General features: G+C 37.7%; 4 protein-coding genes and 1 non-coding gene across 9 annotated transcripts; 2 read left to right on the top strand and 3 right to left on the bottom strand.

Moving 5' to 3' along the window:
* The first annotated feature begins 746 nt into the window (after positions 1 to 746).
* On the top strand, positions 747 to 14,794 carry PPID (peptidylprolyl isomerase D). The gene is made up of 10 exons (XM_010383182.2): positions 747 to 944; positions 2,689 to 2,829; positions 4,566 to 4,672; positions 6,665 to 6,853; positions 8,186 to 8,308; positions 8,468 to 8,574; positions 10,659 to 10,800; positions 13,078 to 13,164; positions 13,256 to 13,298; positions 14,107 to 14,794. The coding sequence occupies exons 1-10, from the start codon at positions 860 to 862 to the stop codon at positions 14,193 to 14,195; spliced, it is 1,113 nt and encodes a 370-aa protein (XP_010381484.1). The 5' UTR covers positions 747 to 859; the 3' UTR covers positions 14,196 to 14,794.
* Positions 14,795 to 15,248: 454 nt separating this feature from the next.
* Positions 15,249 to 51,327, bottom strand: ETFDH (electron transfer flavoprotein dehydrogenase). Its single transcript, XM_010383193.2, has 13 exons — positions 50,965 to 51,327; positions 42,492 to 42,632; positions 39,904 to 40,133; positions 37,312 to 37,393; positions 36,766 to 36,884; positions 31,603 to 31,680; positions 26,471 to 26,617; positions 24,428 to 24,568; positions 22,996 to 23,139; positions 17,973 to 18,141; positions 17,587 to 17,769; positions 17,105 to 17,326; positions 15,249 to 15,571 (listed from the first exon to the last, which is right to left on the bottom strand). The coding sequence occupies exons 1-13, from the start codon at positions 51,002 to 51,004 to the stop codon at positions 15,408 to 15,410; spliced, it is 1,860 nt and encodes a 619-aa protein (XP_010381495.1). The 5' UTR covers positions 51,005 to 51,327; the 3' UTR covers positions 15,249 to 15,407.
* Positions 20,930 to 21,147, bottom strand: LOC115896312. The gene has a single exon (XR_004056199.1). It is a non-coding gene; the product is annotated as a small nucleolar RNA U3 (small nucleolar RNA).
* A 23-nt stretch (positions 51,328 to 51,350) lies between the features above and the next one.
* C2H4orf46 (chromosome 2 C4orf46 homolog) lies at positions 51,351 to 54,311 on the top strand. The gene is made up of 2 exons (XM_010383203.2): positions 51,351 to 51,833; positions 53,675 to 54,311. The coding sequence occupies exons 1-2, from the start codon at positions 51,651 to 51,653 to the stop codon at positions 53,828 to 53,830; spliced, it is 339 nt and encodes a 112-aa protein (XP_010381505.1). The 5' UTR covers positions 51,351 to 51,650; the 3' UTR covers positions 53,831 to 54,311.
* Positions 54,312 to 61,879: 7,568 nt separating this feature from the next.
* Positions 61,880 to 185,477, bottom strand: RXFP1 (relaxin family peptide receptor 1). 5 transcript variants are annotated; one of them, XM_010383214.2, is made up of 18 exons: positions 185,199 to 185,477; positions 141,697 to 141,834; positions 122,812 to 122,910; positions 116,863 to 116,968; positions 111,118 to 111,189; positions 108,188 to 108,259; positions 103,584 to 103,655; positions 103,423 to 103,494; positions 98,592 to 98,666; positions 88,929 to 89,000; positions 87,129 to 87,200; positions 82,274 to 82,345; positions 76,983 to 77,054; positions 75,731 to 75,802; positions 69,931 to 70,160; positions 67,860 to 68,270; positions 66,508 to 66,726; positions 61,880 to 63,490 (listed from the first exon to the last, which is right to left on the bottom strand). In XM_010383214.2, exons 1-18 carry the CDS (start codon positions 185,311 to 185,313, stop codon positions 63,192 to 63,194), a joined length of 2,340 nt encoding a protein of 779 aa, XP_010381516.1. In that variant the 5' UTR covers positions 185,314 to 185,477; the 3' UTR covers positions 61,880 to 63,191. The 5 variants fall into 5 exon arrangements, with proteins under 5 accessions (XP_010381516.1, XP_030781856.1, XP_010381524.1 ...); XM_030925996.1 differs by lacking the exon at positions 66,508 to 66,726 and having other exon boundaries at positions 185,199 to 185,448; XM_010383222.2 differs by lacking the exon at positions 111,118 to 111,189 and having other exon boundaries at positions 185,199 to 185,418.
* Between the last annotated feature and the right edge of the window lie 58,316 nt (positions 185,478 to 243,793).

The raw sequence follows: 243,793 nt of genomic DNA, 5'->3' as shown, positions 1-243,793 counted from the left end.
GGGTTCAAGCGATTCTCCTGCCTCAGTCTCCCGAGTAGCTGAGACTACAGGCATGCACCACCAGGCCCGGCTGATTTTTTTTGTATTTTTAGTAGAGACGGGGTTTCATCATGTTGGTCAGACTGGTCTCGAACTCCTGACCTAAAATGATCCGCCCGCTTCGGCCTCCCAAAGTGCTGGGATTACAGGCGTGAGCCACCGCGCCCGGCCAGATACAGTTTTATCAGGAATCAAAACTGCGCTCTCTTCTGGACTTTCGGCTTTAGCTGTTCAGAGAGTTGAGTCTAACCCTTATCACTTACATTGTAATGTGAACATCAAATTGCAACGACATGGCAATAATAAGGCTCCTATTTGTTGGGTACCACCCAGTTTGTGCCAGGCATTGCACTGATTCATGTCTTTAATCCTCAAAACGACCTTCCGAGGTCAGCGTTTTTATTCTCTTTTTCCAGACGAGCAAACTGAGTTTCTGAGAAATCGCACCCAAGTTGGTGGCAGAGCTGACCCTAGCATGGGGCTGACTCCAAAGCTCTCTACGCCACAATGGTAGGAAAGACAACGAAATACAAGCGAGAAGAATAACGAGAACTGGGACCGTAACTTCCATCAAGTGAGAAGCCAGGAAGAGGTGGCGGAGGGTACGCGGTTCTCGCCACGGAGTAGCCCACGCGCTTTGAAATACCGCGCGGGGGAGCGGGGCGGTGTCGGAAGTCAGACCATGGCTTCCGGTCTCGCGCCGGAAGTGACCGGTCAGCGTTGCTGCCAATCTCCGGCGGAGACAGGCGCTCTGGAGTTAGAGCTGCCGGGCGGCCACGAGGTGCGCGGATCCCGCGTCCAAACGAGTCTGCAAGTCGAGATGTCGCATCCGTCCCCCCAAGTCAAGCCCTCCAACCCCAGTAACCCTCGAGTCTTCTTTGACGTGGACATCGGAGGGGAGCGAGGTGAGCGGAGTCTGACGCTGGCGGAAAAGCCCCGAGGAGGAGGGGTTCCCTGGATTTGGGGGATTCCAAGGGTGGAAGGCGGCTCCGACCGGTGGCTGCTCAGTGTAGCGGAGGGGATGGCTGCCTAGACTGGTCCGCCGGAGCAAGCCTGGGCATCTAGGGCTAGATCGATCCAGCGCCCTTGTATCAATGCCATCGGTCGTGCGGAAGTTTCTGGAAATTTCTAGTTCGGGAATTGTGGCGTCCTTTAGGTTTGCCTCTCCTGATTTGGTTACCCTTCCACGCCACCTCTGCACTACCAAGTTAGCATGAAATAAGATTATTTTATGTTTGCAGTGGGACAGTTCAGAAAGCATATCCTGGGATATGCGTCTGCGGGGCCCCAGAAAACTATATTTGCCGCATGAGATAATATATCAGCACGTGCTGTATTATTTATACGTTAAAGGGACTTGTTTGCTTATTGCCTTTGCCTTATTACTGATTCTTAACTTAGAGGTCCATTCAAATGGGCCAGCCTTTTCTCTTAATTTGCCATTGGGAACATGCGCTCAACGTAGTGATGGTGTTGCCTAGGTTACACAGCCGCTCAGAAGTTCCTAAGGCCTGGTGAATTAGGGAGCCTGTTGCTTTGTAACTGGATTGGCCTTGTTCTGGAACATGTTAGAATTGCTGGCCAGGCAGGGTATTTGAATGCACGTACAGGACACACACACGGTTTACACGTACATTCAGTTTGTTGCAACTAACTAGGGCTAGGTTTATTCTCACCTGTCTTAGGTGCTGTCTAGAGGAGGAACTTTTACAGCTTTTGCGGCAGAGGCTGCACGAGGCAGTTTGCTCAGAGCACAAAGGCTGCAGGTATACATAACACGTGGCCAGTTCGCCCATCCAAAGACTGTTTAATGTTCTCCTGTTGGTTGCTTGGTGACTGGAAATTCTCAGTACACCTCTTGAAGAAATTATTCAGGATTTAAAACTATTTGTATTGAATGATATCTCTTACATGGTGCTAATCTTTTGGCTACTATAATTGGTTATGATCCTTGGTGTGATGTTTCAAATCTGTTTACACACATACATGACAGTAGGTAGACTAAATTTGAATATTAAAAAAATGACAATAAGATTCACTAATTCTACTAGTAAGTATATTCAAAGGAAATGAAGTTTGTATGTCAAAGAGGTATCTGCACTCCCATGTTCATTATAGCATTATTCATGATAGCCAAGATAATGGAATCAAACTAGGTTTCCATCTACAGATGGATTTTTTTTAATGTGGTGTATGTGCACAATGGAGTGCTAGTCACCCATAAAAAATAATGAAATCTTGTCACTTTTGACAACGTGAATTAATATGGAGGACATTCTGTTACATGAAATAAGCTGGGCACAGGAAGACAAGTAACTGCATGATCTCACTTACATGTATGTGGTTTCTAAAAAGCTGACCTTGAAGTAGAGAATGAAATGATGGATTTCAGGGGTTGGGTAGATGGTGATCACAAGAGACCTAATTTCAGTTAGAAAGGGGGAATAAATTCAAGAGCTCTATTGTATAACATAATGACTATAGTTAGTAACAATGTGTTGTGTTCTTGAAATTGCAAAAAAAGAGAAAAATTACAGTAAAAGGGAACTTGGTAATTCATGATTGATCTGCTACCATAATTACACCAACCTTTTTATCATTTGCCTATTGGGTTGTTTTGCATACTGACAAGATTTTCTTTTCCTTTAGTTGGTCGAATTGTCCTAGAATTGTTTGCAGATATTGTACCCAAAACTGCGGAAAATTTTCGTGCACTGTGTACAGGAGAAAAAGGCATTGGACCCACGACTGGGAAACCTCTCCATTTCAAAGGATGCCTTTTTCATCGAAGTATGTGTAGATTTTCTGAATCTTGTTATTCTTCATATAGACAAGTCTTGTTCTTTAGGAGTTAGGGAAGAAAACGCTAAGTAGGAAGTGAAGCTCAAAAAGTACTGTTAGCTTCCCCGTTTGAGGCAGTAACTCAGTTTCTTAAAGGTTAGGCTGTGCGAGGTGGAATTACTCATGGTACTAAGGTTTATCTATAGATAAATGGACTCCCCTAGCTTTACCCATCTTCTCATTCTCCTTCGCTCTAAGATGATTTGATGGAGAAAGGAAGGCCATAGTCAGTCGACCTTAGGTAGTTGTCATTGCCTGGTGACAAAAAAGTTATGTGTAATTTTGGGGCATGAGTGCTTGGGAAGGCAGCAGATTTGAAGATTCACTGTTTTGGGCACATGGGTGATAATGTGGTCAAAATATGCCCTTTTCTACTGCTTATCACACTTGGTAATGAATCATACTTTTGTTTAGTGATAATGGCTCTCCTAATAGACTGCAGGCTCTGTGAGTTCAAGAACTGTATGTTTTCACCATTTTGTTTTCAGCGTCTAATATAGTTATTGAGTAGGAACTCAGTAAATATTTGTTTAATAAATAGGCAAATAAGCAATAATCACATGAGCAATGTTTTTTTAAAATGATTTATTAAGAAAAAATTAACTTTTTAAAAAGTATTTAAACTATTTACTTTCAAGTTTAATAAAAACTCAAAATATGCTAATAAACTACATGCAGAAAATATTTAACATAGCACGTGTGAGACTGCTATCCTTAGAAAGGTCTGCCTGGAAGAGTAGCACTTGGTTGGAGTTGGGAAACTTGACACTTGAATCATTTCCTAAATAGTAAGGGTGATTTACTATGCCTAGTCTATTTGTACAAACATGAATGTGTGCTTTCTTTTGAGGAGTCTGGAATTTTGGTACATATTAGGTAGAGTGTGCCCAATAAATACCTTGGGTGCTGAGTGTCTAATTGGCTTTCCTGGGCAGAGATACTGTGTACACGTTGCTGCATTTTTGTTGCTGGGGGAAGTGTGTGTTCTGTGGCACTTCATGGGAGGGAGAAAGCATAAGGAAGCCTGCACATGGATTTTTCCAGATTCAGCCTATGTCTTCCCCCTCATCATCTCACTGTGTATCCTTACCACTGTGATCCAACCAAATACTGATTTGTGTGAGCTCTAGGGTTCTCTGAACATGAAAGCAGTCTTGGTAACCTTTGACACAAAGTGATATATTTGCTGAAAATTTTCCATTGGGGAGAACAAATCTACTGGGAATAACTGGTCTTTATATAGCAGACATTGTTGAGTAACTGATATGTGTACATGCACATAGTTATGAGGATGTAAAACAATATAGTTGGTGTACTTAAGGAGATCATTGTTTGCCGGAAGGGGCAGATCATAATGCCATATGTTATGTAGGCAGAGTCAAGATACTGTGGGAGAAAAATTAGGACATAGAGCTTTGGGATTTCAGTGACAGTTTTATAGGGGAGGTATCATTTGAACCGATTTTCTGAATGTTAGCAGGGATCAGGCAGTGAAAGTAGGTTGGATTCAGATGGTGAAAAGCGTGACCCATTTGAAATTGCGGGGATGGGTGGGGAAGGGCAGACAGGAGAGTGACATGACTAGAGTCATGCACTAGAAAGTTGTGTTACATACATATCCATTAGTAAGCATTGCTAAAGGCATCCATGTTTCAGTCACTAATAGCCATTTTCCTTTTTTGTAGTTATTAAGAAATTTATGATTCAGGGTGGAGACTTCTCAAATCAGAATGGGACAGGTGGAGAAAGTATTTATGGTGAAAAATTTGAAGATGAAAATTTCCATTATAAGGTAAAGTAGAGAAAATGCATGTTATTGCTGATAAAAAGATTTATATATCTGGAATACTTGTTGGATTAAGACACCAAAAAATGTCTCAAGTGCTTAGATTCTCCCATTTCTTGTAAAAGGAATCACTTTTGTAAATAACGGTTCTTTAATATGGAAAAGTTTTCATTCAGTAATGATTTTATTTAGCATTATTTCATTGTGATCCAGTTTTTATAAGCTTCAGTTAAGCCAATGAGTTTTTAAATGCGACTAGCATCTGGCAAAATTGTTTCCAGGAAAAATGTTTTCATTGTTGGAAGGATAGTAACTTGTGCATCTTTATCCTTGAATTTGAAGAGCAACAAAACCATCACTAATATACAGGATGTCAGGGGATTTGCACAATAGCAGATGTAGTTAAATGTCCAAGCTCCTAAAGGACTTTAGTGGTGCCTGTGCCTTCTTATCTTTGTTGTCCCAAGATGTAATGGGAGTATATTGCATCATTCAAGTTATAAGAATGGACATGTAAGTACAAAAGTAAAGTGATATTTTTGGAAATAAGGAGTATGAGCAAGGTTATTAGGATAATTTGAAAAAATGTCATCAGTCTTCCTGCCAGTGTTTATTGAGACTGCAATTCTATGTGCAGCACTATCACTGGCACCAAAGGTTTATAAAAATGAAAAGCCTTGATGTCAAGGAATTTATAATCCTACCTCAGAGACAAGATTAAGATACATGGAACTACTGGAGGATATTAGTATATAAATAAATGCTAAATTGATTGAATAACCTTGCTTGTATGACATTGCTAATACATATTGTCTGTATACTGTAGGAGAAAGATGTGATTAATGCAGTCTGAATTATTATGGAAGTCATTGAGGAGGAATGGCTGGCTACATAGGCTGTGCAGACTGGGTCTTGCAAGGTGGCAACATGGCTGAAATTTGGTTAGGCAGGAACCGTAGTATTGATGCAGAATTTTAAAAGGGACGTGGGTGAGGAAAGACATGTTAAGGAAATAAAGTTCTAGTTACTGTTGTGCCAAAGGAAGCTACCAGAAGGATGAAACCTAAAGGTTATGTGACGATCAGGTTGATATAGAGAAAAGGGGCCTATAGACAAGACACATGGTTCTTGCTTTCTGTAAAGTTGGTGGCCTTAAAATCTGAATTTGATTTAGATTGAGGGGAGTAAAAGGCATTTTGGTGGGGTGGGGGGGGTGTCATGAGACATTATATAACATGAGAGTTACGGTGCATGCACCAACAAGGAATACATTTAGAAAGCCTAGGAGATAAGTGAAAAGGTTCAGAAACTGGGTTTCATAGATGCTTTGACAGTATTATGCCAAGGTAGAATTTTGATTTCAAGATGCATGCAGCAGTTTCTTTTGAGCACTCTTCAGTCTGAAGAGTTGATTCATCTGGGATGAAAACCTAATCCAAATCCTGTATGATTTGGATTCTTTTGAGATTAGGAAAGTATCAAACTGAATGTCTTGGGTAAATTCAATATCCCATTATTGTTCCCAGTTTATTGATATGTAAAGGAAGACTCATACTGTAGGCATATTTATGAATTTGGAAGACTGTTCAGATCTTCCCAGAAAAAAAGAGCATTCATCATAAAAAGGGCAAAATATATGACAAGAGTTTTATAATGCTGCATCTTCGTTTTAAAGGTGAAGTATAAGTGTCTTTTCATGACCACTTTAGAAATAAGCTTCCCCGGACTATTGTTTCTGTTACCTATTCACTTTGATAAGGTTTTTTAAAGTTTAAAAAGTGATGAAGTGCCCCATGTTTTGTGAATTAAAGGTTGCAGTTTATAAAAAAGGAATTAAAAATGTTATAAGTGAAAAGTAAAAGAGAGTACAGTTTGATCTAAATGGTAGTATAGTGCACCCCAGTTTTATGTTCAGTAAAAGAACAGTTCAGACTAATGCACTATTCAGAAAGAACACATCTAACCTTGGTTTTCTTTTAATGATTTTTATTTCTACAGCATGATCGGGAGGGTTTACTGAGCATGGCAAACGCAGGCCGCAACACAAATGGTTCTCAGTTTTTTATCACAACAGTTCCAACTCCTCATTTGGATGGGAAGCATGTGGTGTTTGGCCAAGTAATTAAAGGAATAGGAGTGACAAGGATATTGGAAAATGTGGAAGTGAAAGGTGAAAAACCTGCTAAAGTAAGTAAAAAGTTACAGTGAAACACACTTATTATCTTAGTTGCTATCTTTTTTTTTTTTTTTTGAGATGGAGGCTCACTCTTTTCCAGGCTGGAGTGCAGTGGTGCAATCTTGGCTCACTGCAGCCTCTGCCTCCTGGGCTTAAGCTATTCTCCTGCCTCAGCCTCCAGAGTAGCAGGGATTACAGGTGCACGCTACCACACCCGGCTAATTTTTTTTGTATTTTTAATAGAGACGGGGGTTTCACCATGTTGGCCAGGCTGGTCTCGAACTCCTGACCTTGTGATCCGCCCACCTCGGCCTCCCAAAGTGCCGAGATTACAGGCGTGAGCCACCGTGCCCAGCTTATTAGTTGTGATATTAAAGAAATGTAAGTAAAAGGATCAGTGATTATTAGCTGGAAAAATGTTACAATAATTTTGGGTATAGGAACCTGAATCTGCCACTTTTTTTTTTTTTTAACTTTTCTACAATGGGAAAGACAATTAGGGTAGTTTTAAAGGAGATTTTTATTATTTCAACTTTCTTTTGGTTATCTTTGCTAGTTTACGTTAAGTCTTCTTATACCTGCAAAACTTTTGAGTCAGTATGTATAGTAGTACATAGCAGAATGAGGATAATAAACCTAAAATCTTGTCTGGATTGTAGCATTAACTAGAGGCATGGCCTTGACTTCGTTACTTAACTTTTCCACACCTGTTTTCTCCTGTCTAAATTACTTATGGGTGTAGACTAGATTATCTCTGAAGACCCTTGTGTACTTAATGTCTGTGAATCAAAATGACCTTAATATTGGCTGGGCATGGTAGCTCATGCTTGTAATCCCAGCACTTTGGGAGGCTGAGGTGGGGGGATCACTTGAGACCAGGAGTTCAAAACCAGCTTTGGCAACATAGTGAGATGCTGTCTCTTGAAAAAGAGAAAAGAAAAAGAAAAACCCCTAAATGACCGTAATACTACCCAGCCTAAGTGCCAGGGTTGTGAGTTGTGAGTGAGAGTTGGAAGCTCAGTTACTTGTAGGAGGTAGGCTGTCACTCAGTGTGTGACGAGAATAGTAGTAAACCGGAAGCTCATGCCCCACCTAATGCCACTTACATAGACAGGGATAAAATTGCCAATTTATTCTGTGTTTATTGAGCTCCTAAGTAGCAGTAAAACGCTTATGTAAATATAACATTGTCATATTAGTTGGAATGTATAAAAACAGCATTATAGTTAATAAATGAGCCTCCTCACATAAATCTGTGGACAGTGTTGCACTGACTTTAGCTGTATAACTTATCTCTCATTATTACGATAGTGCACTTCTACAATTTAGGGTTATTTTTACAGTTGTGCATTATTGCAGAATGTGGAGAATTGAAGGAAGGAGATGATTGGGGAATATTCCCAAAAGATGGCTCTGGTGACAGTCATCCAGATTTCCCTGAGGATGCGGATATAGATTTAAAAGACGTGAGTACTTTCAGATTAGTCAAACTTTTATTACTTTAGTAAGTGAAAATATTCAGTACTAAAAGTTTGAGCTTTTGTTTCAGTCTCTCATATGATAGAATCTAGCAGTAATCTATATTACTTACTAAAATCCAACATTTTTGTATTTTTTTTATACAGGTAGATAAAATTTTATTAATAACAGAAGACTTAAAAAATATTGGAAATACTTTTTTCAAATCCCAGAACTGGGAGATGGCCATTAAAAAATACGCAAAAGTTTTAAGGTAATAATTATTTCTATCAAATTATTTTTAAGAAATTATAAATTGAATTATAAACTAAAATTAAGAATTGCTCATTATATTTTTTCAAATTACTTGTTGAATAAGCAGGTGTGTTGAAATAGTTGCATTTCCTTTTTTTTCCCCTCAGCTTATTTTGAGAAATTTCAAAAGACAAGTTGAAAGAGTAGTACATAATTACTCATATGTTTTACTTACATTCACCAATTTTTAACTTTTGCTGTTTATGTTTTTACAGAACTATTTTAATAGGAAGTTGTTGATACTGTGATACTTTACCCTAAGTATTTCAGCATGTATTTCCTAAGAAACAAAGACATTCTACATAAGTTCAGTACCATTAAAACACCCCAAAGTAATATTGATAGGTAATATCAATCCATATTTAGGCCAGGCATGGTGGCTCATGTCTATAATCCCAGCACTTTGGGAGGCCAAGGTGGGTGGATCACCTGAGGTCAGGAGTTGGAGACCAGCCTGCCCAAAATGGTGAAATCCCATTTCTACTAAAAGTACAAAAATTAGCTGGGCATGGTGGTGCACACCTGTAATCCTAGCTACTCAGGAGGCTGAGGCACAAGAATTACTTGAACCCAGGAGGTGGAGGTTGCAGCAAGCTGAGATTATGCCACTACACTCCAGCCTGGGCGACAGTGAGATTCTGTCTCAAAAAGAATAAAAAATAAAAAAGTAATCCATATTCCAGCGTCCCCAGTTGTTTCAATTTTTTAGAAAAATCCTGGGGCCAAGCTAAGATTATATGTTGTATTTAGTGATAGTATTTCTTTAGTTACTTATGTTTCCTACCTCCCCTGGTTTTTTATTCATTTGCATTTTTGTGGCGTCCAAGTCAGTTGTTTTTATAGACTTCCATCTGTTTGTGTTTGTTTCCTTAAGATTAGTTTGAGGTGTAATATTTTGGCAAAAAGACTTAGGTGTTGTTTTGTATCACCTATGAAATCACATCCTGAAGGCACATTTCGCTTTGGCCTGTTTGAGTTCACACACGTGGTTAAAGTAGTGTGGCCAGAAGCATTTGTTATGTAGTCTGAGGTAGTACTGTGAAATTGTGTGAATATCTAGTCCCCAGCAACCTTTCACCCAGTGGATCTTGGCATCATTGAAAATCCATGCCTGAATCTGTTATTATACTGATCTTCTAATTTTATCATCAGTTATTAACTAGCATTCTTCTGTTTGCAAGAGCCTCCTGCATATTTTTTAAGTATCACTGTAGACCTATGGATATTTTTCTTTTCTTTTTTTTTTCTTTTTATAGAAACAAGGCCTCCTTATATTGCCCAGGCTGGTCTGGAACTTTTGGGCCCAAGCAATCCTCCCTCCTCAACTTCCCAAGTAGCAGGGACTAGAGGATATCTTATGGGTAGTTTTTAGTTCTGTCTATCAGTACACTATTACTGTCATTCTTTTTCATGCCCAAAGGGTTCCAGATTTGTTGAGTGGAAGGCCCCTTTCCTTTGGCATGTTCCTATTAGTCTGTGAGCACTTGCTTGCTTTTTTACACAAGATGTTCTAAGCTCATCTTGCCTTGCTTTCAGAGCCGATACAGCAGTTTTTCCAAGGACCTTGATTTCTTTCAGAGAGAGGAAACTTTAGAAACCAAATTCTGGGGGCCAAGTGTGCTCAGTTTCTGGGCCCTTTTCAGGGACGATGCAAAATCAACGCAATAGAGTTCTCCTTCATCTTTCCCCTATTGAATTCCCTTCTCCTATTCTGAGAATCCTGGTTCCAAACATAATTACGTTGGAAAGTACATAGTGGAGACCTGAGTTTCAAAAATAGAAAAGTGTTACTAGTGCATAATTAGATTTGGGAATTGGTCTTACATTGGCCTCTTTGAACACTTTGGGGAAAAAAGTTGGAACAAAAACAATTTTTTTTAAGCCTTCTTAAGAAAAATTTTAAAAAGTGTGATCATTAAGATTATTAATAGCATTTTTAGAGCTTTTTATATCAGAAATGACATAACACTTCTGGACATACAGAAGAAGAGTAATTCCTGTTTATGTGGCCTTTCATACTGCTTTTATTAATGCATTCTGCAGATACGTGGACAGTTCAAAGGCTGTTATTGAGACAGCAGATAGAGCCAAGCTGCAACCTATAGCTTTAAGCTGTGTACTGAATATGGGTGCTTGTAAACTGAAGATGTCAAATTGGCAGGGAGCAATTGACAGTTGTTTGGAGGTAAGTCTGTTTAATCTTGAACTTTTTGAGTAAGTTGGATTAAGACTTAGTTTGAATAGTAGCAATTTTTATATATATTAATATATCTTATTGCATAGGACCTATTGAGGCTTAAGAAAACATTTTGTTTCTAAATATTTTGGACCCTCAATTCTTTCTCTGCATTCATTTTGCTTATAACTCTTGTCACTCAAAAGCCATGAAGATCCTTGCCTTTTTTTCTCGAAGCACATATATCACTCATGTATTTACTTAAGAGCACTTATTATGTGTTAGGCATTGGAAGACAAAGTTAGGAATGATTAAGAATGTGGGTTATGGAGTCAGTTAGGCGTTGCTTTTTTTTCTTCTTCTTTTTTTTGTTTTGGAGACAGAGTCTTACTCTGTTGCCCAGGCTGGAGTGCAGTGGTGTAATGTTGGCTCACTGCAACCTCTGCCTCCCGGGTTCAAGTGATTCTCTTGTCTCATCCTCCCTAGTAGCTGGGATCATAGGTGCATGCCACCATGCCCAGATAATTTTTGTATTTTTAGTAGAGACAGGGTTTCACCATGTTGGCCAGGCTGCTCTCAATCTCTTGATCTCAGGTGATCCACCCGCCTCAGCCTCCCAAAGTGCTGGGATTACAGGTGTGAGCCACCATGGAGTAGTTATAGAAAGTTATATAACATAATGTAAGGCATTTAGTGCCTGGCACATTTTAAGCACCTAACAGAGATAAGTGATTTTAATTAAAAGATCCATACCCTCAAGAAGCTTAATAAGTGATTCAGTTTCAATTTAGGTTCATCAGGACTTGTGTATGGAGAATGGGTTCTATTGGAACAGGTCATTTATCTTTAGGAGGGCCATCCAGGTATGCTAACTGATAAAGCTAGAAAGGTGGCAGTTTTACCTTCCTCAAACAGAGCAATTATGACTCTCTTTCCTGTTGTACAGTTTGAAAAGTTTTCCAAATGAAACATTTTAAGAATTTTACATATTAAGCCATGTACCTAGACTAGCTATGCTCAGAGCAAGTAGAACTAAAATGAGATCCTAATTTGGTAGGGTAGATGACATATGGGATAGGAATATATTTAGAAGGGAGCATACAACAGAGGAAAAAACTTATCAAAAGAAAAGATGGGTCTTCACTCTGGGTTTCTTTTTTGTTTGTTTTTGCTTTGTCACCCATGCTGGAGTGTAGTGGTGTAATCAAAGCTCACTGCAGCCTCAACCTCCTGGGCTCGGGTGATCCTCCCACCTCAGCCTCCTAAGTAGCTGGGACTACAGGCACTCGTCACCATACCCCGCTGATTTTTAAATTATTTGTAGAGATGGGTTTTTGCCATGTTGCCCAGGCTGGTCTCTTAACTCCTAGGCTCAAGCTGTCCACCCGCCTTGGCCTCCTAAAGTGCTGGGATTAGTTAAGAGCCTCTGTGCCCAGCCTGGATCTCTTTTTGACCTGTGAGGCAGATAATAAAATCTAAGTATTGGCTGTTAAAAGATGTTATATAAACAAAAGATAATTTAAAAATGTTTGTTCTAGGGGAGAGACCTGATGCATAAAGTCTCTTAGGTTAAAAGACCTTTTGTAAGAAAAAACCTAGGTTGGGTATGGTGGTTCATGCTTGTAATTCCAGCACTTAGGGAGGCCACGGCGGGCGGATTGCTTGATCCCAGGAGTTTGAAACCAGCCTGGGCAACATGGTGAAACCCTGTCTCTTAAAAAAAAAAAAAAAAAAAAATTAACCTGGTGTGATGGCACATATTTGTAGTCCCAGCTACTCGGAGGCTGAGGTGGGAGAAGCACTTGAGCTTGGGAGGTTGAGGCAGCAGTGAGCTGTGATCAGGCCACTGCACTCCAGCCAGGGCCACAGAGTGAGACCTTGTCTTTAAAAAAAAAAAAACTTAAGAGTTTATAACTAAAGAGTTATTAAGTTATTAATGTTCCTAAAAAACTTGTAATTCAAGTAAAAAGTATATACAAATTTTTCTTCAAAATGATTTTCTCTCGTAAGTGTTAGTTCAGGCCTATTTGGGATATTGAAACCACAGTGTGGGGAGCATACTAGACACTGGTAGAGAAATGTCTTTCTCCACCATGTCCATTCAGCGCCCTCTGCTGACAAAACTTACTGCCCACTGGCAGAGGAGAGCTATTTGCAGGTTTCAGCTCCATTTTCACAGAGCAGTGAAGGATGGGTTTGGAGTTGATAGGCAATGAATTGAAATCTGGCATATAAGCTTAATATGTAATACTTTGATATAAATACTAGCTTTATACGTTTTTGTAGGCTCTTGAAATAGACCCATCAAATACCAAAGCATTGTACCGCAGAGCTCAAGGATGGCAAGGATTAAAAGAATATGATCAAGCATTGGTAAATTTTGTTCCAAATGTTTAATTTTTTAAAATAGACAACTACCTTTATAAATCATACACCTAACTTAAATGTTTTTTTCCAATTAAAGGCTGATCTTAAGAAAGCACAGGAGATAGCACCAGAAGATAAAGGTAAGTTGGCAGCTTGTGTAGTGAAAGTTAGTTTTGTTATTTAAAAACTTATCCTCAGGAACCATTGTTCACTTTGCCAGATTTTAGATGTTTGTTCAAAAGATATTACAGAATGTCTGCTGTTGGGCCAGGCATTATCATACAGCAATGAACAAGACAGTCGAAGTCCCTGTCCTCAAAGAGCTTACATTCTACTCCCGCTCAAGAATGTACTAGTTTTTCACGTTATTTATTCTTCAAGTTATCATCTCTGTAGTTTTTTATACGTCTAAATACTGTTTGTCTTATGGTATCCTTTGAGACTTTGTTTCTATTCTGCTTACTCTAGTCGAGAGCTCAGCATCGTAAGACACAGTATTCATGGCAAATTTAACGTTTGGGACCATTCTTCGAGCTGAATGTAGCCATAACCTTAGTACTGAAGTACTGGTTATATGTTTTAGGAAACTATCACAAAAATAAGCTTGTTTTTCAAATAAACCAACTATGAATAGTGACACTAGATCTGGATATTACGAAATGTCTTTGGTCTCTTATTACTAAAATGCAACAAGGGAAGCAGTTACTGTTCCCTGATGTAGAGGGAGAAGGCAAATCTTGATGTACTTGAGTTCTCTCAGTTGACAGTCCTCTAAAATTACATTTCATTTCTGTTGTTTGTGTGATTGCTCAGATTTTCTGTTACTAGGGCTTAGTTACTTTATGGAGAAGTTTTTTCAAGGGGTAGTTAACATTAAAACAGTTTGTTAGTCACCATAATTTTTTGGATATTTTGAGAAATAACTCACATTGTATATTTATTTTACAGCTATCCAGGCAGAACTGCTGAAAGTCAAACAAAAGATAAAGGCACAGAAAGATAAAGAGAAGGCAGTATATGCAAAAATGTTTGCTTAGAAAGGATTCAGTTTTGCTTATTGTGTGTTGATTGTGTAAATGCAATAAGATAAAGGTTTTTGTCTATTAATATGATCCCTAATGTGTTTGACACCTTAATTCCTTATTGTTTACAGTTTAGGAGTACTGATAGGGGTTCATGCTTAATAAATGTGTCACAATACAGTCAGTAAAGTGGTATTGTTTGTTTCTTTGAGATGGAGTCTTGCTCTGTCACCCAGGCTGGAGTGCAGTGGTGCGATCTCGGCTCACTGCATCCTCTGCCTCCCGGGTTCAGGTGATTCTCCTGCCTCAGCTTCCCAAGTAGCTGGGATTACAAGCATATGCCACCACGCCCGGCTAATTTTTGTATTTATAGTAGAGATGGGGTTTCACCGTATTGGTCACGTCATGCTGGTCTTGAACTCCTGACCTCGTGATCTGCCCCTGCCTTGGCCTCCCAAAGTGCTGGGATTACAGGTGTGAGCCACCGTGCCCGACCAAGTAAAATGTTTTTTAAAATGGTTATCTGCATTATTCATAAAGAATAATGGTGTCCAGTCTTTTTAAACTTGTAAAGACACATCTTATTGAATAAAGAGATGACAGTTTAGTTTGTATATTGTTTCCTTCAATTCTTTGATGTATCTATGGTTGGATGATGTTAAGTTTTCATATTTATAGATAATACACACACATACACATGCACACACACACATGCACACACACAAACACACAAACTTGTTCAGGGATGGGCATACTTTTTCTGCAAGGGCCAGATCATAAAGTTTTTAGGCTTTGTGGACCATGTAAATCTGTCATACCCACTCAGCTCTGTGGTTGTAACTCAAAATCAGCCATAGACAATGTGTAACCAATGGGTATGGCTGTGTTTCAGTAAAACTTTGGTCTAGAATATATATTCATTTCTATATTTGAATACTTAACTTTGGCAAGTCAAATGTAAAGTCCAGTAGTGAATTTTGCTCTTGGTACTGGATCTCTGAAGAACTGAAGAAGTAGGAAGATGCTGCATTCTTATAAAGGTTATTTAAAAGAAATACTCATAAATTTTTTATGGGACAATCTTAGATATAGTATAAAATTTTTATTTCATAATCATTCTGTGTATATTCTGTTCAGTACTATGCAGAAAGACATTTTGACATCTGTTAATCTCTAAACATTTTAAAGTTAGCTTGCCATACTTTAAAGAAACTGGTTAGCTGCAGTTTACATTCCATTGTAAGCAGGTCCTCCTCCACCTTCAGGTACCACCCAGTTAATATTCTGACTTGGATCTTTAATATCACATGTTTTACAATGCACACAGTTCTGAGCATTTATCTGTAACCGAAATCCATCACCTTGTTCCACAGGTACAAATTCATAAACTCCTGAAAAGTAAAAATAAATAATATTGAAGTGCCTAACTTTAAAAATGTTTTAAATTCAAAAGTAGAAATTTAAAGAAAGAGTGGCCACAGAAACCTTAAAGGTTGCTTTCTGAGTGCTGACCCACAGAGAGTGTTATGAAGACCTTGGTGCATTGCTGTTGATGTGAGTAGAAATTACATATACATAATAAAAGGAGGTACAGCGGTATTCGGCTGAGTTGTCTCACTATCAAGGGTACTCGACACTCAGTGTTTGAGTTCCACACAACCTCGAAGTCCTCCCTTATTCACAGTTGTCCTCTCTCCACAGAGGACAAGTTCCAAGATCCCCAGCAGACACCTGAAAGCTCAGGTAGTAGCCAACTTAACGCTGTCATTCAGAACACATTTCTGTTCATGTTATTTCACCCACAAATGTGATGCCTTTTCCATCTTAAGGAAGCACTTGCCACACTCTGGCCATAACGTCTACAGTTCAAGGTCCAACAGTAAAATGCACAAATTTCTTTTTCCTCTTTCACACAAGATACAGTCTTACTGTAGACCTTAGCAACCTCAGCATAGAATTTTTTTCTCTATAGAGAACTTTCTCCTTTTCACTTAAAGGAAGCACTTCATGGCATCTCTGAATTGTCAGCATCACTACTCTTGCGTTGTGGGGACATTTTTAAGTAAGAGTTACTGGACAGAAGCATGATACTGTGACAGTCAATCTGATGATAACTGAGACAGCTACCAAGTGACATAATGAATGTTATGCGTGAATATGCTGGACAAAGGGATAATTCACATCCAGGGTGGGACAAGCCAGAATGGTACACAATTTAAAACTTAACGTGCACAATTTAAGACTCGAGAATTACTTGTTTCTGGAATTTTCTTATTTTCAGACCGTGCGTGCCTGGGGGTAAGAGGAGCCTGATGGTACAGCTAAAAAACCAAATTAGATCCAGTCCTTAGTAACCTCAGGGAGTTTAAAACCCACTGTAATGACAAAAGTCAAAAGACCAAGTCACACTATAGCTTCTTTTGTGAATGTACTAGTTTTCAAGTATCTGAGTACTATTTTGTTCTACCATGTCATTTGAGACCTCGTTCCTACTACTGTAATTTCAGTTGAAAGCTCAGCACTAAAAGAATATTCATGGTGAATTTAAAGTTTCAGAGCATTTCTTGGACTGAATGTAACCATAACGTGTTATTCTAGCACATGCACCCAAATACGTACAGATGAGCTGCCCATACGTACAGAAATGACTTTAAATATGCAAAGAGAGGTATTTCATCTTCAAGAATCTTCATCTTAGTCTGAGGGTACACAAAGTGCTTTTTTTTTTTTTTTTGAGAAATGTCATCTGAACTAGGCTTAACAAAACCAGTAGTTAAAAGTATAAGTTTCCTAAAGGAAGCTGGATGAAGTCATTTACAATTTCTAAGCAACGGAAGGAGATACAGAAATCATTTTTTAAAAGAACGGAATCACATTACTAAAATGTTTTAAGCAAATATTTAGGATTGGATGGAAATTATTACCTGCAGGACAGAATCGCTGCTCGGGCCCATCGTATATCGACAGATTTCTATTTACAGGTATACTGTCATCCCTTAAGGTTAAATGTGCCGGCTGGTCATGTTCATGATTAGTACCACTCAGAGCCACAGATGACAAGAGGTCAAAACTGATCTGTCCGTCGGGTTTTGGATACTCAATAGGTGTACAATCCTTGGCTGGCTTAAGCCGTTCAAAGTCAGAACCTTCAACATTTTGAGGGAAATGCTTAATAAAATATAATTTTGAAGTACTTTTTCTTAAGCCTATTTGTATAAAAACTTCAAAATGTTATTACACCAAAGAAATATGACTAGCCCTCAAGTAATAATATACTGTTCTTAGACACTAAATTTATAATTTCTCCAAGCAAGTTTAAAACATTAAAATGATCACTTTGTTAAATTAATGGATCCCATTCATGAATTTTTAATGATCGTGTTACTCATACTCTCATTTGAATTACCTTTATGTTTCAGAGTCCATGGCTCCATTCCTCTCAATATCCAGTAAAAGATTCCAGTGTAAATCATCCCTCCATATACACCCAGTACTCCGTGGCAAGACGGTCTTATATTTCTAACAGAATAGAGCTCTTTCCATACCCAGGAGTTCTTCAAATTGTCTTCATATTCAGTTACATGGAGTCCTTTTATTAAAAACCATGAAATGTTAGTGTGAAACTGCCTAAATGTGCATAAGATACGCTAAAGTATTTTGCTACTTTGATACCTGATGAGTGAATTTTTTTTTTTGAGACAGTGACAGATGCAATATAAATCTTTTAATGTCAATTGAAATACACGTAACCCAGCAATTTTCTTTTTTCTGCTTTACACAGGAATTTCTTACCTATTGTCTTTGATTGGAGATTTTCACTAGTTAGTTGATTAAAAATAGATTCTGCTGCTAAAATTCCACTTTTCATTGCTGTGTGAGTACCTTTGATCTTGGGAACATTCATAAAACCAGGACTACAACCAATTAGTAAACCACCAGGAAAGGTGAGTTTTGGTATAGACTAAGGAAAGAAAGATTCAGAATGCATTTGTTAGCTCAAATTAAACAAGCACAACAGAATACTCCAAATCAGTCTTAAAGTCTTCTAGAGCTGTAGGGAAAGGTTGAAAAATAAATACATGAAAATGAATTGAGCAAAGGAATAAAACAGAGCAAGGGCAGTTTTATTCTTCCTGCCCTAAGAGTGAGGATTAGGACTATTACTATTTTTCTGTGAGAGTTTTTCTTTTTCCTTCCTCATAACTAATCTACGTGGGACAGACTTAGGACTGAAGCATCAATATGTTTTAAATAGAATGTTTTATTTATACACATCCATGTCATAGTTAAAATATTCTCTAAACCTGAATGCTGTTATCTAAATTGTGATTTGCTTGCAAATCAAAACCACAATGAGATATCATTTCACCCTAGTTAGAATGGCTATTATCAAAAAGACAAAATATTCTGGTGAGGATGTGGGGAAAACTCACACATTGTTGGTGGCAATGTAAATTAGTACAACCATTATGGAAAACAGTATAGAGGTTCCTAAAAAAGCTACAAATAGAACTACCATATGACCCAGCAATCCCACTATTGGGTATATATCCAAAAGAAAGCAAGTCAGTATGTGGAAGAGATATCTGCACTCTCATATTTACTGCAGCACTATTCACAATAACTGCCAAGATACGGAATCAAACTAAATGTCCATCAACAGATGAATAGATCAACAAAACATGGTATACATATATACACAATGGAATACTATTCAGCTGGAAGAACGAATGAAATATTGTCATCTGTGACAACATGGATGAGCCTGGAAGACATGTTAAGTCAGTCAAGCACAGAAAGATAAAACACCCTATGTTCTCACTCATACATGGAAACTTAAAAAGTTGATCTTATGGAAGTGGAGAGTAGAACAGTGGCTACTAGAGGATGGGAAGGGTAGAAAGGGATGCGGGGGGTGGGGGCGGGATACAGAGAGATGGTTAATGGATTCAGAAATACAGCTAGATAGGAGGAATAAGTTCTGTTCTATAGTACTAGAGTGACCATAATAAAGAATAATTTATTATTTTTTTCAAACAGCTAGAAGAAAAGATTTTAAATATTACCAACACAAAGAAATGATAAAGGTTTGAGGTGATGGATATACTATGATTTGATCATTAAACATTATACACATGTATGGAAATATCACATTGTACCCTCTCTTCCCCCAAAATTAAGTGGACCTGAAAATTTCAAAGGGCATATAAAAAAACTGATTTGCTTTTACATGCATTCGGGGTAATACAAGACTTACAAAGGATACTATACACCCTCTTTGTTTTACTTCGACAGCTAGGGATATAAACCCATGCTCTAATCATGGCACCACTGCAACTAGCTACCACCCTAAACAATAGATTCTGATTAAGGACAAGCTGAATTTCCAAAATTAAATAAAGACAATTCTTTGGACCTTAGTATACATTTCTGATAAAAAAAAAATGTAATAAAGAGTGGGATATTTTTCAGTTTAGACAATAAATGTCTATATGTACCCCGCAATACAGCAACTGAACTATAGATGGTTTGCATGAGAAAATGTACTCTTATAGTTTGAAGAGAGCCAAGCAGTGCTGTTCTTTCCACATTCTGTATTTTTTTCTTCTATGAGGACTTCTTAAAGTAAGCCATGGGGTCTTTGTCGGGAAAATGGTGAGTGGTACATTTGGCTGATGGTATTAAGAGGGACTCAGAGGTGGGGGTTAACAAAACTATTGACCAACTGCAAAAGAGACATGGTGAGCACTCTGTCGCCACAACTCTCATCAATGATACAATTCTGTGAGGGAATGGTGGTGAAAAGCAAAACTAGGCGGCAGAAGGAATGCTGGTAAGAGAGAAGGATCAGGGCCCAGGTCCTTTCACAGTATATGTGGGGAATGAATTTATGACTGTGGTTCTCAGACCAAACTCAGTATTAGGACCACTTAGAGCATTAAATCAGGACCACAGAGCAGACAATGAGGAGGAGGTGCTATCTGGAGTGCTACTAGCTGAAAACAGATAAAGATTAGGGACTTAGATGATGACAATGCTTTTCTCAAGGCTGTGGCTTTGTTGACACCAAGTTTGATTCAAGAACCAGAAGAATGTGAAATTTAATAAAAGCATATAAACTATGAGTTCAAGTTCTTCCAAAATAGGTGTTTAAATCCTAAGAACAAAAATATTATGCCCAAGGAAAATGCATGTTTTTTTTTTTTTTTTGAGACGGAGTCTCGCTCTGTCGCCCAGGCTGGAGTGCAGTGGCCGGATCTCAGCTCACTGCAAGCTCCGCCTCCTGGGTTTACGCCATTCTCCCGCCTCAGCCTCCCGAGTAGCTGGGACTACAGGGGCCTGCCACCTCGCCCGGCTAGTTTTTTTTTTTTTTGTATTTTTAGTAGAGATGGGGTTTCACCGTGTTAGCCAGGATGGTCTCGATCTCCTGACCTCGTGATCCGCCCGTCTCGGCCTCCCAAAGTGCTGGGATTACAGGCTTGAGCCACCGCACCCGGCCGGAAAACGTATGTTTTTAAGTTCTAGGAGGATCCTACCTTGGGTGGGCTGGGTTACTGGCAGCTACGCACCTTGTTTGGGACATTCATTAAACTAGGGCTACAAGTAATTAGAAACCCACTAGGGGAAGATGAGTTTTGGTATAGTCAGCTGGAGAAGGAGAAAAAAGCTAGACAGTATTTGTTAGCTCAAAATAAACAAAATTGAATGTTTCGAATTGTTGCCTCCTCTTTTTCTTTACCTAAATGGGAGCTACTCAGACCGCATCCTTTCCCTCCCACTCTCCCTAAGGAAGGGAAAAACAATCATCAATGCCGAATGGCAGCTGAGCAAAGCAACATCGAGAGCGGGCGGCATCACGCTGGGGAGAGAATACTGCACTCTCCTGGTGGTTTCTGGTGCTTGCTACCCCTTCAGAGGAACTTCTCTAGTATTGAACTACAGAAACCATCCCTTATAGTCGTTGTTGCCTCTTAAGGTCTTCAAGACCTTAACTGGAAATAACTTTCTGACTCTCTGGCCAATGAAAGCAGAAAACTCAGGTGAAAAGTGTGTGGGTGTGTGTTGTCGGGGGAGGGAAGAGGCATCTCCTCCTGTCAGTTTGCAAATCATTTGACATGTTTGACATGCTTAAGTACACAAGGTAGATGGTTTTCAATAAATATCTCTGTGTACTATTGAATATATTGAAACCTTTATAAATTACAGAGTAGGGTTAGGGTGACAGTAACTATTATGGACATTATTTTAAAAAGTTTAATAGGCTTGAATACAGTTATGTAATTCAATACATATTTCTACCAAAGGAATTACTACTCTAGAAACAAAAACAATCTCATGAGAAGTAATCTCATGACAGACTTTGGGGATAGCAATATTTTAAAATTCTAGTGATTATGTTTCTAATGTAGCTATGGTTTTGAGTTTATGAAATACTATTACAGTAATAAAGTATTTAGAAACTCACTTTTAAAGATAAGTAAAGGCCGGATGCGGTGGCTCACACCTGTAATCCCAGCACTTTGGGAGGCTGAGGTGGGAGGATCACGAGGTCATGAGATCGAGACCATCCTGGCTAACACGGTGAAACCCCGTCTCTACTAAAAATACAAAAAAATGAGACAGGCATGGTGGTGGGCGCCTGTAGTCCCAGCTACTCAGGAGGCTGAGAAAGGAGAATGGTGTGAACCCAGGAGGCGGAGGTTGCAGTGAGCCAAGATCATCGTGCCACTGCACTCCAGCCTGGGCGATACACCAAGACTCCGCCTCAAAAAAAAAAAGAAGGTAAGTCAATTTTCCCTCCCTAAATTTTCCTATTATCTGTTACTTTTATAATAATTTTTTAAAAAAGAAATCAAATTTCTAAGATAGTCCTAGATTCCTAGAATATTAGAGACAGAGGGATCATCTTTATTTTACAGATGATCTCTTAAGGCCAGAAAAGTTAAGGAACTTGCTCCAAATAATTTGGTACAAGCTTTACAGCAGATTTTTAGATCATCTTACCTGTCTGATAACATTTCTACAACAGTATTAACAGCTTTTATGACAATTAGCTACTAGGTCTTATTTCACTGTTTAATACATAATAAATACATTATATTTGAGAAGATTTTGAATGTATATAAAAATAGGACAATTAAGGTAAAAGCTTAACAGAGGTAATCTAAAAGGCATGAATGTTACTAGGTAGTTGGAATGAATGAATTTTGTTTGCTGAAAACTAAATTTGCCTTTGAGTTTCCTGGCAGTTAAGGAATAAAGAGAAATATTATGGATTACAGTTTTAAATTTATGGTTAAAACAACTAACAAACAAAATGTCCATGAATTTATCTCTAGAGATCAATATATTATTTTTTGTTTTTGTTTTTGTTTTTGAGATGGAGTCTCATTCTGCTGCTCAGGCTGGATGGCACAATCTTGGCTCACTGCAACCTCCACCTCCCAGGCTCAAGTGATTCTCCTGTCTCAGCCTACTGAGTAGCTGGGACCACAGGCGCTCATCACCACGCCTGGCTAATCTTTCTATTTTTTGTAGAGACGGGGTTTCGCCATGTTGCCCAGGCAGCCTGCCCAACTCGGCCTTCCAAAGTGCTGGGATTACAAGCCTGAGCCACTGTGCCCAGCCTAATATATTCTTAAAACTAAATTCATGGCGTAATTTTGAAGTACTGTGTGACACAGTTTATTTGTAAACGCTACATACTTTACTTATTTCGATATTGTTTTTATTCTTTATCTAAATTTGTTACATTATATGTTCAATTCTGAATTTACAATACAGAAATAAGGAAAATAAAAGTTGGAAGAGTTACCTGAAAGCCACCTTCATTGAGAGCTCTGGCTCCGTATGCAATCCTCTTTCCACCTTCCAAGGTTGGCCGAACGCTAGGATGGTGTTTCCACCTCTGGAATTCTCTAAATGGACTCAGGTATGGATTCTGATAGTCTAGACCAACCTTAAAAATTTACATTTATATTAAATTAGGCATTTTTATTTCAAATAAATCAAGTGAAAATGTGAGCAATGTTTATCAGAACATATGTATGTTAAATTTCTTGTACTCAAAAGTATTTGGAGCACTATGTGCAGTAATGCAAATGTAAATTAAAAATTGTATAAAATCTGTTTGGAAAAGAAATGGTAAAGAAAAGGATAGCATGTGTTTTTTATCATCAAAATTATGAAAATTTAGAACATATTAACAAATTCTTGTGCTCTGGAACTCAAAGTCCAAATTAGAAAAACAGAATCTATCATGAGATTAGAAAATAAAAATGAACAACAACAAAAAAAACAAATTAGAACAGTATCTGTAGGTAAGCATCTCAGATTATGTTTCTATGAAAGCGGCTGTAATGATTTATTATACATTAATACCAACTTGAAATAAACTAATAATCTATACTACAGTACAACTGAGGCAAAAATAAAGAAAAAGGATGTAAACTACACTTAGAGAAAAAGAGGAAAATAACTATAGAAGGTTACATTTTATAATGCTTTACCAAAGTGTTAAAATTAACCACATCTTTTTCCTTTGATACAATTAAGTCATGGGCATAAATATCCAAAGGTGATGGGATGAACATTTGACTGGGGGGTCAAAAAACACCAATAACATATAAATATAACAGTGTATCATATGGAGGTCTAATCATGACACTAAACTATAAAGCTGCCACCAGTTGCAAGGTACAGAAACTAATTTTTCCATTCTTGGTAATGTTCAATATGTAATTTACTGCAAAGATGTGCAGGAGGCCAAAAAAGGAGAAACTGCTTGTATTTTTAAAAAGTTTTAAGTTCAAACTTAGTGCTAATTTCATTTTCAGTGGTAGCATGCCACAGTGGAAATGGAATTTGAGGTCAGACAAGGTCAGGCATTTCTGCCTCTTATTTAATGGGTGTATATGGGTAAGTTGTTTAACTTATTTGGACTTCAGTTTTCTCATCTGTAAAATAAAGATATACCTATTTCAGCGTTATTATGAAACTTATGTAGAAATCTCAGAAAAGCATCCAGCATAGTGCCTGGAGTGTAGCAGCTACTATTACTATTGCTACGTGTGTTTAGTAGACTTAATGACACAGCAGCCAGAAGCACTTTACATATTGATAAAATTAGAAAGTATGCTTTAAATGATAAGCATTTTACAGTCTTCAGATTCAAAACCCTTATTTTATAACACCGATGGTAATATAACTCTAGCAGTAGAATTTTCCATAATGGGAATATAACTTACCACAAGACCAAGAGCTACTAGGGGTTCACCTTCATTCAAATGATAGAGGAAAGATCCTCCATAGGTATGTCTGTCCAAGGGCCAACCAACTGTGTGATCTACTCTCCCAGGTTTCCAGTTCTTTTCATCAATAACCCATAACTAAAAACAAACAAAAAAATAAGTCCTGTAGTATTTTAAAAATGTTTTTATGTCACCACAATGCATAAAACTTGCCAGGTTTAATGTCTTATTTATGAAAATTACAAGTGAAAAACTAATATAAGTATACAACAAAATTACTTCAAATATCAAAGAAGGCTGGGCACGGTGGCTCATGCCTGTAATCCTAGCGCCATGGGAGGCTGAGGTAGGCAGATCACTTGAGGTCAGGAGTTCGAGACCATCCTGGCCAACATGGTAAAACCCCGTCTCTACTAAAAATACAAAAATTAGCTGGGCATAGTGGCAGATGCCTTGTAATCCCAGCTGCTCCGGAGGCTGAGGCATGAGAACTGCTTGAACCCGGGAGGCAGAGGTTGCTGTGAGTCGAGATCATGCCACTGCATTCCAGCCTGGCTGATAGACCATGACTCACTCTCAAAAAAAATAAATAAAAAAATATAAAAAAAATACAGGTGGATCACCTTGAATATCAAACAAAATTATATCAAACTGCAGCATGAGTTCCAGAGTAAAGAAACGGGTCAGAAAACTTAACTCTTTAAAGACATTAAATAGATTCTCAAATTGGTAAAGACTTTTATACAATTATAGGAAATCAGGAAATCCTACTGAAAGGCTGAGGGGAAGTTCTGCGGTACTGGTAGTGTTCTCTGTCTTCATCTGGGTGACAGCCACAAGGGTATGTTCACCATGTAAAAATTAATGTACACTTAAGGTCTCTGTAATAGACATGTATTCTCCAACAAAGTAATTTATTCCCTCTGCCCTGCCCTCCACAATTGAAATAAATTGTTCACCCTCTTTTCAGACTGGTAAATTTTAAATTTTGAACAATTTCTATCTGAAATATTATCTAAAAATTAGATAATATTGTGTGCAATCAGACATTATGTGCAATCTATCAAAACAAACCCTTATTCAGAATATAACGAATCTAGTTTTATATAGACTTTGAACCTTTCTGAGATTTAACCTAAAATAAATTTTTTGTTGTTAATTACTGTATTTTTAATTTTTTTAGAGATGGGATCTCACTCTGTCACCCAGGTTAGGGTGCAGTGGTATGATCACAGGTCACTGCAGTCTTGATCTCTTGAAGTGAAGTGGTTCTCCTGCCCCAGCCTCCAGAGTAGCTGAGACTACAGATGTGCACCACCACACCTGGCTAATTTGTAAATTTTTAGTAGAGATGAGGTATCACTACGTTGCCCAGGCAGGTCTTGAACTCCTGGACCCAAGCAAATATCTTCCCTTGGCCTCTCAAAATGCTTGGGTTATGGGTGTGGGCCACCATTGCTAGCTCCACAACAATATTTAAGCAAAAGAGTTATAATGAAAATTTTACATTTACATTCTAATAAGCCTAGGATTTGGGAAAACAAGACTAGATAATGGATAAATTGAGAAAATGTACAATACATAACCTAATTAAATTTTAGGCTGCAGATTAATATACTATGGCTGAGTGTGTATTTCATAAACAAAATTATCTTCACATTACCATTTTGAAAAAATAATGCTTTGTAGGATGTGGTCATCCTACAAACAGCATATGGATAACAAGAGCAATCCTAACAGGGCAGATGGCATTACAATGAAAAAAAAAAAAATTCAAATATTCACAAGTTCAAGATTCATTTCAAGCGACACCTGATACAACAATTCCAACATGTAAAACTAACTTAACCAATAATAAAATTTGATCAGTAGTTATCTTCTAGCCCCTTGAAAAATATCCCAAGTTTTAGTCATAATGAACATTTCAAGACAATGAAAAAATATAACTAAAGTTAAGTCAATATTATAAACTACCTGATAATACCAATAAATTTAAATTCCATCTTTCAAAATTAAAATTACAGAAACAAACCCGGATACCTCCTTCAGTCCAATCCCATAGGTCTGAGGTTCACAATTGGCTCTCAAATCAAACTTCTTATATAGTTGCTTGGCTAGATGTCCATGGCAACCTTCTGCAAAAATTGTGACTTTAGCATGTAGTTCTAGCCCTCTCTCAAATGTTGCCTGAAAAGCAAAAACGTGTTAAATGGCAACATCTGACAATTTAAAATATATTCACATTTTGGTCAGATTTAAATTGAACTATGATTCAGGTGTAGAAGAGACAGTGCAAATGTATAATATTATAAAGAATCACATAGTAAATATATAGAATAATATAATCTTACTCTTCTCACTTAAAATACCTCATGGAAATCTTTTCAAGTGACTGTGGAGCTCAAATCTTTCTGTTTAATGGCTAGGTAGGAGTTCAGGTAGAGAGACAGGATAGATTATCCAGCTCCTCTGCCAATGGATAATAACCATTCGCTCTTTCCAGTTTATGTATGAACAAAAACAATGTTATAAGATAGAAACACTCTTGAATATATATTGAATATGGAGCTGATCCTTGAACGAGATGGGTTTGAATTGTGTGGGTTCGCATATACAAGAATTTATTTTTAACCAAATAAGGATTGAAAATACAATATTCACAGGATGTGAGACCTGAGTATATAGAAGATTGATTTTTCATGTATGCGAGTTCTGCAGGGCTAACTTTGGGACTTGAGTATGCATGAATTTTGGCACACTTGGGGGTCCTAGAGCCAATCTACCGTACACACTAAGGGACACCTATATACACGTACAATATTGGTGCTTTTATTCCTATAAGATAGATTCCCAGGAGTGGCCCTCTTAGATCAAAGGGTACATCTACTTTTTAAAATTGATATTATCATATTACTTTTCAAAAAGCCTGAAGCAATGAATATATTTCCATCAGTAGTATATAAGACCCTTTCCCTATAGTACAGTTAGTGACAGATATAACTGTTCCTTTACATTTTTGCTACTGTATCAGGTGTCATGATAACTCACTACTGTTTTATTTTATTTTTAATTTTTTAATTTTTTTTTTTGAGACAGAGTTGTGCTCTTGTTGCCCACGCTGGAGTGCAATGGCACAATCTTGGCTCACTGTAACCTCCACCTCCAGGGTTCAAGCGATGCTCCTGCCTCAGTCTCCCGAGTAGCTGGGATTACAGGCGCCCACCACCAAGCCCAGCTAAGTTTTTGTATTTTTAGTAGAGATGGGGTTTCATCATGTTGGCCAGGCTGGTCTCGAACTCCTGACCTCACATGATCCACCCACATCGGCCTCCCAAAGTACTGGGATTACAGGCGTGAGCCACGGTGCCTGGCCCTCAATACTATTTTAATTTGCATTTCCCTGATTACTATTTTGAGCATCTTTTCTTTTTGATTCAAGAAATAGTGAATGAATACCTACAATGTGCCAGGTTCTGTGCTAGGCATTGGGAATACATGGATGAATTAAAAAAAGATATGTTCCTTTTCTTTGGACTAGCCATAGAGACAGACATTAAATAAATACATGAGTATATAATTACAAATTGTTTAAGTGCTATGAAAGAGAGCAGAGGGTATTGCAAAGGAGAATAACAGAAGCCAGCTATTCTAGATTGAGTGAACAGGAAAGTCTTCTTAGAAGAAATGACATTTAACCTCTGGACTCTGAAAAAAACATATTTAAGTATCTTTCCTTATGATTAGTGGTCATTGAGTTCTTCTATGAATTGTTAATATTTAGATTCTACCCATTTTTCCAATGTGTTGTCTTTTTTCTTGTCGATGTTTAAGTACTCCTTGATATTACAGAGAGTCAAACATTTACAGACTTTATAGTATATTTTGGTATACAGAAGTGTTTAGCTTTTATATATTAACTTAAAAAAGGTTTGTCTTTCTTTTTTTTACAGGTTTTTAGTATTTTGTTGCTGTAGGGTGGCTTACCCTACCCCTAGATTGTTAACTGTCATCTCTTAGATTTCTTTTTGATTTGTATTGTTTTAAATCTTTAAATCACGAGAAAGAAACAACCAGCAAACCGGGGTCCAACTCTATTTGCTTCCAGATGGATATAGAGTTTCCCCAGCACCACTTATAAAACAATTCAATCTGTATGAACTAAAATATTAATTAACATATTTCTGTTTCTTCTTAGAGGTAACATGCCCTTTAGTGTTCAAGGGACAGGCCATGGAGCCACACAGCCTGTATTTAAATCCCAGCCCCAATACTTAGTAGGTGTCTGACCCCAGCCAAGTTACTTAACCTCTGTAACTTAAAAATGTGCAAATCAGAATTCTTATAATAAAATGCATATTGGAGATAGGAACCAAGAGAAGGCTGTAAGAAGAGCCAAGTCAAAAAAGTGTTTCAAGAAGGAAAACATAATCAAACTGTGTCAAGTGCTATCCACTAGAAGGTCAAGTAAGGGAAAACAGAGGCCTGTCCACCAGATTGGCAAAATGGAGGTATTTGTGACTCTAACAAGAACCGTTTCAGTGAAATGGCAGGGAGAAAGCCTAACTACAGTGGGTTAATAGAGAATGGAACAACACATTAAACAGAATCTTTGATTTTCCCCACTCTAACCTTGTGGTAATACTAAACTTAGATTTTGGGGCTCAAATTACTAAGACTCCATTGTACTCTTCTATGCTATTATATCTGCATAAATGCAACATACAAAATATAAACGTTTTTACAAATGCAAAGCATAAAGTTAAAAATCATATATATATATATTTTTTCTTTCTTTCTTTTTTAATTTTTATTTTTTTAGATGGAGTCTTACTCTGTCGCTTAGGCTAGAGTACAGTGGCACGATCTTGGCTCACTGCAACCTCTGCCACCTGAAATAAACTCATATTTGAACAAATGAGAACACACAAAAATGAAATACCAAATGGTAGAATTTGCTTCAATTTTGTTATAATATTAAATGCAAAAATACTTAAAGACTGAAATATAATTTATAATTAATCATAATATAGAAAAGAACCATAATATACGAAAAAACATGTTCTTTTACTGAGAGGCAGTATAACAGTCTTTACAAACCTGGCTATGCACTGGAATCCCTGGAGGCTTGTTAAAAAACAGCTTCTTAGGCCTTACTGCAGGACAGGCTGAGTCCCAAGATGTCACATGATTCTGATGTGGCCAGTTAAACCACTAGGAGTCCCAAACAGGATGTGCCATTTGCTTTTTTTGTTTTTGTTTTTAGATGGTGTCTCGCTCTGTCGCCCAGGCTGGAGTGCAGTGGCATGATCTCGGCTCACTGCAAGCTCCGCCTCCCAGGTTCATGCCATTCTTCTGCCTCAACCTCCTGAGTAGCTGGGACCACAGGCGCCCATCACTATGCCTGGTTAATTTTTCTGTATTTTTTTTTAGTAGAGACGGGGTTTCACTGTGTTAGCCAGGATGGTCTTGATCTCCTGACCTCGTCATCTGCCCACCTCGGACACCCAAAGTGCTGGGATTACAGGCATGAGCCACCGCGCCCAGCCACTATTTGCTTTTGAAGCAGGAAATGTGAGAAGCAGAAAGTCTGCTGGAAGAGAGTCTAGATTCCTAATTCTATTCCAAGAGTGGCAGAGAGGAGGATAAACTATCAGTTGACAAATATTTACTGAGACCTAATATGTACCTGGCATTATGCCAGGCATTGGAATAACCCAGGATCTCTATCCTTTGGGAGCTTATAATCTAGTTGGGAAATTGGATAATAAATAAACCTGAATAGACAGGTCAGTTGATAGAGATGTTAATTTTTGTTTTGTTCATATTATAGGACAGCAAGCTATTTTTTTCCTTATCTTTTCCAAAGAGTGACAGTTCTATGTTCTGATGGTTTTGCTTTCAGATTCAAAAATACAAGATGTGAACATCTGAAAATAATCCAGGTTTATATTTTGAATGAGAGGTGGAGAATCAGTTTTACATCTACCAAAAGAAGTTAAAATCATGTCAAAGTGGCCGGGCACGGTGGCTCATGCTTGTAATCCCAGCACTTTGGGAGGCCAAGGTGGGTGGATCATGAGGTCAGGAGTTCAAGACCAGCCTGGCCAACATGACAAAACCCCATCTCTACTAAAAATACAAAAAGTAGCCAGGCAAGGTGGCGCACAGCTGTAATCCCAGCTACTTGGGAGGCTGAGGGTGGGGAATTGCTTGAATCTGGAAGGCAAAGGTTGAAGTGAACCAAGCTCATGCCACTGCACTCCAGCCTGGGCAACAAACACACACGTCAAAGTATATCACTACTTATCTACTGATAGTAATGCAAAATGATTCTTGTCCAAAGAAATGAAAATTGTGGAGAAATAAAAACTGCAGAAACTATTTTCATTTGATGTATTTGGTTAATGAAGTGGATTGATGGCCTGTAAATGTGTATATGTTTGAATTCTTCTTGCACTGGTTGTAACATCTTACTGATTCTCTCCTTAACTAAAAGAAATAAAATCTTTGACATGTGTTTGACTTATGTTTGTATATTTGTATGTCATTATCTTTAAAAAAATTTTTAAACATATTGTAACTACTTGCCTAAATCACTGTTAGCTCAAAGTTGCTTCTATATTTTTTAATGAGAGAAAAATTCCATATTAATTACTGTATCCTAACACCCACATTTTTTGAAATTTTTAAAATTCTTATTTATTTATTTATTTAGAGACAGGGTTGTAAGACTGGCTAATTTTGCATTTTTGATACAGACAGGGTCTCACCATGTTGCTCAGGAAGTTCTCAAACTCATGGGTTCAAGTGATCCAACTGCCTGGGCCTCCGAACACCCACATAATTAATGTATAGTTTGTAGCAAGACCTTTATTGAGTCTAAGTTGGTTCTTTCTTCTTCTTTTTCTTTTTTAAGACAGGGTTTTGCTCTGTCACTCACCCAGGCTGAAATGAAGTGGCATGGTTATGACTCACTGTAGCCTCGAACTCCTGGGCTCAAGTGATCCTCCTGTTTCAGCCTCCAAAGTAGCTAGGACTACAGGTGCATACCATGAAGCCCAGCTAATTTTTTTTTTTCTTTTTTTGGAGAGATGGGATCTCATTTTGTTGCCCACACAGTTCTTTCTGTTGTTTGTCGGTTTGTTAAGCAAGTAACTACTAAAAAGGTTTACCTTTGGTGCACCATCCTTTTGTATCCCTACATCGTTAGTGGCAATTCCTTTTACACTACCATCGTCATGAAAAAGGACCTAAAAACGATAAAAACAAATTTATTAATACCTTAGAATTCATAATAATCTTGAAAAAACAGTAAACAGCCTTAGGTTTCTTAGAAGGTGAACATCTTCTCTAGATTACAGAAATACAGACTTTAAAATGTTCAGGCAATAAAGAGACATGTATTAAGGTACTCCCTTCTAGAGTATTAAAGAACAGAGCTCACACAATGGGAAATGAAAACAATGCCACAACCTTGATGAGAAAGAAAAGGGAAGACTACTAGAGAGATTACTAGGGAAACCAGTAAGATTAAACAAGAAGTGCCCTTCAGATGTCAAATCATGTGTAAAGAATCTGAAAGGGAGGCCTGTAACAAATGAAGAACATGAAGGTGGAGAGAAAGAAACTGTCAGGAAAGCTTATGTCTCAAATGAGTGAAGACTTCAATAAACAAAAAAATAAAACAGGGAGAAGCTGAAGACAGACCAAGGATGATAAAAGTTTATTTTATTTTTGGAGCAAGAAAAAGGGGGAAAATAGATCGAAAGTGTAATTCTGATGCGGAAAAATAGCAATAGTCTGTAACCCTTGGTTTCTGTTTTCTCTGTGGAGGAAAATGCTCATTGGATAGTAAAGTACAAAACGTACAATACAATTACACAGCAGATTATAAGAAAGCATGGAAGTGGAGAGGTAAAAGAAAAGATTAGCAGCAATGGATATGAAACCTCCCCATAAAGAATATACGTAAAGGTTTTATTTGATATCCTGAAAACGAACAAATCAGCAGCAGAATATGGCTAGAGACTAAACTGAAGTTTGGCTCAGAGTACTCTCAGAAAACCCTGGCAAAGAGATCAATAATCTGTTGATGATAATCATTAACGACCTAAGAAAAAGAAGCATGATACAAGTGAGTCTGAGTGTTCATGTATGTATTCCAAAAGTGAGAATCATGGATTCTATAAACCACCTACCTGTGACTATGGCCCTGATTCCAGTCAACAATGTCAAACAAGGAGAAATACAAAATCCCACACTTGGGTCCAAAAACCCAAATGCATGTATATGGGCTAGGAAAACAGAAATTTATAGCAGCAAGTATAATACAGGGAGCTATGTGTTTTATTTGACTTACAAACTGTAAGGGTAAAAACAAACAGAAAAAACCAAACTTTCCTTAGTGCCAATAACTTTTCTTTCAGCATCTCCTTTAGCAAACTTCCAACTGTAAATCCTTTATTTGTCTCTCTGAGATACATGGCAGTCTTTTTAAAGTGCATTCCAAGAATGTCTTTTTTAGGGCTTTGGAGCCATTGCTTTGAAATGGAATACCAAGAAGGATGTCTCCTGTCTTCCTGTCTCTGTGGGAATTTGGGTAGGTGTTTGGCTTTAAGTTGTAACTTCCTGCTTGTCAAAAAAAAAAAAAAAAAAAAACCAAAACATTTTATTTTTCCTTTGAGTAAAGACAGTTAACATGCATGCAATGAATGGATTGTATCTGCCTGGCTATTTAAAAGGGTGAGATTTCTGTCTTGGCCTGTGATAGGCATCACAGTCTTGGTTTAAGGCTAATTCAAGAATAAAACTGTTTCGTTCTTTTTTTTGAGACGGGAGTCTCGCTCTGTCGCCCAGGCTGGAGTGCAGTGGCGTGATCTAGGCTCACTGCAAGCTCCACCTCCCGGGTTCACGCCATTCTCCTGCCTCAGCCTCCCTAGTAGCTGGGACTACAGGCGCCCACCACCATGCCCAGCTAATTTTTTGTATTTTTAGTAGAGATGGTGTTTCACCATGTTGACCAGGATGGTCTTGATCTCCTGACCTCGTGATCCGCCCGCCTCGGCCTCCCAAATTGCTGGGATTACAGGCATGAGCCACCGCGCCCGGCCTTTTTTTGTTTGTTTGTTTGAGATGGAGTCTCGCTCTGTTGCCAGGCTGGAGTGCAGTGGCGTGATCTCAGCTCACTGAAACCTCCGCCTCCTTGGTTCAAGTGATTCTTCTGCCTCAGCTTCCCGAGTAGCTGGGACTACAGGCGCCCACCACCACGCCCAGGTAATTTTTGTATTTTCAGTAAAGACCAGGTTTCATCATGTTGGCCAGGATGGTCTCGATCTCTTGACCTCGTGATCCGCCCACCTCGGCCTCCCAAAGTGCTGGGTGGCGTGAGCCACCGCGCCCAGCCTGTTTCGTTCTTTTTTATAATTTATGAAGAGAATTCTTCTGGGTCCTAGGAGATTTTATTTTTTATTTTTTGAGACGGAGTCTCGCTCTGTCGCCCAGGCTAGAGTGCAGTGGCGTGATCTCGGCTCATTGCAACCTTCGGCTCCTGGGTTCAAGCAATTCTCCTGCCTCAGCCTCCCAAGTAGCTGGGATTACAGGCATGGGCCGCCATGTCCGGCTAATTTTTTGTATTTTTAGTAGAGACGGGGTTTCACTGTGTTAGCCAGGAGGGTCTCGATCTCCTGACCTCGTGACCCGCCCACCTTGGCCTCCCAAAGTGCTGGGATTACAGGTGCGAGCCACCACGCCCGGCCGAGATTTTATTTTTAATAATTTCCCCAGTAATACATAATAAGAATCAACAGTGTGATGTGGTTGCCAAAAAAGTAATTATTTTGAGGGAATCAATGGAAGACCAGTTTCTAGAATGGAGAAGATAACAGTTCTACACTAGACATGAAGTGGTTTATTCATTCTGGGTGCCACTTTGTAAAGGGGATAAAAAGAGGATCCATTCAGAAGTGGACAGCAAGAATACTGAAAGAACTCAAAACTCAAATTATGTACCGTCATGGCTGAAATAACTGAGAATATTTAAGCTAGTGTTGGGGCTCAGTACTGAGAATATTTAAGCTAGCTAGCGTTGGGGCTCAGAAGATAATATCCTAAAAAGTATGGCACCCTGGCATACTGAAGTTGAGGCTCAGAAACTGATATCCCAAAATATGGTGCTTTGACATGCTGAACTGAAGAAGCTTCAATGTCTCTCTGACCTTCCCAGGGCAACTGTCCCTGTCTCTTAATCCTCTCTCCCAAAACACAGGATGAAGTTGTTCTCTGAAGTTCCCTTATCTTCCTAAAACACGGGCCTACCAAAGAAGCAAACAATTACTTCTGGTCCCTTTCCTGAGTTTTCATGAACTGAACTCATACTGCAGGAAGAATGACTGAAGTCTGTCAATAAACTTGGACAGGCTTCTGTCAGAAACCATTGTCTCCTCTGCAGGCTCAAGAGACTTTGTCCCAGGTCACTGTATATTCTTCAAGCCCATTGAATTCCCCTAAAAATCATTTATTATCCCCCTAAAGTCATCCATACTTCCCCAACTCCAGTTCCCCTACCAAGAAAGGCATATAACTGTACCCCGTTGTGTGGTAGGGTAATCACTCTGTAATATTCTCTTCATGCACGCTGATCAACCTGTATGCCTTTTCTCCTACTAACCTGCCTCTTGTGAGCTGATTTTTCTATGAACCTTCAGAGGGAAAGGGGGATGTTTTCCCTTGGTACTCAGCCCCTATGCTAAGTACCTGGAACTGAAGGAAGAGTGGAAGACCTCAGAAACAAGGTCTTTCTTACCTTCTCCCATTCCTCTTTCTCCCCTAAAGCAAGTCACAGAAACCAGGATTCCTCTTCCTCAAGGTGAGTCATAGAAACTAGAACTCCTCTCCCTTAATACAGGCCATAAAACCTAGAAAGGTTATTTTCTTACTTCTCCCTTTCCCCTTGAAAACTCTCATTCCAGAGGATTTCTGCTCCAGCCGTACCTCAGAGGAAGAAATGCTACACAGAAAGGCCAAAGAGAATGTGAACAGACAGGCCTTGCCTGGCTTCCTCTCTCAGTCTACTACTGTTAGATCATACCCTTCTGTCTAATCACATTTCCACATTTCCACATGGCTGTCCATTCTTATTGTACTGAAGCATAAAAATGGTCTCCCCTGGGTCTTTGGGGCCTTTATTTCTGAAGGATTTCATATTGTGTAAAACTTTGATTAAATACATTTGTTATGTTTTTCTTGTTACCCTGTCTTTTGTTACAGGAGTGTCAGCTGTGACCTTTACGATGGGTGAGGAAGGGTATCACACCTTTCTGCTACTGGGGCTCAGAAAACGATAGGCTAAAATATGCCACTCTGGCATGCTAAACCAAAGCAGAAACTTCAGGGTGTCTCTGACCTTCCCCTCCTCCTGTCTTTCAACCCTATCTCTTCTAAAGCACTGGATGCGGCTCTTCTCTGATATTCCATTCTCTACCTTAAGACTGGACCTGCCAAAGAGAACACATGGTCTTCCATCCCATTCCTGAAATCTTACTATTAATATCTATTGCAGAAAAGAAAACAGAAGAAAGCAACTATACCTAGACAAACACTTTTTCATAAGATCATGCCTGCCTCTCAGGCGAATTCAAATTCCAAAGAGAATCATTTACAAGTTAATTTCTGTGTCTTGGGTGCATTCCTTCTCCCTAATTGAAGTGCATTCATTTCCTTTCAAGATTGCTGAACACCCAATTTCCCCTTCCCCTCTGATGAAGGGTAGATAAGCATTTGGACCTCACTGGGTTATCGGGTCATCATTCTCTTGTGCTTATGCATATTAAATAAATCTGTATGCTTTTTCTCCTATTACTCTCTCTATTGTCAGTTCATTTCTGGTGAACCTTCAGAGGGCAGAGACAAACCTTTCTCTTAACTCCTATACCACCCCTACACTGGGGAAAAAAAATTCCAGAGTAAAGATAGGGAGGAAGAGAGAGCAGGGAATAATTATATTTAGAAAGTTGTCCTTGGAAGAGGGCATAGATTTGTTCTGGATAGTATAAAACTGTAGATAAGTTCTGTTCAAAATAAGGAAGAGATTACCAACAATCCACAATTTTTCATACCTTATGGTGATCAATCATAAGTTGGACAATCACTTGATGGGGGTACAACATGAGGAATTCCAGTACTCTTTGGATTAGATATTTTAAAGATTCCTTCTAATCTTATAATTCTAAAATCCTCTGACTTTTAAAAAATACTTATTTCTTCAACTTTGCAAAATTGTCCGCTTATTAAAAAAGGAGTTCCTATAAATATTAAAAACAAAATAAAACTATACAAACCTCAGCAGCTGCATAACCAGGGTAAACTTCAACACCAAGGGCTTCTGCTTGTTCGCCCATCCAGCTCACTAAATGTCCCAAGCGTACAATGTAATTGCCATGATTATTCATTGGAAGCCCTATAAATATATGCTTAATTTATAAATCTGACTTTTTATTGATAAGACATTACAAAAACATAAATACTTTAAAATCTCAAATCAGTATGTATTTCTACATAAGTGCTATATTGATGGTCACACCTTCAACTTATTTTCTACAATTTTGGCCTAGAGTTCTAATTTATTACATTATAAACAACATTAAAGCACTAAGTTAGAAATTCCTGCTTGGCTTACAAGGCTATCTCAATTCTGCTAGACTGGAAGACAAAAGAACTGAGTTCTAGCCCTGCTTTCCCACCAGCTAGCTGTATAGCTTTGAGTAAATCCTTCAAATATCTGGGCCTTAGGTCTCATCTGCAAAAGGAGGAAATTTTGCCAGATGAAATGTAGTTCCTTCCAGCTGTGGAATTCCATAGTTCTATGAATATTCACTATACCTTACCTGGAAGAATTGGCACAGGAATTCTGTATTTCTCTGTTAAAATTCCAAATCTATCTTCTGTTACAGGAGTGTTAAGTGGAGCCTAGAAATAAAAGAAGAAAAAGAAATGTTTTTAGTTTATATGTGCAAGTATAAATATAAATATAAAAAACTATAAAATGTACTCTGATGACAAAGAACTTCCCCCTAATTTTCTTTCGGCATTTCCTTTAGAAAACTTGTCACTGTAAATCCTTTCTCTGTCTGAGATGTATGGGATCCTTTTTTTTTTTTCTTTTTTCTTTTGAGACAGTGTCTCTTTCTGTCACCTAGGTTGGAATGCAGTGGTGCAATCTCGGCCCACTGCAGCCTCTCCCTCATGGGTTCAAGTGATTCTCCTGCCTCAGCCTCCCAAGTGGCTGGACTTACAGGCACCTGCCACCATGCCAGGCTAATTTTTGTATTTTTAGTAGAGAGGGGGTTTCACCATTTTGGCCAGGCTGGTCTCGAACTCCTGACCTCAAGTGATCCACCCCGCTTGGCCTCCCAAAGTGTTGGGATTACAGGCATAAGCCACCACGCCCGGCCAGCTGGGAATCTTTTAAAAATCTAAATAAACCTCTTGCCAGTTTTGTATCCTAGGAATATATCTCTTGGGAGTCTTGGAAACATCTTTGAAATGTGACCATCATGTCTTTTTGTCTCTGTGGAGAGGTGCTTGGCTCTAAGTTGAAACTTCCTGGTTGGTGAAAGGTAAGAGAAATTTTATTTTCCTTTTGGATAAAGACAATTAACATGTTGTGACATTGTACCTGCTGAGTTTACATATTAAAAAGCACCAAAGGCTGTGTGTGGTGGCTCACAGGCCCATAGTCCCAGCATTTTGGGAGGCCGAAGTCAGTGGATTTGAGCCCACATGGGAAAATCCCGTCTCTACTAAAAAAGTACAAAACTTAGCTGGGTGTGGTGGCGCACACCTGTAATCCCAGCTACTGAGGGGGCTGAAGTGGGAGAATTACTTGAGCCTGGGAGGTTGAGGCTGCAGAGAGTCATGATTGTGCCACTGTACTCCAGCCTGGGTGACAGAGTGAGACCCTGTCTCAAAAAAAAAGGTGCCAAAGCAATAAAGGGCTTTAACATGAAAAACATTTTCTATTAGAATTGATATTATATCAATGTTAATTCAATAATATCCATTTCTGATATAATATCGAAAGGATAAATTCGATTGGGTCCAATTAAAGTATTTCTAGTTTAAGGGAGCTTGATATTTCGGAAAGGAGAGCACAGATGAAATTTTTGGAATTCAATTTATTCCATATGGAAAGAATACAGATGATATTCATATTTTTTTTAATCTTTGCAAGTATATTCACAACCACTGAATAATCTAATCTTGGAGGTAGGACAGGTATAATATAACCCATCTTAGAGAAGAAAAAATTGACAGTCTAAGATTTTAACCAATTCATACAAATTTTATTTAAGACAATAAAACTTGGACTTGGTCTTCTAGATATCACACCTGTGGTTTTTCTGCTTAGGTTCTCAGAAGCCATATTAATATGTTTCTTTAGAAAATCTATCCTCTTTGGCTTTAGATATTGCATTGTCCCAGAAACTATTACTTTATTAAGAACAATCATACAAAGACTTAAAGAACAAGTTTAAAAATACTCTCGGCTGGGCGCGGTGGCTCAAGCCTGTAATCCCAGCACTTTGGGAGGCCGAGACGGGCGGATCACAAGGTCAGGAGATCGAGACCATCCTGGCTAACACGGTGAAACCCCGTCTCTACTAAAAAAAATACAAAAAACTAGCCGGGCGAGGTGGCGGGCACCTGTAGTCCCAGCTACTCGGGAGGCTGAGGCAGGAGAACAGCATGAACCCAGGAGGTGCAGTTTGCAGTGAGCTAAGATCCGGCCACTGCACTCCAGCCTGGGTGACAAAGCGAGACTCCGTCTCAAAAAAAATAAAAAAATAAAAAAAAAATACTCTCAAAATACAAAATGCCTCCCAAGAAATATTCAAAGGTCTTCTCAAGTTATTATCGTCTCGTATACCCATTACACAAATATACATAGAAAGCATTACACAAAACTATTTGTTAATATCATAAATTACAATTCTGATATAATTTTTTTTTTTTAATTTAAAAAGTATATAATTATTCCCTAAGATAGAGTTACACGGGCTGGGCGTGGTGGCTCATGACTGTAATCCCAGAGCTTTGGGAGGTCAAGGTGGGTGGATCGTCTGAGGTCAGGAGTTCGAGACCAGCCTGGCCAACATAGTGAAATAGTGGAACCCTGTCTCTACTAAAAATACAAAAAATTAGCTGGGTGGGGTGGCAGGTGCCTGTAATCCCAGCTACTAGGGAGACTGAGGCAGGAGAATCGCTTGAACCCGGGAGGTAGACGTTGCAGTGAGCCGAGATCGCGCCATTGCACTGCAGCCTGGGCAACAAGAGTGAAACTCTGTCTCAAAAAAAAAAAAAAAAAAAAAAAGATAGAGTTACATGAAAAGGGTTTTCTATATTCCAGTAATTTGGGAACAATTACTGAAATACAATTACAAAAGATTAGACTTTGTATAAAAAACAATTTTTCATACTCCCTTCTCTTTCCAGTCTGGGAAGAGTTCTTTAAAAGCAGCTGGATCAAGGCAAGCCCCTGAGAGAGTATGAGCTCCTATCTGGGCAGCTTTCTCCACTAGACACACACGGATGTCCTTTTCGTGTGCCGCAGCCAGCTGTTTTAGACGAACAGCTGCAGAGAGCCCTGCAGGGCCTGCACCAACTATTACAACATCTGCTTCTTCTGCAAACCTTTCCATGTTCACTCCTGGGAGAAATAAAAATTCTGGGATTAATATGACCCAATAATCACATGATAAATCACATGATAGTTAAAAAATACCCACTATGCTTTAGAGCATTATTTATGGAAATTCTCCCTGTGTTTTGCACAATAATTATATTAAGCATATTACTGTATTAGTATGATTATATTCTTAGGTTCTGTTCCAGTATATACTTTATTTCAGTTTCCATAAACTAATTCTTGGCTTTGAGATTTATTATTATACATTTAGCAAATATTTACTTGTCTAAAATATAGTCACAAGTAGCTTAATGACAGAAGTGCTTTCTGAGAAATGCATCATTAGGCAATTTTGCCCTTTTGCAAACATCATAGAGTATACTTACACAAACTAGATTGTATAGCCTATGATACACCTAGGCAACAGGGTATAGACTGTTACTCCTAGGCTACAAAGCTATATAGCATGTGACTATACTGCATACTGTAGGTAACTGTAACATAATAGTATTTATGTAACTAAACACATCTAAACACAGAAAAAGTACCAAATACAGTATAAAACGTATGTAGTATAAATATAAATACATTATAAATACAGTATGAAAAGTACAAAACACAGTATAAAAGATTTAAAAATGGTATATCTGTACAGGGTACTTACCATGAATAGAACTTACAGGACTGGAAGCTGTTCTTGGTAAGTGACTGAGTGAGCAGTGAGAAGGACAAGGGCATCACACTACTACAGACTTCATAAACACTATACACTTAGGTCACACTCAATTTATACAGAAATATTTTTGTCAATAAATTACACTTAGCTTACAGTAATGTTTTTATTTTATAAGCTTTTAAATGTTTTAAACTTTTCAGCTGTCTTGTAATAACACTTAGCTAAAACACAAACACATTGTGCAGCTGTACAAAAAATGGTTTTTATATCATTTTTCTGTAAGCTTTTTTCTATTTCAAAATTTTTTAGACTTTGTATAAAACGCAATTTTTCATACCCCCTTCTCTTTCCAGTCTGGGAAGAGTTCTTTAAAAGCACCTGGATCAAGGCAAGCCCCTGAGAGAGTATGAACTCCTATCTGGGCAGCTTTCTCCACTAAACACATACCTTTTAAACCCTTTTATTAAAAATTAAGATACATCCCAGCACTTTGGGAAGCCGAAGTGGGTGGATCACAAGGTCAGGAGATTGAGACCACCCTGGCTAACATGGTGAAACCCCGTCTCTATTAAAAATACAAAACATTAGCCAGATGAGGTGGCGGGCGCCTGTAGTCCCAGCTATATGGAAGGCTGAGGCAGGAGAATGGCATGAACCTGGGAGGCGGAGCTTGCAGTCAGCCACTGCACTCCAGCCTGGACGACAGAGTGAGACTCTGTCTCAAAAAAAATAAAATAATAATTAAGACACAAACACACACATTAGTTAGGCCTACACAGGGTCAGGATCATCAGTATCTTCCACCTCCACATCTTCTCCCACTGGAAGGTCATCAAAGACAGTAACACGCATGGGCTGTCATCTCCTATGCAAATGTTAGCTTCTTCCAGAATACCTCCTGAAGGACCTGCCTGTGTCCGTTTTACAGTTAACTTTTTAAAAAATTAAGTAAGAGTACACTCTAAAATAATGACAAAAGTATAATACAGTAAATACATAAACCAGTAACAGTCGTTTATTATCATGTATTATGTACTGTACATAATTGTATATGGTATACTTTTATTTTTTTATTTTTATTTTTTTTGAGACGGAGTCTTGCTCTGTCGCCCAGGCTGGAGTGCAGTGGCCGGATCTCAGCTCACTGCAAGCTCCGCCTCCCGGGTTTACGCTATTTTCCTGCCTCAGCCTCCCGAGTAGGTGGGACTACAGGCGCCCGCCAAGACGCCCGGCTAGTTTTTTTGTATTTTTTAGTAGAGACGGGGTTTCACCGTGTTAGCCAGGATGGTCTTGATCTCCTGACCTCATGATCCGCCCGTCTCGGCCTCCCAAAGTGCTGGGATTACTTGAGCCACCGCGCCTGGCCGGTATACTTTTAAAGAACTGGCAGTCGAGTATGTTTGTTTACATCAGACTCACACAAATAACTGAGTAATGTGTTAAGCTAGGATGGTCTGGAAGCTATGTTCTAAAAGATGTCACTAGGTGATAGGAATTTTTCAGCTCCATTACAATGTCAAGGGATTACCATCATAAATGTTGCCAAGTGGTTGACTGAAGTGTCATTATGCAGCACGTGACTTGGTAAAGCCATAAAATATTATTGGATGTTTTTAAGTTATGAAAAATGTTATACTCTCCTCCACAAAATGAAACAAAGTATCCAGAAAAGTCTCAGGAATTGTACACAAATTTTTACTTACCTTCCCATCTCTTGTCCTTATCCCGGGGATAAATAGTATAATGGGTAGTAATTCGAGGCACAGTAGAAGTTGAAGACCATCTTGTAGCACACAGAGGTAGATAATTTTTCTTAATTTTTAAGGCATGAAAGCAGTGATATGCTGCACAAAAATTACGAAAATTATTATCTTCCTTAAAATTAGTTTTCCTCAGTAGACTGAAAAAAATATAAGTGAATATTTATAAATATTCATATATATTATAATAAAAACAAAATGAGTATAGTGAATTAGACTATAATCTTTCCTAGGTGAACAATTTGAAAAGCTTTTTCTCGGCTGGGCGCGGTGGCTCAAGACTGTAATCCCAGCTCTTTGGGAGGCCAAGACGGGCGGATCACGAGGTCAGAAAATCGAGACCATCCTGGCTAACACGGTGAAACCCCGTCTCTACTAAAAAATACACAAAAAGAAGCCGGGCGAGGTGGCGGGCGCCTGTAGTCCCAGCTACTCCGGAGGCTGAGGCAAGAGAATAGCGTGAACCCGGGAGGCGGAGCTTGCAGTGAGCTGAGATCCGGCCACTGCACTCCAGCCTGGGCGACAGAGCAAGACTCCGTCTCAAAAAAAAAAAGAAAAGAAAAGAAAAAGAAAAGCTTTTTCTCATAAAGCAATGTTTTCAAATCTTAAATATTTTAAAACTAATAAATTTATTCAATTTAGCTCATGTCAGGCTTAACTATGGATTAGTCATGAAAGCTGAACACTTTGAGAGTAATACAGAGTAGTATAGTAACTGTGTAGGTCAATAGCTTTAAGCACAAACTTGGTTTTATGGTCAGGTTCTTTTTAAAATAAGTTGACCTACATATATGGCAGTAGCTGCTGCTTCGTTTTCTTTTTTTTTTTTTTTTTGACCGTGTTGCTCTGTTACCCAGGCTGGAGTGCAGGGGTGCAATCTTGGCTCACTACAGCCTCTGCCTCCTGGTTTCAAGCGATTCTCATGCCTCAGCCTCCAGAGTATCCGGGACTGCAGGTGTGCACCACCACATCCAAGTAATTTTTGGATTTTTTTTTTTTTTAGTAGAGACAGGGTTTTGCCATGTTGGCCAGGCTGGTCTCGAACTCCTGGCCTCAAGTGATCTGCCTGCCTCAGCCTCTAAAACTGCTGGGATTACAGGCGTGAGCCACTGTGGCTGGCCACAGTATCTTCTGATATCCTTAAAAATGTGTACATTTTTGAGTCAGCAAAAAGTATTTTATGGAAACGAACAGAAATTTGCAAAGATTTATCTGCAAAAATGTTCACTGAACCTTCTCTGCTGTCCTCAAACCTTCAGCTCTACCTTTTCTTTCCCTTATCCAGGCAGGTACCCTAGCGTCAAACCTCATAAAGACAGAGGCAATTAGATGGGAATTTTCTCAACTCCTTGGCAATAACTTCTAATATAATCTGTATTTGTGCCCATACTTTGTTCATTATCTCAGTTTATAGCAGAAAAGATGTCTTTTCTCCCATTGATTGTACTCAGTGAATATAGTGAAACAGACTATATTCTTCCCCACTTGGGGTTAATCTTTCTAGCTGGATGACGAGGCTTCTCTCTCCCGTTGTCTTAGAGACATCCCTCCATCTGATCCCCTCCCTTCTGATCTTCAATTTTGACTCCCTTCTCAACTTGTGTTCTCCTTGATAATCATCCCTATCATTAAAAAAAGACAGAGAATCCTCCCATGAAACCACTCTTGACAGATATAAAAACCTATATTTGAAGCTATATTCATTAGAAGTCTGTTATAGGAGAAGGGATAGAATAATAATAATAAAAAAGAATAGAGACTTCAGAAATAGTACACATACATATATGGCATATAATAAAGATACCATTTCAAATTAGGGAGAAGAAATGGTTACTCATTAAATGGTGCAGAGATAGCCAGAAAGCCATTCAGGAAAAAAGTATACTCTGCTCCCTATGTCAAAATGAATTCTGTTTGATCGAAGATTTTATTAGGGAAAGTTCGAAGTATAGAAGACTATGGTGGGCTGGGCACAGTGGCTCATGACTGTAAATCTCAGCTAAGGCAGGAGGACTGCATGAGGCCAGGAGTTCAAGATCAGCCTAGGCAATACTAGCAAGACCTCTTCTCTACAGAAATAAAAAATAAAAAGTAAAAAAATTAGCTAGGTGCGGTGGTATGCACCTGCAGTCCTACCTACTCAGGAAGCTGAGGTAGGATGATCCCTTGAGCCCAGTAATTCGAGGCTACAGTGAGCTAGGATCACGTCACTGTACTCCAACCTGGGCAACAAGCACTTTGTCTCAAAAAAAAAAAAATAAAAAATAAAATGGTGATATTTTCTCCTCCCTTTGAGTGGCATGGGATGAACTTACTGGGTAGCTTCTAACAAGTAGAGAATGGAAAGTGAAAAATGTTAACTTTACAGTAGAGAAATATGGCAGATACCACTTTAAGCAAGTGATCAAGTTTAACGCTACCAGCAGTAAGACATATTGATACCATGTATCCCCTGATATGATGTGGTGAAAAGGGTTCTTTACCTCTGTGGTATTTATCCCCAAAAATCTTTAACCTCAGTCTAATCATGAGAAATCATCAGACAAACTCAGATTGAGGGACATTCTACAAAATGCTCGACCAGTACATGTCAAAAGTGTAAAGGTCTTGGGACACAAGAAAACACAGAGGAACTGTCAAATTGAAGTAGACTATGGAGACCTGCCAACTAAAGGCAACCTTGTGCCCTGGACTGGATCCTGGACCAGAAAAAGAAGATCTGAATAAAATCTGTAGTTTAATTAACTTTATTTCATCAATGTTAATTTTTTAGTTTTGATAAATATACTATGGTTATATAAGACATTAATCTCACTCAGCAAAGGGCATATGGGAACTCAGTACTATCTTTGCAACTCATCTGTAACTCTAAAACGATTTCAAGGTTAAAAGTTGAAAAAAAGATTATGGTGATAAGAAAGATCAAACCCAAATATAAGAGCTAAAACCATAAAACTTTTTGAAGACATCAGTGTAAATCTTTGTGACCTTGTGTAAACCAAAAATAAAATTCTAAGCCCCTAAACCAACTGAATGGACTCTCCTCTTGTCCAAGAAACCAAAAAAAGTAGTTCATGCCATGATGGTAAGTGGGGGGTCAGACATGCCTCATTACACCCTCTCCCTTTTGGAGTTCAGACATAACTGACCATCATTAACATTAATATCAAAATCCTAAGACTGACAGAACAGACTCTTTGTAGCAATAAGATACCAACTCCAACCTGACTCTGGTATAACATCACATGACAACAGGCCCTAGAGGAAATCAAAGTATTGTACCCCAAAATATATTTCTTGGACATAATTTTTGGATTGGCCCTGTAAAGCTGTCTCTTGTGAGGAAAATTTACATTCTGTGGAGAATTCTCTTCCCTTTCTAGGCCTTTTCCTGATCTAGAAGAGATTTAACTAAGAGTCTGATACCTTTTAAGGCAAGCTTGTCCAACCTGGAGCCCATGGGCAGCATGTTGCCCAGAATGCCTTTAAATGTGGCCCAACACAAATTCGTGAACTTTGAGATGTCCTGCCTTTCCAGGCCAAGCCAATGTAAACCTTACATGTATTGATAATGTCTTTGCCTGTAACTTCTCTCCCTAAAATGTATAAAATCAAGCTGTAACCCAACCACCTTGAGAACATGTTCTCAGGACCGCCTGAGGCTGTATAATGGGTCATGGTCCTCACATTTGGCTCAGAATTAATCTCTTCAAATAGTTTACGGAGTTTGGCTTTTTCATCAGCACTTGGGCTAGGCAATGGTTTCTCTGATAGAGCAACCAAAAACACAAGCAACAACAAAAAATACAGTCAAATTGCACTTCATCAAAATTAAAACCTGTTGTGCGCCAAAGGATACCATCAAGAAAGTGAAAAGATAGCCCATATATTTTCAAATCATATATCTGATAATGGACTTATATTTAGAATACATAAAGAACTCCTATATCTAGTAATAAAAAGACAACCCAATTAAAAAGTGGGCAAAGGATCTGAATAGACATTTGTTCAAAGATGATATACAGATGGCCAATAAGTACATGAAAAGATGCTCAGCAGCATTAGCCATCAAGGAAATGCAAACCAAAGCCACATGAGATACTACTTTATATCCACTAGCATGGCTATAGTCAAGAAGACAATAATAAAACTACCTTTGCAAAACTTGTAACAGGTAAAATTATTACAGTGAAAGAGATCTGACCTAACTGACTCCATCTTGCTTCTAACCTCCAAGTAGTCCTTGTTCATTCCTGGGAGTAGGCTGAATTAACTTTGGGAGTTTATAGTTGAATTTTGAAACAAAGACAATCACAGCCCTTTCCCAGGACAAACCCCCTTCCTTCCTGGGGACCAGACTGTCTTTGCAGGACTAACAAAATAGCTACAAGATTAGAAATTATGGTTTAAGAGTCATGCAGCTGGAGGTGGCAAGATTGTGAGCCTTCCCAAAGTGCTCCCGGCGATAACATCACTATTGTAAAATCTAGGATCACTACTTGAGATATTTTGCAGATCCTGCACTTGATGGATCAGCTGGCACCACCCAGATCGATGAACTGGCTCATCTGGTCGTGTGGCTCCCACTCCGGTACTGACTCAGTGCAAGAGGACAAACTCATCTCCCTATGATTTCATCTCTGATCTGACCAATTGGCACTCCCCATTTTCTGACCACCCCCACTCATCAAATTATCCTTAAAATCCCCAGTCTCCAAGTTTTCGGGGAGACTGATTTGAGTAACAATAAAACTGTGGTCTCTTGTATAGCTGCCTCTGTGTGAATTAAACTCCTTCTCTATTCTAATTATCCTGTTTTGATAAATTGGCTCTGTCTGGGTAGTGGGCAAGGAGAACCTGTTGGGCAGTTTCAATAACAAGAGTTAGCAAGGATGTGGAAAAACTGGAACCCTCATATACTCCTGGGGGAATGTAAAAATGATGCAGTCTCTTTGTAAAACAGTCTGGCAGTTCCTCAAAAGGTTAAACATGGAGTTTTCATATGACCCATTCCTAAGTCTATCCCTAAGATAATGAAAACATACTTCCATACAAAAACTTGCACATGAATGTTCCTAGCTGAACTTTTTATTTTTCATTTTTTTTTTGAGACAGGGTCTCACTCTGTCACCAAGGGTGGAATGCAGTGATGTGATCATGGCTTACTGAAGCCTTGACTTTCCAGGCTTAAGTGATCCTCCCACCTCAGCCTCCTGAGTTGCTAGGGCTACAGGTGCACACCACCATGCCCGGCTAATAGTTTCTATTTTTTTGTACACAAGCAGTCTCACTGCGTTATGTAGGCTAGTCTCGAAATCCTAGGCTTGAGCAATCTGCCTGTCTCAGCCTCCCAAAGTGCTGGGATTACAGGTGTGAGCCACCACAGCTGGCCAATAGCTGAATTATTTATAACAGCCCAAAAGTAGAAACAACCCAAATGTCGATCAATAAATGGTAAGAAGTGATATATCCAAATAATGAAATATTTAGCAATAAGAAGAAATTGAATACTGATATATGCTAACACATAGAAGAACTCTGAAAACAATATGTTATGTGAAGGAAGCCAGTCACAAAAAGACAATAGTATGTGCTTCCAGGTATACGAAATACTCAGAATAGGCTAGTCTATAGAGACAGAAAGTAGATTAACTGTTGTCTAAGGCTGGAAGGGGTTGGGAGTGAATACAGAGTTTCTCTTTGGAGTGATGAAAATGTTCTAAAATAGACTGCAGTGATGGTTACACAACTCTGACTATACTAAAAACCACTGAATTGTACACTTTAAATAGTATATATTGTACGGTTTGTGACATATCATTAAAGTTTATTAAAGCTGTTATAAAAAAGAACATTTATAGCCACACACAAAAATGTTATGAAGAAAACAGGTAATTTTTTTTTTTAGAATCTAGGATTTTCAAAGTTATTTTCTAAGAATGATAAAAATCTAAAAAGTTATAATATCACTAGACTAAAAATTTAAACCATTTATGTGACCAAAAAAGGGTAAAAATATAAATGTCTTTAGTTGTCTGTATTCTCCAGCAGATAGCACGCTCCAAAAGCACTGACCTTGTTGTACGTGGAAACCTAATGTTAGGTATACATATTTGTTGACTAAATATTAGATAGTCGTTTTTGTACTTTCCTTCACTAGAGCATTCATTTATGATTGACACATGCTACCATAAAAGATTGATGCTTTTCAGAGTCATTTTCCGTGAAAAGGCAAATCTTTTAGACAATAAAAATGTTTGGTCATCTTTTTAAAAAGTGGCAAAGAAATGAATTTACTTATGCATACTAAAAACTATAGCATTGGGGCCAGACATGGTAGCTCATGCCTATAATCCCAGCATTTGGGAGGCTGAGTTAGGAGGATCACTTGGGGCCAGGAATTTGAGACCAGCCTGGCCAACATGGCAAAACCCCGTCTCTACCAAAAATACAAAATTAGCCAGGCATGGTGGTAGGCGCTTGTGATCCCAGGTACTAGGGAGGCTCAGGCACGAGAATCACTTGAACCCGGGAGGCAGAGGTTGCAGTGAGCTGAGATTACATCACTGCACTCCAGCCTGAGCAACAGAGCAAGACTGTCTCAAAAAAACCCAAAAAACAAAAAAACTATAATATTGGGAACACTTTTTAAGCCTTAGATAACTATTTACCTATTCTAAGTTTTGAAAAAAAAAAAGTATATTAAATACATAAAGATATTCTAGAACTCAGTTCAAGAGTTCAAATACACTATAATGAATATTTAAAATATTTAGTTTTCAATGCATTGTAGTTTAGTGTATAGAAGTTATTTACTTCTGAAAACTGATGATTGACATATGACAAACTGTATTTCTACTGCCTGTATAGCTACTGATTTTCTTGAGAATATTTGGAACTGTATAGTCTGAATTTCTCCAAAGGATTGGAAAAAAAAGTCACAACCTTTACCCCTTTTCTGAAAACACATCTGATATCTCACTTTAGAGATTTAAATATTCAGTCTCCTTGGTTGAGAAGAGAGGTCACAAAGTCCACTGAACTCATAGCATCACCATATCAAAGTCACACTGCTGGCACATTGGTGTCTACCTCTTTCATGTCAGCAGGCTATGAAAATGGCAATGAATTGCCATCCAAAGAAAACAGAAATGGTAGTGGAATTTGGTTAGCACTGGGCTCAAGGCTGATTGCACCTAAATTAGGCTCTAAAGCAGATAGCACCTGACTAATGTTCCAAACACCATCTTATCCATACATTAAGTGCAGCAAAAAATGCATGGGCGACATGAAATTTAAACAAAGTTCTAATTTCTTAATATATGGAAGCCAAATTTAACAAAATTCTACTTTCATGAAATTTCATAAGAATATCCTTGAATTTGTAATATTTATACTTATTCTACCACCAAAAACTTAAGTAAACTAAAGATTTAAAAAAAATTAAGCCAGTTATGACAGAATATGAAATTCTTTCGGGAACTTTTCTGTTTGAATTAACGACAACAATAAAAATTTAAGTAAAACTTTAAAAAGACCATCCAACTGTCATGATGGTTCAAAGAATACCCATAACACGATAAGGCCCTTAGAGTTAATTTTATTTTATTTTCTGAGACAGAGTCTGGCTCTGTCACCCAGGCTGGAGTGCAGTAGTGCGATCTCAGCTCATTGCAACCTCCACCTCCGGGTTCAAGTGATTCTCCTACCTAAGCCTCCTGAGTAGCTGGGATTACAGGCGTGGGCCACCACGCCCAGCTAATTGTATTTTTAGTAGAGATGGGGTTTCAAAATGTTGGCCAGGCTGGTCTCGAACTCCTGACCTCAGGTGATCCACCCGCCTCGGCTTCCCAGAGTCCTGGGATTACAGGTGTGAGCCACCGCGCCCAGCCCTTAAAGTTAATTTTAGACAACGCAGAAAAACACCTGGTTCCAGATACACTCAGGAGACTTGGTCAACATATGAATGTTAACCATGATGTGACAGATCAGACTTCAATTTCTTTACACTGAACTAGGACGGCTGCGAAGACGAAAGTGAGGTCAGGACAGGGAGAAAAACTGGGCAAATACGATTTTTTTTTTCCATTTCCAACAAAGGTTTGAGGATTAGAATTCAGGATTCAGGAGTCCACCGAGGTGTGTGTGTGTTGACAGGTGGTGGTGGTGCGGAGGACGTGTTGACAAGTTTTCCCTGCCCTTGACCTTTAGCCTAGATATTAATTCTTTCAACTGGGGCAACCCCAGAGGGAGGAAGCCAGGGTCCACCACCAGGCTGACAGAGCGTGACCTTTGTCCTAGATAGCCTCAGAAAGCTGATGAGAGAAGGGGCAAGAGGTGCCTACAGCCCCCAGGACCGGCCTTGTCCCTTTTGCCCTAACTCCTCCACTAATCCCCACCGCCCATTTCCTCTCACCCGGGCAGGACAGCTTGGCTAGCGGCACCAGCATGTTCATAGTCACCAGGACTCTTGGTCGGACACAACAGGACTGTCCGCTGCTCGCGGCGGGCGCTGGACCTCTAGGCCGCGGGGGGCGCCATCACCTGCCGGAAAGCAAGAACTCTGCTGCAGTTCGCCTCCCCGCTCTGCTGACCGCTCTTGCTTCACTGCGTTCCCGCCTCCTTCTCGCTCTGCGCCGGCGCCATGGATGACGCGGCGGCCAGCCGAGGCTTCCGGGTCATGTACCAAACCAGGGAAAGATAAGGGACTGCAAGTCCCAGCCGGGGCGCGGTGAAACAGCCAGAGCGCGGCCAGAGCGGCCCACGAATCCCACAGCACAACACACGCGCAGTGAAAGGCAGTAGAAGGCGGGGCGACGCGCACGGCTTCCTGGGAGATGTAGTCTTCTGTACGCGCGCCGTTGGCGCCCCACTGGAGGCTCGCGCAGGAACCGTGAGCGGCCTAAGGTGAACTGACTCATATGATTGGCTGTCCCGAAAAATGAAAAGTCTTTGTGGTCCAGGGCTGAGACCCACGAGGAGACGGGGCGGGATTTCTGGTGGTAAGAGGCGGAGCCTCTCGGCTTTGGGCGCGAGTGGTTAAAAGACAGTTGGTGTCGGTTCGGCTGCTCGGGTCGGATTCCGCGGTCCCAGCTCTTCCCCATGGCAGACGCTGAGGAATTGCAGGTTTCTTCGCCGCCGCCGCCTCCCTCTTCTCCCTCCTCTTCAGACGCCTCTGCAGCATCTTCCCCGGGCGGCCCAGTGAGTTTGGGCCGGCCAGTTCCGAGCAGGAGCAGCGGCCGAGCGGTGGACCCGCTGGAGGAAGTGGAGCTGCAGATCGGAGATGTGAGTGTGGTGTCGGGACGGCGTCCCCCCTCGGCGCCTCTGGGAAGACCGGCGGCGGCGGGGCTCGCGCGGCTAGGGAGTCCCCCAATCCCCACGACCCGGGACCACCGGCCCTTCTGTGCCCCAGAGCATGCGTGCGGGAAGCCGGGAGGATGCCAGCAGCTGAAGTGCTACCCCTCTCTGAGGGTTCCCCCTTTAGATTTGGTGGTGAGGAGTCTTAAGGGGTTATCCCTCCTCCCGCCCCACCCCTTACTGGTTTCTTTTTGTCTCGCCTTTTGGTTTCAATCATCTGCAGTAACCCGAAGCCACGCAGCTCTGTGCTGCCTGTTGCTGGCTCTCTTTGCCTCCTCTTCTCCCATCGGAGAATAGTTTTCACTGCATGGGTTTGCTGGCTGTCTGTGGGTGCTTAGGATCAGGCTGTGATTTCTTTCCATGGGACTTAGAGCCTGCTGTTCTAGTTGGCTACTTGCCCAGGGACAGCTGATAATGCCATTGTCTGCCCCAGGTCTGCTTAGCGCTGGACTCAGCTTGAAGGGTTTAGGTCACGTGGATTGGCTTCATTGACGGTTTAGTTCAGGACTCCTCCCTTTGTATGACTGCTAGAATGCGTACTTAGGATAGAGTCTATTAAATCTCGAATCCCCCAGAAACTAGCACCGCACCTCCCAACCCTAACTCACACACCACTGGAGGGGAGAAGACAGGGAAGGGGAGTTTTATGTTCTCTTGAGTGGGTCAAGTGGAATGAGGTATGTAGGGTGTAATCTTCTGGGAGAGTTCTGTGGCCTGACCTTTCCTGCAGATTGGAAACTAGGGGATGAACCAGATTATCTCATTGCTTCCGCAAGTATTTTTTTAAGGATGACTAAAGTGCTTATCCAGCTTTTATTTTTGCAGAACAAACTGATTGCAAGTAAATATGTAGAATGAAGTGCTAATGTGTTATTTAGGAACAATGTTTTATATCATCGGTGAAGAAAACGTTTGGCTGAAAAGTGAATTTTCCACCAGGAGCTGAGTGTTTTCTGCATTTGTGTGTGATTTTTTGATGTTATTTGTCAGAGCTCAGAGTTTCTGTTCTTTGATCTATACATTTTCATTGTTTGAAGTGTTCACAGGTCAATGCCCATGTTACCCAAGTAGCAGTAAGAATTATTTATGATGAAATCCCTCAGATACTTCTGGCAGTTAGTGTCAAGGGGTCCAAGTTATCTTGTTGAGCTGAGACTCTAGTGTATTTTCATAGAAAACAACAATACTGGACCAAGCGCTGTGGCTCACGCCTGTAATCCCAGCACTTTGCGAGGCCGAGGCGGGCGGATCACTGAGGTCAGGATTCGACACCAGCTTGATCAACATGGAGAAACCCTGTTTTTACTAAAAATACAAAATTAGCCGGGTGTTGTGGCGCATGCCTGTAATCCCAGCTACTCAGGAGGCTGAGGCAGGAGAATCGCTTGAACCCGGGAGGCGGAGGTTGCAGTGAACCGAGATCACGCCATTGCGCTCCAGCCCGGGAAACAAGAACCAAACTCCATCTAAAAAAAAAAAGAAAGAAAAAAACCAAAAAAAAAAAAAAAAAACAAAAAAACTGATTTGTCATGTCTCAGACATAATGGATATTTTTCTAGCAGACCTGTTTCTTCAAAGTCTACTCAATATTAAATAATTTTTTTAGGTTCCCTGAAAGAGCCAGTGCTTTAGTTTGAAAATTGATTACTTTTAAAGAAAATAACATGGGCATTGGATTCAAAGCCTTAAGCTATTTTTAGACTACTTATAAAATGAGATGAGAATTTTAAAAATAAAATTATGTCTGAGTTCTTTTTTGTTTGTTTTAGGCAGCCTTTTCATTAACCAAACTTCTTGAAGCCACATCTGCAGTATCAGCTCAAGTGGAAGAACTTGCCTTCAAATGTACTGAAAATGCACGATTCCTTAAAACATGGCGAGACCTCTTGAAAGAAGGCTATGATTCTTTGAAACCTGATGACTAATTTGGCATACTTCGTTGTTTAATAATGACTGCAATCATTCAGACTTCTTATGTCATATTTGTACATGTACCACACGTATAGAATGACCTCTGTCCAGGAGTTCTGTATATACTCAGAATGAAATTTTTCTTGGTTTTCTTGGCTTTTGTGAAAGCAGAATACCGATGCTATTTTTGTTGTGGACCAGTACTTGTTTGTCCTTAAATACTTTATGCCTCTGAACTTTCATAGAGTCCTTTATGAAAGTTAACTTCATCAATAGATGGTTAATATTAATAGAGCCACAGTGCTACCATTAGCAAACTAGGTAGACCATTATTTGTTTTGCAACAAAATGCTAAGCATGGCAGAGTTTGAAATTGCGTTTCGGCCGGGCGCGGTGGCTCAAGCCTGTAATCCCAGCACTTTGGGAGGCCGAGACGGGCGGATCACGAGGTCAGGAGATCGAGACCATCCTGGCTAACACGGTGAAACCCCGTCTCTACTAAAAATACAAAAAACTAGCCGGGCGAGGTGGCGGGCGCCTGTAGTCCCAGCTACTCGGGAGGCTGAGGCAGGAGAATGGCGTAAACCCGGGAGGCGGAGCTTGCAGTGAGCTGAGATCTGGCCACTGCACTCCAGTCCGGGCGACAGAGCGAGACTCCGCCTCAAAAAAAAAAAAAAAAAAAAAAAAGAAAGAAATTGTGTTTTATCTTAAGGACCATGGGAGGTAACTTTAAGGTTGCTAGTGGTGGATACAGCTCCATTAGGCTAAGTTGTCTACAGCTCAGGATTGTGTCTTTATTCTATATCCTCAGCACCTAAAACAGGTTCACACAGCACTCACTGAATGTTTGTTGAATAAAAGAGTTAACAAACATAATTAAAAGCTTTTTTCCCTATATTTAGCATGAAGACTGTCATTGTTTCTTTAGAAAATGTATGAATCTGAACTTTATTGACTTGAAGAAAAACATTCTTTTTTTACAGAGATTTAGACTTTGATGATAGGTTTTAAAATATATGATAAATATTTTTTGTACTTATTTTTTGTTTTAAAGACTTCAGAAAAAGGAGACTGTCTAGAAAGAATGCATTTTTTTTTCCCTATTTATTTCTGTGGTTACTGCTTTTGCAGTTTAACCGTGTTTGTATTTGATATTTGTATATGTTTGATGGCTATTTTTAAGGTGCCTTATCAGATTTATGGCTCTGTGCTATTACTTTTTGAGCTTTGCAAGTTGTGTACCTAATAATTCTAAAGAAGTTACTTTGTTTGCAATGCATCAAATTTAAATGATGTGATTTTTTTTTTTTTTTTGTATTATTTGACCTTAGTGACAGTGTTCTATTTTGCGTCTTGTATATTATGTTGCTTTTGGTGTTTTGTGTTGTGTGTCAAGAATTAAGCCAACTAATTCTCCACCATATATAACTTCTGGACATCTTTGATATGACATCTTAATTCTTTGTAGATATGGAGATATGTACAGAACTATATTCTAACGCCCAGCAATGGGGCTATGAGAGGGGACAGATGGATGGGCAAAGAATAGTTTTGTTTAACATATTAGGTCATAGTTGTTGATTAGTTTTTTTAGTTAAAGATCACACATAGGGTGTGATTTCTGTACCAAAATGCTTATTTCACTATTAGAAAAATATTCTTACATGTCCTGAAATATGCTTATTTCACTATTAGAAAAATATTCTTACATGTCCTGAAAATTGCAGTTTTTAAAATGTGTAAAAATAAATTCTTATTAAAAGCACATTTTATTTCCATTTCTTTGGATTTATTACCTTAAAACTTTTTACTGACATATTTCAAAGATATAGGAGAGGTAAATGAGTTCAAGAACATCCATGTATTTCTACCATGCAGATGTAATAAATGTTAGGATTTGGCTCTATTTTCTTCAGACACATATGTATATGTAATTGCAAATATTAGATACATTTGAAGTTCGTTTTGTTACTTCTTTGATCCTGTCCCCTTCCTCCCTCCCTAGAGTCCCCAGAGATAAACTCTAGAGGTGGCATATATTCTAGCGTGTGTTTTTATATTTTTAATACAAATATATTTTTTAAAAGCGCTATAAAATATTTGTTTTATGTATGTGGTAGCCAGCCTCCAGATGGCACCAGTGATCCCTGGCCCCCATATAGCCTTCTCCTGCATTTTACAGTGCTGACTTTTGTAACTACCAGGATATTGAGCAAGTGCAGTGTGTGATTTCTGAGGCCATATCTTTTGCTCCTTTTTTTTTTTTTTTTTTAAGAGACAAGATCTCACTTTATTGCTCAGACTGAAGTGTGGTGGCAGGATCATAGCTCACTGTAACCTTAAACCTGGACTCAAACGATCCTCCCATCTCGCCGCCTCCTAAAGCACTGGGATTACAGGCATTTTTGCTCATTTTTCTCTTTTGTTTTTCTACTTGTCAGTTTTTAGATATTACATATTTTGAATACTAATAATCTGTTATATATGTTTCAACAATCTTTTTTAGTCTGGTTTGTCTTCATATTTTGGTTATGAAATCTTGAATTTTTTAATTTTAATGTAATCTTACAGATCTTTCATAATGATTTGCTTTTTCTGGTTTTTGTATAGGAGATGTCATAAAAATAGTCTTATTCAGCCTTCCAAAAGTTAAAAAATTTTTGTTTTTAACATTTAGATGCTTAGTCCAACTGAAATTTGTTTTCGTTTATGGCATGATTTTGGAATCTTGTTTTAATTATTTTTGCACATTTATAGCTGTTCCTCTGAGGATCATTGTTTCAAGTGCAACATCTGTCATGCAGTTACTGTATACGGGCCAGATTCTGACCTTTCTATTCTTTTGATCTGAAGGAAATTTGAACATGCCACCCCCAAATACGCTGATTTGGCATACTGATTATTTCAAGCTAAAGGTACTTGAGAAACAGTAGTTGCAGACATGGCTATCTTAACTGTCCTTTCCTACCTGTAGCAAGCCATACAGACTTCTTTGAGAAAGATGCTTTTCTGATATCAAGATGAGAAGATGGCTCTAATCAGCTGAGACAGTACCAGAGGAATCTACAAACAAACCTTACTGTTAGTTTCTTGCCATATGTTTACCTTCCCACAGTTTCTGCCTCTGGAAGCCTAAAACTGCTTTCCTTTGTCTTTTCACACTTCTCCGAAATGTATTCTTTGTGGAAGATGCTATATAATCCAGAATTGTAAGCCACTACTTGTGTTTTACCTTTTCATTGAGTTTTCTCCTGTGTGATGTACACTGCATATATAAATAAAATTACTTGTTTTTCTCTTGTTAATCTGTCTTTTGTTATAGGAATCTGTCCCAACTATGAACTTGTGAGGCTTGAGGAGAAATTGTATTTCCTCCACTACATATTTATTTGATTAAATGCTAAACTCAATCTGTCTATCCCTGTAAGAAAAGCAAAAACATGTTACCGATTTCTAATTCTATTGAGTTATGGTCAACTTAGGACAACTGCTGGTTTCAGGTAATGAGCTTTCTATGGGCACTTTTTAAGAGTTTACAGTGTTAGACCTTTTTATATTTCTATTTGCTTCATTGGAGAGGTTGGGGAAGAGCTGAAAGCATAAGTATTTTCTCAAAGACTTAAGAATTTGTTTTTAACTTAGTAAGTAGCCCATTACCAGCCCTATGCAAACCCCAAAGGAATGATATAAATTTTTTTTTGAGACAAATTCTCACTCTGTTGCCTAGGCTGAAGTGCAGTGGTGTGATCTTGGCTCACTGCAACTTCTGCTTCCCAGTTCAAGCGATTCTCCTGCCTCAGCCTCCCTACTAGCTGGGATTACAGCTGTGCACCACCACGTCCGGCTGATTTTTGTATTTTTAGTGGAGACGGGGTTTCACCATGTTGGCCAGGCTGCTCTTGAACCCCTGACCTCAGGTGATCCATTTGCCTCGGCCTCTCAAAGTGCTGGGATTACAGGTGTGAGCCACTGCGTTCAGCTGATGTAAATTTTTTAAAGCCTCAAGAGACTAAAGTAAGATGAAATACTTAACATTAAAAAAAATATGTTTCGTTTCAAAAATTCTGAGTTTGAAAGATGTGCCAGGTACTATGTTAAGAGCTTTATGGTGGGGCATGGTGGCTCACGCCTGTAATCTGCACTTTGGGAGGCCGAGGCGGGTGGATCACCTGAGGTCAGGAGTTTGAGACCAGCCTGGCCAACATGATGAAACCCCATCTCTACTAAAAATACAAAAACATTAGTCAAGCATGGTGGCGGGTGCCTGTAATCCCAGCTTCTCCGGAGGCTGAGGCGGAAGAATCGCTTGGACCCAGGAGGTGGTGGTTGCAGTGAGCTGAGATTGCACCACTGTACTCCAGCCTGGGCAACAAGAACGAAACTACTTTTCAAAAAAAAAAATGTCACCATATCAGTTCTTTGAGGAAAGTGTCATTACTGTTTACCGAAAGGAAACAGGCTGAGATAAAATGTGCCTGTGAGACTTGACACCAAAACTGGTATGCTTTGGCTTGTTTACACCACATCTAGCCACCTAGCTAGACTTACTAATACTCAGGCTTATCATATTATTTACTCTCCCCATGTGTGATGGTTAATTTTATGTTTCACCTTGACTGGGCTACAGATCCCTAGATATTTGTTTAGATAATGTTCTCACTTTTTCAGTCAGGATGTTTTTGGATGAAGCCAACATGTAAATCAGTGGACTGAGTAAAGCGGACTGCCCTTCCTAGTGTGCCTTGTGACCATCCTATCCGTAGAAGGCCTGAATAGAACAAAGGGCTGACCCTCCCCCAGCAAGGGAGAAATCCGCCTGAAGTCCTGGCCTCCAACATCAACTCTTCCTGACAGCCTTTGAATTGGCACTGGCTCTTCCTGGTTCTAAACAGCCTGTGTGCCTTTCAATTGGGACATCGGCCCTGCAGATGTTTAGAGTTGCCAGTCTCCACAATCACGTGAGACAATTCCTTAGAATCTCTCTCTGTTTCTATGGCAAACCCAAAATACAACATCCAAAAGCAGAATATTTGTGCTAGTAACTGTATAACACTCAATTTTTTTCCTGAGATTATTTTAATTTTTTTTGGTAAGCTCTAAAAACCTATAAAGATCAACTGACCAAATTAGAATTGGAGGTATGGAGGTTTGTTAAAAGGTTATTGCAAATATCTCAATAAGATATAATGTTGACCCAAACTAAGGTACTGGGAATTGGGATGAAGAGACTGGATGGATTTAAAAGATGTATATGAGGTAGAATCAAGGGAGGACTGGGTGATTTGATATTGTGGATAAAGGAGAAGGAGGAGTCAAGGATGACTCCCAGATTTCGAGCTTGGGCCATCGGGTGCAATTCAGCAAGACAAGGTCTATAGGAGAAGAATCAGACATCAGATTCTAGATTCGTGCATAATGATGACATTAAAAAGCCAGTGAGATACTCACTCAAGTGGAAATGTCAAGTGGGCAGTGGTATACACAAGTGGGCAGTTTAGGGGAGAGAACAAGCCAAAGGCAAAAATAAGGGCATCATCAGTATATCCATAGTGTTTGAGGCCATATTAAAGTGGATGAGATTGCCCTAGTCTGTAGATAAGAAAAAGGCTTAAAACAAGAGTGAATGAGGCTTCCAGTGAAAGATTTTCTCTAAAAGAGGAGCAATTTTATAAAAATTAAACCACTTTTTGTATTTTTGAGGTCTCTTACCTAGAGCAGTTCACTTGACAGTTTGTCGAGTAAAACGCATGGCTTTACAATTCCAGCTGTGTATTCCTTCCACTTTGCTCTTTGCCTTCTACTTTATCCATGTCTAAATTGCCAAGGTTTTCCCAGTCATTTAGGAGAGATGATGTGTTAGTATGATGAATTAGTACTCTTAAAAAAAGTGTAAAAAATAAAAGTTGAGGTTTTCCTGGCAAAACTTTAAATTTTTAAAACAACTTAGGCTCACTTGATTTAGAGGATTGATTTGACCTAGATCATGGTCCATAAGCTACATTTCTAAGCAAACCTTGATACAAATCGTAGTTAACTGAGTGCTTCTGTTGCATTTTCTATAGAAGTATCTAAGGAGATAGTTATGTAGTATGTTAATAATTACTTATCAAATTAAATTGAAGTTACTCTATTTCAGGAGGTGGAAGGGTGGAAGAGTGAGTGGGTTGAGAAGACAGGAAGTCAAATGGCCTCTAGAAAGTTGTTTAAAAATATGTTAAATGCTAAAGGAAGTTTCAGATGTGTACTTCGTAAATTTAATGTATTTCTAAGACTCTTAAACAGGTTAAGACCATGATTTTTGTTGGACTAAATTTCTTCTATCCATGAGTATTGCTTTTATTCTTTCTTAGTTATTCTTTTTAATAAAAATATTTGGCTGGGTGCAGTGGCTCACGCCTGTAATCCCAGCACTTTGGGAGGCTGAGGTGGGTGGATCACCTGAGGTCAGGAGTTCGAGATCGGCCTGGCTAACATGGTGAAACTGCATCTCTACTAAAAATACAAAAATTAGCGAGGCATAGTGGTGGGTGCCTGCAATCCCAGCTATTTGGGAATCTGAGGCAGGAGAATCACTTGAACCCTGCAGGCGGAGGGGGCAGTGAACTGAGATCAGGCCACTGCACTCCAGCCTGCAGTGAGCCGACATCATGCCACTGCATTCCAGCCTGGGTGACGAGAGAGACTCCATCTTAAAAAAGAAAGAAAGAAAGAAAAAGGCCAGGCACAGTGGCTCACATCTGTAATCCCAGCACTTTGGTTTTGGAGACCGAGGCAGGCTGATCATGATATCAGGAGTTTGAAACCAGTCTGGCCAACATGGTGAAACCCCATCTCTACTAAAAATACAAAAATTACCCGGGCGTGGCGGCATGTACCTGTAATCCCAGCTACTTGGGAGGCTGAGGCAGGAGAATTGCTTGAACCTGGGAGGCGTAGGTTGCAGTGAGCTGAAATTGCGCCACTGCACTCCAGCCTGTGTGACAGAGCAAGACTCCATATCAGAAATAAATAAATAAATAAATAGAAATAAAATTTCCTATTCTATTACTTGGAATTAGTAGTAATAGGACTTCTAAGGAATTAATCATAAAATAATCTTAAGAAAGAATTAGGCCAGGCACGGTGGCTCACACCTATAATCCCAGCACTTTGGGAGGCCGAGGCAGGTGGATCACAAGGTCAGGAGTTACAGACCAGCCTGGCCAACATGTGAAACCCTGTCTCTACTAAGATTACAAAAATTAGCCAGGCGTGGTGGTGTGTGCCTGTAGCCCCAGTTACCTGGGAGGCTGAGACAGGAGAATTGCTTGAACCTGGGAGGCAGACGTTGCAGTGAGCCGAGATTGCACTACTGCACTCCAGTCTGGGCGACATAGCAAGGCTGTCTCAAAACAAAAACAAAAACAAAACCCAAAGAATTAAAAAAAATTTTTTTTAGAGACAAGGTCTTGCTCTGTTGCCTAAGCTGGAGTGCAGTGGCACAATCACAGAACACTGCAGCCTCCAAATCCTAGGCTCAAGCAGTCCTCCCAACTCAGCCTCCCTATTAACTAGGACTATGGGTATGTGTCACCATGCCCAGTTAATTTATTTTTTAATTTTGGGTGTCACTGTTGTTTAGGCTGGTCTTGAACCCCTGGCCTCAATGATCTTCCTGCCTTGGCCTCCCAAACACTGAGATGATAGGTGTGAGCCACTGCACTTGGGCCTGTTTTCATTTTGCATAAGCTTTTTTATTATTTACTTTTTGTAGGTTATTTTCAAATTTAAAAATTGTAGCCTATTTTATTTATTTATATTTTAGAGACTATCCCACTAGGTTGCCCAGATTGGACACAGCCTCCCATGTAGCTGGGACTACAGTTACATGTCACTGCAACTGGCTATTTTATTTATTATAGAACTATCAGTAGTTATATTATTGAATATTATAAGCAGAACTATAGTTTTCTATTATGTTCTGAGTTACATTGAAATTATACCATGTTCTTCATGTAGAAAACTTATTGAGATTATTCCAAGTAAGCAGAGAAAAAAACCCAAAAGCAATCCATTTTTAATAGAGTTAAATTTCAGATAATTTATTTTCAAAATAAATCTATACAACTATATATTTGATAAGTGCATTATGGTTTGATTCCAGTATTTTTGTGTTTCAGATGTTTTTGGTGTATTTGAAACTATCTGAAAACATTTTCTTCTCCTACTTAAAGGTTTTAAATTATGAAAGCAAAAAATTCTAATAACTTAGAGACTAGAGAAGAACAACTAGTTAAAAAGTTAGTATCTTACGTGCTGGCAGTTTAAAGAGAAGGTAAAGTCATTTCTTGAAGAACGATTTTCTGCTTAAAGTGAAACATGTACATATGTACATAGACTTCCCTTCCTGAAATTAAGTTCCTGAATCAGTGCATTCTAGCTCTTTTTCCTTTTAACTGCTTTATTGAGATATTTCACATACCATAACATTCACCCATCTAAAGTGGGTGAATTAAACCACTTAAGTCTGTTCTTAAAACAGCATGGTTTGTTGCAAAGCCTTTTTATGTTTGTCTTGGCATCCTTGTTGAAAATCAGTTAACTGACCATATGAGGATTTATTTCAGGAGTTTCCACTGATCTAAATGTTTATCCTCATCCTAGCTTTTCTGATCCACTTCTCTGCAGTACTCATACTCTCCTATTTCAATCTCATTTGATGATGTTCATTTAAAGCAAAGAGAAAATTGGGCAGGAAGTGCCAAAAGAAGTGCTGTTTTTGTGCTTCTAGCAAAGCATCTTTTTTCATAGTAATAAATATGTTGTGTTGGCTTTCAAATGTATGGAGACTTAAAGAGAGGTAAGATGGATTCTTAAAACAGAATATTATTTTGCAAACAGTCAGACATTTTCTATGATGCAATTACAATGAGTATTCCAAAATTTTAAACCTTTATTTAAAAGTGCCTATGATTCTTGCTGATGCACATGACAGGCAAAGCTCTAGGAACTGTAGATGGACTTTGTATAGTCTTTTGTAATTAAACACAATCTACAGATTGAAAGGTTCTGCACTGTCTACTTCCAGGAATTTATTGCAATGCTATGCATATAGTAGTGGGTACTCAATAAATGCATGTTAGAAAAATGAATGAATGTTACTGAAGTAGATTTCTCTTAATTTCTTATGTAAAATGTCTACTTATATATATATAATTGATATAATTACTTCCCTTTATAAGAGCATTAGTCCTTTTTATTTTTCCTCATGTCCTTGTAAACTATTTATCTTAGCCATTATTATAAATTAATTTTGTGCTATTCATTTCATACCAGTAAATCCCTCATGAAGCACCCCCACAGGATTCTCTGTGAAGAAATGAGTTTCAGAGTCAGTCATGAATAGGAATTGAGTCTTGTTGATTGAGAAATCAGTGACATTTCACAGGGGTATGTGAAAAGGTCCGGCTTCATTAACTCAGGTGGCATCTCCTGCAGTGGCCACATTTCCACCCAGATGAACGATGGAGCATATGTTTTCTGACCTTTGCTGTCCATAGATCTTCTTTGTCTGTAGTTATACCAAAACTGATGAATCATTTCTTTGAATGGTCTTGTGGTCAGAGTATAGAGAACTGGGTTCAAAGCACTGTTGATGGGCAGAATAAAAATCACTACCCAAGAGGTTATGGTACCTAGAAAAGAAAAATGGAACAGTTTCAGTGTTTACAGATGTTTATAAGGTATAGAAACCCAATTTCCTTGTTTCTTTCATTCCAACCCCTTTTTGAGTTTTAATTTTTTTCCTTTGAGGTCACATAATTAAATACCAAGTCTATATTTGTTTCCAATATATCTTTCCAGAGTGCCAGTGTGTGAGGGGAATACTAGTGCTGAAAAAGAATGGCATTCTTTGCTAAGTAGCTCTTCTTGAATACATCAACAAAAATATTCCTTTAGGTAGAAATATTTTTCACAAAGTGATTACATATTATGATTATATTTTAGGAAAAAAACATTGTTTAGTATTTAAGTCATAGATTTAAGTGCCTAATAATTAAAAGACTTTTCAAGTATTTTAATAGTGCATATAGTATTTGTCAGAATATGTACACTTTTATTTAATATATTTCTTTTTGCCACTTGATTTTAAAACAAAGTGTGCATTTTTTTGGCTTTTGACGAGATATTTATTTCTGTAAAAAATAACTTTGGCTAAACCCATCTTAAAAATCACTCTAGTATACATACAAATACCAAAATACTCTGATTTTATTATAATTTAATTGATGCTGTCATTACGCTTTGTTTTTATGTTTTTGTTTTTGAGACAGGGTCTCATGCTGTTGCTCAGGCTGGAGTGCAGTGGTGTGAACATGGCTCACTGCAGTCTCGGCCTCCTGGGCCCAAGTGATCCTTGTACCTCACCCTCTTGAGTAGCTGGGACCACAGGCATGTGCCACCATGCCCGGCTAATTTTTTATTTTTTTATGTTTTGAAGAGTTGGGGTCTCAGGGTCTCCCTATGTTGTCCAAGCTGGTTTCAATATCCTGGGTTCCAGTACTCCCCCCTTGGCCTTCTTTTTGTTGTTCATAAAATGTAAGATACTATCACCATCATCCATAGTACAGAACACAATTAAAATTATGTATTAATACATACAATTTTTTTTTTTTTTTCTCCTGAGACAGAGTCTCCCTCTATCACCCAGGTTGTACTGCAGTGGCGCAATCTCTGCTCACTGCAGCCTCTGCCTCCCAGGTTCAAGCATTCTCGTGCCTCAGCCTTCCAAGTAGCTCGTGCCTCAGCCTTCCAAGTAGCTGGGACTACAAGTGCATGCCACCATGCCCAGCTAAATTTTTGTGTTTTTAGTAGAGATGGGGTTTCACCATGTTGGCCAGGCTGGTCTCCAACTCCTGACCGCAAGTAATCTGCCCACCTCAGCCTCCCAAAGTGCTGGGATTGCAAGTGTGAGCCACTGCGCCCTGCTACATGAAAATTTTAAAATGTGAATATAAACTGCATTTTATATATATAAATATATATATATTTAACAGGATATATGCACTTTTCATTGTGGTAAAATATGCATAACATAAAATATACCATGTAACCATTTTTAAGTGGACAGCTCAGTGGCACTAAGTACGTTCACATTGTTGTACCATAACCACCATCTATCTCCAGAATGATTTCATCTCCCAAATGGAAACTCAATGCCTGTTAAACAATCACTCTCCATTCTCCCTTACCTCAACCCCTAGAAAACACCGTTCTATGTTCTATGAATCTGACTATATCAGAAACGTCATGTAAGTGAAATAAAATATTTGTCCTTTTGTGTCTAACTTATTTCACTTAGCACAGTATCTTCAAGGTTCATCTATATTGCAGCGTTTGTCAAAATTTCCTTCCTTTACAAGACTAAATACTAATCCATTGTGCGTATGTACCACATTTTGTTTATCCATTTACCTAATCTATGGACATTTGTGTTGCTTCTAACTTTTGGCTATTGTGAATAATGCTGCTATCAACATGGGTGTACAGATATCTGTTTGAGTCCCTGCTTTCAATTGTTTTGGTTTTTTTCTTAGGAGAATTTCCACATTGGATGGTAACTCTATGTTTACATTGGATGGTAACTGCCATATTGTCTTCCATAGCAGCTGTACCATTTTATTTTTCTACCAGCAATTCACAAGGATTCCAATTTCTCCACATCTTTACCAACACTTGTTTTTTTTTTTTTTTTCGTATGTGTGTTTTTTCAAAATAGTAGTCATCCTAATGGATGTAATGTACATTGTTTTTTTTTTAATTTTTTTTTTTGAGACAGGATCTTGCTCTGTCACCCAGACTAGAGTGCAGTGGTACAATCACAGCTCACTGCAGCTTCGAACTCCTAGGCTCAAGTGATCCTCCCACATTGGCCTCTCAAAGTACCAGATTATAGGTGTGAGCCACCACACCAGCCTACATTCTTTTTAAATGCCAAGAATGTTTGCTTCTATTATTTTTCACACTCTGGCATGATCTTCACTAAATTGCATGTATTACAGGAAGAAAATTTTCTTACATTCTGAAAAAAATGCAGTAATCATTTGAGAATTGTTTTGGCCTGTTTTCCTTTCTAGTCACCTTAAGCATGTGATGATTAGAATTTCAACACTGTATTTAATTTGTTTTGGTCACTCATTGCTTCTTTGTTCCCATAGTAATTGTATTATTAGGCATTTATGGAAAAAAATAGTTCTTTCCCAGTAAATGTTATATTGATGAACATAGCCAAAAGTACCTACAACTATGACTTACAATTTTTTTTGGGCGGGGGAGGGCTCTGTCACCCAGGCTGGAGGCGCAATCTCGGCTCACTGCAACCTCTGCCTCCCGAGTTCAAGCAATTCTCATGCCTTAGCCTCCTGAGTAGCTGGGACTACAGTAGTGCACCACCATGCCCAGCTAATTTTGTATTTTTAGTAGACATGGGGTTTCCCCATGTTGGCCAGGCTAGCCTCAAACTCCTGACCTCAAGTGATCTGCCTGTCTTGGCCTCCCAGAGTGCTGGGATTACAGGCATGAGCCACTGTGCCCGGCTCTGATGTACAATTCTTTAAATTGTTTAGTGTTAAGAATTCTAATTGTCTTCCTTAAAAGAACACTGCACAAACAGATTTATTATTTCTTTAAGGAGAGAAAAAAAATATTGTACCTGGTATTTCTACCTGAAGCAGTGAAAGAAATTTCACTACAAAAATGGGTATCCAGCATAATGCATCAGTAAATACTATAAAGAAAAAACGTTTGGCAAGGATCATCTCTTTTTTAACTTGATTCTGTATTTCAGTTGCTGTTATGGCACTTTGATGAACACTATAAAACATGCTTCCATAGGAAAAAACTATGATGATAAATGCAGCCAAATTAATACCTATTTGGAATACAAACAGTATTATTAATGTATAGAAATATTTTTTCAAAAATGAACAAACATAAATAAAACATTTTTATTACTAAAGATACAAAGATGTTATTACTAAAGATACAAAGACTATAATGTGTGGGTTTTTTCTTCATAAAGAATTACTAAAGTCCACAAAAATCATGAATTTTTTTGAGATGAGGCTTTGTGGAAGTAGTGAAGAATGCTAAAATGTTTACTTTTAAAATGAGATATTGAAATTACAGTAATTCAACGAATATCTTGGGTTTTTAAGCTTTCTAGTATTAGTGATGTTTTATTTTTAATTTTTTCAGAGATGGGTTCTTGTTTGTCACTGACTGAAATGCAGTGGTACATTCATAGCTCACTGCAGCCTCAAATTCCTGGGCTCAAGCAATCCTCCTGCCTCAGTCTCCCAAGTAGCTGGGACTGCAGGTGTACCACCATGCCTGGCTAAGTTTTGTGTTTTTAGTAGAGACGGGGTTTTACCATATTGGTCAGGCTGGTCTTGAACTCCTGACCTTGTGATCAGCTCGCCTCGGCCTCCAAAAGTGCTGGGGTTACAGGTATGAGCCACTGCGCCTGGCCTCACACCAGCTAATTTTTTAAAAATAATTTTGTAGAGATGGGGTCTTGCTATGTTGCCCAGGCTGGTCTCAACTCCTGGCCTCAAGTGATCCTCCAACCTTGGCCTCCCAAAGCACTGAGCATAAGCCATTGTGCCTGGCCTAGTGATTTTTTTTTTCTAATCCAGTTACTTTTTGCTATACTCTGAGAATATTTTTACATTGCTGGTTTAGAACAGTTGTATGTACACTCGCAAGCCAGAGATGTGTGTTGCTACACACATGAATTTGAAAAGATAATAAATACCATTATGTTCATATTATAAAGCAAAGAGCCAAAACATATGTTACTTAGCATGTTTAGGGTGAATACATGAAATAAAGGTGTTTAGTGTCTTTTATTAAGCTGTGTCAGATTGGAATTTATGTAACAGTATAATTTGGGGAGGAAAATCCTTGCTGGGGATTCTGATAGAATTCACCCTCATTCTTACTAACAGCTGGTTGGAATATTTGAAGTAAAAACTTGTGAACATTCGTTTCTTAGTTTCTTACCAAGAAAAATTGCCACTGAATAAATCTGGGCTCCAATACTTTCTGTATCTTCTGAATGAAGAGGGAAGCATACTCCATTGGTGCCATAGTAGTTTTTGAAAAATTCCTTATTGCTCAATGGAATGAAAGCTACTATAAACCCAGTAATCCAAATGAGAATCAGAACTGTAATTGTTCTGCATTTTCCAGGTCTCACACATCTAAAAGGATAGACAATGCAGATGTATTTTTCCAGTGTCAGAAATGTTAACAGTAAAACTGATACTTCTGTGGACAGAATGGCCAAAGATCCTACAAGCTGACAATGAGTACTCTCCATCCACAGCTGCGCATGCTTATTGTATTCTCCACGAAACTTTAGGTCAAAGCCTCCGATCACGAATAAATATATTCCCATTAAGCAGTCGGCACCTAGAGGAGTCATAGTTTCACAAATTTAGAGAAATAAATAGGTATCATAAAATCATCAATAAGCAATAATATTTTTAATGCTAGAAAAAATAGACAAGTTTCTTCTCTCTCAGGAAGAGGTAAGTTTTATTCTCCTAAGAATTTCTTTACAGATGAGGATCTATTCATAGACTCTCTTTGGTAACCACTCTCAAAGGTACTCTCTACAATTAATTATGCAATCATGTCTTCATTTTCCTTTCAAGTGCAAGTCTTTAAGAGCAGAGATCTTGTCTATTCTATTCTCTGTTCTAGACCCATCATGTAGAAGTGCTGAATAAATGAACAAAATGCAATCACGTAGAGCATTCAGTTAGGGACCTAGATGAGGTTGGCATTATTTGGTTCAGCTCTTCCACTGAAATTCAACCAACGCAACAAGCTTGAGGCATCACACAAAATTTCGGAGAAAGTAATTCACAAGTTCCTGTGATAGAGTTATGACTGAATTTTGAAGCCTATAATTTAAGAGATATGAATAATTATGAACTGCTTTGCAGTCAGTACAATTTTAAGGGGCTTAAGTTACTTACCAGAGTTGGTCTAAGCACTACTGTTTCCTCTGTCTTTCAATTTTTACATCTTTTCCTGTCTCTTTTTAGGGTCTCCAATCCCAGGAATTAGCTCTCTTAGACTACTTGGCATATTTCTTTTTAAGCAAACGTTACATATCAGAAAGTGGGTGAGATTTTTGGACTGCACAAGCATTCTACACAAAATCCCTAAAATCACATCACTGTATAAATCATAAGGCTGACCCTAAGCCTTTAACTCTGAAGTTATAGTCTAGGCTTCACCAGGGAAATTGAACTTACTAAAAATTTTGTAGCTAGCAATACAAAATAGTAAATGGTTTCTGAGTTCTGTTTCTTACATAGCTTGCAATAAAAAAAAATATTTAGACATTAGAGTTTAAATAAGGATGCGGACAGTACATGGGGGCAGCACACACACAAAAGTAGAACCTCATGTAGATTGATGTTTTACTTGCTTAAGGGAGCATGGATAAATTCTAGGCCACTTGACCTACACTGCAAACATCCTGAGGACTGGTTTCTTCCTTATTTTTCTTTGCAGTGTTCATTTAACATAATACCTTGCCATTACATTGCAACAACTTTTTGAAAAAATGAATACTCCCTGAAAACATTTTCTTATTTACACATTTCAGTTAGAGTGGAAAAAACTTCTAGTAGCTCAGCGATCAGGAAAACATGTAGTTGTTAAGTCAATATCTGTGAACTGGACATACAAATAAAAAAGTAAGTACAGGTCTGCATGTAAAATTGTGACCATAGGAGGTTGCAATTTTATTTGTAGTGAAAGATTTTAGATGCTTCAACAAAATATCGTGCCTTTGGAGCCACCGTATGGGAGAGAACTAGTAAGTGAAAGCTTTGTTAATTTGTGTAAGGTGATTAAATTTCCTAGTTTAAAAAACCGTATTTTTTCTTATTGCTAAAGTAATTCTATTTTCTTTGAAGAAAATGTGAAAACAGCATATAAGCAAAAAGGAGAAAAATGTAAAATTCTGTAATTCTACCACTCACATAACTTATTTTCTAATAATGCCTTTGTATATTTCAAAACTACAATTCCCCTTTAACCAGGAAATACTCACAGCAGAGAGAAATGATTGACATGGCATACAGCTTGTTCTCAGACCTGATATAAGGTCGCATGCAAATGACAAAAATGTTTCCAAAGCAGGTAACTGCAGATACAACCCAGACAAATACTCTCTGAATAATGCTTGCCAAGAGATTCTCTAGAGATGAAATTCCATCAGTGTTTGGTTTACAGCTGCGAACATGTGGTGCATACCCACAGTACTGGAATTTCTTAAAATATCTGGTATACAAAGAGAAGGTAAAATAAGATTTTCCATTTAATTCAGTGTCACCTTACATTCATATTTATTTCCTACATTTTATCGGTAGAAAGAAAATGTCTTAAGATGAAACTGAGAGAACTAAAATATTAGGGATTCTCAAACTTTAAACTTACATCCAATTATCATTAGCTTGATTTCACTGTTAAAGAATGTGTGGGTGAGAGTAGCAAATAGGCATAATAAATATAATAAGTGTTAGACATGTCTTAGAATACAAACTGTTAGATGTGATCAAGAGAATGAATCCCTCCAGAGAAACCTTTATTGTACTTTTGATGTTTAGTATATGTAAATGCAGTTACACAGCCCCTGTTGTGCTGCAAGTGATTGCTTTCTAACCCTCAGGGGAAGAGTTAAGTGTTTTCTCTTCTGTGCTTCCGTGGCTTTTTGTTATTGAAGTTATGATGTTATTTCAACACCAACAAAATTAAAAAAAAAGAGAAAAGAAAAAAGAAAAAAAAGAAAAGAAAAAATCCGATTAAAAAAGAGGCAAATGATCTGAACAGATATTTCTCAAAAGAAGACATACAAATGACCAACCCATACTTGAAAAAATGCTCAACCTCACTCATGATCAAGGAAATGGGAATTAAAAACCACAATGAGGTATCATCTTACTCCAACGTTGGATGGATGGCTATTATCAAAAAGACCAAAAAGTAACAAATGCTGGTGGGAATCTGGAGAAAAGGAAACTCTTATTGGCGGGAATGTAAATTAGTATAGGCACTATGGAGAACAATATGGGGGTTCCTCAGAAAACTACAAATAGAACTAGCATATGGGCCAGGGGCAGTGGCTCACGCCTGTAATCCTAGCACTTTGGGAGGCTGAGGTGGGCAGATCACACGGTCAGAAGATTGAGACCATCCTGGTTAACACGGTGAAACTCTGTCTCTACTAAAAATACAAAAAATTAGCCAGCATGGTGGTGCACACCAGTAGTCCCAGCTACTTGGGAGGCTGAGGCAGGAGAATCACTTAAACCTGTGGGGGCGAGGTAGCAGTGAGCCGAGATCACGCCACTGCACTCCAGCCTGGGCGACAGAGCAAGACTAAGACTCTGTCTCAAAAAAAAAAAAAAAAAAAAAAAGAACTAGCATGTGATCCAGAAATCCCATTCCTGAGAATCTATTCAAAGAAAAGAAAATCATATCAAAGACATATCTGCACCCCCATGTTTATTGCAGCACTGATATAGAAGCTAAAAAGAAAGTATTTAGGCAGTTAGTGAGGGTAAGAGAGTCCTCAGTAAGCTTTCTCTTTTAATAAAAAGCAGCCCTCAAATAATTTCTTTTCTAACAAAGAGCATCCTGAAAAATCAAGCTGCAGACATAGAAAAGCAAGCTAGAAGCCTGCACAGGTGAATGCTGGCAGCTGTGCCAATAGGAAAATGCTACCTGGGGGCCAAGTATGTTCAACATGGAGGCTCCATCTTTCCTTTTCTTTGTCAACCACTTGTACAGTAAAGAAGCAGACAACATGGTGCCAGCCAGGTAGAGAACCCATCTGCATAATGAAAGATTAGGGTGGGGCAGCCAGCTTCTTTGCATGCTATGCAAATGGCACAACTGGTCCAAGCAATCTTTTTGGCCCTATGAAATCAAACATGGCCTCCTCAAACTACTGCATAAAACCCTGTGCATTTCACTACAGAATTGGAAGACCTATTCAGGAGCCCCCCTCTCTCTGCAGGAGAGAGAGCTTTTCTCTTTTGTCTCCCCTATTAAACCTCTGCTCTTAACCTCACTTCTTGTGTGTCCACGTCCTTAATTTCTTTGTCATGAGGCAACAAACCTCAGGAATTACCCCATACAAACAATGCTACTTAAGCACTATTCACAATAGCCAAGATATGGAATCAACCCAGGTGTTGATGAACAGATGAATGGATAAAAAAATGTGGTAGATATACACAATGGAATATTCAGTTTTAAAAAAAGAATGAAATTCTGTCATTGTGGCAACAAGGAGGGAAATGGAGGACATTACATTAAGTGGAATAAACCAGGAATAATGTTAAACACCTCATGTTCTCATTCATATATGGAAGCTAAAAATATTGATCTTACATAAGTAAAAGTAGAACAGAGGATACTACAGGCTGGGGAGAGTAAGGAGAAGGAAGAGACAAGAGATTTATTAAAGAATTCAAAGTTACAACTAGAAAGGAGAATAAGTTCTCATCTTCTATATCATGGTAGGATATCTATAGTTAACAATAATGTGTGGTTTCAAATAGCTAGAAGAAGGATATTGAATGTTCTGAACACAAAGAAATGACAAACGTTTGAGAAGATGGATATGCGAATTATCCTTTATCCTGATCTGATCACTATACATTGTATGTACCAAAACATCACTATGTACCCCACGAAGATGTGCAATTATTATGTCAATTAATAAAAATAACAAAATAATATTAAAGATTTTAAACATGAAAGTACCACAGTAAAAGAAAAAATAAGGCCGGGCGCGGTGGCTCAAGCCTGTAATCCCAGCACTTTGGGAGGCCGAGACGGGCGGACAGGAGATCGAGACCATCCTGGCTAACATGGTGAAACCCCGTCTCTACTAAAAAATACAAAAAACTAGCCGGGCGAGGTGGCGGGCGCCTGTAGTCCCAGCTACTCGGGAGGCTGAGGCAGGAGAATGGCGTAAACCCGGGAGGCGGAGCTTGCAGTGAGCTGAGATCCGGCCACTGCACTCCAGCCCGGGCGACAGAGCGAGACTCTGTCTCAAAAAAAAAAAAAAAGAAAAAATAAAAGAAGTTATGTTATCTGTAACTACTTGCTAACATGCCTATCTCTCACACGATTTTGGTACAGAATAAAGGGGTCAATAAATGTTTGTTGAGTGACTTCTTTCATCAATAGAGAGACTTTCCTTGTTGATAAATATGCCATGTGAATAATTTATAATTACTACTGTGTTACCACCAACACCAACACCCTTTATTGAGCATTTCTTAAGTATCAGAAATAAGTTCTCAAATGAATTCTGTGAGGTAAGTGTTAGCATCATTATAGGAAGAGATGAATCTTTAATGGAGGCAAGTTATTTCCTAGGAAATTTTCTACTAAATATGCAAATTGAACTTCAAATTAGATCTATTTGCCTATAAAGCCATGTGTTCTGCCAAAAAGTATAAATGATATTTAGTGTATAAAGAGCTATAGTAAGAAAAGATAAAAACTTGATTACAATTTGTCCTGTCAAGTTCAAGGTCAATTGCTGATATTTCCATTTGGTTATATCCATTTATTCTGTAAACCATGAAGGACAGGAGAGCAGAACATGAGGAAAGAAGGAGTGTTGATTGGTATTTTACTTTGCTTTATGTGTCTTAGGCTGAAGTTTTACTTTTATCCACAAAATTATAGTAACTCTTTGTTTGCTACTTTGGCTGCCCAGCACTCAATCACTCTTCTGATAATAGTGTTCTGATTTCCTTTGAGAGAATTACTTCTCCCTTTCTGAGAAGTTATGGTGGGACCTTCAGTGGAGGTAATCCCTAGCCCAGAGTAGGTAAGTGCCCTAGACGTGATCAAGTAGATTCTCTCTTCTGGAACTCTGAATCTGATTGAATGACACTGGGATGGGTAATTCCAGTGGCTATAAATTATTCCTCAGATTTTGTGTTATAACATTTTCTTCCAATAAATTCTGTTATGTTTAATTTAGTCAGATTGCTTTATGTTGCGTATAAGCAAGGAATCTTTTATGAGCCATCTTTCTGAGGAATTATGGAAAACAAAAACAGTGTTCTGTGTTAGACTTAAAATACAAGCAAGATTACAGAGTTGATGGTAGCTGACGTTTTCTAAATTATTGAAAATTAATTTCTGTGTCATGGATCATTCTAATAACTGCTATAAAATTGCATTCAATTAAAAAATGCTCCTAAAGCATGTAATCACAGGTAAAACCAGACATACTCTTTGAAGAAAAGATTTTTCAAAGTTTACCATCTCATCCATGAACGCTTGCTTGAATCACGCCCTGACATTTGGGGACATTTTCATTGAGAAAGATTTCTTCCTAACTACCTTCATTTGCAGCATTGATTTATTTGTAATTATTTTATATTGCTTATATAAATTCCTTCCTCTTCATCTGGTAGCACTTGTACCATGTGATATAGTTTGGATATTTGTCTACTCCAAATCTCATGTCAAAAGTTGATTCTCAGTGTTGGAGGTGGGGCCCAGTAGGAGGTGTTTGGGTCATGGGGTAGATCCCTCATGAATGGTGTGGTGTCCTTCCTGCAGTAATAAGTGAGTTCTCCTATTATTTCACATGAGATCTGATTGTTAAAAAGAGCTGGCACCTCCTCTTCTCTCTCTGGCTATCTCTCTCGCCATTTGACACACCTACTCCCTCTTTGTCCTCTGCCATGATTAAAAGCTTTCCTGATGACCTCACCGAAATTAGAGGTTGGTGCCATGCTTCTCTTAACAACTTGCAGAACTGTGAGCCAAAATAAACTCTTCTTTATAAACCACCCAGCCTCAGATATTCCTTTATAGTAATGCAAAATGGACTAACATACCCTATACACAAATTACTAGCTCATTAGGCAAACATCAATATCTGTGAACGGTTGTTAGAACTGAGGAGAACTTCTTACAAGACCAAGTAGATTCCCCTCACACTCATGTTTCCTGAGATTCAAAAAATCTCCTATGAGATTCTACCAGACTGTGGAAAACTAAAATCATCTCACCCAATATCAAAGGTTTAAGAGTTTTAATTATTGTTTAGACATGTCTCAGTCCATTTGGCTGCTGTAACAACAATACCATAGACTGAATGACTTAGACAATAAATGTTTATTTCTCACAGTTCTGGAGGCTGGGAAGGCAAAGATCAATGTGCCAGCAGATTCAGTGTCTGGTAGGGGACCACATGTTTCATAGATGGCCATCTTCTTTCTCTGTGTTCAGAAGGTGGAGGGGCAAGGGTGGTCTCCAGAGTCTCTCTTTTTTTTTTTTTTTTGAGACGGAGTCTCACTCTGTCACCTGGCCTGGAGTGCAGTGGCGCGATCTTGGCTCACTGCAACATCTGCCTCCAGGGGTCAAGCGATTCTCCTGCCTCAGCCTCCTGAGTAGCTGGAATCACCACCACGCCTGGCTAATTTTTGTATTTTTAGTAGAGATGAGGTTTCACCATGTTGACCAGACTGGTCTTGAACTCTTGACCTCAGGTGACCCACCCGCCTCAGTTTCCCAAAGTGCTGGGATTAGAGGCATGAGCCATGGGCCTGGACCAGAGTCTCTTTTATAAGGGCACTAATCCCACTCACAAAGGCTCTGTTCTCATGACCTAGTCACCTCCCAAAGTCCCTACCTCCTTGTACCATTGCATTGGGGTTAGGATATCAATATATAAATTTTGGAGGAACACAAACATTCAGTTTATAGCTGGCAAATTAGTAGAAAATATTAATAGATTGGATGTATTATCATAACACACATGGAAACAAATGTTAAAATCAAGATGAAAAACAATAAAAATATCTACTTACATGTGAGAGAGATTCATAAGAGGTCTAAACATCCTTTGTTGGATATTTGAAATTTCAATCCCTTCTAGGCTGCTAAAAATATCAAATTAATAATCAAAGAACATGTGTTATACATGGTTTAATAAATTGAGTTTTCATGAAGGACAATTTAATAAAATGCTTTAGTTAACACTTATTCTGAACAAAATAATTATACTCAGCCCACCCACTTCCCCAAATCATCCTCCTTCTGATTGTGTGATTTATACACATATTGTCTTCCTTATTTGATTTTTTTTTAGATCCTCACAGATCATGGCACAATGCTTTGTGCATTTTAACTGCTCAATAAATATGTGTGGAATAAATGCACAAGCATTCTCTTTTATACAATATTACAACAGCAGAGATGTTTTACATCCTTGAAAATTTCCTAGTAATTTTTAATTAATAAATTTTTTTCTAATAAAATGTCATTTTACTGAGGGAACACTCAAATTAAATGAACTGAAGCTTACCTTTTTTAAAAAATTTTTTTGAGACAAGGTCTTCCTCTGTTGCAGAGGCTAGAGTGTGGTGGTATGAACATGGCTTACTGCAGCCTCAACCTCCCAGCTCAAGCAATGTCCCCACCTCAGCCTCCCAAGTAGCTAGGACCACAGGTGCATGCCACCACACTCAACCAATTTGCTTATTTTTATTTTTTTGTAGAGGCAGGGTCTCCCTATGTTGCCCAGATTATTCTTGAACTCCTGGTCTCAAGCAATCCTCCTACCTCGGACTCCCAAAGTGCTGAGTTTACAGGTGTGAGCCACTATACTCAGCCAGCCCTGAGGCTTTTCTTTAAAGGCAATTCTTCGACTCTAACAGAATTTTTGTCTTTTTTTGTGTCTGGGTACAAGTAAGGATTTATATAATCTAGAATATTCCATCTTGGGGTAAAAATGCCTATAATAAATTATAAAATACCCAGTGTTAAGAGAGTGAATATGCACAGATGTCTTTGAAGGGTCAAAGCAAACTAATCAGCATAAGCTCCTAGTGACATATAAAAATATAAAATAATTCATAATTATTTTTCAATTTACAAATATAGAAGATAAAACGAATAGTTGTCTGTTTATAGTGCAGCAAGCACTCATATGCTTTTGTAGAGCTAAACTAATGTCTTGGAAATAAAGCTTATGATTTGAAAGAAATATATAAAAATATACATTGTTAGTATTTAAAAAACAGTTTTATCATAAAACTATCCCCGTATGTGAATACTTACAGAGACTTGAGTTTGACAAGATAATCAAATTGGTTTGCTTGAATTTTCTGGATTGGATTATAGGAAAGATTCCTGTTTTTTTTAAAAAAAGCAGCAATAGGTCATTTCTAAAAACCACATGAGTAAAGCAAGTGAATCTGTTTATTTTGGGTTACTTTTAAATATTTATGAACAAAAGTATACTATAACTCATACTGGATTAAAGACTTAAACTGTAAAACTATAAAATGACTAGAAGGAAACATAGGTGGAAAGCCCCAGGACATTAACCTGGGTGATGATTTTTTTGGATATTGCCCCAAAAATATGGGCAACAAAAGTGAAATAGATGAATGGGATTACATAAAACTAAAAAGCCTCTGCACAGCTAAGGAAACAATCAACAGAGTGAAGAGACAACCTGTGTAACGGGGGACCATATTTGCAAATCATATATCTGGTAAATGGTTAATATCCAAAATGTGTAAGGAACTCAGATAACTCAGCAAGAAAACAAATAAGCTGGTTAAAAATTAGGGAAAAGGCTTGAATAGACATTTTTCAAAAGAAGACATATAAATGACTAACAGGTATATGAAAAAATGCTCAACATCTCTAATCAACAGAGAAATGCAAACTGAAACCACAGTGAAATATTACCTCACACCTTTTAGCATAATTTTTATGAAAAAGATGAAAGATAAGTGCTGAGGATGATTTGAAGAAAAGGTTGCCCTTGCATACCGGTGGTGGGAATATAAATTAGTACAACCATTATAGAAAATAGTGTGGGGTTTCCTCAAAAATCAAAAATTGAACTACCACATGATCCAGAAACTCTGCTACTGGATATATTTCCAAAGGAAATAAAATCAGTATATTAAAGAGAATTCTGTACTCCCATATTCATTGCAACATTATTCATAATAGCCAAGGTATGGATTCAACCCAGGTGTCCATCAAAGGATGACTTGATAAAAAAAAAAATGTATACATACACAATAGAATACTACTCAGCCTTAAAAAAATCAGAAAATCCTGTCATTTGCAACAATATGAATGAATCTAGAGGACATTATGCTACATGAAATAAGTCAGGCATAGAAAGACAATTACCACAAGATCTCATTTATACGTGGAATCTAAAAAAGTTGAACTCATGGAAATAGAGAGTAGAATGTGGTTACCAGAGGCAGGTGGGTAAGGATTGGAATCTACTGGTCAAAAGGTACAAAAATTTCAGTTAGAAAGGAGGAATAAGTTCAAGACATCTATTTTGTAATATGCTGATTATAGCTAATAACAATGTATTGTATGCTTGAAAATTGCTAAGAGAGTAGATGTTAAATGTTCTCACCACAAAAAATAAATATGTGAGATGATGTACACGTTAATTAGCCCAATTTAGGCATTCCACAATGTATACATATTTCAAAACATCATGTTGTACTGATAAATATATACAATTTTTCTTCATCAATGAAATAAAGAGATAGCAATAGCACTGGCCTCACAGTGTTGATTGTACATTTAAGTGAATTAATTAAGATAAAACACTTAGAACAGTACCCAGCTTGTGGTAAATACTCTGTGATTATGAGAGTGATAGAGTGAGAGCTAATAAAATACGGGCATGAAGGCGGAGCTGTCAAGAAAGGGCTGCCACCAGAGAAGAGGTAGTGGACCCAGAAAGAGCCGTACCTATTTCCCATTTTGCCTAAGATCAGATATGGTTTAAATAAAATGAAATGAAATAATCTCATTTAGTCAAAATTTGAATTAATGGAATTATATATCATATCTTTTACAATAAATCTTTTTTTTTTTTTTTTTTTTTAGGCGGAGTCTTGCTCTGTCGCCCAGGCTGGAGTGCAGTGGCCGGATCTCAGCTCACTGCAAGCTCCGCCTCCCGGGTTCCCGCCATTCTCCTGCCTCAGCCTCCCGAGTAGCTGGGACTACAGGCGCCTGCCACCTCGCCCGGCTAGTTTTTTGTATTTTTAGTAGAGACGGGGTTTCACTGTGTTCGCCAGGATGGTCTCGATCTCCTGACCTTGTGATCCGCCCGTCTCGGCCTCCCAAAGTGCTGGGATTACAGGCTTGAGCCACCGCGCCCAGCCTTACAATAAATCTTAAGTCATGAAACATGAAATGAGAAGTAGACTTCAAAGGGAATTTATTTATTTATTTATTTATTTATTTATTTATTTATTTATTTATTTATTTATTTTTTGAGACGGAGTCTCACTCTGTCGCCCAGGCTGGAATGCACAGGCTGGAGTGCAGTGGCCGGATCTCAGCTCACTGCAAGCTCCGCCTCCCGGGTTCACGCCATTCTCCTGCCTCAGCCTCCCGAGTAGCTGGGACTACAGGCGCCCGCCACCTCGCCCGGCTAGTTTTTTGTATTTTTTAGTAGAGACGGGGTTTCACTGTGTTAGCCAGGATGGTCTCGATCTCCCGACCTCGTGATCCGCCTGTCTCAGCCTCCCAAAGTGCTGGGATTACAGGCTTGAGCCACCGCGCCCGGCCGGGAATTTATTTTTATACTTTAAGTTTTTAGAGTGGGGACTTGCTATGTTGCTCAGGCTGTACTTGAACTCCTGGGCTCAAGGGATCCTCCTGCCTCAGCTTCTCAAGTCACTGGGACTACAAGCACCTGCCTTCTTAAAGAGAACTGAAAGCTAAATTTAAATGGAGAAAATTTCAGAATCTTTGAAAAACAACACCTTGAAACAAGAATCACTGATTAAAGGAAACTTCTCAGGAAAATTTCTCTTTTTAAAATATTTAGACTGGGTGTGGTGGCTCATGTCTGTAATCCCAGCATTTTGGGAGGCCGAGGTGGGAGAACGGCATGAGCCTTGAAGTCCAATACAAGCAGCCTGGGCAACATAATGAGACCCCTATCTCTACAAAAATGAAATTAAAAAAGAAAAGAAAGAATAAATAAACAAAAATATTTACTGAAGATTAGACCATAAGTTACATGGGGGATGGAAGGAACTTCTCGGGCAGCCATGGTTACAGAAAGAAGGAAAGAGAGAAAGAATGACAATGACCAATGGGTTGTATAAAAAAAATGAAGTGGACTCAGCAAACTCGAAATGAAAGGAAACTACCTCACATAATAAAGGATGCATATGAAAACCCACACTCAATGGTAAAAGACCAAAAGCTTTCCCCTAAGAGCAGGAACAAGACAAGGATGCCTGCTTTCACCACTTTCATTCAACATAATATTGGATGTCCTAATCAGAACAATTAGGCAAGAAAAATAAATGAAAGGCAGGCATCCAAATTGTAAAAGAAGAAAAAAATTATCTCTGTTTACAGATAATGTAATCTTATATGTAGAATATCCAAAAGATTTAACTAAAAAGAAATCCACTTGAACTAAAACATGCATCAACATTGCTGGGTACAAAATTAACACACAAAAATCAGTTGTGTTTCTATACGCAATGAATAATCACAAAAGGAAAATTAGGAAAAGAATTCCATTTACAATAGCATCAAAAGAATAATATACTTAAATAAACTTAATCCAAAGAGGTGAAAGATAAATACCCTTGCAACTGTGAAACACTGCTGAAAGAAAATAAGGAAGACACCAATGAAGGGAAAGATATGCTATGTTCACAGATCAGAAGACTTAATATTAAGATGTCAGTATTGCTCAAAGTGAGCTACAGATTCAAGGCAATCTGCCAAAATCCCACTGCCTTTTTTTTTTTTTTTTTTTTTGCAGAAATATAAAAATCCATCCTAAAATTCATATGGAAAACGCAGGGAGCCCAAATAGACAAACAATCTTGAAAAAAGAAGAACAAAATTGGAGATTTCACACTATTTAATTTCAAAACATACTACAAAGCTATAGCCATCAGTGTGGTACTGGCTGAAATGCATACATGTAGACTAATGGAATAGAATAGAGAGCTCAGGAATAAACCCACAGATACATGATCAAATGATTTTCAGCAAGGGCGCCAAGGACATTCAATGGGGAAAAAGTAGTCTTTTCAATACATTGTGTTGACAAAACTGGACATCCACATGCAAAAGAATGAAGTTGGATCCTTACCTTACACCATGTACATAAGTGAACTCAAAATGGATTTAAGACCTAAATGGTAAAGCTAAAAACTACAAGACTCTTAGAAGAAATCATACAGGAAAAGCTTCATGACATTGGTATCATTTTGGATATGACACCAAAAGCATAAGTAACAAAAGAAGAAATTTAAAAATTAGACTATATATAAATTAAAAACTTTTGCGCATCAAAGGACACCATAATAGAGTGAAAAGGCAGCCCATGCAACGGGAGACAATATTTGCAAATCATGTATCTGAAAAGAAGTTAACATCCAGAATATATAACTCCAACAATCTAACAGCTACAGAAAAAGTGAACAATCCAATTGAAAAATGAGTGAATGACTTGAATAGATTTTTCTGCAAGAAGATATCCAAATGGCCAATAAGCACATGAAAAGTTACTCAACATCACTAATCACTGGGAACCACAAAACAAAACCATGGTGAGATACCATTTCACATCCATTAGCATGCTTATTTTCAAAAAAACAGAAAATACCAAGTGTTGGGAAGGATGTGGAGAAATGGAAACCCTAGTGTACTACTAGTGGAAATGTAAAATGGTTAAACTCATATGGAAAACAGAATGAAACATACATTAAAAATAAAATGACAGAAATATATGAAACAGCAATTCTACTTTTGACAGTAGATACCTAAAAATTGAAAGCAGGGTCAACAGATATTTGTACACCCAGGTTCATAGCAACATTATCCACAATAGCCAAAAGATGGAAGCAACTCAAATGTCCATTAATGGGTGAATAGATAAACACTGCAATATATATACACAATGAAATATTGTTCAGTCTTAAGAAGGAAGAAAATTCATTTCTGCTACAACAGAAATGAAACTTGAAGACGGTATGTTAAGTAGAATAGACCTGTCACAAAAAGATAAATATTCCATGATTTCACTTCTATGAGGTATCTAGAATAGTCAAAGTCACACAGACACAAAGTAGAATAGTGGTAGCCAAGGGATGGGGGAAGGGTGAGTGGGAAGTTAGTGTTTAGTGGCTAGAGTTTCAGTTTTGCAACATGAAAAACTTCTGGAGGTAGATGGTGGTGATGGTTGTGCAGCAATGTGAATGTAGCTAATGCTACTCAACTACACACTTAAAAACACTTAATTTTATGTTATGCATATTTGACCACAATTTAAAAAATAATACAATAAAGAAATGAGGTGGCAAAATTAACATTAGTCTTACAATTGTGACAGCTCCTTCAGGTCCTTGAATATAAGCGGTGGAAGATTTTCAATCTTATTACTTCCTAAATCCCTGGAGAAATAATTGCAAATATGTGATACTATTTTCTTAAGACTTTATTCACTGTTCTGAAATTCATTAGGAAACCACTATACAACTTTTCAACAACGCCATTGGTGAGTTATATTAATCACCAGAAGTCTAAAACTTTAAAAAAGGAGCAAAGTAGGAAAATATAAAAATATTTTTTCCCATTTCATCATCCCCTGGAAGACAAATACTTGATGGTATTTGATCTTGGGTTTTTTTTTTTTTTTTTGTGGTTGAGATGGAGTATCGCTCTGTCACCTAGGCTGGAGTGTAGTGGTGTGATCTTGGCATGCCTCAACCTCCATCTCCCGGGTTCAAGCGATTCTCCTGCCTCAGCCTCCCGAGTAGCTGAAATTACAAGTGCGTGCCACTATGCCTGGCTAATTTTTGTATTTTTAGTAGAGATGGGGTGTCACTATGTTGGCTAGGTTGGTCTCGAACTCCTGACCTTGTGATCCAACCGCCTCAGCCTCCCAAAGTGCTGGGATTACAGGCGTGAGCCACCATGCCCAGCCTGATCTGGTTTAAATCAATCACATTTTCTAATTCTTTTAATTTCTGTGTTGTGCCCCTTCTTCCTTTGTTCTCTTTTTCTGTGTTAGAACAGATATATGGTTTGTGGTCTTAATTTTTGTCTTCTGCTTAGGATTGTTATGATTACTATGGAAGTGTATTATTTCAAGTTCAAGTTTCTTTCACAGCTGATATATACAGGATCTCATATTATCCTGGGGTAGGGTACTTTGCATGTCATCTTGTGTGTGTGTAGAGGGCCTGCTTAACATGGTATGACCTCGTAGCTTAGTCCTAAAAAGGTGTTTGACAGCAGCACCTTTCATGGTAGCTTTGACAGTGGCAGCTCTCATGTGAAAGGACTCAAGATTCTTTTATACAAGGTAAAGTTTCAATAGACTTGAGCTCTGTAAGGTGATCAAGAGATACTAAGGGAAAGTCTAACCTTTTCTTCTATTCATCTCCAAATCATATTTGTTGCCACTGGGATAGGTAGGAGAATGAATAGATGTATTTGTTATATATGCTGGTTTGCTTATAAGGCAAAAGCTAGATTTTTGACCTCGAAGGGTAGGACAATTTTAGATTGAGTTTTTAAAACTAAAAATAAGTGGCTAATATAATGTGATAAATATTATAAATGTCTTTGCTGTAAACTGAACCTGGAGACTATTGTTGTTATTTACATATTTATTGGTGAATTGTCAACAAAGATAGATTGTTCTGATTAGACAACTGAAGGAATTATTCTAAAATTCCATCTCTTTCATAAAGAGTTGGAATCTCCTTCAATAGCTTACTGTACCTTAGGAGATGAAATCAAAACTGCATTGTGTGACAGTAACAGCCTTTAATTAATTATTTAATTAATTAATTAATTTGAGACAGGGTCTGCCTCTGTCGCCCAGGCTGGAGTGCAGTGGCACAAATGGCTCACTGCAACCTCCACCTCCTGGGCTTAAGCCATGCTCCCCCCTCAGCCTCCTGAGTAGCTGGGACTACAGCCATATGCTACCATGCCCAGCTAATCTTTGTATTTTTGATAGAGGCTGGGTTTCTTCATGTCTCCCAGGCTGGTCTCAAACTCCTGGGCACAAGCAATCCTCCCGTCTCAGCCTCCCAAAGTGCTGGGATTACAGGTGTGAGCCACTGCACCCGGCCATAATGAACCTTTAAATATTCAAATGTCTTGCCATTGACTATGTTTCCAGTCTCCTTGCCTACCACTTTCTACCCAAAGTAACTTTTCACCATGGCCCAAATGCACTTCAGTATTTTAATCCCCATACTCTTCTTTCCCTCCTTGTGATCTCATATTCATCCTTCTAGACTTTATTCAAACATCATTTCTCTGTTGAACCTCTGAGCCCAGGGAGGTGAAGTGTTTTGTCCTTTATTCTCCTTTACATTCCTCTTGCATACTTCTACTATAGCACATATAACACATATAGCACATATAACATCGTACTACAACTGTTTCTGTACATACGTGTACCCTTTCTGAAACATCTGAGTTCTTTGAGTACAAGAACGGTATCTATTCATCTGCGCTACCCAGTGCCTAGCTCAGCTTTGGACTAGCTATTCTCTCCATCCCCAGTTAGAAGACTATGAACAGACTGAGTCTATCTGCTTCATCTTTAGTAAAAGTGGGGCACAATTTCAGTTCCTTGTTTAGGAAGCCAAGTAAAATACTGATCATATTAGTAAAGCAATGTGCAAAACAGATTTAAAATGGTGCACTGGAATATTAAAATTCCAAATGTCATGTTCAACAATTACTGGTGGGAGTGTGGGTTTTTGTTATCAGAGCAAATCCCGGCATACAGTTCTAACAGCATGAATCATGTAATGGGATAGCGTTGGCCCAGATCCCAAGTGACATTTGAAAGGGCCATTTTCTCAGCTCAAGTTTAGGAAAGTTAGGCTAAACTTAATTGGAGTCAAGGTCCATTTCTGAATGAACTCAGGAAACACCTTGTAAACTAGAGTAGTTGACTTTAAAAGCTCAAATTAACTCAACCATGTGGCAAAGATTTTCTGTCACTTAAAGCTACTTAAAGTCCTCTGTGACAAGTGAATCTTGACTCTTTGTTCTCATTAACTCTGTTGGTGTGATGGAGCCTGGAGGGGCACAGAGTGTAGTTCAACCCTCTCTCAAAAGGACAGTTTAGATATAGACTCATCCAATGAAAGCCATCGACTCTTAGAAAACATGCCATTTTTGTCCTGGTGAATCTGATTTTTCAGGCAAGTGTTTAATATGGGATTAGGTGTATTGAAGTCCACCTAACAATTAGCAAGACAAATTATTGGCCTTGGTTACCCTCTGCAGTTTGTATTATTCTTTCCCTTACTTCTGAACCTGGATTGGCATTGGTTATGCACTAAGCTCTTTGAGTTCATGTTCACTGCCAGTTATTGATATATAAAATTGCCACCATGAAGGCTAGGATTTGAAGAAACTATCCCTTGATATTCAGGTGTGATTTCAAGTAGATGAAACAAGAAAAAATATATAGTTAGTATCCCTTGACTAATGTGTGTTCTAATGTCTAGATAATACTTTGGATCATCCAGCTGCATCTTCCCCTACTATTGAGACTACTTTCCTATGTGCTGATGATATGGGTCAGTTGTCATGTACCAGAAGTTGCTACAACAGATGGTTGGTTCTATTTGTTTTTGAGATTTTCCTGCACATTTTGTGAATGATTGGTACTGACCACCAAAAAATGCTTCAGGCTACAGATAAAATGTTGGGTTTTCAATGGCTCGTTCCCTGATGTTTTGGGGCAGAACGCAGGATTGTTACCTGAGAAATGTTCCAACTCCTGGCAGTATATTCCCTCTACCTGGCATAAGGAAAAATACATTGTAACTTCTTGAGTGCTCAGGTAAGGTGTCCTGGTGTTATTTTCATAACATTCTAATTGTATTCTTTAATTTTTATGGAAAAGTTTTAATAAATCAATGTTCTATCTAGCTAATTGTCAAAACATGTAGCTGTGTCCACATTCAGGTTCTTTCCAGAAAACAGATACTACCTAGGCACAGTGGCTTATATCTGTAATACCAATACTATGGGAAGCTGAGGTGGGAGGATTGCTTAAGGCCAGGATTTCCAGGCCAGCCTGAGCAACACAGAGAGACCCTGTCTCTACAAAAAATAAAAAAATTGGCTGGGCATGGTGATGTGCTGTAGTCCTAGCTACACAGGAGGCTGAGGTGGGAGGATCACTTGAGCCCAAGGAGTTCGAGGTTACAGTGAGCTATGATTGTACCACTGCACTTCATTTTGGGCAACAGAGCGACACCCTGGCACTAGAAAAAAGCAAACAAAAAATGAAAAGAAAAAAAAGAAAATTGACACTAAAATATAAAAAAATGGTCTGAAGGATAAGCACTTCATTCACTGTTCTACATCTATTTTATTCTGAAAATCAACTACAATGTGCTTAGACCACAGGATTTGGTTCATCATAGAATTGTTATATTGTCCTTTGGAATTACATCATCGGCATTAAAAGGGGGCATTATAAAAATAATTTCTCTCTTCCATTATTATAGGTAGGAATATTATCCACAGTAGTATCTAATTTCTTTATGGATCCAAGATTTTCCTTTGGTTTCAGATCAGCAAAGTGGTGTCTTCTAATCTTACGGTCCCGGAATCCTAATCCTTTAGGAAACATAATAACAAATTTCCTAGCCTGGCCAGCATGGTGAAACCCCATCTTTACTACAAATACAAAAATTAGCTGGGCATGGTGTGATGTGCCTGTCCAGCTACTCGGGAGGCTGAGGCAGGATATTCACTTTCACCTGGGAGGCGGAGGTTGCAGTGAGCCGAGATTGCGCCACTGCACTCCAGCCTGGGCGACAGAGTGAGACCCTGTCTCAAAACAAACAAAACAAAAAACAAAAACAAAACAAAACAAAAAAATCCACAAATTTACTGTCCTTCTTTAGGAGTGGACCAGAGTGGTGTAGAATGTATTTTATTTATTAATTTTTTACTGGCTTTATTATTTCTTTACAGCTGTGTTTCCTTTAACCCACTTTCCTCAAATTTCCATATATTTTTGTATGCTATCTGAATTCCTTTGCGGCTTGAGGTATATATATGTAAATAATGCTTAGAAAGAGGAGATAAGTAATATTTCTTAAATGTATAAACATGTAAGTACAAGTGTGAAAAATAAAACAGTAGAAAGAAAATTCTTAACAGTATATATGCAGTCATACTTACAATTCATCCAGTTTCTGGAGAGGTGCAAAAGTATTTTCATTTAAGTGATTAATTTTGTTTTTCCTCATCACTCTGAAAGTAAAAAGAAAAATACATTGTAACTTCTTTAGGTAACTGACAAGAATTACTAAAGAGAGGAACGGTCTGCAGAAACAAAGATAATGAATATACGGTACATTTTTCCCATAAAGACATTTTGAAGTAGTATAAATTATCCAATTTAATTTTAATCCTAAATTTCTCAAATGTTTTAATGATGATAATAATAGAAATTCAAAATTTTAAGTGAAATAGGGAGGGAAGAGCTTTGCAAGAGAAATGGTGAAAACCCCTGCTTTTTAGAATACAGACTGCATATCTTGCAACCAAGAGCATACGAGCTGTTTTAGACTTGTCTCTTCAGTCTGCATAGCATGTCTGTCTAACAAAATAGCCCACTCACCACAGCACTCCTACTCATTTGTTACTTGATGTGATTTAGGGCGGATCTGCCTAAGGAAGTCCACTCTTAGCTGAACCCCGTTAGAAGAATCTCTAATTTGGGATGCTGAATCAGACTGTTTAACTCTTGACATTTTTGCACTGATCTCATGTGTTATCAGCTAGCCTAGAGGACCAACTCAGAACTAAGTTTTAAAGGGCTTTTAATGTTTTAAACATTGTATGACGTGTCTTCAAATTGTCCTTTCTGATTTATTTCCTCACTGCACTCCAAACCATTACCACCATTTCCCAATATTCTTGGACCTTAAAAGCACAACACCTGCCAAGAGGAAATCCACAAATAATCTCTTAATACAGAGGTTTCCTTGAAAAATAAATACAATAGAAAAGAAATTCTAAGTTTTTCAGATATTTGCTCTGTGTCCTTCAGGTGCAACTTGGTTTCCTTTGGGCAATTACTATACACTATTTTGCATGACTTTATATCAAGCACCCTGCACCTGAAGATTGCTGAACTCAGGAGGAGTTCAAACTGGAACTTATTGGAACCTATTGGAATGGGGGGTATAATTGGAGAAAACATATGGTAATATCAGTGGGAGTTATTGTATTGCCTATATACAGGGGTCCTGTGTAGTCTAGGATAATGGTTTTCAAATATTTCCTGTGGTAACACATAGTAAAAAATGTATTTTATATTGGATCATAAAACACACACACACAGAGACACACACACACACACCCCCAAGGCTCATGAAACAATATTTACTATCTGCACTGCAGTCTGATATAATCTATTCAATTAAATTCTGTTTCATTTAAAAATGCTGACAAGGGTATACTAAATTATGCTATATATTACTTTCATCACCTACTTATTAGTTGCAATCCATAGTTTGAAAAACATTCTGGTAAAATAAGCTGAGAATAGGAGAGTTGGATTTTTTTTTTTTTTAACTGAAGGAAGTCCTAACATCCTTTACTTTCAACAGAAAATGCCATGTATATTTAAAATAGGCCAAAGATGCATAAGAAGGAATTACACTCACTAACACTTTATGGTTTATCTTGATGTCTATCATTACATCCTCAGGGCTGTGAGCATTCAGCAGTATTTTGTTTTTCATTTTGATTGTAACTATTTTTTCACAATTATAAAGAAAAAATTTATGCCGTAATAATTTGCAAAGGATAAACATTCTTATAGACTAAGACTTCAATTTAGCGTTTCTCAAACTGAGATCCAACGACAGACTCTTGATATTCTTTGGGAATTTTTTCCCATAAAATGGGTGTTTTAAAATTTTATTTGTAAGGAAATATAATATTACTTCAAAAGCATAGCATATTACTTACAAAACAGTTAAATTACTGCAGGAAATAAAAGTCAAATTTCTTAAATTATGGATATGGTTGCCTTCAAGGTCCCTGGAACATAAAAATAAAACGATACAGCTAAATCTTAATCATGGAGAGAAATAAATTGGTTAAAATTATTTGCCTTCTAATAAAATATCTTTTCTTTACATACTGTTTATTTCATATAGACTCTCACTTGTAGCCATTTCTATTACAGCTGAACTTATAGACATATAATATCTATATTATACTTTTTTTCTATGTTAATAGTAAAAATGTTTTGCTTCCCATCTGTATCATGAGTTCATATGGGCATGTATATTCTGAGAAATCGAAAAGAACAAGAAGTCAAATCAAAACATTTAAACATTTGTTATGATAAATACCTAATTTGTTAACCAATATTTCATAATGAATCATATTAAACATTTGTCTCAAGTTACCAATGGAATTTCCCTAAGTGGTGTGATTTTATTTTGCTACAATTTGCATCAGATTCTATTACTGTTGCAGAAGCTGCTGCTGGCCAAACAATATTTAGCTCCTACCTTTCCAGCCTAATCACTCCCCAGAAAAAATTCTCAATAATCTTTTACTGTTGGGAATACTCTTATTTGCTTTTTATGTTGTCACAAAGGCCAGTGCAGACAGAGAGCAAACAGCAGACTGCCTTAGGTTCTGCATTTCCAATTCAGAGAGCTGCATATCTCTCTATCTATCTATCTATCTATCTATCTATCTATCTATCTATCTATCTATCTATCTATCTATCTAGATACAAATATAATCCTCCTGGGGGTTCCTTGCTGTGTGACGCCTATATCACCATAAACCTCCTTAAGGTCTAAGCATAAAAATGTATCAAAATTTTTATGTGTTACTGTCTCTTCATAGTTATCTTGAAGTTACTCTTTTATTGTTCTTCTTTCGTAAGTTAGTATATGTTGGAAGTTTATAGAGCAGAGGAAGAGAGCTGAGGTTTAGGGATAGACTTTCAAAAGTAAATGCTGGCCCTTAAATCTACTCAGTCTCAGAATTCTAACACTCAGTTTACTGGTCACCATGTAACATAAAGCTGTTCAGGAATAATTGTGACTAAAACATGTGAGCAGAAGTGTGATACAGCGATTAAAATCTGAAAGGAAACATGGAAAGCATTAATAGAAGTGCCTATACTCCACTGTCTACATGTGAGTCAGTTTTATTTTAGGCGCTGCATTAAAAACAGATGCTGACAAATCAAATATATCTGGAAAATCTGGAAGACCAGGATGTAAAGTATCTAGAAATCAAGGCAATTGAAGAATATAGGTGTATTTATAACAAACAAAAACAAAATGAGAGATATATTTGAAGTCAGGCTATAGAATATATCAGGGGTTTTTTATGTTGCATTGGATTTTGCAAAATTAGATTTACTGGTTGTGGGACATAAAACATTTCAAATTTAAACCCAATTTAAACCTATCTAGCAATCTGTGATATCCATGATATCCAGAGAAGTTTCTTTTTACTATAGGTATTTAGCACAGACAATGTATCATATCTCTATAGTTTCGAGACAGGATTTTTGTACTTCATGGGATATTGTATTAGAGTCTTAAATATGGATTCTAGATCACCCTTCCAAATTTCTGTCATTCTATTAAGTTGGAAGCTAATCACTTATAGTGCTACTTTTTTGGTCTTAGTTTTGGCCAAGGCTTTTGGCCTCTCATAATGTATGTTATCCATGACAGGGACTGGCCATTTCCTATTTAGTTGCTAATCATTACCCTGAATCTACCACCAGGTGGTGATGCTCTCTTAAGTCTCACAAAATGCTCTTAATGAGGCGAGTTGATATTCCTATTTAGTTACTTATGTAACTGTTTTTTATTAAGCTGGCAAAAATATTTGTTAGTACTAATTTACTAATTTGTGAAAATCAAAAAGAGGCACATATTGGGGCACAAATTAAGGACATTTGATTAAATTGGTAGTTTAATTTTGCGTTTATTTTAACCTTGGGTTGTATATTTACTGTTTTTTTTTTCCCTCCCATGTTAATAATAAAAACATTTGGAGTCACATTTGCATGATGTGTTTCTATGGGCATGTATATGAGCTTACGTCTGAATATGTATATCTTCTTCCTAAAGTTAGGGGTTTTAGTCCTTGATACGCAGGGATCTGGTTTGCAGCATACCTCTTAGCTAGAGTAAAAACAACAACAACAAAACCAAAATAACAACAAAAAATCTGTTTCTTGCTCCCTAGCTGCAAGCTTTAATGGAGTTAACAAAGGGGTGTTTAATTTTAATTTTAATTTTTTACTGTGTTTAAACCACCACCCTTCCTATCTAATGAGCCTCTGAGCCTAACCATTTTATTTTTCCCTTTATACCTGGTAGAATTGGATAAAAATGAAAACTTTGGTGGTTCTTCAATCTGAATAACAACAATAACAAAAGACAAAAACTATAATCTTGTCTGTTCTCCCTCAGCTTGTCCCCTAGTGGCATTCAAACATGCAAGTCTTAGTCTCTATCTGCTTCCTCCTCCACGTTTTAAACATTTCTGGCTCCTATTTCACAGAGAAAATTGAGGTGATGAAGAAGGGAAAAGCCCTTGACTTGCTGCCCAACATCTGTAAACTTACCTGTATATGCACCTGGTCTCCTTCTAGTCTCAGAGGAAGAGATGACCCTTCTCCTGTTTTAGGCTAATCCCTCCATCTGTTTTCTTGAGTTTGGTTTGTGTATGTGTATGTCCTAAAATACATGGTCAGTTTTGATGAATGTTCTTTGGACATTCTTTGCTTTCAAGTTCATATCTATTAGGATTAGGTGCACATACATATAATAGAGACCCATCCATAATAGCATAAATACACAGAGTTGTTGGGGTTTATTTCCCCCAAGGGAAAAAAAAAACTAAAGTTGGGCAGTTCAGGGCTGATATGGTTGTTTTACAAAGTTGTTAGAAACCCAGGATCTTTCATATTCACTGATCACATGCCCTTGTCTTCATGGTACAAGATGTTGCTAAAGCTGAAGCCATCATATTCATTTTTTTTTTTTTTTTTCTGGATAAAGAAGGAAAAGAAAGGACCTGCATCTTTCTCTTTAAGGAAATTTTCCTGAAGTTCTGCACTGTAATACTTCGACCTCCCTAGTCAGAACTTAAGACGTATCTTATATGTGGATGCAGGGAAGTGTGGGAATGTAGTATTTTAGCTAGTTATGCTGCTGTCCCAAAGAAAGCAGTTCTGGTATTGAGAAGGGGCATTGCAGTTTGATATACACTGATTAGCATTAACTTACTAATCATGTTATTTATTTATTTTGGTTCTACTTGATTTTTTTATGGAGTGAGAAGTGGTGGATTATCTTTTTTTTTTTTGAAAAGGAGTTTCGCTCTTGTTGCCCAGGCTGGAGTGCAATGGCACGATCTCGGCTCACTGCAACTTCTGCCTCCTGGATTCAAGTGATTCTCCTGCCCCAGCCTCCCGAGTAGCTGGGATTACAGGCACCACGCTTGACTAATTTTTTTTTTTTTTTGTATTTAGTAGAGACAGGGTTTCACCATGTTAGTCAGGCTAGTCTCAAACTCCTGACCTCAGGTGATCCACCTGCCTGGGCCTCCCAAAGTGCTGGGATTACAGGCATGCACCACTGCGCCTGGCCCAGTGGTGGATTATCTCTGACTGCTTACGTATGTCTACATTTTCTTTTGTTTTGGTTGCTATATTAATTTCTTTGGTGTGTATAGACTCATAATGTGATATCTTTTATTGGAAATTGCAGTTATAGCATTAAAATGTCATTGTGTTGTTTAATGCATATTGGCCAGAATTCCACCTACTTAGATAAAACATAGGATGCCTGCTTTCTTTTGTTTGCAATTACATGACATACTTTAAAAAATTGTATATACTTAAGGTGTATAGCCTGTTTTGATATACAGTACATAGTAAAATGATCACTATAATCAAGCAAATTAACATATTCATCACTTTACATATTTAATTTTTTTTATGGTAAGAGTGCCTAAACTCTACCTTCTTAGCAAATTTCCACTATACAATACAGTATTATTAAACTATAGTCCTCATGCCATATATTAGATCTGTATTCTTATTCATCTCATAACTGTAATTTTGTACCCTTGAACCTACATCTCCTCATTCCCCCTGCCATGACCCATAGCCACGATTCTACTCTCTGTTTCTATGTGTTCAACTTTAAAAGAAATTCCACATATAAATGAGATTATGCAGCATTTTTCTTTCTGTCTCTGGCTTATTTCACTCAGCATAATGTCCTCTAAGTTCATACATGTTGTCAAAAATGACAGGCTCTCTTTTAAAGCTGACTAGTATTCCACTGTGTATATCTACTACATTTTCTTTATCCATTCAACTGTTGTTGGACACTAAGGTTGATTAATATCTTGGCTATTGTGACTAATGCTGCAATGAACATGGCAGTGAAGATATCTCTGACATACTAATGGAATTTCCTTTGGATATATACCCAGAAGTGGGACTGCTGGATCATGATAGTTCTATTTTTAATTTTTTTTTTTGAGACAGAGTCTTGCTCTGTATCCTAGGCTGGAGTGCAGGGGTGTGATCTTGGCTCACTGCAACCTCTACCTCCCGAGTTCAAGTGACTTTCCTGCCTCAGCCTCTTGTGTAGCTGGGATTACAGGTGCCTGCCACCATGACCGGCTAATTTTTGTATTTTTAGTAGAGATGGGGTTTCACCATGTTGGCCAGGCTGGCCTCGAACTCCTGACCTCAAGTGATCCACCCACCTCTGACTCCCAAAGTGCTGGGATTACAGGCGTAAGCCACTGCACCTGGTCCTATTTTTAATTTTTAGAGGAAGCTCCATATGTTTTCCATAACAGCTGTACTAATTTACATTCTCACCCACAGTGCACAAGAATTCCTTTCTAGTTACATCCTTGTCAACACTTGTCATCTCTTGTCTTTTTGATAATAGAGATTCTAACAGGTGTGAGGTGATACCTCATTGTGGTTTTGATTTGCATTTCTCTGATGATTAGTTAATGTTGAACATTTTTGCACATGCCTGTTGGCCATGTGTAAGTATCTTTTGAGAAATATCTTTCCAAGTCTTCTTTCCTAGTCTTTTTTCTTTTAATAGGTGAGTTTAGCCTACTTATATTTATTGATATGATTAATATAGTTGGCCTTAGTCTGTTATTTAAAAATATTATTATATGATTCCACAGGTTTAAAAAACTTTCACCTCAAGTTTTTTTTGTGTAATATTTATCTTAACCTAATGGTGTTTTAAAAAAATGTATTTTTTACGATATTTAGAAAGGTTTGTATATTCTATTGGCAATCTTTATAACTTTACCCAATGCACTATACCTCTTTCTTTTGATGATACTAAAAATGATAAAATTTGTGTACATTGTCTTCCTCTCTGCTCCTCTGCCTCTCTTTACCATACAATATTGGTTAATTACATGCTTTTTACAGGTGTTCACCTTGGGAACCACTATCTGTCTAATCTATGGATTTGTCAGTTGTTGTCATTTTTTCCAGAGGCAGGTCTCCCTCTGTTGCCCAGGCTGCCAGTGCAGTGGCACAATCATAGCTCATTTCAGCCTTGATCTCTCAAGCTCACGCTATCCTCCCACTTCAGCCTCATGAGCAGCTGGGACTGCCTACAGGTGCATGCTACCATGCTCAGCTAATTTTTATTTTTTATTTTTTTTGAGACAAAGTCTCACTCTGTCACCCAGGCTGGAGTGCAATGGTGTGATCTTGGCTCACTGCAACCTCCGCCTCCAGGGTTCAAGGATTCTCCTGCCTTAGCCTCCCGAGTAGCTGGGATTACAGGCGCCCACGACCACGCCCAGCTAAACACGCAGCTAATTTTTTTAAAAAAATTATTAATAGAGACAAGGTCTCACTACATTGCCCAGGCTGGTCTCAAACTCCTGAGCTCAAGGTATCCTCCTGCCTTGGCCTCCCAAAGTGTTGGGATTATAGGTGTAAGCCACCATGCCCAGCCAAAGATTCATCAGCTTTAAATGACATCCTTTGACTTTTAGCTATTTCTCTTCACAGTTCTATTGTTTTTCACTTTATGTATTTTGAAACTGTTTACTCATTTAGGATTATCACATATTTTTGCTTAATTGATCTTTTTATTATTATATGATATCCCTCATTTATCCCTGGTGATAATCCTTGTTCTGAAATCTTTTTCCCCAATATTACCATAGTCTTTCTGGCTTTTAAAAAAAAGTTAGTGTTGCATTTCTTGTCTTTGTTTTACAATGTATAATGTTTCTATTTTCTCTGATTGCCTTAAGATACTTTTCTTTATCTTTGGTTTTCAGCAGTTTGACTATAATTTGTCTAGTTTTTCTTGACTTCTGCATGGATTTTTCTGAGGTTTTTAGATTTCTGGTTTGTGGTATTATATTAACACAAGAAAATTCTTGGCTATTATTTCTCCAGCTATGTCTTCTGTTCTGTTCTTCCTTTATTTTTTTTTCTGTGACTCCATTTACACATTTGTTAGATAATTATATTATCCTGCAGCTTTTGGATTCTCTGTTTTGCCTTTATTTTTGTCTCTTTTATTCTTTTCGTTTCAATTTGAAAGCTTTCTATGACTTATCTTCAAGGTTGTTGATTCTTTCCTTAGCTGTGTTCTGCTTAGTCTGCTGCTAAGGCTGTTGAAATAATTTTTGTTTCTCTTTTGTAGTTTCCATCTTTTGCTAACATTTTCTTTATGTTCTTGCATATTGTCCATATTAGTCATAAGCATTTTAATGTCTCTGTTTGGAAGTTGTAAAATCTGAGTTATTGCTGGTTCTGGTTTTGTTGATTGCTTTATAATTTGACAATGAACTTCTTTTTCCTTACCCTTTTGGGGATGGGGCTGTCTCAGCTTTGCTGTTCCCCCTTCCCCAGAAGCCAAACTCTCATAAGAGCATTTCCCGCCATGATCCAAGTGGGCACTACCCACTGCTTTGATCCGTGCAAGATCCTGGGCTGGAGTGGGTTTTTTTTGTTGGTACCCTGGGGCAGAATGCTCTAGTTTCTATTCCTCCTATGGAAGTGATGGATATTTGCCTGGTCCCTGGGTGCAGGAGGATTTTCTGTCCCACTCCCAAAGGCTTAATGCTTTTGTTCCCTGAGAGGGGTGAGTTTAGAGAAGAAGGTAGAGTTTTGTGTCTATAACCCCAATAAGGGCTCTGTCTGGTTTCCTTACCTACTCCTAGTTTTTCTTGTGATTGGTGGAGCTGAGTGAAAAAGAGCCTATTAAAGATAGCTACATCTTACCCTTGCATATGGGGTTCCCAGTTCTTCTAAAGCGCTATAGTAGCCCACACTTAACCTTACAAATTCATTAAAGTTTTAGCAGCTTTCTTTGTACCTGGTTTCACGCCAGCCAACTCTTCATCCTGTGCTCTGCCAAAGGCGAAAGAGTATGTACGTCCCACATCTCCTTGTTGTTTCTTAGAATTTCATTTATTTGGCTACCTTATGACTTATGTAGCCTACTGATGGGCTCCAGAAAATTATGACTTTGTAGATTATAAAGCTCTTTCTTATTGGTAGAGAGGAAGCATTGTTGTCTCGTGGCTTTCTATATCTTAATCACAATATTATAGGAATGGAATTATAATATATGTAGTCTTCTGTGACTTTTTCTTGAATAATTCATATGTTCTTGAAATTGAGTCATGTTGATTGAAGTACTGATAGTCCATTCATTTTCACTGCTGTGTGTATGCGTGTGTGTGTGATCACATTTCATTTTTTCATTCTTTTCCATGTCTTCTAGTACCTTGCACCATTATGTATTCCCATCGTCTTCTATATTTTCAAGCTTTTTATATTGACTTCTTTGGCTAATAAATAAACTTGCTTAATTTCATCTCAGAAGAAAAGTTTACTTTATTTCTTGACTTTTAGTTCACCTTTGGCTATTGCCATATCTGTCCTTATGCTTACTTATTACTTACATTTCTTTCTTTTTGAATTTTACAACTTTTATTGTGGCATTTACAGTTTCTCATTGCTTTGCAAGAACTAATAGAGGTTTCAGTGTATTGTCTTGCAAATATCTTACAAGCATAATTTCCTGGGCTGTCATCTGTCTCTTTATTTTGTGTGTATTTTTCCCCTAAATCAGAGTTTAAATGATGTTTGGCCAACAAATCTGTCAGATTTTCTAGTTCATACTGTGCTAAATGAAAGTTCATGCAAGGTAAGAATGCTGTGATCAGTTATAAAAAGGTGAATGATTATAAAGAAAAGTATTATTAGTAGAATTAAAATTAGGATAATATTCACGATCAGGAATTCATATGGAATAAGTTGTTCTGGATAGCTAGAATTTACATATGAAAACTTTAGTAACAAAATTTTTAATTTTATTTTTTAATTTTAATTTTTTTAGTAATAAATCTTAATCATATTGATGTTTATCTGAAGTATATTGTATATTTTCTTGCCTTTTTATAAACAAAGGCAAAGTTTATTATTGCCTGTACATAATACTGCACACAGTTGCTTCTGGTCTAAATGCACACATTTTAATTGCTAATTATGTAAGTATTGTTCAATTGTGCTTAATTACTAAGTTGGGATTACTGAGGCTGTAATAGATGCTAATGTATTCATTTGAACCAAAATTCAATTTTAATGAAGGATATTGAACTTAATTTGCCCTTTCCTTTATGTCTTAGCTTGTTTTCAATGTATAGTACAGTATTGTACTGTCATACCAAAATGCCTACTGGACTTAGTAACTTTTCAGGATGTTTGTTTTTTTCTGAGAGGTTGCAAATTAGTACAGTTTGAATTACTGTCATTGCTTTTTATAGCACTTCTCACTTACGCTTTTTTATCAAGTTGGTAGTTGTTACCTCTGACTACAATCAATGCTTCTGACTCTAACTTTTCCTCTTCCTTTTAGTTTGACATTTGTAATCTGCTCCGAGCTTAGAAATCAAACAACCAACTTGTGAGAATTTCTTGTAAAATAAGAGACAGAGGGAGCTTTCATATGATACAGCATATGGCAGTTTGTTGACTGAACTTGTTAATAGTTATTTTATTTCTTTCTTTTATTTTTTACTTGTATTCTAAATAGGCAAATTTACTGGATGGTCGAGTTCGGAATGGTGCAGTGATACTTATCACTACAAGCAAAGCTACTGTGTAAAATATTCCATGGAACATATTTTACCATGATTAGTTGTTAAAAAAATGCTAAATATCATATTCTTATTATTCAGAATTCTAGAGTGAAATTAAAACGACTTAGTCTTTCTGTACCAAATTAGAAGGTGAGTATATCAGCAGGGAAAGGGGAAGATGTTATATAGATGCTGTGACATTCCTTTGGTCTTTCTTCTTCCTGGCTCCAGTATATATATATATATATATATTTTTTTTTGAGATGTTTTGTTTTGCTGAGAGTTTAGAGACTTTAGTTTAGATAATGTAGATGTTTAACATAAAAATCATGTTAAAGCAGTTTGAAGAAATGTGATATGATATTAAAAACCTTATCATTTTAAAGAAAACCTAAAACAATCTGATATCTGGAATGAATTAGGTAAAAACAGAAAATTTAATTGAGTTCTTTAAAAAAAGACACAATCGCTTACAGCCAATGTAGTCTCGGCATGTGTTGACAGAGAGGTTTGTCAGGTAAACGGGTGAGGACATTATTCATCAGGACTCTGAAAAAGGAAAAGACAAACAAGTCACATTTTTCTGGTTCTCTTCTCATCTTGGATCAAACATGGTATTATTGTTATTATTATGAAATCGCACAAATCCACTAAATTAGTTTTTTCCTCCTAATTTTTTTTTTTTTTTTTGAGATGGGGTCTGGCTCTGTCGCCCAGGCTGGAGTGGTGTGGCACGATCTTGTTTCATAGAAACCTCTGGCTGCCGGGTTCAAGTAATTCTCCTGCCTCAGCCTCCCAAGTAGCTGGGATTACAGGCATGTGCCACCATACCTGGCTAATTTTTGTATTTTAAGTAGAGGCGGGGTTTCATCATGTTAGCCAGGCTGGTCTTGAACTCTCGACGTCAAATGATCCACCCACCTTGGCCTCCTAAAGGGCTGGGATTACAGGCATGAGCCACCACGCCCAGCCTTCCCTCTATTTTTTTCTCTGGAAGTCTTGTTATATTAAAATACTTGATAGTAATAAAATTTTGACAAATATAAGCTATTATATGGAGGAAAGCAGTAATGCTAGTAACTGGGAGAAAAAAAAAAAAAAAAAAAAAAAAAAAAAGCCTAAACCCTTCAACAACGAATGGTGGAAAGGAGATGATTTAAAGGAATTTTTTTCTTTACCAAGATTAATGTAGGCACACTTTGTTTTATTTTTATTTAGTTAGTTATTTATTTCATTTGAGACAGAGTCTTGCTCTGTGGCCCAGGCTGGAGTGCAGTGGTACGAGCTTGGCTCATTGCAACCTCCGCTTCCCAGGTTCAAGCAACTCTCCTGCCTCAGCCTCCTGAGTAGCTAGGATTACAGATGTCCGCCACCATGCCCGGCGTTTTTGCTTTTTGTATTTTTAGTGGAGACGGGGTTTCACCATGTTGACCAGGCTAGTCTTGAACTCCTGACCTCAGGTGATCTGCCCACCTCGGCCTCCCAAAGTGCTGGGATTACAGGTGTGAGACACTCCACCTGGCGGACCTTGTTTTATTGTGTTTTGCTTTATTGCACTTCGCAGATACTGAGTTTTTTAAAATTGAAGGTTTGTGGCAACCTTGCATTGAGCAAGTCTATGAAAGCCATTTCTCCAACAACACGTGCCCACTTAGTGTGTCTGTGTCACAGTTTGGTAATTCTCAGAATATTTCAACATTTTTCCCTTTTTCGAATCAGGGTCTTGCCTTGTTGTCCAGGCTGAAGTGCAGCGGTGTGACCATGGTGCACTGCAGCCTCAAACTCCTGGGCTCAGGTGATTCTCCTGTCTCAGCCCCCTGAGTAGCTGGGACTACAGGCATGTGTCACCATGCTCTGCTAACTAAAAACAATTTTTTTTTTTTTTTAGAGACGGGGTCTTGCTATATTGCCCAGGCTGGTCTCAAACTCCTGGCCACAAGCTATCCTCTCTCCTCGACCTCCCAAGGCATGAGATTACAGACGTAAGCCACCCTGCCCAGCCATCAAATTTTTTATTATTGTATTGTTTGTGGTGATCTGTGATCAGTGATCTTTGATGTTACTATCGCAGTAGTTTTGTGGTGTTCCAAACCATGCCCATATAAGACAGCAATCTTTTTTTTTTTTTAGACAAAGTTTCACTCTTGTTGCCCAGGCTGGAGTGCAATGGTGCAATCTTGGCTCACTAAAACCTCCACCTCCCAGGTTCAAGAGATTCTCCTGCCTCAGCCTCCCGAGTAGCTGGGGTTACAGGCATGTGCCACCACACCTGGCTAATTTTGTATTTTTAGTAGAGATGGGGTTTCACCATGTTGGTCAGGCTGGTCTCAAACTCCTGACCTCAGATGATCTGCCTGCCTTGGCCTCCCAGATTGCTAAGATTACAGGCCTGGGCCACTGCACCCAGCCAAGACAGCAATCTTAATCCATAAATGCTGTGTGTGTTCTGACCACTCCACCAACCAGACATTCCCCCATATCTCTCTCCTCAGGCCTTGTTATTCCCTGAAACACAACAATATTGAAATTATGCCAATTAATGACCTTGCAATGGCTTCTAAGTGTTCAAATGAAAGAAAGAGTCCCACAAGAATTATGGGCCCTCAAGAATTATGCTAAATCTACTCTGCCTGTGCTCTGCAATGGAACAACAAAATCTGAATGACAGCACATCTGTTTACAGCATGGTTAACCAAATACTTTAAGCCCACTCTTCAGACCTACTGCTCAGAAAAAAAAAAAAAAAAAAAAAGATTTCCTTTCAAGATATACTGCTTACATACCTTCTCACCTTAAATCAAAAGATAGAAATGATTAGGAAGGCATTTTGAAAGCTGAGATAAGTCAAAAAACCAGGCCTCATGCCCCAATTAGCCAAATTGTGAATGCAAGGGAAAATTCTTGAAGGAAATTTAAAGTGCTACTCCAATGAACACACAAATGATAGGAAAGTAAGACAGCCTTATCGCTGATGGAAAAAGTTTTAGTGCTCTGGATAAAAGATCAAACCAGCCACAACATTCCTTTAAGCCAAAGCCTAATCCAGAGCAAGGCCTAACTCTACTTTATTCTATGAAGGATAAGAGAGGTGAGGGAGCTCCAGAAAAAAAGTTTAAAGCTAGCAGATATTCATTCATGAGGAAAGGAAAGAAGCTATCTCTATAACAGAATATTGCAAGGTGAAGCAGGAAGTACTAATGGAGAAGCTGCAAGTTATCCAGAAGATCTAGCTAAGATCATTGATGAAGGTGGTTCCACTAAACAACAGATTTTCAAAGTAGATGAATCAACCTTCTATTGAAAGAAGATACCATACAAGACTTTCATAGCTAGAGAGGAGAAGTCAATGCCTGGCTTCAAAGCTTCAAAGGACAAGCTGACTCACTTGTTAGAGGCCAATGGAGCTGGTGACTTTAAGTGGAAGTTGATGCTCATTTACTACTCCAAAAATCCTAGGGCCCTCAAGAATTATGCTCAATCTACTCTTCCTGTGCTCCACCAATGGTACAACAAAGCCTGGATGACAGCACATCTGTTTACAGCATGGTTTACTAAATACTTTAAGCCCACTCTTGGGGCCTATTGCTCAGAAAAAAAAGACTTCCTTTCAAGATACACTGCTCATTGACAATGCACCTAGTCACCCAAGAGCTCCAATGGAGAGCTACAAAGAGGTTCATGTTGTTTTCATGCCTGCTAACATGACATCCATTCTACAGTCCATGGATCAAAAACTAATTTTAACTTTCAAGTCTTATTATTTAAGATGTACATTTTGTAAGGCTATAGATGCCATAGATAGTGATTCCTCTGATGGATTTGGGCAAAGTTGATTAAAAACCTTCTAGAAAGCATTCATCATTCTAGATGCCATTAAGAACATTTGTGATTCACGAAAGTAAGGTCAAAATATTCACATTAACAGGAGTTTGGAAGAAGTTGACTCCAACCCTCATGGGTAACTTTGAAGGGTTCAAGACTTCAGTGGAAGTAGTAACTGTAGATGTGGTGGAAATAGCAAGAAAGCTAGAATTAGAAGTGGAGCCTGAAGATGTGACTGAATTGCTGCAATCTCATGATAAAACTTGAACAGATAAGGAGTTGCTTCTTATGAATGAACAAAGAAAGTGGCTTCTTGAGATGGAATCTACTCCTGGGAAAGATGTTGCAAACACTGTTGGAATGACAAGAAAGTATTTAGAATATTACATAAACTTATTTGATAAAGCAATGACAGGATTTGAGAGTATTGATTTAAATTTTGAAAGAAGTTCTCTTGTGGGTAAAATGCTAGCAAATAGCATTTTATACCACAGAGAAATCTTTCATGAAATTAAGAGTCAATCAATGTAGCAAACTTCACTGTTATCTTATTTTAAGAAATTGCCACAGCCACCCCAGCCTTCTTCAACCACGACTGTGGTTAGTCAGCAGCTGTCAACATTGACATGAGATCTTTCACCAGCAAAAAGATTACAACTTGTTGAAAACTTAGATGACTGTTAGCACTTTTTAGCAACAAAGAATTTTAAAATTAAGGTATGCACATTTTTAGACATAATGTTATTGCACACTTAATTGACTACAGTATAGTGTAAACATAACTTTATTATGTGCACTGGGAAACCAAAAAAATTTGTGTGAATTGCTTTATTGTGACAAAGCAATACTGCTTTATTGCTTTATTACAGTGGTCTGAAACCACACCCACAATATCATTGAGGTCTGCCTGTATAGAGCAGTAACGATGTGCTTAAAAATATTGTGATAAAGGCTGGGCGTGGTGGCTCAGCACTTTGGGAGGCTGAGGCAGGTGGATCACGAGGTCAGGAGTTCAAGACCAGCCTGGCCAACATGGTAAAACCCTGTCTCTACTCAAAATATAAAAATTATTCGGGCATGGTGGCACACATCTGTAATCCCAGCTACTCGGGAGGCTGAGTCAGAAGAATGACTTGAACCAGGGAGGCAGGGGTTGTGGTGAGCTGAGGTCATGCCACTGTACTCCAGCCTGGGTGACAGAGCGAGACTCCATGTCAACAACAACAACAAAAAGAATATTGTGATAAAATATGAGTGAGAATGTATTCAGTTTTTATGGGCTGATAGTCTAGAAGACAGAAAATCTTTTAAAATTGTTGGAACTATAAATAGCTTTACAGAACATGATTAAGAAAAGGTTTTTCATTGAAAAGGCCTCTTTGGGGTTTTAACAATTCCAAATTTAATCGTATTAAATTTAAGCATTAATTTTTATTCACGTCTTTGCTTTTGATTGAAATATTTGCTTTAGTTTAGTACTTACAAGAGAATAAGAGAATTTAGTCCATAAAACGTTGGTGGGGAAATTCGACTGAGGTGATTATCTTCAATTATCCTGCCAGCCAGAAGAAAAAAATTAATTCATTTATATATCTCTTGAACCTATAAACTACTGCTATAAAATGCCACATAAATTAAACATACAGCCATTCTAGTCTGTGAAGATCTTCAAAAACACCCGGCTTGAGGAAGGTTATTCTGTTATGACTAAGATACCTGGAAAAGGAGAAATGACTACAATAAATATGTATCTTTTTGATGTCTTACAGTAAGAAAAGTAAAAACAATAATTATTCATCTTAAATTTTTTTATATAGCATTCTCATCATGCCACTTCCTTGCCTTTGAATCTTTGAGAATTGCTATCACTTACCTTATCATATCTAGTTTTAAATTTCCCCATAATTAATCAATCTATTCATTCATCTATTCATGTATTCATTAATCTATTTTGAATACTTACACCATGGCACTGTGCTAAGCATGCCATCCCTTTCTTTAAGGGGTTTTGAGTCTGGAGAGGCCACAGCATGTGAACAGATTACTTTGTAATGTCAGGGAAAGCAGAGGGAAGTGTATAATGCATGGTTGCTCTGCCATTGCAGGGGAGAAAGCACCCAGCTTTGTTAGGGGTAGGGACTGCAGAGTGTGGAGGAATGAGGAGACAAGAGAAGCCTTTACTAAACAGAGGCACAACTGAGAAGAGTCTTGGATGAAGACATGCAATTCACAAAGCAAAGAATGGGCAGGAGCTATTCTAGGCAGAGGAAATAGCTTATGCAAAAGCAAGAGGTATGCGAGACTGTCAAGTTAAGAAATCACCAGGTAATTCACTGGGGCCTTACCATGAAAGGGCTATGAGGAGAGACAGGAGATAAACCTAGGAGGCAGGCAGGGGCCTGTTCTGGTCAAAAGGGTATGCATCCCTTGCTAAAGAGTTTGTCTCTGCCTCACCCATCTTTACATCCCACTCCTCTGCAAAGTGAAATAACTCTCTGTTCTATTGCGTTGGTCTCCTCTTCTCGCCACATTCACTCATGTCTCAGTCTCTCTCGTGTGGCAATTCACTGCACTAAATCTGCTATTGAACAGTTTGATTCCTGACTCCTCTCCTTATTAACAGTGACCTTGAGCAAGCAATGAATTCCTGTAAGCCTCAGCTTCCCCAACTCTAAAATGGGGATAATATCAGGATCTACTTCCTATGGTTTAATAGTTGAGGCAATCCATGCCATAAACATTCAGTACACATTATATTTTATAGCAGTGTCTGTGCTCATGCCTCTTACTCCAGTTTCTTCCCTCTTTCCTTTTTCTTTCTGCTTATGATTCACATGCAAGTAAGAATTCAAGTTTCACTTCCACTAACACAGGATTCACACTGATTTCTCTCTCTTCTTCAGTCCTTCATATCTTGAGTAAACATCCTGTAGAATTTCTCCTGCCAGGAATCTGTTCTCTCTTGCTGGGTTTGACTTTTGCTTAGGGCTAGTGAGCAATGGTACCCCATGATAGAGCCTCTTCCTTCCCTCCTTTGCAAACCTGGAGCCCAGGTGGGCACAGTAAGGGGTAAGAAGTGACTTACAACTTCAAGGGGTTCTCTTATACAAAAACCCTCCAGGTAAAAGGCATTTGATCCACTATTGCTCCCTATGCTCACCTGTTTTGCCCAGTCTTCTTCATTTTTTCAGAGCCATCCTTTACTGCTCTGCACCTGAGGTAATCACTCCTTTCAGCGAACCATAATAGCAGTTTTGGTTTCAGCAACACAGGTTTGGAACTTAAGTACTTTTAAAAAATGGTTCTCTAATGTTGTATATAAGTTGGCATTGTTTTCCCATCTCAGATCATAAGCTTCTAGAGAACAGGAGTCCTGCCTCTCCCCTGTGATGGCTCAGTGCTCTACCTGAAACACTAAGGTATAACTACTTAAAGGGAGCAAGCCTGAGTTATCCTTCTATGCCCTCACGGTGTCTACCTAAAATATTTGCACTCTATGAGGGTTAATGAATACTTACGGATCTAACGATTATTTAGATCCATGAATCATCAGGTATCTAATGATTATTATTATCATTTTTTGAGATGGAGTCTCGCTCTGATGCCCAGGCTGGAGTGCAGTGGCACAATCTTGGGTCACTGCAACCTCTGCCCCCAAGGTTCAAGCAATCCTCTTGCCTCAGCCTTCTGAGTAGCTGGGACTACAGGCATGTGCCATCATGCCTGGTTAATTTTTTGTGTTTTTAGTAGAGACGGGGTTTCACTGTGTTAGCCAGGATGGTCTCCATCTCCTGACCTCGTGATCCTTCTGCCTCAGCCTCCCAAAGTGCTGGGACTAATGATTATTTAACTAGAAATATGTGGCATCTTTAACACTCAACAATATTCCAGCACTATAGAAAAGCTATGAAAAGAGATGGAGAACACTTTCAAGTTTACTCTCCAGTTCTGTATTGCCTTTCAAGAGCTTCCTCCACATCCACTGAACATTAAACCAAACAGATGGTGTTTAGTAAATTTTGCAAAGATATATGGAAAGAAGACAGTCAGGAGTCTGATGACAGTGCATCCAATATTGACGCTGGGTACTTTGCTAAGACACAAAAGAGCAGGGATGTGGTAGAGGGGGAGAGGACATGGCTAAAGTGGTTACTGTTAAGGCTTTGAGTCTCCTGCAGTCTTCTTCCATTTTGCTAGTAAATTACTAGATGCTCTTCTTGACTCAATCCCAAACTCTGATACCACAAGCTAAAAATCTGACTGGAATGGGTTTCTTGTGTTAGGATAGAGAACAGGATAGATAGAAAATAAGGGGACATAAATGGAAATACAGGGAGTTATGTATTCATGTGATTTTTGGTTATATTTCTTTCCAGTTACTTCTAGAATGCTGCGTGGCAGAACTCAATAAAATGGAACTTTGAGAAAGCCTTCTTTTTTTTTTTTTTTTTTTTTTTTTTTTTTTTTTTAAAAAAAAAGCACAGTGAGATACCACTTCACGCCCATTAGGATAGTTATTGTCAAAACAAACAAATGAAACAAGAACACAAATGTTGGTGAGGATGTGGAGAAACTGGAACTCCTGTGCATCACTAGTTGGAAAGTAAAATGGTACAGCTGCTGTGGAAAACAGTATGGCAGTCCCTTAAAAAATCAAAATCAAATCAAATGGCAGTCCCTCAAAAATCAAAGAATTACCATCTGACTTAGCAATTCCACTTCTGGGTATATACCCTGAAGTGAAAGTGGGGACCCAAACAGATATTTGTATTCCTGTGTTGATGGCAACATTATTCACAACAGCCAAAACGTGGAAACAACCCAAATGTCCACTGACAGATAAACAGTTAAACAAAATGTGGTATATAAATACAATGGACTATTATTCAGCCCTAAAAAAGGAAATTCTGACACATGCTACAACATGTGAACATTAAAGACATTGTGCTAAGTGAAATAAGCCAGACACAAAAAACTGCATATTTTATGATTCTCCTATGAGGTACTTAAAGTAGCCAATTAATAAATACAGAAAGTAGAATGATGGTTGCCAGGGGCTGGGGAGAGGGGGGAGAGACAGATATGAGGAATTATTATTCAACAAATACGGAGTTTCAGTTGGGGAAGACGAAAAAGTTTTGGAGGTGGATGGTGATGATGGTTCCATGACAATGTGAATATACTTAATGTCACTGAACTGTCTACTTAAAAATAGTTAAATGGTGAATTTTAGATTATGTATATTTTACCACAAAAAGCTTTATTTCTTTAAACTTACAGCATTTCATGTATTTGTAAAAGTGGGATTAGTGAAAAAAGAATAATTGAATAACTAGAGAAGTCTTTGAGTTTTTTCTTCTTCATCACAAATATCATCATCAGGTCCCCCCCCCACCCCCAGATACAGGGTCTTGGTCTATGGCTCATGCTGGATGCTGGAGTGCAGTAGTACAATCCAGCAATCAAGGGATTTTGCGGCTTACCCTCCCAAAGTGCTGGGATTGTAGGCATGAGCCACCCTGCTTGGCTGCAACAGGCTTTTACTTTGTCTAAGTTCATTTAGTCATCACTCCTGTCACCAGGGCAAATGTACATTGAATTCTTAGTATGTGCCAGGTACAGTGTGCCTAATGCTTCCCACGGATTTTCTTGTTTCCTACAACATCCCAGAGGTAGGAACTATTATAATTTGTATTTTATAGTAGAGGCAACTTATGCTTAGAAAGGAATATAAATTGGCTGGGCATGGTGGCCTATGCCTGTAATCCCAGCACTTTGGGAGGCTGAGACCGGTGGATCATGAGGTCAGGAGTTCAAGACCAGCCTGGACAAGATGGTGAAACCCCAGGTGTGGTGGCGGGCGCCTGTAATCCCAGCCACTCGGGAGGCTGAGGCAGATAATTGCTTGAACTCGGGAGGCAGAGGCTGCAGCAAGCTGAGATTGAGCGACTGCACTCCAGTCTGGGTGACAGAGAGACACTCTGTCTCAAAAAAAAAAGAAAGAAAGAAAAAAAAAGGAATATAAATTGCTCAAGGTCACACACTTAGTAAGTAAGGCAATCAGGACTCACACTGAAGCCTGTCTAACTCACAATCCCACACTCTTAGCCATGGTGCTCTACTGCCCCTTTAGCACCCCTTGCATGGCTCCTTGGGACTGTCATAGACAGGGAGGCTGGTTTGGATTGGAATAGTCTAGGCTGTCAGACTACCGTGGAATGGGCAGATGAATTCGCACTGGTACTTACAGTTTAGTAAGGCTATTCAGTCCTCTGAAAGCATAGATGGAGATGGATGTAATCTTATTGTTTTGCAAGTACCTGTGAAAATGATTATTAAAAAGAAAAAAAATGAAGCAGAGTTTCACTTTTGCAAGACAAAAAGAATTCTGTGGATGGATGATGGTGATGGTAGGTAGTGTAGCAATATGAACGTGCTTAATGCCTCTGAAGGTAGACTTAAAAATGGTTAAGATGCTACATTTTATGTTATGTATATTTGATGACAATTAAATATTTTAAAAATTGAAAAAGGTAAACATTACAAAATAATTTAGTGAAGCCAGATATCATGTCACTTCATGTTTCTATTAAATTTATGTACGATTAGGCTGGTTTGTATTTTGAAATTCTAGTTGTAAAGGTGAACGAATAACAGCCAAAGCTTACTATCAATTTTCTAGAAATAAAATCTTAACACATAGTAAAGCCCCCATGAATCAGAAGTCTAGAAGCAGATTTTTAATACAAGCCTTGTTATAATTCTTTAAGCTTGTTAAGTGCTCAAGACAGTGCTAGCCAACCTAAAAGTGCATGATGTTTTTTAATGTCCCAAACCATATTCTATGTTAATCACAACTCTGTCACCCAAGTCAATTTTGATCTCATTAATTTGACAACCAAACCTTCTTCCAAAAACTGTTTGGGGGAAATTTACAAGGAGTAAAAGTGGCGAAAGTTGAACACATAAATAAAAATAATCAGGACTAGAAGAATATAAATTAGATTGGAAGGTCAAGACAAGAATGCAGGCTTACACAGTTAACTAAAGTAATACTGAAAATACGACCTTGAGTTAACTGGAGGTCAAAGGAAATGGGTACCAGAGTACACGCTATTGCATCACTGCACACACACAAAGGTTTGCACTTCCACGTGTACTTGCCCCAGACTGTGGGAATGATAAAGTAAGGACTTCAAGGCTGCCTTCTTGTTCTGAGTGCAGGTCACCACTGTTCTTTAGAGTGTCCTGAAAGTTTGTATGTAATTTGTTATAACTTTTAGAAGCAATAAGAAAGAAATCAATATGAGCGAACATTCAGTTAATTAGAAATTTTGACTGAAAAGTACCCTATTTCTCCAACATGCAAGAACATCTAACTTTGATTGTGAAATGTTATAAAATTTATTATGGGCTGGGTGAAGTGGGTTATGCCCATCAACCCAGAGCTTTGGGAGGCCAAGGCAGGAGGATCATTTGAAACCAGGAGTTTGAGAACAGCCAGGCAGGGCAACATAGTGAGATCCTATCTCTAAAACAAAAAAACAAAAACAACAACAAAAAAAATAGCCAGGTGTGGTGGCACATGCCTGCAGTCTTAGCTACCTAGGAGTCTGAGGTGGGAGGATCACTTGAGCCCAGGAGTTTGAGGGTGCAGTGAACTATGATCATACCACTGCACTCCAGCCTGAATGACAGAGTGAGACCCTGTCTCTTAAAAAATAATTATTATGCAACCGAACCTGATATGCTGTGGGCCCAATCATGTAGTAGGTACTGAATGGTTCTCATTTATCACGTATTGGTTTGTTTATTTCTAGTGCCATAATGATCTACTAAGGAATAGATTGCATTGCCTGGAGGTCTAAAGGTATAGACTTTAATAACCAATTAGAAATTTTTAAATAATTAGGCTATTTTGATAATTTTGTTATATGGAACAAATTGGTCATTCAGGAATTAATTCATCCACATTAGTATGGTGGTTAGTTCAAAATTATTCATCCACATTAGTATGGTGCACAATGTTTGTTGTGCAAAAATGCTAAGCCACTGAATTATATAAATCTTAATTTTGATATTTAGATTTGTAGTCTAGCTCCTTTAAACCAAGTGGACATAAGGTGATGCTACAGAAAAATTCTTCAGTTTCCAGAAATCAGAAAATAGCATAAGTCAGTGTACTCTTGAAGTTTTGTCAGGTCTAATTGTGATAACTTCTCTTTTGACTGATAAATGTTCAGAATGAAATTTTGAAAAGTCATTTTTATTAGAATTTCTATTTTCAAATATGAAATAGATACTTCTGCAGACTATCTGGGTTTTTAGAACATTTCACTGAAGGAAGTGGGTTAATTTTTCTTCTGATTCCACTCAATTTCCATCTGTTAGCTTCAAAAATGTACAAATATATATTAATTTATCAGGTTTCCCTATTGGAAAACCAAAACAAGAACCAATCTCTATTGGTATAAAAATGAAATAATGAATCCTGAGATATTTCTTAGTGTGATTTAGGTACAGAGTATCTAAACCCAACAATTCACCATAGGACAACATAATTTAGTCACAAAGTTGACCTAAATAACAGGTAAACATCACGTGGGCTAGTGTGGATTTTGAGAGTTCTGAAGGGAAGCTAACAGGTCAGATGCTACTCAAGGCCAAAATAAAACCCAACTCACAAGGCAGATGTGAAAACAGAATCAAGTCTCCAAGACATGCTCAGAGGTTTCAACTCACAGTGACTTGCTATTTTAGGTAGAGAATGAATTTGAAAACATATAGAAGAAAAGTCTTCACTTTCTTGATGGTAGATCTGGCAAAAGATCATTACATTTTTCTCTAAGATGAGCACTGAAGTGTTCCATGCCAGAATAATGCAGAGATAAAAGCTTCTAAGTATCTCCATTTTGGGGGAGTGTGGTAGGAGGATTCACAGCACACATGTTCCAGTTCCTTTGGAAACAGGTGTTTGAAATTTTTCTAGAATGGTTTCTACAATTACTCAGAAAAAAAAAGTGCTACCCGGAAGTCTTCAGTTAACAGCTAAATACTTCCCTGAATAGGGATTAGACATAAACCGTGGAATAGTGTTGGTGTTCACAGAAGCGGGAAGAAACAGATATGCCCAAATATGCTAGTTAATTTTAATACCAGGAATTAAGTGTTTTCTTACAGCTTCTGAAGATCATGATAATTCTTGAAGCAATCAGGAGGAAGCTTTCTTATTAAGTTCCACTGAAGTGACCTGAAATAAATGTAAATTTTGGTTCTTAAAGTTGTTTTTTCTTTACTTTTAAATTACAACAATAGGGATAATTATAAACTATTTACTTTAGTGCTAGCTTTCAGGAGATATTTTGCTTCATGATTCTCTCTCTCATATTTGTCATATCACTTGAACTAGGTCCAGCTGTTAGTCTTGCACTATTAAGGCTCTTCATATTTTCTTAATATGACAAAATTGTTAAAATTCTGACAAAAATGTTAAAAAATAGAATTGAAAAAACTGATTTTCAGTTATGTTTTTCTTTCCTATTTGTATTTAATAAACATCAGAAGGCATCTCAGTTTCTGAGTGACAATAAAAAGAGTGTTTTCGGTTTAAAAAACACTTTCCACTTTCCAGAAATTAAATATTGTATATCTCAATATTTCATTGCTCACAGTCCACCACCTTAAAATTAGTTATGAAGGAAAACAGCAATTGGTACCTATAACTGGATCATCTTTATTCAGTAAGTGATTCCATTTCAACTTCTAAGAAGTTGTAAAGAAAGATTTTCTTTTGTATCACAATTTAATAAGCAGTTTGACGCAGACCAGATCTGTGTAATTGTGGCGGTACTGGAAAGGTCCCAAGCCCTTAAGTTTTTGTTTTAGAATAGCAATGTAATGTAGAAAAAGCAAAATAAATGAAACAATAAAAAAACCAAAACCCAGTGTAGCTGGGGTTCCTGGCATGAATCACACACAATCTTTCCAAGTCAGTTTCTTTAACTGTGAAACGAGGGATTTGGATTACATGGTATCTAATAATATATTATTAGTACTATCATTATATAGTACCATGGAGCAGATACTAATAAGTGAGCAACAGGCTGCATTGTCTGGAGGTTAACTTAACTCAGGTTAAGACAGTTTTATACAATACGCACTAACAATGTTTAGGTTTTGAAGCGGTGTTGCTTAAACTTGGTGATGAATCCTTCTTAAAAACAAGTTTCTTGGACTCTTTGGAACACATTTTTGGAACCTAATTTGAGAAACACTGTTCTGGAGTCTAGAAGACCATGTACTCTGAATGAAGGTGAGAAATGGTTCTTAAAGAAGTAAAAAAAAAAAATAAAAAAATAAAAAAAAATCTTACTTTTTAAATGTATAATGCACAGATATACACAAGAACATATACCATATATCTGTATTATTATTATTACTATTATTATCGAGACGGAGTCTTGCTCTGTGGCCCAGGCAGGAGTGCAGTGGCACGATCTCGGCTCACTGCAACCTCTGCCTCCCGGGTTCAAGTGATTCTCCTGCCTCAGCCTCCTGAGTTGCTGGGATTACAGGCACAGGCCACCGCACCTGGCTGAATTTTTTATTTTCAGTACAGACGGGGTTTCACCATGTTGGTCAGGCTGGTCTCGAACCTTGTGATCCACCTGCTTCGGCCTCCAAAAGTGCTGGGATTACAGGTGTGAGCCACTGAGCCTGTAGTACATCTGTAGTATACTACAGTATACTGTATTATTATATATATAATATCTGTAGTATTAAAATTTCACAGGAGGGGGCAAATAGAAAAAAAAAAGTCTAGACAGGCTTCCTGAGGGAAGGGAAACAATAATGAAAGAAAAAAAGTTAAAAATCACTTTTCTAGACTACGCATATCAGATACTTAGTGGTTTTTTAAATAAATAATACCAAAGGCTGATTAACAAGTAATTCCCTCTTGAAACTACTCTGTTGCTGGCTGTCACCAAATATTATTTCCTTGTATATATTAACTAATAGAGGATCTCTTCTCTGCTAATGATTCTGACTTGACTTAGATTCCAAATTCTGCTTATACCCTGTTTAAATGTTTATATTGTGTTCATGATAAATTGTTAAATATTTGGATTTGGCTGGGCGGAGTGGATCACACCTATAATTCCAGTACTTTGGGAGACCGAGGTGTGAGGATCACTTGAGCCCAGGAGTTCAAGACCAGCTTGGCAACATAGTGAGATCCACCCACCATCTCTACAAACAATTAAAAAAATTAGCTGGGCATGGTGGTGCATGCTGGTAGTCTCAACGACTTGGGAGGCTAAGGCAGGGGGATCACCTGAGCCTCAGAGGTCAAGACTGCTGTGAGCTGTGACTGCACCACTGCACTCCAGCCTGGGGGACACAGTGAGACCCTGTCTGTTTACAACAAACAAACAAACAAACAAAACTGAGTTTAAGGATATAGATGAAAGTTTAGTGTGTTCTTAAAAAATGTGTTCCGAGAATCGCTCGAACCTGGGAGGCAGAGGTTGCAGTGAGCCAAGATCGTGCCACTGAGCTCCAGCCTGGGTGACAGAGTGAGACTGTCTAAAAAAAAAAAAAGTGTTCATTCATTCATTGATTATCTCAAAAAAACGTGTCGAATGCCTGCCATTTGCACATGTTGAATACCTGCTTTTAAGAAGTGTATACTGTATTTGGACAAATTATGCTTTATCTATAAATAGAGAAATTTCTTTGAATAATAACTTCAGTCTTACAGCCCAGGGCTAAAGAGGCAACCAACTTCTTTTGTTTTTATTGTATTTATTTATAAATTCATTTCAATAACATTTATTTAGGGATTATTAGACTCTATTAGGAACTTTGGAGGATATATAGGCCATGGCATTTTCCTTTTTCAGGTAGATAATAGGACCTGACTCACTATAGTATAAGCAAGAATGTTTAGTATACATAAAAGAGACACAAGTGAGGTTCTATGAGAGAACCCAAGAGGAAGAGGTTAATTGCTCTTGAAGGAGGAGAGTTACTATAGAGGAAAGTGAGGCACATTGAAAGACCTCTAAATAATGGTACTTAAAAAGTTGGGTTTTTATTAACAGTGTCTAGGATTTATAGGTTGCTTCTTTCTAAATGACATAAAATATTTTGACAAACAACATTCTCTATATTTCACAGTATCCTACTGGGATAGAAAGAGGTAGATGCTGTTATTCTCATTGAATAGAACAACCCAAAATACTTTATAACAAATCCTTATATTTAAAAATTTGACATTCCAACTTTGATTGCTCACAGAGTCAAAGAGGGTGTGTGTTTGTGTGTGTGTGGGAGAGAAATGGCCTCATTTAATCATTATTGTCAAAGCTAGCTCTAGTTTTTATAAAGGAAGTTCTTCGTATTAGATCATATAGTTCTAGTGATTAAATTCCAGGATCTTAAAGCCAAGTCTCAAATAGTCAAAATTAGTGTTTATCCAGCTAGAAAAAAGTAAAAATAATCATATTTATGTTCGCCCATTTTGTTCATTAGCATTTATGTGAAATGTATTAAAAAATCCCAACTTCAATAAACATTACTGGGAGTATTAAATTCTTTGATACTTATAGATGGTTCAGTCCTCTTCTGATATTTCCCTGTAACAGTTCCAACTCAAAGTCTGGAAAAAACTGACTAATGAAATTTGATATTTATTTTTAATGTATTTGCTATAAAGCATAGGGTTCTTTTTCTCTATGGAACTGAACAAACAGACTGGGACTAGGTATGAGTCTAAGCCAGTGTTCTGCAGAGAAAAGTATAAATGGACAACTGGAATCAAGTGGCTCAACCTAAAGCACAAGAGAATGCTATTTTTTGAACAAAAAATAAAATAAAATAAATTGTAGACATAAACTCCTGAGCTTTATTCCTATATCTCCAAATGCCTGTTGGAGATTTCCACTGAGTGACCTGTTAATCTCACATTGGAAAAAACATCTAACATCAGAGTCCCAATCTTCCTCAGTTACTGCCACCAAGTCTCCCCATTCTCTGATCACACTGTTGCTTAGAACGGAAACCTTGAAGTCATCTTTGACTCCTCCTTTCTTGCCTTCTTGCAGACAGTCACTTACAAGGACCTGGTCCCAGTTTTTTGTTTATACCAGGGGTGCAAAACTGGTAGATCACAGTTTTCTGCCCACATCTCTTTGTTACGTATGTGTATATTAGATTATGATACTTTTTAAAATTGAATGGAAATTAATTCAATGATTCATCCTTTGTGTGAGGCATGCCCTCTCTAGTTCGCCGTTGCCTTATTCCCCTCCATTCCTCCAGCTTTCTGTCTCTGTTCTTTATTTTACAAATGTTGGTTGAATTGTTAAAGAATGGATTCAAATCTTACTCGTGGGAAAATGAAAAATGAAATTGGCTGCATCAGAATATCCTTTGATTTGTATTTTCTAGTAATTTGATACAGCGGTGGAGAAGGATTATGATTTTTTTCTCTGAAAATAGAATGCAATTATCATAAATTTTTTTGTTTGTTTGTTTGAGACAGGGTCTCACTCTGTCATCCAGGCTGGAGTACAGTGGCTTGATCACAGCTCACTGCAGCCTTGACCTCCCAGGCTCAAGTGATCCTCCTGCCTCAGCCTCCAAGTAGCTGAGACTATACATGTGGGCCATCATACCTGGCTAATTTTTATTTTTTTGTAGTGATGGACTGTCTCTGTGTTGCCCAGACTATTCATAATTTCCAGTTAGAATTTAAAACAGAGAAGTGTTCCATAGGACCTCAGGTTCTTTTGGGGGATTATTACTTTTTCTAGCAGTACTAATTGCTATGAGAAAGAGCCGCGGTGGGGCAAGAAGAGGATAGAATACTGAAGAGCTCTTCTTTTCCTTAGTTCAAGTGGAAATGTTCCCTCTTTTGGAAAACCCTGCTGATATTTTCAGTTCATATTCCCTGGCCACCCCAAATTGGGTAAACTTCCCAGATCTTTGAATTCAATGGAACCACTATGCACAGGAACTCTGAGTTGTAGCTCTTACCTCATATATCAAGTATTAGTATTTCAATTGCTGTATTATGTGGCCTGGTTTGAAAACGGTAACACTTGTCAATATTCATAAACTCAAGAATTACTCTTATTTTGTCCTCATATACCCAAAAGTGAGAGCCACAAGGCACTAAGGCATCTAGATGAAAAAAGAAACTCAGCAAAAATATTGGATTAAAATAGTTGTCCTCCACTAATTTCTTGTAAAAAAGTTTCAGTCAAATGTATATGTTTGTGTTGCTGAAGTTTGTTGAATTCAAATTAGTACTAGAAACTAACACTACAGGTACTAGAAATCAACACACCACTTATGGTGATAATTTTTTTACATACACAAGTTTGAATTCCTTAAGAAAACAACAACATTAACATCTATGACTCATAAGGTGATTCAGAACAGATTTTAAATACGACATTTTGGGGGGGATATCTTATCCGATTTACCTTATTTTCTTTTTTAACTTACACATCAGATTAAAATGTCGGTCCAATAAATTCTAAAAGAATTCTTTCAATAAATGTCAAATGAAAATTCTATGTAATAGGAAAGCTCTATGTAACAGTTTAATTAGAAGCCATTTTTTTCTTTAGTAGCACACGCAATTGATTACTTTTTTTGTTTACATAAAATATGGTGATACTCCATACCTCACAGGATTATTATGAGGGGTTAAATAGCTAATATAAAGAATAATTTAAGGTAGGGTCTAGCATTTAATAAATGCAAAATAAATATCAGTAATTATACCTGACCCAGGAAAAATGACATCATCTTGGAATAAAAATACATTATTAATAATGATATGGTCTTAATTATAATACAATTTTACAGGTGCTACCTGGCTGTCAGGATGAAGTCATTCTTTTCTACTTACATTGCAGTCACATTTGAAGAAACTGATGGAACAGCTCGTAAATTGGTTTCATCACAGTCAAGCTCCAGACCTTGGCAAAGACATTGCACTGGCACAGAACCGACCACTGAATCAAGGGGAATTGGTAAGGCATGATGACATGAGGGGCCAGGAAGAGGAGGGTAATGAAAAGAAAGAAATGAAAAGCTATGAGAAAATCATTTAGTACAAAAGCATATCATGTGCTACCTAGGCAATTTAGGCAATGCTTTAAATTAAGGGTTCAAAGTTTGCTTTTAATTTAACCTTGAAATGATGGTAGAGCATTAACATTTGGAAACACACACTTACCAGCTCATGCATTTTTAAAAAATAGCAGACTATTCTCCATTCATTGCAAAATGAATGAAATAATCTGCTCTTATACCACTAAGGATTGACATGATAATGTGTGACGAGGCTTAATGTTCATATTACAACTGCCACTTAAAAATAAAGTATTTATTTTAGCATAATCAAAACCTTTAAAGGAGGAATAAATCACTTTTAACTAGCAAGAATGAGAACTAAAGGCAAATGATAGTGTCAATAGTTTTTTTTTTTTTTTTTTTTTTTAAATCAGGAGTTCTTCAAATAATTAAAAAAAAAAATCTTTTGGCTTAAATAGGGGTAAAGGATGAATAAAAGTTTATTTATGGGAGTGACAATTTTTCTCCTTAGGATTCTATTTTCACTGATGTTGGGTGTTGGAAAGAGAGGGAGAATGAGGTGTATGACCTTGGCCATCTTGTGAGGCTGTAGCGATAGTGTTAGGATGTGAGTCAATACATCTAAAGTCTATTAGAGATTTGCAATGATGTATTCATATAGCTAAACAGAATAATGAGATTATTATTTAGGATAATAAATATAGTTTGATTCCTGCTCCAATGGGGAATGGCCAATTCCTGAGAGCAAGGAGAAATGTTTACCCCCTCCACATTGACTTCTGGAACCCTGACCTATACCGCAGGGGTTATAGACTCCAGTGTCTCCAATGGTCAGGCAATGTCACTGTAGACTGTGTCCAGATGTCCAAGTGCAACAGCGTCTCCCATCTGTTGCCATATGAGAATAGGAACATGTGTAGCTACGTCTACCAACTTCCTCAAAGAAGCCAGAAATACAACGTTTTATATATGACTATCTATTTAAAAACTGATATTAGCTAACTGAAAACATTGAAAAATATTGGACAAACAAAACTGTCTATGAGAGTTTTCTGTTTGTAGGCTTCCAGTTTCTGACCTTTATGGTGAAACTTGCAGAGAGCAGGCAAGTGTCTCAGTGGCTAAGCGGAGACCTCTGTGAATGACTTCATAAGGAGCTTTTTGGCTCAGATATGAGGTGACATGTGTTCTTCCTCTCTTCCCAAATATCTCCAGAGACTTCTTTTCAGGGTTACAAGAGATCAGGACCATAACCTAGATTTAGTGTTTAATATAAACAGAGTATCTGCCAAGAACTTTAAAACAGTTTTATGGTTGCAAGTACCCACTTTGGTTGTGGATGTCTAAAAACTGATGCTGTCTCTTTAAGTTAAAATCATATCTCATGTGAGTCTATGTGTATGCTGTGGGGATGGGATGGAGAAGGTTGGGAAGGAAGATGAAGGCCTGGAGAATGAAGTAGGAAGGGCAGAAACGGAGGGCAGTCAAATTAGCGCTAACACCAATGCATTTTTTTCATATATAGAGACTACATTAAGATAATCCATAGACATTGATTACAGGGTTATCTGCAATAGGGAAAAATGAAAAAACAACATGTAAATATCCAACAGCCAAGCAATGATTAAGGAAATTAGGTCACTTACAAAATATACTATTACATGGTATATTTTAAAAGATGTTGTAGTAATATGGATACCTGATTATGCTGAAATGCTAATTGAAAATTTGGTAAAAATGGTTTGTATAGGAAATTTCAACTATGTTAAAATAAAAAAAGACGAGTAATGCAGTAGCAAGTTAATGCTGGTAGCTTCTGAATGGTCAAATTATGGTTGAGTAAGTAATGCTTTTGAAATCTCTATACTTTTCAAATCCTTTAAACTTAAATTTTTAAAATTATTGGTTCATTATAGGTATTATATTTTCCATGATATTGCTCTTAGAGATGACTTTAATAATGTGAATTCTGCACATTATTTTATCTAGTCAAAAAATGATTATAAGCTTTGCTCAGTTTAATTTCCAATCAATTCCTATAATAATCTGCTTCAAATAAGGTGGGACACTAGGAACCTTAACTTCAATTTTAACTGCAAGTTTTACACTACACTTGCCATTCTATTTTTACACTGTTTACAAGTTTGAAAAATATATTTAGTTATTAGCTACACTCCCCTCCCGCAAATTGTCTTTAAATAACTTTAAATGATATATTTGTTTTTGTTAAGTACTGACGAAAAAAATTACTTCTTTTTTTTTAATACAACATTTATTACATAGCCTCATTCGTTTTATGTAATTATACTTGTGACAAATGTCTTCCAAGGTGCAGGATCAGGCAAAAATATATTTCTCTTGCTGACTTGTCTGGTTTTTCTCCATTTGTTTGTTTTGCTTTACAAACTATGAGAGTTATGTAAGCCATTATTTTCTCTCTTGGACTTAATGGCTATGAAATTCATAACTATGCTTTGGATGAAGTCACTGAACTTCTCTCAGGAAGGATTTTCTTAATTTTTCTCTGTCATTTGCTTTCCATTCACCACTGAACTTTTGTCTTTTATATCATGTTAATGGTTTAAGGCTTTTAGTAGCTGTATTTTAATTGCTAGTTGCTGAAAATCCTTTTGGGAATAAAGTGAGGTATTAAAAGATTCAATTAAAATTTAAGAAATAGACTGGGTGCGGTGGCTCACACCTGTAATCTCAGCACTTTGGGAGGCTGAGATGGGTGGATAACCTGAGGTCGGGAGTTCAAGACCAGCCTGACCAACGTGGAGAAACCTTGTTTCTACTAAAAATACAGAATTAGCCAGGCGTGGTGGCACATGCCCGTAATCCCAGCTGCTTGGGAGGCTGAGGCAGGAGAATCACTTGAACCTGGGAGGTGGAGGTTGCAGTGAACCAAGATCATGCCACTGCACTCCCCAGTCTGGGCAATAAGAGTGAAACTCCATCTCAATAAATAAATAAATAAATAAATAAATAAATAAATAAATAAGAATAAAAAGAAAATATATGATAAAAGAAAAAAACTATTTTGAGACAACATGGCTTAATTCATTATTTAAAAAATTATCAGTTAAATTATATCTATTAACTTTCTCCTTTCCCAAAAACTTTTAGCAGCTTTTATTTTTCCCCCTCTGACAGAGGGTTTTGTTCTGTTGCCCAGGCTGGAGCACAGTGGCTCAATCCTAGCTCACTGCAGCTTCAATCTCCTGGGCTCCTGAGGAGTACAGCTAAGTTTTAATTTAATTTTTTTTTTTTTTTGGAGATATTGGGGTCTCACTATGTTGCCCAGGCTGGTCTTGAACTCCTGGTCTCAAGTGAGATCTTCCTACCTCAGTCTCCCAAGGTGCTGGGATTATAAGTGTGAGCCACTGTGCCCAGCCAATTTTCAGCTTTTTAATGGACAAATTATTTGGTCTTCCTCTAAATAATGGCATGATGCTGAGACAGATTGCTGAGTACCCCGTGAATCTCACAAGAGTGACATCTATCCCCTTAAACTGGGGATTATTAGTGGTTTTTGATTAACCTCATTTGAGTAATGAAGACAAAAAATATTAAACATTTAAAAAGCTAGACTTTACAATTTATGGTAGAACATAAAGAAAAAAATAAGGATTTCTTCCTCTATGCCTTTTTTTAAAAAATAATTTTTGCAAGAGAAAAAACCTTATATTTGCAACAGGCTATCTATAGCCTCCTATATAGACTTCAACAATCCTTACATTTTAATATTTCATATTTTGTTGATCTACTAATTTGACACTACTATTTGATATGAGGCCATTACTTATTCATCTTAAATGGTTTTATGAAAAGGATATGACCGGGAAGGCACTATGTAAGAAAAAAAAGAACAGAGAGGAGCTGACATTGCCAGGTGATATGAAGAAACTAACTAAATATATGACATAAAATTTGTCTAAAATAAACTCTTAGTCACCTCTCCACCATTTTGTAGTGAATAGCCATTGATTGCTCATTCATGACTGTTTTCCATTCAAAGCTGCCCAGATAATGCTTTGGGAAGATGGGAGTGAGGTAAGTTGTACAAAACACAGAGAACAGAAAACATGATGAGTATGAGAATTGAATAATTAACGTTTAATAGGGCTAGCGAAAGGTAAACTGTCGCTGTCTGTATAAACATGTATTTTCTAGAACTCACGGTGTAAAATTTTACTCTTTTAAATTATTGAACTATACAATAGTTAAATCATTGCCTACATAATATATTGTGCTTTTATCTATGACTAAAGACATAATTTACAATAATGCAACTTTACAAAAATAATGTTATAAAATAACTAAGTATTTGTTATTAAAATGTAATTATTATATAACATTTACATAAATAAAACCTCAATTATTCAGACATATTGTTAATCTGGCGTGCTTCAGGATCAAAAAGGATAAAAATAAACCATGAATTTAACACCCAGCAAATAATTCTGTGAATGTTTTAATAGTTAGCTAAAAAACTAAAAGTTTTAGCTATAAGAAAAATTATTATAAAAAATATATGTTTAAAAATATACTAATTCAACTGGGCTTTAAAAATTCAACTGGGTTTTACTGTAACCATAATCAATCCATGAAATATGTACGTTCCTGGGCAGATACAAAGATGAAAAATAAAACAAAACATCTTATCTGTAGCCTCCCATATAGACTTCAGTAATAATTTATTGAGTGCTCACTATGTGCAAAGCACTATTTTAGGCACTAGAAGAGCAGCAAAAAAGAATAAGCCAAACAAAGTACCTATTGTCAGAGTGCTTAGGATCTGATGAGATAATTCATACACCACCACAACCAGCACCACTACCGCCAGCAATTATGATAGTACCACCTCGGAAAATAACACAGAGTAAGCTAATAGAGTAACGAGGGGAGGGCTGAGGACGCTGCTGTTTTATACAGTGTTATCAGTGCAGGCTTCCTTGATTTGAACAGGGCCCTAAATAAGGTGAGGGTCACCAACTAAGCAGACACATGGGAGAAAGTTTCTGAAAGAACAGTCTGTATAGAGGCTGTGATATGGAGCCATGTTTGGAATGTCAGAGGAATAGCAAATATGTCTTGCTTTTTAACCAAGGTTTTGAAAAGCTAGGGTTAAAATGACAGCTCCAAGGCACAGATTTACATTTGCATAATTTATTAGAACAGACAACATTTATTTAAGAGGAGTTATTTTCATGTCTTTCTGATCTAAAATATTATAGTTAATCCTCGGGTTTATACCCTTCCACACCCCTCCAGTGTTTTTGTAGGTTTTCAGTGTATGACTGAACATAGTGGGTTATAATGAATAAGGGTTTTGCAGCTCAGAAGAGTTTTTTTAGCAAACATTAAAATCCGAACAGCTTTTCTGCCCTGTCTACTTTCTGTTTTCTTTACATCACATTTCATAGAGATTGTGAAAAGAGAACTCAAATAAAATAACATCTTTGAACATCCTTGACTGACATTGGTTTTGTTCACAACAATATCTGACACCATTTATTACTTTTATACTTAAGATCCCCAAGTCTTTTTTGAAATAAATTTTCCTAGTGAAAGTTGTATATTTAATAGAGTTTGCAGTTAGAAAACTATAATTGACCTCTTACAAATTTGGAAGTTTCTTTAATTAAAAATGATTTCAGATTGAGATGCAATCTTTTTTTTTAATGATGAATCAAACTTTTAAACAATGGTGTCTTATGAACTCATGGAAAAGGAAATAACTGCTCCGATTACTTACAACATTCAGGTGTTTCTGCCTCAAAGGGATATGGGGAAGTCATTTTGGAGTAACTGGCAAAATATTTGTCAAATTGCAGAGACCATCCATTGTTGTCTCCTAAAATAAAAATCGGAGAACAGAAAAGTTCAAGAAACTGAAATATTCTGCTATATTGTGGGGAAATAGGTCCTCTCTTTAAAACAGTCCAGTGGTTCTCCAATGTAGCGAGACAAACATTATCTGGAAACTTGCTATAAATGTGCATTTGTGGACCCCCACCTGGAGATTCTCATTTTACAGGTCTGAGATGGGCTCCCTAGTCACCATTTTAAATTTAATTTAATTCTTTAGATTGAAAAAATTTTGGTGGAGTAAATTATGACAAAGCTATTCTCCAGTTTTTTTTCACTTGTTTTTTGTTTTTGAGACAGAGTCTTGCTTGGTCGCCTAGGTGGAGTGCTGTGGTACGATCTCAGCTCACTGCAACCTCCACCTCCCTTGTTCAAGTGATTCTCCTGCCTCAGCCTCCCAAGTAGTTGGGATTACAGGAACCTGACACCACGTCTGGCTTTTTTTTTTTTTTTTTTTTTTTTTTTTTTAGTAGAGATGGGGTTTTCACCATGTTGGCCAGGCTGGTCTCTAACTCCTGGCATCAAATCCGCCTGCCTCGGCCCCCCAAAGTGTTGGGATTACAGGCGTGTGCCATCACGCCCTGACTATTCTCTGTTTTTAACAAGCACTATAGGTGTTCCTGAAGCAATTAATATTTTGACCACATTTTAAGAAGCAGTATTATAGACATAGCCAAATATGGCACACTGTTCTTAGCATTTTACAATAATTATGTTTCCCTACATCTTCTTCAATCTCTAAAACTGATGTTGGAGATGTATAAACATGGCCAGACAGCCATGATGACTAACTTTTTTTATGTTATAATATATATATACTTTTTTCAGACGGAGTTTTGCTCCTGTAGCCCAGGCTGGAGTGCGATGGCACTATCTTGGCTCACTGCAACCTCTGCATCCCAGGCTCAAGTGATTCTCCTGCCTCAGCCTCCCGAGTAGCTAGGATTCCAGGCACCCGCCACCATGTCCAGCACATTTTTGTATTTCTAGTAGAGACGGGGTTTCACCATGTTGGCCAGGCTGGTCTGGAATTCCTAACCTCAGGTGATCTGCCCGCCTTGGTCTCCCAGAGTGTTGAGATTACAGGCGTGAGCCACTGTGCCTGGCCGATTAGCTTTTAAGAAAGAAAGAAAACATGACTGGCATGATCTCATTTGTTTTCTCTTTTTCTTTTTTGAAAGGCACCATGGTATCTAAAGTGATTATTCTCTGAGTGCTTATATATATATTTCTATATTTTCGTATTTGTATTTTAAACCCCTATGTCACTTTTAAAACGTAGATTTTATTCATGGGGTAAAAGGAAGACAATTTTTCTCACAAAATTCCTAATGATCTTTTAGTTACTTTTAAACATAAGAGACAGCGCAGCCAAGCATGTGATAGAGTGGACTAGCGAACAGGGATGAAGAAGCAGTTTCTCTGGAGATCTCTGCACATGGTACAAGCCTTCATTCTCTTGGTAGGGGTTTGTATGGGATCTTCTCTAGACCTTCTAAATTTTTTCCTGAATGCTGCCAGAACTCCCTAAGGATGCCCAAACATATGACCAGAAAGTGAAGTTATAAAAGTTTGTCCTGTTTCTGTAAGTTAGTAGTAAGTCTAGTATTGATTTCTTTTAAAATTTTTAAAATTAAAAAATATTTTTGAGACAGCGTCTTGCTTTGTCACCGAGGCTAGAGTGCAGTGGTGCAATCTCAGCTCACTGCAGCCTCTCCCTCTTGAGCTCAAGTGATCCTCCTCCCTCAGCCTCCTGAGTAGCTGGGATTACAGGTTGCACCACCATGACTAATTTTTTTTTTTTTTTTTTTTTTTTGTAGAGATGGGGTTTTGCTGTGTTGCCCAGGCTGGTCTTGAACTTCTGGGGTGAGGTGATCCACCTGCTTTGGCCTTGAAAAGTGCTGGGATTATTAGGCATGAGCCACTGCAGACTTCTGCATGGGACTCTAGCAGGCCACCAGTAACTTCGTGGACAAGGGACAACACCCCAGAAACCAACAAATGCCAGCCCCTGGACACCCAGGAAAAAGTTCACGGTGCCTGCCCAACCCTTAATACACGCATCAGTTGATATGTTAGGCAGATAAACAGAAGGAGGAGGAGATTTGAAAGATTCAGCATATATAGCCAAATAGAGACTAAAACTTCCTGAGACTGTGGTGGCTTTTGTGAATGTTTGCTCCTCCTTTATTCTACCTCCACTTTAGAATGCTTTCGTATTCTTTAGAAGTTGGTAACTTAAATATATGTTTTCCAGACCCCAAGCAGCCAGGATTCTTGTTATAGATAAGCTTCTACCAATTGGATGCACTCTTATAAGACCTGAGGTTTGTACACACCAGCCTCACGGATATCTAGTGGTAGTTGGGGCAGTTACTGCAGTCAGCCTCAGGCATCCAGTTTCATAGATGTAGAGATGAATAGCAGTAGCAGTTGTGACAGAAGCAGATGCTTCTTGATCTTGGGCTTCAACTACAGTGGTATATTCCCTACCTCTGACTCCTGCTTCTGCAGCCTTTAAAATGATTCTACAAACACATTGTTTCTTGTATAAAAATATATATATTTTTTTCTTAAGCTTCTCTTTCCCAAAAATATCTAGAGTGGTTTCTGTTTCCTCCTTCCAGAAGGGGTTACAGATAACAGACTCTCAGACATCTCAAGGATGGAAACATTGGATGGGTTATCTATTCCGCTTCTTCTTACAGATAACGGCAATCATGTTATTATTAGAACATGAGACTCTCATAATTAATGGTATACAGTGACAAAAAGAAGCCACTTAAATTATTGCTGTGGTTTCCTGGAATGATGTGTCTGTTCGAAGGCTAGGCTCTGGCAAAGTTCTTGCTATGATAAATCATTAGAACGAGAATGAGAAATTTCAAGGGTTGTGAAGTGGGACTGCAGAAGAAATAGCTCTGGAGAGATTAAAGAAAGGAAACAGCTGGGCATGGTGGTTCATGCTTGGAATCCCAGCACTTTGGGAGGCCAAGGCGGGCAGATCATTTGAGATCAGGATTTCGAGACCAGCCTGGCCAAGGTGGAGAAACCTCCATTAGAAATACAAAAATTAGCCGGCCATGGTGATACATGCCTGTAATCCCAGCTATTTGAGAGGCTGAGGCGTGAGAATCGCTTGAACGGGGGTGGCAGAGGTTGCAGTGAGCTGAGATCACACACTGCACTCCAGCCTGGGTGATAGAACTACCCTCAGATAATCTTTTATCTCTTGTGGCCTTAGCTCAGGACTGATGTACCTCTACATTATATAGAATCTGATCCTATGGGTTGTTAAGTTACAATGTAAGTTGAATTCACATTTTGTCATATCATTAACTTTTTTATTTTTATTTTTGAGACAGGGTCTCACTCTGTTGCCTAGGTTAGAGTGCAGTGGTGCAATCATAGCTCACTGCAGCCCCAAACTCCTGGGCTCAAGGGATCCTCCCACCTCAGCCTCCTGAGTAGCTGGGACTATAGATGCATACCACTATGCCCAGCTAATTTTTTATTTTTGTAGAGATGGGGGTCTCCCTGTGTTGTTAAGGCTAGTCTCAAACTCCGGGCCTCAAGTGATCCTCCCACCTTGGCCTCCTAAAGTGCTGAAATTATAGGTGTGGGACACTGTGCTCAGTTTGTCATATCTTTTAAGTGAACATTAGAACACAAGAACAAGGTGAGAAGGACCTTGTGAATTGCACTGGGACATTTGCGTGTGTTCAGTTGAATTTGACCACTCTAAATCCCCTTCCCACAAAATCTCCCTTGCAAGCAAAAGCAGCTCCCCTTTCCTGTCTGATGAGGTTAGTAGTAGTTTGTTTGAAGACACATGAGTTACTTTACTTGAGGTAAAAAAGTTGCCAACTCTCCTCAGGCCCTTTCATTACCAGGCTTCTTTGCTTCTCAACCTATTATAAGTGGAGTCAGACCCCAGCATGCTGCAGAACACAAATTAGACTTGGAGAAGACTGACATACCAAAAGATTTTGCTATTTTATATAAGCAGAAACCCAAGGAATTTGTATGGGAATGGTTTCTACAAGCATTAGACCAGGAAGTAGAAATATAGCTTTAGGTTGGGCAAAGCTAATTGATCTGGGTATCTGATATGGTCTGGCTCTGTGTCCCCACTCAAATCTCACCTTGAATCGTAATAATACCCATGTGCTAAGGGTGGGACCAGGTGGAGATAATTGAATCAGGGGGCGTGTTCCCCCATGCTGTTCTCCTGCTAGTGAGTGAGTTTTCATGAGATCTGATGGTTTTATAAGGGGCTTCTCCCTTTATTTGGCCCTCATTCTCTCTCCTGCTGCCCTGTGAAGAGGTGCCTTTGGCCACGATTGTAAGTTCCTGAGTCCTCCCAAGCCATGTGGAATTGTGAGTTAATTAAAACTCTTTTCTTTATAAATCACTCAGTTTCGTGTATTTCATCATAGTAGACTAAGAACAGACTAATACAGTGACCTCCTGGAGTTTCTGGATTCCGGGTGTTAGCTCAAGCAGTAGTTTTGCTAGACTGTCGACTGAAATCTGAACCCAATGCTGACCTAGGCTAAATGAAATTGAGGGGCAAATGCATGCAAATGTTGAGTCACCAATGGAACAGATCATGAGGGACAGGCATTGTATTGCACAATTGCAAGGAACCTGTCGTGGAATATGCTGTAGATTGACCCAACTTCATTGGTGTTTTCCTGTGCAGCAGAGACTGAAAAACTTCAGACAACATTTCACACCTCCTGCAGAGCCAGGATTTGGGATGCACTCACATGTATCTTGGTTAGAAGAGAGGCATAAGGTCATTTTCTTGCTGCTCTGTCTAAAACAGAGACATAGGAGCAATTGTGGAAGGGGATTTCAGGTACTACCAGCCTTGTGGGTGTCCAGAGAGGCAGCTGTGTTGGGGGCGGGAGCAGCAGCTGTCTCCATTGTCAGTTGCAGCCATGATGGATCCAACAGCATGGATGTCGACCTTGTTTACACCCACTCCTCCAGCCCTTCTGCGAAGATTCTGCTTACCTAATTTCTGTCTAATATACCTAGAGTAGTTTCTAGTTTTTTCCATTTAACAATGATAGATACGGGGAGGCTGATTGAATCAATTGGATTAAAGTACGGCGGAAAAATGATTAGATATTTAGTTAATTTGGGGAGTTCAAGTGGAATCTCATGAGGGGGAACAAAGCAGTGCATTTTTTCTGAACCCATAAATTTAGTGTAGTTTAATTTTGTGGTTTCACTAAAAAAAAAGTCACGTGGGTTCTGGGGATGGGGTCAAGAGCCTTACAAAGTGTTCTGTTCTACTGGGCTCCGGAATCACCATTTGTTTCCTTGGCTGTCAGGTTTTGAGATTTTGGAAATTTATAGCATTGGATTGTCTTCCGTTCCTAGTTTCGCATAGTTTTTTGACCTTTCGTCAAGTTTACTTTTGTAAACTTGTTTCATATCTTTAGATAAGGAGAATTCTTTGAGAGATTTTCATTCCTCCTCTTTTAACAGAGAGGTTGAATGTTAGTATTTAGCCCTGAAAGAAGTCATATTTAGCAAATACCCATTATGTTGTGCTGTGTACTCTATTTTATCCTCATGATAACTCTATTTGGTTATTATCATCATCTCCACTTACAAATATATATAAGCAGAAACCCAGATAGAAAAATTGATACTGCAGATATAAAAACTGATACTGAAGAAGGTTAGGTGACTTTACCAAGAAATAGATTTATTAAAAATAACTAAATAATTAAAATAATAATTATTGTATTTCTTTTCTAGGCCAAAGACATTATTTAATCAGATTACATTCTATCTATAAAATTTCACCTTTTGTGGGACATCAGCTTTAAGTATTTAGCTATTACTATTTGCTGCTTATTTTTCTGTTGTATGTTTCATTTCTGTTATTGAGGCTCTTACATCAGAATTATATGAATTATAAAAAAGTTTATTTAAATAACAACCAGAAGTTGTTATTAACTGGAATTTAAATTCACATTATTTTTCTTTATGAAATCAATGAACGTATTGCAAATCAAGGTATTACTAAAAACAATTTAACAAAAACATAGTAGTGTTATGAGTGGTTATATGTTTATCGATGCTACAAATAAAGCATGTAAGTAGGTAGGTCAGAGTATGTTGAGGCTTTGAGTATTCATATAAACAGTTTTCGTGCATATCTGCAGAAGGTGAGTGAGAAGTGGGCTTGCGAAGGTCTGAAGGCTTCGACCTTGCAGGCTACCAGGGTCTCGCTTCACTCTGTGCACCACGTTCATGTTCCTGTTACTGCCACATCCACCTACCTCAGGATCAGTGATGGATTTTAGGTGAAGTGACAGCATCCCAAACACAGGGCTGTTTTGCAGGTAATGTTTCACTGCTGCTATGAAATTCATGAGATGTGGCTGGATGACTGCCATAGAAGCTGATTTTCTTTCACTCTGCTTCTTTAGCAGATCCTATATTTAACTGAGCTTTTACAAATAGACAACTTCAATTTGAATTTTTTTTTTTTTTTTTTTTTTTTTTTTTTTTACCATTAATAGATAATGCCATGCTTAAAACCATGGGCTATGTGCCATTTCCTAATCCTTTGTCCTCACCATTGCTCTCTTGCCCTTCTTCTGTTTTAAGGGGCACACTCTATGTGGCCTCGGTTGTAACATTTTAGTCCAACAGATTCAAGTGATGCAGTTTAAGCTTCTCTTCTCTCTTAATCCTGCTCTCTTTCTCTGGTTTTCTACTGCATTGTATCTTCTCTCTGCTCTCTCTACATACACACACACACACACACACACACACACACACACACACACACAGAAGAAAAATAAGGAGGAGAAACAGATGATGTCAGGATGGAAGCAGGAATTTTAGGCTAGCAGAAAGAAACAGGACAAACCTGTTAATTCTTCCCCAAGTCACAGCATACATTTTGTGTTTATTAAATAGCAACATCATCAAACAAACAAGCCTTTTAGTAATCAGCTTTCACTTTTCTTTCTGCCTTTCCAAAGTATTTTCCTCTTTCTACCCATTACTTCCTCCCACCAGAAGGCAGAAGGCAGAAATACAGAACATGGGAAATGGTGCCAAAATTGCAAAGTTGAGGAGTTAGCATTTTAAAGAAAACAGCTTTTGGTATATGTGTTTCTATATTTTAAATTCCGTGTCCTTCATATTTTAAGGATGTATAGGGCAGTGATGAGAATGTTTTTTCATACTTCAGTAATGATGCTGATGTAATTTATTTTCTGATTTATCTTGAGGCAGTCTAGGGTAGTGGAACAAGCACCACACAGAAGAGAATACTGTGTTGGGGGATATGGTTTCCAGTATGTATTGGTAGTGTTGTAAAAATGGCACCAATTAAAAAAACATTTTTACTAAAAAAGAGCTTCTCAGCTAAAAATGATACAGACATGCCGTAAATAAAGTTTAAAAACATAGATTAAGAAAAATCTGGTCTCGCATGCTGCATGAGTTTACTAAATATTTGTTGATTGACTGAATGAATGATTGGATTTCTGTCCTTAAAGACACTTCAGAGAAAGCTCAGTCTCCCTTATGCTGAAATAAAAACTGGGAGCTGGGGCATTTATCAAAAACAGAAATTTACAGGCTCCTCCACTGGAGACTCTCATTTATTTGGTCAGCATGGAGTCTGGGAAATCTGTATTTTTCATAAGTGGACTAGGTGAGTCTTAAAGTGAGTTTTGGAAGAACTGCATTATGAGATTTGCCATAGTCAACTGGGGTCTTCCTCACATTGCATTGGAGGACAGCTAGAATTTAGTCACATAAAATCCTGTGACTCGGAGTGTATTTCTTTTAAGCAAAGTTGCTGGATGTTGACCATCAAGTAGTTTAAGACACTCAAATAAGATTAATGTGGGTGGCCCCCAACTTAAGGACACTTTGCTTATAACTGTCTTATTATACTTATTGTAATCTTCTTCATGCTATGCTTATTGATGTATATATTTTATCTCCTTATGAGAGTATAGTAGAAAATCTTTTTTACCTATGTATTTTTGTATACCTCAGTGACTACTAAGGTACTTTTATCTTTTTTTCTCTTTTATCATCCAGCTCAAAATGTCATAAGGTACTTTTAATATCATTGAAATCTAGCTCTTACTAGCCCTCATAAAGTGTTTAAAGTACATAAAATGCATAAACATGATTTCACTTGTACCAAGTTTTAGCTATCATTTAGTTTTATGGAAAAGTGGGTTAGGCATACCAATCTGAATTCTGGAGAAGGCATCTCTCTTCCCCATGTTGTTAGATTCCCCTGGCATTGGCACTGGGGGATGAGGACAAAGGATGAGATTTGATTGGGGACAGGAAAGGTCCAAGTTTCTTAGATGCATTAACTTGTCATAGTGCTTTATCAGGTTTTTCTGAAATAGTTTCTCAGGAGTATCCTTGAGAAGAGAGTTCTATGGTAACACGTGTTTGGGAAATGCTGCATCCTCTATCCCTACTTGGAATTAATAATGCATGCTGGTATGATGAAACGAGAACTCAGGCAATAAAGAAATAGCTTTAATTTTGTTTAACGCTTTCTACGTGACACCTATTGGTACATTTTGAAAAATATTTGCTTTTGCATTTGCACAAGAAGACTATCTGTCTAGATCAGTGGTTTTCAAAAGTGTAGATCTGGGACCAGCAGCAGCAGCACCTGGGAACTTGAAAGAAAAGCAAATTCTTGGGCCTTACTTCAGATGCACGGAATTAGAAACTCTGCAACCCGAGAGCCCAGCAATCTGTGTTTTAACAAGCCTTCCAAGTGATTAGATGTCTGCCAAAGTTAAAAACTTCTGATTTAGACTAATCATTTTCTCACTGTTATGAATTGGATAATAAAATTGTCTCCACTGGGATGTGAATAATTTCAAAACTTAAGCTAGTTTGATATTCCTCTGGGGTATCTGTTAAAAATGCAAATTCCTGGGCTTTACTCGTACTTATTAGATGAGCGTTTCTGGGGTGGGGGGTTAGGACTCAGATCTTTCACAGCCCCCCAGGTGGCTCAGATGCAGGTAGTCCTCAGAAACATTCCTGTCAATTTGCAGGGTCACTCCTGGGCTCCCTGGATGTTTGGTTGAGGGACTTATGTCTCAGTCAGAGGCGAGGCCAGACTGTGATGATGTCATGTTAAATGGTACGATCATTTATGAAAATGAAAGGTTAAATCTGATAGTTTAATAAGTATACATGCTTATTGATTAATGAATAAGTGATTAATTTATAAGGCTTGGATTTATGCAAAGTGGAGCTTTTCTTTTTCTTTCTTTCTTTTTTTTTTTTTGAGACAGTGTCTCACCCTGTTACCCAGGCTGGAGTGAAGTGGCATGATCTCAGCTCACTGCAACCTCTGCCTTCCAGGTTCAAGTGATTCTCCTGCCTCTGTCTCCTGAGTAGCTGCGATTACAGGCACCCACCACCACACCTAGCTGATTTTTAGTAGAGACAGAGTTTCACCATGTTGTCCAGACTGCTCTCGAACTCCTGACCTCAAGTGATCCACCCACCTTGGCCTCCCAAAGTGCTGGGATTACAGGCGTGAGCCACCACGTCTGGCCCTAAAGTGGAGCATTTCTGATTCTCACATATTTACTCAACTTTCAGTACTCATTCATGGAACACAGTGGAAGATCTTTTGCTCATAAAGTAAAATGAGGTTATTACCTGCAAGAGCAGAGGTGCCCTAGGCCACCGGAGTAAACCTTAGAATGCAGGCTGGCCAGGCAGACGATTCATCAAACTGTGGAGTTTCTTTGAATTTAACAACAACAGCAGTTTGCAGGACAGAATACATATACCTTTTTCTGGGGTCTCAATAGCTTTTGGAGGCAACTCTTTATGGAAATCAAAGGATGTGACATAATCCTGGGCATCTTTTGAAGGAAATTGAGGCCGCTAACAAATTACCTTTTCTTTTTTTTTTTTTTTAAGACGGCGACTCGCTCTGTCACCCAGGCTGGAGTGCAGTGGCCTGATCTCAGCTCACTGCAAGCTCCGCCTCCCGGGTTCACGCCATTCTCCTGCCTCAGCCTCCGGAGTAGCTGGGACTACAGGTGCCCGCCACCACGCCCAGCTAATTTTTTGTATTTTTAGTAGAGATGGGGTTTCACCATGTTAGCCAAGATGGTCTCGATCTCCTGACCTCATGATCCACCCACCTCGGCCTCCCAAAGTGCTGGGATTACAGGCGTGAGCCACCGCGCCCAGCCACAAATTACCTTTTCTGTCCCATATAGGAGGAAGTGTTCTGAGAGGAAAATCTTTACGGTGGTAACCCATACATAGTTTAAGTATCATTAGATAAACACAAATAAACAAATTTGAGGTTAAAGCTAGGTCCGTATTTTCAGCAAAGCCTAGGGTTCAGCTACTTAGGTATTTGGAATGTTATTTTGAGAATAATAAATAGAAAACCAGAAAATTTTGAAAATACAATGCATGATTATACATTAATACACATATTTATGACTCACGTCACTTTTCCTCCTGTGTTTTATTTACATTTTTAATTTTTATGGGTACATGGTCAGTCTATATATATATGGGGTATATAAGATATTTTGATACAGGCATGTAATATGTATCTTTCTGTGCTTTTATCTTGAAAACAAGACAAACCACCAACTTTAGTGGAATATTCTAAAATGAGAACAGCTAACGTCTCCATCAAACCACCTGGCATTGCCATCATTCTGATAGCTGTATAAGTTTTACTTTGGAAATGATGGAATAATTAATATTCCAGAATTTTAAAAGCAGGACCAATTGAAAATTTTAAAAGGGCTTGACATACTTCAAACATTCTTATAATCTTATTTGAAAATATGTATCATCACCATCACACCCATAAATAAGTACTGCTTATCTAATTCTCATGGATTAGTAAGTGCCAAGCCAGTGACAGGAAAAATACTCTGGGCATTAACAAAGTTTTCCTTCTCTTAAATTCCTTGCACTTTCTGCCTCTTTTCCTATCCTAGGCAGCTAGAATTAACCACTTTCATTGCCTGAAAGGGATGAGACAGAAGTTTACAGATAATAAGGGAGTCAAATTTCTTGGTATTCGATTTTTAAATCCTTAAATTTGATCATTGACGATAGATATGGAAAACCAAAAAAGAGAGGAACTGAGCTTTGCTGTTCGCAGACTTAACAAGAGACTTGCACCAGAAAGAGAGAGTGGAGGGGTCTTTCTTCCTTCCCTCCTCGGGCTGAATCTAGGGGAAACCACACATTTCCCATGGTTTCTGGGCTCTGGAAGCAGGGGTAGCCTGGTGTCCTTTGCTAAGTAGAGGCCTTATGTATGGCAGGACCCACAGAATTATTGCACACTTTGGCTTGACATAGGAATAGTAGAGGAGACATGGCCATAAGAGCCTAGGCAGATGGACCTAAATATGAGCATGAAAGTTCTCCTGGGCTCAGCCTGGCTCAGGAGTACTAAATGTTTCCTGTGAGCCCCAGAATGCCACAGATGTAGGCAGGAGAGGCACTGGATGTGAAAGGGCCTGAGACAGACAGGAGATAACAGAGTGGCGACTTCTGGCAGAGGACCAGATAGATTTATGAATAGCTTAGGGGATGCGCCATCATTAGCTGATAACAGACAACCAGACCCCCCACACAATGTCCTGGCACCACAGAGACTGCTGAGCTCAACTGTAATCCCAGGTGAAGGGAAATGAATCAGACCTTTAACTGCCTTGGTTTAGACTTCTACCACTTGGAAGAATGGAGACTTGTAGCAGAAATTATCTTTGGCCATAGAAAAATAAAGATTTACATTTCTCACTCACTTGAGAACTTGAGTTGATTGTCATATCTACTGCTATAGTTTGGACGTTTGTTCCCACTCAACACCATGTTGAAATGTAATCCCCAGTGTGGCGGTATTAGAAGTATTGGGAGGTGGGTCCTAGTTTGGATCATGAATGTGGGTCACTCATGAACAGATTTATGCTGTCCCTTGAGGTGAACGACTTCTCTCTCACTTTATTGGTTCAAAAGAGAGCTAGTTGTTAAAAAGGGCCTGGTACCTCCCCTCCTCTTTCTTGCTTCCTCTCTTGCCATGTAATCTCTGCACACACTGGCTCCCCTCTCCCTTCTGCCATGAGAGGAGGCAGCCTGAGCCCTCACCAGAAGCTGAGCAGATGCTGGCACCCTGCTTTTTGTAAAGTCTGCAGAACTACGAGCCAAATAAACCTCTTTTCTTCATAAATTACCCAGCCACAACTATTCCTTTATAACAATGCAAAACAGACATCCACCATGTGGATGAAATTGATGCAGGGCATCAATGTCCCCATCTTTAAAGGGAACAAAACCAGTTCCTTTCTCCTGGGTTGTCCTGAGGATTAAATGAGGTAAAATGTATAAAGCACTCAAAATGGAAAGTGTTATAAAAATATTATTCATTATTCATACTATAATACTTGCAATTTTAGGTTTGGAAGTTCATCTAATCTCTTATATATTATATTTTAAAAAGAAAGTTAAAAATAATTTACCTTTTTAAAACCAAAATCCTTAAAGGGAAGACTTCATAGAATTCAAATTTTATCAATAAGAGATTTGTTTGAAGGCCCTACTACACAATGATTAATATCATAAGCATGTTCTTTCCTCCCAATCAAAAAACAAAACAGAACAAGCCAAGCATTTGGTTTGAATTCTGAGCAAACCATGATGTCAGAAGAGTTACGTAACCTCTCGGTACTTCCATTTTTCTTCCCTGTGTAATGGAAATAGTCTTATCATGTCTAATTTATAGTAAGGAGGAAATGAGAGAATCTACTTAAAGGATTAGGACTATGTCTGAAACATAATAAATACTAAAAAATAGAAGACACTATTAATTTTATTATTACAACTCTTATTATACAAAACCAAATATTCCTAGGAGGATTAGAATATAGTGTCACAAATAGTCATGCACAGGCTGGGTGCGGTGGCTCATGCTTGTAATCCCAGCACTTTGGGAGGCCGAGGCGGGTGGATCACTTGAGGTCAGGAGTTCGAGAGCAGCCTGGACAACATGGTGAAACTCTGTCTCTACTAAAAATTAGCCAGGTGTGGTGGCAGGTGCTTGTAATTCCAGCTACTCAGGAGGCTGAGGCAGGAGAATCGCTTGAACCTGGGAGGCGGAGGTTGCAGTGAGCTGAGATCGCACCACTACACTCCAGCCTGGGCGATAGAGCAAGACTCAGTCTCAAAAATACTACTACTACTACTAATAATAAATAGTCATGCATAGACAAACCTAGAACACAAGATGTCTTTTCAAACCTAAAATATGCAGTGAATGGCAAAATTGCAAAGTAAACTATTACTAACAGACAACAAAGGCCGGCATGGTGGGGAGGGAAGGCAAAGCATTTAAGATCACATTGGGAAGGAGGTGAAATAGAAAAGTTTACATGGGAAAATGTTCATACTTTCAAGGAGCTTCTAGCAAAGGGTGCTCAGAGCATGCCTTTGATATGCAAGCTAACCAATCCAGACTTAGAGCTCCTCTGACTAGCCCACACATCCCGGAGGCAACAGTCCTCTGCTTCATCATCCTAGGCCCAGGTAGCAGGGAAGTAAGGACCACCGCTAGAGTTTAGAGCCCTCCAAAATTATTCAAAACAGCACATCTTAAGCTGCTCACCTTGCACTACCTTGATTTCCCTCGGAAATCCCAATAAAGGCTCTGGCCTGATGCCTCCCCTCTCACCCCTGTCTTCTGCCTCCTGACCACCCTGGTGTCTTTCCCATCTAGCCCTGTATGGTATGCCCTGCCTCCTGTCTCTAGAACCTGTGGGAATAATAAACTTTTGTGTTTCTGAGCCTCCCTGATGTCTCCTGTAGCCATACCTGACTCACCATAACTTAAAAGAATACAAAACACCTGGTAAAAACCATGTGGTTCAAGTTTAGCACAACCCAGAACTGCAACTGAACAGCGAAGCAAAATCGTCTTTAGGAGGTTTTATGCCACATACAATTATGCATAAGAACCGCTCACTGGAAATTCTGTCTAAAATTCACTAAGACTAAATTTTAAGCTCACTTTAATCTGGACCAGGAGTTTATGTCGACCTTAATAATGTCTCTTTAAGCCTACAGAAGGTGACCCTTCTCCATGTCCTGTCCTAACGTGCATTGTTCTCCAGGGCTGCTGTAACAAATTCCCACAAACTTGGTGACTTAAAAGAAGAGAAGTTGGCCGGGCGTGGTGGCTCATGTCTGTAATTCCAGAACTTTGGGGGGCCAACGTGGGCGGATCACGAGATCAGGAGATCGAGACCATCCTGGCTAACATGGTAAAACCCCGTCTCTACTAAAAATGCAAAAAATTAGCCGAGCGTGGTAACACACACCTGTAGCCCCAGCTACTCAGGAGGCTGAGGCAGGAGAATCACTTGAATCCTGGAGGCAGAGGTTGCAGTGAGCTGAGATCATGCCACTGCACTCCAGCCTAGGTGAGAGAGAGAGACTCCATTTCAAAAGAAAAAAAAAAAAAAAAAAAAAGAAGGAGGAGAAGGAGAAGAAGAAACAGCCTTAGGAACATAAATGATCCAGATACTATAAAATGAAGGAAAAAACCACTCAGCTCACAAGGGAAATTAAAGCAATTAGAGACAAGCAGAAATAACTGCATCTCACAATTTTTCCATCACCTGGACTCTAAAGACGGTGATGAAAGTCTGCCATGCTTCCTGGAAAGTTCCAGCCTATTTTTGTATGGACAGCAGCAGCATGCCAACTGGGCATCTTTGAGGTTTTGAACAGAGTTAATTTTTTTTTTTTTTTTCTATTTCTAGATGACTGCCACTACTAGAGTACCGGTTTTCCCAGAGGAGCTAAAAATTGTAGATAATTGATAATAATGGAGTTTGTGAGCAAGTTAGAATGCTTGTGTATCATATTGAAAACTTGATTCTACTGTATCTCCGCTGTTGCTACCATTTTGCATGCATTCCTGATTTTCTGCTCACTGGGTTTAGGTTCACGGTTCTCAAAACTTAGTGTGTATTAGAATGACACGAGGCTCTTATTAAAACAGAGCTTTTGATTCAATAGGTCTGGGATGGAGCCTGAGAACTTGCATTTCTTTTTTTAAAATTTGTTATATAAATGTTTTAAAATAATTATTGTTTCTTTTTTAAAAAAAATTGAGACAGGTTTTTGCCATGTTACCTAGGCTGATCTCCAACTCCTGGACTCAAGCAATCCTCCCACTTTGGCCTCTCAAAGTGCTGGGATTACAGGTGTGAGTCACTAGGCCTGGCCAAAATGTGTATTTCTAATTTCCTAGGTGATGTTGATGAGTTTGGTCTCAGGACTACTTTTGGAGATCCAGTGGTCTCGGTGAATTTCAAGAAAGTTATGTGATTCTGGCATAAGAAGATCAGTAACAAATTGAAATAGTTATTTTTTACATAGACATGTCTTTATAAGAGTGAATTATGATCTTTCCCAGATTTCCAAAACTGGACTTGAGAGTTTTCAAATGTTGGCAATAGTGAATTAAGGACACAGACAAGGTCCCAGACGTCATGGCATAGCTGATCCACAGATGGCTGCAGGTGCGTAAGAAAATCCAGCTGAAACCAGAACTGCCTGGCTTATCTCAGTGGAGTCCATCCAAAATTGCTGACCCCAAGAATCATATGCTAAATAAATGGTTACTTTTTAGGCCACTATGTTTGCAATATAATTCAGCTAACTGATACACTAGGTAACATTTACTGAGTGCTAATTTTATGGACTGTAGTCTTAGGTCAGGTTACTATAACTAAGTATCACAGATTGGGTGGCTTAAACATAAACATTTATTTTTCACAGTTCTGGAGACTGGGCGGTCCAAGATCAAGGTGCTGGTAGTCATGTCTAGTGATGGCCCACTTTCTGGTTTACAGACAGCAGACTTCTTGCTGTTTCCTTACATGGTGGAGAGATGAAGCAAGCTCCCTTAAGACTCATAAGGATACTAATCCACCCTTATGGCCTCAGGTATTCCTAATTACATCCCCCAAATCCCATCTCCAAATCCTATCACACTGGGGGATGGGGCTTCAACATATGAACTTTATGGGGGACCCCAGCATTCAGTCCAGAGTACCCCAGCATTCAGTCCAGAGTACCCCAGCATTCAGTCCAGAGTACCTGCACTCTGCTAAGCATCTCGGATACATTATCTCATGGAATCCTGTTAACAACCCATGAACATGGATGCTCTTAGCATTCCCGTTTTATAGAAAAGAAAACAAGCCATTCTTTGCCTCGCTTTACAGCTAGAGTTTAACTCTGATTACTGAACTTCTCTCTGAAACCCCAATGCCCTATTGCTTCTGTCTAAAAGTGCTTTTTGGTGAATCCTGAGAAACTTGCATGATTTTAAGGATTATTACTGTAAGGATTGCTACTTTTGCTACTTGGCCTCTTTAAACTTAGCACTAAAGCTAGAGTTTCCAAGCTTTTTTTCCACTGAGAAGCTACATTTGCTGATAAATTTGCTACTCCCACCACGTTCCTTTCCTGCTTCCAGCTACCATTTTAATTGGAGTGAAATTTTCCTGTTGCTCTGTCTAGAACTCTCTATTTGAATTGCCAGCAGGTCGAGGGGGAATTGGCTGGCAGTGGGCAAAACACTGTTTCATCTAATTAAAAAATTATGTAATATTAATTTATTTTAACAAGATGTTATTTTTAAAAATAAATGAAAACATATTTATAGCCATCCAAATCAAATACAATTGTAGCTTAAGCTCACTAGTTTAGATAGTGTGGTTATACTTGAGTTACTACCATCACATAGAAATAGTGTTTCAAACTAACAAGTGTCAAAAATAAAATCAGATCGAATTATAAAAATTTAAAAGTTTATTATCATACAGCAAGAGAAAGTACAACTCGGTATCAGGGAGATTTCAGCCCAGGCGGTAGGAAAGCTCAGAGGCATGTATTATAGGATGGCTCATAAAGTGAAAATGAGGAAATTCTTCAACCTTTTCCATGACTGGTTATTACAATGGGGTTTCCAGGGGATAGGGGATTGGTTAAAAGTGATTTACCTTATACCACTTTAGAAAGACGATTTAAGTTTTGTTTGTGATTATCAGAGGCATTTACAAGAAACAACCTCAGTTTCAGTTACGTTTTCAAGAAATAAGCTCAGTTAAGGTTCGCTTGTGTGACCCAGCTGATTTTTTTCAGGTAGGAGGATTTTCAAGCCTGGTGTTCATCTTATTTTATGTTAACGGAAACTTAATTCCTTCAAGGTGGTTTCTTAAAAAGCCTGAACTACTTGGGGGAGAGTGATCCCAGCAAGGCCTCATCAGCATATATTATTTATGTGACACTTTGCATACTAACATTGTTATGCATCTTTTTGTCCTCCAAAAGAGTACCTTACTTCTTGACAGGTGAGAAATCTTACTGTATTACATTATTAACCGAAGCTTATTTTCCCAGTGACTCAGATCCAAACAATTCAGGTTCTAACTTTGTATTTTTAAGGCTTCAGAAGTTTGAACAAAATTCTAACTGAAAGCTATTTTCCTATATTCAAATTGGCCAGAAGCCCTACTTACCAGCTTTATAAATCCAGAGGTATGGTTGTTGGTTAAGTAGTAAGTTGTATTTACATATTGTTTGTTTTGTCTCTTTTAGGACTCACTTTTCTTCCCAAAAGATAAGAAAGGGCAACAGCATCCAACACTTAGATAGCACCTCCTAGATGTCCTAATTCTGTACTCTTAATCTTCCTGAATTCTTATAGTATAGGCACAATTACCACACCCTTTTATAAAATGAGGAAACTGAGGCACAGAGAGGCGAGGAAATGTTCTCAAGTTTACATAATTGGTTATCGTTGTACCCAAGTTCAAACTTGGGCAGTCTGGCTCCAGGGCCCGTATTCTCAATTTCAACAGTATTCTGCTTCTAACACCTTATTTGGACCGGTTTGTTGGGTTAAAACAGGGGTGTCCAGACTTTGGGCTTCCCCAGGCCACATTGGAAGAAGAAGAGTTGTCTTGGACCACACATAAAATACACTTACATTAATGATAGCTGATGAGCTTAAAAAAAAAAATCACAAAAAAATCTAATGCTTTCAAAAACCTTATGAATTTGTGTTGGGCTCTGTTCAAAGCCTTCCTGGGCCGCATGCAGCCTCGGGGCTGTGGGTTGGACAATCTTGGTTAAAACTTATTCTATGAGCAACCATCACTTGCCTGGAATATTGGCTGTGATACCATTTCATAGAAAAGAGTGGATATTAAGGCTGGTTGCGGTGGCTCATGCCTGTAATTCCAGCACTTTGGGAGGAAGAGGCGGGCGGATCACGAGGTTAGGAGATTGGGACCATCCTGGCTAACGCAGTGAAACCCCATCTCTACTAAAAATACAAAAAATTAGCTGGGCGTGGTGGTGGGTACCTGTAGTCCCAGCTACTTGGGAGGCTGAGGCAGGAGAATGGCGTGAACCCGGGAGGTGGAGCTTGCAGTGAGCCGAGATCGCGCCACAGCACTCCAGCCTGGCAACAGAGCAAGACTCTGTCTCAAAAAAAAAAAAAAAAAAAAAAAAAGTGGATATTTTAAGCCATTGAAATAAGTGTAAGATTTCCTTAAGCAACATATGTTTTGTATTTCAATTTAGTTTTGTCTTTTTGTTGAGAGAAGTCCCAGCGACTTCACCTTCAGTCCTTTCTGCCCCTTTCTCTCACCGTGACTGCAGGGGCTTCACTCACCACAGTTGTCCTCATCGGCCTGATTCCCACAGTCGTCCACACCGTTACAGTGCAGGAGCTGAGGCAAGCACTTTGTGATGTTCCCACAGGGGAAGTAGCCAAGGGAGCATTTGACATCCTGTCCACCCCCGTGAGAAACTGGGGAAAAGGGGAGAAGACACAAAGTTGGAAGGAGGTTAATGCAAAGGCATGGCAAAGAGCAGCTTCTCCCTGATATTTTATCATCATTTGTCTTTCTCATCATGGTTTATACAACCCTGATGCCAGTTATTTTCCAGGAACCTTCACCTCTTAGGATGTTCTTTCCATGATTCCAGAAGATGCCAACATTTTTCTCTTTGCCTTTGTTCATGCTGTTTCCCATCCGAATGTCCTCTCCATTCCTGTCTTTTAGGAAACGTCTGCCCATACTTCACAGTTCAATCCAATTACCCTCTTACAAACAATTTTCAGCCAATAATTTTAAAAACAGAAATTTGTTGTATTCTTACTATGGGCTATGAATCAAGGCCGGTCTGGTATTGAAACGACTTCATTATCTGGGGAAAACCTGTGGTTCATTATCTCACCCCGAGATGATTAAGGATGTGGACACACATGTGGAGTAGGTTAACGAGAGGAAAGTTTAATAGACAAAAAGGAAGAGAGAGAAAGCTTCCTCATGATGAGAAAGCGGGTGGCCCAAGAGAGGGTTTCCGGGTTTTGGGGCAGAACATGATTGATTTTGTACCGAGGCTTGAGGAGGCGGTGACTGATTTACATAAAGCCCAGGGGGCTGGTTTCACCAGGTGTGTCATTTACATAGTCTGTGAAAAGACTGAAAAGACTGGCCCTCGCACCCTAATCTTTTATTATGCAAATGTGGCTTCTACCTGGCTGTCGCCATGACACCTGCACACGTGGCTTTACCTGGCCAGTGCTGTGATACCTACGCACATGGTGATAAGGAAAAGGGAGCAGGGGGCCGGGCACGGTGGCTCAAGCCTGTAATCCCAGCACTTTGGGAGGCCGAGACGGGCGGATCACGAGGTCAGGAGATCGAGACCATCCTGGCTAATACGGTGAAACCCCGTCTCTACTAAAAAATACAAAAACTAGCCGGGCGAGGCGGCGGGGCGCCTGTAGTCCCAGCTACTCGGGAGGCTGAGGCAGGAGAATGGCGTAAACCCGGGAGGCGGAGCTTGCAGTAAGCTGAGATCCGGCCACTGCACTCCAGCCTGGGCGACAGAGCGAGACTCCGTCTCAAAAAAATAAAAAATAAAAAAAAAGGAAAAGGGAGCAGGAATCGCCAACTGAATGTATCTGGCTTCCAGGTACAGCTGCTGGCATTTACATATGAAAGCTTCCAGCTTGCATATCTGTGCTTGCAGCTTGACTTTTCAGGCTGCTTTCTGTTAGAAAAGAAATGGTTTGGAGCTGCTTTTCATTAAAGGAAAATTTCACCGAGGACTCTTTTACCCTTCCTTTTTTTTTTTTTGAGACAGAGTTTCGCTCTTGTTGCCCAGGGTGGGGTGCCACGGCACAATCTTGGCTCACTGCAACCTCCGCCTCCCGGGTTCAAGCGATTCTTCTGCCTCAGCCTCCTGAGTAGCTGAGATTACAGGCATGCACCACCACGCCTGGCTAATTTTGTATTTTTAGTAGAGACGGGATTTCACCATGTTGATCATGCTGGTCTCGAACTCCTGACCTCAGGTGATCCGCCCATCTCGGCCTCCCAAAGTGCTGGGATTACAGATGTGAGCTATTGTACCCAGCCTCTTTTACCCTTTCTAACTGCCTAAAATAATTTCTTAATAACTCCTGTAATAGTATTAGAGAAAGAAGAAGTCATAGAGGATAACAGGAAAGCAGGTGCCATGTGATCATTTCTATATTGGATAGTTGCTAAGTGTAAGGCCCTGTACAAGATGTTATGCATGCATCATTGAATGAAACAGAGTTCCTGCCCTAGGGGAGGTTACCATCTCCCAGGGAGGATACACTGAACAAGTTAATAAATAATTACAATTTATGGAGAGGTCCAAAAAGAAAGAAAACAGGTGATGTAATGGAAAATATGTGCTGGTGCTTTGTACCAGTGGTAGTTAGAGGGAGGCCTCTGTAAAATGGTGCCATGTAAGCTGAGATCTGGAGGAAGAAAAGGAAATCACCCATGAGAGTAGGGGAGGTAGTAGTGGGAAAGTGGTGGTGGTAGTTAAAGTGGTGAGGAAGAGGCTTCAGGCTGAGGATTAGGGAACTCTGGGAAGGTTGTGGTGAAGGAGCCCAGCGAGCAGGGGACAAGTGACATGAGCTGAGGTTGATGAGGTAGAGAAGTATCCTTGGGCAAAGGGAAGAAGTTTGGGTTTTATTTAAAATGCAAACGGGAATCAATGAAGGATTTGAAGCCAAGGGGCCACTTAGAAAACAGGTATGTTTTGTTCACATAATTCTGGCTACTGGGGTGGAGTGCCATTGGGTAGGAGACTTGAGGGGAGGGTAAGAGGGAAAGCTGGGCTGCTGATTGGGAAACTTTGCATTGCTCCAGGTAACAGACAAATGAGGCTTAGTCTAGAATGGTGCCAGTGGACAGGAGAGAAGTGAACATATTTTACATGTAATTTAGGGGTAGAATGGAAATGGACAGAATCTTCTGAACTGGCTTGACCAGCTGGAAGCATGGCAGTGCCACTACTGAGACTCTCTGGGGGAACCATAGGGTGCAAGAATAAAGATAGCTCATTTGCCTTTATTTCCATATTTACCCAAGAGCTTCACCATGTGAGTTTTCTAACTCAGCTCAACACTTTCTCACTCACTTCAACACTTTAAAACCCCTTCTTCAATCCAGAAGTCCCATTCTGGTTTTTTATACCTTCCCCGATTCCTGGAACTCCTCCTCCATCACTACCATTCCCCTCGTCACCATCACTTCCTCCTGAAATTTGTGCTCCAGCCTTGTTGGAATTCCTGACTCAAACTTTATTGGCTTGAATCGAGGTGAGATTCTAATCCTATTAGATAAATATTCTTTTACTTCATTTTTTGAAGAAAAATTAGTCATTATTTGCAATCGTGTTTCTAGGAAAGAATGTGTTTGAGTGCCCAAGCTAATTTAAAGGTGAAAGTTTGGAAATATTATCTGCTTTGCTATATTTATATCCCTACAAATAAACATTTAATAGAATGAAGAGGACTATAAGAACTTCAAAACTATCAATACTTCAAAAAGCAGTCCACTTTAACCTCTTTGCACCAGACACACTCATCTACACTAACAATCAATTAATTAAATTTCATCACATATTGGTTGTCCAATTGTTTCAAGTGTTTTAATCTTATCCCCCCCACCCACACACACTCAACACTCATTGTAAACAAAGCCCATGTCATTGTTTGTATCTCTGGTTAGGGATGCTGAAAATTGTTGAATAGTAAAATTAGAGGAGACAAACTTAAGAAGTAAAAATTGTTCCGTAAACAATTGAAAGGTATGAATATTTGATAACATTTTACATAATCATCCTATTCTGACTTTGAAGGGCAACCATGCCATTTTAAAAAGTAGACTTTATTTTTTAGAGCTATTAGGTTCACAGCAAAATAGAGTAAAAGGTACAGAGAGTGCCCATGTATTCCCTGCCTCATGCACCTCCACCATCAACACTCTCCCCAGTCCAGAGTGGTGCATTTGTTGCAGTTGATGAACCTACATCGACACATCATTGTCACCCAAAGTCCGTAGTTTACATTGGAGTTCACTCTTGATGTTGTACATTCTATGGGTTTGGACAAATGTATAATGACACGTGTCCACCATTATAGTATCATACAGAGTAGTTTCATTGCTCTACTCGTCCTCTGGTAACCACTGAACTTTTTATTATCTCCATCGTTCTTCTTTTTCCAGAATGGTAATGTCATTGGAATCATGCAGTATGTAGCCTTTTCAAACTGGCTTCTCACACTTAGTAACATATATTCATCCACTCACTTACTGAAAGACATCTTGGTTGCTTCTAAGTTTTGGCAATTATAAATAAGCTGCTATAAACATCTGTGTGCAGGTTTTTGTGTCGGCCACATATTAACCATAACACTTTAAAATCTGAGATTTATATAATTTCAAAGATTTCTGTAGACTCCCAGTACAGTTATGTTCTTATTATCCTTACCAAGTTTGTAAATCTTTGGAACTTTCTAGAATGCTCATAATTATGAAGAAATAAGAACAGAATAGTTTGAATAATCATTAAGAGCTTATTATGTAAAAATGTATTTGGGGTCAATGATCAAAGCATGAAAAAAATAAAAGTGACTACTTATTTTGTGAAGTATGGTGAGACCTCTTAATAACAGGGCAATTAACATTCTCATAGAGAAGCAATCCATCTATGACAGGCTTTGACTGTATGTAGTCATTTCAGAGCACATAGTTTGATGAAGCACACAGTCAAATCTACATAATAATTAGCTGTGCTATAAATAATGTTCTCACTTGTGAAATTATTCAAAATTAATCTTTTTTCAACCAATTATTTAAAACAAAGTCAAAAAAAGGGATTTGCATGCCGAAGGCCATTACTGGCAGAACATCACATATTTCAGAGATCTCAAGCATACATATAAATAAAACGATCTGTGTTGAGATTAACTTTTTATATCTTTATTAATTTTTAAAGAACACTGTAAACACCAAGATTTTAAGAAGAATTCTTGGATGAATTGTCAGCCTCCAGCCACAGATACTTTGAAGATGTTTTAACTGGCCATACCTGCCTGTGTTTTCATGAAACTCTGTTGAATATTCTTCTCCACATAACTTCTTTTCTGAATATTATCCTTTTATGCCCTGTCTTTAAAATTTATATTTAGTGGCAGATATAGCTCCTCAATGATTGCATCATGAAATTAGTTCTACATTTTTATAACATTATGATTCAACAGCTATATCAGGAATCTTAAATATTTTTAAGTGATATTTTAAAAGTAACTTTTGGGCCAGGTGTGGTGGCTTATGCCTGTAAGCCCAGCACTGTGCGAGGTCGAGGCGGGCAGATATCTGAGGTCAGGAGTTGGAGACCAGCCTGGCCAATGTGGTGAAACCCCATCTCTACTAAAAACGCAAAAAGTTAGCCAGGTTGGTGGCAGGCGCCTGTAATCCCAGCTACTCGGGAGGCTGAGGCAGGAGAATCACTTGAACCCAGAGAGTGGAGGTTGCAGTGAGCCAAGATTGCACCACTGCACTCCAGCCTTGGCAACAAGAGTGAAACTGTCTCAAAAAAAAAAAAAAAAAAAAAAAAAAAAGTAACTTTAAAATGTTGAGATAATCTCAAACTGAGAAGTTGCAAGTATCGGATAAAGAACATTTCCGCACCACCCCACCATTTGAGAGTAAGTTTTTGACCTGATGCTCTGGCACCCTTAAATACTTTAGTATTTCCTACAAACAAGAACATTTTCCTGTGTAAATAGAACCATTAAAATCAGGAATTTAACATGGAGTTGTTACTACCACTTAAACTTCAGAACCCATTAATGTTTATATATTGCCCCCACAAAATGTCCTTTATAGTAAAAGGATCTGGTTTGGAATCACTCCTTGCATTTAATTGTCACATTTCTTTAGCCTGTTTTCATTTTCATGGCCTTGATACTTGAAAAATGCAAGACAATTATTTTGTAGAATGTTCCTGAATTTGGGTTGTCTGATGTCCATCATAATTAGATTCAGGTTATGCATCTTTGGCATGAAATTAACACAAGTGATGCTCATTTCAGCCTGTCAGGTAGTACAAGATGTTCATTTTTTCCATTAGTGATTTCACCCAAATTCCTTTGTAATTAATACACATTTTGTAGAGGGGTACTTTGAAACTGCAAAAAGACCTTTTCTCATCAAAATGTTAATTTATTCATTTACTTATTTCTATCAGGTAGACTTATGGCTTCCTATTTTGTTCAATGGATTACAATCTGTTGATTATGTATTCTGATGTGCGAGTTGTCTCAAATTGGACCAGTAGGAACTCTTTTAACCTAGCTTTGGTGTCTTTGTAATATTTATGCATCATTTTTTGAGCACTTCCTTGCTTTCTGGCACTACAAGATGTTTCAGGATCATCTTGCATTTTCCCTGCTATAGCCCTGTAACCAGCCATTTCTCTAAGGAGCTCTGGGTCCTCTCTGGGTAGAATGGTATTTAGAAGCCAAGATGTAGACTCAAGGTAAGCTCATTGATAGTGGGGTATCACTGCCACCAGGTCTCTCAGTGGACAGACTAGGAAATATATGTATGGTTATTCATACATAAACACATTTCCATCTATATTAATTTCTCTGTATGTTTCTAGATACTGAAAACTATGAGTTCATGTCCAGTTCCTATCCATCACTACAGGCTCAGTCTAATTTTCTCCCATTACATATCTGTTACTCCCTTTCCTGACAATGAGAAGCCTGCTTTCTATTAACTTAATATATTTATTATCTTGACAGATCCTCTTTCCTGCATGGATGCTCTCCTTGCCTTAATCAGTGCAGACTCTCACTTACATAAGCACTCTCCCCACCCTGTTTAGGACCAGGCACCAGCCCCCTCTAAGGATGCCCTTCTCACCCCAGTGGGACTCCGAAATTCCTCTCTGGACCACTACTCTATCACACTCAACACAGAAAAATACCTTCTTCTGATCCACCAAATGACTTTAGAACTCAGTTGTTTAGGAATAGAGGTAGAAAGGCAAGGGGCCAGTAAGTGATGTTTATAGGAAAACTTTGCAAAAGTCTAAAACAAAAAGCATTTCCTTTTTAGCATGGAACCATATCCTTAAGAACAGCAATAATTCACAGTGCAATAACACAAATCAATAGAAAAAATGATATTGAGTCCCTCTGGAAAAGTACGCCCAAAGAGTGACAGAAGTAATAGTTCCTAGAAGAGCAAGTAAACATGCTCTCATTGTGTAACCCAACTATCCATCTGCCCTGAGTACCGTTTTTGTCCTGAACCAGCCTAAATATTTCAGTGGTTGACAATGTTTTTAAGTGGTTGACAATTTTGAGAGGGTGAGAGACAACAGAGTTTATATTTCAGTGCAAATTAGCTTAACTACCCTCTTTAGACTGACAGTTGTCATGAAGTCTCTCTGGCTTGGAGGATGAAAGGGATTCAGCTTTTCCAGCACTGAGTTTCCAGCCTCCCTGGCCACCACTGTTCTTAAGGTTTGGATCTGCCCTCAGCTCCTGTATCTTTTATTTATTTCTCATGCAAAGTAATTTAGTCTTCTTCCAAATATGTGTATAACCAGAGGTAGGGGCTTAGATCTGCTTCTAAGGCAGTAGGGATTATACATAACAATTTAAAAATGTCCCCCACCCCTGTACCCTGGTAGCTTTTCCAAAATATCTACATGTGGAACTGTCAGGATATGGGGTAAAATATGAAAACATATTGTTATTGGAATATGAACGATCAACAGTTGCAATGAATAGGGTCCTTCAGGTATGGTTGGAATACCAACTTTTGAATAGTGTTGGAACTGTCATATTTATGACTCCTAAAGGCTATAAATTGGGTGGCCCAATAACAAAATTTCTAAGATCAGACCTTACATTAAGTTTTTTTAAAGGAATTGTGCTGTTATAATGTTATAACATTGTATGTTATAACATTATATAATTATGTTATATAATTATGGTATAACATTATATAACATATAACTATATATAACATAATTATATAATTATATGTTATAATCATAGAATCATATAATTATACTTGTTATATAATTATATAATTGTTATAACATTATAGTGTTATATATGTTGTATGTTATATATGTTATATAATATATAACATATAACATGTTATAACATATATTATATATTATATAACATATATAACATAACATAACATTATATATACATAACATTATATAATATAATGTTATAATGGCTACAATGTCACTAGGTGATAGGAATTTTTTGGCTTCATTGTAATCTTATGGGACTGCTGTCATATATAGGGTCTGTTCCATTGCTAACTGAAATGTTCTATGACTGTATGTTACAACTCTGTAAGTTGTAGAATACTTATAATAATGCAAATGATTTATTGTTCATAGAAATGCAGATTATGTGTGACAGATAGATACAGACTGTGAGATACATTGATTACTGCCCCATAGATTATTGGTCTCTTTTGCATGTGTTAATCAGATTTATTTCAGTATTCCTGTTGGCGTGTGTATGTGTGTGTGTGTGTGTGTGTGTGTATGTATGTTGAATTCTCCTTTGAGTTATTTGTAACATCTTACTGGTTCCCTCATTAGTAAATGAATTAAAGTCTTTGAGGTCTCTGAGACATTTTTATTTTATATTTTATGAATATCATTATTTTACCTCCTCTTCCTTCTCCTTTCACTTCTACTTCTTTTTAAATTATCTTTTAGCAGGTGTGAGGACCCACTCAGAATCCCAGGGTTGGTACAAAGATTATTTTAAGGTGAAGACATTTGAGAATCAACAGATGCCAGATGCAGAAAGAAGCTTTCTCAGAGCTTCCTTTATCTGACTAAAATCTGAAACTTCTGGGAAATAATCCTTCCCTAAATTCCCTCTTTTGGGTGAGTCTACTCCCAGGAGAAAGACTGACAGTAAACCTGTCATACATCCCTTCCCTGGGGAAATTCATATCCTTAAAGGATGGATAGGCTACATGCACCTGCCTAAACAAACATCATCACAAACTTTATCTCCTGTTTTTTCTTCTAAAAATCCCTTTGTCCTTCCTGAATAAATGATTTTCTTCCCATGGAAGCCTTTTCTTCCTCTCCCTTTCCCCTACTTAGTTAGGAATATTAGCCTCTAACTTTAACCGTTTGGCAAGCTAGCTATTACTTTAGTTAGCTGCCATATGCATACAAATCAGCCTCTTGTTGGTTAAATTTGCAGGTTCCCAGTCCTTGAACATAAGGGCAAAGAAAGAGTGTTTCCTCTGGGACACAGATCTAACTTGAACACAGGGGATCTGTACTTTAGGATCAACTGCCCTGGAGGGGTGTGCACTCGGGGTTCCTTTAACCAAAGCTTCAGGTGGAATCATCCCAGTTATAGAAAACTCAAGATATATATCCTGGTAAAAAAAAATTGTTGGCTCAAAAGTAACCTCAGCTTGTTTGAGATTAAACTCTTGTTGATCTGTTATGATAAAATTCTCCCCTTAATAAATATGTATATTTTAAACCATGATAAATTTTAGAATATAAAGATAATAAAATTAATGAAACGTTTAGTATTGGCATTATATTTTAATGTGGGAATAATCTGTGCTTATTGGGGGGTTGGAGTTTTTTTTATGATTAAGAGAATTAGGCAATTAAAGAATAACAGATGAACCTACTAATTTCAACTTAAAACAGGTAATTAAATTCACACTTGTGATTTTACATCATAAGAGAATTTAAGTCTATAAGCAGCACTGGATTATGTAAGATAACTTGACATTTACTATATTTAAAATATGTTTTATTGGATTTTCTAAAGTTTTTAAGCACGTATTTAAAATACAGGTTGAGGCCAGGTGCAGTGGCTCACGCCTGTAATCCCAGCACTTTGGGAAGCTGATGCAGGCAGATCACTTGAGGTCAGGAGTTCGAGACTAGCCTGGCCAACATGGTAAAACCCTGTCTCTACTAATAATACAAAAATTAGCTGAGCATGGTAGCACATGCCTGTAATCCTGGCTACTCAGGAGACTCAGGCACAAGAATCACTTGAACCTGGGAGGTGGAGCTTGGAGGGAGATCACATCACTGCACTCCAGTCTGGGTGACAGAGTTGAGACTCTGTCAAAAAATAAATAAATAAATAAAAATAAAAATAAAAATACAGGTTGTGTATTTCTTATTCAAAATGCTTGGGAACATAAGAGTTTTAGATTTCAGATTTTTTCAGATTTTGGAATATTTGCAAATGCATTCTCAGATATTTTGGAAATGAAACCCAAATCTAAACACAGAATTTATTTGTTTCATATATACTTTATACCTATGACCTGAAAGTAAGTTTATACAATATTAAAATGATTTTATGCATGAAACAGTTTTGACTGCATTTTGGCTGCAACCAATTACATTAGGTCAGGTGTGGAATTTTCCACTGTGACATCTTGTCAGTGCTCAAGAAGTTGCAGAATTTGAAACATTTCGGATTTCGAAATTTCAGATTAGGGATACTCAACTTGTATTTAGAATAAAATTAATCATTACATTTAAGATGCTGTTTAAAACAATTCATTATACTTTGTCTTGAATGAGACTGGTTAAAAGTTCAATTTTTCCAACTCGAGTTAAACATTCATAAACTAAAAAGTGAAGGAGATTGGTTTTATTTTACAAGATTTATTAGTAGAAAATAGGTTTGTAAATTGAAGTTAAAGGCTGAAGGGAAACATGGTTTTTGAATTTGTTTTTTGAATTTGTTACTATAATAAAAGCATATTAATTTTAAACCCAAGTATAATAGACACTGTGGTTTGTTGATTCAGTAGTGATTCCCAAAACCTTCTCTCTTACTTCCCGTCCATTGAAGAGGTTGGAAAGCAAAATACTTTCTTCCCCAGCTGGCCGGCTTCTCGGTGTCTAAGGGGCACAGTTCTGGCCAGTGAGGCATGGGCAGACATCTGCTGAGGAAGTCCTGGAGGTGCTAGCTTTCTTGACAAGAGATGGATGGGGCTGTTGTCTTCCACCGTCTTTCTGCCTTGAACATGATGGGATGATTGTGTGAAACTGCAGCAACAGTTTTGCATCTATGAGGCAACACATATGCTGGCAAGACCAAGAAAACTCACAGATACCTACAAAATGCCAACCCTGGAATCATCAGGCTACTCGGACTCCTCTTTAGGTGAGAAAAACAAACACTTTGTTTTTTTAGTGTTTGTTTAGGCCACGCCGGGTCAGGTTTTCTTTTGTTGTCAGAAAGTGCATTCCTAACTGATACATCAAGAAACTCAGGAAACTCCAAAGTGTTCTTTCTGCAGAGTCATTCTAGACATGAAAAAGCTCATGTTGGCAATTTACTTGAAAGGGTGATTGAAGGAGTAAGTGAAAGACTGATGGGGCTTGTAGGGACAGCAGTATAAAGAGTCCAAGCTCTCTGAGCCTCAGGTATGAACTGCCATACAAATTCCTTCAGCGTTGGTGGGGTGAGTGGTCCCTGTTGGGCTAATTGGGAAAAAAATCATCCCTGAACTATTAAATCTTTCTCTGGGACTCAGTCTACTGGAAGCCCCAAGAGAAATGTCTGGGAAGTAAAAAGATGGCTTAAGGTGTGGAGATATTGTTGGGACTGATATGTAGACAATACTTTATGTGATGTGCTCAGTGTAACAGGATGGTCTCAGGCACCTGCGCGCTTCATTACCTGCAGCTACCTGGGTTAGTTACATCCATGAAGTTGAAGGAGAAAAAGCCAGAGGAAAGCTTTCCATCCTTTTTCTTCCTGCAGACATTATGTAAACTTTCCTGGAATAGGATAATAGAAGTTGTGTTTCTCTTTGGTAAAGAAGTCCTTACTGAGTAAAATAACTTGTAGACATTTTATCACTTGGTTTTACATGAATGTATATTCATAGTTCTGAAGTTTCTCTGACCTGAGGTTAAATAGTTTGATTTCACTTATCAAGCTTATGGAAATTCACTAATATCAGTGCAACAGTCAGAAGTACTTAACAAAAAAATTATTGTAGAATTGTGTAAAGATACCAATTTGCCATTGAAAAGACAATTGCAATTCTATGAAGAATTTCTACCTTCCTAGTTTGCATGATACCATCTTGTGCTTCACATTAAAGTAGAAAAAAGTAGCTTTTCTTTTTGTTGTAAATACATCAACCATAAAATTATAATTCACAGCCGCTTGTCTTAATATTGGATATGTAATGGGTATATGAATTTTTTTTTAAAGCACATCTATTACTAGTATAGGGGAAAAAAAGCTTAGTATTGGGAATCAATGCAGTGGGGCAGGGGGCTCTAGCCTTCATTTGTCACCTTTCTAGATCTGTGACCTTCAGTAAATTTTTTGAGCTTAAGTTTCATCATCTGGAAAATAAGTGGTTATATTAATCTAATGGTATCAAACATGGTTGAATAAAATTAGGGTTTCAGGAAGGTACATCAGTTTTTACAAGTCTTTGACTAGAATTTTATTTTTGTTTTTACTTTTTGGGGGACAGGGTCTTGCTGTTGTCCAGGCTGGAGTGCAGTCGCATGATCATAGCTCACTGCAGCCTCTAACTCCTGGCCTTAAGCAATCCTCTTGCCTCGTCCTCCCAAAGTGCTGGGATTACAGGCCCCAGCCACTGTGCCCAGCCAGAATCTTATTTTTCAAAATACATTTTAAACTAAAAAATATATAGTAAAGGCATATATAACTTTGTTAAATATGTAAAAATTTTAACACAGTGTAAATAGTCAACATTTTAACTTATACAACCAGATTAACCTTTTTTTGTAAACACAGATCTTGAATAACCATCTTTCCAGCTTTGTTTAAATGAAGAGTGAGATTTCAAAATCTGTTGAGGTTAATATTATGACAGCTGTCACTTAAAATTTTTGTATTCATATTTGGTTGCATGATTATTATTGATTGGTTCTATAATAAATATATTTTGTGAATGTATTGAGAAGTTTTAAAAATACTGATCACTTAGCTTGGTTCTTCAATTATACTCTTTCATGTCTACAGCTTTTCTGTACCCAAAAGCTATTTTTTCTGTACATGACCAGCAGCAACCTCATCTAGAATTCATATCAATTCAGGATTTCTCAGGCCTTCAAAATCTTTGTTCAGTTGTGATAATCAAATGTATTTTATACAACTTCCCTAAGGTTTTGATGTATTTCTCATAGGGGTGAATATATATCTTGCTTAAGACTATATAACTTTTGTGGCTCCCTACCAAACAAGAAAATTTGGTTCAGCTTTATTTTTTTGTAGTTATTAAGAAAAGAATGAGAAATGGTTTTCCCAAACATAAACTTATATTAAAATATTGAATGTGCTATGCCAAACCACACGTGCCCTACGCTACCCATTGCCCCATTCCAATAGGCTACTCTTTATTGAGATTCTCTGTTTAGATGACTCTGTCTTGTTTGGCCATGAATAAGGAAGGCTCAATGATTTCTTGATATGAAGCCTAATTGGAGGAAGCAACTACTTTCCACCCTTTCCGTATTCCTCCTGGTTGGGTGTGCATTTGCAAACGTATGCACCAAGCATTAGAGCACACAGAATGAGGACACCAATGAGGAAGGTGATGGCTTCATTTGAATAATTTTTCCTGCTTATTTTAAAATTAAATTTATTTTCTGCTAAAGGTGAGAGCCAGTTCCTTTCTCAGATCAAGAGCAAATAGGTGAGATAGAAAAGTTTAAGAAAATGGGATGTGATGCAGATTTCAGTAGGCTCACCTTACAGGAAAAATGTGTGGCTTAGGAGTGGATGTATTTCTCAAGATGTTTTGAAGGCTTTCTGATCAAATCAATAAAGTATTTAATATATCTGAATATATCTATGCACTAGGAGTTTGTAAGGCACTGGGATTAGGACATTAATACTTTTAACAGAGATTGGGTAGCAAAAGAAACTCAGGATGGAATTGAAACACCTAGTGGAGCTCCAGTGCAGCAGTGGACAGTCAGTGAAGGTGACTCCATGATAATGATGAGGCATTTGGCTCTTTCAGCATGGATTAACTTAACACTTAATGTGGATACAAATGTATCTTGCTGTTAGTGGTACTTAAAATTAGACTTTTTGAATTAGTTTTTAATTTGAATATTCTCATCTCATGTAAAAACCATTCATAGGCTGGGCACAGTGGCTTATGCCTGTAAGCCCAGCTTTGGGAATCTGAGGCTGGAGGATTCCTTGGAGTCCAGGAATTTGAGGCTGCAGTAAGCTCTGATGGTCACCACTGCACTCCTGCCCTCCAGCCTAGGTGACAGAGGAGACCCTGCCTCCAAACAAACAAACACACTCATACTTTAAGGAATTTATCAATTAATTAAAAAATTTTCTAACTGAAAAACTACTCCAACTTAGGTGACAGAAGACATCCTGTCCCTAAACAAACAAACAAACAAACAAACTCATACTTTAAGGAATTTATCAATTAATTAAAAAAATTTCTTAACTGAAAAACTACTCCAACACATACAAACCTAAATTATTAGTTCAAAATTTGAGAGCAACTTGGAAATATGCTTAAACACTTAAATCCCAACAGCAGAAACATTTAAAAATTATTTACTTTAAAAATTTATACATACATATCAATTATAATACAGTAATTATACATATTTTGGGGATACAATTTGATTTTTCCTTATATCTCTATGTTGTATAATGATTCAATTAGGGTAGTTAGTGTATCTATCATCTCATGCATTTATCATTTCTTTGTGGTGAGAACATTCAAAAGCCTCTCTTCTAGCTATTTCATAATATATAATAATTTACCTTTAACCACAGTCACTCTACTGTGTAATAGAACACTGTAATTTATTCCTCCTATGTAATTGTAACTTTGTATCCTTTGACCAACCTTTTCCCATCCTTCTCTCTGCTCTGGTCGCCACCGTTCTACTCTGTGTCTATGATACTATGATATCACCTTTTATAAAAGGATTGCTGGATCATATGGTAGTTTTATTTTTAATGTTTTGAGGAATCTCCATATTGTTTTCCATAATGGCTGTACTAATTTCCTACCAGCAGCGTGGAAGCGTTCCCATTTCTCCACATCCTTGCCAATACTTGTTTTCTTTTTTGATAATAGCCATTCTAACTGGAGTGAGGTGGTATCTCATTGTGGTTTGATTTGCATTTCCCTGATGATTAGTGATGTTGAGCATTTTTTCGTATATCTGTTGGCCAGTCGTAGGTTTTTATTTGAGAAACGTCCCTTAAGGTCTTTTGTCCATTTTTCAATTGTGTTTCTTTTTTTTTTCTGTTAATTTTCTTATGTATTTGGGATATCAACTCCTTGTCAAATGTACAGTTTGCAAATATTTTCTCCCTTTCTGCAGGTTGTCTTTTCACTCTGTTCATTTCCTTTGCTGTGCAAAACCTTTTCAGTTTGATATCATCTATTTGTCTATTTTTGCTTTTGTTGCCTATATTTATGAGGTGTTATTTAAAAAATGGTTGCCAAGCCCAATGCGGTGACGTATTCCCCTTATGTTTTCTTCTAGCAGTTTCATGGTTTTGCATCTTACATTTAAGTCTTGAATTCATTTTGAGTTGTTTTTTGTATATTGCAAGAGGGGGGGTTGTAATCTCATTCTTCTACATGTGGATATTTTATTTTCCCAGAACCATTTATTGAAGAGACTGTATTTTCTCCAATGTGTGGTCTCGGCACCTTTGTCAAAACTCAGAAACATTTTAAATGAAGCATTTAAATCTTCTTTTCCTTCTGAAAATTCTTTTTCTAAGGATGAGTCATTCCCCTATGACTATAAAATTGTGTGCATTGTCTGCATTTCATGGGGTCTGAGTGGTGCACAGAAAAGGAAAAAATGCTGTAACCTGTGCGCGGCTATTGCACCTTTCTCTTTGACGTTATTTGGTTCCCAATGTAATTCGAAGACCAAAGCCATAGAGCAAGTACAGTGGAATATTTTTATAATGCGCTTTTGAGAAAACTGCACCCTTTCATACAGTAAGGTGACTATGCTATGGCCGGTTATCATTTTTGGGGGGACACATAGTTTGACCTGAGTTATAGTCAAATCATAAATTCCTGTCTCAGAGCTAAAACCTTAAGGGTTTCAGTAAACATTTCTTGGGAACTAAGTTCTTAGTGACTTATCAATGAATGGAATAAACTAAGCTTTTTACTCTTACAGATTCTGACAGAAACGCAAAAACACAGTTTGTGTCTAGGGAACTCATGTAAACAACAACTCAGTAACACTATAACCCTCATTCTGTAACAACATTAAATGTTAATATGGAAAATGTTAACATCATTGCTCTGAAATCAATGCAGTCACTGAATTAAAGGTAGTTTTGTTTACTTAAATTTAAAATAAAGTAATAGGTTGTAATTGATACATTTTAATTAAAATATTTTCCGCCAAGCATCAGATTTACTTTATTTTCTTAAAATAAAGTATTGTGTATATTGGAGCTTTACAACATGATATTATGAGATACATATAGCTGTAACATAAGGTTACAATAGCAAATCAGATTAAAATATCTATCATTTCTAATTAAAATATTTATAGTGTTTCTGTACAGCTATGACTTTTTCAAGCACTAAGAGTTTAATTGTACTCTATAACTTATTTCCAGCATTTGAAATCCTCTTACAATCTATGAAAAATATTCAATATACGTATTTTTTTTTACATCATTGCCCCCAGTCTCAAAGTGTATAAATAATTTGCTAAAATGCCTTGTTAGGAAGTAAAATTAAACAACAAAACACAAAAGAAAACCAAAAAGGAAACCATACACAAAGACAAACTTTCCCTATATTCAATTCATTTTTTTTTTTTTTTTTTTTTTGACAGAATCTCACTCTGTTGCGCAGGCTGGGGTGCAGTGGTATGATCTCGGCTCACTGCAACTTCCACCTCCTGGGTTCAAGCGATTCTCCTGCCTCAACCTCCTGAGTAGGTGGGATTACAGGTGTACACCTCCAGGCTCGGCTAATTTTTGTATTTTTAGTAGAGACGGGGTTTCACCATGTTGCCCAGGCTGGTCTCGAACTCCTGGGTTCAAGCGATTCTCCTGCCTCAACCTCCTGAGTAGGTGGGATTACAGGTGTACACCACCAGGCTCGGCTAATTTTTGTATTTTTAGTAGAGACGGGGTTTCACCATGTTGCCCAGGCTGGTCTCGAACTCCTGGATTCAAGCGATCCACCCACCTCGGCCTCCCAAAGTGCTGGCATTACAGGTGTGAGGGACCGTGCCCAGGCTGATTCATTTATTTTTAAAGATAATTTTTATCTTCAATCAGGTCTATCAATAATGATTTCAGATATCCAGAAACAAATTAAACAAACTATGATTATAAATAGAGGATTTAAAAATAAATTATATGGTGCAATTACAGAACTATAAATTCATAGCACAGGTATATACAGTTCAACAATTTGAAAAATGAAGTAGCTCTATATCTACTGATATAATAAGTTGTTTAAGGCATATCATTAAGTTACAGAAAGTATGTTGAAGAATAATCTATACAGTTTGCTCTTATTTGTATAAGATAAAAGACATATATGCTCATGTTTATAAACTTACGGTATGTTAACACAAAACTGCCAACAGTGGTAGTCTTTGGGAAGTGGACCAAAAATGGCAGAAGAAAGTGGGGATTTTACCTTTCAGTTTATATACTTAGGAAAAATTTGACTTGTTTTTAAAAAGTGAGTATTCCTTTAATAATTAAAAAAATCTCTGATGCGATTTACAGATAATTCAAGAGTGTAAACATATGATTTCTTAGCTATAGATAAAAAATCATTGAATTGTAATATTAGTTTTCTCAGGATATTTTGTAACAAGGTGGGACTAAGCTAGTTGTTCTTAATTGGGGATGATTTTGGATCCAGGGAACATTTGGCACTGTTTGGAGACATTTTTGATTGTCACAACTTGGGGGTTGCTACTGGCATCTAGTAGGTAGAGTCCAAGGATGCTGCTAAGCATTCCTCAATGTACAGGGCAGTTCCCACAAAGATTTATCTGTCTGAAAATGTCAACAGTGCCCAGGATGAAAAATCCCAAACAAAGCATTGGTGAATAATCAGTGGGAAACCATTCAGTGCCATTTTTGGGGCTTAGAAAGCGATATCCCAAAGTATGGCACTTTAGCATGCTGAGTACTTTGAACTGGAGGACATTGGAAGGGGCTCAGAAGTAAAGTCTCTCTCTGACCTTCTCCTGCCCTTCTTTCTCCTATTCCCCTTCCTCCTCCAAGGCAGGCCATAGAAACTAGAATCCCTTTCCCCCCAAATCAACCATAAAACCTAGAAATACTACTCCAACCTTCCCCTGCCTTTCTGTGTAAGAGGTAGCCATAAAGAAATCCTCTGACTTAACTTGTCTGAAAGTAGATAATAAGACCTTCCAGAAGATGGCCTACCTTGTACCTGCACAAATCCTCAAAATGCATCTCTCCATGGGTCACCCTCCTGTCTCTGCTTCCTTGCTGTTGTTATGGATGAGCTGTCTTTGCCTCTGTCCCATATCAGTCCTTCACCTGAGCTTCCAGTTCCATCCCCTCTTTCCTACTCAGGACACATTTTAGCAACTCTCTCTTTCTCTCTTAAGCATCATCAATGTTTACCTCTTTCCTGGCTTATTCCCTGAAAACATGCTGTTGTGTATCCCTTCTTAAAACAGGACAAAACAAAACAAAAAATATTTTCTTGATTCAATTACATGTGCCACTTATGTATTGCCATTTCTTATCTCTCCTTTTTAGCAAAACTTGTCAAAAAATTTCCATACTGGTGTCTCTGATATTATTATTTTTTAAGAGAAAGGATCTTGCTCTATTGTCCAGGCTGAAGTGCAGTGGCATGATCAGAGCTCACTGTAGCCTCAAATCCCTGAACTCAGGTGATCCTCCCACCCCAGCTTCCCAAGTAGCCAGGACTTCAGGAGCATTCCACCACTCCTGGCTATTTTTTAATTTTTATTTTTGTAGAGACAGAGTCTTGCTATGTTGCCTAGGCTGGTCTCAAACTCCTGGGGTCAAGCAATCCTCCTGCCTCAGCCTCCCAATGTGCTGGGGATACAGATGTGAGCCATAGCACTAGCCATCTTATATAATTTTTGTGTTTAGCTTTACTTTTGAAGTTTTGGAAATCTGTTGAACATAACATTAACCTTTAGTTGTAAACTGGGGTTCCCATGCTGAACGATGCAGTGATACCGTTAGGGCCCTTTGAGGGCATTTTTGTCCTATAAATTTTATCACAGACTCTTGCCAACTTTTAATAGTTTTCATCACAATTTTCTACCAGCTGTCACTTCTACTATCATTAATTTGTCTGCCTCTGTAGTCTCATTATTCTAATTCCCATTTCTACTTTGTAACTTGAAACTGCTGTGGCCAAAAACACAGCTACTTGGACATGTTAGATTTCTACGTGAAAGTGAGCAAATAAGCTCTGAATGAGGGCCTAAACAAGACGGGATGTTTTCCCTTTCTTTAATGCCTAGGTTTTGAAATATCAAAGTTTTCGAGGGTCTAGGATAAGTAATTCTCAGATGAGTAAGATGTTGTCATAATCACGAGTTCACATTCAGTAAGCATTTATTGAATAAATGTATCTATTTCCCAATACATAAAGTGTCTGAGGTTTCATATTTATACATTTCTAGCCATGAATTTTGTACTTATACATTTCTAGCATCTGTCTCAAACTATGATACAACTCTTTTCTTGACTATCCAGCTATTACATTTTATTCCTACTTACTGGTGTGATAACAGTCAGTTTTATTGACTTATGCTGGTAGTGCAGCCAAGAAATAAAAATCCTAAATTAAGGGCAGTTGTATTTCTTCTTAACAGCATTTCCATTTCACACCTGATTTCCATTCCTACTGCCTCAACTGTGATTCTAATCTGTATTAGCTCATGTCTAGATAACACATTTTTAATAACTTCCTTTGTGACACTTTAGCCTTTTTGTCAAAGTGTCCCCAACTGGTCTCGACATACCTTTCTGTTTTTTCAAGTGTGTCTTTATTTTTTAAAATTTTCTTTATATTTATTTATTTTTGTAACAAGGTCTCATTCGGTCACCCAGGCTGGAGTAACCAGTGGCGTGATCTTGGCTCACTGCAGCCTCGACCTCCTGGGCTCAAGCGATCCTCCTATCTCAGTCTCCTGAGTAGCTGGGATTACAGGCACATGCTACCACGCCTGGCTAAATTTTTGTATTTTTTGTAGAGACAGGGTTTCACTATGTTGCCCAGGCTGGTCTTAAACTCCTGGGATCAAGTGATCCATTCACCTCGGCCTCCCAAAGTGCTGGGATTATAGGCATGAGCCACAGTACCCGGCCTATATTTATTTATTTTTAATTGAGAAATAAAAGTTGTACATATATATGGTGTACAATGTGGTGTTTTGATATATGTATACACTGTGAAATGATTAAATCAAACCAATTAACATATTCATCATTGTACTTGCTTATCATTTTTTTGTGGTGAGACCATTTAAAATCTACTCTCTTAGCAATTTTCAAGTGTATAACACATTATTACTAACTATAGTCACCATGCTGTACGACAGATCTCTGGGAGTTATTTTTTAATTCTTATTTGTTTCAGTCACTTGCTTCATCCTTCTCTTTGTTGCACCTGTGCAACAAAGAGAAGTGTAAGAAATCACATTTTTTGGCCAACATCTCTCTATTTTCCCCCAGACCCTGGTACTCACCATTCGACTCTCTACTTGTATGAGTTTGGCTACTTCACATTCTACATATAAGCAGGATCTTGCAGTATTTGTCTCTCTGTGCCTGACTTATTTCACATAGCATAATGTCCTCTAGGTTCATCCATGTTGTCACAAATGACAGTTTCTTTCTTTTAAAAGGCTGAGTAATATTCCATTATGTATATATACCACATTTTCATTATCCATCATCTGTTGATGGACACTTAGGTCCACAACCTAGTTTTAAAACTGAATAGTCCGTTATGTTGACTCCTTTCACTTTGGTCAGTAGTTGTTTTTTTTTTTTTTTTTCTTCATATTTTTGAGCATTTAGTATGTTTTAGGCACCAGGCTATGCACTTTGCATGCTTTGTTTCACTTTATCTTCATAAAACTCCATTAAATAAGTTCTAATATTATCATGATTTTATAGTTTAGGAAGCTAAAGCATAGAGGAATAAATTGCTTGGAGATCATGGAACCAGTAAGTGGTGGAAATGGGATTCAGATGCAGATCCGTCTGATTCCAGAACACGTGTTCTTAACCAATGGGCCTCTACTAATTCCCCATATAGACTTGCTTATGAACCCTGAAAGGTTATTGATACTTCTACCTCCCTTTTTTGGACTTATGGCAGTGTTCCTAAATATCTTCTTTTTCACCTATTTAGATCTTACCCTTTAAGAACAAGGTCAATTATAGCTTCTAACTTACTTCCTCTATGACCATGTCCATTCTGGGTGGGCTGTTCCTCTTTTGAAATCCTTCAGTGCAAGGATGAAATGCTGTCTCATCAGAGTATTTTCTGTTCATGTGGCTCAGGGCATTCCAAGTTATTGTCCCACAAGGTCAGAAACAGACATTATGTATGTAAATAGACATATTTCTCAACAGAGATATTGGAAATGGCAGCTTTACAAACTCAGACTCGTGGTTCATTTGGAACAATGATTTCCAATGAAGACAATGGTTCTAGATTCTCCTTCATTTATATTTATGAAGTAAATTAAAACAATAAAAAGATGGTTCTCTTGTTAGTTTTTCTCTTTATAGACATTTCTAGAAATAAACAGCTGAACTGATCCAACCTCATGGGAATCTTTATATTTAAATGCCCAAGGTAGGGACAAAATGGACCAAACAGGGCGGAATGCAAAAATATGCACCAAGAATCCTCAGAGGCAGACACTACTATATTGGTATTCAGTAGAGTTTTGCTTTATTCTTGGATGTGCCATTAAATTGATGGGCAAATTTGGCATGCCACTCTTACTGGATTTTAGGTTTTCTTCTGTGTCAAAGGAAGGGGCAGTACCAGCTGTTGTAATATTATTTGATTCTAGGTGGGAGATGGAGTGTTAATAAAAAATAGTTTGAAATTTCATTCTTCAGGAGGAAATACTAGGGAAAGAGGATACATGAAGAAAAACTGAGAAAAAATATGAAATGGAATGGACAAGTAGGGAATAAATAAATATAAATACGACTGGGAGGGCTCAGGGAAACTGTTAGTGGCCTACTGATTCTCCATTTCCCATTTTCCTGTTAACACAACCCCTATCTTGTTTGTAGGGACACTGTGTTCTGCACATTAGATGAGGTGACTGCCCCAAGCAATAAAGTGACTCCTGTTTCTGGCTTTCCCTGTTTCCTTGGCAGCGAGGTGGGACTGTGTGACCCAATTCTGACCATGAGACCTAAAAACTAGAAATCTTGGGAAATTTTTGGAGAAGCCATTGCTTTCCTGATAATGGGGGGAAAATTCTGCTTTACATCACTCTTCCCCTTCTTCCTGCTTTGAACATGAACTTGATGTCTGGAGCAACAGTAGCCATCTTTCCATCTATTAGGAGTCAATGTAACATAAAAACCAGTGCCTGAAGAATGGAGGAATGGGAAAGGTAGGAAGAACCTAGGAGCCTCAGGGCATAGCTGAGTAGCTGCTGAAATGCCAGCAAGCACTTACTTCTGGTGTGTGCGTGTGTGTGTGTGTGTGTGTGTGTGTGTGTGTGTTAAACTTTTATTTTAGGTTCAGGGGTACATGTTCAGGTTTGTTATATAAGTAAACTCATGTCATGGGGGTTTGTTTTCAGATTATTTTGTCACCCGGTTACTAAACCTAGTACCCAATAGTTATTTTTTTCTGCTCCTCTCCCTCCTCCCACCCTCCACCCTCAAGTAGGCCCCACCCAGTGTCTGTAGTTCCCCTCTTTGTGTCCATATGGACTTTGTTTATGTGAAAAAAAAATTCTTAAATTCTTATTTGTTTAAGTCACTGTTGCCTGGTCCTTCTCTTTGTTGCACCTATGATGCATTTCTAACTGATACAGAAGGACTGATGAAAATAGCAATACAGACTCTCTACTATGGAAAGGAGCAAAAGAACTGAAATTAAGTAAAGAAACCTGGCAATGATTGCCAAAAGCTGAAGGCAAGGTGTGGGGTTTAGGGTTATGGCTTTCAAAATGACTTGGAAAGTTAGTCAGGATAGATAAATGTGATGTTTTTGTTTGAAGACTGGCTGACAACAATTAGAGGAACAAGTGAGATACAAAAGTAGGAAGTCCTGTGAGTCATAATTTTAAAGAAAAATTGATGCAAATCTAAGGAGACACTTTAATGGGAGACCAGTCCCTGAACATAACATGTAGCTTTCTTTCCTTGCTGTATTTTTACGGTAAGTTTTATAACAGTCTTGGGTTTGCAAAAGGCCTACTTTAGGTATATACAAGTATGCTTGCATCAGACACACCCGAATTGAAGAATATTCTATGGAACTTGTCCATATTCTTCAATTCTCACAATGTCATTGTTTCCTGATTAAAGGAGATTATACAGCTGTGGCCAATGAATGCAATGTGTGATCCTGGACTGGAGCCTGGATTAGAAAAGCATCATTCTGGGCCTGGCGCGGTGACTCTCGCCTGTAATCCCAGCACTTTGGGAGGCAAAGGCAGGCAAATTATGAGGTCAGGAGTTCGAGACCAGCCTGATCAATGTGGTGAAACCCCATCTCTATCAAAAAAAAAAAAAAAAGCCATGGTGGCGCCTGACTGTAGTCCCAGCCCAGCTACTTGGGAGGCTGAGGCAGAAGAATCACTTGAACCCAGGAGGTGGAGACTGCAGTGAGCCGAGATCGCACCACTGCACTCCAGCCTGGGTGACACAGTGAGATTCCATCTCAAAAAAACAAAAACAAAAAAGAAAAGCATCATTCCCCCCGCCACCCCTCATAAAGGATGTAATTGAGACGATTGCTGAAATACAGACTTCAGTTAAATAATATTATTTTTCAATGTAATTGTATTTAGTAATTGTTTGGGGGCTAAGAGACTGTAACTCTTTGGAGATACATGCTGAAGTGCTTAGTGACGGTTCGTAATGTCTGCCACTGAGTCTCAAATGACTCAGCAAGAAAAAATGCGTATGTATGTTTGGTGAGGGAGATAAAGTAAATGGGGAAAAGTGTTAACTATGAGTGAATCCAGGTGAAAGGTGTATGGATATTCATTGTACTACTTTTGTAATATTTGTGTATGTTTGACAATTTTCAAAATAAAATGTTTTTAAAAATTAAGTTTAGGAAATATTTTTATCTTTTAGACTTGGAGCTGAAAGGGTTTCCACGTTTTGAAATTTCCACTATTTTTAGAATATGTGACACCCCCTCTACCTAGAATTTGGGTGTATACTCACACAGTTTTTGAGTAAATATGAAATTACCCTGGACACTGTGTGTGTGTGTGTGTGTGTGTGTGTGTGTGTGTGTGTGTGTGTGTGAAGCTCTCTGAGAATTCTGGGTATAAGTCACAAAGACTTATAATTGCCAGTAATATTATTTATGAGATATTTAATTCCACTTCTCCTGTGTGTTCATAACTTGGAATCTGTGATCTTTCTTCCATCTTTAACCAAAAGGACAATTTCAAAGGCATTTAGAGACTTTGAGAGTTTGACAAGGTTTTTCTGGACATGATGCATAGTGGGGATCTAACCTTTTGTGGGAAAACAACAAAAAGCATGACTCTGAATGCCATCAAGGGCAGTCCAGGGCAGTGACTGTTGGCTGACTGCTGTCTACAGACTACAGAAAAGTGGCCACTGCTTCTTTTTTTTAGGATTGCTGTGGTGGCTATTATATTGTTAATGACATCTACTTGCCGGTGAGTTTAATTTTAATGCTTTTCCATACAACTACTTATTATTCAGCAAAATCAAAGAGGCTGATTTAAATTTGAATAGTGTGTTTTCCTGCTTTTGCCTTTTTTTTGGAATTGCCACAACCTCAGACAACAGCAATCCCTAATGTGTGCTCCCCACACCTGTATGGCATGTTTACAGCACAGGCTAAAGTGTGGCTGCTGCAGGGCAGGGAGGGTCATTCTTAGACATTCCCAGATGTACTGTTGTGGGCTTTGTACAGGCTTCTTAAACTTCAGTTTCTCCTTCTGGAACAGGAGAATTACTAATGTCAGAGGCATTGGGGTGGGTAAAATAAGGTGGAGACCTAGTGGGCTGCATTCCCAGGAGGTTAGGCATTCTTAGTCACAGGATGAGATGGGAGGTTGGTACCAGATACAGGTCATAAAGACCTTGCTAACAAAACAGGTTGCGGTAAAGAAGCCAGCCAAAACCCTGCAAATCCAAGGTGATGACAAGACTGACCTCTGGCTTCTCACTGCTCATTATATGCTAATTATAATGTATTAGATTGCTAAAGGACACTCCCACCAGTGCCATGACAGTTTACAGATGCCATGGCAATGTCAGTTACCCTATATGGTCCCCAAAGGGGAAAACCCCTCAGTTTTGAGAAATGCCTGCCCCATTTCCAGAAAACTCATGAGTCTAGCCTTTGTCTAGCATAGAATCAAGAAATAAGTATCAGCTGCTGAGCAGCCCATGCCTCCATTCTGCCTATGGAGTAGCCATTCTTTCTTCCTTTACTTTCTTAATAAACCTGCTTTCACTTTATGGACTCACCCCAAATTCTTTCTTGTGTGAGATGCAGGAACCCTATCTTGGGGTCTAGATTGGGACCCCCTTCTGATAACAGTAACTACCCCCTGCCAGGTTGTTTGGTATGATTAGATAAAATTAATGGATGTGCAAAATCTCCTCACTGTTACCTTTCACAGAAGTCTCAGTACTAGGTGACAATTTCCCGTTTTTTCTAAACTCATTGCTCTTAACTTCCAGGTTAAGGTATTTCCAGATATTTCATTCCACTCCACCTGTGTGTTTATGACTTTAAATCTATGATTTTTTTTTTTCCATCTTTAGCCAAAAGGACAATTTCAAAGGCATTTAGAGGCTGTTAGAGTCTGAGACAAGGTTTTACTGGACACGGTTAGTTCTATTGTAACTAATGACTGTACTAAAAATATACTTCCTAGATTCCACACCATCCAATCAATCATCAATCCATGAAATTATAAGCACCATGGGCCAAATACTATCTGAAATGCTAAGCAGCACATGTTGTCTAATTTGATGCTAAGACCCTCTCTGATATCAAGTAGATATTACATATGCCTTTTTTCTTTTACTATAAATGTATATCAGGAACTAGTTAATACTTTTCATTTTTTGTAGAGCACCCTCATCTCCAAACCCTTCCAGTTTGTCTTTCAATGAACAGAGCAAGTAGTTTGTGTTGCCAACTGCCTAACTTCCTCTTTCTGTCCATGATGCCATCTCAATTTAATGCCTCCCATGATGGGAGACGGTTGCTAATTCAGGTCACTGGGTGAAGTAGTGAGGAAAGACTCATTTTCTCCCTCTTCCATCATACTCTCTTAATGCTGTTGCCACGTGGGCATGCTTTGAATGGCCCCTGCTCACCTGCCCATCTGTACTCACCTCGTTAGAACAATACATGGGTTGGATGCACATCTATGAAACGTGGAAGGAAGCACCTTTCTTTTAGAATTGAATTATTTCATAGAGAAGTCATGGATTATATTACCATTTTTCTACCTGTTCTTTTTTTTTTTTTTTGGGGGGGACGGAGTTTCACTCTTATTTCCCAGGCTGGAAATGGCGCGATCTTAGCTCACCGCAACCTGTTTTCCGCCTCCCAGGTTCAAGTGCCTCAGCTTCCCCAGTAGCTGGGATTACAGGCATGTGCCACAACACCCAGCTAATTTTGTGTTTTTAGTAGAAACGGGGTTTCTCCATGTTGGTCAGGCTGGTCTCGAACTCTTGACCTCAGGTGATCTGCTTGCCTCGGCCTCCTAAAGTGTTGGGATTACAGGCGCGAGCCACTGCACCTGGCCCCTATTTTTTCTCCCCGTAAAAAGAAAAATGCCTTTGGCTTCTCTCTCACAATTCATTTTGCATTCTCTCATGTTTTAGGAACCAAGAATTCTTTTAGTCCGTCACCTCCCACTTGCAATCCTTTAGCACCTGACTATCTGAAATGAGTCAACTTCTCATCTCTGCTTCTTTCCCCAGAGTGTGAGCCATGGTGTCTAATTGCAGCTGTCTCTCACTTGGACTTCCTGCTTCCACGCCTGCCTCTTTTCATCCCGTTCTCCACACAGCAGCCTGAGGGATCTTTCAAAATTAAAGTAGATCATTAATGTGTCTTCTAAAACTTCCACTGACACTCCATTGTTCTTGGAATAAAATCCAAACTTTTAACCTTTACCTTTTAACCTTACATGAATGGGCCAATCCTATTCACTAACTTGGTTTCTTTCCACTTTTCTTCCCTCGTTTAATTTGACCTACAAACACTGTCCTCTCTTGATGTGCTAGGTTTGGTCTGACTTTAGAGTCTTGAGTTGGCTGTTCCATCTACGTGAGTGCCTGCATTGTTCTTCCCTAAGATCATTACAAGGCTGGCTGTTCCTCATTCTTCAAGCCTCAGCATAAGTATCGCTCTCTTAGGGAGACTGCTTGGGATCCCTCTATCTATCCCCCTATCCCTTTAAATTCCTTGCTAGTTACTATCCTATTCCACCACTTTCTCCTTCTTCACAATACTTATTACTCTTTGAGATATCTTGTTTACTAGTTTACTTTTTGTTATTTAAATATCACCGCCAGATTATAAATTCCCACAGGTGAGGGATCTTTCTGGAGTTGTCCATCATTTATTTCTGATGCCTGTATTGGTGCTTGGCATATTGTAGGAAGTAAAACAAAATTAATTGAAGGAAAGGAAGAATGAATAATTGTCTGTGTGTCTGAAATACTTAGAACAGTATTTTAAAATAATGGTATCGTGAAGTTCTTTTTAATGCATATAGAAAGTAGTCCTTTTCTCCAGACTCTGTTGTCAGCTAGGTAAGACCCAATTTCTATAAATATCCCCCAAGAGCATTTCAGGCCTGATGTTAACATAGTCTGCCACCAAGACCTTGTTTTCTCAAAGGATGTAAGCCCTTTACCTGCCTCATAGAAACTCTAGGGACTATAGATTTTGTCTGTGAAACAACTAGACTAAGAAAATGTAATTGTTTTTTGGGGGGAAAAAGGGAAGGGAAGGATGAAAGGAAGAGATAGTTAAGGAAAGAAAGAGATAAAAAGAGAAATATTTCAAATGAGGACTAGCTCACCATTAAGCACAGTGGTGGGGATAATGCTATATTTCCCACAGCTGTAGTTTGTCATCAAATATTGGTAAAAATCCTAAAGAGAGGTTGGATTTTAGATTTAGATTCTAGAGTATATATCTGTACTAATCAAGTGAACAAAGCTATTTTTCTAGTTTAGCTAGGTTTCTATTAGGTTGGTACAAAAGTAATTGGGGTTTTTGCCATAAAACCGCAATTAACTTTTGTACCAGCCTAATATAAATTCACAAATTGGCATAGAAGTTACTTTTTTTTAGAAACAGTAAACAAAACTTTGTTCATTCCATGTGTATGGAATTCTTTCAGCTCATAAGTGTAAACCCTATTTAGTACACCAATATTGCAACTCCAAAGTGTATATGATTTCCTGGCTATGTTATTTTGAAACAGTTAATATGAGTTTCCAAATATGCATCTAATTTATGCCAGAAAATAATTTATCCAGTGGAAGAATATGACTTCGTTCAGTTGAAGGTAAACCACTAATCTTTTCATATGTGTATTAAAACTATAGTTTTCCGAGACATGTAGTTATAATATTTCTAGTCATGTTAGAAGGCATTAACAATGGTTTGCTTACAATGTATACAGTATTTGCAAAAAGACCCTATTTTAAGTCAGGTATCTCTTACAGTTCAATACTTGGGTTAATAATTACCTGCAAGAATGATTGAATGTATTCTTATTTTAAAGATGTTCTGAGCAAGCTATTTCTCTAGATAGCATGTCTATGGTTCTGCAATTCTTAGGGAAATTGAAAGTCTGCTGAGGATATTGAAGTTATCGCTGATTGATGCATTTCCCATAATGCACCTTAAACTTTCAGCACTGTTTCATCATACTCTTAAGGTGTCCTTTATAAAGGAAAATACAAATGAGAAAAAGTAATGAATTTACACCCATGCATTAAACATATCATGGGTAGTACTGCTGATTAAAATGTAAATATATTAAAATAGAGAGAGTAAAATTATATTCTTACAGGTATTAAGCCTTAGTCCTATAAACACAATATTTTCAATTATTTGTCTATGTGCTGTTTTCTACTGCTGTGAGGTTATAGTTGCTAAATAAAATCTCTTAAATCTGTTGACTGATACTTTCTGAGTAACAACCTTTGTGTTGCAAAGTTACTGATTGATTAAAGAGTACAGATTGTATGTACTTCCAAATAATGAGTTCATTCCATTTGATTCAAATAACTGTGTATAAGTATTTTGTCCATCCATTGTCCATTATTGTATGAGACTTTGTTAATGTTTTCTGTTATGTTTTATTTATTGCCTTATTTGCAAACTGGATAAGAGGGCTTTCCAGAGTTAAAGAAAATAGTGAGTTGGAAAATAACACAAGGGAAATAGGAAGTGTGGAAAACACAACACAGACTAGATCAAACTCTTGAGAACAAAAAATAGAGATAATAGTTGGATATCTGTGGAGTGCAATATCAAAAAGGCCAGTCCTATCACGGTCAGGGTATTCAACAAACATTCTGTAGTGTGTTCCACACATATTTTGTGTATTTTATAGATAGGAATAGAGAGAAAATATTTTTAAAATGTATTAAGGTCCTAGGAAAACAATGTGAAAACCAGTATCTGATTTGACTTGGTCATAGCCTGTATCTTTCCAGTGACTCAAGTGCAATGGCCATGCCCTCTCTAAGGATTGCTTTCAGTTTCTCACATTTTAGTCCATTTTTGGTAATTTGCCTGAGTTACTTCCTTGTGAAAATCAGTAGCTGATTCGACTTGGTCATAGCCTGTATCTTTCCAGTGACTCAAGTGCAATGGCCACGCCCTAAGGATTGCTTTCAGTTTCTCACATTGTAGTCCATTTTTGGTAATTTGCCTGAGTTACTTCCATTTTGTGCAAAACCTGGATTCGAATTACTAATATACTACCATCCTAACTCTGGCACGTGGCTTACAAAGACCTTCATGATCTGGTTCTGGTGATCCTCTCTAACTTCATCTCCAAGCATGTGCTTCAGCCCTCCTCTTAAACTACCCCAGACTTCTCATCATGTTCTGAGCCTGCCATGTCCTTTCCTGTCTCCATGACCTTGTGCAAGCTGTACCTGTCCTTGCAGTGCCCTTCTCTCCTCTCTCTGGGAAATAAAACATGGTAAATCTGCAACCAGTTCAGCTTGCTTGACTAGCTTGTTTACCTGTTAATGGGAATAGGAATTCTCATCTTATAAAATGAGATATAATAAATGATAAAATATTACATAATTATAAATCATTTTATCATATATTATCTATAATAGTAATATTTTATCATACTTATATTAATAATATAACAATATACATTATTTTATTATATGTAATAAAATAGAAATTACTTATTATATGTAATAATAATAAAAATGAGAGAGAATTTGATTTTGGTGTTTGTATGTGACTGAAAAAACTCAGGCTTGGGAATCAGATAAGCTTAGGTTCGAGTTCTGGACTAAGTGTTGATGTGCCCATGACCTTGACAAATTTCTAAATTTCTCTCTTCATTCTGGAAAGGTGAGAGAACATTACCTTTCAGGGTTCATGTGAGGATCTAATCAGACAACATTTATGAGTGTTTATCATTTAACCAAAACATTAACAATTTAATGACTCTTACCTATAACTTTAATAATGTAAATAATTCCTATTAATAATTAGAATAAGACCAGGCACGGTGGCTCACGCTTGTAATCTGAGCACTTTGGGAGGCCGAGGCGGGTGGAACATCTGAGGTTGGAAGTTCGAGACCAACCTGACCAACATGGAGAAACTCCATCTCTAATAAAAATACAAAGTTAGCCGGGCGTGGTGGTGCATGCCTGTAATCCCAGTTACTCAGGAGGCTGAGGCAGGAGAATTGTTTGAACCCAGGAGGTGGAGGTTGCAGTGAGCCAAGATCACGCCATTGCACTCCAGCCTGGGCAACAAGAATGAAACATCTCAAAAAAAAAAAAAAAAATCAGAATATCATAACATTGATTTAGAACACTTTGTGTATCTAAGTACATAGAATAAAGCACATTATCATATACATTAAAAATCTGCCGAAATTTCCCCAGAATAAATTTAAAAGTGGTGTAGGTCCCTGGGAAACTAATTAGAGAAGAATGTGATCGAGTAGTTTCTAGGGGGTGAGAGTGTCATGTGAGACTATTCCTTACTCCTACCAATTATTTATTACACATTCTATTGTTTTAGACATTGCATCAGAAAGAATTTGTGGGAGAAATTTAATAAATATGCCTAATAATTTGGGATTTTTCACACTTTGAATAACACTTTTATACACTGGTGTTTTCATCTATAATATTGTGATTAGTGTTGATTAAGGCAACAGAAAAAAACATATAGAAAAGTGTAGGGAAAAGAGATTAAAAATAAAAGTTACATGAAAGGCAGGTGTAAGTGAAATATGAGGAACCACTATGGGCAACAGAATAGAAAAGTAGGGAAAATTGGTATCAGAAAGAGTACAGAATTTTGAGCCAAGATATTTGAGTTAGAATCCAAATAGGGTAAGCACATTTTTTGTGTGTGACTTAAAAAATAAATGACCAAATAAAGATAGACTAACCCTATCTATCATTAGGCAAGTTTTGAAAATTCTGATTCTCCTATAGAAGTTTCTTGAGAGTAAGGGTAAATATACACATTCACTTGTGTCTATTTTACAGTGTTGGGAAATAGCTAAAAATTTGATATGATATGATTTGCAAATAAAAAGAGTGCATCTCTTACTAAGGTATTTCGTTATAATAATTATTGCTAATTACTGTGGCTTTGTGTTTATAATTACTGATTCTAGGGTATGTCCATGTATGCTTCCTTCATGGTTATTCCTTTTTTATTCTTCCACCACTAAAACTAGAAATTTAGACTGTACTTTATTGCTCAGGGAAGGTAGAACACAAAAAAACTTTCTACAGTCCTCAGCTTCTTGGCTTTAAATTCCAAAGCTTTTTAGAGTCATGGCTTTCAATGGCAAAATACAGGTGCTTGAGAGACGAATATTTTTTCTTTCTTTTTATTTACTTCTTTTATTTACCATATTGGTCTTGAGCATTAAGATCCAGTAATGAAGGACACAGAACATCCAGTCTTTCCACAACCTCTAGAGAGAGTTAAGGGTTAAGCATGTATGACGCCCTCAAAGCAGTTTTCCTGAACCTGCTGAGAGTGAAATGTGAGACGGAAGCACCCTGTCCCTTTGGTATTAAAACTCTGTAGAGGGAGGGAGGAGGTGGAAATTGCTAAGAGAATTTGGGGGACTGCCTAAGCAGAAGTGATTCTTGTCTCAAATCCTAAAGTCTAGCTCAACGAAAGGGCAAGTCTCTAGAAGCAGGGTCTTGATGTGAGGGAGGCGATGGTGAATGGGTGAGCTAGACCCAGGGCCTTTGTCAGCCCCAAATCTGCCTGAGTTCCCAACAGGTGAGGAAGGACACTTGAGGGCTTCTTGTGCCCTCCTGAGAAGGCTATGAGCAGATGGTGTTGGTGGTCTTTGGTGATAAGCATGTGGATTAGCTGGAGAACAATGTGGAAGAGTCATTGAATGCTTTGATAGGTGCTGATGTCACCCATCCCTGCCAGAGTGAGTTAACCATCAGGAGTAGCTGGCAAAGTGACTGGAGATGTTCACCTGTCTACCTGCCTCCTCAATTTTGATGTTCGTGAAGCTGTCACCGAAATCAGATGCTGTTGGTCAGAAGGGTAAAAGGGTAGAGAAGGTAAGGTTTCTTAAGTGATTGAGATTGTATTTTATACACAGTTCTACCAGAAAGACACCTCCACTCATATATATGTTTATCACAGCACTATTCACAAAGCAAAGACATGGAATCTATCTAGATGTCCACCAATGGTAGATTGGATAAAGAAAATACGGTACCATGGAATATTACACAGCCATAAAAAAATCATGCCCTTTGCAGCAACAGGGATGCCGCTGGAGGTGATTATTCTAAGTAAATTCACTCAGAGACAGAAAAACAAATGCTACATGTTCTCACTTATAAGTGGGAGCTGAACACTGGGTACATGGGTAAACATGCACAAAAGGATGGAGACAAGAGACACTGGGGATTCCAAAAGGGGAGGGGGTGGCAAATTCTGAAAAACTGCCTATCAGGCACTATGTTCATTTCTTGGGTGATGGGACCATTAGAAGTCTAAGCCTCAGCATCACACGATATACCCGTGTAACAAACCTGCTCATATACCCCCAAATGTAAAAAAAAAAAAAACCAAACAAACCCAGATTGCATTTTAAAGAAAACGTGCCTGATTTTAAAACCGAGCTGCTTTGAATTAGCAAATTTAAATGTTCTATTATTTTATGTAGGAGTCATGAGCTCTGAATTTTAGTCATAGAAACATAAAATGTGGCCGGGTGCGGTGGCTCAAGCCTGTAATCCCAGCACTTTGGGAGGCCGAGACGGGTGGATCACGAGGTCAGGAGATCGAGACCATCCGGGCTAACACGGTGAAACCCCGTCTCTACTAAAAAAAATACAAAAAACTAGCCGGGCGAGGTGGTGGGAGCCTGTGGTCCCAGCTGCTTGGGAGGCTGAGGCAGAATGGCGTAAACCCGGGAGGCGGAGCTTGTAGTGAGCTGCGATCTGGCCACTCCAGCCTGGGAGACAGAGCGAGACTCCGTCTCAAAAAAAAAAAAGAAACATAAAATGTAATTTTTGCACATCTGAGGTTTGTGGTCTATAAACAAGAAAATGTTTACACTACATATCGTACCTGGATTTGGTATGCTTAATGTTAATGATGGCATACGATTTAAAGTGTGTGTGTAGTAGTTTATAACATTTCCTTCCACCCTCAAACTTCATGTCAGAGAATGCTGGCATTACCTTTGTTAACATTCCCTGAACCCCTCCCCAACTCCATGCTTTCTGAAGAAAAAAAGGACAAAAACCGAAGGGTGGATTCTCCTGAAAAAATTAGAAGTAAATTTTGTGTTTGAGATGACCCTGTGGAGCAGGGGAACGTGTGTGTCAGGAGTGGATCAGGAGTGAGGGGCTGAGTGATTGGAGGAAACAGAGGGGCAGAGAGTGAGGCCAAGGGGCCTTGGATCAAAGAGAGAGAAATAGTGAAGAGTCAAAGGCAGGCCAGGTGCAGTGGCTCAGTCCCAGCACTTCGGGAGGCTGAAGTAGGCAGATGGCTTGAGCCCAGGCATTTGGGACCAGCCTGGGTAATGTAGTGTGTCTTCCTCTCTATAAAAATTTTTTTAAAAAATAGGTAGGCATGGTGGTATACACTTGTAGTCCTAGCAACTCGTGAGGCTTAGTTGGGAGGATTGCTTGAGCCAGGGGGCAGAGTTTGCAGTGAGCCAAGATTGCATCACTGCACTCCAGCTTGGGCCAGGAAAGCAAGACCCTGTCTCAAAAGACTCAAAGCCTCTAGGGGATTGAAGAACAGAAGAGGGCGTGAGGCTTTCAAATTGAACCTGCTATTTTTACTAGCATAGAAACTTTGAAAAAAGGTGCCCAAGAGCCAGAAGCGCTACAAAAAGCTTTGTATAGATTTTTCCCATTAAAATGGATTTGATAGACAAATGACTTGCCACATTATTTTGGATCACCATTGAAGACAAATGCTCAGTGGTTAAGAAAATATCAACAAACAAAAGCAGTCCCTCTTTCCTGTCCAGGGAGCTTAAACTGCTGTGCCGCAAGTTCACAGGATCAGGGGTAACGACTGCAATTAGAAGGGCAGAAATAAAAATCTAAATTTGACTTTGCTAAACTGGCCACCTCTCCTGATCTTAACACAAAGAGGGAGGTTAAATGGAGGTTAAGAAGCTAACAGAAAGCATGACTGATGATGTCATTGTGTCTAAGTTTGAAATGTGTGAGAAAGTAGAAACATTTATAAACCATGAGGCAGTTTTGCAATTTCCAGCAAATCAGCCACAACTGAGAAAGTAAAAACGGCAAATCTTCTGGACCATTGAAAATGAATCAAACATTTCTAGCCTGCTCTGGGAAAAACCCATTAAAACATCAAAAGGCTGGGGTGAGCAACAGAGGGTGAGAGAAGAGGATAAAAAGAATCCGAGGTTTTATGAGTGAAGACAATGGCAGAATAGATTGTGCTGTATCTCAGAGGCCAATGTGTGATGCACCTGAGAACAGTTACTTTCATTAACTTATACTTGCAATATGTGCCTGGAAAAAGCTTCCAAAAAAGCTTCCTAGGGCAGTTTATCTGATTTCTTTCACTAGATCCAGGCGCACACACATATAAATTTTATTCAAAATTTGTCATTTCATATCTATTTGCATGTTCTATTTTATACTGTTTTAATTTAAACTCTGTAAAGTAAGATTTATCTGTTTAAATGGTTACAACTACAAGAATCTGCAGGGTCATAACTTGCTCGTATTATTAGGATCAGTTGTTGGAACCAATTTACACAACACAGAAAAAAATTGACCAAAAATGTCCATGAACCCAGGTAACTGCAAAATGAGGGAGGGCTATAATCTGCAAATAGTATGTTTAACAGGCAGCTGTTCCCTATGAAAGTCCTCATTCATGAGGAGGAAGTATTTATTATGGAAATGAGTAGAAATAAGAATTTGAGTTGCAAGATTTGGGACCAAGACAGGAGGTTTCTTTGTGAGTATTTTGTCAGAAAGTGTGGTGAGACTAAGGAATACAGAGAATCATTAAGATAGGAAGGAGAAATTAAGCGCTAAGGGAGAAAGAGGAACTGGTTAATTAGAACTGGAAGCCAGTATCTAGGTTGCTTAGCCAGGAAAGGGAAAGCTGCAGGGAGTCCACTTGGCACTAAATAGACAATCTGTGGGAGAGAAGCAAAGGAGGAGAAACCAAGCATGTAGCAGGATCAAAACTTAAAGGAGTTTGAGAGCAGTGGCTCACGCCTGTAATCCCAGAGCTTTGAGAGGCTGAGGTGGGTGGATGGCTTGAGCCCAGGAGTTCGAAACCAGTCTGGGCAACATGGTGAAACTCCCATCTCTACAAAAAATACAAAAATTAGCCAGCGTCATGGCACGCACCTGTGGTACCAGGTACTCAGGAGGCTGAGGTGGGAGGATCACTTGAGCCCAGGAGGTTGAGGCTGTGGTGAGCTGTGATCACACCACTGCACTCTAGCCTGGGCCACAGAGCAAAACCCTGTCTCATAAACAACAAAACAAGCAAGCGAAAAAAGAGATCAGACTTTCATGATAGCAGAGTTTACAACCAGTGTGGGATTTATGTTTTACCATATCAGGAATGAACACCTTGGGGTCGTTTAACGTAACAGTGAGGATGCTCTATGCTGCTCTATGAGTGTCCTTTCAATCCCCACAAAGGTGAGGATTGAAACATGTTACTCTGTCTCAGGAAACTCGGTGTGCTGGGGTGGGGAGAGGGAAGAACACAGTAAGTTTAGGGATATTCGACTCCCTACGACCAGGGCCTCCACTGTCCGCCCTCTCTGGCACCTGCATAGGCAGAAAGACAGAAGAGATGGCATTCTTTTTTGGTGGGAAGGAAGAGGTTATGGGAGCAGTGAAGCACACAGGTATTTGGTGCCTACATTATCTGGGGCACCCAGAAAAAAAGAGGGCATTTCTCTGGACACTAGAAATGTCTGATAAATTCTGATAGCCTATAAATTACTCCTGAGAAGTTGGCAAAGTTTCTTCTGCTGTAGCAATGCTCAGTCTCATTTTTCAACTTGTGGCACATGAAGCCTCTCTCACCTTAGAGGGGTGACCCCAACGGCCAAATTCATGATTTGCATGGCATGTGATGAAAAGGGCTGCCATCTTTAGAGATGACTCTATTGTCTGGGGAATAGGATAGGAGCATGGACTGGAGAGGAGATATTAATAGTGAAGACATCCACTGGGTGTTGACTTACTCTGAGCATTTTTTTTTTTTCTTTTTCTGACACATGGTCTTGCTCTGTTCCCTAGGGTGGAGTGCAATGGCACCATCTTGGCTCACTGCAACCTCTGCCTCCCAGGCTCAAGTGATCCTCCCACCTCAGCTTCCTGAATAGCTGGAACTACAGATGCTTGCCACCACGACTGGCTAAATTTTGTATCTTTTGTAGAGATGGGGGTCTTGCCATGTTGCCCAGGCTGGTCTTGAACTCCCAGGCTCAAGCAATCCACCTGCCTTGGCTTCCCAAAGTGTGGGATTATAGGCATGAGTCACTGCCCCCCGCCTTACTCTAAGCATGTTTAAAGTCCCTTTCATTAAAGTTCCTCTGGGCCTGGCTGCAAACATGGTGATGGGCAGGTGCCATGAGAACCTTTGTCTCCTTGGTTGTGAGAATGATTTAAATGTTTCTCTACAAGGTAGGTATGTGAAGAGGGATTATACTAGCTTAGTGTATTGGCAAAGTCTTAATCATTGAGGCTAGGATTTTGGTAGATAATAAGTTTATTTTAATAATTTCTGTCTAGGTTCTATTTTCAAGTGATATTTTACCCTTTTGATATTTCTTGCCCTTTTTGTCCTACATATGAAATTTGGAGATCCACTTTTAAAAGTGAATTAAGAATAAGGAGCTGAAAACTAAAGGGAACACAGCTATATGGCCTTAGTTTCTTTCTATGTGAAAAATGAGGATGTTGTCCTTTATAGCTTTACCTTGCCTTCCAACTCAAAAAAAAATCTGATTTTTTATGAAACTGAAATCAAAAATAGTACTTGAGCGACATTAAATAGAAACTGTCTAAGTAATAGCAATTTGCTCGAGGATCAGACTGTGGGAAGTGGAAAAAGAAACTTCATTTTTCCTTAAATGAATTAGATGAGAACCAAGGGAAAAGATTAGTAGGAGACAACAGCATAACTATACATATATATATTTTTATAGTTTTATATATAACTATACACATATATTTTACATATATACATATATATATATATATATTGTTTTTGAAGATGGAGTCTCGCTTTTGTTACCTAGTCTGGAGTGCAGTGACATGATCCTGGCTCATTTCAGCTTCTGCCTCCTGGGTTCAAGTGATTCTCCAGCCTCAGCCACCCAAGTAGCTGGAATTACAGGTGCCCACCGCCACACCCAGCTAACTTTTGTATTTTTAGTAGAGACAGGGTTTTGCCATGTTGGCCAGGCTGGTCTTGAACTCCTGACCTCAAGTGATCCTCCCGCCTTGGCCTCCCAAAGTGCTGGGATTACAGGCGTGAGTCATGGCGCCTGATCAACTATATGTTTTAATCAATGGAATAACTCATATAATTACATGGCCTCTCAGTTCAAGTGGCTACTCAATCCTCTAACAAAAAAAATTATTTAAAATCTCAATAGCTTTTTGTTTTTTTAAGTGTGAATCTTACTATTAAAGAATATATCAGATTATCTCTGTTTCATTTGTAGCTAATCATGTGGGTAACATTTTGGTTCAACTGAGCACCCTGTCTAAACGTAGACGTAGGATTGCATTTGGAAACAGGAGCTAAGGAGAGAGAGAGAGAGCTGTGTCCATCTGCACTGGAACTCAATGAGAACTTGAGTTCCTGGAGCAATCTGGGAGGAGGAGTTGAGGAAGAATGATGGTGAGAGAGAGGTGGAAAGAGTTGCTGGCACAATGGCCAGAGGCAAGGGCTCCAGGTGGCCTAGACCAGCTGGTGAAAAGTCCCAAGAGTACCATTCCCAAAGATTAACTCTCAGAATTTTTTTGAAAACATTGATGATTTCCAAAAGGCATATTCATTATCATAAAAGATTGAAGAAATCAGGAGACCCAGTTAATTTAGGTAGTACTGAAATAATTATAAAATGAATCTATTTAACAAATCTAATAATACCCAGGCTGCTATAAAATACAGTTATTTAGTAGGAAAATACCAAGTGCTAACATGAACAACATGATATCTCACTTTACACTACCCTTTTTTCCACTTGATATTTTTGTTGTGATAGAGAACAAAACCTAAATTTGAAATATTCACAACTTGCCCCTGCTTATCTCCAAAGAAGGAAAGAGCTTTTGGTTTAGTGTTGGGTCCTTGTTGTTCTGATCACAGAAATAGATGAAGCTGTAGAATTTAAAAAGATGGAAGAGTACTGGATCACTGCACATAGGCAGGAAATAGACCTGTTGGGGTTGTGGGGCTAATAAAATATCCAGGAGGAGGAAGAGGTAAGCTAACATAGGAATTAAGTCAATATTTATTGGCACTTGCTATATGTATAGCTAAGTGTCATGTGCTGCAAACAAAAGTGCTTTCTATATATTCATATTTTTTACATATACTAATTCATCAGTCGTTGGTGTACACTGAGGAATGTATACAAAGCAGATAGCACCAGCTCATAAGAGGAGATATATAAACTCCTAGCATGGATTTGTTGAACTTGCCTTGGATGGGGAGGCCCTCACCGTAGGTGGTGGAAGCCCTGGATTTACCAGCTTTGAGACCTTGGACAGGTCAATATTTCCTTATGGATTAATATCTAAAATAGAGAAAGATCTGACTTGCTTGAAGGCCAGTGAGCTAGGTCAGGGGTCTGTTACGGTCACTTTAAATTCTATATTATAATTTAAGAAAGTGTTAGAATCGAATCATGTTTAACAGCATAGGCTTTTTAAGGAGATAGACTTGGATTCAAATCTTCTTTGCATCATTACTAGGAAGTGGTGCCAGGAATGCTGCCAGATATTTCTCATTCTCTGACTCCTATTTTGTAAAGCGAGAATATCTCATAGGGTTATTATAGGAATAAAATAAGATCATGTTTGTAAAGCACTTACATTGTTCCTCATCCATGGAGACCTCTCAATAAATGGGAAATAGAAAAACAACTACACCCGTAAACATAAGGATTGAAATCAAATGGTCTAAATGCTTACAGTTTTTCAGACAAAAAGTTAAACCTAACTAGAATATTCAACTCCAGGCATTTTAGTTTAACAAGTTTGTACTAATGTGTGAAACTGTGCTTGAAAGACTAGTTCACAAACATAATAATTTCCCTTTATGTAGATCAGGGTGCATTTGCACAGATTCATTAATTTGCCTTCCATTTGAAACTTAAAAATATGATTCAAAATACATAGTAAAAACAATATAAAATTGCCAGCAGCCCCCATAATATAAGGTGGTGAGAAGTTATTTAATTGGTACCATGCATGTTACTCAGGTGAAGGATACCCTAAAAGTCCTGACTTGACCACTATGCAATCTAGGCATGTAACACAATTACACTCATGCCCCATAAATTTATACAAATTAAAAAAACCCAACCGCCCCCAAAGTATAAGGTGGAACACAGTATACCTCTGTGGTCTGCATATTGGTGTGTTTATTCACTCATCTTTTGGAATTGGATAAATATGCCCACATTCTCTTTTTCCATGTACTAACCAAGCTAACGGTCTGTTCTGGAATTGTCTCTTCCTTTTCTCTTCTTCATAGTTACAGAAGAAAACTGTTACAAGTTATGAGAGTACTGGGATCCGAAGCAAAGGCCAGGTAGCCTGGTAAGTGTCTCTAGGAGTCTGAAAGTGAGGACCTTACTAAGCTGGGCCAGTCCTTGGCAAAATACTAAAGTGGATCAGGCTTATGTTTGAACTCCCTCTATTTCTTGTATCTTCACTTGTTCCCTGCCTATCTAAAACATTAAGTAAAAGAATGGTTTTGCTTAGTGAAAGCATTTAAGAAATAATAAAGCATTGTCTGATAAGAACTTAAAATACAAGTTGTCCTGGGGATTGCTTTTTAATTACGAATTTTGAAATAATTATATACTTACAAGAGGTTGAAAAAATAGTATAGAGAGGTCCTATACAGCTTTCACCCAGCTTTCCTTAATCTTACATAATTTTAGTACATTACAAAACTAAAAAGTTAACATTGGCACAATACGATTAATTAGACTATGGACAGAAGGATTTTTAAAGAGTGAAAAATTCTTAAGGCTAAAAGGAAATCTTTTCTAAGTCTTAATGTCACCTCTGTTTGTGTGGATCTCAATTTTTGCACTTGTCTTATTGAATTGAATTTAAATCAACTTGCGGTCTTCTCCATTCTATCCCTTCAGAGCAGGGACCATGCTTACTTTAATAAGATAGGTGAATAAAGCATGGTCACTGCTCTGGCATGCGTAGGTATTTTTGGTTGAAAGGGTGACTAATAGTTGCTTACGTCTGTAACGGGCTTTATAGTGTTCAAAGCCCATTTATACACATTATGGCTACTGAGAATTATCATAGTCTAGGGGAGAGAGTATGGGCTTTGAAAGCATTCCAATCTTGGCATTTATTAGCTCGAGTCTTGTGACAAGGCACTGAATGTCCCACCTCGTGTGCTTAATTGTATCCACATAATAGAGTTGTTGTGAAGATTCAGGAGGTAATTTTTGTAACAAAGAACGGAATACAGGAGGTCTGAGAGGTAGACAGGGTAAAGGATTTGATTGCCATTTCACATGCTCAGAAGAGGTAAATCATTTGCTGAAAACCATAGAACTGGTACATGGGAGTGCAGCTAAGCATCTTAGGTTAGGTGTCTTCCATGATATCACATCGCCTTTCCCGTAACAGGAAAGTGGATATAAAAACAAAATAAAACAAAACAAACACACAGAGAAACCACCACCATGGGGCATTTACAGAGGTTTAAGAATTTGTCCTTATGCGTGGTTGTTGATTTCCGTTGCTGTGTGCCCAGGAAATTCTCACTTACGTGAAGCCTGGGTGAGGGGCTAAACTCAAGGTGAACCCTGGCTGTGGGTGCTATTTCAGGGGGTCCCTGACAAGTTTTCCCCCACCCCAACATGCAGTTAACACCATGTAGCCAGGAGTTGGCTTGCCAAACTTTGCTGCAAATGTTTATGCCCTCATTTCCTGGGGAAGGCGTGGAAGGATGAGAACTTGGAGCTCTCAACTTACACTACATTCCCAAATTTTCTTTTGAATCAAAAGAGAAGTTAAATTTAAAGAGACAGAGGGTTTTGGCATCATCATGACCACCATTATTATTATTTCCTGCTGATGAAAATAATTATTAACAAAAAGTTACATGTAAACATGGAATTTTTTTCCTAACCTGAAATGACTGGTAACACAGTGGTCAAAGTTGCTTCTCAACCTGCCCTAAACACTTTTTATATACCCTTAAATTCTTTATACTAGAATGACTATTCTGGAAATATTCCTCTGGCTTATTTAATCTATTCATTTCATTGAAATGGAATAGGGATGGTAAAATATGGTATTATTTTTGAAGCTGTTGGCCACAAATATCAAAAGCTCTGGTAGTTTAAACATGGAATTATAATTAGAAACATTACATTTTTGGTGATGGTTTGCAATTTATTGTTTTCCCTTCAGTTAAAAAATAGGAATGTCAGTAATCAAGATTAGAGATGGAGAAAGCTAGGACTAGAATATTTCCCTGGGATTCTGAATAGTTTCTGTGGTTTTGATGCCATCCTTTAATTTTAACTCTAGATGAGATGGAGTAGAGGGAAGGGGGAAAGAAGGAGAAAAAGGAAAATATAATCACTTTGACACATTGCAATTGGGAGAGTCAGGATTGAAAGACATTCCTTAATAGAAGAGCTCAGAGTTAACAAAACTTATGCAAACTTTTAAGAGACAGAACTATAAAAAGGCTTGTTAACTTCTAAATTAGTGAAAGCCCACATTCCCGGAATCATAAAGGACTAAAGATACCCAGAAAGTTTTGTTCTTGGTTTGGCTTTGACTTTTTCATATTTATTACCTAGGAAACAAAAACATTTTATTTCTATCTACATACTATAATTCAAACGGAGCTTAACACACAACAGCTGTTTCCCTTGAATTTAAAAAAGATTTTCTGAAAAATAAACCATAGCACACATAGAGAAAACAAAATTTGTCATTATAGTAAAAATAACATGCCCACTTGGAGCTTCTTTTGAGCCCATGTTTTTCATTGTTTTGTGCTTTCCCTTGTTTTTCTTTCAAGGAACAGTGATAAATCTTGCTGAATAAAAAGAGTTTTAAGAATGCATCTCCCTGCCCAGAAGCACACCTATGATAGCAAATCACAAAGGATAAGGGCGACAGAGCATTACAACTACACAGAAACTGGCACAAATGTGAGGACTTTCCTAGGATTTTTCAATGAATATATTCCTTGAATACAGTTTAAGAATTACTACTCTTTAAACATTATAATGTTGCTTATAATATCAATTATATGAATTGGTTATTATGAAGCCTAGGTTTACATAGCACATCAGTCTTGCTTCACTACTGACTATGATAAGATATTACAGTTTTTAATACAAATACCAGACATTTACTAAGAAGAACAATTCTGAAGTGAGATTACAATTTTATCAGTAAACGCATTTTATCTTAAAAGCATAAATATAAGGAATAAACATTTGTGCTTGTGGTTATTCCACAAAATACTAAGGTATACAAAATTCGATACTGAGCATACTTACAATATTTTCCAATAATTAAGATGTAGAAGAAGACAGGACCAGATGTCATTTCCTTCTCTCTGAGCAACTGATTAATGAAAGTGAACAAAATTTGGTCTTGGTTTCTGAATCGCATACAGCTCACGGTGGTTGTGTGCTATTTCTGTCTGCAATCTTAGCAGCTACAAAGCAGTCCTCCCTCCTTCCACTCCCATTTCCTTTCTCTGTCTCTTTCCATTCCCTCTTTTTTTCTTTCCTCCTTTCTATTCTCAGGATCTCTCCTCCCCGCCCTCCTTCTCTAAATGTCCTAATCTCCTTCTTTACACATACGCACGCGTGTGCATGCACACACACACACACACACACACACACAAAGCTAAGCAGCAATAAAGTTTCAGAGAACACACAGGATATCTACAAACGAGGGTGTATACAAACTCTGAGAAATGTCTGAACTGATCAAAGATACATTACCAGAAAGAAATTGAGCTAGAGATATCTCATAAGCAAAAACATATTTTTTCCCCTTGTGACATAGGACTAGGAAAAGAATGGAATTACACAGGGCAAAATGACTTTGTGGAATTAACTATGGGGTAGGAATTAAAGTGTAACTACAGCAATCGTTTATAAACTGTTTGAGTTTGGGAATTCGAACAATAGGATATTGTTGAAAGAAGAATACAAAGGAATAAAACAACTTAAAATCCTTTTGAACTTGTGAATTTTGCTACAATGGAGACCATGACATGTCACTGGATGTCCGGGAGCAAAGCCGGCCTGGGTTTAAATTACAGGTCCCCTGTGACTTTAGAGTTATGCAGGTGCTGACTCTTGGCTGAGCATTGCTTTTCTGGAGCAAAATATGTACGCAACAAGGTAGCTCTGATGGCCAGCACAGGGCATAGTGAGGGGTGTAGGTCCTACTGCATTACAGGTGATTATTAACTGTCAGTCATTCATATAGTGATTTTTATTATTTGACCAGTTGGGGAAAAAGTATGAAAACGCAATGAACATTTCTGTAGACTGCATTTTCTTTTAACCAGACTGGGTCATTCTTATTTTGCAACTTGCTGATGAATTTCTGGAACAAATGAGTAGTAGCTCTTTGACATGAGGAATTTATTTTTGAGGTTAATGCTCCCTACTTGTAGATATACAAGTAGAATCTGCTTGGATTACATATCTGTACATCATTGACTTCAATATAATAAGCCTATTTCTAAATAAGGGCTAAAAGGTTATACTAACACTGCTTCCTCTCCCCATAAATATAATTAATTCCGTGAAAGAAGAATTATAGAAATCTTCACAAGTCCTTATTCATTTAGCAGTAGATTTATTTAGTGAAGACACTGTTCTTTTGATGGACATGCTTATGGTTAACTGAATTTAGTCCCATAAAATGTTCACTGCTTTTCATAATACTTGAAATATTTTAAGATTATTATGTGGGTGGTTCATGGATTTTTTTAAAATTTATTTAGAAATAGTAGTTTTTTGGAAGGATGCTGTGGAACATGTCAAGGGCAGTATCAGAAGGAGGACCCATAAGAAGCTTCTTAATAGTAAAATTGAAGAACTTGCTTTGGGAAGTGTCAATAAAAAGTAAGCTGTTGATAAAGAGGTCTTCAAAATCATTCTGATGTTATTGTGCAAACTTTGAAAATTTTGCCTGAGTGCATATCACAGATACATACAATTAGTGGGCCGCTAGCCAGGAAGTACTCGTTAACAATGTATTTTAAATCTTCTCAAATTATTAGGGAAAAATTTCCAAATCATCTCTCATTTTATTAAGAATCTATTAGGTTTTACTAAAATAGATGTTTATCTGAATGAATAATTTTCATTGTTTGTTTTCTCAGGGTGTCACTTCTGTCTTATTTTTGGCAAAGGCAGTGAATCTGGCATATTAGTTTTATAGAAGTATTTTGGTGGCAAAACCCAGAAGTGAATATAGCATACCCTGGCCATACATTGAGGTAGGTACTGTTTGTACTATGGACTGGAGAATTCCTTATTGTGAGAGGCTGTCCCTTACATTGTAGAATGTTTAATAGCCTCCCTGGCCTCCACCCATTAGATGCCTGTAGCACTCTCCAGTTGCAACAATTAAAGGTGTCTCCAGCAGTTGGCAAATGTTCCTGAAGGACAAGATCACTCCTGGTTGAGAACCACTGCATTGTAGCAAAAGACTCCCCTAAGTAATCTTTAGGTATTATTATTATTATTATTATTTAACCAGATTACTGAAATAGAATTCTCTTAAGATTTGAATTAAAGTGTGTTTTCTCATTCTTTTGTTTTGCAGTTTGAAGACACATATTAAAGAGTTTTAAAAACAAATAGATAGTGTATGTTCTTAGCCTTCTCTTCCTGCCTACATTGTTCAATTATAAACTTGCACTCTGGGCCCAATAGAATCTGTGATGTCAATGCCTCCACTTGGCTGAGCATGTCAGGGGTTTCTACCCTAGACATAGGCTAATACAGGCTGATACCCTTTCTTATCTTTGAATCTCTTCTTAAAACCTTATTGAGGCTCTTTGAATAATAACAAAAACTTCTATTTGAAAATTACTTCTCAAACCAACCTAGTGAGTCAAACCAAACAAGCATTGTTAACCTGCCTGCACCGTACAGATCCACAACAATCTTGTGGCTTTTCCATCCTACCATGACGGAAATAAACCATGACTTTTTTTTTTTTTTTTTTTTCAGCATCATGTTTTAAAACTGGGTAATGGCACTTGAAGGCTTCTGTCCATGTTTCTGAACCTTTTCACAATCACCATTTTCAACAGTAGAAAAAGCCATTTTATGATGTGTTTTTTTGATTGTAGACCTGGGAAAGTCCCAGTGCAAGAGGCCGGTAAAACCTCAATAAGACCTTCATCATGTAGAGATATTCGGATAATAGTAAACCAACCATACATTAAAAATATTAAGTGCAATCTAAAGGCTAAAATGCATGCTGCCAAATTGTTCATTCTATGCATCCATTTCTAGTTGACAGCTGTCAGTCAGGCAAGACCCTTGAAGAACTCATCACCTCTGTGTCACACCAAAAATACTAGCTGCTTGATTTAGCATTAAACAATTCCGAAATGAAATGACTTTTAGGGAGTGATACCTAGCAAAATGTGCAACTGGGACAGAGCAGTTAGTAGGCAGAGGTATTTCTTAAAATAATTTGTATAAAACCTAAACAATTTTAGCCTAGATGAAAACTGACCAAAAGCTATTGTCATTTTAGCAGGAAATCAACCATTACATTGTAAGCCAAGTCCCATGTGGATTTTCACGTTGCCCTATATCCAGTTGAGGGATATAACAGGGAGATAACAGAATTTAGTGACTCTCTGCAAAATTGGTCATGTGAAGAAGAGGAGGGCAGTGTCAACAAGTCAACACTTATCTATCCATCTCTGTATCATCTTACACAATAAGTGCAAACTCTGGGCAGGGCTTAGTATTAACTTTGTTTTACATAGCTCCCTTAATTGAATATATTCAAGCTTTAGGCTCATTCTATCTAGATTGAGCCTACCTTGCTCAAGACTGATGAGATAAAATAAGTGATATAGTCTGTTGACTGGGTTAGTGGGTGGGATCTGGAAATTAACCTTGTTGTTTCAGGTCTGGTAACCTGTGTGTTCCCTAAGCAGCCATCTTTCTTCCTCTTCCCTCACAACCTTAATGTGCATGCTCAGTCACTGTGGTTAGGCTGCAGCTGCTTCAGATTTCTTGATCGCACTTCAGCCACTCTGCTATGATTGGAGCCTTGTCTCTAAGCCCACTCACTTGCCTATGATCTAGCTTGCTTTTCACCCCATGGGATCAACTTATGGGAGATCTGGTGCTCTTTGCACTAGCCTGATAATCTCAATGTTCTCTCCTTTGGGCACTATTTCCTGCTGATGCTTCTTCATGCTTCATTTGAGGCTACCTGATTTATACCAGGGTATTTCCTATATGCTGGAAGACAGAATAAATTAGAAAAGTAAAAGTGGCCTGTTCCAGAAATACCAGTAGAACACTGGGAGTTCTGGTCCCACTTTTGCTCCTAATTAGACATGTAAACTCTGATAAGTCACTTAAAAGCTTTAGTCTTGTTACCTCACTAGTAAAACAAATAATCTTTTAGATGTATTATAGCCCTGTCACTTTATGAAATATGATACTCTGCTTTAAGATAATTTATGAATTATGGAGACTGAATGTACATAGCTGATTGTCTGAAATATATATATATTTTTACATTTTTCAATAAATATAAATTGATGCCATGCCATGAACATAATGTATTAAAGGAGGTATGAGAGATCATCAACGAGACTGGTTTGGAGGGCCAGGTAGGGTCAAGTGTGGAAGATTTTTTAGAGAAGAAGAGTTGTGTACTGAATGTGGAAGACAAAGAAAGACATAGACTGAGAGAGAGTAATGGAAACAACATTTCAAATCAAAGACAAGTAAGTGCAAATGCTTGGCATGTGCAAATAGCAGGTCTGGATGGGTTTAGGGCCAGAAAATAACATAATTGGTATTGGAGAGCTATGGAATAATTAGTTGTTGGAGAGTGTCAAACATTAGGTTAATTTATTTTTTATTGTAAAATTTAAATTTAAATTTAAATTCATAATCAACATACGGTAATTGTGCATACTTATGTGATGTCTCAATGCTTGTATACATTTTATAATGTTCAAATCAGGGTAATTACCTTCTATCACTTTAAACATTTATCATTGCTTTGTCGTGATAACATTCAAAATCTTCTAGTATCTTCAACTATATCTTCGACTATACACTGCATTGTTATTTGCTATAGTCACCCTGCTGTATAACAGAAACACCAGAAGTTATTCTCCGTGTCTAAATGTAACCTCGTGCTTGTCAACCAACCTCTTCCCAGACTCTGGTAACCACTATTCTACTCTCTACTTCTGTGAAACAAGCTTCTTTAGATTCCACGTATAATATTATGCAGTGTTTGTCTTTCTGCGTCTGCCTTATTTCACATGACATGTTCTCCAGCTTTATCCATTTTGCTGTAAATGACAGGATTTCATTCTGTTTTATGGCTGAATGGTATTCCATTGTATCTATCTATCTATCTATCTATCTATCTATCTATCCATCCATCCATCTATCTATACAGTTTTCTTCAATCATCTGTAGATGGGCTTTTAGGTTGAGTCTATACCTTGGCTACTGTGGATGGTGCTGCAATAAACATGGAAGAGCAGATATCTCTTTGACATACTGATTTCTTTTCCTTTGTGTATATCTCCAGTAATGGGATTGCTGGATCCTATGTTAGTTCTATTTTTAATTTCTTCAGGCACCTTCATTCTCTTTTCCACAGTAACTATATAACAATTCCTCATTTAATGCCACTGACAGGTTCTTGGAAACTGTGGCTTTAAGTGAAATTGCAAACTGTAAGCCATAGGAAGTAACTCCTGTTTATACATCAATTAGCCTATGATAAAATTGGTTCTGTTATACAGTATGTCTTTTAACTTAAAGTCACAGTTTCCAATAACTTATCCATGCTGTTAAGTAAGGACTTGCTGTACTAATTTACATTCTCACCACCGGTGCCTAAGGCTTCCCTGTTCTTCAATTTCTGGGCAATGGAGTGATATGAGCAAAAGGAGACTAACAAAGAAAACTAGTTTCATGACCATATGATACAAAAGATGAGAAAGAGCAGAGACTCCAGGTAAATGAGGCTATTGAGTAACAGAAGTAAGTCAGCTATTATGGTCTGTGTGACTGAGAAGGCATGCAAACACAATATATTACCAGAAAGAACATAATCTTAATAGTGGTTAATCATGAACACACTGACATTAGAACAGGGATGTCCAATAGAAATACAATGTGAGCTACAGATGCAATTTAAAGTTTTCTAGAAGCCATACTTAAAAAGTAAAAAGAAACAGATGAATCACTTTTAATAATAAATGTTATTTAACTCAGGATATTAAAAATATTACCACTTCAACATCTGATCAATATAAAAATTATTAAAGAGATATTTTTTATTAATGAGATAAATTATTAATGAGATAAGAGGTACATGTGCAGGATTGTTACAAAGGTATATTGTGTGATGCTGATGTTTAGAGTGTGAATGAATCCATTGGGAATGTAAATTAGTTCAGCCACTGTGGAGAGCAGTTTGGAGATTTCTCAAATAACTAAAGTTTATTATTTATCTTTGAAATTCAGTATGTATTTTACTATGCAGCACAATTTGGAGCAACTACATTTCAAGAGTTCAGTAGCTGCATGTGGCTGGTTGTTACCCCGTTGGATGGTGCAGTTCTAGAGGATGGGGCAAGAGGTTTCAAGATTCCATCAAGTTATACTTTATCATATTAAACATAACCATAGGATGTCCTACATATAAAGATTTATAGAGCTTCAGTAGTTTTAACCTGATGGTCATGTAAAAACAATAGTTTCCATAATTAAGTCAAATTTTAATAAAACAATGGGGACAACATAAGGTTACCAAACTTTATTTTGTCAAATAAAAACATTAATAGCAACAATAAAGGCCCTACCATTTATCTTTTACCATCATTTGATAAATGTAAAGACATTTTAATATCACAAAATTAGGAAAGTTATAATGTTCAAACACAGTCCTCTAAACAGAATATATTTAGTTTCACTAAAAATGACTAAATTGTCCTTATTTTTCTTATTTCATTGCAGATGAACAGAAAGTCCCACAGACCCTGTCTGTGGACCGTGATTTGGGAACCACTGATCTAGTCCAGGCTCAGGGTCTCTCTGATAGCACAAGTCCTTCAAAATCATGTAGGACACAGTAGCTTCAAACAGCAATGCATTCTGTTAGCTATTAACCAGTGTTTTGAGTCATGGTCAATGAATCTAGGTACTGCCTTTGTATGTCTCCCTGTTAGCATCTGTTAGAGGCCCTAAGCCTTAGTTTAAAGGCTGCTATCTTGGCTTCTGCTTCAAGACAAGGGGAGTAACAGATGGTTTCATGTGCAGAGCTAATCTGCCACATTCCAGGGATTGACACTTGAGGAACAGGGGCTTGTTACCTCTATAATTCCAAGGTTGCCCTGTGGGGCATCTTGGATAAAGACTGGGAAGTCAGGGTTTCCTCATTTCTTTGGCTCCTTCCAGGTAGTGCTAACTTTTGATTTGGGTACAGATTTGGCTTCTTGCAATGCTATAAGAAATATTTTCTGACCTATGGTGAACTTTGCAGAAGAGGCCTTGATTAACAAAGTTGTTTTCTTCCTTTTGCTTTTAGAAGGCTTATCAGTTGTATAGGTTAGATGATCTGTGGAAAAAATACAACCACAGAACCTCAGTTGCTTAAGTCAATGAAATTTATTTCTCATTTTACATGACCATCATGGTTATCATAAGTCAGTGGAGGGCTCTGATCACCATAGTCTCTTAGGCACCAGGCTGATGGAAATTCTATATTGACACACACATCCATGACTGTCAAGGCAGGACACAGGAAACATGGCGAATTCTGTCTGGAAGGGATCCACAGCATGTCTGCTTAAATTTCATTGGCCTAACTTCAAAGTGATAGTGAAAGGACAATCCATCCCTGAGCCTGGAAGAAGGAGAGCTAGAAGTATTTTGATGAACATTACTAAGGATAACTGCAGTCTGCCTTTCTGATCTCTAGGCATAATACAGTAACCTCTTTTTCAAGAGAGATATTCTGGAAGTTACACCTAGTCACAGTGTCAAGCTCACACTTCAGGATCTTTGGGTGATACATAGTACGTGGCTCCTACATGACATCTAGATGTGAATTCTCTTGATTTAATATCTGTGAACTAAAAAGATAAGGTATCTGCCCTGCTCTATGTTCCACAAGAGTTACAAATAACTGTAATAACATTCTGATTAGAAAAGAGAAGCCTAGAAAATCCTGCTGGGTAGAACAAGGTAAGGCTCTTTAACCTGAGGATGGGAAATATTCCTTAATTAGGCCCAGAGACTGTTCCCTAGCAGGGGCTGCCCAATTAATTTTTAATTATGGCCCTTTGTCTACACTCTGGAAGATCCTTCCTTTGCACTGATTTGAACTGGCCACCTCTAAAGTGAATATTGCAGAATATGCCTTTTTTGGGTAACAGGATGGATGAGTACTGAGAAAAAGAAAGACTGGCAAAGGAAAAGACAAATGGCAAGCAAATGGATCATTAACTATTGTACGTTGAACGAGAATATTGTTAGGCTTTATGAACTGGTGCATATGAAGCTTGCAAAGAACATGAAATGTAACTGCTATTATCACAAGTTATAAATGCACATATTAAAAATAATTATGTAATTAAGTTTATAATTTTGCTTTGTGAAGACAGATCAATTTTGTCATCTTACTTTCCTCCTGGTGAGATAACACTCTTCAGGCTGTGCTACTGAACTAAAAAGATGTCAGAATAAGAAATCCTAGTTGTGAAAACAAAAATGTGTCTCCTTTTTCTCATTTAATCTTCCTTTAGAATTACTGGAGTTCAAATTGGAGTCCCTGGAATTTCTAAATGATTTCCCAGATAACTGACTATTGGTCATGTTTACATGTCATGCAATAGTTACAGGGAATTTCTCAGTGATTGTATTTTCCAGAGACTAACTAAACACAATACATAACTGGGTCTGGTTGTAAGAACCTAGTGGATAGGTTTTGGTAGTTCCTCATTCCTATCATGTTTACTGCTTGCTGTCCACCTTGTGAAATACGAAGCTGGGTTGTCTCCACAATTTGCCCATCTATAAATATATTTAATAGTCACATGTTTGTTAGGGTCAAATATCTTACCAGATCTGCTATAAGGGTACATAAGAAAACATTTTCTGGGTGAAATATTGTAAGATGTATGTAAGTGTTGGAACCAAAGGGAGCTGGTGAGGAGGACATAGCAGCATCAGTCATGGTACAAAGGGCTGAACCACAGAATAAAGACAAGTAGAATTAGGGCAGTAAAAATTGGAAACACCAAGGATCAACAGAGACTTAACAAAAGCTTAGAAGACTATTGGACATTATTGAGCAATAAAGTGAAAAGAAGGGCAGGTGGGAGGAGGATGGGTCTCTGGAAGTGGGTGCTAAATGGGCTGATTTCGTGTGCCAGGCCTCTGTGTTTGAGACTATTTTAACCAGCTGATGGGATACTTTGGACACTGTCTGGTATTGTACTGGGTATTATACTGGTACTATTCTGTATGCCCAGTTACTGTCCTAGAAGAAAGGAGCCTTGGATGATGGTAATGCATTAAAAGATTAGAAAGAGCAGGGTTGGAAAGATGATAAATCTAGGTGCACTTTGTCAAATTAGTGAATCGATGGCAAGCTCTATTTACTTGCATCTCCATCATGACCATTACTGGATTTGCCATTTTTCCCTTCTGTCCGGTAACAGTAGCTATTCTTTACCTCCAGCAATTTTCTCATGTTTGTTCATTGTGCCCAAAGGCTTTGTAAGTCTCCACATCACACTAGTAATTTACATCCTTCTGAAAGACTGGGAGAATTGGTACTCCTAGCATCATTAAAATGAGTTTCTGAGCAGGGTTGTTATTAAAACTATGCTTGAACATTAAATAAACAATAAGAAAAAAAAACCCTAAAGTCCTAAAAAGTAATCTTTTTACAAAAGAATTTGTACTAGTCAGTATGCAGCAGAGGAGCTAGTTTTCAGAGAGTTGAACAGCCAGTGGCAGTAAACAAGCACGTGTTCTTTATAAAAAGTGCTTCAATGAACATAAAAATACACAGAGCCTAAAACCAGTTACAAATAGCTTCTTAGCACATATGTTAAATAATTTGTAGTTTCAAATCTTTAATGAATAAAAAGTATTTCCTTTGGACATTAATTTATACCATAACATTAGGAAACTAATGTACAATACTGTTTTATTGCAATACTCATCTTAATTATTCTCTCATATAGTAGGTGTATAGTTCTCTGAGGTAAATGGATTTTTCCTTAGATGCTGTTTATTAGATCAAATAAATGGTGATAGAATAAACAGTGCCAACTGGAAATTTTTTAGAATGTGGTTTTATTTTAATAAGAGGTATGCATAATTGATAGTAAACTATACCCATATACTCATGGATGAATTTAGAAAAAATTAACTTTCTATGCAGTTTGAGTTTGCCTTGGAATTTTTGGAAAATCTATAAACATATGTGAAGTAAATTTTAATTTAGTTGCTTTTAAAAGGTAAAACAGCATATTTAATCATATGTTATTCTAAAAAGAAATGCACATACGTTCTTTGAAAAATTGTCTACAAGCTAAACTAAAAAAAATAGCAGCGCTTAAACTCTCCGATATGAAGGCAAAAGCAGATTCAGTATAATGATGTTAGACAAATTTTTGACATTTAAAAAACGAATATAATACTATTGTTTACTAAAATTCCTCTAAGAAACATTGAGGTTCTGATAAGATAAATTTTAGAGCTAGTAGTCTGAATGTCTTAGTTTTCTCTAATAGTGACTTAAAAGTTGTTTTTGTAACAATTTTGGTTTTTTTGACTGGACCGCTCAGATAGTCTAGACCAGTGGTTCTCATGGCGTGGTCCTGGGAACTGATCAGAAATACAGATTCTCAGGCTGCAACTCCCGGGGCTGAAGCACAACCCTAGGGTGGGCCCAGGGACACATGGTTTAACAAGCCCTCTAGATGATTCTGATACACGTTCAAGTTTGGGAACCACTGGTCTAGAAGGAGTTGAGATCTTTCTTGTCTCATTTATGAGATGAAAAAATAATACAGAATGTTTGTCTTCAGGCATAGGTCTCATTCCTTCTTTAAGTGGCTAAATCCAAGTTGCTAAAGAATAACCATCAGTACTGATCATTAGACAAAAACAAGGAGAATTCCTCCTATGGTGGCTTTTGAAGTTGCACTTTGGAGGACAAACCACAATAGTCATGCAAGGGGGCTTTAGAGGAAAAATGTATTTATTTGATTTACAGAAAAATGTATTTTGAAAGTCATTAAAAATAATCACTGGGTCATGTGCCAGATGCTAAAAAGAAATCAGCATGGTCTAGAAGAAGATGAATCAGTGACCCAAGATTAAGACTGTTTTATCTTTTTAATTGTTTATTGTGGGAAAACATGTCCTAGGAATCGGTGAAGTAATTTTAAGAATAAATGTTGTCTTAAACCAGTAATACAGGGAGCAATGGAGGAAAATATCTATGTGTAGAAGAAGAAAATATGTGTTTTTGCATTGTCTGTTTTGAGTGGGAATAAGAGGTCTATTTTAAATAGAATAGATGAGGCCCAGTGATTTTAGTAAGTGGTGCTATGAAGACCTAAAGCCAAGCTCCATTGTTGGGACCAAACCTGGGCCTATTACATCTTTAACTCTAAATTAACACTTACTATTAGATTACGTTGTCATTTTAGTGTGTGAAGCAAATATAATTGTGAAGGTCTCTTGAACAGGACTTTATAGTCATAGGAGTAATGAATTTTGCAGAATGCCGTATTGCGTCCTGGTAAAATAGTTACTGAACTAGTTTACATAAACTACTTTAATCCAGAAATACATATAGTTCTTAAAGAATCTCTAAGTTAATGTATGCCTTCTACTTAACTACTGAAAGTTATTTCAATTGTTTCAATATACTGTGGTTACAAGCTGAACAGCTTTTCTTTGTTTAGAAGCAAATTATGGACGCTCTAGTTCCGAACTTTAAGTTAGATATTTCCCTATGTTATTTAAAAAAGGCTTCAGAATTTTGCAGTTAAAAGAAATTGTGTGACATGAAATTTAAGTTGAAATTGTCTACTTTGAAAAGGTAAGAACAATAAACTGAGGTAGATTTTTTTTTTTTTTAACCTTAGGTAAGAAGTGGTCATGAGACAAATGCAAGAAATGTTATATTCCTTGATTTTTCCAAATTAAGTTAAATCTATTTCTCTGCCCATCCACATTCACTTGGCTTTATTCTTCCTTTCATTGTATGGTCCTGGATGTTCATGGTAGTTAACAGAGCTATCATTGCTGCTGATTTTTGCTACACGATTTTGGCATCAGCATGCTGAGCTCCAGCAATTTCAGGATTGGCCTAGGCTATTTATTTTTTCTTTTCTTTTCTTTTTATTAAGAGAAATTTCTAAAACACAACGAAGTAATTTTTCTCCCTCCCCTAATCAAGTTGAGGTGGAGAACAGAAAGGCTTAGTCATTCTTTAGGACAAGGTGGAGGTGGGGAGAAGCCGAGGAAAGCATTTCACTCTGCCTTTTTTTATGTGCAGACATTAAGCTGGTTTCGGTGCTGACTGGCTGGGAGGAGAAATCTAAGCAGTAATGAGGTAGTGTTCTGAATATCCTTCCTCATTTATCCTAGTGGTTCTCAGGGACAGTGATGGGTGTGCTCACTAGCAGGCTCAGATCCACCAATGCAAGAACCAGGCAAGATCAGAGAAGGACACAGATGAGTTGGTCTCGCCCATCTGCAAGTGTGGGCTTGAATGGTGTTGCTGTGGGACTCTGCGGCACTCCACTTGGCTATGCCCTGACTCTCTCTGCCTAATACTTCCTGCCAAGGTACTGGTATGGCTTTTTAAAAAATACACAATTCCAATAATCTGAATTGGCAAATATCTATGGTATAGCATGAAATTTCAGTTTGATATACAAATTAAAATCTTCTATATCCATTGCCTTGAAAATATTCCATGTATCTTTCAAGGGTTAAAATAAACTGCTGATCAGGAGAATTAACTGGCTTTTAAATCTGAAAAGCAAATATGTATTTTTAAATCACTTTATTGAGGTGTGATTGACATGTAAAAAGCTGTACATACTTAGTGTATACAACTCTGAGTTTGAGGATAAATATATACCTATGAAACCATCACCACCATCATGTCCAAAGGCATATCCAACACCTCCTAAAGATTTCTCCTATCCCCTTATTGTTATAATAATTATTATTATTATTATTATTCTTGTGGTAATAAGACTTAAGAACCTCTTAGAAAATTTTAAGTATACAATACAGTACTGTTAGCTATAGTTGCCATGCTACACATTAAATCTCCAGAACTTATCTTGCATAACTGAAACATTGTAATCTTTGGCCATCAACTCTCCATTTTCCCCACCTTTAGCCCCTGGCAACTACCATTCTACTCTCTGCCTCTATGAGTTTGCTTATTTTAGATTCAACATATAATGTTCTCCAAGTCTATCCATGTTATAGCAAATGGCAGGATTTCCTTTTTTTTTTTTTTTTTTTTTTTTTTTTGAGGCAGAGTCTTGCTCTGTTGCCTAGGCTGGAATGCAGTGGCATGATCTTGGCTCACTGTCTCACTGCAACATCTGCCTCCTGGGTTCAAGTGATTCTTGTGCCTCAGCCTTCCAAATAGCTGGGATTACAGGTGTTCATCACTATGCTCGGCTAATTTTTTTTTTTTTTTTGGTATTTTTAGTAGAGATAGATGGGGTTTTGCCATGTTGGCCCGGCTGGTCTCGAACTCCTGACCTCAAGTGATTTGCCCACCTCGCCTCCCAAAGAATATTTTCTTCTTTTTTAATGCTGAATAATATTCCATTACATGTATAGACCATATTTTCTTTATTCATTCATTTGCCAATAGACATTTAGGTTGTTTTCATATCTTGGCTATTTGTGAATGATACTGTAATGAATATGGGAGTTCAGGTATCTCTTCTACATACTGATTTCATTTTTTTTGTATAAATATCCAGAAATGGGATTGCTGGATCATATGGTAGTTCTATTTAAAAAGTTTTAGGGAACCTCCATACTCTTTTTTTTGTAATGGCTATGCCAATTTACATTTCCACCAACAGTGTATCAGTGTTCCCTTTTCTTCACATACTCTTTGACATTGATCCTTCTTCCTTTTTTTTTTTTTTTTATGACAGCCATCTTAACAAGTGTGATGTGGTATCTCATTGTGGCCTTGATTTGCATTTACCTGATAATTAGTGATGTTGAATACTTCTTAATATCCCTGTTGGCCATTTGTGTGTATTCTTTTGAGAAATGTCTATTCGAGTTCTTTACCCTCTTTTTAAAATTGGTTATTGTTTTCTTGCTATTGAGTTGTTTGAGTTTCTTATATGTTTTGGATATTAACTCTTGTTCAGATGTATGGTTTATAAATATTTTTTCCCATTTTGTAGGTTGCCTTTTCATTTCACTCATTATTTCCTTTATGTGCAGAGGGTTTTTAGTTTGATGTAGTCTTACTTATTTTTGCTTTTGTTTGTGCTTTTAGTATCATATCCCAAATTATCATTGCCAAGACCAACATCAAAGCACTTTCCCCTATGTTTTCTTGTCAAAGTTTTACAGTTTTATGTCTTATGTTTAAGTCTCTAATCCATTTTGTATATGGTCTAAGATATATGTCCACTTTCATTTCTTTTGCACATGAATGTTTAGTTTCCTCAGCACCAATGATTGAAGAGACTATCCTTTATTTGTTCTGTAGTCTTGATGCCCTTGTCAAAAGTTAGCTGACTATATATGCTTGGGTTTTTCTCTGAGCTCTCTATTCGGTTTCACTGATATATGTATCTGTTTTTATTCCAGTACCATACTATTTTGATTACTATAACTTTGTAATATAATTTGAAATCAGAAAATGTGATGCCTCCAACTCTGTTCCTCTTGCTCAAGGTTGCTTTTGCTATTCAGGGCCTTTGGTGGTTCCATAAGAATTTTAGGATTGTTCTATTTCTATGAAAAATGCCACTGGAATTTTGACAGGGATTGCATTGAATCTGTAGATTGCTTTTAGCAGTATGAATATTTTAACAATACTGATTTTTCTAATCCTCTTATCAATGAACACAGGATATCTACTTATTTGCATCTTCTTCAATTTCTTTCTTTCTTTCTTTCTGTCTTTTTATTTTTTTTGAGACTGAGTCTTACTCTTTCGCCCAGGCTGGAGTGCAGTGGCACTATCTCGGCTCACTGTAACCTTGCAACCTCTGCCTCCCAGGTTCAAGCAATTCTCCTGCCTCAGCCTCCCGAGTAGCTGGGATTACAGGCGTACACCACCATGCCCAGCTAATTTTTTGTATTTTTAGTAGAGATGGGCGGGGGGGGTCTCACCATGTTGGCCAGGCTGGTCTCGAACTCCTGACCTCAGGTGATTTGCCTGCCTCGGCCTCCCAAAATGCTGGGATTATAGATGTGAACCACTGCAACTGGACTTCAATTTCTTTCATCAATGTTTTGTACTTTTCAGTGAATACTTTTTTTACCTCCTTGGCTACATTTATTTCTAAGTATTTTATTTTTTGATGCTATTGTAAATTGGATTGATTTCATCATTTTTCTTTTGGATAGTTTGTTGTGTATAGACATGTTCTGACTTGTATATTGGTTTCATATTTTACAACTTTAAATTTATTTATTATTTCTAACTGCTTTTTAGTGGAGTCTTCAGACTTTCCTATATATAAGATCATGCCATCTGCAAACAAAGACAATTTTATCTCTTTCTTTCTAATTTGGATGCCCTTCATGTCTTTTTCTTGCCTAATTGTTCTGTCTAGGATTTACAGTACTATGTAGAATAAAAGTGGCAAGAGTTGGTATTTTTGTCTTGTTTCTCATCTTAGAGGAAAAGCTTTCTGTTGCTCACTGTTGAGTATGATGTTAGCTGAGGGCTTGTCATATATGGTCATTATTATATTGAGTTGCTTACCTTCTATAACTAATTTTTTACAAGTTTTAAAAATCATGAAATAATGTTGAATTTTATCAAATGCTCTTTCTGTATCTAGTGAGATGATTATATGATTTTTATCCTTCATTCTGTGAATGTGGTGTATTATATTTACCAATTTACATATATTGAACCATCATTTATTGATCTGCATATATTGAACCATCCTTGTATCCCTGGGATAAAGCCATTTGATCATGGTGTATGATCCTTTTAATATGCTTTTGTATTTGGTTTGCTAGTATTTTTAATTTTTAATATTTATGGGTAAATAGTAGGTGTATATTGTTATGGGGCACATGAGATATTTTGATACAAGCATATAATGTGTAATAATCACCTCAGGGCAAGTCAAGTATGCATCACCTCAAGCAATTATCCTTTCTTTGTGTTACAAACAATCCAGTTATACTCTTTTACTTATTTTTAAATGTACAATAAGTTATTGTTGACTATGGTCACCCTGCTGTGCTATCAAATACTAGATCTTATTCCTTTGAATAATATTTTTGTATGCATTAACCATCCTCTCTTCCTCCTGTCCTCCTCTAATCTTCCCAGCCTCTGGTAACCATCATTCTACTCTCTATCTATATGAGTTCAATTGTTTTAAAGTTTTTAGTTCCCACAAATAAGTGAGAACATTCAAAGTTTTACTCTGTGCCTGGTTTATTTCACTTAACATAGTGATCTCCAGTTCTATCCATGTTGTTGCAAATGATAAGATCTCATTCTTTTTTATGACTGAATAGTACTCAGTTGTATGTATATATATTTTCTTTATCCATTTGTCTGATGATGGGCACTTAGGTTGTTTCCAAATCTTGGCTATTATAAATAATGCTGCAATAAACATGGGAGTGCAGATATCTCTCTGATACACTTATTTCCTCTCTTTTGTGTATATACCCAGTAGTGGGATTGTTGGATCATATGAAAGCTCTACTTTTAGTTTTTTTGAGGAATCCCCATACATTCTCCATAGTGGCTGCACTAATTTAGCTTCCTATCAACAGCGGAAGAGAGTTCCCTTTTCTCCACATCCTCACCAGCATTCATTATTGCCTCTTTTGGGTAAAAGCCATTTTGACCAAGGTGATATGATATCTCATTATAGTTTGATTTACTTTTCTTTGATGATCAGTGATGTTGTGCACCTTTTCATATACGTGTTTGCTACTGGTATGTCTTCTTCTGAGAAATGTCTATTCAGATCTTTTGCCCATTTTTAAATTGGATTATATTTTTCCTATAGAGTTATTTTAGCCCCTTAAATATTCTGGTTATTAATTCCTTGTCAGGTGGGTAGTTTGCAAATATTTTCTCCCATTCTGTGGGCTGTCCCTTCATTTCTTTGATTGTTTTCTTTGCTGTACAGACACTTTTTAAGTTGATGTAATTACATTTGTCCATTTTTGCTAGAGTTGTCAGTATTTTGTTGAGGATTTTTGCATCTATGTGCATCAGGAATATTCTTTCATATTTTTTTTTCCTTGCAGTGTCCTTGTCTGGCTTTGCTGTCAGGGTAATGTTGGCCTCATAGTGACTTTGGAAGTGCTCTTTCTTCTTCAATTTTTTGGGAAGAGTTTGAGAAGGATTGGTTTGATTTTCCTTAAATATTTGGCAGAATTCACCAGTGAAGCCATCAGGTCCTTGCCTTTTCTTTGTTGGGAAGTTTTTAATCACTGACTTAAAGTCCTTACTTATTATGGTCTGTTCAGATTTTCTGTTTCTTCATGAGTCAGTCTTTGTAGGTGCTATGGTTTGAATATTTGTCCCTTTCAAAACTCATGTTGAAACTTTCACCCCAATGTGGCAATATTGAGAGGCTGGGCCTTTAAAAAGTGATTGGATGATGAGGACTCTGTTTTCATGAATGGATTAATCTATTAATGGGTTAATGGATTAATGGGTTATCATGGGAGTGGCACTCGTGGCTGTATAAGAAGAAGAGAGATTGGAGCTAGCATGCTCAACACCCTGGTCATGTGATGCTCTGTACTGCTTCAGAATTCTGCAGAGGACCTTCATCAGATGCACCCCCTTGACCCTGGACTTCTCAGCCTCTTAACTGTAGAAAATAAATTCCTATTTTTTATAAGTTACCCAGTTTCAGATATTCTATTATAAACATCAGAAAACAAACTAAGATAGTTGGTTGTATGATTCTAGGAATTTCTTCATTTCTTTTAGGTTATCCAACTTGTTGGAATATAATTTTCACAGTAGTCTCTTATGATCCTTTGTATTTCTGTGATATCAGTTGTAATATCTTCCTTATCTATAATTTTATTTATTTGAGTCTTTTCTGTTTTTATTACTCTAGCTAAGAGTTGAATTTTGTTCAACTCTTAGTTTTGTTGATCTTTTCTTTTGTTCTTCTAGTATCTATTTCATTTATTTCTGTTCTAATCTTTATTTTCTTCTTTCTGCTAACTTTGGGCTTAGGTGTAAAGTTAGGTTGTTCATTAAGATCTTTCTTTTTTCTGAATGTAGGTGTTTATTACTATAAACTTCCCTCTTAGATTTGCTTTAGCGGCATTCCATAAGTTTTGATACCTGTATATTTCCATTTTCATTTTTCTCAAGACTTTTTTATGCCCCTTTTGATTTCTTCTTTGATCCACTGGTTGTTCAAGAGTGCATTGTTTAATTTCCACATATTTGTGAATTTCCCAATTTTCCTCCTGGTATTGATTTCTAGTTTCATACTGTTGTGGTCAGAAAAGGTACCTGATATTATTTTCAGTCTTATCAAGTTTGTTAAGACTTGTTTTGTGGTCTAACGTATGATCTATCCTGGAGGATGCTCTGTGGGTGTCTGAAAAGAATGTGTATTCCACTGCTACTGGATGGAATGTTCTGAATATGTCTGTTAGGTTCATTTGGTCTACAGTTTGTTCATGTCTGCTGTGTCCTTATTGATTTTCCATTAGATGATGTATCCACTGTTGAAAGTGAGGTACTAAAGTCCCCTACTACTATTGCATTGCTGTCTATATCTCCTTTCAGTTACGTTAATATTTGCTTTATATATTTAGGTGCTTTGATGTTGGGTGCATAAATATTTACAATTGTTATATCCTCTTGATAAGCGGATACTTTTATAATTATATAGTGACCCTCCTGTCTCTTGTCACAGTGGTTGATGTAGAGTCTATTTTGTCTGATGTATAGCCATCCCTGCTCTCTTCTGATTACGATTTGCATAGAATGTCTTTTTCCAGCCCTTCACTTTTAACCTGTGTGTGTCCCTAAAGCTGAAGTGAGTTTCTTGTAAGGCAGCACATAGGTGTATCTGAAATAAAATATTTTAAGATCTCTTTTGGCCCTAGAGAGTCCATTAGCACATAGCCTCACCAATCCATCAGCACATAGATTTTGCAGTGCTCCAGAGGCAGAGAATTCTAGCAGATGCACATGCATGGGAGTTCAGGGAGACCTACCGGTAGTATAAACTAAGCATGTCAAGGATTCCCTCTCTCACCACTCCTATTCAATGCAGTATTGGAAGTTCTAGCCAGGGTGACCAGGCAAGAGAAAGAAATAAAAGGTATTCAAATAGGAAGAGAAGAAGTCAAATTGTCTCTGTTTGTAGATGACATGATTATATATTTAGAAAACCCCATCATCTCAGCCCAAAATCTCCTTATGATAAACAACTTCAGCAAATTCTCAGGATACAAAATTAATGTGAGAAAATAACAAGCATTCCTATTCACCAATAATAGACAAACAGACAGCCAAACTATGAGTGAACTCCCACTCACAATTGCTACAAAGAGAATAAAATACCTAGGAGTACAACTTACAAGGGTCGCGAAGAACCTCTTCTAGGAGAACTACAAATCACTGCTCAATGAAATAAGAGAGGACACAAACAAATGGAAGAACATTCCATGCACATGGATAGGAAGAATCAATATTGTGAAAATGGCCATACTGCCCAAGTAATTTATAGATTCAATGCAATCCCCGTCAAGCTACCATGGACTTTTTTCACAGAATTAGAGAAAAAACTACTTTAAATTTCATGTGGAACCAAAAAAGAGCCCACATAGACAAGACAATCCTAAGCAAAAAGAAGAAAGCTGGAGGCATCACACTACCTGACTTCAAACTATATTACAAAGCTACAGTAACCAAAACAACATGCTACTGGTACCAAAACAGATATATAGACCAATGGAACAGAACAGAGGCCTCAGAAATAACACCACACATCTACAACCATCTGATATTTGACAAACCTGACAAAAACAAGCAATGGGCAAAGGATTCCCTATTTAATAAATGGCGCTGGGAAAACTAGCTAGCCATATGCAGAAAACAGAAACTGGATCCCTTCCTTACACCTTATACGAAAATTAACTCAAGATGGATTAAAGACTTAAATGTAAGACCTTAAACCATAAAAACCCTGGAAGAAAACCTAGGCAATACCATTATGAACATAGGCATGGGCAAAGACTTTATGACTAAAACACCAAAAGCAATGGCAACAAAAGCCAAAATAGACAAATGGGATCAAATCAAACTAAAGAGCTTCTGCATAGCAAAAGAAACTATCATCAGAGTGAACAGGCAACCTACAGCATGGGAGAAAATTTTTGCAGTCTATCCATCTAACAAAGTTATAATATCCAGAATCCACAAAGAACTTAAACAAATTTACAAGAAAAAACCAAACAACCCCGTCAAAAAGTGGGAGAAAGATATGAACAGACATTTCTCAAAAGAAGACATTTATGCAGCCATCAAACATATGAAAAAAAGCTCATCATCACTGGTCATTAGAAAAATGCAAATCAAAACCACAATGAGATACCATCTCATTAGAATGGCGATCATTAAAAAGTCAGGAAACAACAGATGCTGGAGAGGATGTGGAGAAATAAGAACAGTTTTACACTGTTGGTAGGAGTGTAAATTAGTTCAACCATTGCAGAAGATGGTGTGGCAATTCCTCAAGGATCTAGAACCAGACATATCATTTGACCCAGCAATCCCATTACTGGGTATATACCCAAAGGATTATAAATCATGCTACTATAAAGACACATGCACACATATATTTACTGCAGCACTATTTACAATAGCAAAGACTTGGAACCAACACAAATGCCCATCAAGGATAGACTAAAGAAAATGTGGCACGTATACACCATGGGATACTATGCAGCCATAAAAAAGGATGAATTCTTGTCCTTTGCAGGGACATAGATGAAGATGGAAGCCATCATTCTCAGCAAACTCAAGACAGAAAACCAAACACTGCATGTTCTCACTCTTAAGTCAGAGCTGAACAATGAGAACACGTGGACACAGGGAGGGGAATATCACACACCGGGGCCTGTTGGGGGGTGGGGGGTAGGGGAGGGATAGCAGGAGAAACACCTAATGTAGATGACGGGTTGATGGGTGCAACAAACCACCATGGGACGTGTATACCTATGTAACAAACCTTCATGTTATGCACATGTACCCCAGAACTTAAAGTACAGTAAAACAAAACAAACAAAAAACTAAGCAAGTCAAGTGTCAAACTAAGTGCAGTGCAAACAGGCTGAGAGACTCGCTATCTATTTGAACCAGAATTGCTTTGAAAGTGGGCAGTGGCTTTCTAAACCAATGACATACATAGGTACCCTAGCACATCCCTTGTTACTCCTTTCTCTTTTTTATACTAGCTAATCATTTACACTGAAAATGATGACAAAGAGGGAAAGTGAAAAGTAGGATTATCCATAGTTCCTTGTTTTTTCAAACCCTCCTTATTTATCCACAGAGAGTATTGGTAGGATGTGCTGTATTAAGAAGTGAAATAAGAACAGTTGAGTTAGTTTTGCACAGTGTTTCCATTGTTTTGCTAAGAACAAAATGTATATTGATGTGTGAGCTGTGAAATACAAATCAAGTAATTGTGGTCATTTTGTATAACTTAAATATTCCTATATTTGCATTTAAAATTGGCACTGTACAATACACAGATGAACAGCAAAATTCAACTTAATAATTTAAAATTTTAATTTTTCTTTACCTAGAACATTATAGTGCAAATAAAAAACACTGTGACAAGTTGAACAATGAGGATACATGGACACAGGGAGAAGAACATCACACACTGGGGCCTGTCGTGGGGTGGGGGACAATGGGAGGGAGAGCATTAGAACAAATACATAATGCATGTGGGGCTTAAAACCTAGAAGACAGGTCGATGAGTGCAGCAAACCACCATGGCACATGTATACCTATGTAACAAACCTGCATGTTCTGCATATGTATCCCAGAACGTAAAGTAAAATAAAATAAAATAAAATATAAAAAATTACCTCCAGTTTCTAATTTGATTAAAAAAACCCCACTGTGACAGACAGAGAAAGAGAGAGAGATGACAAAGCCTTACATTTTCATACCTTTAAAAAATGCTTTCCCCTGCTTTTTGCAAAAGGAGTCCCAAATTTTCATTTTGTGCTGGACCCTGCAAATTATGTAGCTAGCGCTGCACCTGTACCAACATTAAACTGTGCGCAGATGTCAATTCTTCTTTCTCCTTTCTTGGCTCTTAAGAGTCAGTACAGGAATGAGGATACGGCAGCCACTTTGAAAATCTTGCTCTCCCCAGCAGAATTCATTTAAGACAACTCTTTGAAAAATGCATCAATTCACAAGCTATTTGATTGCAGAGACCATCTTCTACCTGAACTGTTTAATACACAGATGCTTTTCCTATTGTGAAATTGATGTATTTGTTATATCTGCATCTCAGAAAGTAGATTTTAATATTTTAAAATCTAAATCAAGTGTTATGAATCTCTGAAAGTGGAAGTATAAAATACTTTGCTTAGGGTTGAGGCATCATCTTGTCTGATAGTTATTTATAGCAAGTATTAAACATGGACTAAATATAAAAAGTAAGGAAACATGTCTATTTTCAATAATGTAATAGCCTATAACTCTGAGAAATAATGTATTTTATTGGAGATGAGTGTGTAGCATTATGTTAAAATGTTTGAAATGACTTTTGTTGTTTTTATTCAAATTGGCTAGGAAAGAAGAGTTCATTTTCCTCAGTAAACATTTATTGCCTAACTGCCTTAGGACATTAGGTTTTACAGCATTTGGCTTAGCATAAAGACCTTTGAATTGTCCAGTGTGGTTGGCTTTTAGCAATTATTGACAACTGCTGCATTTGCTCCTATCTAACATTATATATAATAAAATGAAAGGCTTATATAAATAATAACTTTTAGTCAGAAAACTAATAAGTATAAATGCCAGTGACTAACCCTTTTAGTTACTTTACTGTTCAATTACCTATTTTTTTGCCTCCTCCTTTTTTCTGCATTCTTCGATGGCACTCTGCCTTTATTGTTATTGGCTGTATCAGGAAACAAATGGTAATATATTTGCTCACTTGTTCATTTAACTATTAAATCAAAAATGTCTTTGAACTACTTGAATGTAATGTATTTTTAGAACAAGGAAGCGTAAAACTGAAACTTAAAAATTGCAGATTGTCTCCAATAGCAGTCAATCAGTTAATCATCGGACAATTACTTCATGTTTGTTATGTTGCAAGCACTGGAATTCAGGGTTCCTGCTCACAGGGAACTTTCTCTTTCATGTGGGAAATACACCCGTATGGGTGGTTGAGCTAAGTGATTAGAGAAGGCCCTCCTGAGGGTTAATATTTGATCTCTACCCTGAGGGACAGAATGGGGCATTCTCCTATTTGAAAACTTGCCTTCTCTTGGATCCAGTCTTGTGTCTTTCTGCTTCTGCTCTCTGAGTGCCAGCTCTTTCTCAGGCTCCCTCTTGGCAACTAATTCTCTTTATGTACATGAGCATTTATATATTTTATGTGTATGGACATATTCTTTTTTTTTGTTTTTGAGATGGAGTGTCGCTCTGTCGCCCAGGCTGGAGTGCAGTGGTGCGATCTCGGCTCACTGCAACCTCCGCCTTCTGGGTTCAAGTGATTCTCCTGCCTCAGCCTCCTGAGTAGCGAGGATTATAGGCGCATGCCACCACGCCTGGCTAATTTTTGTATTTTTAGTAGAGAAGGGGTTTCACCATGTTGGTCAGGCTGTTCTCGAACTCCTGACCTCGTTACCCACCTGACTTGGCCTCCCAAAATGCTGGGATTACAGGCGAGAGCCACCATGCCCGGCCATATGGACATACTTTTCAGAGCGCGTTTCCTGGATATTTTCATTTCTCAATCTAGATCTCTGGTTCAAAACCTTTTTGGGTAACGAATTTTTGAGAACATGGAGAAAGATACAGGCCTTCTCTCCTGAGGAAAAGAACATGCTCACAAAAAATCTCATGAAATTTCAGGGGATTAAAGGATGCTCCTGAAGATCACTCATGGTACCCACAGGAGTTTGTGGATCCCAAGTTGAGTACCTCTCTTTCACTTGCTCTTTTTGGTCAGTTTCAACCATACCTGTGACATTGGCCATACCGAGAACTCCAAAATCTGTGTTTCAACCCAGCTTTAGTTGTGTATACCTGACTGCATTCTAGACATTTCCACCGCAATTCCCAAAGGCACTTTGATTCAGTGTATCCAACAGGAATACACATATTCCCCCAATCATCGCCATTCCTTCCTTTTCTTTCCATCTTCTGCCTCCTCCTACACGCCCAGTCTTGGTGAACAGCAGCACCACTCACTGAGCTGCACAGTTCAGAGTCCTGGAGGTCAACCGGCACTTCTCCCTCTCTCTGTCCTTTTGGAATCAAACATCCTTCCTATTCCAAGAAGCTGCTACATCTTTCCCTCATTAGCAATGCCCTGCAATCCCACTCCCATTGCCTTTATTCATGCCTTCTAGTTTCTTTTTGGATATTCTCAAAGAGTGAAAGTGGGACAGAAATCTTGAAGAATATGGTAAATGCTTAGAAAGACTATTCAGAACAATGGGCGAGTTTGCTGATTTGGAATTGCTGAGTAGCACTGCGGGGCCAGTCTGTTCTCATTAAGAGGAAATCCCTCCTTTTTGTAGCAAATCCCTCATGAAATAGTAAGGATTAAAAAGTCACTGCATTAAGTTTTTTCTCCTAATTCAAAGACAGTAAGTTTCTCACTGCTTTTTCTTTGACCAATTAAACAGGTTCACTTCCTTTATTTTCCATATATTTTCATCTGTATTGCTGTCTTTTGGAGTCTTTTAACATTTTCCTCATATATTTTAATGTTTAATTCAAACCAGATGCTGGATCCTGATAATTTAGTCAATTCAGCAATTATATATTCTTTTAGAGATCTTATGGTAGAAGGGAATTAGGGAATGCTGATTAGATTTATACACAACACAATTCAGCAAAGCAATTTAAGGCACTACAACAGAATGTAATAAAATGCTGAGATGCATAATTTTTTCACATATCATTGTCTGGCAGTGAGATGAGTAGAAAAAAGTGAGACTATGCAGATCAGTGATTTTTGGAGTTTCAGGAAAGTCTTAATAAGAAACTACTATGGCAGCTGAAAGAATGTCCACCCAAGGAGACTCCTTTTACGGTGATTACTGCACCCGCGCTTTAGCCTTCAGCTGTGTTCTGAGGTGCTCCCTTGAGGGAGAACCTGCGCTCGATTTTCCCCTAGATGGAATGAAATCTGGGCTCCTACCTATCACGTCAACAAGAGCAGTTGTGGTTTCATTTGTTTTATATATATATGTGTCTTCTCTATAAGATTGTGTTTATATTATAAAGATTGTATTTATATATAAGATTTTATTTAACACAGCATTCCAGAAAAGAAAAATAAGAAAATCATCATTATGGACAATGAATAAAGTTACTTTCCACACACACAAAAAATATTTTTTGATGGTTTGAATTCTTCTGTCAAATGTCAAAATGTTAAAATTTCATTATAGATAGCATTATTTGTGTTTACTATAAGACTGCATGCTGTGTCTGTCTTCAGGTTCTAAGCTTACAAGATTTTGGGTATCAGGTGAAAAATTCATAGCTTTACTTTTGCAGAATCATATACTTTGGCAGTGAAAGAAAACCTAAGGAGGTATCAGGCCAGCTTTCTGATTTTGGAGAGTTATGGATATTTATATTAATATTTTATGGATGTCATATGTGAGGCTCAAAAAATAATTTATCCAAGATGTATCATGACAAGAAGTGCTAGTAAAAATTAGATATTTCATGTAGATTTGTGTAGATTTTTCATTTCTCAGAACATATCCTCATCATCAAGTGAAGCATGACTGTATATGCATCACTGGTAAATTTTGTTTCACAGTTTGATATTAGCAGCAACATTGGTATAACTATCTTTTTATTGTCAACATCAGGGATTATCTGTTTTTGCAGAAATCATATCATTGTTTTCCCCTGAATTTTTTGAGTAACTGGCCCATCAATTGCTAAGAGAGGAGTGTTAAAATCTCCAAGTATGATCCTGGAATTGTCTATTGCTCCAGTAATTCTCATTTTTTTCTTTATATAAAGTCTGTATTAGGTACATACATATTTATGATTGTTATATCTTCTTGATTTATTGGTTCTTTTAGCATTATGAAATGTCCCTCTTTATTCCAGTAATACTCTTTGTCTTGAAGTCTACCTTATCTCATACTAATATAAATACTCTAGCCTTTCTCATGCCTACAGTTTGCATGGCATTTTTCTCCCAGCTATTTAATTTCAATCTATCAGCATCTTTATATTTAAAGTGCATCTTCTTTTTTTGTTTTGATTTTTTGGACAGGATTGCATACTGTCACCCAGGCTGAAGTGCAATGGTGCGAACTGGGCTATGCAGTCTTCCCACCCCAGCCACCCGAATAGGTGGGACTATAGATGTGTGCCACTACACCCAGCTAATTTATGTTTATTTTTATTTTTTAGAGACTAGGTCTCACTATGTGGTCCAGCCTGGTCTTGAACTCCTAAGCTCAAGTGATCCTTCTGCCTCGGTCTCCCAAAGTGCTAAGATTACCAGCATGAACCACTGTGCCCAGCCTGCATCTTCTTGAAATAACATGTTTGGGTGTTTAAAAAATTCATTCTGACAATCTCTATCTTTTAATTGGGGTGTTTAGTCCAATGACAGCTAGTAGATTTACTGGCATGTTTACAATTAGGTCTACCATTTTACTATCTGTTTTCTGTTGTCCCCTCTGCTTCTTTGCTCCCATATTCTACCTTTCTTGCTTCCTTTTAGATTAATTGAATATTTTAAAACTATATTTTAATTTATTTATTAGATTTTCAGGGTTTTTTGCATTAGTTTTAATGGTTGCTCATGGAATTACAACATACATTCTTCTCAGTCTACTTAGAGTTAATATTGTATGACTTCATGAAAAATGGAGAAACTTTGCGACTCTATAGGTCAATTTATTATAATTTTCATATGTATTGTATGTATTTATTCTATAAACCACACAAAAGAATATTAGTTTTTGCTTTGAAACCATATGCATTTTAAAGAAATTAGGAGACAACAATATTCTCTTATATTGACCTAGATGTTTATAGATTCTTATGCTTTTCATTCCTTCTTGAAAATTTGGATTTTTATCTGGTATGATTCTTCTTCAGCCAAAAGAGCTTCTTTAACACTTTTTTTCATTGCAGAGCTGCTGGTGATGAACCCTGCTAGTTTTATTTTTATCTGGACATGTCTTTATTTTAATTCTTAAAAAATAATTGAATCATTGTTCAAATGTGTTCAAGTAATTGTTCAAATATGCTGTTCTTTTCCTGGCTGTTTTCAAGATTTTCTCTTTACTTTTTGGTTCTGTGGTTTGAATATGGTATGCCTAGATGTGGTTATCTTAAATTCACACTGCTTAGGGTGTTCCGCGCTTCTTGAATCTGTAAACATGTCCTCCATAAAATTTGGGAGCTATTCATCCATTATGTCACCAAATTTTTTTTCTGTCCCACTTTCTGCTTCTAGGATCGATCATAATTTCCCATGTGTGAGATCTTTTGATATGTCCCTCACACTGTTTGAAAGTTCCCTGGGAAGTCTAGCTGGTTACCAACACCTTCAAATTAGAGCTTTTATCTAGAAACACCAGTTGAAATTGATAAATATTTCCCTTTTTGCTCCAGATATTAGAAAGTTGCAAAAACAATATTAAGGCTCAATCACAGAAAATATGTGAGACATATTTGACTCCTTTCCACACTTAAATTTTCAGTTTCCATTTTATTAACCATAATACTATTTTTGTTACTATTTTGTTACTTTACTATTTTGTTACTATTTTGCAAGCTATCTTTGTTTTGGAAGAGCCATAGTACAAAAGTATGTAACATACAGTAAATGCCTATGAAGAAAATGAAAGCCTCCCCTCAAAAACCTACAGAAAATAATTCCGAATTGTTCAATTAATAAAAATCCATGAATGCTATAGTTCAGGTGTTTCTTCCCCTCCAAATCTCATGTTGAAATTTGATCCCCAATGTAGGAGATCAAATGAGAGGTGTTTGGGGCATGGGGGTGGATCCCTCATGAATATTAATACCCTCTCTAAGGGTAGGGGTGAGTGAGTTCTCAGTCTATTAGCTCCTGCACGAACTGATTATTAAAAAGAACTGGACACCTCCCCACTCTCTCTCTCGCTTCCTCTCTCGCCTTGGGATCTCTGTGCATTGCCCGTCACCCTCTGCCATGAGTGGAAGGAGCCTGAAGCCCCCTCCAGAAGCAGATGCTTGTGCCATGCTTCTTGTTCTGCCTGCAGAACCATAAGCCAAATAAACCTCTTTTCTTTATAAATTACCTAGCTTCAGGTATTTCTTTTAAAAAAACACTAAATGAACTAAGACAGTGAGAATCTCACCAAAATTAAAATACAGTTAAATATTCATCCAAGCAGCATTACATGCATTAAAATATTACATTTACTATGTTAGATAAGAGATTAGCAAGCTGTAATACTGGCCTTGAAAGAATTTAAAATTGAGAGAAACTTAAAATATACATATACAATAATTTTGTAATAAATTTATAAAAACAACAAATATGTAATATAAAGTATGGTGACCTTTGTTTTTATAGATAGGAAGCAAAGCTTTGTGGAGTGCAAAGAAGAAATGATGAGGAACTGGCATTTGAGGTGGATCTGAAAGAGTGTGTAAGATTTGGACAGATGGAGAAGTTAACAAGTCACATGGTGACCTATATTATGAAGTTAGCAGAGTCTGAGGATTGGGAGCTGACCAAGAATGTGGCGTGGGTTGTTAAGTTAGCAGAGAATATGACTAAAATAGAGAAAGAAGAATTAAAGAGGTATGCTGCACTGAATACCAGGAACAACCTCACAGCCTCACAGTAGATGGGTAGCAGAGAGCTTAACATCTTGGAATCTAAGCTAAGTTGAGGACCAAATGGCACCATCTCTTATGAATGTGTTGTTATAGTGGGTATTGTTGTTGGTGGGGTGTGTGTGTGGACAGTTATAAGAAAGAAGATGAGACAAATGCTGTTGGTAATATACTTAGTACTCCGGCTGGTTTTTATTTGCCCCTAGTACCACATAATGCTCCTCCAGTGCACCAAAGGGAACAGTCTGAGTAACTTCTGTTGAATAGTCAATTTTGGTTGCAGCGAAGGTGAAGAGAAAAGAAAGAAAGAGAAGAGAAGAGGAGAGAGAGGAGAGAGAGAGAGAGAGAGAGAAGGAGGGAGGGAGGGAGGGAGGGAGGAGGGAGGAGGGAGGAAGGAAGGAAGGGAATAAGAAAGAAAAAAAAGAAGGGAAAGCAGGGAAGAGAAGAAATAAAGAGAGAAGAAAAGAAGAAGAGAAAAGAAAAAGAAAAAAGAAAGAAAGAAAGAAACGAGACACAACAGAAGAAGAACTAAAGAACGAAAGAAGAAAGAAGAGAAGAAAGGCAGACAAATAGGTTGGGAGTAGATTGTTGCAGACTTCATTACCTTTTTAAAATATATTTTTAATTTATATAAAAAATAACACGTGTATGATTTATAATCAAAAAGTAGCTAAGGGCTTATGATGAAATGTTCTCAGTTATATCTCTTTCTTTTCTTTTTCTTTCTTTCTTTTTTTTTTTAAAAACGGACTTTCACTCTTGTCGCCCAGGCGGGAGTGCAATGGCACGATCTTGGCTCACTGCAACCTCTGCCTTCTGAGTTTAAGTGATTCTCCTGTCTCAGCCTCCGAAGTAGCTGGGATTACAGGTGCCTGCCACCATGCCCAACTAATTTTTGTATTTTTAGTAGAGACAGGGTTTCACCATATTGGCCGGGCTGGTCTTGAACTCCTGACCTCAGGTGATCTGCCTGCCTCGGCCTCCCAAAGTGTTGGGATTACAGGTGTGAGCCACCATGCCTGGCCTATATCTCTTTCAATTATCTATTTCCTCTATTGCAGAGATAGCTGTTTTTATTTTTTTAATTTTATTTTTTGAGATAGCTATTTTTAAACTGCTTCTTCTAGCAGTTTCAACCTACCACCATATACTATGCACACATTACTTAAACATGATCTATTGGTTTCTGCTATGATAGATAAAATTTAGCATACTTTTTCATAACTTACTAAATTTCCTTTCCCCATACCAATATTATAATTGTTATACTTCTACTCCTGTTAATAAATTTCAATAATTTTAAAAATTCTTGTTCCATGAACTATGTGCAATAAATCTTGAATCCTCACATTCTAATGTGACTTAACTTCACCTTTTCTTTCTCTCATTCACCAAAATTTGTACATTTTAACTTTCACTTTGAATTGTTAAGGTTGATAAGATATAAATTCTATTTGATAATCCTGATTATTTCTTTTGGATTTTTGTCTAGTAATTGATTATGAATTTTGCAAGTCAGTAAATATGTACTGTGCATTTTGTTATTGCTGTGCAATTACTTTTGCTCTGGTTATCAGTATTGTATGATTATGCTGTCTTTTTAAGCATCTTTTAATTTTTTAATGAAGATTTTATTTATATTTCAAATTTATTGCACTGACTTTTTATTACATTCTGAACTTCTTAGCAACTTCTGAAGAATAATATCACATCTTTAATTTTTTTTTTTTCAGTTAGCTTCTTCCTGGAATCCTGAATCTTCCTGCTACAGGATTTAGAGTGAGTTTATACCTATTGTATTCCTTCAAATAATTTTAAGAGATCATGATAAAGAATGAAGATAAATACTTGTGGCTACTCTTCTATTTTGACCTTTGTATTTCCTTGACTGTTACTGAGGTAGGAGGATGCTTGCTAGAAGCTAAATCCAACCTAGCTTCTTTTTGGATATCTCAAGCTTCTCAAATTTGGTACTTATGAAACAGAGTTCATTTATCTACCCAGCTCCTAGCCCAGCCTTCACCTCTTTAAAATGCAAATGTTTTGGAAGAGGCTGTATAGCCAAGACAATCCTAAGCAATAAGAACAAAGCTGGAGGCACCACGCTACCTGAATTCAAACTATATTACAAGGCAACGGTAACCAAAAAAGCATGGTACTGGTACCAAAACAGATATATAGACCAAGGGAACAGAACAGAGGCCTCAGAAATAATACCACACATCTACGACAATCTGATCTTCGACAAACCTGACAAAAACAAACAATGGGGAAAGAATTCCATATTTAATAAATGGTGCTGGGAAAAGTGCCTAGCCATATGCAGGGAATAAAAATTGGACCCCTTCCTTACACCTTATACAAAAACTAACTCAAGATGGATTAAAGACTTAAACATAAAACTTAAAACCATAAAAACCCTAGAAAAAACTTAGGCAATACCATTCAGGACATAGGCATGGGGCAAAGACTTAATGACTAAAACACTAAAAGCAATTGCAACAAAAGCCAAAATTGACAAATGGGATCAAATCAAACCAAAGAGCTTCTGCACAGCCAAATAAACTATCATCAGAGTAAACAGGCAACCTACAGAATGGGAGAAAAGTTTTGCAAGCTACCCATCTAGACAAAGGTCTAATATCCAGAATCTACAAGGAAATTAAACACATTTACAAGAAAAAAACAACCCGATCAAAAAGTGGGCAAAGGCTATGAACAGACACTTCTCAAAAGAAGACATTTATGCAACCAAGAAACATATGGAAAAAAAAGCTCATCATCACTGGCCATTAGAGGAATGCAAATCAAAACCACAATGAGATACCATCTCATTAGAATGGTGATTATTAAAAAGTCAGGAAACAACAGATGCTGGCAAGGCTGTGGAGGAATAAGAATGCTTTTACACTGTTGGTGGGAATGTAAATGAGTTCAACCATTATGGAAGGCAGTGTGGCAATTCCTCAAGGATCTAGAACCAGAAATATCATTTGACCCAGTAATCCCATTACTGGGTTTATACCCAAAGGATTATAAATCATTCTACTATGAAGACACATGCACACATATATGTATTGCAGCACTATTTACAATAGCAAAGACTTGGAATCAACCCAAATGCCCATCAATGATAGACTGGATAAAGAAAATGTGGCACATATACACCGTGGAATACTATGCAGCCACAAAAAAGAATGAGTTCATGTCCTTTGCAGAGATATGGATGAAGCTGGAAGCCATCATTCTCAGCAAACTAACACAGGAACAGAAAACCAAACACTGCATGTTCTCACTCATAAGTGGGAGCTGAACAATGAGAACACATGGACACAGGGAGGTGAACATCATACACCAGGGTCTGTCAGGGGGTGGGGAGCAAGGTGAGGGAGAACATTAGGACAAATACCTAATGCATGCAGGGCTTAAAACCTAGATGACAGCTGATAGATGCAGTAAACCACCACGGCACATGTATATTTATGTAACAAACCTGCACATTCTGCACATGTATCCCAGAAGTTAAAGTAAAATTTTAAAAATAAATAAATAAAATAGAAAAAGAGAAAATGCAAATGTTTTAGAATGGATTAAATTTCTCTCAATGTCAAGCGCTTTTTTTTTTTTTCTTTTCTTTCTTTTTTTTGTTTTTTAAATTTTTTTATTATACTTTAAGTTCTAGGGTACATGTGTCATCCAGGCTGGAGTGCAGGGGCTCCATCTCGGCTCACTACAACCTCTGCCTCCTGGGTTCAAGTGATTCTCCTGCCTCAGCCTCTTGAGTATCTGGGACTACAGGTGTGCACCACCACCCCTGGCTAATTTTTGTATTTTTCGTAGAGACGGGATTTCACCATGTTGCCCAGGCTAGTTTCAAATTCCTGAGCTCAAGCGATTTTCTTTGCCCTCCCAAGGTGCTGGGATCACAGGCGTGAGCCATTGTACTGGCCTCAAATTGCTTTCTTAAGCCTTTTTCTCATCTTACTTTTATAAAGCCTTAGGTAAATCACATCAGTATCCTAGTTTCAGTTACCATCCATTTGCCAATAAGTCCTGAGTTTGTATCTCCAGCTAAGTTCTCTCTTTTGAGCTCGATACTTAACTACCAGAAAGATCCTCTCTCAGTCTCAACAGCACCCTGACACCAGCATGAATAGCGCGCATTATTGTCTTTCCTCCCGATTCTGCTCCTCTTGTGGTCCTTGCCACATGGCTTGCTCAAGCCAAGGATCTGGAGTCACTCTTGACCCCTTTCTTTTTCTCACTTTCCCTATCTCACCAATAGTGAACTGCTATCAAATCTATCCATAAAGCTTTCCCAATTTCATTCCATTTCCTAAGCCCCACTGTCAGCATGTTAGCTAATGCCACCATGTGAATTATTTCAGCACCTTCCCAACTAGTTTTTCTTTTTGAGACGGAGTCTCGTTCTGTCGCCCAGGCTGGAGTGCAGTGGCACGATCTCTGCTCACTGCAAGCTCCACCTCCCGGGTTCACGCCATTCTCCTGCCTCAGCCTCCCGAGTAGCTGGGGCTGCAGGCGCCCGCCACCACGCCCAGCTAGTTTCTTTGACTCTCTTTACCTCTGCCATGGACACCTGTTTTTCTCCATTGCTCTGATCATCTTTTAGGAGATTTTCCTTTAGGAAAGGGGAAAAGAGCCATAGATGCTCTTGCTACGTACCTTCACATCATCCCAAGCTTTTCCTATTCATAACAGTATCTTACTTTGTTGAATAATGTTTTTCTGCATCCTGTTCTATAAACAAATTAAAGTTGTCTATCTTACCCAGTGTTGTATTTCTGGTGCCTAGCACAATGTCTGAAGCATAGCAGAGGCTTAATACATGTTTTTGAGTGTTGAACAATTGAATGAATCTCATGCTTAGTATTTCTTTAGAAGCTCTTTTCCCACTTTGATCTCTCCAGCATATAAATATCAAATCAATTTAATCAAATCCCAAGAGGCAGCTTTTGACTACACGTCTCATTTGGTTATTAAAACATCCATTTTCCTCAATTTCACTTTTTAATGGAATTTTATCTTTCATTACTTACAAAACATTTTGTACTCTCATTTTTCTGCTTCCTACTTAGCAGGTCTATGAATGTGTACCATTTGCTATTTTCCAGGCCCTCTGGTTTCTCAGTACTCTTTTACAGTAATTAAGCTATGTTTTTTAATTCATGGAGACAAGTGTTCAATTAGAAGTATAATAAAAGGTTTTATCTGCTAAGGCAAACGTAACTGAATAAAGACAAAACTATTGTAAATATACCTGACAATTCAGGATATACATTAGTGAGCCTCTTAACCCTTGAATAAGTATCCTAATCAAGCATATCCTAAATACTTACCATTTAAATTCTAAAACAGGAACTGCCTTGGCCATGAATACATTGAATCACAAATATGTAATGTCATAGTGACCAAGTCATTTAATGACTCTTTACATAGTGATAAAAGATTCATTTTTTAGTGATAAAACATTCAATTTTTGAAGAGTTCATTTCAGCAAGTAGCAGTTAGTGAATTAGATAGCGCCAGACCACCAGTGGTTTGGGGCTCCAGTGAAGGAGTGTGGAGAGAAGACTTTTATAAGGTGAACGTAGAAGCAAGGCAAAGAATATATTTGATTAAAGTGTAGCAGTTGCCTCAAAATCCCTAGTTAGAGGTTTGCTGGCAGTTTCTAATTGGTAAAACTTAAATTTCATTTTCCTAGGACTGCTCATGCTGAATTGGGTTTTGGCTTGCTCAGTGGCCTAGTTTGCTTAGTAGTAAGTATGGAAGCACAAAGAATACAAGAGAATATATGTGATAAAGAGGTAAAGAAGATGACGGTTGATGGAATTTCTACAAAATAAGCCTTGTTTTTATTCCAAAGTAGGAGGCAAAGGCCTTTGGTTAGATCTAGGGGTTGAAGAGAATGTCAGACAGGGTCTGTTATCTTTAGTATTTAGCATTGTACTTGGCTATTATTAATTAAATTGTCCCTTTCACCTCAGATTCATTTGCTGAAGTCCTAACCCCTAGTACCTCACCATGTTGCCCAGAATGTGACTATATTTGAAAATAGGTCATTGCAGATGTAATTAGTTAACATGAGGTCACACTGGAGTAGGGTGGGTCCTTAAACCAGTATGTCTAGTATAGTTACAAAAAAGGGAAGTTTGGACACAGACATACAAAAAAGAAAGATGGTATGAAGAAATATAGAAAGAAAATGATCAAGCCAAGGAGACAGACCTGGAACAAATCCTTTCTTCATAGCCCTTGGAAGGAGTCAGGCTTGCTAGCACACTGATCTTGGATTTTTAGCCTTCAGAACTGAGACAATAAATATCTGTTGTGTAAGCCTCTTAGGTCTAGGTAGTCCTAGGTATACTGGCCGTGGTAGTAGGAAGTCAATACTTGGTGAATTAATAAATGAGTAAATACATGCATGACTAAGTGGGGTGGGAGCTAGGGGAAGACTCTCAGGGTTGAGGAGAACAAGAAAAATTTTGGTCAGTTTTTAAGTTATCCCAAAACTTTGAAATAGTTCTTGGAGTTCAGTGGTGCTTTGGAGAGAACAGCAAATTTGAAATTCAAATGAAGATATGTGGAAGGAAGGTGATAAATTAGTGGTTTAGAAGTGATGAGATGGAGCAAGGCAAGAATAAACTTCTTTTCCTACCCCACTGAATTAAAGGGGAATTAGAAAAGGTGAACCTTTAATAATGTGAGCAATTGAGGATATGGTACAAAAAATTCTCATTATCTGCTGTTCTAGACCTCATGTACATTGACAGTCTTTGAAGTGCTCAGCAAGATCTCTTTTAAGCTACCAGCATCCATAAAACAGTTGATGTCACGTCAGGAGCTCAAGGATGTGTGTGCATGCTAATGTTTTCCACCTTGATAATTGTAGCATTTTTTGGAATAGGTTCTTCGGATATTTTCCTATTGTCTACCTTGATAAAATGAATGTTTTCAGATGTCCTTCCTCACCTCTCCTTAGGTGCTTTGAACATGCAGTGATATGTTGTAGAAGCCAAGAAGAAAATGCAAATGCCTTCTAGGTAATGAATGTCAGAATGTAGTCATTATGTTTGAAAGATGTGTTTTATAGGCAATATCTATACACATGAACAACAGGTGAAAATGAGGGCTCTGTCTTGCTCTTAAAAATAACACAATATTAAAAATAAGACACTTGACTAGACATTTATTTTTTGTTATACACACATATTGATTCCCACAGGAAGTATTTATAAAATGATGTTGCCTCTTGGAAAAGCAGACACCTGGTGATCACACTGCAGAAAGGATCCTTTGTGCATCATGATAGTCTCAGGGAGGTCAGTGGGCCCTGAAGCACCGTGCTCCTTGAGCTTTGAAGGGTCCCCAGGCTAGATTCCCAAACACCTAGAGCCATGACTCTTTACTGGGTTTGGATTCTTCTTTTTGGAAAAAGCTTCCCATTTCTTCCACTTGCAGTTCTTCCACTACAATTGTTATGCTTCTAATGCTTTAGAGCTAACTTAAAAATTATCTATTAAAGTCACACAATTGACTCCTATCCAGGGGGATCATACAGAGTACACGTGTTAGTGGGTTACTTTTATGGTGAGCTCATTTGCCTGGGTGGTAGGTAATCTATGAGACGATTATAGAGTTGCTATCCCACTGCTTATGTGGGTGCAAGTAATTGACATGGTTTTCCTGCTCTAGGAAGTTGTAGGGGAGCAAAATATGCCACTCCAAAATGTGTTACCTTGGCGTAAAGATTATTTTGAGTTGGAGGCAAATAAGAAACAACAGATGAAGAAAGAAAACTTTCCAGAGCTTCTCTTATTTAACTAAAAGCAGAAATTTCTGAGAAATGAGAACCACCATAAATCATCTCTCTTGGGGAAGTTTTATGACCACAAAAAAGATGGAAAGTCAGTCCTGAGATGGACCTGCATAAACAAATCTTACTCTGTTTCCCCCACATAGTTACCTTCCCACAGTTTGCCACCTTTGGAAGCCTAAAACCCTTTTCCTTTGTCTTGTCCCTTCTCTATAAATTTCTTGTTCTTTGCTAAGAGGCTATATAAGCTGAAGTTCTAACCACAACTTTGAGTTACTCATCAATGAATTTTCTTCCATGTGATGTGCACTACACACATTCATAAACTGTTTATTTTTTTCTTGTGAATGTGTCTTTTGTCAGTCTAATACTCAGGGATCCAGCCAATGTACCTAAGATGGGAAGAAGAAAAAGAAAACTTTTCCTCCCATCCAAAATCATCTAAACCTATTTCTTCTTGTGCAGAACTTGTTGAGCTACTAAAACACATCTTTAGCAAGTGGGATAAGGATGACAAGCCACCCAAGTCAGGAAACTGCCTCCTCTCTAAGACTTTCTCTCAGTTCCATGTTGCTATTCAACCTCGCACTAAGTCATGCTCCATGGTTAACCTCTTTTAAAAGCTCTCCTAACTGTGAGCTTCTGATTTGTAGCCTCTTGTCCTGGAGTAGGCTTGTGTCTATTTCCCACCTGTATTTATCTTTTTAATCAGGATAATACTGTTTGCATTAGCCAGTTCCATGAGCTCAACCTATAATCTCTCAGGGAAGGTGTTATTATAAATTCCAAAGGACCTACCAAATGGCTAGACACACATGAAACACTGAAGAAATACAAAATGGTACACACATTAGTTGATGGGGACTGTCTTACCATTACACACTGCCTGAACTCCAATTACATTAAAATAGTTAAGAGTTTGGCAACCAGATGGGGCAATCAGGCCACTTGAGAACCAAAGTAAACCTGGCGAGAAACAAATGGATTGTTTCTAAATATCAGTTTATTAATGTTATTAATGTTTATCATTTTCGCTTACATTTGTTGAGTAATTGTTCTGTGCCAAACGCCAGAGCTAAATGCTTTACATTTAACAGTAATTATGGGGATGATATTATTATCTCTTTCTTGGATGAGGAAATTAAAGCTTGGAGAAATTAAGCAAGATGCTCCAAGTCACAGAATTTAAATGGCACATAAATGGTTGGGATTTGAACCTGGATCTGTTTAAATTTACAGTGGTCTTGACAAGGGAGATGCCCTTTGTTGTTATGTTTGGGAAGTGGTGGATCCAACTCTGAGAGAGCAAACATTGTCAGAGAGCAGCGTTGCTCAGAGGATTCTGCCAGTAACTGTCTCTAAAAACAGTCTCTTTATACCCAGTAATGGGATGGCTGGGTCAAATGGTATTCCTGGTTCTAGATCCTTGAGAAATCACCACACCGTCTTCCACAATAGTTGAACTAATTTACACTCCCACCAGCAGTGTAAAAACATTCCTATTTCTCCACATCCTTGCCAGCATTTCTTGTTTCCAGACTTTTTAATGATCGCCATTCTAACTGGCATGAGATGGTATCTCATTGTGATTTTGATTTGCATTTTTCTAATGACCAGTGATGATGAACTTTTATTCATAAGTTTGGCCACATAAATGTCTTCTTTTGAGAAGTGTCTGTTCATATCCATTGCCCACTTTTTGATGGGTTTTTTTCTTGTAAATTTGTTTAAGTTCCTGGATATTAGGCCTTTGTCAGATAGATAGACTGCAAAATTTTTCTCTTATTCTGTAGGTTACCTGTTTATGCTGATGATAGTTTATTTTGCTGAGCAGAAACTCTTTAGTTTAATTAGATCCCACTTGTCAATTTTGACTTCTGTTGCAATTGCTTTTAGTGTTTTAGTCATGAAGTCTTTGCCCACGCCTATAAATCATTCTACTATAAAGACACATGCACACGTAAGTTTATTGCAGCACTATTTACAATAGCAAAGACTTGGAACCAACCCAAATGCCCATCAATGATAGACTGGATAAAGAAAATGTGGCACATATATACCATGGAATACTATGCGGCCATAAAAAAGAATGGGTTCACGTCCTTTGCAGGGATGTGGATGAAGCTAGAAACTATCATTCTCAGCAAACTAACACAGGAACAGAAAACCAAACACCACATGTTCTCACTCATAAGTGGGAGTTGAAAAATGAGAACACTTGGACACTGGGAGGGGAACATCACACACCGGAGCCTGTCGAGGGGTGGGGGGCAAGGGCAGGGAGAGCATTAGGACAAATACCTAATGCATGAGGAGATTAAAACCTAGATGATGGGTTGATAGGTGCAGCAAACCACCATGGCACATGTATACCTATGTAACAAACCGGCACGTTCAGCACATGTATCCCAGAACTTAAAATAAAAAAATAAAAAGAAATAAAAAGAAAATGGGCACAAAGAAACTCTGGAAGATAATGAAAAAAAAATCTCTTTCTTCAGCTTCCTCCTCAGCCTTCACTTAACACTGCACCATTCTTAGAAATGTTTCTTATAAAGTTGTTTCTAGTTTTAGGTTGATTTTCCTTGTTCCATGTTCTTTTCACAGGTTATGACACCAGTTTGACCTGAGGAAGTGATCTTTGCCTTACCACTCCCACTCCATAAGAATAAAGGGACATCAGAAGTTTCCTTCTGCAATGACTGCATAACCTACCCCATCCCCATAAAGGGTATAAACTCAGATGACCTTAGTTATTATTCCCACGGTGATTTTAGAAAGAGTTTATGTGTGCATATGCAAGTGTGCACACACACTGGAACAGCAAAGATAAAACATGATACATTATTGTTAACCTTCAAGTCTCTTTATATTCTTTAATAATTGTACAAGAGGGCAAGAGTCACATGTGAAACTAATTACAGAAGATCATATTGAGTAGTGTACCCGTGAAAATGCTGTTGTGAGTTTACATTATTCATTAAAAGATTGAATATGAGAAAAAATTCTGATTTTTATAGGTTATTTCCAAAAGGAGTCGACTCCATTTTAAAAATGCTACTGTTTGGGAGGGTCTCCCTATTTCAATGAAATGACTATCTGAAAAGTACACATACTGTTTTGTTTATAAAAATCTCTGGTGTGTTTTGTTTGGCCTTTTCTAACCACGTCACTTAGCAAATTGGTTTTTGCCCAAATGCTTTATACATGCTGTATTATTTGACCATCTGTTGTCTTTGACACATTTTCTGAGTTTTATTTATTTTTAAAAAGTTGTTTCTCAGTGAGTTACTCATTTTACTACTTATACAGATACTCATGTTGTATGTGAAATGAAGACCATTTGTTGTCTTTTAAAAGATCAGTGTGTTTCTGTCTGAGAAACATTCCCAGCTTCTATATAATATGTGTTTTCATGTACAGCTGCCAGTCTTGGTTGATGGACTGCAATGAAAATTGGTCAGTACAAAATGGTACAAGTGACCAGAGAGCTTGGTGGATGCGGCACAGAGAGGGAGCGTTAAGGTCACAAGTTGGAGAAAGCCAAGTGAGTTAACATTGCAAGATGAGAAAAGCAAGTATCATAAATTCAGAGGATGAAGCTGACATCAGAGTCAAGAGCTAGTGACATCAGGGGCATAGGCGCATGGAAAGACTACTGAAGAGTTGTAGCAGAAGTTTGGAGGGGCTGGTACAATTCAGACAGAAAGATCAAGGAACAGAATCAAACAGAGCAAGAATATGGAAACGTGAGAGTTTGAGAGTCTAATAACAGGTGATGGGTCCGTAACTGTGTCTTAGAAGAATATAATTCCTCATCTCTGGAAAAAGGAAGGATGATGTCTTGAGAGTTGGGTAGTACTTCCTAGACTAGAGAAAGGCATACCACTGAGGTGTTTTTGGGTAAATAGTCTCAATAAGGGGAAGGTTAAGCTCTCCTGGAATATTGACTTTTTGACTGGCATATTCTGAGTAATAATGATATAATACTTGTGGTTGGTAAGGCTTACTTGGGAATTATGACATAAAGTAAGTACTAAATGACAGTCTTGTTTGGGTATCAGATACCAGCTAAATTGGCCATGATCAGGAGTCTCAGCTATTAATATTTGCCCATTTTCTAAATAGCATTATTGGGTTTTGCTTTTCAATGATCTTAAAATGCATCTCTGCTGTAAATAAAGATGAAATTATGAAATGATTTTAGACACTCAAGTTTGAGGCTAGTATTCTTAGGAAAATAAGCAATCCATTTTCCCAATACAACCCATTCCTGCTCAGCAGTCACAGCTCTTGCTATGACAGAAAACTCCAATTTCTATGGTAAGATGAGAGTTGCCAAGCACTTGCTAAGGTCAGTAATATGATTCATGGAAGCAAAACTGGAAATTCTTGGAAAGGCTAGGTGCTGGTTTGGGCAGCTGGTCTGATGACAGACACAGCAGATAGCTCAGAAAGGCAGACTTTGGAACACTACATGTGGATCTTTCCACAAACATGAATCTTTCTTGGAAAGTATTCAGTTTATTGGACATGGTAGTCTTCTTCCCTATCAGGGATAAATGTTTCCATTGACTGATGTCAAAATACTAACTCCCACCATTAGTTTCAGAAATCTCAAAGAACAGAGGTTTAAAAGAGGTACAAGTGTTTTCTTCTTTTAAGAGATATTTGAAACTCTGGCAAGGGTCTTGAACTATAATTTGTACAAATTGGGATGCATTCATGGAAAAAGAGGCTATTGTGCAAACTACTGGGATGCAGGGATACTCACATAAAAATGAGTAAATTTAGACTTTACTTCTCCTTCTCCTGCTGATTGAATTTACTTGGTGACCTTAGATGAGTCATGTAATGTCTTTGTATCTCAACTTTTTCCTTTGAAAATGTAAATAAGGTTGACATACAGTACAAGTAAGAGTTTGTTTCTAGTCCATGGCTCTTTGGATATTTTGTATATACTTGTAACATAATCTGTATTCCAAATACAGCTACTCAGGAGGCTGAGGTGGGAGGATCACTTGAGCCCAGGATGTCAAGGCTGCAGTGAGCCAAGATAACACCACTGCACTCCAGCCTGAGTGAGAGTGAGACCATGTCTCAAAAAAAGGGAAAGAGTAAAGGACTCTGCAAACACACAGACACAAACTAGAAACTCTGCCCTGCACCAAGTAAACTTTATTTTTTAAATTTCATTATTACGCATTTGCTTAAAGGTAAATATTCTTCGAGAGAGTTAAATCTATTTGTGTTTTGGTATTGAAGACAAAAATTGAGAAAATTCTGTCCATTTAATTCACCTTCTTGGGAAAAGAAGTCCTATGGGTCTATTTTTGTGGTTTTATAACCTTAGTCATTTCGCAGAGTTTCAGGGTTTTTTGAGAATTAGTGTGATGTATAAAATGCAGTCAGCACTGAACTTGGAATGTAATACTTACTCTTTTACTCAATAGCTATGGAGCACCTGCTGTGTGCCAGGCACTGGTCTAGGAACTGGAGCAGCAGAGGTGAGCAGGACAGATCCCCTGCCTTCAAGGATCTTATGTTATTTTGAGGGAGGCAAACGATCCCAAACCAGAGGGAGGTAAGAGTGAAGCGAGAGGAAAGTTAGGAAGCTGCTGCTGAGTTCCTCAGAGAGATGAACGGATGATGGCCTCAGCCAGGATAGTGGCTGTAGCAGCTATAAATAGTGAAACTCAGAAAATGCTTCGAAGGCAGAGGTTACAGAAATTATAGTTAGATTAGAATGCAAAACAGGGAGTGAAAGAAAGAGAAATCAGAAATGATGTCTAGATTTTTGGCATGATCCACTTTTAAAAGATGGTCTGTCAATACCCAAAACACTTTATATTCTGATATCTCTTCCTCCTTTTTGCCCCCTCACTTAGACCTCAGATAGTCAGTGTCCCAGCGCTTCCTTCTGGACACCACAGTACCCACTTGTGATACTCTGCCCGTGTTTCCTCTTTCTCAAAGGGCCACAGGCTCTCAAATTACTTCTGCCATTTTGGGATTGCCCTCCACTTGAGACTCTAATTCCTGCAGCTTTCAACCCAATAATAACTCAATCAGATGTCAGCTGTTTCCTCATTGCCTTGAGCTTTCCTCAAATAATTTGTTTCTGAAAAAATATTAGTGAGCAATATAGAACTTATAGGCTATATTATAGGTGAGTTGGAGGGGAGAGGTTACATTGCATATATCTATGGCAAAAAACCTAAAGTATATCTTAAATATTTTTTTCCTAAGTATTCTTGGCCACGAAACCATCACTGTCCCTTTGCTCTCCCTCTCTTAGTGCCCAGTTTTATAACTTTAATCTTCCTTCCAGAGTTTTTTTCTGGACTTTCAAATTTTAGTTTTTTCAGGAAGCAATTCAGCTCTTCCTCAATTCCTACATATTCACTTGCTTATTAATTTGGGGGCCCAGCAAAATGAACAGTCATGTAGTTACCAACGTGTAAGTTCCCCACCACCAAAAGGTTATAAAAAAAGATTTCCTTTTTTTTTTTAAAAAAGATACTTATCTGTCATACATAATTCACAATATGGGGCAAAACACAAATAGATTTAACTCTCTCAAAGAATATTTACCTTTAAGCAAATGCGTAATAATGAAATTTAAAAAATAAAGTTTACTTGGTGCAGGGCAGAGTTTCTAGTTTGTGTCTGTGTGTTTGCAGAGTCCTTTACTCTTTCCCTTTTTTTGAGACATGGTCTCACTCTCACTCAGGCTGGAGTGCAGTGGTGTTATCTTGGCTCACTGCAGCCTTGACATCCTGGGCTCAAGTGATCCTCCCACCTCAGCCTCCTGAGTAGCTGGGACTATAGGCATGCATCACATACCCAGCTAATTTTTAAATTTTTTGTAGAGATGGGTTTTGCCATGTTGTCCAGGCTGGTTTTGAACTCCTGTGCTCAAGCGATCTTCCTTGACCTCCCAGAGTGCTGGGATTACAGGTGTGAGCCACCGCACCCAGCCATCTATTTCTAAGTCTCTGTTTTCTTACCCAACTACAGGCATATCATGGAAATATTGCAAGTTCTGTTCCAGACCACTGCAGAAGAGCAAATATTGCAATAAAATGAGTCACATGATTTTTTTTTTTTGGTTTCCCAGTACATATGTGTTAGCCCAATTTGTGTGGCTGTAAAAAAGTACCTGAGGCTGGATAATTTATACGGAAAAGAGGTTTATTTGGCTCATGGTTATGCAAGCTATACAAGCATGGCACCAGCATCTGCTTGGCCTCTGGTGAGGCCTCAGGAAACTTTTACTCATGGCATAAGGCAAAGGGAGCAGTGTAACACATGGAAAAGGGGGAGATGCCAAACTCTTTTTTAACAACAAGATGTCATGTGAACTTATAACCTTGGGGAGATCACCAAGCCATTCAAAAGGGATCCAGCCCCATGACTCAAATACCTCCTGCTGGTCCCCACCTACAACATTGGGGACCACATTTCAACATGAGATTTGGAGAGGACAAGCATTCAAACTATATAAACATATGAAAGTTATGTGTCTCTTATACTGTAGTCCATTAAATGTGCAATAACATTATGTATAAAATTATATATATCTTAATATAAAAACATGTTATTGCTAAAAAGTGCTAATGATCACCTGAGCTTTCAGCAACTTGTAATCTTTTTGCTGGTGGATGGTCTTACCTTGATGTTGATGGCTGCTGACTGATCAGGGTGGTGGTCACTGAAGATTAGGGTGGCTGTGGCAATTTCTTAAAATAAGACAACAATGAAGTTTGCTGCATCAATTGATTCTTCATTTCATGAAAGATTTCTCTGCAGCATGCAATGCTACTTAATAGAATTTTACTTGTGGTAGAATTCCTTTCAAAATTAGAGTCAATTATCTCAAACTCTGTCATTGCTTTATCAATTAAGCTTACGTAATATTCTAAACCTTTTGTCATCATGTCAACAATATTCATAGCATCTACACCAGGAGTAGATTCTATCCTGAGAACCACTTTTTTTCTCATCCATAAGAAACTCCTCATCTATTCAAGGTACATAATGAGATTGCAGCAATTCGGGTCACATTTTCAGGCTCCACCTGTAATTCTAGTTTTCTTGCTATTTCTACCACATCTATGGTTCTTCCACATTTTGAGTCTCGAACCCCTCAAAGTCACTCATGAGGACTGGAGTAACCTTCTTCTTCTTAAAACTCCTGTTAATGTTGATATTTTGACCCCCCTGTCATGAATCTCAAATGCTTTTAATGAAATCTAGAATGGTGAATCCTGTCCTGAAGGTTTTAAAATTTTGTTTGCCCAGATCCATCAGAAGAATCACTATCTATGGTAGCTATAACCTTACAACATGTATTTCTTTAGTAATAAGACTTGAAAGTCAAAATTACTTCTTGATCCATGAGCTGAAGAATGAATGTTGTGTTAGCAGGCATGAAAACAACATTAATCTCCTTGTACATCTCCATCAGAGCTCATGGGTGACCAGGGGCATTGTCAATGAGCAGTAATATCTTCAAAGGAAATCTTTTTATCTGAGCAGTAGGTCTCAAGAGTAGGCTTAAAATATTTAGTAAATCATGCTGTAAACAGATGTCTTGTCATCCAGACTTTATTCCATTGACAGCACGAACAAAGTAGATTTAGAATAATTCTTAAGAACCCTATGATTTTGGGAATGGTAAATGAGCATTTGCTTCCACTTAGTTACCAGCTGCCTTAGCCCCTAAAAGAGAGTTGGCCTGTTGATTAAATTTTGAAGCCAGACATTGACTTCTCCTCTCTAGCTATAAAATTTACACATAGCTTCTTCTTCCAATAGAAGGTTGTTTCATCTACATTGAACATCTGTTGTTTAGTATAGTCACTTCCATCAATCATCTTAGTTACATCTTTGGGAAAACTTGCTGTAGTTTCTCCATCAGCATTTGGGGCTCCACTTAGCACTTTTATGTTATGGAGATGGTTTCTTTCCTTCAACCTCATGAATCAGTTTCTGCCAGCTTCTAACTTTACTTCTGCAGCTTCCTCACTTCTCAACCTTCATAGACTTGAAGAGAGTTAGAGCCTTGCTCTGGATTAGGCTTTGGCTTAAGGAAATATTGTGACTGGTTTGATCTTCTATCCAGACCAATAAACTTTCTTCATATCAGCAATAAGACTATTTAGCTTTCTTATCATTCATGGGTTCACCAGAGAAGTACTTTTAATTTCCTTCAAGAACGTTTCCTTTGTACTCATAACTTGGCTAACTGGTGCATGAGGCCTAGTTTTTCACTTATCTCAGCTTTCAAAATGCCTTCCTCAGTAAACTTAATCATTTCTAGCTTTTGGTTTAAAGTAAGGGATGTACAACTCTTCCTTTTACTTGAACACTTAGAAGCTCTTAGAAGCTATTTTAGGGTAATTAGCCTAATTTCAATATTGTTGTGTCTTAGGGAATAGGGAGGCCTGAGGAGAGGAAGAGAGATGCGGGAGCTGTCTATTGGTGGAGCACACATAACATTTGTCAATGTTTGCTGTTATGGTGCCCCAAAACAATTACAATAATAACATCAAAGATCACTAGTCACAGCTCACCATAACAGATATAATAATAAAGACATAAGGCTGAGTGCAGTGACTCATGCCTGCAATCCCGGCACTCTGGCAGGCAGATCACTTGAGGTCAGTAGTTTGAGACCAGCCCAGCCAACATGACAAAACCCCAACTCTCCTAAAAACACAAAAATTAGCTGGGCGTGGTGATGCATGCCTGTAATCCCAGCTACTCAGGAGGCTGAGGCATGAGAATCACTTGAACCCAGCAGTTGGAGGTTGCAGTGATTGTGCCACTGCACTCCAGCCTGAGCGACAGAGTCTCAATAAATAAATAAATATAAAATACATAAACAGAAGAGAAAGAAAAAGGTTGAAATAATGCAAGATTTACCAAAATGTGACACAGACACACAACTTGAGCATGTGCTGTTGGAAAAATGGCACTGATAGACTTGCTCAGCAAAGGGTTGCCACAAACCTTCAATTTGTAGAAAGGGCAATATCTGCAAAGCACAATAAAATGAAGTGCAATAAAGCAAAGTATGCCTGCACTCTAAGTCTTCTGCTGTGATAAGTGGCCGTGAGATTGGCCTCGTTCATGGGCAATAGGTCTCCAGTGGGCAAAGAAGAATAAGGGTTGGCTGCCGCAGCCATCCCACCTATTATTAACTATCATTTTCTTCCTGAAGTTTTCTCTTCTTGTGTATACAACACGGATTCCTCAAGCAACTTCAGTACACAACTACCCATAAACAATTGATCAATCTTTTTTGAAAGTTTTAATTTTAATCTGTTTGCCATTTTTATGCTGTTTATTGAGAAATGTCTGTTCGGGTCCCTAGCCCATTTTTAGTTGTGTTATTTATTTTTTCTGTAGAGTTGAGCTCCTTGTGTATTTTGGATATTAGCTCCTAATCAGATGTATGGCTTACAAATCTTTTGTCCTAGCCCATTGGGTGTCTTTTCATTCTGTTAATTGTTTCCTTTGTTGTGCAGAAGCTTTTTATTTTGATTTAATTCCATTTGTCATTTTTACTTTTGTTGCCTGCACTTTTGGGGTCAAATATAAAAAGTCCTTGCCCGGACCAATGTTGTATAGTTTTTTCCCTATGTTTTCTTCTAGTAGTTTAAAATTTTCAGGTCTTATGTTTATGTCTTTCATCCATTTTGAGTTGATTTTGGATATGGTATGAGATAAAGGTCCAATTTCATTCTTCTGCATATAGATATCTGGTTTTCTTTACACAATTTATTGAAGAAACTGTCCTTTTCCCATTGCTATATTCTTGACAATTTTGTCACAAATCAATTGACCATACATGCCTGTAATGGGTGCAATCATTTATGAGCTCTCTATTCTGCTCCATTGGTCAGAGTCTATTTTAATGCCATTACGTGTTGTTTTAATTTTATTGCTTTGTAGTATTGTTTGAAATCAGATAGTGTGATGCCTCCAGCTTATTTTCGCTCATGATTGCCTTATCTATTTGTTTTTTCCTGTTCTATATGAATTTTGTGATTGTTTTTTAATATTTCTATGAAAAATGCCATTGGAATTTTGTTAAGAATTGCATTAAATTTGTAGATCTCTTTGGGTAGTATGGACACTTTAACAATATTAATTCTTTGAATTCATGAACATGAGATATCTTTCTATTTATTTGTGTCTTCTTCAATTTCTATTATTAATGTTTCATAGTTTTCAGTGTACAGATCTTTTATCTCCTTGGTTATATTTATTCCTAAGTATTTTATTTTTCTGTAGCTATTGTTAATGGGATTATTCTCTTGATTTCTTTTTCAGAAAGTTTGTTGTTAGTGTATAGAAGCACTACTAATTTTTGTATGTTGATTTTGTATCCTGAAACTTTACTGTATTTATTAGTTCTAACAGCTTTTATTTGGTAGAATCTTTAGGGTTTTCTATATATAAAATCATGTTGTCAGCAAACAGTGACAATTTCACCTTTTTCCTTTCCAATTTGGGTGGCTTTTACTTCTCTCTCTTGTCTAATTGCTCTGGTAAGAACTTCCAATACTATGTTGAATAGAAGTGGCAGGAGAGGGCATCCTTGTCTTATTCTGGATCTTAGGAGAAAGTGTTTCCATTTTTCCATAGAGTATAATGTTAGCTGTAATCACATAATCTTAATGTCTGTTATCAGCTGCATGATTTCAATCTTAGAATGATTTTAGGAATGTGTTTCCAGATACCTTGGAATAGAGTTGCACCAATAATTAGCTGAAGCCTTTTCTATCTAGTGTTTCAGACAGGCCTCACAATTTGCTTTGTGTGCGACTGAATTTTATATGTATATATCGTTATGACTATGTCAACCATATCATGTCAGGGCCCTTTCAGTTGCTTGAACTTGTATTCCAAGAAAGAGTTATTCAAACTTTAGTTTTTAATAGGTGTTGCTTCAAATGAAAGCTAAGCATGTTCCTTGGAAGAGCTTGGCCTCATGTGATCAGCTTCATATTTTGATTGCTGGATCATACGGTAGTTCAATTTTTAATTTTTTGAGGAAGCCTTGATATTGTTTTCCATAATGACAGTACTAATTTACCTTTCCATTAGCAGTGTACAGGTGTTCCCTTTTCTTCATATGGTTCGAATACATATTATCGCTCATCTTTTTCATAATGGTCATTCTAGGAGATATGAGGTAATATCTCATTGAGGTTTTGACTTGCATTTCTCTGATGTTTAGTGATATTGAGCCCTTGAATCTGTTTGTCATTTGTAAATCTTTGGAAATGTCTTTAGGTCCTTTGCCCGTTTTTTATTTGAATTTCTTGCTTTCTTGCTATTGAATTGAGTTCCTTACATGTTTTGGACATTAATGCCTTATCAGAGGTATAGTTTGAGATTTTTTTTCCATACTGTAGGTTATCTCTTCACTCTGTTGATTGTTTCCTTTGCTGTGCAGAAGATTGTTATTTTGATGTAATCTCATTCATGTACTTTTGCTTTTGTTGCTGGTGGTTTCTGAGTCATACCCAAAAAATCATTTTCCAGACCAATGTCATAGAGCTTTTCCCTTAGATTTTCTTGTAGTAGTTTTACAGTTGCAGGTCTTAAGTCTTCATGTTTTTTTCTCTTTTTTCCCTAATTTCGTTGACTTCTTATTTTAATTGCATTCTTCTTTCTGCTTGCTTTAATTTCCTTTTCTTCTTCTAGCTTCTTAAGATGAAAGCTTATTAATTTGAGACATTTATTTTATTTTAATATAAACATTTAACACATATACCCTATAACAAATGATTTGTCTGCATTCTAGAAATTTCAGCATATTCTCTTTTCATTTTTATAAAATTCAAAATGTTTTCTAATTTTTCTGGTGATGTCTTCTTTGGCCAGTGGGTTATTTTGAGGTGTGTTGTTTAATTTTTAAATATTTGGAGATCTTCTGGATATCTTTCTGTTAAGCTCTAGTTTAATTTCATTGTGAATTTTCATATATCATTGGATGATTTCAATTCTTTTAAATATGAGATTTATCTCAGCAACCCAAGAATATGGTCTATCTTAGCCACTACGTCATTTAAACATGAAAAGAATGTGTATTTTCATTTTGTTTGGTGTATTTTTCAATAAATATCAATTAAGTTTTCTGGCAGTGTGGTTCAGTTCACATGTTTGCAATTTTGTCAATCTATCAATTAATTTTATGAAGAGTATTGCAATCTCATTGTAATTGTGAATTTGCCCATTTTTGTCTTTTAGTTCTATCAGCTTTGTTTTGGAGTTCTATTATTAGGTGCATAAATACTTAGGATTTTTATAGTTTCTTGACAAATTCATCCTTTGCTCATTATGTAATATAATTCTTTATCCCTGGAACATTCCTTGTTCAGAAATCTACTTTGTCGGTTATTAATATAGATAATTCAGTTTTGATAGGTCATTGCCTAATATATATTGTTTGTTCTTTTGCTTTTAACTGGTGTATTTATATTTAAAGTGGGGTTTTGGTAGACCACAGATAGTTGGGCCTTAATCTCTTAAATAATCCAATTTGACCATCTATACCTTCTAATTTGAATATTTATATTTGTATTTGTTGTGTTTATTGATATGGTTGGATTTAAATCTCACCATTTAATCACTTTTTGGCATTCTTCATCTCTTTGTGTAAATATACATTTCCATGTAGTAGCATACTTTTTCTACTTTAACAACCTGAGTTAGCATTTCTTTTAGTATAGGTCTGTTGGCATTGAATTTTGTTTTTGTTTGTCTGTATTTTGCCTTCTTGAGACATATTATAATTTCATTTGGAATTCTGGGTTGACCATTTCTTATTTTAAAGATGTCCCTTTGTTGTCTTCTGGCTTGCATAATATTTGACAAAAAATCTGGTATAATTATCATGTTTGTATGTAATGTTTCTTTTTTCTCTCAGTGCCTTCAACAATTTCTGTATATCTTTGGTTTTCAGCAGTTTGATTGTGATGTATCTGGAAATGTCTATGTGTGTTGTATTTATTCTGCATGGAGTTCTCAGAGCTTCTGGGATCTATGCTGTGTTTCATTAATATAAAAAAATTCTAAGCTACTGTTTAAGTGTTTCTTCTGCCATATACTTTCTCTATTCTTCATTTGAATACCCAGTCTCCTGTATGTCAGAGTATTTGATACATCATAGCCACTCTGTTCTTTTACACTCTTACCTTTTTATATTTCAGTTTGGATAATTTTTATTGACATATCTTCAAGTATACCAATTCTTTCCTCAGCTATATCTAGTCTACTGATAAATCTATAAAATTTTTTATTCTTCTACAATGGTGCTAACCAATAGAACCTTTTGGGCTGATGAAAAAATTCTTGTCCAATACAGCATCTACTAGCCACACGTGGCTTGAAATGTGGCAAGTGTGACTGAAGCAACACATTTTAAATATTATTTTAGTTTAATTAATTTAAATTTTGATTAGAAAGTAGCCACATTTATTAGTGGGTATTATATTGAACAGCACAGATCTCTGATACCATGTTTTTATTTTCAGCATTTTTAAAACGATTTTTATTTGTTCAATTTTTTTTTTGAAATTCTTCATCTGTTCAAATATGCTGTTCATGTTTTCCACTTCATTCTTTAACATGTTAGTCATAATTATTTTTAAGTCTTTGTCTAATGGTTTCAACATCTGGGTTATTGCCGAGTCTGGTTCTGTTGACAACAGGTTGTTTTTTTCTTGCTTTTTTGTGTATCTCATTACGTTTTATTTAAGGGCAGATATCCTGTGCTGGGAAAAACAGAGATCGAGATAAATAGAACTTATGCCCAAAATGGGGATGCCTATTCTTTGGGCTGTCAGTGTGAAAAGCTGAATCAATATAATCAGGAGTTGAACTGTGCCTGCTTCATTACCAATTTTTTGTGTGTGTGCACTCAGTGAAGGCCAGTGGAATAGAGTTTGTCAGTAAGAAATCACCTTGAGTTTGAGGCTTTCAGTTATTTTAAGTGATCATGCTTGTCACTAATCAGTATTTAAGAATTTGTTAAAATTTTTGCTGATTTCTCATCTGCTCTTATGATGGTTAACACATCCTTTCATGCAGTGCCAAAGATAAAACAGTTTTCAGGTCTCTTCTCTCCTTTTAAGACCTGCTTATACTCATTGGAAATTACTTCACTTGATTGCCTTGTGTCCTCATATATCTGATAGGCATAAGAAAGATTTTTGTTTTGGTAAATTATCTAGTTTCTTCTGTTGTTATTAGGTAGAAACAACATTTTTTTGTGGAGTTCTACACCCTAAGTGGAAGCAGAGTTAGCCCTTTAAGGAAAGCCATGGTACTCTATGACATCTTGGTAGCAGAAAAGGTATGCCTTGATGAGAAAGGCAGTATCTTGTTTACAAACAGTAGTAGAGAAATAGGTATCTGGTAATGAGTGTAGGGAAATGGGTAGTAATCATTAAAGAAATGTTAGAAATTAGTAGAACTTCCAAATGTACATAGAAAACTTTGGAATAAAAACATTTAACAAATTTAAAAAATAAGAACTAAGAACAAAAGGAAACATAAATTACATGAAAAACATAAGAAAAAACATTAGATACAGAAGATTAGTAAAATGAGTCATTACTCTTAATGTAAATGGACCTGAATTAATCTATTAAAAGACAGAGACTGTCAGATGGGCCAATAAAATCCCTATTATATGAGTTTATAAATATATACTTTAAGTAAGGGAAAATGAATAGCAGAATGGCATGTTAGGAAAATACAAACAAAAATAAGGCAGAAATGGCAACATTGATGTCAGATGAGAAGAATGTCAGGCTAAAAGCGGTAAACAAAGTAAACTGAAAAACTATATAATGACAAATAGAAAAATTTAATTAGAATATTGTGGCAGGGACTATACGTCCTCTGGAACCTATTACACACGAACATAACCACTGGGTCAAAGAAAATATCAAATGGAAAATTACAAGGGAGCAATATAATGAAATGCTAAGAATGAAGACTTTGGAGTCATTTGGCCTAGGTTCTAATTCTGATTCTGCCACATATCAGCTATAAGATCTCAGAGGATTTTCTTACCCTTTCTGTGTCTCAGTTTCTCTCATCTGTAAAAATAGAAAGGATAATAGTACCTTCACAACAGAATTTTTATTAAGAAATGTGAATTAATGGCCACAAAAGTTTTAGCACAGTGCTTGGCACATTGTGCACTATGAATCTTGTAATGGGACAAATACTAGAAATCAATGGAAAGCTGGAGACTATTGTGGATAGAATAGCACTCCAGACATCTATGCTGCTATGCCTAGAACCAGTGAATATGTTGTGTTACATGGCAAAAGGGAGTTTGAGGGTGCAATTAAGGTTAAGGACCTAAAATAGAGAGATTATCCTAGATTATCTAAGTGGGCCCAATTTAATAACAGGAGCTGATAAAAGGAGATAATTTTCTCTAGCTGAAGTCAGTGAGATATAGCAGAAAAAGAAGCCAGAGAGATTCTGGGCATAAAAGGATCTGATATACCATTCATTGCTGGTTCTAAGATGTAGGAGTCCATGTGCAAGAACCAGAGAGAAGTGTCTAGGAGCTATGGGAAGCCTGTAGCTGACAGTAAAGAAACTAATGCTGCAGTTCTTCAACGATAGCCCTAAAAATCATATGATTATATCCATCAATGCTAAAAACATGTTTGATAAAATTCAACACTTGTTTGAAAACCCATATCCTACAAAGGAGTATACAAGAGATATATCAAGAACTCTCAAGACAAACAATACAATTAAAAAATGACAAACAGGAAGAGACACTTCAGCAGAGGATATATAGATAGCAAATAAGCACATGAAAGGATGTTCAACATTATTAGCCATTAGGAATATGCAAATTAAAACTATAATGAGATGTAATTACAAACCCATCAGAATGACTAAAATAAAAAACAGTGACAACTCAATATGCTGGCAAGGATGCAGAGGAACTGGATCACTCATATATTGCTGATGGGAATGCCAAGTGGCACATCACTCTGGAAAACAGTTTGGCAATTGGGCAAAATGAAACGTACAACTACTATATGACCCAGCAATTGCACTCCTGGGTATTTATTCTAGAGAAATGAAGATGTATGGTCATTTAAAGATCTGCATATACACATTTATTGCAGCTTTATTTGTGACAGGCCCAAACTGGAAATAACCCAGCTGTATTTCAGTGGGTGAATGGTTAAACAACTTGTGGTATATCCATGCCATGGAATACTACTTAGCAATAAAAAGGAATAAATTATTGATATATGCAAGAACCTGGATGAATCTCTAGGGAATTATGCTGAGTGAATAAGACTAACCCTGAAAGATTACATACTGTATGATTCCATTTATATGCCATTTTTGAAGTGGCAAAAATTATAGAAATGGATAATAGGTTAGTGGCAGGGGCTACAAAGCAGGTGAGGACAGGTGGGAAATGATATGTTTATAAAAGGGCAACATAAAGAATCCCTGTGGTGATGGAAATGTTCTGTATCTTGGCTGTATCAATGTTAATGTCCTGGTTGTGATCTTGTTTTACAAGATGTTACTACTGAGAAGAACTGAGTAAAGGACACAAAAGATATTAAATTTATGAATATATTTGTAATATATAAATATATTAGTAAAAAATTCTATTAAAAATGTGGCATAGTCAGGCATGGTGGCTCATGCTTGTAATCCCAGCACTTTGGGAGGCCAAGATGGGAGGACTTCATGAGGCCAGGAGTTCGAGACCAGCCTAGTCAACATAGTGAGACCCTCATCTCAAAAAAAAAGTGTCATATTGACCCCAGCAACAAAGAAAATGAATAAAAAACCAGTTCCATGTGGGTTTATTCCATTTTGTGAGGAAAAATCTATTAAAATAATGTATTATATTTACAAATTTCAAAAATATCAATATGATCCTATCAGTAATAACCTAAAAATAATTTGATATAATTTAGTAGCTACTCCTAACAAAATAAAATGAAAATAGAAGGGAAATTATCTTAAGGCAATTCATACTATTTGCTAAACAAATGAGTGTTACTTGAAATAGCAAAACTAAATTCATTTCCATTAAAATTAAGTGTTAGCTGGGATGCTTTATTGCCATACTACTTGTCCTTGTTATTTACAATTGTCTTGATGATTTTAGCAATTTCAATAATTGAAGAAGGAGGAGGAGAAGACAAGGAGGAGAAGAAAGAAAAGCAGGAGAAGGAAGAAAGAAAAGAAAAGAATAGCTGGCATATATTTTGGAAGAGGAGAACTACAGCTAGTTTCTTTTGTTGTTGTTGATGGTATGGATACACCTCTGGCAAAATGAATGTGGGTAGAGGGACGAGAAGTCCACTGGAATTAAAAAGAAAATATGATAAAATGGCTAAATACTACCTAAACTTGAAAACAAGCAGTGTTCTCCACTCTAGTAATAAACCCCTGTATAGTAAATTTTTAAAATTATAATAGTATGGTGGCTCATGCCTGTAATCCCAGCACTTTGGGAAGCTGAGGTGGATGGAATACTTGAGATCAGGAGTTCAAGGCCAGCCTGGCCAACACAGTGAAACCCTGTCTCTACTAAAAATACAAAAATTAGGTGGGTGGTGGCGGGCACCTGTAATCCCAACTACTCGAGAGGCTGAGGCAGGAGAATTGCTTGAACCCGGGAGGTGGAGGTTGCAGTGAGCCAAGATCGCACCACTGCACTCCAGCCTGCGCAACAGAGTGAGATTTCATCTCAAAAAGAAAAAAAAGTTATAATAAATTATAATAGTAATAAAGCTGTGAAATACTTAAGAATAAATTTAGTAAGTGACAAAGCTATTGTTTCAGGAACAGAGGGTGAATTATTTAATAAGTGGCTCTGATATAATTGGACATTAATTATATAATAAATTTATAAGTGTAAGAAATAAGATAAAACTCCCACATTAAAATCTAGGCTACATGCAATCTAGGTTTGTGGAAGACCTTCCTACGCAAGTCTAGAAACTTAGAAACTATACAAATAGAGGTAGATATATTTTACTAAAAGACATGAAAAATATATGGCAAAAAACACAATTCACAAAACAAATAACAATACACTTTTCAATTAATATAACAAATAGAAAACATAACAAACAATATGACAAACTTATTTAGGCAATTAATAAAAGAGCAAATCCAAATGACCAAGAAAAGCTGAGAGGAAGACCAAGCTCACTAATAATCAGGAAAGGGCAAATTTAAATTCACAAATAAATATCATTTTCCATCTATCAGATTGGCTAAAATTAAAAAGGCTGTTAACACCAGCTGCTTCAGGGATACAGGGAACGTGAATTTTAAAATACAAATTCTCAAACATGCTTATGAAAATATTTATTTGGTAACTTTTTGAAAAAGCAACAGGGAAACATCTATTAATATTAAAACATACACACACACACGCGCGCGCACGTGCGCGTACGCACACATTTTAACCCAGTGGTCCTTCACTTGAAAAACATCCCATGGAATTATAAGCCTCAGCACATAAGAATGTATTTCCAAAGATTTCTATTGCTGCATCAATTGTTGTGATAAAAATAAATAAGCAAATGAATAGAATAAATGAATATATAAGTAAATAAGCAAAAGTAAATGTTCATCAAAATGGAATGTTAGCTATACTAGTAGACATAGTAAAATTTTCATGAGCTGTTGTTGAGTTTAAAAAGCAAGAAATGTGTGTATTGAGATGGCTATTATTTTTCCTAGGTGTTATCACATACATGCTAGATGTATACACGTGCATACATGCATGTTAATACGTGTATATGTGACATCTGTGTATGTTTATATATTTGCATGTCTTACAGAAACATGAAAAATATGAATGATAAATTCTAACTGAATATCAGTACCTCGAGGGTGTATGTGATGTGGGTTGGAGTGTAGGGATGACAAGGGGATAGGTGAGTAAATCAAAATTTTAAAAATAGGCAAAGATTTTAAAAAGAATGTTTTAAACTAGTATGAATATCATCCCATTCATGCATTTATTTAAAATTATAAATACATATTCATGTAACATTTAAAAATATCCACAAACAGACTTTCACAAGCATGTTCATAGCAGCTTTATTCTCAATACCTCTGAACTTGAAATAATATGAATATCAAAGGGGGAGTGTATAGTTATGCAATGGAATGCTATTCAATACAAAGGAATGAACTGATGCTATATAACATGGATAAACCACATAACAGTTTTATGTGTAGCTAAAAACTATATAATAAAGCAAAACTGTAAGAATTTCATTCTTGCATGCAGCAAAGTGGCTACATAATTTGTGTAGCTCAGTGCAAAACAAAAATGTGCAAAAATGGAAAAAAGTGCCTTTAAGTACTAGGATAAAAGCCTTTTCTTTCTTTCACAGTTTCTCTCTTGACATGTCATAGTATTTTTACTTGCTATTTAATATTGTTCTAACAAAGGGAAAAATTAAAGTTGTTAAATTTAAGTGGTAAAAATTATCGTTCATCTTTTGTACAACATAAGTTTTACATGCAAATATAGAACATTTAACTTTTATGCAGAATAACTGAACTTACACAATTCATATTGTCTTACTCCATTCAGGCTGCTATAACAAAATACCTTTAACTAGCTAATTTATAAACAATAGAAATTTATTGCTCACAGTTCTGGAGGCCGGGAATCCAGGATCAAGGCGCCAGCAGATTTGGTACCTGGAGAGGGTTTTCTGTCTGCTTCAAAGATGACATCTTCTACATGTGTTCTGATGTGGCAGAAGAGACAAACAAGCTTTCTCAGGCCTCTTTTTTAAGGGCGATAATCCCATTCATGAGGTCTTAGCCTTCAAGACCTAATCACCTTCCAGTTGCCCCACTTCCCAAGACCACTGCACTGGAGATTAAGTTTCAACATTTTGGGGGGACACAAGTATCCAGAACACAGCACATATCATGTAGTTCATACATGCATATGTATTTTGTTCTTATTCATCAGTGGAAACACCGTACAAAACTAATTCTACTGTTTTTATTTCACTTCTTGATACATGAACATTCTACTAACTCTCTCTACAGGTGGCTTAGTGATGAGAAGGTAAGGTCTGAAGAGAAAAGGAAATATGGGTTACATTTGCCCTATCTTTCCTTTTCTTTTATAGCATCATTTCCAACATAAGTGGTTGGCCAATACAGGCAAAGAACACAAGGAGCAAAGTATATGATAGGGTTCCTAAGTAGGAGTTTTCGTTTGTTTGTTTGTTTGTTTGTTTGTTTAAAGAAAATCGTTGCCTTTTTTCTGTGTTTGAAAGAAATTCTGGTTGGAATAGAATGTGTGACTTCTGAGGCTATTGGCACCCATACTTATTCATAGAAGCAACATGCTTAGCTCACTTTGAGTCTCAACGAACTCCCATCTATCATTTGTCTCCTGGAATTCTGTCTTGATGGGGTATTGTAAAGGCCATATGTGAATGGTATGGCAAGAAACAGCAGACACACACATTTCTCCATTGTCCAATCAGACTCAATTTATAAAACACAAGTTCAATGATAAAATTATTAAGAATTTCAAGACAGCAGTAATAGCAAACATAAGGGCCCTTTCGAGTACAGTTATATGGGTATATTTTTCAGTTATATGGGTGTATACATTTCTCAAAA

The sequence above is a fragment of the Rhinopithecus roxellana genome, chromosome 2, assembly GCF_007565055.1.
Source record: "Rhinopithecus roxellana isolate Shanxi Qingling chromosome 2, ASM756505v1, whole genome shotgun sequence".
NCBI lineage: Eukaryota > Metazoa > Chordata > Mammalia > Primates > Cercopithecidae > Rhinopithecus > Rhinopithecus roxellana.
The sequence above is the reverse complement of the archived record's forward strand: the minus strand, read 5'-3'. Positions and strand labels throughout refer to the sequence as shown.

Excerpts from the sequence above, each read along its gene's own strand:
- PPID (XM_010383182.2), top strand. The coding sequence starts at position 860 with ATGTCGCATCCGTCCCCCCAAGTCAAGCCCTCCAACCCCAGTAACCCT. Across the intron at positions 945-2,688 it reads GGACATCGGAGGGGAGCGAG|TTGGTCGAATTGTCCTAGAA; the intron begins GTGAGCGGAGTC and ends CTTTTCCTTTAG. Across the intron at positions 4,673-6,664 it reads ATGAAAATTTCCATTATAAG|CATGATCGGGAGGGTTTACT; the intron begins GTAAAGTAGAGA and ends TTATTTCTACAG.
- ETFDH (XM_010383193.2), bottom strand. The coding sequence starts at position 51,004 with ATGAACATGCTGGTGCCGCTAGCCAAGCTGTCCTGCCCGG. Across the intron at positions 42,633-50,964 it reads AGCCAAGCTGTCCTGCCCGG|CATATCACTGCTTTCATGCC; the intron begins GTGAGAGGAAAT and ends ATTTTTGTGCAG. Across the intron at positions 18,142-22,995 it reads TCAATGAAGGTGGCTTTCAG|TCTATACCAAAACTCACCTT; the intron begins GTAACTCTTCCA and ends TTCTTTCCTTAG.
- C2H4orf46 (XM_010383203.2), top strand. The coding sequence starts at position 51,651 with ATGGCAGACGCTGAGGAATTGCAGGTTTCTTCGCCGCCGCCGCCTCCC. Across the intron at positions 51,834-53,674 it reads TGGAGCTGCAGATCGGAGAT|GCAGCCTTTTCATTAACCAA; the intron begins GTGAGTGTGGTG and ends TGTTTGTTTTAG.
- RXFP1 (XM_010383214.2), bottom strand. The coding sequence starts at position 185,313 with ATGCGATTCAGAAACCAAGACCAAATTTTGTTCACTTTCATTAATCAG. Across the intron at positions 89,001-98,591 it reads ATGCCGAGACTACATTGGCT|GGACCTTGAAGGCAACCATA; the intron begins GTAAGCGATTGT and ends TTTATGTTCCAG. Across the intron at positions 66,727-67,859 it reads TTCAGTGGCAATTTTTCTTG|GTATTAATTTGGCTGCATTT; the intron begins GTAAGAAACTAA and ends TATTCCAAATAG.